Source organism: Sceloporus occidentalis, unplaced genomic scaffold (assembly GCF_023333645.1).
Source record: "Sceloporus occidentalis isolate IW3139 unplaced genomic scaffold, rSceOcc1.0.p SCAF_3, whole genome shotgun sequence".
Lineage (NCBI taxonomy): Eukaryota > Metazoa > Chordata > Lepidosauria > Squamata > Phrynosomatidae > Sceloporus > Sceloporus occidentalis.
The window spans coordinates 5,758,763-6,024,822 of record NW_028316983.1 but is presented as its reverse complement, the minus strand read 5'-3'; the positions used below and the strand labels follow the sequence as shown (position 1 = coordinate 6,024,822).

At 43.1% G+C, this 266,060-nt stretch overlaps 1 protein-coding gene across 3 annotated transcripts; it reads right to left on the bottom strand.

The window, feature by feature from the left end:
* Positions 1-33,430: 33,430 nt before the first annotated feature.
* On the bottom strand, positions 33,431-231,191 carry LOC149315491 (tyrosine-protein phosphatase non-receptor type substrate 1-like). 3 transcript variants are annotated; one of them, XM_089513521.1, is made up of 9 exons: positions 231,124-231,191; positions 200,219-200,306; positions 74,231-74,578; positions 58,568-58,882; positions 50,618-50,965; positions 48,570-48,668; positions 46,641-46,662; positions 42,489-42,528; positions 33,431-37,684 (listed from the first exon to the last, which is right to left on the bottom strand). In XM_089513521.1, exons 2-9 carry the CDS (start codon positions 200,295-200,297, stop codon positions 37,427-37,429), a joined length of 1,509 nt encoding a protein of 502 aa, XP_089369647.1. In that variant the 5' UTR covers positions 200,298-200,306; positions 231,124-231,191; the 3' UTR covers positions 33,431-37,426. The 3 variants fall into 3 exon arrangements, with proteins under 3 accessions (XP_089369647.1, XP_089369646.1, XP_089369645.1); XM_089513520.1 differs by lacking the exon at positions 231,124-231,191 and adding an exon at positions 201,023-201,219 and having other exon boundaries at positions 200,219-200,309; XM_089513519.1 differs by lacking the exon at positions 231,124-231,191 and adding an exon at positions 201,023-201,219.
* Positions 231,192-266,060: the final 34,869 nt, after the last annotated feature.

Genomic DNA, 266,060 nt, shown 5'->3' with positions numbered 1-266,060 from the left:
GGTGGGAGGGATGAGGGCATTGCCCCCAAATAAGAATTCTTCTATCCAGATGAAATTTTCATTCAGTCCCCAAATTTCTGGCATTGCAGAGAGTGAGATATTGGAAACTATTCATACTTTGCACCTGTTTGCTGCATCCACATTCCCTTACAAACTTTGACTGCCCCTTTTCTTTGGATGCCTAAACTTTACTTCCAAATGCCATTTATATGCTAGAGTAGCTATACCAGGGATGTCACATGGCATGCCAACTAGATCACACTGTTCCACAGCTGTTCGCACCATTGGTATCACGATGATGCATGCTCCCATTCTTCATTGGTTTCACAGTCTACCAGGTGTTTACAACTAGAATTTTGGACTGTCTTGGATTCTATCCAAGAATCTAGGAACCAATGAAATGTCACCGATAGTGCATCACATTCCAAGCAGCCTTTTTGTGGTTGTGTTATTACGATCCTATCTATGTCTGTTTCATACAAAGGTTTTGTCAGTCCATTTGGAATTGTTCCCAGTAGTTCTTACTGTGAAGTCAAAAGCTTTCATAGCCAGCACCCATAGTTTTTTGTGGGTTTTTCAAGTTATGAGGCCGTGTTCTAGAAGAGTTTATTCCCGATGTTTTGCCAGCAGCTGTGACTGGCATCTTTAGAAAATGCTGACATGGAAACACTCACTTCCATGCCAGCATTCTCTGAAGACACCAGCCACAGCTGCTGGCGAAACGTCGGGAATAAACTCTTCTAAAACACGGCCTCACATAGCTTGAAAAACCCACAAAAAACTATAGTTGTTCTTATTGCTGCTGTCATCATCGTTATTATTATTTTGTTGATGTTCTACATCAGCTACTTAGCTATATAGGTGTAAGTAAGGGCTCATATGCATCGGCAGGGTACCACAGGCTAAAACCATAGCACGCTACCCGTGGTTCTGGCCCATTCCCATCTCTAGGCCACTACAGCGATGGGCAGCTGTTCGCACACATACCCGCTGCCCTGCCATACAGCACTTACCAGCCATTTTCTTATCTGGTGGTGACAGGGGAATAATAATAATATTAATAAACAACCCACCTCTCCCCATGAATCGAGGTGGGGGACAACAATTCACAAGGAAACAACATTAAAAATTACAAATAAGATGTATACATATTAAAACAATCAACATCTGAAATTCATCATTTAAATTTCACAATTTAAAAATCATTTGACTAAGCCTTCCCGAAAAGACTGGTCTTCAATGCTTTTAAATTTAGGCAACGTGTTCAACTGACGCGTGTAGTGGACTCTCCTTCCTTAGAGGACTTTAAGCAGAGGCTGGATGGACATCTGTTGGGATGCTTTGATTGAGAGTTCCTGCATTGCAGAATGGGGTTGGACTGGATGGCCCTTGCGGTCTCTTCCAACTCTATGATTCTATGGATCTCTTTTGGTGGGTCATTTCACAGTCTGGGGTGGCTGAAGAACATATTTATAAAGATAAGGAACCAATTACTGAATGCTGAGTCAACCCATAGGGAAATCCAGCTGAGTTGATGATTCTACAGTACTTTACTCAAGACTAACAATAGCCTTTCTCTCTTTCCTATGCTGGATCAGACTTGAATGTTGGACTAGAACTCTGGGAGACCAGGGTTCAAATTCTTTGGCCATAGAAATCCACTGGGTGACATTGGGCAAGTTACACTCACTCTTGGACTCAAATGAAGGCAAGGGAAAGCTCCGTCTGAACAAATCTTGTCAAGAAAACCCCTGTGACAGGTTCGCTTTAGCGCTGCCACAGGTCAGAAAGGACTTGAAGGTACTCAACAACAATAAAATCAAGGCATGGCTTGAACAGTTGGGTTTTTCCTTCCCAGCTGTTCTAGGGAGAACTTTTTCTGTTGGTAGAAAATGATGACCTTGGTTTCCCTTTTCTCATTTCCGAGGGAAATATGCTCTTTTAGCAGAGATGGGGCTGTAATACAGAGGCTGCTGAAGTGCTCTTTTCACTGGCTACGAATTCAAAAGGAACCACACTCTCTTTCCCCCACCTTCCCTATTCCAGCTGCCCTTTCCTCGCTTACCAATGCCCTCTCATTGTTATCTCACCACAATCTATTGGTACCCTGGCGTGAGCGCTTTCATTCACCTGTCATAATAGGGTGTCGCTCTGGAAAGCGTCACACACGGCTTGCTTTCATTTGGGCTAAATTGCAGCGTTGACCCTTGGCAACTGGGAAAATAAGGCACATTAGTGGAGCAGCAAAATAACAATTCCTCCTTGTCTCTCAAGTGATCTTGAGGCAACCTCCCATTTGTCACCCCAGCAGCTGGTTGGGCTTGGATATCCTGTCATCGTATTTGCAGGTGGAGTTGAAGTGCCCTCCCTGCACCTGAAATGTTTCAAGGCCTCCAAATTTTCTTCCCAGGTTAGCCTCTCTGTGATGTGATGAGAAGCTCTTCAAGATACCTGAGAAGGTGCCTTTCTGTGCAACCTGTGCCTCTGAAGGCTGTGGACCTGTGTCACCAACAAGCTGGCCTAGTTACCTCCATATGTATTTTGTTATGGGCATGTAAACCATGTCATCTGAAAGGTCATACATGACCACACATTTCTAGAAATCATGGCCATGATTTTATATCATAGGTCTAAAACACACTGCAGAAATAATCCAGTTTGAGACCGCTTTAACTGCCCTGGGCCCAGTGCTAAGGAACTCTTGGAACTGTAGTTTTGTGAGACATTTAGCCCTCTCTGTGAGAGAGCTCTGGTATCACAGTAAACTGCAATTCTCAGAATGCAGTTAAAGGGGTCTCATACTGTATTATTTCTGCAGTGTGTTTTGGACTATAGTCTGCATGGTGTAAGTTTATGCATGCTTAGCTACATAGCAGAGGTGCTATGGACTCCTCCTTCTGAATTGTGCAGATGCATATCAGGGCACTAGCAAGGATGTGACAATATACACTGGGCTGTACTGAGGCATACCAGCACTCCCTACCTAGTGCCCCAATGCTCACTGAACTCTGCTTCTAGATGGTTGTACTTTTTAAATAAAATAAAATAAATAGAATCTTATTGAATCATGAATTCATACCATTGGAAGAGGCACAATCAAAGCACTCCAGTCAGATGGCCATCCAGCCTCTGCTTAAACACCTCCATAGAAGGAGACTCCAGCACACTCTCAGGCAGTGTTTTCCACTGTTGAACAGCGCTTACTGTCAGGAAGTTCTTCCTAAAGTTGAGGCAGAATCTCTTTTCCTGTAGTTTGCACCCATTGCTCCAGGTTCTATTCTCTGGAGCAGCAGAAAACAAGCTTGCTCCCTGCACAATATGACATCCCTTCAAATATTTAAACATGGCTATCATATTACCTCTTGACCTTCTCTTCCCCAAGCTAAACAGACCCAGCTCCCTACATAATAATTCGTTTTTATGTTGCTCCCCTACCGCCACCCTCCCTCTCAACGGCTTTATAGAAAATACATCTATATAGCACTTCAGGATCCATTTTCCACAATAGGGGTAATAGTCCAAGTCATGCTGGTTATTTCTCTATACTCGTTTGTACATTAACTTTTCTAGCAGCTTTTTCCATTTGTTGATCCATTCTACCTTTATCTGCCGAATAGATTTCAATCTTCTTTCTCTAAGATCAAATCAATAAAAATTCTGCTCTATATTTTTCAAGATTGGACTTCCTCCACACTGAATTTTCCTTCTAATAATAATAATAATAATAATAATAATAATTATTTGTATCCCGCCTCTCCCTGTATTGGATCGGGGTGGGATACAAATCATACTGTTGGAAGAGGCACAATCAAAGCACTCCAGATAGATGGCCATCCAGCCTCTGTTTAAACACCTCCATGTGCTGCTTTTAATATTTGCTTTATCACATACTCTTCATTCTTATTCAGCCCCATTTTTTCTTAAATTAAGGGTAATGCTGTTTTATTTACTGAGCTGTATATCTTTCCCTAACATCCTGTTTGTTTTCCATTTATTTCTTTATTTGAAAAGAGCTGTTTTTCACTAGCTGGCGTCCTGATATGCCATGACACTAGCTGATTCCTGATATGCTTTGGCAATACCAAATGTGATTGACATCTATTGCAAATTGGTGCCTGATGTGCATCGACTGCTTCACTGGCTCACCCAAGTAGTAACATTATGGCAACCTCTTGCAAAATTCTCAGTTTTATTTTCCAGATATATGTCTATTTATGTACATGTACATCTATATACTCACTGGTGCAATGTTTCAGGCATTAGTCAAAATTCTATGCTAGTTCCCATATAGTTGGACCCTTTTGTCCAATGTGGAATGTCAACAATTCAGTTCAAGGTTGCAGAAGTGGAGTTGCACATGATGTACACTGCACATGGATATGCACATGGATTATGCACATTTGAGATGCTTGTTATACATGCACATGCAAATTTACAACACACACAGCACATTTTAATGGGTAGATGCACATGGGACAATGTGCATGTGCAGATGAGTATTGCAAATTGTGCATACAGATGAACAAGCACATGAGGTTGTGCAACCTCACAATTCACTAGCAAGACTACATCGCATAACTGTGATGCAATTCCATGGGCATAAATTTATGCTCTGTCTCACTGATGACCCAATAATGCACGTTATTTAAACTTCCTTGAAAATTCACAATGGCTGCATCCGCACTGCAGAAATGTGAGCAAAGCAAGAGGAGAAATTTGCACTTGAAAAGATAAACATAAGCATATATATTCTTCAGGATGAGATGGGCAAAATATAGTCTTGGGGCCTCATGAGATCCTCCAAAGATATTTTTAAAAATTATTAATATATTACTTAAAGCATTTATTTATTGTTGCTTTGCCCAGCAGGGCCCCTGTTGCCATGCACAACTGATAAAAAATTGATGTAAAATGTGACACATAAGCTGTTAAAGCAGATAAAAATCCTATTTAAAAACAGATTGAAACAATTTCTTAAAAATTAGATAAAAACTACAGGGAGAGAAACAGACAAAGCAACACCTCTGGTTTTAAGGGCTGAGGGTCATGCAAAATAATTCTGTCTTAGCTGCCCAGTGGAAGTGCAAGAGAGGTAGAAAGAGCCTGACTTCTCTTGGAAGGGAGTTTCACAGCTGGGGAGGGACTCTCAAGAGAAAACCCTGCCATGGATACTCACCAACCTCACCTTTCAAGGTGATGGGACACATGACAGGAATTCCACAGAAGATCTGAAATCTTGGGCAACTTCTTATACCTGTTGTTGCTGTTTGCCTTCAAGTCATTTCCAACTTATCGCCACCCCTAAGATGAACCTATCACAGGGTTTTCTTGGCATGATTCGTTCAGAGCAGGTTTGGCATAGCCTTCCTCTGAGGCTGAGAGAGTGTGGCTTGACCAAAGTCACCCAGTGGGTTTTTCTTTGGCTGACCAGGGATTCAGACTCTGGCTGCCCAGAGATCGATACCGACACTCAAACTACCACACCATGCCGGTTCTCCAACATACTGCATTCTGTTATACAAACTGTTCTCTAATTATGGTTTTAAAATTGCATCCAAATACTTTGATCAGGGCTGGATCCTAGGTTCTGAGTGCGACTTACTTAAATCCCACTGATTTCAACCTAAGCATACTTTATAATATAATAGTAACTCTGAGGAGGGATTCAAATGCTAGTCTCCAAAGTCCTAGTCCAACATCCCAAACTCTGTACAATGCTGGCGCTCTTCTTGTCCCCGTACATTAAAACATTGTGCATTGTACACTATACATTGCCAACACATATTATATGGAAACACTTTCCTCTGCATGCATTTGCCAAATGACTTGTAGGAGGAAAGATGCTTACCATTCATGGAAGAATAACATAAAGCTTGTTTGATCAAGGTAGGAGTAGAATAGAAATACATCTTTCAGTCTGTTGCCACACTGCAGATTTAATGCAGTGCTTTGACACCACTTTAACTATCAAGGCTGAATCCTATGGAATCCTGGGATCTGTAGTTTGTTGTGGCACCAGAGCTCTCTGTCAGAGAAGGCTAAATATTTCACAAAACTACAAATCTATAACCTTGAGCCATGGCAGTTAAAGTGGTGTCAGTCTGCATTAATTCTGCAGTATAGATGCAGCCTTTGTGAGAAGCTTGGGCCCATGACAGGCCAAATATTTTACTGTAGTTCAGTTGTTCATGTGCTTACAGTTCTCTCCTGTGGTCCTTTTCCACCTTTATCAAATTTTGGGAAAATAAATTCTTGCCAATCTGACATGCTTAGTCAAAGCAAAACCTCTCCTAAGACCAAATCCCAGTTAATGTGTGCATTTCATCAGGTTTTGATTTGAAGAAGACAACTGCAGGCTAAAGATTTCCATAATGTAAGAGTTTGCTCATCTGGGGTGGCAAGGAGAGAGGATGCAGAGATGGCATTAGATTGCATTTTGGGGCAAATGGGACCAAGGGAAGCTCCATGACCTGCAGTGATCCAAATGCCCACAACAAACACACACACACAGGAGGTTTTTAAATTTGTTTGCATTTTGTGATTAAAAAAGGGGCCAAGGGAAGATCCATGGCCTGCAGTGACCCAAATCCCTACAACACAGTCACACACACAGGAGGTTTGTAGGTTTGGCAAAATGTGCGCATACTGGGTGCCTGTTGTTGTTTTTTTAAAGGAGGAGGGGAAAAGGGGAAAGAAACGTCACCTTTACCAAAGCGGAAGAGAATGTGATTGACAGCACAGGAGGATTTCTTAAAACCGGTTACTGCAAATGTGAACTCTCCTGTAGCAGCTGCAATGGCATCCAGGGGTAAATAACCCTGATTAAGGTATTTTGCTTCCGGAGAGATTCGGGGGGAGGGGGCCCAATTCTGCCCAGTTCCATCCAGGGCAAATAGTTCAGTTTCATGGGCTCAATGTTAGTTACCAACATGCTCAATACAACAGCTGGAATTCTCTTTCATGATCTACATTGTGCATAGAATTATAGGTAGTATCCAGACTGGCGCAAAGCGTCCTTTACAGACGCCCCACAACCCTAGCACATACCTGTGGCGTTGTAATGGTGGCGCCCTGTCTACATGGGTGCTGCTATTACGACGTCATGGCCACGCCGCCTCCAAATGGAGCGGCGCAGGCGTGATGCACGTGCGCCACTGCAGGGTGCTTGTGGCGCCCTTTCAGCGGTGCCGGAAGGAGCTCCGTTTTGGAACTCCTTTTGCCGTTTGTGTCGCTGGTGCAGCCTTTACACAGCTGCACCAGCAGCCCCTTTCTCTGCCTCCCCGCCACTGCTGGGGTGTCCTTGGGGCATGAAGCCCCAAGGACACCCCTTTCCAGGCCGTGGGGAAGCAGCATTTTGCTGCTTCCCCAAGGCCAGAAAGAGCGGCGGATCAGGGCCTCTGGGGCTGCCGCTGTGGCAGCTGAGGCCCCGATCCATTGGGGAAAGGGGCGGGTGCAGGCCGCCCCAAAGGGGCGTCTGTATCCCGCCATAGAATCACAGAATCCTAGAGTTGGAAGAGTCTAAAACTCCAAATCCTAAGATTCCATAAGATGGAGTACAACATATAAGTAGTGCTAAACTGCATTATTTCTATAGTTGTAGATGCACCCTTAGTCTCTGGAGCAGCAGAAAACAGGTTTGTTCCATCTCGAATAGGACACCTTTTCAAATATTTAAACATGGCTATCATGTCACTGCTTAACCTTCTCTTTCCCAGGCTAAACATACCCAACTCCCTAAGCCCCACCTCATAGGGCATGGTTTTCAGACCTTTTACTGTTTTGGTCTTCCTCCTCTGATAACTTTACACACACTTAGTTATGAAGCTCAGATGCTAAGGATTCTTGTTAGTGAATTATGAAGATGTATTAACAGGAAACCAGCAAGAATGTCCTGATTTGCATCCAACTCTACCAGTGCTAATTGATACTGCCTAGCTGTTGTGCTGCTGTGCATTTCTGATGTGCAACAATCCTGATCACTTTCCTGTCTCTCCTACGTAGTAATGTAGCACCAATCTCTTCCTGAATATGGATGCTTTGAAACTGTTCAGTTGTATTTCCCTCAGATGTAAGTCGACTTACAAAAATTCCTGCCAACACTTGTAATGATCTTCCCCATCCCCAAATCTCTGAAACTGAAATCTCCCGTGACTAGGAATTCTGAAACAACATTGAATTCTGGGGAAGTAAAGGCTATTTTCCCACCACAAGGAAGATCTTCAAGAAAGGAACGGTCAAATGAGAAATTTTAAATGAAGTGTAACCGTCTGCTATCTTTGGATGTTGCACTGTTTGGCTCTTCAACACTGTCCTCTCCCCAAATCTCCTTTCCTTGCTCCTCATGCTGTTTTTATGTGTCCTTCCCAGTTGTTTTGGACTCTGTCTGGGTAATTTCTGTTCTCCAGTTTTGAAGGATCAATAAAACCTTTGGCACGTTCAGCAACCAACCTGATTTCTCCCCCTGTTCCTCTTCTCTATAATAAATAAAAGATATATGTCAATAAGCACGCAGGAGTTGGTGTCTGTCCAATGAAAGTGAGCCAATGCTCTCACTAAATGGTGATGGTGGGAGATACCTTTGGTTGACTTTGTTATGGCCCACAAACAAAATAATCTGAATCCCCCAGATCTGGAAAAGACTTGCCATATAAACATTAGCCTGAATCCTCTTCTTAGTCCTGCATAGCATAGAGCAGACTCATTGGATCAATAGGATTTACATCAGTGTGGACTTAGCATTGAACAGTTGAATCAATGCTCTTGTTGAGATTACCAACAGGAATCAGGCTGAAGAAATACCCTATCCTTTTTCTGAATGCTTTCTTGGGCTGCATCTGCCCTGCAAAATTATTGCAGCTTGACACTGCTTTAACTGCCATAGCTCAATGCAAGGGAATTCTGGGATTCATAGTTTTGCAAGATACCTAGCATTCTCTGTCAGAGAGCTCTGGTGCCACAACAAACTGCAAATCCCCAAATTCCATATTACTGAGCCATAGCAGTCCAGGTGGAGTCAAATGACATTATTTCTGCAGTGAAGATGCAGCTTGAGGTTCTACATAGAAAGAGGGATGGTATAAGCAGTGGTGTCAATAGGGGGTGCAGGGAGTGAGAACCACACTGGGGGACAGCCCTGGAAGACTGGCATGGTTACTGGTGAGCAAGAAAGGACACTGAATGGGCCCTCCAGAGGCCGCACTGCAATCTTCCCTCAGTAGCAACAGTTGCTGGGGTCCTCCTATGAATCCCAGAATTCTTTGGAGAGCAGCCATGCTGGACCCTGAAGGCCTTTCCAGGGGGGAGCTGCAGCGATCTGGGCAGATGGTGTGTGTGTGTGTATCAAGGCAGTTTACTCTCCCCATCTGCACCAGGTGACACCAATCTCAGTGATGCTACTGTCTGGGAGTTGAAATTCAAAACCAAATTTGAGGGGGGCAGATTCCCACACAGAAGGGGAATCTTCTCCCCCCACACACCAAAATACCTTTCCTTTCTTTTAGAACCCTTCTCAAAATGGTGACCAAAAATGGCATTGCATTACTTCTTGTCATAATTTTGAGAGAGGCTCTGCTAAAAATAGCTGTGTTGGGGAAATCTGGGGGTGCTTGTTTTAACACAATTTGCACATTTGGAGGGCTTCCTGTGCAGTTTGTGGGTAAAAATATCCTCATAATCCTGCTTTTTTTGGAGGGGGGGGGGCTCAGGAGCTTTGAGGAAAAGGTAAATGGTGCCATGAGCCCCAAAGGTGCTGCATGTGGTCCACAGGCCACACTTTCTACACTCCTGGTTTGCATCATAATAAACTATTCCTAGATTGTAGCATTTCAGACCATAGAGTCGTGTCCTTTGTTTGCAAGTAATGTGTGAATTCCTGCACCCACTTTCTTTAACTGCCATGACAATGCTATGGTATTCTGGGATTTGTAGTTTTGTGAGATAGTTAGCCTTGTCTGCCAGAGAGTTCTGGTGCCAAAACAAACTAGAAACCCCAGGATTTCATAGGCTGGAGCTATGCCAGTTAAAGCGATGTCAAAACTGCATTAAACTTCCAGTGTGGCAGCAGCTTATTTCCCAGAAGTATATGTCCCTGAGTTCCCATGAACCTGAACAGAGCAGCTGATACCAGAGGAACTTGGAGGTCTCTCATTCATCGGGTTAACATAAATCGAAGTCGACAACAAATAGCAACAACAACAACGCCATTGATCCACTTTACCTGGTAATGTCTCCACCAAGGGTAGACAAAATGTGACTCTCCTTAACAAAATCTGCCCTCTTGTTGCCTGGTCATGTTCCTTTGACCACACTCTGATGTTGCTCAGCCACACATATCTTACTTTAATCTGTGAAATGATGTGCTGGAAGAAAAGACTTCGATTTTATCTGCAGCTCTGCCAGTGACTTTGCTGTATATAGAACTGACACATTGCAAAAGATTTGGCCTATTGTGAGCATTCCCTCTTCCCCCAAGCCCTCTCCATGGGGATGGATTTCATCCCACAAGGACCTCCCCTCCACACTCTCCCCATGCGCATCGTTGTTTCTCAGTTGCAAGACAAACCGGGACATAACCCAGTATGTTAAGAGCATTGATCTCCAAGGGGAAGACAAATGCTGTCACCAAGAAGCGTGAAGAAGAACTGCAGTCTAAGTAGGGAGTTTGCTTTGTAGATTAACAAGGCTCTAATCCTAGTCTATGAAGTCTCTCAACCGGCTCCACAGTAATGAGGTTTTGGAATTAGGAAGGCGTGTTAGAGCTAAGGCTGCATGGTTTCGTTAATTGATCAGTTACATTAATTGAGGGAAGGCCTTTTTGCCCAATTCAGAAGAAGCTCTGATTAATTAGGCAACAACCTCAGAACATTCTCTTTTTATAACACACACACACACACACACACACACACACACACACACACAGTTTATAAATATTGACCCAATACGGGAACAGCTACAGTTATCCTAGGACCTCATTCCCACTACATTTTAAACTGGTTTGCAAATCAGTTTGAAGCAGTTTAAATGACCCTCGTTCACACATGACCCGAATTGCTGAAGCGATTTGGAGAGGGGGGCCATGTGCTAGACCCATTTAACTCACGCCTTTTTGACGCTGATGTTTTCTACATCTTTTTTCGATAAATCGATTCCATGCAAGTGTGAACCAGATGCAGATTGGAATCAATTTCAAGAATCGATTTGAAGAATCGAATTCACAACTCGATTCAGTCTCAGTGTGAATGAGATGCAGATCATTATCGATTTACTATGACGCGATAAGGGGTTGCTGGGTGGGGAAGCAGAAATTAACAACTTGTGTTCACCCACCCTCCAAAACTCATACGGAAGTACGTAAATGCAATTGCAGTGATGGGCAGAGGAAAACAAAAACCCTGCTGAAAATGCTTTAAATTGAACCAGTTCATTTGCCAATGTGAACTCCAAGTGGGTTATTTTGAGAGACTCCTGAAAGAAACAGTTTAAAGTGAATCAATTTTATTTTATTGTATTACAGCAAGAAAATGTGATTGGGGCAAATGTAGTGTGAACCATGCTCCGCTGCTGAACTGATCCATCCATTTGGATCACAAAGTGATTTATTTGTAAGTGGGAATGAGGCCTAGGAATGCTTCCTCTATGACCATGTGTGGCACTGATATATACAGCGGGACCTCCATATATGCTGGGGTTAAGACTCCTAATGGAAAAAAAACACCAATCCAACAAATTAAACCCCCCACTTTTTTTAATGGCAGGAGTTGACCATAGAATTACAATAGAGGACCTTCAGATGCCTACAGAAGTGTTTTCTTTAGACATCTCTAGGTCCTCCAGTTTGACTCTATGGTCAATTTCTGCCAGAGTCACACTGGAGAGTCCTAGAGATTCCTACAGACAACATATTAAATAATCAAATCTACAAATAATCAAATCTGCAAAAGCCAAAGCTGCAAATGTGGAAGGCCAACTGTAATGTATATTCATTGGTTCGTCTGCCCTGTCTTTGCTAATGTGCTAGGAACATTAAAAACATTTCTGGGAGCATTTTTGAAGAGCTGGGTACAAATGCAATGAACAAACAAATATTTGTAAGAACTTCCTAACAGTAGGAGCTATGTGACAATAGAGTGAACTCCCTCAAAAGGTGGTGGACTCTGTTTTATTGGAGACTGAAAGGTGTGACTCGGTGGCATTGTTGGGAGAGACCAAAATATTAGCCTTGCTGTGTAACCCCAGGTAAGACATGGATGTTTATCACACTATGCTCTTAAAGAGGTACTATTCCAGTGTGACTCCTCTAGCTGCCTCCTGTTGCATGCTGGGATTGGCAGTTTTAAGGAGGGGTATTTAGAATTCTCAGGCAGAGAAGTTCAGCTCCTTAAAACTGCCAATCCCAGCATGCAACAGGAGGCTGCTAGAGGAGTCACACTGGAATAGTACCTCTTTAAGAGCATAGTGTGATAAACATCATGGAGTTGGGATAAGGCCTGAATCTGGTTAGAAAGTAAGAAACACACACACATTGCGTTGGCCAAGGCGTTCCAGTCCTGCCCAGTGAGGCTCCCAGTCCAGTCAAGAACTCAGAGTGGTCCAGACGGGCAACTTTATTCTGAAAACACTGAGCATGTATAGAACTTTTTAGCTTAAGCCAACACTTGTCAAACTGATGGCATGAATCCAACACTCTCCCCTCCTCCCTCCTTCTACTTCACCCTTCAAAAACAAGGTCTGCTTAACTGTTACACCATGTTGTTCTGGCTTGTTTTGTTTTAATCTCAGGGCTGGGAAAGCTGTCACCCCTCTTTTGTTTAGCCTGAGTACAAACTTAGAGAAGAATTTGAAATATCAGTAATGACTAACAAATGTAAGAGCAAATAGTTCTGTGTCCCTTAGGAAACTAACTGCAATAAAATGAAGCTTGATGAAAATGTAAGATAAAAGGACCTAAAAACATATTTAATGCTCACAGCATCACTACGGGGGTGCGGGGAGTGTGGTATGTACCAGGTGTCACCCCTGAAGTGTGTGTGTCACCTGGCAGGATGCTCGTTCACCATCCTTCTTATGACACCCTCCTGGGCTTCTTTCTCCATAGAACAGGATTCCTCTTCCATTTCTTCAATCGACCCACCTCACTTTTTCTGTCCCTGAAGCCCCTGCCTGTCCTCCTCAGCTCCCATATCTGTTTAAAAAATTGGAACAATTTTCAGGCAGAATACTTCCATTCCTTTGTGGTCCATCTCAAAATGGTGGTTGGAAGTGATCTGCCATATATCCCTGTTTTCCTCTGTAGTCCCTCTCAAAATGGCAACTATACAGGAACTATACAGGACTATACAGGAAAACAACCTCCTTTGAACAAATCCTGCCAAGAAAACCCCATGACAGAGTCGCCTTTGTTGTTGTTGTGTGCCTTCGAGTTTTTTCTGACTTATGGAGACCGTTGTCCTGGACTGCAGCCAGCACACACAAACATACACCGATAAGGATGGCTCAACAAGGTAATTAGCTATGCAGCTGGAAATAATCCACAAACCTTGCAGGGAGTGAGAGAAAGAGCAAACCGAAAGCCAAAGTCAGGATAACAAGGATCACGATAGTCAGTCCAGTCCAGGGTCAGGTCAGCCAGTGGGTAGCAATTGTCCAGTCCGTTCCAAAGTCAAGAGTCAAGGCAACAAGGAGTCAAGATACAGGGAGCCAGTGCAGGCAGCAATCACACCAAAGGATCATGCAATAAACTCTGACACCGAGTTAGTATCTCACAGATGTTTAAGTAGGAGATTCCCTCCTCGGTGCCAGCCGAGGCTTGTTTGCCAATTGTCTCTCAGCAATCCTCCTGGACCTGCGTCTGCCAGCACTCTCAGCCCTGCGTTGCCTAAAGGAGGGAACCTCCAGGCCTGGTTCCTCCCCAGAGTCACCACTAGGCTGCTGTACCACCAGAGGAATCCCATCAGCACTAGGACCTGGCTGAACCTCCTCCTCTGGGGCTGGGAGATCAGGACTGGGCTTTGGCAGAGCAGAATTAACACCTGGTGTAGCCTCAATTACCCCTTGCTCTGGAGTAGACCCATCCTCCTCCTCGTCCTCTGAGTCCTGCTCTTGGCTGGCCATGACATCCGTACAGTGAACCAATTGTGGGATTTTCTTGGTAAGATTTGTTCAGAGGAGGTTTTGTGGGTTTTTCAGGCTATGTGGCCATGTTCTAGAAGAGTTTATGCCAGCATCTGTGGCTGGCATCTTCAGAGATGTTTAGAGGAGGTTTGCCATTGAGTTCCCCCGAGGCTGGGGCCGCCCACTGGGTTTTATGACCAAGCTGTGAATCGACCCCTGGTCTCCAGAGTTGTAGTCCAACATCCAAACCTCTGCGCATGCTGGCTGTCACCTTTAGGGTCTCCATAAGTCAGCAATGACTTGAAGGCACACAACAACAGCAGCAAATACTGTACAAGAAAACAGAGGTATTTGGGCTTGATGTGAGGGGTGTGTGTGTGATGTAGGGGATCTGGTGAGTAACTGGTCCTGATCGCCACAAGATTCCTCATTCCACTTTAGAGCTAAGCCACACAGGGCTTTCTAGGTCATAGTCAGCATTTTGAATCCCTGCAATGGATAAGGTGCTGTGCAAGTACCATTCACAATTTGACCTCAGTTTCCAGTCTGAAAACATAGTACAATAGACCTTGGGAGTGAGAAATAACAACCAGAAATGTGTCCACAGGACTGGGATTGCACACGGGAGAATATTCTCCCTGTCCCCATGCCCAGGGAATGCACACCGTTTAGCGTGAGGAAATCTCAACAGGAAAACTCCTGTATCATATGGTGTATAAGTTTTCTTGTGAGAGCCCCTTTTTTTGGGAGGTGGGAGATGATCTTGTTAATGCACCTGCTTGGGGTTGGTAGTTATGGTTACCATGTTGAGAAATGTTCAGCCTGAGTTATTTTTGATCCAGGTATGTGACAGCTCACAGAAGCCTTTGCCTCAAGGTCATTCTCCTAATAGGGATGGATCCCCCCCATCTACCCCTCCTTCCCTTTGGTAAACTTCTTCGACTTGGAGACAACAGCATGCAAAACAACACAGCAGTAACTATGGTGACAGCTGAAGATGAATTCATTGCAGGTGCACAAATGAAAGGGTAAGAAACGTTGATGCCAAGGCTGCGATGGAGCTGGAACCGAGGCATTGCACTTTCCATGTGGGCAGGGTGGTCACCCTGCCCACATGGAAAGTGCAATGCCTCGGTTCCAGCTCCATCGCAGCCTTGGCATCAACGTTTCCTACCCTTTCATTTGCGCACCTGCAATGAATTCATCTTCACTTGTTGGACCTTTAATTGATGAAGAGGTGCAGGGATTCAATGTAGTTTTGCCACACAAGTTTTAGAACAGATGAACCTCCTCCACCTACTCAAACACTGTATTAAAAGTTTCAACATGTTGCAGCTGGTGGCTTTCATGTTAATGGGTCAATGTCAATCTGTCCTGAAGGAGATGTTGGAGGTGCTGAACACTATCCCACAATATCAGCATCTGGGATAGTGCCTTTAAAACTCTTGCAGAATGGCGTGTCTTGGCAGTGCTGTCACTAGGGTTAGCGTCACCCAGTGCAGTAACTCATGGTGGCACCCCCCCCCATCAACTTCCTCCCATCCCACACCATACAGAATCCTTAGGAACGGTTTTTGTACTAATGTACAAAATGAGTACATAAACTCCCTAAGTTATATCACTGAATGTAATGGTAATAAAACATAAAGGTAAAGGTTTCCCCTTTGACATGACTGTGTGACACAAACAACTAGCAAAATTAAAGTGACACCTTGAAATATCATACGCTCCCTGTAATATAATTACAAGTACATTGTTTCATGTGGTTACAGTGAAAATTTGGTAAGATGTGATTTAAAAAAAAAATTCTCATAGTATCAAATAAAATAATGTCTGTTCATCTTCACATGCACAGTTCCATTATATAATTTTTTAATTTTTTTAATTCATTTAAAAAAATACAAAATAAATACTAATTACTTAAGGGTTATAAAAACCCACTGATCTAAAGTTCGTGTTGGAACCGTAGCAGCTTTAGATGATTCTGTAAAAACAGAAGGGGTGGGATAGATTTATTTTTGATGGGAAATGGGCTTATATAGGTAGAATAGACAAGAACCGTCTTTGAGAACCAGGATGGAAAATGATGAAGAATTTATGAAGTGATATGAAACTGTTACCTACATTGTAAGGTGGGTGAGCGGCTGGGTGCTGGGGAGGTACCCACAACAATGGGGAAACTAGAATAATAGAATCATAGAATCCTAGAGTTGGAAGAGACCCCCAAGGGCCATCCAGTCCAACCCCATTCTGCCATACAGGAAATCTCAGCTAAACCACAAATAGCCATCCAGCCTCTGTTTAAAGACCTCCAAGGAAGGAGACTCCACCACTTTCCAAAGGTGTATGTTCCTCTGTCAAACAGCTCTTACTGTCAGGAGGTTCCTCCTAATGTTCAAATTTAATCTCTTTTCCTGCAGCTTGCATCGATTGCTCCATGTCCTATTCTCTGGAGCAGCAGAAAACATGCTTACCCCATCTTCAATATGACACACCTTTGAATAGTTAAACAGGGCTGTCATGTCACCTCTTAACCTTCTCTTCTCCAGGCTAAACATATTTAACTCCCTAGGTGTAAGGCATGGTTTCCAGACCCTTAATTTAGCTCAATAGGGGGCAAGAGGGCCAAGGTAACACCAGCCAAGATCTTTTGCCTTTGTCCAACAGGTCCAAACCCACAGAACCTCAAAGGCAGTTTCCAAATTAAAGTAGTTTATTTATAAACAGGGAATCAACACCCACACGCACAAGCACTCTCTCTCTCTCTCTCTCTCTCACACACACACACACACACACACACAAACTAAAGAAGCAAAGGTGGGAGAATGGATAGTTGGAGGCTTTACTAATGGAGATACTCTACTGATCCTGGAGCACGGCTCCAATCCCAGGGAAAACTGGAATGAGTATGGCTCAGTGGCTGCTGGCGAGTGGATATGGCCAGCCAAGGAAATGCCCAGACGAAACCAACACAGATCTTATACTATTCCGAGCTAGGTCAAATTGCTATTGTCTGAGCACCTATATTTATACTCAAAAAATACAGTGGAGGGCAGTCATTTGTTATATTTGCGTGTTATTGCAAAGTGAAGGTAATATTGTTTGATCTGGCAAGTGTTGTAAATCTTTCCGATCAAAAAGTGTTCGGTCTTCTGAAAGAAGCCCCCTTTATCTTTGATATGCAGAGCCACTCCAAGCCCAGTTCTCTTCACATCCCTATGAGAATGGATGATATTATTTCATGTCTGGCTGAGTGTCTCTACCTTCCCTGTACTAAATTTGCAAGTGCAATCTGGCTAATTTCCTGCACCAGAGAGCCCTTTATTGGACTGCTTTGCCTGAAACATATCAATTTGATATCAGAGTCATAGCAGACTGAGCAAGTGATGACTCTTGTACTAAAAAACTATCAACAAAAACAAGAAGGAAGTAGAGTAATCATATAGAACTTTATTTAATAAGATCAACAAGGTTAAATAAAGTTAACAAAATATAAGTGAACAAATATTATAAAGCAATTATTTTGATTATCATTTTTTAACCTTTGTCATTTTTTTTAAAGGACGTACATCTTGCACCATACTCATACTTGCCATATGCGGACTTGACATCACATGGATGGTGAGGCCCCATTAAATGAATGGTGCGCGTGCCTGTGGCGTGGACATGGCATGGCGCACAGGAGTGTTCCACTATTGAAAACAATGAGACTTGAGGGCCACCGAGGGAGGTCCATAATGGATCCCGCACATAAATTGAGGGTCCCTTGTAATGAAATATTGCTATGCATATGTCTGGTATTTATTTGAAGGTTTGTCTGTAGAATAAAAATGATACAATTTTAAAAAAATTATTTATCCTCATATTGAGTATAAATTAATTATTTATCCTCACATTGAGCCTCACCCCACTCACCCCATCTCTTCAGTATTTTAAAGGGATGGAGGCAAATGCCAAAGCTTATTTCTGCCCAAAGGCAGATTTTGGGGAGCAGTGTTGTTACCTGCATCTTATGGTGCTATCTGCTGTGACGCTAACCCTAGAAATGCCACTGTTGAGTCATAGTTATGTGTGGAAGACTAACACTTGAAAGGTAAGATATATAACTCTTGTTGAAAAATGAGTTGAAGACTGTATGATATAATGGGTTCAAAATTTTGGACATGTGGTCCAAAATGTGGTCAAAGGGTCTGAAATTCACATTGGCTGCATCCATACTGCAGAAATAATCCAGTTTGATACCACTTTAACTGCTGTGGCTTGATGATGTGGAATTCTAGGAACTGTAGCTTCGTGAGATGCTTAGTCTTCTCTGTCAGTGAGCTCTGGTGCCACAACAAACTACAGTTCCCAGAATTCCGTAGCATTGAGCCATGGCAGTTAAAGTGGTGTCAAACTGCATTCATTCTGCATTGCGAATGGAGCCATTATGTTATGCTCTTAAGAAGAACTTTTAGAAAGTGATGAATTATTAGTATTTGACTCCAGAAAAATGGAGTCTCTCATAATGTATAAACAGGTCTCTAACCTATGTTAGAAGTGTGAGCAACAGGTTGGGACATTTTATCACATACGGTGGACTTGTGGAAAAGCTAAGATATTCTGGGGTCAAACACATTGTTTGATACAGAAAACTGCGAAGGTTAATATTCACTTAAAACCCTAAATTGTTCCTATTGGGGCTGATGGATGACCAGGTGGAAAAGAAATATGAACAACAACTACTATGATATGGCCACAAAAGTGAGATTATTGTACGCGCAGAAATGGCAAAGCAGTGCAATCCGAATGAAAGAGGAATGTTTTTCTAAATGGACTGAGCTAATGGATACAGACAGGTTATCTCTTCTGATTAGAGAAAAATCATTGGTGACATTTTTGAAGGACTCGCTGAAACGGAAAAGTCATCTATTGTGAGTAGAGAAAAATCATCAATGACACTTTTGTTGGGACCAAAATTTTAACTGTGAGTTTAGAATATGGGTAGGTTTAGTTAAGCAGAGAAAGTATATGACTACTGTTTTAGCTGGAGAAGCAAAGTTTTATATATTACATATATATATATAAAACTATCATTAAAAAAGTTGCAAGTCAAGGTAAACTCTTTTTTGTTCTCTGTTCTTCTGTTGTTTATTTTTTCCTCCTCATCCCCCGTGTCTTCCTTTTTCCTCTTTTTCTTTGTATCTTTTTCTTCTTTTAATAGAATGGAAGAGCTTTTAATGAAAATTAAAAGAAAAAGAACAAAAAGAACTCTTCTAGAATATGGGCACATAGCCCGAAAAACCCACCAAAAACTATAAAAAGAATGGTGCTTCTTAAGGGATTGGATGTGTGGGACTGACAGCTTTTCTTTCTCAGTGTGCCAGCACCTGGTATCATATTGAAGCTCATTGACTACAGTTCTTTCATTCTTTCTTGGAAGCTCTACAGAAACCAGCAGCTGATGGCTTGTGGACCATCCCTTGTCCATGGACCACTACTGAATAGCACTCCATTGTCTCCTTTGGAAATCTTTAAACAGAGTATGAGTGGCCAGATTTAGGGGTGCATTAATGGTATATACCTGCATGACAAAGGGCAGCCCTTGGGGTCACTTCCATCCCTATCATTCTAGGGGCCCATTCCCACTGGCGGAATAACCCACGTTCGATTTGGGCTCTGCCCCAGTATTTCAATCACTCCCAAAAGGCCCCTTATTCCCACTATTTTTGTTTTTATGATCAATTCTATGGCAAACCCCCCCCCCCCCCCCCACGATTCTGATCTGGCATTCCCACTTATTGGAGATGCTTCAGAATTGATTTTTACAGAAAACAACTCTCCCAAACTAGTGTCAGGAAACCGAGGACTATCTGAGTTTGCCTTGGACCTTTCCTCCTCTAATCAATCAAAGGAGGATCGGAAGCGCAGTCAAATGGGAATGAGGGTCATATAGTCCACATCGCGCTTCGCAGCAAACTGTAGTGGGAATGGGCCCTAGGATTCCATGGATGTTTGGATTAAAGATTTTAAAAATATTTTTTAAATTAAAATTTTCATTATTTTGACATTTTCTTTAAAAACTTCACATCTTATCACATCTTCACTTTAACCACACAAAACTATCTACATATAAATATATTTGAGCTATGCATATGCTATTGTAATTTAAAGTAGAAATTTTAATTTTGCTAGTTATTAATGTCACAACTACTGCCATTACATTCAGTGATATATAGGAATTATGGTGTAGGAGTAACGTTAGTATAAAAAACATTACAGTTGCCCCTCCTAACTTGTGGATTTTGGATCTACAAACTTGGAAATCTGTGGAGGGGTGACCTCTGCTCTTTTTAATGGAGTGCACCCCTGTGCACAAACATATAGGTGTGCACACAGGCATGTGCCCCATTCAAGCTTATGGGTCCTGAATATGCACAAGCCTCCATTTTTGTGGAGCGAGGGGTCCAGAATGGATGGCCCGTGAAAAGGGAGGGCCAACTGTACTAAGGATTCTGTATGGTGTGGTGTGTAAGCCAGTGTGGTGTAGTGGTTTGAACATTGGACTATGACACTCTCAGCCTTGGAGGATGGCAATGGCAAACACCCTCTGAAGAAGCTTGCCCAGAAAACCCCATGATAGGTTCACCTTAGGGTTGCCATAAGTCAGAAAGGATTTGAAGGCATACAACAGCAACAAAAACAACAATGGTGTGGTATGGAAGGAGGTCAATTGGATGGGGAGTGGTACTATGAGTTACTGGACTGGGTGATGCCAACCCTAGTGATGCTATCGTTCCCAGGCCATTTGATGGCAAAAGGATCATAGACGGGGTGGTGGTGGTGGCAGCTGGGCAGTTACAGGTCACACTTCAACAGCTGGCCACAGGAAGATGATATTGCTCCCCCAGTGGTCCCCAGACTACTGAAGGACCTCCATGGCATCGAGGAGGCAGCCTTTGTTGTTCTGTGGCCAGCTTCTGAAGTCCCCCCCCCCCATCCCCTTGACATTGAATGGCTATGTGTACATTTGTGGATGTGCTGGCACAAATAGAAGTAAGGTAAGGGGCCAGGGTCAGTGCTGAAAGAAGAACCAAATTCTGTTGCCTTCATTGATGATTTAAAAAATCCATGAATTGGATGTACAGTTGGCCCTTCTGATACACGGATTTTTTATTCACCGATTCAAGTATACACGGTTTGAAAATATTCAAAAAAAGTATAAATTTCAAATATCAAACCTTGATTTTCATTTTTATAAGGGGCACCATTTTGCTATGTCATTATATTTAATGGGACTTGAGCATACACGGATTTTGTTATACACGGGGGATCTTGGAACCAAACCCCAGCGTATAACAAGGGCCCACTGTATATCTATGCATGTCACCAACAGGATGCCAGCTGCAGTGGTGAAGCTCAGGCCCCGAGGTTGTTCCTGAGGTTCCTATTTGGGCCTCCTTCCACATGACACCATCTTCTAATGGGCTTCCAGGTTTCTGCACTTCCCCAAATTTTAATAAGGTTCCGTTCCACAGGTGCTTTTAGACACCAACAGGATTCTAGCCAATCGTGTCCTTCATGACTGTAGATTCTTCAAGGACATCATTAACAACTTGTATGAAGATTCATACAAGACCCAGCATGGTGTACTGGTTTGAGCATTGGACTAGGATACTGGAGAACAAGGTTTGAATCCTGGCTTGGCCATGTAGGCCCACTAGGTGACCTTGGGCAGGTCACACTCTCTCAGCTTGAGAGGATGGCAATGGCAAATATCCTCTGATGAAACTTGCCTAGAAAACCTGATGATACGTTTGCTTTAGGGTCACCATAAGGCAGAAACAAGTTGAAGACACACAACAACGACAGCAACAATGAAGATTCAACATTATTACCAAGGATTTTGGGGAGTCATGGCAAAATATTCTATTTGTAACTTGTTAAGAGATGTCAAGAGATTGCATCCAATGGTGGACCATGCCAGCCTTGAGAGCTCTTTATCGCAGTTTCCTTCCAGATTCAGAGTGATGAATCTGAGGCAAGAAGAAGATGAAAAGGTGGGAAGAGCTTCTGACTAATTAAGGCCTTATCCACACTACGAAAATAATCAGGGATGAATTTGGGTTATTTCTTGGGTGTTCACACTTACCCTGAATGCATTCAGTGCCCTTTTTTGTAGGGGGCAACCAAAAAACCCCTCTTAACCTGGGATATTCGATACCACGGTTTTCCCCCCAAGGGCTCATTCACACTAGGAAAATAAACTCAGTGTGGAAATTATTTCCTTATATTTGCCACAATCGAATCTCTCTGTGGCATTTTGTGCCTGTTCACACTTGGGGAACGGCAATAGGGATAAAATGCCATGGAGAGATTTGATTGTGGCAGGAGGAGAGTGCCTACATTTTCGAAATGATTTCCCACGCAATTCGGATCTCTCCAGTAGTGAGTTCTCACTACTGAAGATCTGGATCATTGTGGCTCCACAAAAAAGACGTGGTAGGTGATCTGGCACAAGTGCAGTTATGGAAATGTGAATGCCATGGAAACAAACCTGTTTCCACACTGGGTTATTTCCTAGGGTGAATGACCCCCAAGTTTTCCTGAAAGCTCTGCATCAATCCACATTTTTGGCAGTGTGAATATGCTTCCGAATTGATTTGGCTTGCTCTGTATCATTCAAGGGAATGGAGGCAGCTCCATTTTATTTTGAAACAATGGCATGTGTGAATAACACAAGGGTTAAAATAAGTCGGAGAGATTTGTGAACTCAAAATGTAATGGAGACAATGATCCCGATATGCATCAGTGCAGTGATCCACATCTCCTCAGAACATAAAACTGAAAGCAAACTGTGGTCAGGATCCCGCATTGTCTCAGTGTAGCATAAATTTCTGCCTGCCAAGTTGGACTACAATAACACTGTGATATCCCTGTACTGAATGCTACTGTAGCACAACATACGACAAAGTATGAGTGTGCATGAGTGTTGCCTCATTGCAAAATGAGCAGTGCACGGAGGCACTACACTAAGTGCATCAACACACTGCAACAGTTCCACATACAGATTTCTATCCTTGCCACCATCAGCTGAATGCATCCATTATGCACTGAAAAGGTCACTCTTCATGCATAATGCAACTTCTATCTGTGCATGTCACCCATAGGATTCTGGTGCAAGAAGGAATATTCTTCCTTCCCCACATGAAAAGGGAGATGTGAGTTTACCATTCACAATGATGCAGGAGTTGGCTCTGGAAACAATGGAAAATGGCTCCCATGGGTAGGCAGCTTGGGGAGAATATAGTTACTTTCTGGGGATTCAACTGCGGCACTTCAGTAGCTGTATTCATAACCATCACATTGGTCTCATTGCAAAGAAGCAATTGCTCTGTTGTGCCTCCAAATTGATTTTCAGTGTGTAATGAGGTAGACTCCTGGGCTGAGTATCATCTTGCTATAAATCCGAGGTCACTTTCCAAGGCTTTGTGAATCTACTGAAGTATTATCTTTTGAGTTAATCATGTTATCACGGAGGGGAGTGGGAAACTTTAGTCTGTGTCTTGCATTTCCATTCCTTCCTTCCTTTCTTTCTGGCATCATTTCTCCTTCTGCTTCTGAAGACTAAAGCAGGGGGGATCTGAGTGAGGGATAAACTGGAGAAATATATAAATATATTTAAACAAAGCTTAAGAATAATTGAGCCAAAGGCGTGGAGTGGATTGGGAATGGGGTTGTTAGGTATTATGGAGTTTGTGGATGTTTTGCATTAGAGTATGTAGCTTTTCCTTAATCTCTCTCTCTCCCTATATATATATATCTGTGTGTGTGTGTGTGTGTCTCAGGGTTGACAATGCAGGTGACCTCATCAGGGTGAAAAGAGGTAGTGGTCCATTCAACCGCCATGCTAAGAGGCAATCTCCTATCTCTATTCTTCCTCTGTTGTAGTTGGTGCACTAGCTCCGCCTGGTGGCAGGAAAGTGGAGCACAGCAACGTAGAGAAAGAAAACTCTGAAAGCTTGTTATCCAAGTATTGTATTTTATTAGTATCTTGTAAACCACCGTGATCGAAGGAATGGCGGTATATAAATAAAATCTCATTCATTCATTCATTCATTCATTCATTCATTCAATGTGAAGTCGAAAGCTTTCATGGCCGGCATCCATAGTTTTTTGTGGGTTTTTCGGGCTATGTGGCCATGTTCTGGAAGAATTTATTCCTGACGTTTCGCCAACATCTGTGGCTGGCATCTTCAGAGGCATCTTCTTTGAAGATGCCAGCCACAGATGCCAGCGAAACGTCAGGAATACTCTTCCAGAACATGGCCACATAGCCCGAAAAACCTGCAAACAACTGTTATCCAGTGGTTCATAAACAGTGTTCCTCCAAGTATTTGGACTGCATCTCCCAGAAGCCCCAACAACCTTGGCTAATAGTAAGGGATTCTAGGAGTTCAAATCTAGAACAGCTTGAAGACCAAAAGCTGATCTAAACGATTCCCATGACTTTGTTATTGTACATGTATCTGTCAGTATAGGTTGAATATTTGTTGCTGTTAACCACCCTTGGTTCGATCTCGACTCATGGTGACCCAGTGGATGAGACATCTCCAAGACTCCCTATCCTCCACTATTCTTGGAGATTCAGACTTGTGACCTCCTGAATTGAGTCCATCCATCTAGCATCTGGTCTTTCACTCTTTCTACTTCAGTATACCTTAAGCTAGAGATTACCCAAATCTCTTTATCCATAGCTGAAAATTCTGGCCCAAACTGACAACTCTGTTGAGTTTGAAAGGCCAACAGTAGTTAAGCTGTCACTTTTCCTGCCAAAGGAACAGTAGTTAAGGTGTCACTTTTCCTGCAAAAGGTTTTTAAAAAACCTTTGAAATAACACAGAGTCAAAACTTTAAATAAGGGGTGCTCATTTGAATTCTGTCACTTTGCCCATTGGGGCATTTTCTGTTTCTTAAAAAATAGGCCAAGGGGCAGCCCAAATTAATGTTTGAATGGTTTATTGTGGCCACCAAAACCTTCTGGGGTCAAATGTGGGAGCAGGGTGAGGTAGATTCAGGAAGGTTGGAGCCCACTTGGGCCAGGGAAGGGCAAAAATGGTCAACTCATCTCTCAAATAAAAGCTGAAATGAGGCACCCCAAGTATATTTTTGTGGCCAAAGTTTCTCACACACAGTTGGGCAGCCATATCTAAACTGCCTCCAGGGATGGCATGTCATAGAAACATAGACTCCTAGAGTTGGAAGAGACCTCAAGGGCCATCCAATCCAACCCCCTTCTGCCATGCAGGAAGACACAATCCAAGTACTCCTGACAGATGGCCACAAGCCTGTGCTTGAAAACTTCCAAAGATGGAGATTCCACCAAACTCTGAGGCACCTCATTCCACTGTCAAACAGCTCTTATGGTCAGGAAGTTCTTCCTAATGTTGAGGTGGAATCTCTTTTCCTGGAGCTTGCATGCATTGCTCTGTGTTCTAGTTTCTGGACAGCAGAAAATAAGCTTCCATCCTCAATATGACATCCCTTTAAATATTTAAACAGAGCTACCATACCACTTCTTAACTTTCTCTTCCGCAGGCTAAACATACCAGTTTCGCTAAGCTGCTTCTTTTAGGGCTTGGTGGTTTCCAGACCCTTCACCATTTTGGTTGTCTTCCACTGGACATGCTCCAGCTTGTCTACATCCTTCTTGAACTGTGGTGACCAGAGCTAGACATAGTATTCCAGGTGAGGTCTGACCAAAGCAAAATAAAGTGGCACTATTGCTTCTCTTGATCTAGACACTACACTCCTATTAAGACATTTTATAATCAGATTGGCTTTTTAAGCTGCCACATCACATTGCTAACTCATGTTCAATTTGTGGTCCTCTAAGACTCCTATATCCCTTTCTCATGTCATATTGTCAAGCCAGGTGTCACCCATCCCATATATCTGCATTTCATTATTTTTCCTGCTTAAATGTAGTATGCAATGGAATAGGACTAAAAGAGGCAGAAGTCACATATAAGCTTGTGAATGGGGAAACAGATAGACTTGAATTTCCAGAGGCATGGAGAATCAAGAGGGAGAGAAGGCTGAGAAGAATGAGAAGAAGAATGCAACACACATGGACTGGAATCCTGTTATTAGTGTGCAGAGGTGTCAGTTAACTTTATACCTTTGTTGTTGTTGTGTGCCTCCAAGTCATTTTTCACTTATGACGACCCTAAAGTGAACCTATCATAGGGTCTTCTTGGCAAGTATCTTCAGAGGAAGATTGCCATTTTCAACCCCTGAGGCTGAGATAGTGCAAGTTGCCCAAGTTCCTCCAGGTCCAAAACACACTGCTGGATTATTTCTGCCATGCATTTTCTTCACAATATTCTGCAACTCCGCAGGGATTCAGTTTGCATCCTCCTGGACCAGGCAGAGCTAGGTTTGGGAAGGTGTGGTCCCTTGGGATGGCACCAGCAGGGGAAGAGAGATGTAAATCAATTATTTATCAAGATTCCTTTGAGGACCTATCCTTGGAAGCATCCCTCAAGGTTCCTTGTCATGTCATCTAGGTAGGGAGCGAACACTCTCTGGCTGCAATCCAGCATCCCCTCAGCATCATGTAAATATCCACATGCAAAGATATGCTCTGCCAGCAATACACTGCCCTCATGCAGAATAACAAGATTTTTGCAACAAACGTCAGTGGAGTTGAGCAATGAACAATGTTCAATTTGCAATATATGCAATTGCAATACACAATGATGTAGCTATATGCACAACTTTGCTTCTGCCACCATCAGCAGAATATATTTTTTTGCATTATGACAAATAATTTGTCCTATATATGTTGGGTGAATTATTCATGTGTATGTCACCAACAGGATGCCACCCTCTGATCCCTTAGCTCAGGAATGGCTAACTGTTGTAGCTGGGGACCATATTAACTCCTTCTAAAATACCTTGGAGGGCCAGACACTATACTGAACTCCCCTGCTATCTGTCTGTCTGTCTGTCTATTGATCTATCTATCTAGAATTTTTGACCGCAGTATGTTTTCAAATGCCCTCTGAGGCACATGAGGGCATTCTGTCACATTTTGGGCCCAGCTAGGACCATTTTAGGCCAAGAAGAGAGCTTTTTGTAACAAGGTAGTGACCTACAGCTCTCAGAATCCCCCAGCCAGATAGCCACTGGGTTTCCTCTCTGGGGAACTCTGGGAGTTGTAGTCCAAAACAACAACTTTTCCAAGCTCTGCCTCTCTCTCTCTCTCTCTCTCTCTCTCTCTCAGAAGAATCTTTAGAATCATCGCAGTGTATTTCTATTTTAATGGATGACTTAAGGGTACATCTACACTGCAGAAACAATGCAATTTGACACCACTTTAAGTCCTGTAGCTCCATCCTATGGAAGCTTGGGATAAGTAGTTTTACAATGTTTTTAGCCTTCTCCACCAAAGAGTGCTGGTGCCTCACAAAACTACAAATCCTAGGATTCTGTAGGATGGAGCCATGACAGTTAAAGTGATGTCAAACCACATTATTTCTACAGTGTAGATGCACCGCTAGATTGTTTTCTGGCACCAAGCACATTCCATGGCTTTGCTCTTGCTGTGTGCCTTCAAGTCATTTCTGACTTAATGGCGACTCTACGGGGGACCTATCATGGGGTTTTCTTGGCAAGATTTGTTCAGAGGGGGCTTGCCATTGCTTTCTCCTGAGACTGAGAGAGTGTGACTTGCTCAAGGTCCCCCTTGTATAAATACAAAACTGTTGTCTGAGCTGGGAATCGAACCCTGGTCTCCAGAGTCATAGTCCAACATTCAAACCACTAGGCCATGCAGGAAGCCATTAAAAACAAAACAAAACAAAACCTCTGAACCAAACTCTTTGACCATCACAATATATCTGTATTTTAATGGAGGACTTAGATTACCGTTTACTGCCAAGCACATTTCAAGGCTTTAGAAGGCATTTAAATACACACAAAGACACTTCTCCCCTTTCGGAATGCTAAGATCCATGTCTGGCAAGACAATAAAGGAGGAAGTGGGTAGAGAAGAAAACGAAATAAAAGGCACCAGGATACGGCAACACATTTCAAGTGTCTGGAAAATCAATGGAGAAAAGATTCCATCTTGAATCAGATTTGGCAGGTGGCCCTTATGTTTCAGTTCCGTCTGACATTGGAGCCATCAAGGTTAATGGAATCCAAGGTCTTGGGAGACCTGGGCTTAAAATGCTAGAAATGATCTCAGAAAGGCCTGTTGGCGTCGCTCAGTTTTCTTCCTTGTAAACTGTTCCATTGAAGCAGAAGACCAACATACTCGTGTGGTCCCTGCAGTGTGTGATTTATTGCAAGAAGGAAACCCACAGAAATAAGTCCTTTGGAAAAAGTGCCTAGAACAAGGGTTTTAAGCTAACTGGTGTGGGGGACTGGCAGCCTTCTCCCATTATGCTAGGGATGGCGCCATATTTGTGTCCATTGGCTACAACTGTTTCTTTCTTTCCAGGAAAACTGCCACAGACCAGCAACTGGTGATTCATGGGCTAGCACTGGTGCCTTCCTCTCAGCCTGTTCACCCAAAAGTACTGGAGAACACACCAACCCATCTACTGAATCTTTCTCTGCTCCTCTGTAATGCTAGGTCAATTAAGAGTAAAGCTCATATTTGATGACCTTTTTCTGAGGAAGATCCTGACCTGGCATGTACAGTAGATCCGGCCCTTATGTGGGGGATCCGTTCCAGGCTCTCCCACATAAGGGGAATTGAGCGTATGCTCAAATCCCATTCAAAATAATGAGGCGTGTTCCCGTGGCGCACCATGGTGTGTGTGCCATGGGCGCGTACCCCATTGTTTTGATTGGGGCTTGCCTTCCATGTGAACTCAAGTCCGCGTAAGGCAAGCCTGCGTAAGGGGCGGGCCAGCTGTATAACGAAAACCTGGCTGGGGGACAATAGTAGCGTAATGTGGGTGCAAGCTCTCCCAGTTGGGTATACCGTCAGTGAGCAGATAAGGGAAAGTGGGCAAGGGGGGAGGAGTGGCTATAGTCCATAAGAACAATCTTACCTTGACCATGATACCTGTCCAAAAATTAAGCCACAGGGAAGCTATTTACCTTTGCTTTAAGGCAAGGGATAGTCTAGGGATTCTGTTGGTATACTGACCACCCTGTTGCTTAACAGACTCCCTAGCTGAGCTGACACAGCTGGTCTTGGAGCTGATGTTGGAAACTCCCAAGCTTATAGTCCTGGGAGATTTCAACATCCCCCTCAAGATCAGCTCTTCAGATCAAACAGGTGCAGCTTGGGAGTTCATGTGTATCATGACAAACATGGGCCTATCCCAGATAGTCTCTGGGCCTACGAATTGCTCAGGTCATACCCTCAATGCGGTTTTTCGTTCGGAATAGGAACATCCATGGGTGGAAGTTATCTCGATTTCCGCTCTGTCATGGATGGGCCATTTTCTGTTTAAGGTTGGACTTAAGGCCACAATCCATAACACCCTTAGAGTGGTGGACCTGATGGAACTCAATAGATTCCAGAAAGCCCTAGAGGGTTCTATAGGTGGTTGCAATGGTGATACTGTTGAAGCCTTGGTATCCACTTGGAATAACAATCTTACCAAGACTATAGACACTATCACTCCCAAGCATCCTTTCCAGCCCACTTCAAATAGAAATCCTTGATACACTGAAGATCTTAGAAGGATGAATCGGGTTGCATAATGACTAGAGCACCTCTGACGAAAGACTTGGTGCTTATCTGACAAGACACGTCATATGACTTTTCTTAAAGCCTATCTAGTGGCAATAGATGCAGCAAAGAAATCTTTCTATTCTGCATCTATTGCGTCTGCGAGGTCTCATCCAGCAGAGCATTTCAGAGTGGTAAGGAAGCTAACCCAGACTCCTTCCACCCTGAACCCTTATTACAACCTATGGAGGCCTGCTGTGACGCTTTTAATAACTACTTCGCAGATAAAATCTCTCTGATAAGGGCCGACTTAGACATCCAGTATTAACACAGAAATGAAAAGAGAGATGTTTAGTGACTCCGCTAATATGGTTACTTTGGATCAATTTCAGTCTATGAGTACTGAGGATGTAGACAAGCTGTTTGCAAAAGTCAAAAAGACCACTTGCCCTCTCGATCCCTGCCCATCCTGGCTAGCTATCCAGGGAGATGAGGCAACTATAAACTTGTTAAGATCAATAATTAATGCCTCCTTCAAGGAAGGATATTTTCCAGCCAGCCTAAAACTGGCTGTGGTTAAACCTTTACTCAAGAAGCCTTCCCTTGATCCCCTGGAGGGATCAAATTACCGGCCAGTTTCTCTCCTTCTATTTTTGGGCATGGTGATTGAGAGGGCAGTTGCAAATCAACTCCAAGCAGTCTTGGATGAAACCGATTCTCTTGCTCCATTTCAAACTGACTTCAGGTCAGGATAGGGAGTAGAGACTGCCTTGGTCACCTTGGTCAACGATCTCCATCTGGGCATTGACAGGGGAGGTGTGGCCCTGTTGGTGCTCTTAGACCTCTCAGTGGCTTTCAATACTATTGACCACGGTATCCTTCTGGAATGCCTGAGAGAGTTAGGAATTGGGGGCTCTGCGCTGCAGTGGCTCTGTTCATACCTCTCGGGCAGGTTCCAGATGGTGATGCTGGGAGACAGTTGCTCTTCTAAAAGAGAGCTAACATCTGGCGTCCCTCAGGGCACCCTCAGGGCGCCATACTGTCTCCCATGATGTTTAATATTTACATGAAGCCGCTGGGCGAAATCATCCAGAGACATGGGGCAGGGTGTTATTAGTATGCTGATGACACCCAAATTTGTTTCTCTATGTCTTGTACTGCTTCAGTGACCAAGGAAGGCATCTCCCCTCTGAATGAGTGTCTGAGGTCACTAATGGATTGGATGAGGGAAAATAGACTTAAGCTGAATCCAAACACAACAGAGGTACTCGGTATAGGTAACCCTGAACCGGGTATGGAGATATGTCCACCAGTCCTGGATGGGGTCACACATCCCCTAAAGGACTGTGTCCTCAGCTTAGGGGTGCTTCTGGACTCGTCGCTTCAGTTGTCCTCTCAGATTGATGCGATTGCTTGGAAGTGCCTGTTATCAGCTTCGGCTGATATGCCAGCTGCCACCCTACCTAGAACAGGGGGACCTAGAAACAGTTATACATTCACTGGTAACTTCTCATCTTGATTTCTGTAACACGTTCTACGTGGGACAACCTTTGTGCCATGTTCGGAAGCTGCAAGTGATCCAAAATATGGAAGCCAGGTTGGTCGTAGGTAATTACACCCAAGGAGCCCTGGTGGCACAGTGGTTAAATGCCTGTACTGCAGCCACTCACTCAAAACCACAAGGTTGTGAGTTCAAGACCAGAAAAAGGGCTCAAGCTTGACTCAGGCTTGCATCCTTCTGAGGAGATCGCTAAAATGAGTACCCAGAAAATGTTGGGGGCAAATTAGCTTACAGTTGTAAACCGCTGACACTGCTTAGGAGGTATGAAGCAGTATATAAATGAAGCTTGTTTGTTTGTTTGTATTTTGAAATCTCTTCATTGGCTGCCTATTAGCTTCCAGGCACAGTACAAGGTGCTATAAAGCCCTACATGGCTTGGGTCCAGTCTACTTGAGGAAACTCCTCCTTCCATACAATCCTTCCCGCACACTCAGGTCTCTGGGAAGAACCTACTCCAGCCAAAGAAAACCAGGCTGGTGATGACTTCCCAGAGGACCTTTTCAGCTGCTGCTCCTAAAATATGGAATGACCTACCGGAGGAGATCCGCCATAATACATCCTTGGAGGCGTTCAAAAAGATGATAAAGATGGATCTCTTCTGGCGGGCCTTCCCAGACTAACTTCTAAAACTAAGATCTAGAACTACTCACCTATTCTCTGTCTCTCCTGATGGTCATTTCAGCCAAAATGGATTTGTTTCAAATCTTAGTTGCAACTTTCTGCAACTGTGTGTACTGAGTGATATTGGTATTGTTATTGCAGTTTTTGATGTTTTCCTTGTAATTTTAGCAGGAGGTCAAGGTTAGGGGATTAGGGAATATTTTATCATTGTTTGTGAAATTGTTATATTGGATTGTTGTTACCCGCCTAGATCCTCAAAAAGGAGAGGGAAGATATAAATTATTATTATTATTATTATTATTATTATTATTATTATTATTATTCCCTGTGGGCACTGTTTCAAGAGGCATTGTACCCACGGAAACCAATGCCGACTGAGTCCAAAGGCTTGATTCCTGGCTGGGATCCCTGAGCCACAGTGTTGCTCTAGCTCAGGGGTAGGCAACCCTTTTGAGCTGGGGGCCGGGTTGCTGTCCCTTAGACAACTGGGGGGCCGAAGCCAAAAAATAAATAATTAAATAATTTTAAAAAAGTAATTAAATAAATAAACCGGGACAAATGCAGGACAAAATTTTCAAATGGAGGACACTTTTTAAATAAATACATGTTTCTGAGGCTTCTATAGACAATTGCCCCACCATGCCCCTTGCACGAGACGCCAAAGGCCCCAGTGGCAATCGGCGGCAGGACCGGGCTGGGGCCGGTCCCAAGGCCTCACCGGGCCGCATCCGGGCCGCGGGCCGCAGGTTGCCTACCCCTGCTCTAGCTCGTCTCACTCTCCTGAATGATGCTAGTTATAGTCTCTTATTTGTCCTAAAAGTCCTGTTTAAGACATTTTGGTGGGTTCCATTACTTCTCTACCCCTTTAAGTCTTCCCTCAAGATCCAGCTTTTCCATAAAGTCTTTGATTCAGTCCATCTCCACTCAGAACACAGTCTTAACTCTGCAAAATGGTGCCTGTTTCGCTCCATCCCTCGTGCCTCTTGATTCTCTGTCTTTCATTTGCACACATGGAAATTTAGGCTGCAAATTCCTTGAGGCAAGGACCCTGCCTTTGTTTTGCTAATGTCATGAAGTCATCATCTACATTGTTGGTGCTGTATAACTAATAAAATATGGAAATACCCTGTATTGCAAAATCAATTCATAAAGCAGTCATTATGCCAACAGATGCAACTCACAATTGCTTTTGCATATGCGCAGCTCGGGAAGATTTGACACAAAATCATATTTTGGGGGAGGGAGAACGAAACAGTCCAATCTACTGTGTGTCCCATGACAGCGATGGTTGACTGTCAGATGATTACACTGTGCTCCAAACAGCTGTAGTTTGAAGTCCGCACAATAATAATTAGAATTATTGTTCTCCTTCATGATGAGGAACAGCGTGGAATTGGACTTTCCATTCATAACAGCTTGGCATAATTGTAGACTGCATCTTTTGATAATTATCAGTTCATGCGTACATAGATTTTTGCAGCACCAGCTATTTTCATATTTAAATTTGCTGCCTTCAAATATTTGGGTGGATTGTTAAGACCGGCTCACTCCTTGCGCATTAGCTTTCTGGGTTTTTCCTCCCTTGCAAGTTATGTTTAATATTTTGGTCAACATGATATTTTGCCCAAGGTCATCTCTGTTATCATCACTCATACAGACACAAGGGACGATGCAGGACTTTGAACATTTTATTACAAAAATATCTTGCAAGCGAAAGAAAAACAAAACAAAACTCAAAACAACCAAAAGCAAAACTTAAGGTGCAATCTGTACAAACAGTCACCTAATATATAATTTTTTTGACCCACAACAAATATATCCCAACTGCTTTATATTTTCTTCTCTCTGGTCCCATTTTCCTCCCTGCAAAACCAGGGCCAAGTGGTGAGGCTACAAAGGGTGGTCTTAAACCTCCCCTCCTCAATTTTGGGCTGGCGCTGACCAGCTAAAGCTCTTGGAATTCTCTTCCAAGCAATGGTACCATTGAACTTCCATATGCTCCCATTTACCATCACTAAGAGAAGGAGGAATAATAATGTGACATTTGGGCATAACAGAGTAGCTGATGCTAAATGCCTGCCTTGCCTAAGGGGCCAAATAAAACATCAGGAGTAAAAGACGCCACTGTAGTAGCCAAAAGGGGCAGCCATGTGGATGGCTCAAAATAGCAGTCATGGGTCAATTTCCTTCCTGCCCATTTGTAACACCTATGGAGTGTGTCAACATCCCAGTATCACAAAGATTTGCATTTTCTTGGCAGCCAGTAATGTAGAGTAAGAGCGAGGACCTGCACAGCATCCTTAGCTATATTGGCTGAAACATTTCAGATAGGAAGGAAGGACACTCAGTAGCCATTTTTGGAAGATGCTTGTCTAAGGTAACATGCGGTTTGGCTCTGATGTCCCAAGACTTAACTTCCTTCCACACATTTTGAAAAGCCAGTACTAGGAAGTAACCAGGAGGATGTGGCCAAAGGAACATCAGAAAAGATTGTATCTCACCATGGAAAACCCCCACATCTTGCAAGGTATATGCACACATACTCTATTCACATCTATCCTCTCTCATAGCAGGGCATAAATGCCTTCCCTATTGGTTTTTTAAACAATGTAAAGAGGAGGATGTGACACCCTCTGGCCTAATTTTATTTCCTTCACTCTCTTGAGATGAAAAGAGGAGCCTCTCCTGTGTCTCAAGACACATTCATGTTTGTGTCTTCCCAGAAAGAAGAGCAGGATATTATTGTACTGAACTAAATTGGACCAGCTATGCAGAGATCCAGCTGTATATTGCAGAAGACATGAAAAGGTCTAGGGAGTGTTGTCCTTTGTCTGCAAAATTTCTCTAGGGTCTACCTGCTCTGAGTTTTGAAGATCTTCTCCCTAGATCTTGAAAGCTCCTCAACTGAAAGATGGAACTAAAGGGTGGGTGGAAGATCAGTGGTAGAGCATTCGGAAGACGTCACTTTGACAACATGGTTTGTTCCCGTTTCTCTACTTCCTTTTATGCCCACAAACTGTTAGTTCCTAAACTGCATTGTAATAAAAAGGAACACACAGCCACAAAAACAAAACGAAAGAAATCAACAGCAAAAAGAAGAAGAAGAAGAAAGAGAGAGGAGTCATTTTGGTTACTGGCAGCAGGAGTCACAGCGGGTGGGTTAAGATGTCTCAGCCTTGGAGATCGGTCCGTTTAGAGCTTACTTCTTCTCCATCACGCTATACGTCTTGCTTTGCTTTTTTTTTGTGCTTTTCACACTAGTGCTAAGTACACAGTACTACACCCACTTACAAAGAACGTACACAAATACTGTTTTTTTTAGTTCTAAAAGGAGTAAACAGTTATAATGCTGAACAGTCAACACAGGTGGGATGACCACCTCTTTAGGGGGAGTCCCTTATACCCCTCTCCCATAAAGAGGTGCTCTTAAAAAAAACACGTGGCCTTCCCAAATTCATCAACCGCACTTCTGGAATGAAAAATGAGCAAGACCAAAGGAGGCAAAGATCAATCCCGTGGATTTGGCCAAGACGGAAACACTGAAAGGCAGACATGGTCCTGTCCCCCGCATAATGTGCAGGGGGAAAGGGTGGGTAGGAGACATGATCTGGGCTCCTGAAAGGTGTAAAGTCAAGGTGCAGCAGGCTGCCTAATCATCTGGATCTTGGATGGTGATGCTTGAAAAGCAAAGCCCCTTCTCCCTCAATCAGTGATGGGTAGGAGTGTCTGGCTCTCTACTCCACCACTCTATCAGCAGCTCCTCAAGAGGCCCCCTTGCCTCTTCCCTTCATAGTCATTGCCCAGCTATCATGAATTGCTCCTCCCTGTAGTCACAGCATAGTGCCCTCTGGTTTGTGTTACTGCAGATTTGTGAGTAGTGGGGGGCGGGGTGGGGGCGGGGAGAACAAAACAAAACGGCTGCCACACTAAAACAAATGCACACGCACACCAGACCAGGATGGAGTCTAAGTAGAGTAGCAGGTCCAAGAGGGAGGAAGCTTTCTAGTTTTGCAGCTATTGTGGTGCAACGGTAGAGGAAAGGAATGGGTAGGGGTGCTATACTGGAGAACTACGACTGGCTTTTGGGGTACGGTCTTCTCAGACCATGCAAGCTGCCTTGGGTTTGATGGTTGGTGGTGGAAGATTACCTCTTAGAAAAATACACTCTCACAGGCACATGGACATACAGAGGAATTATGTACTGTAGATCTTATATACTCTTACTATAGTTGCATCCCCATTTAGCTAGATTTGGGTCCAGAAGGTGATGAAGAGCAAAATGGAAGCATAGACCTTAGATTTTATTACTAAGGTTGTTTCCTTATTTAGCCAGATTTGGGAGAGTGTCAGAAAATAGATGAAGAGGGAAATGGAAGGAAAGACATTAGATTTTATTACTAAGGTTTCCTCCTCATTTAGCCAGATCTGGGAGAGGGTCAAGAAATAGGTAAGAGGAAAATGGAAAAGACAGGCGCTGGCATGATTCCTCAACATGATCTCTAATATTCTAAGGCCCGAGCCTATACCAGAGCCTTTAATGTGTGTACAAGGCCCCCAACACTAGGAACATTTAGGGATGAATTTAAACAACCCAAATTAAAACCAAAAAGGGGGGCATGGAGGTCAACAAATCTAAATGGTTTCTACAGATTTGGCTTTGCCAGCGAGAGATGGGGAAAGGGATAATCTGGAACAAGTCGCTGTATCTCGAAGAGGCACTGTCCCAAGACATATTGTCAAGGGGAAGAAAAGAACTTATCTGTGGACAACAGCAATATAAAGTGAAACAGACATAATCATGGTCACGGGATCCACTTCCTAGGGAAGCTGGAAAAGGACCATTTCTTTCTCCCACATTATCATGATCTCTGATCAAGCATCTTCATAGGGATGGTGTCCAATAGCTTCTACTCCACACAGCTAGATGGGGCTGCCGGTGTAGTTTTGCTCTGGAGAAGGCGTCTCAAGGTGATGGTAGCAGAGAGGACACAGTTGTCTTGAAAGGAAATGGGGAGAAGGCCTCCAGCAGGAAGAGCTGAAGATGACATCCCACCTGCCTATGAGTGACCACTTGCCATCGTGCAGCTCTGGCTCTGTGCAGTGGTGGATGAACTAAAAGAAGAGTTATCGTTCCAGTGATAAAAGCTGTGTTAGATCCTTAGTTGGTCTAGGCCTCTTCCATCTACCTAGAAAGCAGGGGATGAAGAGGCACCATGAACTAGCCCAAATACCAGGATGCAATTGTGTGTAGCACCGATTAGTTTCCTTCCTTGACCTTGGCTACGTACATTAAGTTCCACTTAAAAGAAGTTGTAGGAACCACACCAGGCAAATCCCTCCACTCCTCCATTGAGAACCAGAATGAGACCAAGGCCAAGAATCCAAGCCCAGCCAGGAGGCATCCAACAACCCTGCAAGAGGGTCGGGAAGCCACGGACAGCCAGCGACCATTGCCAGGGATCACTTGCTCTGTACCTGCACGCTGGCATATTCTGAGCTGGCTTCCTCTGGCTTCGGGGCAGGTCTCTTGGGTGCTTTGCTTAGGTGAACCATGTCTAAGTCTGCATAGGTAACATTCTCATCATTGGCAGGAGGCTTGGCAGCCTGGATGCTGGCATACTCAGACTGCTGGCTAATTTCAACCACTTGGCGGGGGCTCTTCTGGGGGGCCTTCTCAAAGTTCAAGTCCGCATATGTGACATTGTTGGGATCAGGTTCCTGAAAGGAAAGAGAGAAGATGGTGAGCAAGAGAACATCAGTAAAATTTTATTGTCAAATGGAGTGGTGGGGAGAGCCAACAGAGGATCATGGAAGGCTATAGCCTCTCTGGTCATTGCCCAACTTTCCCTCCACACAATGCCATCCAGAGGGTGGATGGATAGAGCCAAGAAAGGTTTGTGGCTCTTTTTCTCCACCATTTTGAAGTCATGTGGAGGGTGAGCATGGAGAGACCCAAGTGAATTTTGAGAAGGACTACAATCTTCCTGGTCACCCCTTGGCTTCTCTACACTCCTATTGTTACTTAGAGGGCAGACAGGGAGAGCCAAGAGAGCATTATGGAAGACTATAGCCTCCCTAATAATCAACCAGCTTATATCCTCCCAATACTGTGAAAAAGATGGATGGGTGGGAGCCAAAAAAAGTTCATGGAAGGCTCGTCCCACCCCCACCTTAGTGATATCACATGGGGTGAGAGAATTCAAAGAAATACCCATGTTAGTCTGTAGAATCAGTATGTAGAGATATCTTGTAGCACCTCTGAGACTAACTGAAAGAAAGAAGTTGGCAGCATGAGGTTTCGTGGAGTTCAGTCTACTTCCTCAGGAAGTAGACTTAAATCTAGGAGAGGAAGTAGGCTGAAGTCTAGGAAAGCTCATGCTGGCAACTTCTTTCTTTTAGTTAGTCTCAAAGGTGCTACAAGATCTCTCTTCATATGGAATGGGAGAGTGGAGGAGCCCTCCAGATGCTGTTGGACTGCGACTCCCAACATTCCTCATCATTGGCTGTGCTGACTGGGGCTGCTGAATGCTGCAGTCCAACAGCATCTCAAGGTCCACATGATCCCCACTTCTGCTGTAATTGAAATATGGGTCGAAATACATTTGCTAACCTCAGCTTGAGGAAGCACATTAAACAAACTGATGTCAACACTTATGTATGTAACTTCCACTGGCTGAATGGGTCTACTCTAGCTGGGGGCCAGGAACTGGATTAAACCATACATTCTTTCCCTATCTCCCTCCCTTTCCTTTGCTATCTCCCGTGTCATGGATTTCAGTTTATAATTTCTTCAGGCCAAGGATCTCTTCTAATATTACTTTGGAAAGCGTACCGCACACATATAATTATAATTATTTTTTTTTACTACTAAGGAATCTTTACCTGCTCTTTTATTCCAATACCCTACATTTTTTCTCAATTTTTAGTATGTTGATTATTTTAAAGTTGTATGCTGTCAGCTAGAAAGAAGCAAAATTAACTAAATGGCAAAACAGAATTTTCTTAACCAGCAGGTAAATACACTTTTAAAAGTAAAGAGGAAATCTAAATGGCAGAGGGATGAATTACTAGTCTTTCTCCATGACATGCTAGCTTTCTAAGTGAAAGGAGATTTGCATCCACAGTTTCCTCTGTGGATTTTATTGGATGATCTTCAGTTTCTGCTTCTTTTGCCAAAGAGTAGTGCAAAAGAAAATAAAGGAAAACTTAACTGGTGGTATTGAAGGGATGGTGGGCAGCTGGTATAAATTCAGAATAATTTCACAGATACAGAACATTGTGTCTATAGGAAGGAGGAACATCCTTCTGGGTTCTTGGCAGCTTAGGCGGAGTCACAGATATCATCCCTCCATTGTCCCAAAAGAGTGACATCTTCCCCGTCCAAGGGACAGCTGCCTACCTACGTGAGCGGCTACGCTGGCTGCGAGAAAACAGCGACGTACAGGGCGGAGGGAGCCGGTTTGCTCAGCAATATCACACAATTGCCCCACACAAAAGACAACCTCTAAAAATAAAACGTGCTAGGCTGCTGTGCAGCTGGGCCTTTTCATAAGCAAGGCACATTTTTTGCAAGGGAACAAAAGAGAAAGATGAAGCAAATACCACAACAGCGACAACAAAGTTGCAGCCGGTGGTCTTATCTGAAAGGGTGAACCAAGACCCATCTTCCTTGTCTCATTTAAAAGGATCCCATCCCAGGCAGAATCCAAGGGTGGTGAGTGGCACCTTCCACGTCAGGGTGGTGGTGAATCCACTCAGGGGTTTACTATGAACTTTAAAGGAACTAACCATGGTTGTGAAACCCTCTCCAGCATTATGTTCAGCACCTTGGATGTCTCCTCCCAAGTTTGGACTAGCAATTGGAGCAGATTCAGTAATCCATTGGTGTGGTGACCTTTACCCACCACTGAGACATAAATAAAGCATGCTTCTAGCCCTTATCATTAAAGGATGAAAGTATCAAAGTTCTAGTGAATCTCAGAAAGCGAGGTGGAGGAGGGCTAGAAGGTAGGTATAGTACCATTTCCTAGAATGGACTGTGCATGACTTTGCATACAAAATCAGTTTTAAGAAGTATTTTGTCGTGTAAGGCATTGCAAAGCCACCACTGAAAAGATTGGTTACAGTCCATGTTTCAAACCTCTCATTTTTAAGTCACTCATTGCACAACGTACTGTTACCTGTCACTTTGAAAACCAAAACCAAAACCTTAGTTCTTTTGAGACCAGAATAACACCTCCCATAATGTTGTTTCCGATCATTACTGTAAGCTGCTTTGAGTCCCATTTCGGAGAAAAGCGGGACATAAATCGATTACAGTAGGACCCTGTATTATGTGAGTTCATATTCACATATGAACTCATGCATGTTTTGGTTATATGCGAAGACCTGTGAGTCCCTTGTTAGTCACATTTGCCAGAGGTCAACCTCTGGCAGAAGCATTCCACAGAATGGAACAGGAGGACCTAGAAAATGCCTGGAGAGAACATTTCTCTAGGCATTTCTTGCTCCTCCAGTGTGACTCTATAGTCAATGGCTGATGGAAGCATACCATGGAATTTCACTGGAAGATGGAGGAAACGCCTAGAGAAAATACTTTGGCATTCATTTCAGGTAAGAGAAATAATGTTCCAGATTTTATGTGAGATTCATTAGATGTCCCAGAATGGATGCATTGCATAATATGGGGTCCTAATGTAAATAAATTAGTTCGTTTTGGAATAAAATTTGAAATGTAGTTTTGTTATGCTGTCATTACAAAGAAAAAAGCAAGAAAGTGGGCAATGAAAATGAACAATGTTGCTTGCACTGCATTACATCTAAGCCAGGGATGGGCACCTAGGGGAAAGTGGGGGGGGGGGGGGCACAGTGCCTCTCCCCGGTGATTTTGGAGGGCTGCCCATGATTTTTGCCTCCAAATGTCATCTGAGCATATGGGGATTTTTTTTTGCCATGTTCCTTTGGGCCATTTTTGGCTCAGGAGAGAACATTTTTCATAAGATGATGTAAAGAGAAGTCACTTCTTGTTCTAGGTTTGTTGAATAACAGTGTCTATGTCTTAGGGAATAAACGCTTGCATAAGTCCGCCAGGCTCAGGAGGGACTCATATGAATGCATGAAGTTGCCTTATAGACTTAGGTCTAAAACATACTGCAGAAATAATCCAGTATGAGACGGCTTTAGCTGCCCAGGCTCAATGCTAGGGAATTCTGGGAACTGTAGTTTTATGAGACGTTTAGCCTTCTCTGTCAAAGAGCTCTGGTGCCACAATAAACTACAATTCCCAGGATTTCTTAGCACTGAGCCCAGGCAGTTAAAGCAGTCTCAAACTGGATTATTTCTACAGTGTCTTTTTGAACAGAGTCGCAGGATCAGTCCATCTACCACAGAGATGGGAAAAGGGTGCCATGTGGGCTGCATATGGCTCACAAAAACCATTTAGAGGCCCCAAAGGGGCTCTCACCCTCCCAATTTTTAATTTTTGCCTCTAAAATGTCAAATACTGCTTCCCTTAGCCTTGGTGAGGACTTTTTTTAACGCATAAAACCATAGCTTAGTATGTCCCTTGAGAGACCCTCTAACCATCAGCATTTAGAGGGCAAGCCCACTGAGATCAGATCTTGGAGGGCAAGACTAGAAATAAGGGCCATTCTGGGGTGCATCTACACTGTAGAAATAATGCAGCTTGACACCACTTGAAGTGCTGTAGCGCCATTCTATGGAATCCTAGGATTTGTAGTTTTACAGGGTTTTAGCCTTCTCAGCAAAAGAGTACTGGTGCTTCACAAGACTACAAATCCTAGGATTCTGTAGGATGAAGCCATGACAGTTAAAGTGGTAGAATCCAATGACATAGCCATGCTAGTCTGTAGAATCAGTATGTAGCGGGTTCTTGTAGCACCTTTGAGACTAGCTGAAAGAAAGAAGTTGGCAGCATGAGCTTTCATAGACTTCAGTCTTCTACAAAAGTTCATGCTGCCAATTTCTTTCTTTCAGTTAGACTCAAAGGTGCTACAAGATCTCTCTACATACAGTTAAAGTGGTGTCATGCTGCATAACAAAAGTGACCCTTCCTAGTAGGGTGTTCCTGACAGGGAGTGAACATATACTACACAGTTCCTGTTCTTTGGCACCTCAACGGTGTAAACTAGAGCTCTCTGGCAGAGAATGCTAAGCAATTCACCAAACCACAAATCCCAGGATTTTACAAGATGATGATGGCCTAGTGTGGACTTGTTGTTGTGTGCCTTCAAATTGTTTCCAAAATATGGTGTCCATAAGGCAAACCTATCACGGGGTTTTCCTGGCAAGATTTGCTCAGGGGAGGTTTTCCATTATTTTCCCCTGAGGCTGAGAGAGTCTGACCTGCCCAAGGTTGCCCAGTGGCCAAACTGGGATTCGAATCATGGTCTCCATGGTTCAGTGCTCAAATCACTATGCCACTAGTGTGGATTACTTGAGATTAAGCAAATGTTTGTTATTATTATGACCTCTGCAGCCTAAGAAATTTAGCACAATGTACCTGATTCGTCACTCCAGAAGTCTTCTCAGATTCATGTAGCCTAAAACAATGACAAAAAAACATAAAATCACCAAAAGAAAAAGCAAGCCTAATACTATTGCACCTTTCTCTCTCATACACCTTAAAATATGTACCTTGGTGACGGCTGCTTGTTAGGCTGTGCCAAGACCTCTTGTGTGGGATCACTATAAGTCCCCCTTTATCACTCAGCCATGTTTCCCTCCCAAGTGGATTTTCCCCAAATTCTCAATTCCAAAAAGCCATATGGCCTTCAGACCCCACCATGCTGTCTGCAAACAGTAAAGGGGCACAGACAAACTAAATGGTTGGCATTCAAATCACTGGCATTCGAAGATCACTCTTTTGTGGAAAAGGGTACTTTCCCAACTTATACCTGTCAAGCTTAGGAAGAACCACTTTTGCAAGTTCTTCTGCTGGAATGTGGACAATGTATCTTTTTTGGACTACAACTCCCAAAATCCACCACACACCTGCTGCTCCTTCAAGATACAGTCAGCCTTCTGTATCTATGGATTCTTTATCCATTGATTTAACCATCCACAGTTTGAAAACATTGTAAATCTACAGCGCTATATAAATAAAGCATAATAATAATAATAATAATAATAATAATAATAATAATAATAAATCCAAAAAGAAAACTTTGATTTTGCCATTTTATACAAGGGACACAATTTTACTATGCTACTGTATTTGATGGGACTTGAACATCTACAGATTTTGGTAACCAAACCCCAGCAGATATCAAGGGTATCATTGTACTTTCCCCTTTTATGAATGAAAGGAACAACTCATTTTCTGTGCATGGAAGATGTGTGGATTTCAATATTTTAGCATTCTGGATATCTCTTGTAATTCCTTTCCTTCCTTCCTGGACTCATTTAGAGAATAGGGAATTGGACATAGGTCAGGAAAGCTGAGCTCAACCCACTGTCTCTGCTCTCTCCTTCTTTGTTAGCCTAACCTACCTCACAGGGTTGTGGTGAGGGCAAAATGAGGTGGATGGGAAGAAGAAACAGTGTGTCCTGCTCTGAGATGTTTTAATTTTAATATGGCTTTCAATTGACTGGTGTTGCCTGACTTTTTGTCGGCTCTTCCGTCTGCCTTTTTATACAACGGTCTTATTGCTTATTATATTACATGGTGTTTGTTGTCTTTTACATGAAAACACGGACTATAAAATTAACAAGAAAATAAATAACAGCCGCATCATTTTTATTGTCGTCCCGTTAAGTGGCAGGAGGGCACATTTGCAATTAAACTCCCCCTTGACAAATGGCAGGCAATAAATCTTAATCAGTCTAAGGCATGATGTTTTAGAATCGGGATCCATGTGACTAACCAACAGGAACCTACAATAAAAGATTTAAAGAAAAGAAAAGACATGGTGACTAACAATCTGAAAGTGTAAAACAATGGCTGAGATCCTGATTGTGTCATTTTTGTTGCTGTGCGTCTTCCAAGTTGTTTCTGACTTATGATGACCCTAAGTCTACGATCCCATCATGGGGTTTTCTTGGCAAGTTTCTTGACAACTGGATTGCCATAGCCATCATCTGAGGCTGTGAGAGTGTGACTGGCCTAAGCTCACCCAGTGGGTTTCCCTGGCCAAGCTGAGATTTGAAACCCTGGCCTCCAGGCTCATAGGCCAATGTGTAAACCACTACACCACGCTGGCTCTCAATTATGACTTACACAGGAGTTAGTCCCTATGAAAGAGGCTGGACATTGTTGTCCAAGACAGCACATTCATGTTCGGTACAAAGTTTGGAAGCTGAGTTGCACATATGCAGCTCCTCTGTGGGCAGATGCACATTATGATTGCCATTCTGCTAGTGAAATGCACAAATGTAAATGCACTATGCATGCAGGGTGAATTATTAGGCACAGCGCAACCTAGACATTCTGCTGACAGTAGCAGAGGCAGAGTTGCACATAAAGCAATGTGGGACATTGCAGTTTTCCACTGCACACTATGCACTGCACTTGTACATTGATGTTTCACACTGGAGTTGCACCCTGTGCATTGTGAAACACCACCCATTCTCTGGCAGCTGCCACACTGTAGAATTAATTCAGTTTGGCACCACTTTAACTGTCCATCCTATGGAAATCCTGGGATTTGTATTTTTACAAGGTCTTCAGCCTTCCCTACCAAAGAGTGCTGTGCCTCATCAAACTACAAATCCCAGGATTCTGCAGGATGGAGTCATGGCAGTTACAATGGCATCAAACTGCTTTACCTCTACAGTGTAGATGCACTCTTTGTTTATGAAAGCATATGCTACCAACTTTTTTCTTTCAGTTAGTCTTAATGGCGCTTCAAGATCCCTTTGCATTCTGATCTAGACTAACACGGCTATGGAGTGTATCACACAGACGGATCCCGTGCAGAAACTTGATTTAGAGTGAAAACCCCCCACAAAAGCGGCTTATTTTTCACACAACGTTCAAGGTTAATCCAAACAGAAACTAGAAATGACCTGCAAAAGCAGGTAGCTTTTCACACAAAATTTGTGTCAATGAGAAATAACGCGACATTAAACCGAGTGCAAAGTTGACAAAACCCATTCCTTTTTACTTTGGGAACTTTCCGAAAGTAAAAAGGAGTGTGTTTTGTTGACTTTGCATTTGAATTAATGTTGTGTTATTTCTCGTTGACACCGCATCTGAAAAACCACCCGCAAAAGTGGATTTTAAAATCCCATTTCTGCATGGGATTTAACTAATTTGCCTCCAATTTGGCTCTGTGTGATAAAGTCCTATGTCTTTGAATCCTACACTGGAATTCTGCTTAGACATGATGGCAGTACAATATAACTCCATCAGCAGATATTTACGCCACGCAGAAGCAAAGTAGGATCTCAGTTTAGGTTGTGCACTGGGCTATGCATCCAATGTTGTCATTCAACACAAGGGCTTTGTAACATAATAAACGCATAACTCTGGAGAGTCATGCTACACAACCCCGATACAGGACCCTGGTGAATAAGAAAAATATAAAAGACAGCACAAAGCCCAGGACAAGAGAAAGACAGAAGTCTTGGGATAGTAGTGATGGTGGGAGGGAACCCAGGAGATCAGCAGCAAAATAGAGAAAGAAAGCCAGACAACAAAATAATAAGTCTCTGGAGCAAACATTTCTTAGGTTTCAAAACCAACAAGAAGGTAACCTTGCTTAAAGGCTTTCTTTAAAAATCTCCATGGTGGCTACTTCTCAAATACCTTCAGCAGCCCTGGTTGAATGTCAGCCTCTGATAACGTGTTGAAAATGGATTTGTTTAATACAGGGATAGAAATGATGTGTTTCTCTAGACTAGAGAGTCATCCTCAGCTAAAGAAGACCCAGTGAATCAGGAGCATTTAAATAAGTACCGGTTAAGTGTGTCCTTTATTCTAAAGGGTGCCCCCTATTTGTGGGCTAGAAAGTATGTCCTTTTATATAGACAGAACAAGATCCCCAAAAAATAAAATCAAATAAACATCCTGTATTTTTGAATGTGGGCCCTTCATAAAGACTGAAATATGTACATTGTGTAATTTACAAATGTGGAAAATGGGTCAATTTTGCAGAGAAAGACATAGCGGAAATCAATATTTTCACTTGGTGTTTAGGATGAATACGAATTCATTGATAGCTACTTCCTCGCTGTCAATTGTGTCCATCATTAATTCTGACTGCCTCTTATTTTGAATATCTGGCAACACTTGTGTTGGTATCAGTTGGTTTAATATTGACATCCAATTGAGCTCAACAATTTGATTTAGGTCCGTATCTCAGTTACAGCAGGCTGTAGATTGCAAGGCTCTAGATGTTATTGGACTGCAATTTCCAGTTGTCTGAGAAGCCAACGGAAACAATGGTGAAGGAAGGTGGGACTTACAGTCCAAAAACCTCTGGAGAGCTACATGATTCCTACCTCTGGTTTCTTGTTTTGGCTGAAAAACATCAGCTGATAGCTGTGGTCCTACTTTATGCTTAGCTTCAACTGCTGGGCTAGGTGGGGAAGATGGGAGTTGCAGTCCAACAAAGTTGGAGAATTAGGACAAGGGAAAGCCACTCTAGCTATTACACCATGCCCCCTCCCTCCAATCAGTAAGTATCCCAATACTTAACATGCTCAGACTTACCTTACGGAGGTAGGGTCTTTACCTGCAGAGGAGAAAAGATATCATCACATTAATTGGAATACTATTTTCCCCTGACCTTCAGGAAATTCCTAGGTTCCTTCCAAGACATTTGAGAGAGGAAAATCCCTCTGCAAGTCTTCAGCATTTTTCCTACCAAAGAACAATTGTTCTTAACATTTTTTTTTTTTTGGGGGGGGGGGAGGTGTCACTAAAAATCCGATAAAATGTGTGGAACTCCTCCTCTGAAAAAAATGTTATTTAAACCCAATTTCAGAGGTTGGAAAGCTACTTTTTAAAAAGCAATTTGTTCCATTATTGTTTAATGTTTAAGAGTGCCTCTACACTGTAGAAATAATGCAGTGTAACACCACTTTAAGTGCCATAGCTCCATCCTATAGAACCCTTTAGCCTTCCCTGCCAAAAACTACAAATCCAAGGATTCTGTAAGACGGAGCTATGACCGTTAAAGTGTTATCAAATTGTATTATTTCCACAGTGTAGATGCACCCTAAAAATAACCTCCTTTGGTTATTCATTAGAATGATGAAAACAATGAACTTGTGCTGCCTGTGGCACTACTCATTAATTTTCCTTTTGTTGTAATACTCATTACTTTTCCATTGTCTTCTGTTAGATTTTGGGGGAATAACCCCATAGAGCTGATAAGAGAATGACATAAAACATGAAAAGCATTCTGGGTAAATGCCTATAAAAAGGATCTTTAAAAGTAACTTTTGAAACTCTTACTAGGAACTATATTACTCAGCGTTAACTCTTTAACAATAAGCTTTAACTCTTTACATTAGTTTTGGAATGTGGCCTCACTGCACCCTTTGTTACTCCCCCAATAATGCAATACTGGTAACTATATCAGTTGTAACTTGACAAGCTCTGCACAATTTTCAAAGCAACAGAGAGGAAATCAAAGGAGAAAAAATAATCTTTTTGTACTGGCTGATGGATCCCTGAAGCCACTCTGAGTTTTAATCTGAAATTTAAAAGTGCTATTCAAGGTGTAAAATTAATCCAAAGTTACAACCTTTGTAGTTAAATTCTGAAGACTGAATGTATTCCATAACCTTCTTCTTGTTGTTGTTATGTGCCTTCAAGTTAACACCAATTTATGGCAACCCTGGAATAGGGTTTTCTTTGTCAGATTTATCCATAAGAGGTTTCTTATTGCCTTTTTCTATTTACTGGCAGCTGGGGTCTCCCATATAAATGGGGTGATAAGTCTGCTGTGGGGTAGCTATCCAAAGCGCCAACTTCTCTTTGGTATAGAGTTCAGCACCTTGGATAGAACTTATAAAGTTCAAGGGGAAACCTGTGGTGGATTCACCATCCCATTGACATCAAAGGAAGAAGCCATAGTATTCCTTGGTGGTCTCAGAGAACATACCAGGATTATCCCTGCTTAGCATTGCAAGTCAGATGACACTGGAGACATTTAAGGTCATATCATGGTGGTGTAGAGGTAGTGTTGTGTAGTGGTTTGTCTGCTGGACTAGGGCTTTAGAAGAGCCAGGTTCAAATCCTTCCTTATCCATGGAAACCCACTGAGTGACCTCTGGTAAGTCATGCCTTCTCAGCCTCAGAGCAAACCCGCTCTGTACAGATCTTGCCAAGAAAACCCTCATGATAGCTTTCCATAGGGTTGCCATAAGTTGGAAATGACTTGAAGACACACCACAATATTGTGGCGGTATTCAGCTTTTAACTGCATGGTTATTATACTGGACTTATCTTTTAAAATGCCATGTAGACTGTACTGCTACCTCTTTTGGATGAAGGGGAATTTATAATTTTTTTTAAAAAAAAGTGCTCAAGGGGTTCCTATTCAGTTACAGAATAAGGGCAGCATTTCCACACCATGCTAAGCCTCAAAATGGGACAAATAAAGGAAACACCTGAACACATACAAATAGCTACCTTTGTGATGCCTTGCTAGGACGAGGTAGATGATTGCAACCACCAACACTACAAGGAGCAGGCAAACCACTGCAACAATGATGAAGATGCTTGCTTCACCTGCAAAGAAATTGCATTCAGAGTTGTCATCCTTTCTTCCTATCTCAAATGAGGCACTCTAGGTGGTTAACAAGAAAATAAAAACCAAATGGACAATGGTTAGGATCCTGTTGGTGTTTTACATATGCATAAGTCCTCCTGCAGAAGCAATGGGACACATCTGTAGATCATCTACATTCAGTTCAAGGTTGCAGAAATGGAGTTGTGTGTATTGCATGTAAATGGAGTTGATTGTGCATGTCCATTGTGCACACAGATGGGCATTGTACACTGTGTGATGGGCAGCACATATGCAAATATGTCTGCACATTTTGTGCAACAGCTTTATCCACTAACAAGGCAATTATTATTGGGCAACTATCATGCAAGTCCACGAGGGTTAGGTTAACGCTTCATCTCCTTGATGTAGGATCTCAGCCAATATCCCAGTGAGATGAGATGAAACAAGAAGTGACAGAAGATGTAAGTTTGACTAAATAATTTTCTAGGTGGAGCAAAGACAGAGTTCACACAGGCAGCAGCTTCAAATATGACTCAAACAAACAAGCATCTTCAGAAGGGGGAAGAATATTCACAGAGACAGGACAACTTGGATATCCTAGGACTTAGTGGTCCACATCTTGGGTGCTGTGTCTTGTTCCCACCAACTCCCCCATGCATAGTCCTAGAGGCAGATGAAAGGCCCTCCCTTTATCTTACTCCCACTACCCTGGCCTCAGAGAGAGAGAAGAAGAGGCAGACACAGCTCCACCATGCCTAGCTCCAGAAGAAGATGAGGACCCTCCCTCTATTCCAACTGCCACCACCCTCGCCTCGGAAGGAGAGAAGAACTGACAGTTTCTGCTAGACTTGGGGGCTGTACAGACAGCCCCGAAGTGGTGGTCTCCAGCCACCCCTTTTACAGCCAGGTTGGGGCCATGGCAACTGCATGCTGCAGCTCCAATCTGGCCTTTCTAGGGTGCAAAGAGGAGCTGCAAAAAGCAGCTCCTTTTTGTGCCCTGGAAAGGGTGTGATAGGGTGTGATAGCTGTGGTGCTGCAGTTTTATGGTGCTCCTTCGTGCAGACGCAGTGCCAGAGGAGCACTGTGATGCCGCATGCTGTGTGGTGCAGTATATGGCATCATGCTGCCCTGGGGGCAGAGCCCAGCTGTACATCATGGAGAGGCTATGCCCCGACTCCGCCCCCAACCCGGCCCAAACTGCCAGTCTGCACAGTCCCTTGGTCCCCTTGTCCACTGCCATTCCCTTCCCCTTTTGTGTCATGTCTTTTTAGATTGTAAACCCGAAGGTAGGAAACTGTCAAATTAATAATCTGTAAGATGTCCTGTGTGGCTGAAGAGTCATGCATAAATATTCTACATAAACAAAGAAACAAACTCTGTTACAGAGGATAGCTAGAAATCAAAAAGGCCATCTCTGGATCAGAGTTGGAAGACAGGTTCTCAGTGGGTGAGAAGTAGGTTGAGAATGTACCAACTGGCCTAATATTCTGTTTGACCATTTGTTCGTTTAGATCTTCAATGTGGTACACCCTCCCCAGATGTGTTGGAAAACAACTCCCCCAAAACCCAGCCACTAGCACACCCTGGAGGGCACCATGTTGGAGAAAATATAATGACACTGATCTACATTTAATGACAGTGACATCCTCCATGTTTTCAGACAGGAGCTTTTCCAAGCTCTTCCTGGAGATTTTGGGGACAGAATCTTGGACATTCTGCATGCAAAATAGGTGTTTTAGCACTGAAGTGACAGCCTTCTCCCTTTAAGTGAAGAGGTCTGACATTCAAATGGCCATATGCTGGAACTCTTCACAACATGACAGATGCATATCCAATGCAGGCTGAGCATATAGAGTAAACAATCAGCTTACATGGACAGTCAACATGGATTGAACAGAGTGGAAGCACCAAAGCATTGAATAACACTTGCATCAACCCGCACATTCACCTGGTCCAGGAATATCGGCACTCTCATCTCCCTCAGTCTGTGCTCGAATGATCAATGTTGCTGTTTTGTTAACTGGAGGCTGAGAATTATGTCTGACCAGGCAAGCAAATACCGACAAATTCCTCTCTTCAGTTGCCTTCACGGCCAGGGAACTCTTCAGAGAGGATGTCCCATCCCAGTTCTGAGTCATGGGTTCGTCCGTTCCTATTTCACTCTTGTTGTTATTCTCAAGCCAGACCAGGGTTGTGTCATTTGGATAAAAATTTTCCACGTTGCAGGTGATGGTCACAGTGTCGTTCAGCTGGATGGGAGGCGGTGGAATGGTTTCTACTCGTATGTTAGGTGGAACTGTGCAAACAAAGCCAAAGAAATCAGTGTCAAGACCTTAAGATTCATCAAGGGAAATCTCTTTTGGATTCGAAGCAGGGCTGGATTGGGACTGAATTCTATCTGGGCTTTGGTTTATAATAGGAAATAAAAATCCAAATCTTGCTATAAGCAGCAATCCATCCTCATCTACTAAAATATCACTCAAATAACACAGGGAACAGGTAGTTATCTCTCCATATCCACAGATTCTTTATCAACCGATTCAACCATCTGTGGTTTAAATAATAATAATAATAATAATAATAATAAAACTTTAATTTATATCTTGCTTTTTGTTTCCACAATCAAAGCGGCATACAACCTTTTTAAAAAATACAATATATACAATTCCTCCCCCTTAAAAAAGGATTAAACAATTCCATCCATTAAAATTACAGACAATAAAAATCTAAAAACAATACTACAATAAAATAACAGTGGGCAGAGTCTTCGCTTGTATATGACTGTGGGGGGGGGGGGGTGAGCGTTACATGGCTGGGATCTTTTCCGGGAAGGTCTGCCGGAAGAGATCTGTCTTGACAGCTTTCTTGAAGATCTCAAGGTTGGCAATTTGATGGATCTTGTCCGGCAGGCCATTCCATAAAGTGGGAGCGTTTGTGGAAAAAGTCCTCTGGGAGGTCACCGGCAATTTGGTCTTTGTGGACTGCAACAAATTCCTCCCAGAGGATCTGAGGGTACGGGGCGGATTGTACCCAAGGAGGCAATCCCTTAAGTTTGAAAATATTCCAACACACACACACAGATACACACGTTCCAAAAACATTCCATAATTTTTTGCTATTCTATTATTAGGGACACCATTTCACTATGCCATTGTATTTAATGGGACCTGAGCATACACAGGTTTTGGTATCCAAGGGGGTTCTGGAACCAAACTCCAGTGGATACCAAGGGCCCACTGTACATAGTTGCCTTGTTTATTCTATTTCCAATCTCTGTGTCTGATTTTTTAAGTTGGGTTCACAGCCTGTTATGTATTACCAGTTGGAGTTTTGAACATCAATGGTTTTGTACTGTTGGTCAGTGTGGCATGTTCCTATTATTATTATTATTATTATTATTATTATTATTATTATTATCCAAAATCTTCTATCACGGTGTACATTATGTAATTTTACATATACTTACTGTATATACAGTGGTACCCCGGGATACGAAAGCACCGCCTTACGAAATTCCTGGGATACGAAAAAATTCCAAAGAAAAAAACTGTTCCGGGTTACGGTTTTTTTTTCGGGTTACGAAAAAATTTTTTGGTGCTTTTCGGCGCGATTTCACACGAAATCGCGGCTTTCGCTATTAGCGCCTATGGGCTATTCGGCTAGCGAAAGTTTCCGGGTTACGAAAGCGGCAGCGGAACCAATTAATTTCGTAACCCGGGGTACCACTGTACTCATGATTCTATGTATAAATCTAGAAATTTTAGTAAAAAATTGACCCCCAAAAACCTGAGTTGACGTTTCAACAGGTAAGTGCTGTATTTTAACTCTTATTTTAAAAAAGGAACCATCAAGAGTGTAATGTGTATTAAAAGCACTGATCTCCTTCTAATCTCATCCATCCAACATTTAGTGTGAGCACAAACAGCTATGGCCTGTAAATTTTGTAAGTTTTTTGGCATTTGCTTCATCCTTTAGATCTTTTGTTACCTGCCCCTAGTTTTACACTTGACTTATCTGTGGGTCATAATAAAATCCATAATTCTGGCCCCCAAACCTGCCCTTGACGTATGCATGAGATTGACTTATAGGCGGGTTCCACACTGCCAAAAAGTACATGCTCAGCACATACTAGCGTTAGGAAGGGGCATCCTTTCTGGACGCCCCTAATCCTAGTAGGTGCTGAGCACGTACAAAATGGTGGCGCCCATTCTACATGGGCACCGCCATTTTGACATCGCGGCACAGAAATGACACCGCAAGTGCGCCATTGGCGCCTTACAGCGTCATAACCGCGTCGCAAAAAGAACCTGCTTTTTGCGGGTTCTTTTTGCTGCACCAGGGAATCATGCGGTTTGTCTGCTGCGGTTCCCTGCCGCAGCAAACACCGGCGCCGGCAGACCGCCCTTTTGAGCGGTCTGTAAAGCACCATAGTTGAGTTAGATATAGTATTTATGTATTAGAGTCACTAAGAAACCCTGTTAGTGAATTGCAATGATGTGTAACAGGACACTGACAAGAATGTCCCCATGTGAATTGGGCTACTGATGTGCATCAGCACTGCCTAGCTGGTGTCCTGATGCACAATGCAATCAATGCACAATGAAACTGATATGAGCTGGGAGGGATGCACATTGGTCCTGTTGTGGATTAATCCCGTTGCTCATTGGTTACTTCACGGGCTCCTCTACATAGTAAAATAACAACAGTTCTTTACTGGACATTGACATTACACTGGCTACTCTATGCAGTAACATAATACTAGTCCTTTACTGGATATAGACATTACAGAACTGCCCAGTTCTAATTCTTGCAGATGTAAATCCACTTACGAAGATGTAAGCCCCCAACAGGATTCCAGACATCCTCCTCCTCCAGTGTTTTCTATCAGCTCTATCAGCTATTTAGTTACATCTAATTAAGTACAGTGTTCGCTCCACATCCACTGTGGTTAGGGGTGAAGGACCCCTGTGAATGTGGAAAAAACACAATTAAAAAACCACTGTTCTTTTTACCTTAGAGAACTCCTCTCTAAGACTCTCCAGGTCCTCCAGTGCAACTCTATGGCCAACATCTGCCAGATGAATCATAGAATCATACTAGAGGACCTACAGATGTCTAGAGAAGTATTTTCTCTAGGTTCTTCAGCATATCTCTATGGTCAATGTCTGTCAGAAGTTGCACTGGAGGACCTAGAGATTCCTAGAGAGAACATATTAATCAAAACCACAAATAATCTAAAGTCAAAGCCGCAAATGGGAACAGCCAACTGTATACTTAACAAAGTAACCTCTCCTGGCCTGATGCCCCCCAAACATGGCAGAGATGTCATTCATCCATGCTCTGATTGCCAACAGAAAGGATCCCCTTTCTGGGTTGTGAGGGGAGGATGTTATAAACATGGCAACAATGTCACAACTGTGACAACACAGCAATCATGAATATGGAACAGTTACCTATTCTTTGCCTAAGATCCAAAACAATTATCCAGTTTGAGACCATTTTAATTGCCCTGGCTCAGTGCTAAGGAATCTTGGGAATTGTAGTTTATTGTGGCCCCAGAGCTCTCAGACAGAGAAGGCTACATGTCCCACAAAATTACAATTCCCAGAATTCTCTAGCATCAAACCAGGGCTGTTATGGCGGTCTCAAAGTGGATTATTTCTGCAGTGTGTTTTGGACCTAAGTATACTTAATTTAGTACAGTCAGTATCTGATATTCACCGGGGTTCAGTTGTGGGACCTTCCATGGATACCAAAATCTGTGGATGCTCAAGTCTTATTAAATACAATGGAATAGTAAAACGGTATCTCTTATATAAAATGGCAAAATCAAGATTTCCTGTTTTTGGGGGGAGGCGGGGGAATTTGGAATATTTCCAAGCTGTGGATACAGTGGGACCCATGGATACAGAATCTATGGATATGGAGGGCTGCCTACAGCTGAGCAGACGTAGAATGCTGGCCATTACTACTGCTACTACTACATTGTTGTTGTTGTTATTGCCTATTGTACGGCTTCTTCTGGCAAGGTTTATTCAGCAGAGGTAGGCCAAAAGATGGTGAAAGGTGGCAAAATTATATTTTAATTCTCGAAAAAATTTTTTTAGGGGTGCAGCAGGGAGGTACAGCACCCGCCATGATCTCCTGAGGGGGGCAATGTGGACCCCATCCCTGCCAACTGCCCACTCTCAGAGTCACATTTGGCAGCAGCATCCATACCAAACTAGACCTACAGGGTTTGGGGCACTATCACCCGAAGAGCTGTAAACAGCAGACAGAACTACAGTTGCATGCACAGTTTTTTAAGCAAGCAAAATTGCTATCCCTGTCCCAGCAGAACTACTGATGTTTGCCACTAGATTCCTTTTTGGGTGTATGCATGTCGATGAAGTAGCATAGTGAGACCACCATCAAACAGCTCTTGCCATAGTTAATGGACATTATCACACGTGAGGAATTTCTCTTAATTTTGAATGAAAAGAAAGTGGGGCCAGAACACATTTACGTGAATTCGCTAGTTCAGCGAATTTATGTGAATGCGAATTGCGCTTGAACTGGCTTCCCATTGCCCAAAAATAGCTTGCCATTGCCTGAAATTGGATGTGATCACCTCTCACGCAGTAAGATGAAACTCCATGATTGCGCTCGGACTGACTTCCCATTGCCCAAATTTACGTGTGGTTGTCTATCACACAATAACGTTAAACCCCATGATTGCATTTAGGTTGCCATTGGATTATACTTCCAATTTCCCTTGTCTGATAATGTCCAAAATCTCCTTTTCTGTTATCTCAACCCACTGGTTTGAATCCTGTCTTCTGGAACAGCAGCAAAGAACAAGCTCGCTCCGTCTCTCACCTGACACTCCTTCAGATGTTTCAAGATGACTGCCATGTTACCTCCCCATCTTTTCCCCTCTAGACTAAACGTGTTCAGCTCTCTCAACCATCTCTCCTAAGGTTTGTTTTATAGATCTCTTACTATCTATGTCACCCTCCTCTGGACATAATCTAGCTTGTCAATGTCCTTCTTAAACTCTGGTACCCAGAAACGGACACAAGATTCCAGGTGAGACCTATCCAAAGCAATTTAACTATTGTTTGTGAAGTAACATTTCAATTGGCTGTTCTGCAATCTAAATACTGCAAATTAGAAATAAATATCACTGGGGCTTATGGAGGTTACAAGGCACAGGCTTGGTTGTAGTCATGCTTCAAAAATGTAAATCTGAGATTTTCCTAGTGGTTTGTAGGGAAGCAAATTGTCACAATTTTCACTGTCACGAGTAAAAATGATTTTTAAAAAAATCCTCCTTGCTGCAAGAAAGTCTTCAAAAACTGTATTAATTTTCAAACTATTCACAGTTCAGGATTTTGTTTGTGCAAAAAATTACACATGGGTAAATGCAGAAAACTGCATTTTCTGTTAGAAAATGTGTTCTGTCCAGAAAATGTTGGGTTTTCTACATAAAACTTGAAAAACCCACATGTATGATTTTCTTTGTAAAAAAAATACTGCTGTTTTCTGTGCAGAAATTTTTAGTTTTTATAAAAGAAACTTGAACACTCCATGTACATTTCCATGCAGAACAACGCCCACAATTTGAGATTCTGGCCTGTCTAGGACTCCCCTTGTCAGAGTTTCCCAATGTGCACAAACAAAATCCTAAACTGTGAATAGTTTGGAAATTATGCAGTTTTTGATTACTTTTTGGACAAATTTTTAAATAATATATTCTAATATTGTATCCAACCCTAGTAATCCATTTGGTATTTGTCTGTGCTCTATGTTGTCTGCGTTTTATGACATTTGGGTATAACCAGACAGTTAGGCCCCATGACTATAAATATCAGAAAACCATATATTAATCTACTTTTGACTATGAATTCTACCTGTGGGCATGGCTGTAGGGCCTGTCCTTATGTGCCTCTGTAATTCAACATTGCCCGCTTCTTAAGACCACAAGAAATATCTCATTTGATCACACTGGCTCAATCAACTCTATAGCTAGCCAGAGGAAGCTGTGTTTATGGTTTGCTAGTGGACTTCTCTCATGGGCAACTGGTTGGCCACTTCGTGAATGGAATACTGGACCAGATATGCCTCCATTCTGGTCCAAATCAGACTCTTTTTATGTTCTTAAGCTCAGAGAAATTGAAGCCCATGGGTTCTATGTCCCACTCTGTCTGGGCCATTTCTAAAACTTCAGCTCCCAGAATCCCCAGATAATATGGCCAATGGTAAAGGGACATGGGAGTTGTAGTCACAGAAAAGTCTGGAGAATCGAGGATTCATCAACTGTGTGGCTCAAAGTACAGGAGCCAATATCTCCATGGTGCAACTCAACTTCAAAGGTGTTTCAATTACTACCTACTCCCCCCCCCCCCCTTCCAGCACCAAACTAAATATGCTCAGGCATATTGATTTACAATTTAGAGGGTTTTTAGAATTTCTTTTAAAATTTAATTTCATGGATGACTGCATTTTGTTGTTGATTTGCTGGGTGCAGGGTAGGGGCCTCTAATTTTAGGAAAGTAGGAAGTTCCATTACATTGGGTCAGGCCAGTGGCCCAACTAGTCCAGAGTATCAACTCCAATTAGTAGTGATGGCTCTCCAGAGTTTCCAGTGGCCTTCCTGGAGATCTGTGGGATTCATTCCTGATGACTTCCCATCCAAATATGAACCAAACCTGATTTTGTTTCACTTCTGAAATCAGATGTGACTGGTGTGTTCAGCTTACGGTGGTGGTATACAATTTTGACCAGATTTATTCTTTTAAAAGATGAACAAAGGTCTGGAAACCAAGCCTTATGAAGATGACTTAGGGTTTGTTTAGCTTGGAGAAGGCAAGACTCAGTGGTGATACAACAGCCATTACGTATTAAAATATCTGAAGGGATGTCATGCAGAAGATGGAGTGAGCTTCTTTTCTGTTGCTCTGGAGACTAGAACACAAACTAATGGATTCAAATTTCACACAGTTTCTACCCAAATGTTAGGAAGAACTTTTTTTTTTTACTGTAAGAGTAGAATGGATTGTTTTGTGTTGGGAGGAGGGGTGGACTCTTTGAAGAATATCGCACTGGGGATAAAACGTTCCCCAGTGCGTTCTAATGTGCCCACGCGCGGGCACGCATGGAATGTGACGGGAACACGATGGGGCCGAGAACCCTATTTTACTGCACACTGGAATGCTGCCTTTGCTGCCAGGCATTCCAATTGCGTTCCCATTGCATTCCAGGGGCCGCCATTTTTGAGAACTGTTTTAAAGCGTTCTCAGAAATGGCACCCTCTGGAATGCAACGGGAACGCGATTGGAATGCCCGGCGGCAAAAGTGGCATTCCAGTCTGCAGTAAAATGGTGTTCTTGGCCCCATCGCGTTCCCGTCACATTCCGTGCGCGCCCGCACACGGGCACGTTAGAACGCACTGGGGAATGTTTTAACCCCAGTGCGATAAACTTATCTTTGGAGGTCTTTAAATAGAGCACCTTTTAGGAGTGCTTTAATTGTGGATTTCATGCAGTCCCTTCCATCTCTTAAGAGTCTATGATTCTATGTGTACTGCACTAAGATAACTTGAGGATGAAGGCAATTTAGAAATGAAAACACCAACAACTAAGACATCAATTCCCGAAAGTCATCTGTCCTCATAGAATTATAGAGTTGGAGGAGCCCACAAGGGCCATCCAGTTCAACCGCCTGCCATGCAGGAACTCTCAATCAGAATCCCAACAGACAGCCATCCAGCCTCTGTTTGAAGACCTCCAAAGAAGGAGGCACCATGTCATATAAAATAACAGCCTGTTCTTTCTCCCTAGCACACAAAATGTAGCTCCCCTCCCCTCCTTTGCAATCATTTCTCATCTGGAAGCCAGAGCCCTGCCAGCCCCAGTACCTCTGAGGACATCCCCGACTCTAAAGCCTTGCTTCAAGGGACTTCTTAAAGTGTTGTGGTTGATCTGGCAGACAAGTTGTGACTTCACATCCTCTTTTGTGAGCTGTACTTCCACAGTGCTCAAAACCTGATAGGAGATGCTCTCTCCTTCTGGTAGAACAGTGGTCTGCAAGGGTTGGATGGGCCTCCCGTCCTTCCACCAGGTGACTTCGATGTCTCGGGGAGAGAACCGATCCGAAGTGCAGTTGAAAGTCACTGAGGCTCCCGACTCCACTCTGCTGGTGGGCCCTTGGATAGATGGCTGTGAAGGCGTGGCTGCAAGAAGAAGAGAGTAGTGACACATGATGTAGCATTCCCTATTGGGTAGAACCTATCCACCAGTCCCACACCACCTCTCCCAGGGTCTATCCCTCTATCTCACCAAAGGCTCAAGGGTGGCCCACTGTTGGTACTGGTACACCAGCTCCAGGGATTGTGTAGGTCTTCAGAAAGGTGCTGGCACTGGCTTCGAGGACTGCAGAGTTCATGGAAAAGGGAGCGCTGTCCCAGTATTGGAAGCAGGCCCATAGGTTGCCAGTGCTAGATAGTTCTCAGACTTGTAGGTCTCAGGCTCCAGAGTCCCTTATCTGTCAGGGCCATGGGTCTCAGGTACCTCATACAAAGGATTACTGGCTTTCCATTAATTTCTAGGTCTGGTGTTACTCAGCCTCTGAGCCTATGTCTCCATTGCTATAGCAGATTATGTCTGCTCGCCGTTGTGTATGCTGGGCTGCAACCCACATTTAGAAGCTACAACATCTGCTCATGTGGTAACACAATGGCTGGAATAATGTTGGTGTTTTGCAATAGCAAAAGTAATAGCAATAGCAAGTACATTTCTATACAGCTTATCAGTGTACTTAAGCACTCCCTAAGCAGTTTGCAATGTTTAAGCGAATTGCCCCCAACAAGCTGAGTACTGATTTTAGTGACTCACGGAAGGATGCAAGGCTGACTCGACCCTGGAGCCCTGCCAGGGATCAAACTCACAACATTGTGGCTGTGAATGGCTGCAGTACCATCATTTAAACACTGAGCCACCAGAGCTCCCTGTGTAAGCCTTTGCACATGTGTAAGCTTTCCTGCAAAAGCCATTGGCCATTTTTGCCTGATGCACACAAGGTCTGCATTCAGATCAAGACCAGAGAAGCAGAGTTGCACACACAATGTCCTTTCCAAATGCACAGGTGCATTAACTTAAGCATTTAGTTGAACACTGATTGAATATTTGATTGTGCGTCCAGTTGTGCATTCAGCAGTATAGCTGTTTGTGCACTGGCTTGCAAAGGAGGGTTACCATTCAACAAGTGCAGTGTGTACCACAATCAGAAGGTAACTCCACATGCAGAGACTTAAGCTACACAAAAACCAAGGTAGGATCTTGGCTACTGGGTGTCAAACTCTATGTGTCATGGTCTGCAGACCAAGCAAGAACTCATTAGGCTCCGGGCCCAAGGGTGCAATTAATCCCAGAGCTCAGATTAAATTCTAGAGAGCCATCACATCTCCAAGTAAATGAACTGATTTCCACCAATTTCATTAGGAAGCCAGACCAGGTTTTTAGTCGGGGGTGGGGGGGAGGTAGGTGATACAGCAGGATTCTAAAGGCAGTTTTATATCAAGGATAACCATTAAAGAGCTTCCTATGGTGTGAAAAGGGAGCTGGGGAAAAGACTTGAAAAGGGAGAAATTGTCAAAGAGGAGAAAAAACAGAAGGTGTGTTGCACAAAAGATGGGAGAGAAACCAAAGTAGTGGAAATGTCTGAAAATACAGGTCTAGACCCTACGATCAAGTTGTGTAGGATAAATCTATGCATGCTAAGGCACTTTAAAAGTAACAGCTGTGTATTAAAACGGACACCCACACCTGATTTTAGACGCCAATGGTGATATGTAAACATACACAATGCAACGAGTGAACTACTGATACCCGCTCCTATTTCAATGCCTTCTGCAAATTACTGCAAAACAAAAATACAATCCCTGAATACATACACACACACTGTACACATACACTTTTTGCAATCCCGAAAACAATTGTGTTTTTAAACAGCGTTTTTTCTTTGATAAGATTTTTGAGGCTTTTCCTTCTTTTCAGTTCAGGTATTTGATGTAGGGGTATAATAAAGAATAATAAAGGTAATTATATAAAAAGGATAATAATATAATAAAGAATCATAGGATAGTGATATGTTTTAATGTTTTTACAGGTCTGTATTGACTTACTCTTTTTCTTTTCTTTCTTTTTTTAAATTAACTTTCAACACAATTTGAATGTCAGGACTGCATGTAGTGGAAAAGCTTCCACTTACCAACGTTTTGAATGGAAGAATGGACACTCAGTAACAATTTCTTTTAAAATGCCTTGCTGCATGTGGAGTCATGCACTGATTATGGCACACAACCCTTGCGTTGAATGGCTGCATTGTATAATTATACCACATGTGCCACTCCACTTCCATAACCTTTAATTTAATGTGGATGCTGCACATCAGATAAAAATGTCCAGCCACTTCTGCAGGAAATTTAAGCACGCATAAGAAACCAACAGGATCGCATCCATAATAAACTACAAGGCATGGGTGGCTAGCGGTTCCCATCTCAGTTGTCCATAAACAGTCAGTCTGCTCTGAATTTTAATTTGAACTTGAAAAGAACTCTCCAGGATGATGAACTCTGAAACAGGTTCAGCTCCTTTAAAGTTTGGACTAAATTGATCAGACAATCCACCACAACTACCCAACAGGCTGGGAAGCCACTAGCTATCACCTCTCCGAGGTCATCTCTCTTATATAATTTGTTGTTGTTAGCTCCCTTCAAGTTGACCTCGATTCATGGCAACCCTGTGGATGAGACATCTCTAAGTCCCACTATCCTCCACTGCTCTGCTTAGGTCTTGCAGATTCAGGCTCCTGGCCTCCCTGATTGAGTCTATCCATCTGGCATGAGGTCTTCCTCTCTTTCTGCTGCCTTCTACCTTTCCCAGCATTATTTTCTTTTCCAATGGTTCATGCCTTCTCATGATGGAGCCAAAGTACGACAGCCTCAACTTATACAGACCGGCCTGAAAGGCTGGCCTGTGGGCGGAGTTGGGGTGTTGCATCAGATGACACATGCCCTGACTCCGTCCACAGGGCACCATGATGCCACACGCCGCTCCACAAGGTGTGAGGCATCATGACACTCCTCCAGCGCTGCATCCAAACAACACAGTGCCAAAAAAGCACCATATAGCTGTGCTGCTGCAGGTATGGTGCCCTTTTGAGGGAATAAAAAGGAGCCACTTTTTGTGCCCTTGAAAGGCCAAACTGGGGCCGTGGCCTGAGGTTGCCATGGCCTCAATCTGGCTAGGAAAGGGGCGGCTGTCTGTCAAGCCCCTTAATCGTCTTCGCTTCCAGGAAGAGTCCAGGTTTGATCTGTTCAAGGTCCTATTTCTTTGTCTTTTTGTAGCAACCCCCATTCTGAAATGCTTAGTAGCAACAACTCCCTTATTGCAACAGCTCCACTTGCTGCTACTCCATTTCTGGGCACAATTCATAGTGCTGGTTATGAGCTGTAAGATTCTATATGGCTCAAGTCCAGGTTATATGAAAGACTGTATTCTCCCATATGAGTCTCCCGGTGTTTTACTATTTTCTGTAGGCAGAGGAAGACCTTTTTATTTCAGCAGGTCTTCGATGACCGATAGCTGGGTCAGGAAGGACAAGGCTTTTAGAATATGCTATACTCTTCTTTTGTTGCTTTCTTTTTAATTGTCATGTTTTTAAAGCTTTTAATTCTATTTTTGGGCCCTGTACTGGGTGAAAGGCAGGATATAAATTAAACAAAGAAATAAACTAAAACATATAACTTTTGGTTTGTTACCACAAGGTCCAGCCCCCCTCTTTCTTTGTCCTACAAATATTCTTGCTCAGGCACCCCTAATTCAATCTGGCTTGAGTTCAGTATCTCGCTTGACTCCTCAGCATTGCTGGCAGCTGTTGAGCCATTTCATTTCACAGTGTCCCCCAACTTTTGGAATAGGTACAGTATCACCTCCTGCAACCCCTTCAGTTGTTATCTGCTACCACCTTTTATATTGATAGTTCTTGGATGTGTGCATGAGTGAGTGTCTTTGTGTCAATGATGATTTCCCTTGATTTGCAAATAAAACTATTTTGGACTTCCATTCTGGAGTGCTGTTTCTCAGAACCCAGTATACACAGGCTTGATCCCTGCTTTGAGTTCCCCAAGCCTGCTTGGCTGCTGTAATTGAGCTAATAAAATTCCCCTATTAAATACTGACTGTGAGTGCATTTTGGGTAACAGCCATTTTGGGTAACCGGTTGGCATTCTGCTGGGAAATTGTAATCTGATTTATGATCACATAAAGTTGAATTGCGCCATTGTGCAACGTTTGTATTCTTAGGAGGAGAGGAGAGATGAAACTATGTCATCAGAACTACTGTGCAAGTGCAGCTAGCAATGAAGCTATTGTGCAATGGTTTATAATGCATTATGTCTCAATGTGAAATGGTCCCAAGTGCAACATCCACAATGCACAACATATTCCAAAGCACATCTTGCATGGTGCCCTGTTGTGCAGTAGCACAATTCATTAGCATGGCCACATTGATATAGTTTAATCATTAGAAGGTTCTGCAACATACATTGCAAGATCACAATCATGATATGTTTAATTATAGTTTTAAATATTTGTATGATGTTAATTTTAGAGCTGTATCTGTTTTAAACTTTGTAGGCAGACAAATACCCTAAACGCACCAGATCCCAATTGCTGGTTATGACCTCTAAAGTCCTATATGTCTCAGGTCCATGCTATTTTAAGAACCATATCTTCCTACCACAGGAAAGCCTAAATACCTCCAAGGCACCAGATGCTGGCTGATCTTGAAAGCTAAGCATGATCAGTCTGGTTAGTACTTGGGTGGGAGATTGATTAGAAATACTAGGTGCTCTAGGCTATATTTCAGAGGAAGGAAATGGCAAAATCGTCTCCAAGTATTGCTTGCCATTTATTTATTTATTTATTTATTTATTTATTTATTTATTTATTTATTTTCCATGCTGGCTTTCTTCCAGCAAGGGACACAAGGCAGCTCACAGATAAAACTGGTTAAAAACCTAACCATAAAAAAAATTAAAAGAAGAAAACCCTGTCAAATTCATGTGGTCACCATAAGTCCACAGGCTCACTTGAATCTCAGACTGGGATAAAGGATTAATAATAATAATAATAATAATAATAATAATAGAAAGGGAGAGGAGGTTCAAAAATGGTAAGGTAACTAAAAGATACAGAGAACCTCAACAACATTTTCGTACAGTGCAGAAGTAAAGCATTTGGTTGAGTGGGTTTAAAATGCCTGGAAGGAAAGAAATGCAAAACTGAGCCATTCTTTCCCATAACCATAACGGCTGTCTTAACTCAGACGTACAATGCAAAGTTGTGAAAGGAATCGAGACACGGTTAAAGAGTGACATATGCCTAATAAGAATGAGAAACACTGAAATGTCAAAGCCAAGCAATGCCACTTTAATCTATTTCTTCCCCATAAATCAGTTGAGAAATATTGATATTTTATGCGCTTGCCTTTGAAGCTAACATCCGTGCAGATAATATTTTGTGCTGGCGGCAGGGAAAGAGATTGAAAAAGAAATTACATACTTGGATCGAATCAAAGAACGGCTCATGAGATACAGGGATACGCTCTACAACCAGGGAGGTTTTGGATATTGCTGGACTTCATTTCCCAGAAGCCCTGACCATTGGACAAGTTGGTTAGGTCTTCTGCAAGTCACAATCCAAAAACATCTGGAGGTACCCTACTTGAGAAACACTACCTATAGCAGGAAAGGTCTGTGACCTAGAAAGTGATATCTAGGAAACTGGAACGGAAAGTGCCTTGCACACTATTCATGTATGTGGAAACGGTGCACTAGATACATAAAGCAATCCTTTGAGACCATGTGTGAAAAAGACTCAAGTGAAAAGGAGAGCTTGTATACCTAAGCACAACCATACATGGGAGCTCTTTCACATATAAGTATGGGAAGCCATCTTATACTGAACTGGAATATTGGTTCATCTAGCTAAGTATTGCCATATTGCTGTCTGTATTATCTGGGAGCCAATGTGGTATAGTGGTTTGAGTGTTGGACTACAAGTTTAAACAGATCTTGGTTCGGCCATGGAAACCCACTGGGTAACCTTGGGCAAGTCACGATCTCTCAGTGAATGGCAATGGCAAACCTCCGCTGAAGAAACTGTCAAGAAAACCCCATGATAGGGTCACTTTAGGGTAGCCATAGGTCAGAAATGCCTTGAAGGTTCACAGTAACAACAACAACAACAACTACAACAACAATTATAATCTGACCGGCAGAAGGAACAGATGTACATATGTATGTATTTCCTGAAATATTTATATCCTGTCCTGTCTAAGGGTGGCATACAATAAAACCAATTTAGCACAATGAACAACGATAACAATGATTTTAAAAGAATAAGAATATATTAAATCATTGAATGGCTTAAAACCAGTTAATTTAAAATGACGCCAACCGTAGCATATGTGTAAATCGGATAAAATCAGCTAGGCCCCTTTGATCAAAAGCCATGATTCTCTCATGGAAAGAGGATTATTTCCTAACTGTAACCTGGTAATCACTGATATTTTCCCCTGGTCTTCTGCCACCCAAATGCTAACCAGGCTTAAACCTGCTTAGCGTCTAAAATCAGATAAGATCAGGAGGTGTGTTCGAATAATGATCTTTTAACATATGATCGGGTTATCACACACCCTCCTTTTCCCAGATATGTCCTCTTTTGCAGCGCTAATACTTGCATGATTTTTTAAAATGTCCACTTCTGCTTTGCATCTGCCCATTGATGCCAATTCCACATTGCTGTCTCCATCAAGAATTCTGCTAGGAGATGGGACAGAGAGTTGCCCAGTGGAGAGCTCAGACAGAGAGGAAGAGAGGGATGGCAATTCAGGGTTGAGGTAAAGAGAAAGGAGACAGACCCAGAGAAAGAAGATGACCAAGCCAGCTGAGCAAGGCAGGTAAGGAAGCCTCTGGACATGTGTGGATGATGGAACAGGGTGGCTTGGTGAAGAGAGTGATGCAGATGTTGAAAGAGGCAGGGAAAGAGGAAAGGGAAGGTGAAATTATTGTTATTTAAATACAGGTTAGGAATATTGCTAGTAGCAATTATCACAGTTTATATCATGTGTGTGTTGTGCTCTTTAAGTTGTTTCTGATTTCTGGCAACCCTAAGGTGACCCTATAGTGGGGTTTTCTTGGCAAGATTTATTCAGATGAGGTTTGCCATTGTCTTCCCCTGAGGCTGAGAGAGTGTGACTTGCCCAGGGTCACCCAATGGGTTTCATGACTGAGCTGGGAATCAAGCCCTGGTCTCCAGAGTCATAGTTTATATAGTTGTTGGGTGCCTTCCAGTTGTTTCTGATTTATGGCGACCCTAAGGCAAAACTATCATGGGGTTTTCTTCAGAGGAGGGTTGCCATTGCCAGCATCTGAGGCTGAGAGAGTGTGACTTGCCCAAGGTCATCCAGTAGGTTTACATGGATGAGCTGAGATTTGAACCCTGATCTTCAGTGTCCCAGTCCAGTACTTAACCACTACCCCGCACTGGCTCTCCTATATAGAATGGGTATTTAAAGTGAGAGCCATCATAGCGAGTGGTGATTTGAAGTAATCAGTCAGTAAGTGTGTCTTCCTTTTTGCTTTACAAAATATGTAATCCTAAAGTATTGTCGGTGGCTGTGCTACTTCACAGATCTAATTGGATATACAGAAATCAGGGCTGCGATCGGCTAGACTGCCACGGATACATTTGCATCCCAAGTATGTTATATAAGCAGTTGTATTGTTATATTCTACATTTGCAAGCTATGTGCATTTATAAATCAAAAGCATACTGCTTTCTTGTAACTCAGACTTTGGCTGTTTGTGAACCGCAAATGTGGGTATTCAATTAATGAGCAGCTTATGCAATTGGGTTCTTTTAAGCGTGCAGAGTGTAAAGCTACCTTGGAGGCCAAAGAGGGCAGGAATAACTCCATCTGTCATCTCTTTGTTCCTTTGGCATTGCAAGACCAAAGGAGATCATTCACAAATAGCCATAAATTGGGGGAAGGACGTTGTTGCCATGCAGAAGAGACGATGCAATTTGGAGAGCAGGAGAGGGGGTTGGGAAGGCGGTCCTTAATGTTTTCCATATCTGCTACTCCATCCTTTTTTTGCCCCTTAGATCAGGTGTGGGAACATATGGACCTCCACAGGTTTTGGATCTGAACCCTCAGAATCCCTTACCATTAGGTGCTGAGGGTCAAAGTATCTGGAGGGCCAAAGGTTCTAGTTTTCCATTAGCCTCAATTAGGGTTGCCAGGCATCCTCTGAAGGGAAATAGTGTACTTCTCTTGTTCTCTGGGGTGGACAAATCTCAGGTCAAAATGTACAGGAGGATGAGAATGTCCTCTTTTTGTATGGCAAGTGGCTTTAAAGCCTGGGTATCCACTTCCACCCATTCCCAAATGGTGCCAGGTCCTCTCTGGCTCAACATAAAGGTGTTTCTCTGTTTGTTACACTTGTGCAATACTGATGAAATAAAGCATTTTTAAAAACAAGTTTTAAAGTGGTGTCAAAATGCATTATTCTGACAGTGTAGATGTACCCCCAAACTTTCTGGTTCTACAAGCCCAGGTAGCAGTGATATAAGGTATTGCTGCCCATTCAGGACTGTCCTAGGTCCCAGGAATTCAGGACTAATACCCAGGATCCCTTCTGATATCACAAGATATACACCCTGGTGCTGTTACAAGGGGCTCCTTGTGGTGTAACTAAGCATGATACATCCGCAAGCATCAACCAGAATTCCACAGAGCAAGGCACTTAAATTTTTTAAAACACTAAATCTATGTTTTAGGGGGGAAATGTTTATGGATAAGACAGTGCTCTCAGCCCAAGATTCCTCCCCTGAAGGAAAAGAAGGACTTGGACCTAAGGTTTGGGAACTCTCAGTGTAGGAACTGGAACACCCCCCCCCCCTCCCTGAGGGATAGCTGTGGGTCTTTCACAGCCTCAGCAGCCATGTCAGGCCTCAATAAAATCCTCATGTGAAACAGATTAGCCATATGGGAAGTGAGCCTTACCAGGCATGGCAGCAACTGATGCTGGGTGCAGTTTACTCCCTGCTTGGCTGTCAGAAGATGCTCCCACTCCCTGACTCTCGGTTGCCATATTACCTGGTTGCCAAAGGACGCCTCCCCCCCATTATCCTGATACCAATTTTCACAAACAGCTGACCCCAAAGCAGTTCCCATTCACCTCCCAGTTCTAGCCTTTCCCACATCTCTGGTATTGCAACAACCCACTCTTTACAATGTCACAAAGGTTCTCCTTGTGTGACCACAAGGACATGTCCTCACCCCACATCCCTTCTGTCGTCAGATGTTGGTCCTGAAATCTCAAGGAAATTTACACACCGATGGAGGATATTTTGAACTTGAGTTGGATCCTGAGTTATTTTTATTAGGATTTCAAGGCAAATATTTGGAGAAGACTCATGGAAGAATACCATGATATGTGACAACTGTGGCTGGAATGATCTATGCACAAATATGGAAAGATTCACAATTCCTTCACAGGAAAACTAGTTGTTGAAATGACATGATTTAGTAGAGATGGATAAAAAAACTGACTATATTAATACATGGGAAAACTCTGGATAAATTTAAGAACAAGTGGAAGACATTAATTGAATATATAGAAAATAAAGGCGGTTCTATTATGGTTTTAGGTTTTTAGGGGACTGATATACAGAGGAGGGTTTTTGTTTTAAAAATGTTTTGATTTTTTATTAGGTCTTTGATAAGGATTTTTATTTTTTAGTATGACAGATGTAATCAGTTATTTTTTTCAAATAACATATTCATCATTCAACGAACTATAGGGAATTAGATAAGTAATATACGTAAAAGTATCTTAGGTATGCTGGAAGCCTTTGTTTTCTTTTTTTGTTTAGTCTCTATATGCTTTTTTAGTTCACATTAATTTTTAGTTAGTTTTATTTCTCTTTAGATTTGTTTTTTCCTTGTATGTCTTTTAGATATGGAAAATATGAATGTGTTTGTTTGCACAGTCACCCCTTCATATCCACAGATTCTTTATCCATAGATTTAAGCATTCCATGGCTTGAAAATATTTTAAAAAGATATAAATTCTAGAAAGCAAAGCTTGATTTTACTACTTTATATAAGGGGCGCCATTTGACTATACCAGTGTATTTAATGGGACCTGAGCATACATGGATTTCGGTATCCATAGGGGGTCCTGGAACCAAGCCCCAGCGGATACCAAGGGCCCACTGAAAATTGTTTAATAAAAATTATATATATATATATATATATATATATATATATATATATATATTTTTTTAAACAGAGAAATCTCAAGGAAATGGATTTGGCAGCTATAAGCACGCTAAAAACACACACAGAGAAAAGCCACTAAGGAGAAATTGTGCAGGTAGTACAAGTGTTAAACACACCTGCTCTACCATTTTTCCTTTCCATGTTCCACCTTTTGTTTGACAGTTGTATGGCTGACATCCATGTATGCGTACCATTTTTGGTGTGTGTGTGTAGTTGTTTGGAGGGTTGCTCTTGACTGTTTTCTGTTTGCAGTAGAGAAATGAATTCAGGCAATTTCAAGACCACACAGACTCCATTCCAGTCTAGCTTGCGGTGGCTGATGTCAGGGTAATGCTCCCTTTCCAACCCTGTGCTATGTTGGATGGCATAGGTTACTTTGACACATGCATTTTTCCTTACTCATAATAAAATATTTGGGGGGGGGGGAGGAGAGGAAAAAAGCAGCTATTAACTTTCCCCTCCTTCTCATCAGAGCAATCGATTCTTCACTATGCCAAGTCTAAACTGGCAGGGGCAATGTGTATTCCCCAAAGCATTTTTAAAAACAAGTTTTAACCTTTCCAGATTCCCCAGTCTGCCCATGTTTATTTTTCTTTTTTGCTCAAAAGGGGCGAATCGTCTGCCCTTGGCAGCCCTCCAGAGTGGTAAATAGGTTACAGCCCCACAGCACTGTTTACCAATCTCATTTGTCAAACTCCTGCTTTGCATCTGTTTCTTGTTTCATGTTTTTGGAGGGCATTTTTGGCAATCCATGTGGCCTCTGGAGCGTCTCAGGGGAGGAAAATTAGACCCTCTGCTCCAAAGAGATTAACCAGTACGCATTAGCTTAAATGTAAATCTAAAGAGATTAAGCAGCAGTGTACATTGTGTTAAATGTAAACAAATGCCTGTGTAATAATCTTGAGACTTTAAAAAAAAAACAAACCCCAAAAACCAGCCCCCAGTGTTTGCGCTGGAGACTTGAAGGGATGAAGATTTTGAACAGGAGAATGGCTAACTGGGTTAAGAGATAGGAACAACTCCCTTACTGCAACAGCTCTACTACCTGCCAGTCTGTTTACTGGCACAGTTCAAAGCAGTGGTGACTGAGAGCCTTGTCAGACTGGAATGAAACGCTGGCATCAGGGATGAGTGGGGGATGGCATCCGCACAACGCACACCCCAACTCTGCCCCCATGCCAGTGTGACGCTGTGCACCCCACCGCATAGATGATGCAGCACCAAAGGAGCATTGAAAAGCCATGGTGCCGGATGCTATGCTTTTTGCATCTCATTTTTGCACTGTGGAAAGGCCAGATTGGAATCACGGAATGTAGTTGCCACAGCCCCGATCTGGCAAAGGCGGAGGCAGTTGTAGGTCTCCCCTTAGGGGCGGTCTGTTCAACTCCTTATAAAGCCCTACATAGCTCAGGTCCAGGTTATTTGAATGATTGTGTTCTCCCATATGAACCTGATCATGTTTTGAGATCTTCTGGAGAGGCCTTTCCCTCCATTTTACCACTGTCAAAGGTACATCTGGTGGGAACATGGGAGAGGGCCTTCTTGGTGGCTGTTCCCAGCAGGGACATAGCCAAGGGGGGGGGGTTCTTGGGGTACGGACCCCCCCTTCCATTAGAAAAATGAATGGTGTGTGCTGCTGCGCCGCCGCGCCCAAGCCCCATTATAATGGTGGCACTTAGTCTGAACCCCCCCTTCCTAAAATCCTGGCTACGTCCCTGCTCCCAATCTCTGGAATGCCTTTCCCAGAGAGGTTAGATTGGCACCTTGTTGCTATCTTTCTACAAGCAGGTGAAGACCTTTTGGTTTCAGCAGACCTTTGAGGAAAAGATTCTAGAGCAGATCATTAAACAGAGAGTCTGTGAACATCTAGAAGGCAATTCCATAATCACAAAAAGTCATGCCAGACAAATCTAATCTCTTACTTTGATAAAATTACCAGCTTGGTAGATGAAGGGAATGCTGTGGATATAGTATATCTTGATTTCAGTAAGGCCTTTGACAAGGTTTCTCATGACATTCTTGCAAACAAGCTAGTGAAATGTGGGCTAGACAACATAACTGTTACACAAATTTGTAATTGGTTGACCCAAAGGGTGCTCAACAATGGCTCCTTTCCATACTAGTGAGAAGTGACCAGTGGGGTCCCACAGGGCTCTGTCCTGGGGCCAGTGTTATTCAACATCTTTATCAATGACTTGGATGACAGAATTGGGGGCATACTCATCAAATTTGCAGATGACACAAAACTAGGAGGGTAGCTAATATCCCAGAGGACTGGATCAAAATTCAAAATAACCTTAATAGATTAGAAATCTGGGCCAAAGCTAACAAAATGAATTTCAACACAGCTGAATGACACTACGTGTGAAAGGAATCTGGGAGTCCAAGAAGACCACAAGCTGAACATGAATCAACAGTGTGATGCAGCAGCTAACAAGGCCAATGCGATTTTAGGCTGCATCAATAGAAGTATAGTGTCTAGATCAGGGGTGAGTAACCCCTGGCCCATGGGCCACATCCGGCTCGGCGCAACCTTGGGACTGGCCCGAGCCCGGTCCTGCCGGCGATTGCCAAAGGCCCCATGCCGGTGGCAATCGGCAGCAGGACCGGGTCTCTCGCGTGAGGTCTTTGGCCGCTCGTGCGAGAGGCTAAAGGCCCAGTGCCCTTGCGCGGGAGGTCAGAGGCTCGGCCTCTCGCGCGAGCAGCCCTCAGCCAGCGGACAAGCAGGGCCAAGGAGCCTCGCTGCAGCGAGGTCTCCTTGGCCCTGCCTGGCTCCCTCCGCCGGCGGGCGGGTGCCCAGGGCCAAGAAGCCCTGCTGCAGCGAAGTCTCCTTGGCCCTGCCTGGCTCCCTCCGGGCAGGGAAGGAAGGGGGCGGGGGAGGAGGAGGAGGAGGAGGGAGGAGGAGGAAGGCAGAAGAGGAGGAGGAGGAAGGAAGGAAGGAGGAAGAGGAGGGAGGGAGGAAGAGAAGAGGAGGAGGGAGGGAGAGGAGGAGGATGGAGGAAGAAGAGGAGGAGGGAAGAAGGAGAAAGAGGAGGAGGAAGAAGGGGGAGGGAGGAAGGAAGGAGCAGGAGGAGGAAGAGGAGGAGGAAGAGGAAGCAAAAGAGGAGGAGGAATTCCATTCCTTTTGGTGAGTGTGACTTTCCAAAGTGCATTTCTGTGTATTTTCAGTGCATTTAATGCTAAAAGGTCGGCTGTAACAATGATAGTGGTGATGATGATGATGGTGGTGGTGGTGATATTGATATCAGCCAGCTTCTGAGACCCAAATGTCCTCCATTTTGATCATGCCTAACAAACATGCATTTATATTTTTTAAAAAATCATCAAATTTTTCGCATGTCCTCCATTTTTAAAAAATGTGTCCTACCTTTGAAAATGTCCTATATTATTTAATTATTTATTTTTTGGCTTCGGCCCCCCAGTTGTCTGAGGGACAGCAACCCGGCCCCCGGCTCAAAAAGGTTGCCTACCCCTGGTCTAGATCAAGGGAAGTAATAGTGCCACTCTATTTTGCTTTGGTCAGGCCCCACCTGGAATATTGTGTCCAGTTCTGGGCCCCACAATTTAAAAAGGATGTTGAGAAACTGGAGCGTGTCCAATGGAGGGCGACTAAAATGGTGAAAGGTCTGGAAACCATGCGCTATGAAGAATGACTTAGGGAGCTGGGGAAATCCACACAGGATTTCCTCTGCCCCATCTCGGATTCGCCCCTTTTCACTCGCTGCCCCTCACTCCCGGAACCTTCTTTCCCTGCGAGACACAAGGGCCATCACTTCTTTAACCAGCTTCAAAACGGAGTTGAAGACCATCCTGTTCAGAGAAGCTTTCCCTGGCATTGTGTGATTGTCACTTGCTATTTGATGTTCTTTTTGGTTGCCTGTTTTATTGAACCATTTCCTGTATTGCTATGTATTTTATATGTATTATCCTATTATTTCTTAGATTGTACGCCATAGGCAGGTTTACTCTTTTATATTTATTGTTTTTATGTACAGCGCTGTGCAAATCTACAGTGCTATATAAATAATAATAATAATAATAATAATAATAATAATAATGTTTAGCCTGGGGAAGAGAAGGTTAAGAGGTGATATGATAGCCCTGTTTAAATACTTGAAGGGGTGTCACATTGAGGAGGGAGCAAGCTTGTTTTCTGCAGCTCCAGAGACTAGGACCCAGAGCAATGGATGCAAGCTGCAGGAAAAGAGATTCCAGCTCAACATTAGGAAGAATTTCCTGACAGTAAGGGCTGTTCAACTGTGGAACAAACTCCCTCAGAGTGTGATGGAGTCTCCTTCCTTAGAGGACTTTAAGCAGAGGCTGGATGGCCATCTGTCATTGGGGATGCTTTGATTGAGATTTCCTGCATGGCAGAATGGGGTTGGACTGGATGGCCCTTATGGTCTCTTCCAACTCTGTGATTCTATGACTGGTCGCTTAAGAGGAATAGGGCTTGTAAAATGTGCTGAATTTTCTATTCCTTCCTTTTTAATGCTGTGTGGCTTTATCTACATTTAGTTTTTGATATCAAAATTACTTTTCAGCTTTTGCATGCTGTGAATTCTTAAAATGATTATTGTTTTCAATATTGGAAGCCGATTTGAATCTTGAACTGGGAACAAGGTGGCAAATAAATAAATATAATAACAGAACAGTAGAACTTATGTATACATGTGGGATACATTCCCTGACGTACCGTGAATCGCAAAACTGTGGCCAATACTGAACCTTACTGAAATTAATGACTTCTGGTGGACGTTGACCATAGAGTTGTACTGGTGGACCTAGAAATTCCTAGAGAGAACAGCTCTTTAGGCATTTCTAGGTCCTCCAGTGTGACCCTATGGTCACCCTCTGCCAGAAACATACCATACAATCGTGCTGAAGGATTTAAAAATGCCTAGAAAGAAAGTATGTTTCGGGTATGAATAGGTGAAACCTTGACTACCATTCCCAAGGATATGGGGGTTGTATAACAATAGCAATAACAGGTTAGCCCCTGTCCCTTCTCTCTCTGTTACTCAAACATGCAGCTGTTAAGACTGCTATTCATAAAAATGTTGTAATGGGCATTTGCATGCAATATACACTTTACCTCCAAGTTTGGGGGAATTAAAAGAGTAGATTTCCACCTTTGGATCCAAAACAGACTTTAGGTGGTACTTACCAATCACAGAAACCACGGTGCCTTTTCCAGCAGTTTCTTCTGTCTCTGGGCTCCCTGATCTTTGTCTGTATTTCACACAGTAATAGGTTCCTGCATCCTCGGGTCGAACATTTTTGATGGTGATGGAGAAGTCATCGAGGGATCCAGGAACAACCCTTGTCACTCGGGGGGAAGACTCTCCTTTTTGACTATAAACGGCTGGCTGGTTTCTGTCTAGGCCTCTGTGCCACTTGACTCCTCCTGGTAGACCGATCCCACTCAGTGTACAACTCAGTGTGAGCTCCTCTCCTGCTGACACCGACAAGGATTCTGGGCTCTGTATTATCTCCAGCTGCTGACCTCTGACACCTGTAGCAAAAACAGAATATCACAGGTATAAGTTTGCTCTTGAACATACAACTTCTGTCTCAGTGGGTTGGTGAATCTGCTCTGGGTGTCCATCTGAACATTAGAGGAGCTATTCAAGACACTGAACCTACAGCAACAGCAATAGCAATAGATTTCTATACCGCTCATCAGTGTACTTAAGCAGTCTCTAAGCAGTTTACAATGTGTAAGCCAATTGCCTCCAACAAGCTGGGTATTCATTTTACCGACTTACGAAAGGATGGAAGGCTGAGTGGACCTTGGAGTCCTCCTCGAGGACTGAATTAAAACATTGTGGCTGCAGTACCAGCATTTACCCATGCGCCACCAGAGCCCCTATAAATAATAATAATAAATAAAAGCTTTATTTTTAGCCCGCCTTTCCTGGGATCAAGGCGGGTCACAACAGCCAAAAACACAATACAATCAATATACAACAAAATTAAAATACAGAAAATACAAAATCTTACAACAGTTAAAATACAGCTAAAAAGTTTCCCAACTAGCACAAAATTGCAAAAACAATGAGGAGAGAGAAGGGGGCAACATGGAATGTTAGGGGTAAGCCTGCTGGAACAGAAAAGTTTTAAGCCCCTTTTTGAAGTGGTCCAGGGAGGTGGCCGAGCGGAGCTCGTCCGGAAGCGAGTTCCAGAGGATGGGGCCCGAGATAGAAAAGGCCCTCTGAGTGGTGGTAGAATATCTTGCCTCTGGGACACATAACAATTGCTTCCCAGCAGATCTGAGTGTGCGGGGCGGAATGTATGGGGAGAGGCGGTCCTCCAAGTACCCTGGGCCCAAGCCATATAGGGCTTTACAGGTAATAACCAACACCTCCAAACAGGTTCAAAGAGCTTGAGTAGCTCCTTGAAATTTCAGGGTAAAACCAAGAACGGATTCACAAGCCCACTTACATGGGAGCCCATCACCACTGAACTGGATTGAGACAAACATATGCACCATTATGGCAACTCTATTTTATTTTAGTCTTATTCTGCCTGAGTTCCAAGATTAGGAAGCAAGGCAGCTAACATTACATTAAAATACTATATCTAATAAAATGCCATGAAGTATAAACATGAAATTATTATTATTTGTTGTTGTTGTTGTGTGACTTAAAGTCATTTCTGATTTATGGCCCCCCTAAGAAGAACCTATCATAGGGTTTTCTTGGCAAGTGTCTTCAGAGGGTGTTTGCTTTGCCATCCTCTGAGGCCGGGAGAGTATGACTTGGCCAAGGTCAACCCGTGGGTTTACATGGCAGAGCTGGGATTCGAACCCTGGTCTCCAGAGTCATTGTCCAATGCTCAAACCACCACACCACACTGGATCTCTTAATTAAAATGGTCATTAAAATGCTTTGAAAAATCTCTTAACAACGACTTGAAAACATTAAATGTTCAGCCTGCACATTCAGACCCAGTTAGTTAGTAAAGGCATAAATTCTTTCTAGGATATTTTTAAAAAAGAAAACATTAATAAGAACATTTTTAAAAAATCCACTTTCAGTTGCTTCAAGACAAAAGCAATTCTGTGCAGAATCTGTCATGAGCAGCGCTCCCCATATGGCAAAGTTAATCTGCTTCTAACATTCTAACACAGCTAAAGAAAAAGAAGAAAACAAGACTGGCTTGGAAAACTAACAACCAATGCCACCCCACAAGAGTCAGGAAATAATAAGTAATGAGTAAGAACGTCTGTTTGTGTGCGTGTCTGGAATCCTGCACTGGGATACATATGAATGGCACGTAGCTACACATTTCCCCCCAACTCAATTCCAAGTGATGCAGCTCCTGCAACGCAGTTATTTCTGTGTTGTTGGAGGTTGGGGGAGAGAATCAGCAGAGCTATTTTTCTGTGTACTGCAACAGGCAGCAGCAAAGATCTCCAGGAATCCTGGGAGTGGGGATCCCTGCATATGATGTTCTTGCAATGTGTCCAGCTATCTCCTGATGTCCCTGCTCTGCAACAACATGGAAGTGGTTGTAGTACAGGGTCTGCATCACTTGACAGATGGATTTAGATGGTGGTGATGGATTATTGCATGACTGCTAAAGAATTCCAACCACTGCAATGACCAAAAAGGTGAGTTGCAATAGTGTAAGTGAAAGTCAGGCATGACATAGTGGTTTGAGTGTTGGACTATGACTCTGGAGACCAGGATTTAATTTCCCCTTGGCCATGAAACCCACTGGGTGATCATGGGCAAGTTATATGCTATGTACTGTATATGTATTATCCTACTTGAGAGTATGTATTTTCCCTGGAAGAAGATTAACCATTCATTATGAAGCCAAGCCCTCCCTCCAGTCCATCTGTCTTGGTCCAGGCCTTGGAGGTAGAGAGGAACTGCTGGACCTCTTACCCTTTCCCTCCACCACTCCCTTCTCCTTCTGTGTCATGTCTTTTTAGATTGTAAGCCTGAGGGCAGGAAATCGTCTAGTTAAAAAGATTGTATGTACAGCACTGTGTAAATTTACAGCGCTTCATAAATAAAGGTTAATAATAATAATAATAATAATAATAATAATAATAATAATAATAACCTCAGGGGAAGGCAATGGCAAACCTCCTCTGAACTAATCTTGCCAAGAAAATCCCATGATAGGATCATGCTTAGGGTTGCCATAAGTTGGAAACTATTTGAAGGCCCACAACAAAAAGCAACAAAGTCTAACTTTGTTGTTCCATGACAATCGTGCTAGGTTAATAATGGAAGCATACCAATTTGGTATCATTTCTTATCATGTTTTCCCCCACAATAGTACTTTGGCAATCCATGACTGCATGATCTGGTCTCCACAATGCCAAACACCACTTTCTAGGGGGATGGAAGTACACAATCAATGGCAGCTGCCAACTGCTTCCCAAAACAGTTCCCTGATTCCCTCATTCCTCCTGTGGCGATGGTTGAGGATCAACAGAGGGATATCAGGGTTTTTAGTTTTTAATTGTTGTTTTTATGCTTTGATATTGTGTTTTTAATATGTTATACTGTTTAATACTGTCTTAAGCGGGGGAGGGATAATGTGTTTTTAATTGTTATACTTTATATTTTACTGTTGTCAACCGCCCGGATTGGTTTGCCATAGGGCGGTATACAAATAAATATTATTATTATTATTATTATTATTATTATTATTAAAACTGGCTGGTTTGTGAATGTGCACACAGCAGCTGGCTTTGGGGTGTGGCTGGTGGCCACAATCACCCCTCTACCCCCTTCCCAAAGCATGAGGATGCTATGTGCATATTCACATAGCAGCCCTGCACAAGCCATCATGGCTGCCAACCACCTCCTGAAGGTGGCTGCTGTGCAAATGTGCACACAGCAGCTGGCTTTAGGAAGGTGTTGGTGGCCATGATCTCTGCAAGGAGGAGAGGGAGAGGAGGAGAATCATGCTCAGTCATACCAAGTGACTGCTGACAAGCGGAACTGCAGCAGAATGAACCTATCGTACAAAGGCAGTAATGTAATAGCAGTGAGATTGTGAGCCTATTGACAGGTTTTTGCCATCAATGAAAAGGTGAACAACAGTAATGAATGGAATGCAAGGCAGCAGCAGGATGGACGTGATATTGTGTGATAAGTACAGCAGGGCCTTGTGATTCACGGATTTCAGCATCTGTGGGTGTCAAACTCCCTCTGTCCCCAATGGTGGCATGTGCACGTGGGTGTGCCACCATTAGAGACAGCCCCCGTTGTCTCCAGTGGTAGCGCATGGCCACCGCCACACTGCCATTAGGCACAATGGGACTTCACCTAAAGTCCCATTGTTTCCAATTGCAGTGTGGCCGCATGCACATGGCGCCATTGGGGACAATGAGACTTGAGCATCCATGGATTTTGGTATCTGGGGGGGGGGGGGCAGGGAATGTTCAGACCGAATCCCTCTGGATACCAAAGTCCCACTGTACTAGCCAAATAGACTTTTATCCTGTTAAAATCCCACTTGTATTGCCTCATGTAATAAAGTACTTATGCCAACATAATTCACCAATAGGCTTCTGGCATACACCTACATCCTCATCCACCCACATATATAATGATGGAAAGAACATTAACAATTATTCAATTCCCGGTAAAAAAAAATGGGTTTCCCAACATCTGGGAGATCCATTGGAAAGAATATTATAGAATATTTATGAAGTTTCTCTGGTATTAGAGTGTGTAAGTTGTGTTGACGGGAATTGTTTTATGTGCTTTTTGGGTGCGAATCAAGGTTATCTGAGCAGAAAGCCAGTTTCCTGGTTAGGAAGGCCTGTTTCCTGCAAAAAAAAAATAAAAATGTTTTCTTGCAAAGAAAACTTTGCTTTGCAACACTTTAGAACATTTGAATACAGGAAGAATGCAGAGGAGAAAATTCCAGTTATTTATCATTAGTTGTAAAGATGAAATAACCAAGGATTTACATCATAGATAGGTTAGATAGTTTTTTTTCCATATTTATACATAAATTCAGCCAACACCCCTCCCCCCAAAAATACATAAATCAGTGCTTTGTTATCAATATTGGCTGGAATCCTATATGACCTATTATATTATGTAACTTTATGTATACCAAGCTATGTAGCAGAGACACTACTGAATTGTGAAGGTTTGTAAGGGGATACTGGCAAAAGCAATTCACTAGCATGGTTGCATAACATGTCAGCAATGTTACACATAAAGTTATGCACTGTAGGTTCAGATGCACAATCAAAGCCACTGTAAGTAGTTTCATTCTCAAAGAAGCCAGATACGTTTTGACATTTTCCATCTTCTTCATTAGCCAATACAGGTATCATGATGTCATAAAGTCTTCCCATTCTTGTCAACAGTGGGAAGGAAACCATTTGTCAAAGATCCCTCATAGCGAAACAGAGCCTCTTACTCTCACCACTCGCCTCTTACTCTAAGTACTTATCTCATGCAGGAGGCAGGCATGGGGAAATTTACTCCAGAAGGTCTGAAAATCCCCACAATATTTCCTTATTTTGAGCATTATGCTCTGCCTTTCTAAGAAATCTTCAAGGCAGCCTGCAATCAAAGTTAGACAATGTATGGTAACCAAAACAAAAGGAAGAAAATTAACAAAAGAAACAGTGGTATTGAAGAATATGAAACGGTAAGGCGATAGTAAAAGTGCAAACTAAGCAGTCCAAGGATGCAAACACATAATGTAAAATTTGCTTGAACAAATCTTAGAAAAGCCTTTCTTTACCTGCCAGAAAAGGAATACCTAGGGTCTACGCAGACCTCACCATGCGGACTGATACAAATTTTCAAGCTTTGTGTATAAGGTATATATGAAACATTCCGTACATACTCGACTATAAGTCAACTTCATGTATAAGTTGAGGGCAGGTTTTGGGGCCAAAAGGATGAAGGAAAGGAAAACAATGCCAAAGAACAAACAAAATTCTTGCTGGCAACAGTGCCGGATGCCCAGTGGGACACACATGTGGTCAGCTGCCTGGTATCAGAACAAAAAGCTTCGGGTCTTCTGGGAAGATCCAAAACAAACAGAGACTTTTCAAAATCTGGGGTAAGCAGGGCAAAACCTAGTCTGGTCAACTCACACCATAACCGGGCTTTGGACCGTGCATCATCTGGTTCCCCTGACAAAGGAAGGGGAGAGGCTGTTGTATTTGGCCTGTGCAAGAGAGACTTAATCTTACTAATATTAAAGCAAAGGGGAAACCATCTCCAGAGTTTAGGTTCCATTGTTAATCCTTCTGGAAGGGAAAACCCCTTGGGTGGGTGTGGGGGGGGGGGAATGGAAGAAAAGGATTGATTCCCAGAACTCATGTTTTTTGATGCAAAATGTAGTTGTCTTTTACGAATGGTGGCAATCACACCACAAGTAGTATAAAAAGCTAAAGGAGGCTAGCTGGGTTAATTCAGTGGAAGTTTCCGTCTCTTTCTCTCTCTCTTTTGAAACGCCATAATACGAATTAATGTTTCACCTGTCAAAAATTGCAGCTCAGTTTCTACGTACAACCTAGTCTTGTTGCAAGCCTGGATATTTCCTGAAAACTGTCACTGGTTGTTATGCATTTGCGTTTCCTCCACCCCTATCTTCAACAGGGTTTTTTTTCGTGCTTATTTTCTATCAAATATAATAGAAACACACATACCTCTATACCTTGCAATTACAGATTTCTGGCTGACTCCCTCACCTCCATTTGATCATAGTTTCTCTAAGCCCCTAGGGTTTTAACGCACACACAGAGACAGAAGAGAACACAAATGTTCACAGAGCACTGCTGATCCAAATTGTTCTGCAGAATATTGCTTGGTACAAAAAAAATTGCATACCTTAATTGTAGGTAAGTGTACAATTTTACTGTCTAAGACATTTAAGCATTCTGTTTTCTTACTCTGTAATGGATGTTCATATTTCACAATTAGTTTTTTTTAAAAAAATACATGTTACTTCTTCTAAAAATTATACCTTTTTTAAAAAAGGTGCCGCATGGTTTTTTTGAGAATGCACAACATTATCATTATCTTCCTGAAAACGAAGGCAGAGTTGGCGGGTAGCGGGGAGAATACATTGAAGGTGCCTAGAAAATTGAGGCTAATGTCTAGAAATGTAGCATTTTGCCCAAGTAGTGCTGGATTTACAACTCTGCATCTGAGTCTGGTACTTCAAGACACGGCAGGTAGTGCCTCAGAATTTCTGAATATAATCATGTATAAGACTAGATATTTTAGTCAAAAAATTGAGCCAAAAAATTGTCCATGGGTCAATGTAAGTTTGTTGTTGTTGTTGTTGTTGTTGTTGTTGTTGTTACGTGCCTTCAAGTTATTTGCAGCTTATAAAGATTCCCATCTTGGCCATGAAACCCACTGGGGACGAGACAGCAGATATATTAAAAATAATACAGTCGGCCCTCCTTATACACGGATTTTTTATCCACGGATTCAAGCGTCCATGGCTTGAAAATATTTTTTAAAAAGTATGAATTCCTGATAGCAAACCTTGATTTTCCATTTTATATAAGGGACACCATTTTGCTCTGCCATTATATTTAATGGGACCTGAGCATCCACAGATTTTGTTATACATGGGTCCACTGTATACAATAAATAATAAAGAAGAGTTATAAAGAGTGAAAGAAAGGTCTCGGCGGAAGGAGGACTGGTGATGGGACGATGGAAGTAGTTAAATAAAACAAGGAGTCAAAGAAAGAAATCAAAAGGCTATAATCACTGCTAATGTAGTCGCAATGTGCTTTGCTTTGCCTTTTCAGCCTTTTGGAAATGTGGGCATTTTCTTAGCCCTGCCTGTGCCAGGTGGCTTTCCCCCACACATTGCACAACCACCATTTACCACAGTTCCCTCCTCATCCACCCAGCCCTTAGGCTGAGCACAAATAGTTATGCCTGCCAGAATTTTGTAAGACCTTTGGCATCATTTTCCTTTGTTTTGTCCTTTACACCTTTTCTTACACGCCCCTAATTTTTACCCTCAACCCATTCATGGGCCATGTCAAAATCCATAAATTTGGCCTCAAAACCTGCCCTCGATTTATACAGGAGATTAACTTAAAGCTTTTGTAAACTTTGATAAAGGCTTTCCCATTCATACACATCCAGACAATAATTTATTGACTGTTTTATTCATTTTTATCGAACCTCTTCCCCAGAACTGGGCTGAGGTAAAGCCATTGGTGGCTGACAGCTCCCATGCCATGTGGGTGAGGCATCCACTCTGTGTTTTGATCCAGGATTTAAAAGAGGCCTCTAAAATTCTGAACCTTTTAAAGTGAGCCAAAACCTGGCATGGGATGCTGCCACACTGCAGTTTTACACTGCTTTAACTGTCATGGCACCATCTTATGGAATTCTAGGATTTGTAGTTTGTTGAGGCAGCAGAGTTCTCCAACAGAGAAGGCTATATGTCTCACAAATCTACAAATCCCAGACTTCCATTGAGCCATGGCAGTTAAAGCGGTGTCAAACTGCATTAATTCTACAGTGCGGATGTAGCAAGTGACAAGCTCTCAACCTCAGGAGAAGGCAAACGCAAACCTCCTCTGAACAAATCTGACCAAGAAAACCCCATGATAGGTTCCCTTAGGGTTGCCCTAAGTTGGAAATTACTTGAAGGCACACAACAGCAACACCAACAAGATGCAGCCATAGAGTCACAGTCCTGGAGACACAGAGGTCACCGACTGTAATTGGTTAAAAAAATAAAAACATTAGTAGACACACACACACACACACACACACACACACACACACGTTCAGGAGACAGTCATAAAAGTGAGTCTTTTGTCAAATAGATTTTTCCAGCTAGAAAAAACCAACTTGCTTTTATGACCATCTTCTGCAGAAAAAGAACTGAAAGACTACAACATCAAGCAGTGATGCACATAGAAAGATGCCACTATCCGGTTGAACTTCCTCGTGCAATAGGCTTTATTGTGTTGTATCTGTTCTCTCAGACGTACAGTTATGGGAAGGAGGGACGAGTAAAACACTGGTAGAAAATGCAGTTACTAATGTGCTGAGGTTGGATAAATAGCATGTAAATTAATAATGTGCATAATTATAATAATTGCATGTTATGTTATGATATACAAATTGACACCCAGGACATTCCTGAAGATCTTAGGACCTGTGCAGGCTCCTAGGGAGAATACAATCCTTAACATAGCTTGGCCTCAAGCTATATAGAACTTTAGAGATCATAACTAGCAGCTTGAATTGTGCCTGGAGGTGGAACTATAAGCAGCGGAGCTCCTAGAACGAGGGAGATGTGCACTCCCTGTAACCAGCCATGGTTAAAAAATGAGTGCAGTTCTTTGGACCAGCTGAAGTTTCCAAACACTTTTCAAAGGCATTTCCACATAGAACACATTACAGGAATCCAGACAGAAGGTAACAAAGACATATGTCACCATCAAGATGAAAATGTTTGGGTTGCACAAGGGAAGCAAGACTTTAACAGAGAGTGTTGTACACACTGGGGAAAAAATATTACTCTGTCTTTCATATTAGGCGATTTGCTTGTATGCGAGCCAAAAATCTATAAAAAGAGTTCACAGCTGTCTCTCTAATATCATCACAAACTCAGAAGCTGGCTAATTCCATGGAGAAGAAACCGAGCTGAAGGAAGTTTTTTTAATGGGATTTTGTCCCAAGTACCTTTCATTGGAGGAAAAAAAAAAAAAGAGAAAGACAGATCTCCTGGCTCAACTGCGCTAATATTTAAGGTAAAAATGGGAAGAGGAAAACCATACAGTTTGCCACTACTGTACTTGGTGCTGTCAAATTGACACTAACATGAAGAGTAAGATACCTGAAGGAAGGGCTCTCCCTATATGTGCTTGCCTGAAGATTGAGATCTCTTGGGTTGGTGGTCTCAACTATTTCAACCTTTTCAACCTTTTAAAAACTTGTTGATGTGCTTAATACATTTTTCGTCAAATGTATATTATTTGTATTGTTTTAAACTCCTTATTTTTTGCTTGGACACTGCCCTGAGATCTTATGATATATGGTGAGATAAAAATATTACAATAAATAGTAAATCCCCTAGAGGGAAAAATAAATTTATTGGGGAGGCCCTTCTTTGGGCTCCATCACTATCAGAGGCGAACCTGATCTGGATGGGAGACAGGGATGTTCCCAAAATCTGAAAAAATTTGCCAAGGTAAGTTTGGGTCACTCTCTTCCTGTTCTCCTTGTTTATTGCTTTGTGACTTATGGTGACCCTAAGGCAAACCTATCATGGGATTTTCTTGGCAAGGCTTATTCAGAGGAGCTTTGCCATTGCCATTCCCTGAGGCTGAGAGCATATAACTTGCCCAAGGTCACCTAGTAGGTTTCATGGTCTCCAGAGTCATAGTCCAACACTCAAACCACTACATCACACTGGTTCTCTAATGCCCTTGTATTGGTAGGCAATAAGGCTTTGCTGGGCCTCTCCTGAAAGCATTTCATCTCTGATCCCATATATATATATATATATATATATATATATATATATATTAATTACAACCAAAAGTGGACTTCTGGCCATTTGGTGTTTGGGGGGAGCATTTTGGGGAGTTTATGTTGCCTCCAGAAGCAGCAGGAAACTGCCACTCTCCAGACTTGCTTCAGCTGCCTTCTGTCCTGTTGATGTTATTTGTTGTTCCACTGGCTTCAACTTATAGCAACCCTATGAACAAGAGACCACCAAGAGCCCCTGTCATGCATAGCCCCACTTACGTCTTACAAACTCAGATCAGCCATGGCCTCCTTAATTGAGTCAATCTACCTCTAGCATGGGTCTCCCTCTTGTCTCACTGACCTCTACTTTACCAAGCATTGGCCTGTTACAGACTGCCAAAATAAAGCTGCTTCGGGTCTCTTTGGAGGTATGCTATTTAAATGATGCATGGGTCCTAAGAGTCCGGAGGTCGCGCCAAAGCCACACTCCATTCCTAAGCACTGGAGGGCATCTTTGGTGCAGCTTCTGGATTCTTAGGATGCATGCATCATTTAAATAGCATACCTCCAAAGAGACCCAAAGAAGCTTTATTTTGGCAGTCTGTATCATCTTTTCCAGTGAGTCACACTGACTCATGATATGTCCAAACTATGACAGCTTTCATGTATTCATTTTGGCTTCTAGTGAGAACCCAGTGATTTGTTCTCAGACTGTTACTTGTCTTTTTGGTGGTCCATGTTATCTTTAGAACTCAGCACCCCAATCCCTCAGCTGACATAGCCACTAGACATATTGACCAGAGAGATTGGCAAGTCCAAAGAAGGAACTCTGCCCCAGCTCTGGACCCAGCTTGTAGCATATTACCCATGGAGTTGTACAGCTCAGGCTGGGGTGGAGTGATGTAGGACAAGGGACATGGTTTAGTTCAAGCCTGACTGGCTCTCAGATCCATTTATTTATCTTTTTGGTGGCCTCAGTTGCACTCTCTTCCTGCACCATATTTCAAATGAATTGCTCTTCTTTCTTCACTGTCCTGCTTTCACAGCCACACATAGAAATCAGAAACACTATGGCCTACTGGGTTAGTGTGGTGTAGTGGTTTGAGCACTAGGGATGGAGAGCAGGGTTTGAATCCCCGCTCCTGAAAACTCACGGGTAACCTTGGGCAAGTCATAGTCTCTCAGCCTCAGAGGATGGCAATGACAAACACTCTCCGAAGAAGCTTGGCAAGAATACTCTGTGATCAGTTCAAGTTAGGGCCGTCTTAGTTGGAAACAACTTGAAGGCAAACAACACAGATACATGGCCTACTATGATCCTGACTTTAGTATTTAATGATATATCTTAGGTCCCTTCTGCCCATCTGTTTTGGAAAACTTCCTCTTCTCTAAAGGATAGCTTAAAAGTCTTCAGTGCTTGAGAAAACAGAAAGAAAATTGACCCCTGATCAATGCATATAAGGGGCAACTGGTCAACGTTAAGTACCTTTTAAGTCTCAGTTTAGGAGGAAGGTTAAGAACAAGCTTAAATCTTCCCCACTGAAATTGATAGGGCTTCAAAGTGTTTAACTTTGGATCTGTTCTCCCAGGAGACATGACTGATGTACTTCCTGATGAAAGCTTTGACTTGTGTGAGGATACCATAAGAGAGAGGGAAAGTTAGAGAAAAGGTGTAAGCATGACTAGCATGATGCCAAGATATCTAATGCAGGAAGAATAGAGCAGGTTATCCTCTGAATATTGTAGGAAAGTGGCTGACTTATCCAAGAAAATGATTTGTCATTCATTCGTTAGGAACGAGCATTGCTTCTTTTCTTTTATGGGTCCATAAACTGCCTCCAGGAGCATTCATACCTGATTAAAGTATCATTCCAAAACAACCAAATGGAACAGAATATCATAAAGAGGAAATGCAGATTTTTAAAAAATAGTAATAAAAATTGAAACATTGGGGTATTAGATTTTGAATACATTATTATGTTTACATGCATCTGGTGTATTTTGTACACATCTTCTAAAATGTGTTTGGGGTGTAGCTGTTGGGGAGGAGGATTTAGGGGATTGCCGCTCCCCCCCTCCCCCAGTAAAACCTCTGCCTCTTCAAATGAAAATTTCTTCCACTTCTCATACGTATTTCTAGCATTGTAGAGAGTGAAACATTGGAAGTCGTTCACACCTAGAACGCCTCCATTTGTTGTCTCACTTTCCCTTGGTATCTTTGCCTGCTCCTTTTCCTGGGATACTTAAATTCCATTTCGCAATGCTCAAACTGAAGTTTTAAGTTACAATGACGCTAAGGAATGGTAGCAGGTCTGGGATCCTCCAGGGGCTGCATGGGCTACTGAAAATAAAACAGAAGAAAACAACAAAGTAGCCAGAGGTCCCCTTTTGCTTCTCAGAATATCTTCCAATCCATTTAAAAGATAAATTACTGTACCCAGAGGCTTCCAGGAATGGCAGTTTATCCTCCATTTGAGCCACCAAAATGATAGTCTGGGGATGGCAAGGCCACAAAACCAGTGCTGGGGACTGCAGGTGTTTCCAAGGCCATGTGTTGCCAACACATGTTTTAATCAGTTATATAAATAATTGTTGCTGTTGTGTGCCTGCAAGTCATTTATGACTTATGGCAACCCTAAGGTGAACTTATCACACAGGTCTTTTGGCAAGATTTGTTCAGAGGGGGTTTGCACCCAGGGAATTGCCATCCGGAGAGTAGGCACTGTATCACTAGGGGTGGCTAGTGGCTAGTGCCTGGTGGCTTCCATATGAGTGGGGTGGTGGATCCACTCTGTCTTTTTTAGTCCAGACTTTAAAATGGCAATCTGAGGTGCTAAAACTCTGGCTCCCAAATGAGCCCAGCAGCTTGGCTTGTTCTTTTAAAGTTCAGATGAAAACAAAAAATGGATTTATTTCCCCATCTATATGGGAGCCACCAATTGCCATGGTCTACCACCTAATAATAATAATAATAATAATAATAATAATAATGATAATGATATTTTTATTTATGTTTCCCCGCCTCTCTCGGTTGGATTGAAGTGGGGTTACAGACTAAATAAAATCACAGTGTATACATTAAAATTCTCCGACTCAATTATTAACATTAAAATCCAGCATGTTAACTACTAATTACAAACAGCAATACAATACTCAATACAATATAATGGGGAAATAAAGCAGCATCTCATTCAAGGGTCATGTCAGTCATTATCTTACATGGTATCTGGGTATAGTTCAGTTTTAACTGCTTTCCTGAATATCTCCAATGAGGACACCGAACGGATGTCCTCAGGAAGGCTATTCCACAATCTCAGAGCCCTTATTGAAAAGGCTCTTTGTGAAGTGGAAGCATATTTGGCGTTCATCGTTTCCAATAAATTCTTACCCGATGTTCTAAGGGTGCGGGACAGATTGTATGGGGAGAGGCGGTCCCATAAGTAACTTGGACCCAAGCCATATAGGGCTTTATAGGTCATAAACAACACCCTGTATTGTGCCCGGAAGCTAATAGGGAGCCAGTGAAGATCTTTCAATATAGGTGTTACATGGTCAAACCTTGAACAGCCAGTGACCAGTCTCTTCCTCCAATTTTTCTTGAAGGTGCGACCATTTTCCCTGCACTTCAGGACCAGATTAAGAAATGTTAAGGCACAATCAGTATCAGATTTAAGGGACCTCATATCATTATCCATTCTCCCTCTCCCCTGCCTCTGCTTTGCTGTTTCATTGGTTTCATAGAATATTTTATTTATTTCCTGCCCTTCTCCTGGCATGCAACCTAAGGTGGCTCACATCAAGTTAAAAACAAAGTACAGTACAAGACACTCTACTAATGTTTTAGATACACAGTTCTGTTATACACAATACATCACAACTGTCAAAAACACATTAAAACATAGTAGAACTATAAAAGCATAATACACCCCATTAAAAAGATCCTTCTGCCACAGTAACTCGAAATGAACCGAGACACCCATGGAAGGAAGTTCTGCCAGTTAGGAGCAGCCACTGAGAAAGTTTCCTCCTCATTCTCACCAAACACATCCGTGATGGTAATGGGAGAGAGAGAAAGCCTAGAACCACAGAATCTTCCAGCCCATAGTGTTTCCAATTTTGATGTATGGCTGTGAATGATGGATGGTGAAGTAAGCTGAGAGGAAGAAAATCAGCTCATTTGAAATATAGTGATGGAAGAGAAAGCTACAAATACCCCGGACTGCTAAAAAGACATATCAATGGGTCTTTCAGCAAATTAGGCTTGAATTCTTACTATAAGCCAAGGTGACTAAATTGAGGCTGTCGTACTTTGAACAGATCACAAGAAAGCATGACTCCATGGGAAATGATTGGTATAGTGGAAGACAATAGGAAAAGAGGAAGACCATATTACAGGTGGATTGATTCCACCAAGAAAGCCACAGCTGCCCTGAGTTTGCAAGACTTGAACAGGGCACTCAAGGACCAAGGCTTTTGGAGTTCTTCTTAAGGTTGTCATAAATTGAAGTTGTCATTGTGTGTCTCCAAGTCGTTTCTGATTTATGGTGATCCTATCATGGAGTTTTCTGAGATTTGTTCAGAGAAGGTTTGCCATTGCCTTCCCCTGAGGCTGAGAGCATGTGACTTGCCCCGGGTCACCCAGTGGGTTTCATGGCCAAGTGGGGAATTAAACCCTGGTCTTCAGTGTTGCAATCCAACACTCAAACCACCGTGCCATGCTGCTTCTCAAGTTGAAGTTGACTTGGTGGCAAACAACAACTAACAATTCAACAATTCAACCAAACCAATAAATAAATGTCTTGCCTTCCTCCTCTTTCAGGCTCTCCAAAGCCCTTTGACCGAAAGGCAACTGTTCCCATTCTGCATGTTTGCCTATTGCCAAGGATGTAGTGGAGGCTAGAAATTGATGGATAGGGAGAGGAAGACACGGCTGGAAGCCAGATTGCTTCACAGATCTTGCAGGTGGTTCTTTCAGTTTCTGCAGTTTTTAAAGAAGTCTCGAGCCCTTTCATTAGCAAAATTAGAAAGGAAAAAAATAATGAAAGCAATATTCTGCGCTTTATATTTGCATAAAAGCAATAGGAGGCAAATGTGCCCTAAACTGGTAAGTGCTTGGTCTTGGTTTTCAAAGAAACAATGGTATGAATTCAACAATTTAAAACCCATTTCACAATTTGCATATGCATCTTCCTACATAATTATGAGGAACTTATAAAGCTGCCTTACACAGGATCATATAGGAGAAACATGTAGGCTGCTATTCTATCTTCTGGCCGGCGACTGCTCAACCAGATCTCAGGCAGAGATGAGTCTTTCCTATGACTGGCTTCTTGGATCCATTGAAGGTTGGTGGCTCCTGTGATATGGGTACCACTCCGGATTTTAGCCTGAATGCTAAAAGAGATACTGAACCGTATTCTCCAAATGGTTCGGCCCTTTTTAAAGCATGGATTACAGCCCACAGCAGATATATCACCCAATTAACAGAGAAGCCACCAGGGTCTACTGCCTAGATTCTCTTCCCCAGGAAATGCTGCAGTGGAATCTACAACTTTCTTCACACAGAACAAGTGTTCTAGGAATCCCCTCATCCCAATTTTGGACAAAGGCTAGTAAAGTCAATTTTGGACAAAGGCTATAAAAGTCACCTTGTTGTTGTTATTTTCTATCAACTCAACTTCGAATTATAGCAACATTATGAATGAGACCTCCAAGAACTGGTTTCTTCACCCTAACTTTGGGCAAAGCCTAGAAAAGTCACCTTGTTTGGCCTGGTTACTGTTATTTGCTATCAAGACAGATTTGTACCTATAAATAAGAGAACTCCAAAAAACCCAGCCATCCTGTTGAGGATGAACAGACTCATGGCATCCTTGACTGAGTCAATCTACTTTTAATGCAGGCTTCTTCTTTCCCTATTTTCCCCTTTACCAGCATTATCTTCTTTTCCAGGGAGTCATATCATCTCATGATGTGTCCAAAGCACAACAGCCTCAGTTTACTCTTCTAGTGACAGCTCTAGGACTCATTTACTTGTCCCTGTGGCAGCATCTGTAGAATTCATCTCTCCAAATCCTCTAGCCAGCATGGCCACTGGGTATGGGAAGTTGTTATCTCCCAAAGGAACTTCTTCAAGCTCTAGTCTGTTAGCCTTGGAGTTGAGGTACTCAGGCTGGGATGGAGTGATGTAGGTCAATGGATATGGTTTAGGAGGTGGGAAAAAAGTATAGGACTTTCTGGATTTTTGGTCCCTTCCAGCTCTAATGAATCTTTCATAAGAGGAGGGCGGGAGCCCTTCAGACCTGCAATTAGCATGAATGCATTTCCTGCTCCATTTGGCACACCTGCTCAGGAATGGAGAATCATCAAGAGGCTGGAGTTGGAAAATACAGGAGCTATTTTTAAAGTGACAGAATCAGTGTATTTAGAACTGAATTTTAATTAAGGCAACACTGAAGGTTGCATTCCAATAAATGCCTTTAGAAAAATGCTGCCTCAAGCCCAGAAGAGCAAAGTTAATATACAACTTCCCCTCTCCTGCCCTCAGGGCATACATGTATTCACCAAAGTCTTGGGGTTTTTATTATGGTTACGAAAAGGTCAAAGACATTTTGCAGCCAACTGGGGACAGTGGCTTCTGGGTCACAGTCTACTCTGGGTTTTATTCCAGATTTTAAAAGGGCCACCCAAGGTGATGTACTATTTGAGGGGAAAAGAGTCCACCACCTTGGGCAGCTTCTTTCAAACTGAAATAATTCAAATTGTATATATTTCAAATAGGGAGCCCTGGTGACACAGTGGTTAAATGCCTGTACTATAAGCCACAAGCTATAGGGAAAGAGATTTCAGCTCAACATTAGGAGGAACATCCTGATAACAAGAGCTGTTTGACAGTGGAACACACTCCCTTGGAGAGCAGTGGAGTCTCCTTCTTTGGAGGTCTTCAAGCAGAGGAGGGCTGGCCATCTGTCCAGGGTGCTTTGATTGTGAATTCCTGCATGGCAGAATGGGGTTCAACTGGGTGGCCCTTGGGGTCTCTTCCAACTATGATTCTAAGGTTGTGAGTTCGATCACAGGCCGGGCTCCAAGGTCCACTCAGTCTTGCATCCTTCCATAGGTCACTAAAATGAGTACCCAGCATGTTGGGGGCAATTACAGATTATAGACCGTTTAGGGAGTGCTTAATTCACTGATAAGTGGTATAGAAATGTACTTGCTATTGCTGTTCTTTGAAGACATGACCCTTGTGTGAATTCATTGCCTCTCTGGAACAAGGAAAACAGCAGCAACCATTGTGTCTGAGGAAAAGGACAAGGTGCCCACCACTCCCCCAGTCCAAGGATAAGATTCAAAAGAACTGGACATTTTATTTCTGTGGTGCCCATTGAACAAGAGCTGGCTTTCTCCCAGAGACATCCAACTTGACCACAAGGGGGAACAGGGGAGGCCAGAGTCAAGGACTCAGGAGAAATGGAGGGCCACCTCCCTGTGCTCAATTGTAGGGCCAGTATCTTCTCATGGTACACCCTGGTTTTGCAACACTGCTGCTTCCCTCCAGATTGCCCCAAATGATCCCCATCTCCCCAGGAAGTGTGAGAAGAGGACATTTCCTTATGCTTCTGACCCTTTCAGGGACACTTAAGACCTCGGAGAAGCCTTTTTCCAACAGGTCGTCAACTTCTTGGTTACTTTTGGTTGGAAAAAATGGCCTAAAACTTCCTGGGGGATGTGGCAAAATTGCGCCCCGTGGCTTCTAAGGAGTACTGGGGGTGTGGGGCGGGGGGAGACTATTTTTCCCCAATATGTATGTTTTGGCTGAGAGGTCCCATGTAGACCTCAGGCCATGCTCTTCCCTTCCCTTCCCTGCACTGGAGATTTGAGGCTTGGAGATCTCCTTGTCAAGTTCAGAAACACATGAAAAGAACCTAAACCCTTTTGCTTCATCTCTTGTCCGTGGCCCACAGTCATAACCACTTTTTCTCCTGAGATAAAGGGAAAGAAATTGTTTTCATAATTCAAATTGTATATATTTCAAATTAATTCAAATTATATTCAAATTGTACTCATTTGATTTAATTCCTCCCACTCTTTTCCCGAGGTGAGACTCAAAGTTGCTCATAATATAGGCTAACTCAAAAACACATCTCAAACCCCTCCCTCACAATTTTAATATATATTTTTAAAGCCATTAAATAAACTCTCCTATTAAAAACAATGCTAACTGAAAATACAGCGGTTCCCTGCTTTTCAACGCATCGGGTTTTTTCCATGATCTGCTCTTTGGATGTGATTGAATTATTACCAGTACACAACTAAATTATTACCAGAACCCATCTATCTCTTCTTTCAACAAATATAGAATCATAGAGTTGGAAGAGACCACAAGGGCCATCCAGTGCCATGCAGGAATTCCCAATCACATCATACCCAGCAGATGGCCATCCAGCCTCTGTTTAAAGGCCTCCAGGGAAGGAGACTCCACTACACAAATATACACACAAATATATGTAGGAATACCTGTACAGTGCTCTATTATGACACATAAAGTGAAGCATAAGGTGAAGTGCCTCATTTCTGGGACCCAGGTTCAGGATGTGACACAGACAGGGAACGAGAAGGACAGGGGGACATGCAAGTGCTTGAGACACACAGTGATATTCCCCAGAAGCCACAACACAAAGACATGGACTCAGCAGTACCTACTGTAGCTGAATGCAGATGAGAAAGGGATGGGCTGCCGGACCATAAATATTCCAGCAACTCTCTCAGGAGGTCATTGCTGACAACCAAACATTATGGAGGAAATAACTTTTGTCTCTTGATTATTATTATTATTATTATTATTATTATTATTATTAACCTTTATTTATAAAGCGCTGTAAATTTACACAGCGCTGTACATACAATCTTTTTAATTGGCTGGTTCCCTGCCCTCAGGCTTATTCTTGCCTCATGCTTCCCAAGAAGTTTGAACCCTGCATCAGAAGCTAACCATGCTACTCAACACTCCCTTGGATTGATGCCTTGGATTTATTGCTATGCCCTATTGACTTAGGGGCCATTCAGACTACAGAAAAAAACTGGTTTGAAAGTGATTCTTGCACGTGAAGTTCATATTGGATCCGAATCCGTCACAATCCATGTTGGGGCTTGCACAAGGAAATGCCCCATACACCGAGGTATCCAGATGCGGGCTAAAATCCGTCTTTTCCCAAAAGACTCGGGTTGCGTGAAATTTGAACTTGCCCTCGATCATGATCGGGGCAAATTAGGGAGGGATTAGGGTCAGGGGGCGGGCAGAGGTCAGAGCATTCCCTCCCCTCATCGGAGGGGAGGGGGAGAAGGAGGAGGAGGAAAGAGCCGAAGGAAAAAGGGGAATCTGGAGGCAAAGGGTGACAGGAGGAAAGGGGGGAATCAGGGGTGACTTTTGAGCTGCAGAGGGTTGTCAGAGAGAGGTGGGGGGTGGAGAAAGTGATGAAGGAAGAGGAGGAGGAGGAGGAAGAGAAAGGGGCCGTGGGAGGAAGGGAGCCATGGAGGAGATCCTAAAACGGAGCAGGAGGAGGAGGAGGATGAAGGAGCTGGGGGAAAGGGTCAATGGGCATCCCTGAGGAAGGAGAGGGTCTGAAGGAAGGAGGAAGAGGATCGCGGGGCTATGCTGGGGCATGTAGGGAAATCAGGCTGCTTGTTCTACTTTCACTTCCTCTTGCTCCTGGATTATTATTATTATTATTTGTGTTATATGAGGATGCTACAGGAATGCCTGTGCTGCATCTCCATTTTATTCCCAATTGATTCCATAGGTCTACTTTAGTTGGAACTGACAGGTCACACTCTCTCAGCCTCAGTGGAAGGCAATGGCAAAGCTCCTCTAGCTGGAGGAAAAGGGTCAGGTCAGGTCAGGTCAAAGGCAGGGCACAAATGGAGCTCACATCAGGCACCCCCCCCCCTTCACATTTTTTTTTAGATTATTTTTGACCAAATATGCGCATGATTTGTTTTCTTGAGGCAGATAGAGCAGGGCTAGCAGCTTGTGCACTTTCCCTTTCCTCTGCTAGCTTCCAGCAAAGGGGAAATGTTAGAAATGTTGCAAAGGGCTAGACTTACAATTGGAATGTTACATTTTTTGCTCTTGTCAATTAGACAAAATGATACATGCTTTTGCTACTGAATTCAGAGGCAGCCCTGAATTGCTTTAAAAAAAAAAAAGAGTGCATGGCAATTGCATCCTTTTCTGGCATTTCTGAGGTGAGGAATTTATTATTATTATTATTATTATTATTATTATTGTTATCATCATCATCATCATTATTATTACATGTGTAAGAGGCATTCTGGGGGGCAAGAAGTGGGGGACACATTAGCTTGCATGGGATTGAAAATGGGGACAGGGGCAGATCTGACCCAAATGCCCACACATACACACAACACACAAAAAAGAAGTTTTTAAAAAATTGACACTTTGGAGTATTTTGTGCATGGCTCTTTAAAAAAAAGGAGGGGGAAGACACTTCCAATGCCCCTGCAAAAACGTCACCATGACGATTGCTTGATTGACAGCAGGCACCTTCACAGTAGGCACAGAATGCATTCAATTTAAAATGCCCCTCTTTTTGTAGTGGGCACTTGCAAAAGGAGAGATTCGGGGGAGGGGCATCCGAATCAGCCCAGTTCCTTCCAGATTTTTGATGCCAGTCTGCATGGGGCCTTGGACTGCCTAGACTCTGAGAAATGTATACATCTGGTTGGTAAGCTCCTGCACCTGACTGGGGCTGCTACCATTTCATCTGCTTGACGGACATTGCTTGGTACTTTGCCCCTGCCTGGCCTCCAACAGGACAATTATAAGCACATGAAGGACTTCTAGCATTCACAGTACATTGTAAGAAAAAAAATGGCATTTTGCACAACACTTTTGCGACCAAGGGCTGCTTTTTTCCAAACTTGATGCCACTGTTTCATTCAGTCTGCGTACTGTATACTGTAGAAATCATTCATGGTGCTGTTGTGTGTTTGTAATACAGCAACTTAGAGGTATTCATGCCTATATTTGTGCTTACACAGTAATATACAAGAATATAAGTTCTGTGTTTCAATTATTTCTGCTTTTTGACAGTGCTCTGGTCCCTAAGCCATCAAATAAGCTGGGGACTGTTGTAATGTAAAAGCATGTGTGAGGATTTCCCTGTACAAATAGTGAAACTGTTTGCAAACAGCGTGGGTTGGAAGGGCGTGGCGTTCCTGGGGTGCTTCAGATGAAGGAATGAAAGGACTGACATTGTGCAGTTGCTCCTTCTTTCTCTCTGCAGCTGATTCTTCCAGTAAGAAAAAAAAGACAAATGTAGCACAGGGGGAAAAACAAAACAAAACCCAGAACTGTTGCCAAATGAAAACAAGTGTTCTCTGTTCCTTCTGTACAACTCTGTGAACAAAGCAGGTCAATCATACCTTTTTAAAAAGGTACTAATGACAATAGCAGTTAGAAGCATTCTATATGTAGGATCGTGGAGGGATGAAGTTCTGGAGAATATCAGCAGCAGAGATGAAAGATGGGGCATAGGCCGCTAGTTTGAGATGTGTCATAAAGGCTGGATAGTGAAGAAAGCTGATAGAAAAAAATCCTTTGAAATGTGGTGTTAGAGAAGAGTTCTACAGATACCATGGACTACTAAAAATGACAAATCAGTGAGTCCTAGAGCCAGTCAAGCCTGAATACTCCCTAGAAGCCAAGATGTCTCAACTGAGGCTGTCATACTTTGGCCATATCATGAGAAGACACGACTCGCTAGAAAAGACAATAATGCTAGGAAAAATAGAAGGCAGGAAGAAAAGAGCAAGACCCCATTCCAGATGGATAGACTCAATCAGGGAAGCCACAGCCCTGAGTCGGCAAGATCTGCTGATGACCAGTCTCTCATTCATAGGGTCCCCATAAGTCGGTCGACTCGACAGCAGTTAACAACAGCAACAAAGTAAAAGCTAAAATTTGTCCCACCTCTCTTTTTTATTTCATTCCAGTTGTTTTATTTCTTTTTTAAAATTATTCCATAAAAAGGATTGTATCCTTTTAGTTATGCATTGGTAACCTCAAAGCTGTACTTCTGCAATGTGCTATACATTGGACTACCTCTGGACCAACTTCAGTTAGTTCAAAATGTGGCAACCAGATTGGTTACTGGTACATCTAGGAGTGACTATATTACACTACTATTAAAATATCTAAACAATTATTTTATAGGCAAAGTGCAAAGTGTTGATTATTACTTTTAAAGGCCTACATGGTTTAGGTCCAGGGTACCTATAAGATCGCCTTCTCCTGTATAACCCACCCCTCACATTCAGGTCCTCTGGGCTCACTGTTGTCTAGAGAACAACTTTTTGGGTTGCCCCCAGAATGTGGAATGACCTGCCGGAAGAGATTTATCAGTTTCAGATACTATCTGTATTTAAATCAGTAGTAGTAAAGACTAGTTTGTTCTAGCAGGGCTATCCAGATTATTTTTCAATTATATTTTTAAAGTACTAACTGATACGTTTTAAAATGTATTGGTTTTATATACTCTTTTAATTATGTTATTTGTTAATGTTCTCTGCCTTGACCTACAGAGAGAGGTAGGTAAGAAATAAATACTACTACTACTAAAATTATTACTAATACTACTACTACAACAACAATAATAGTTTTTTGTGAGTTTTTCGGGTTATGTCACCATGTTCTATAAGAGTTTATTCCTGACGTTTCGCCAGCATCTGTGGCTGGCATCTTTTTCTCTGAAGATGCCAGCCACAGATGCTGGTGAAACGTCAGGAATAAACTCTTATAAAACATAGCCACATAGCCTGAAAAACACAAAACAAACAAACAAAACCATGGATGCCGGCCATGAAAGCTTTCGACTTCACAATAATAATAATAATAATAATAATAATAATAATAATAATAATGTTTGCAGAAGAAAATCCAATTTTATATGAGTAACGACCTTGGCAATTCACAGAATGTAGTTTGTAGTTTGACAGCATTTTAACAGTCCTGGCTCCATCCTGGGGAAACTTGAGATTTGTAGTTTGGTGAGGTATACAGCCTGATTAGGGGGAATAGCTAATACCCCAGAGGACAGGATCAAGATTCAAAATGACCTGATTAGACTAGAAAGCTGGGCCAAAGCTAACAAAATGAAATTCAACACAGAGAAATGTAAGGTATTGCACTTAGGGCGGAAAAATAAAATGCACAGATATAGGATGGGTGATACCTGGCTGAATGAAACTACGTGTGAAAGGGATCTAGGAGTCCAAGTAGACCACAAGTTGAACATGAGTGAACAGTGTGATGCGGCAGCTAAAAAGGCCAATGCTATTTTAGGCTGCATCAATAGAAGTATAGTGTCTAGATCAAGAGAAGTAATAGTGCCACTGTATTCTGCTTTGGTCAGGCCCCACCTAGAATATTGTGTCCAGTTCTGGGCGCCACAATTCAGAAAGGACATTGAGAAACTGGAGCGTGTCCAAAGGAGGGTGACTAAAATGGTGAAAGGTCTGGAAACCATGCCCTATGAGGAATGACTCAGGGAGCTGGGGATGTTTAGCCTGGAGAAAAGAAGGTTAAGAGGTGATATGATAGCCCTGTTTAAATATTTGAAAGGATGTCATATTGAGGAGGAAGCAAGTTTGTTTTCTGCTGCTCCAGAGAACAGGACCCGGAACAATGGATGCAAGCTACAGGAAAAGAGATTCCACCTGAACATTAGGAGGAACTTCCTGACAGTAAGGGCTGTTCGACAGTGGAATGCACTTCCTCGGAAGGTGATAGAGTCTCCTTCCTTGGAGGTCTTTAAACAGAGGCTGGATGGCCATCTGTCAGGGATGCTTTGATTTGGATTTCCTGCATGGCAGGGGGTTGGACTGGATGGCCCTAGTGGTCTCTTCCAACTCTACGATTCTATGATTCTATGATTCTATGATCTGTCCAAGAACTCCAGTGCCTCATCAAACTACAAATCCCAGGATTCTGCAGGATGCAGTCATGGCAGGTAAAAGTAGTGTTGAATGGCTTTATTTCTGCAGCGTGGCTACACCCACAGAGTCCCTTCTGCTCCTACTATCATTACATTTTCCACTTCAGCAGTGATAATGTTCACAGTGGTGTCATTCAAAACATTTAAACCTTCTGTTGTGATTGTATTTGCATTTACCCAATTGTGTCTGGCCAGGCCCTCTTAATGTGGGGACATTTGCTGTCTCCCTGCCGGGATCCCAGGATTTACAGCAATGTTCTCCCATCTGGCTAGTGTTTTTTCTGGCCCCACTGGACAGTGGCATGCTTGGCGCATCCATATTCTTGGTTCTCCCCAGTGAATCCAGAGAAACCATCCTTTTTCTCTTCTCTGACCCTCTTGTGTCTTCCCCCTCCTCCTCCACTCCGATCTCTTCCTCTTCTTCCTCTTTGCTATTCTTGTCTTTTCTTTTAACATCTCTGACTTGTTCGTCTTTTAACAAGTATAACAAACTGTTGCAAACCAACTAAATGACACCACTGAATATTCCACAACACCCTTAAAACTTCAGAAATGGAGTAATTGCTCACAGACAGTCTGCTTCTGGTCCACAGCGAGCCCACGCACTACTGAAGAGTAGCATGGTGTGCACAGTCAAAGAAAGTCCCGCCTGCCAGCCTTATCAAATGTCCCAACTCTTTCTAGTCTAAGAAGGTAGGTCTAGTTACAGTTAAGGATTGATCTCCGTCTTTTTGTTTGCTTTTGTTTTCATCTCAAGTGCTGCCAAAGATTTTCCCCCCACTTTCTACTTTGAGGTTCGCCTAAACAAGACTAATTGGCAATTAAGCATTGCAAGCGCTGAGCTGCTAGATCAAACCAGGGGCCTTGCAAGAGCTCAGTGTATTTAATTAAGATAAACAAGATAAGCTTTGCCAGAAGATTAGCACTTAAAGCAGAACAAAAAGAGAATTTGGTAAACATTGCTGTCCTTTAAAAATAATAATAAAAAAACACAGCCCACCCCCCTTGCAAAAGAAATAATATAAAACAGATTAACATCTTTTTTTAGGTTTCATATACATCTAAGGAAGCCAGCTGGAAAAAAAACCTTGTGATCATTAAACTTCTCCTTCTTGTAATATTGGCAGGATGCAGTAACTCTCTGCTTGTGTGGTTTGCTTTGTTTGCTTGGTTGTTGCTGTTTCTTGTATGTACTTCCTATTGAGCAACAGTAGGATTTCCAAAGCAAGAGTACCTACTAAGATTTTTTAAGGGGAGGGGGGTCATGAGACGGAAAGGTGAGCCACAGCTTGAACAAAATGTCCTTTGCAGGCCACAGCTCCTAGAATTTGCCTCTCTTAATCTGGTGGCCAAGCTTGCTAGGTGACTCTGGGAATTGTACAGTTGGTCCTCATATCCATAGAGTCTGCATCCATGCATTCAACCAAACACAGCTAGAAAATATTTTTTGGGGGGAGCGGGAGAATATCCAAAAACAAACCTTATTGCTTTCCATTACAACTGGCCCTCCATATCCATGGATTCTTTACCCATGGATTCAACCATCCATGGTTTGAAAATATTAAAAAAAAATAAACAAATTCCAAAAAGCAGACCTTGATTTTGCCATTTTATACAAGGGTCACCATTTTATTATGCCATTGTATTTAATAGGACTTGAGCATCCATAGATTTCGTATCTGGGGTGGGTGGGTCCCTGGAACCAAATCCCAGCAGACACCAAGGGCCCGCTGTAATTACCAGTCCTGAAGAGAAGGATCCATGGAAGAGATGAAATCTGAGGGCGATACAGAGAGTTGCGCTCCAGTCTGCAGAACAGAGTCTGTAGCAATGAATTGGCCAAGTGTGGTTCAGATATTTATATCCTCTTTTATGCCCTTGAGGGGTACTTAACATTCACACACAGTGTAACAAAGCTTTGATGGTTTTCTCACGTTAACTTCGGAGTGACAAATAATAATAATAATAATAATAATAATAATAATAATAATAATAAATATTTATTTATATCCCGCCTCTCATTTTTGGGATCTAGGCGGGTAACAACAGTCCAATAAAACAGATACATAGACAATAATAAAATTTCCCTAATCTCCTTAACCCTCCCTCCTTCTGCTAAAATTGAACATAAACATCAAGATACAACACAGTATCTCCAGTACAGTGTACTTAGTTACAAATTTTGTAACTGAGGATTGACACAGGTCAAATTATTCCAAGAGACCATCAGGAGAGATGGTAAAAGAGTGAATGGATCAATTTGGTTAATTCAGCTGGAGGTTAGTCTGGAAAGGCCTGCTGGAAGAGACCCACCTTTATCGCCTTTGTCAACGCCTTCAAAGATGTAATATGGAGGATCTTTTCCAGCAGGGCATTCCATATTTTAGGAGCGGCAGCTGAAAAGTTCCTCTGGGAAGTCACCACCAGCCTGGTTTTCTTTGGCTGCAGTAGGTTCATCCCAGAGGACCTGAGTGCGCAGGAAGGATTGTATGGGAGGAGGCGTTCCCTCAAGTATGCTGGACCCAAGCTATGTAGGGCTTTATAGGTAATAACCAATACTTTGTACTGAGCCTGGAAACTAATAGGCAGCCAATGAAGAGATTTCAATATAAGTGTAATAGGGTTGAATTTAGCTTTACCAACGACCAGCCTGGCTGCCTTATTCTGAATCAGTTGCAGCTTTCGAACGTGGGTTGCCCCATGTAGAGCCCATTACAGAAATCAAGATGAGAGGTTACCAGTGAATGTACAATCGTTTCTAGGTCCCTCTGCTCCAGGTAGGGTCGCAGCTGGCGTATCAGCCGAAGCTGATAACAGACACTCCTAGCCGTCGCATCAACCTGGGAAGACAGCTGAAGCGACGAATCCAGAAGTACCCCCATGCTGCGGACACAGTTCTTTAGGGGAAGTGTGATCCTGTCCAGGACTGGTGAACAAATCTCCATACCCAGATTGGGATTGCCTATAGCGAGTACCTCCGTTTTATTTGGATTCAACTTTAGTCTATTTTCCCTCATCCAATCCATTACTGACCTCAGACAGTCATTCAGAGGGGAGATGCCTTCCTTGGTCACTGAAGCAGTCGGAAACATAGAGAAACAAATTTGGGTGTCATCAGTGTATTGATAACAACCTGCCCCATGTCTCTGGATGATCTCACCCAGTGGCTTCATGTAAATGTTAAACAGCATTGGGGACAGAATTGCGCCCTGAGGGATGCTTGACTTGAGCTCCCTCTTGGTGTCCCCAAGCGACACCATCTGGAATCTGCCCGAGAGGTAGGACCAAAACCACTGCAATGCAGAGTCACCGATTCCTAACTCTCCCAGGCGCTCCAGAAGAATACCATGGTCGATGGTACTGAAGGCCACTGAGAGGTCTAACAGCACTTCCCCTGCTGATGTCCAGAAGGAGATCATCAACCAAGGCGACCATGGCCATCTCAACTCTGTATCTGGACCTGAAGCCAGTCTGAAACATTGATGGGATTTGAGACAATCCCTGGATATAGGGAAGGTGAATGAGGACACAGCCTGGGGTGTAGTGGAGGTATGTTATTTAATTTGTGAAGTCGAAAGCTTTCATGGCCGGCATCCATAGCGTTTTGTGGGTTTTTCGGACTATGTGGCCATGTTCTAGAAGAGTTTATTCCTGATGTTTCGCCAGCATCTGTGGCTGGCATTTTCAGAGAATGCTGGCATGGAAGAGAGATTTTTCCATTTGAAGCCAGGGCTTGCAAAACAAAGCAGAGAGAGAAGCAAGTGGGTTTAAATGGGGAGTTTTTCTGATAGGAAGCAAAGGCTTGCAAAACGGACTGGAGTGGGAAGGAACTGGTATTCAATGGAGATTGGGGCGTCAGGCTTGCTTGCTTTAGGACCCTTCTAAGCACTACTGATGTACTGACCCTTATATAAGTACTCAACATTTTAGGGTCAATTTTGGGGCATATATTTCTCGACTTACAGTCGAGTATATATGGTATTCCCTAACCCGTGAGGCCCACCACACCTGGTCTTGTTTATTTTCCCTTTGTGCCTGTGTCCCTTTCCATTTTGTGCCTATTCAGTTGTAAGTTATTATTAAACTATGTAAATTATTTTGAGTACACTGGCAGAAAATTGGCATGTGAAGTGTAGCTCAGAAACAATGAAGTGACCCTGAGATTGTACTCTTGGTGAAAAAATGTAATAGGAGTGCTTTGCTAGGAGAGGATTGAGAATCCACTTCACTTTGGTTTCTTTGCCAGAATCCCAGCTCCATTCAGCGAGGTACTTGAGGTTGTTCTACTAGATGTTGCCTTGCGTCTCCTCCTGAAATAAAAGGACGTTCTCTTCCTCTCATCAGTTCCAAGTCGCAAATATGCGAAGAGTCACAAGGCTTCCCCCGTCTTCCTTCCATCTTGCTTTGAGATTTTGTTCAAATGACAAGGAGATGGAAGGCGAGGAGGTGGAAGTGTGACTGTGGGGTAGGGAGAGTAAAGAGACAGTGACAGCTCAACCAGTGGGAGAGAATGAAGAACCTCCTCCTCCTGTATTTTTAGCTTTCTGCAGACAAAGTGATAAACCATGTTGGCACAGGTTGAGCTAGAATTGAATCTGAAGGGTTGTTGCACAGAAAAAGGGAAAAGGCATATTCTTCTCAGATCCAGTGGACAGGGCTAGAACAATGGAAGGAGGGAGTTTCATCTACGTTTTGAGATCTTCTGGGGAGGTCCCTCTCTCTCTGTCTCTATACCTTCATAAGTACATCTGTTGGGAATATGGATCAGGACCTGTTTGGTGGTTGCTCCCAGGCTCTGGAACACCCTTCCCAGAGAAGTCAGAGTGGCACTCTCCGTACTGTCTTTCTATGCCTAGGGATGATGATGACTCTGGCAGGCCCTTGAGGATTGTTTTAAAAAGGGAAACTGGCCTTGTATAATTGCTGGAGTTTTAGCTGTTGTTTGTAATGGCTTCTGTTCACTGCTTTTTAAATTTGATTTATTATTTTATTATAATTTAATTATTTTTTTCTTCTCTGTTCTGTGAATTTTAACTATGTTTGTTTTGGCTGCTGTAAGCATCCTTGACTTAGAGGTCTCTCATTCACTGGGACACCTTAAGTTGAAGTCAACTTCATGACAGTTCCTTGGAAATAATGCAGTTTGACACTGCTTTAACTTCCATGGGTCAATGTGATATAATTCTGGGATGTGTAGTTTTCTGAGATATTTAGCCTCTCTGTTTCTCAGAGAGCTCTCGTGCCCCACCAAACTTACAGAATCCCAGGATTCCATAGCACAGAGCCATGGCAGTAAGAGTGTTGTCAAATGGCATTATTTCTGAGGTGTAGATACAGCCCTTGAGTCCTGCACACTGGGTAAAAGGCAGGACATAATAACAGCAGCAGCAGCAGCAGCAACAAGAAACAAGACTATGTTAATCAATCAATCAATACCCAACTTTCCCTCACAAAGAGACCCAAGGTAACTAAGGCTTTAGGAAAAAAGCTCTGAATAGTCTGAGATGCTCAGACTGCTCTGTGGAGATGTGGGCTCCCTTTCACTGTAGGCATTCAACAGAGATTGTTGGTCAAGGATGCTGTAGTCACAGCCTGCAAGACAGATGGTGCATTCAGAAAAAAGCTATAGATGTCCTCCAAAGTTCCATGCAGCCATATAGCCAAGATCAAATTATGTATGTAGTTTGGTATTCTGGACTTCCTTCTTTCCTTTTCATTGCAACTCCCCAGGGCACTCAAAATCTCATCCAAAGGGTTTCCCAGTCTTCTGAAAAAGCTTTGTAGGATGTACCAGAGACTGAGAGAGGTGCGGGGTCAGTGATTCTGGCAGAACAGCAGGAATACATAATAGGATCCAAAGGCAGCTGGGAAATCCCATGTTACTGGGACAGTACATCCACACCAGGTTTTATGTCAGATTTTAAAAGAGCTACCCAAGGTGCTGAACTAGTTTAGTTTGGGCTAAACCACACAACGGATTCATCACCCCCAATGGTATGCGAATCACCAGCCATACGCACTGAATCCTGGTCCGTAAGTCTAGTACAGAGTTTCAGTCAACAAGCAAGCGCTCAGACAAGGAAACAAAAAATAGGATGAGCTTAGGTGACTATCAATAATGATGATGATATTTTATTTCTATCCTGCCTCTCCACTAGGACTGAGGCAGCTTATAATAAAATTCATACTCCAACATAACAACAATAAGATATTATTTATTATTTTATCTATTATTTTGCTAACTTCAAGAGCAAAGTAAAACCCAAGTGAGGTGTAAGTAACCACTGAATATGGGACTGGGATAACTGGTTTAAATCCCTATTGTGCCATGCAAGTCACTAAATGGTTCAGGGAATATTTTCTCTCTGCGCTCATGGGCCCCACGAAATCAAAGCTCGGGAAAAGTTGCTTTTTTGGGTTACAGCTTCCTGACTATTACACTTCCAGGATTGTAACTCAACCTGTCGCCCTCTAGGAGTTTTCCAAGTGGTGAAGAGTACTTTGAGTATGGCCCCAGAGAACTCAGGTATGCCTGAGTTACCTGCTGTGAAAAATTTATCTGATACTTGGAGGAAAAAGTTGCTCACATTCTTTCAAAACCTGACACCACACTTGTTACAGAGCCTAGGAAGATATCCAGTAAACTGTCTGGTCAGTTTTTTATGGGATCAATTTCAGTTACTGAGGCTGGATAAGATGTTTGAACTGCCCTTCTTGCCTGACAAAATCTGGTAGGGGCAGTGGCTGCAAGGGTGGTAAATGCCTTGCTAAGACAGGGGGAGATGCCTGCTGCCTTGAAAGAATGTGCCCTCTCCTGAAGAGGACCTCCCTGGACCCAGAAGAAGTGCATGGGAACTACTGCTTTATTGCAAATATCCCTTTTGGTCAAAGTGCTTGAGTGTGTGGTGGCTAGGCAGGTTCAGGCATTTTTGGAGGAAAATAATTATCTGGGCCCATTTCAGTCTGACTTTGGGCCAAACTGGCACTGAAACAGACTTAGTTGCACCAGAGAAAAGATGGGGAGAGCTACTTTGTTGACCTTCCTGGATCTCCTGGAGCTTTTGATACTACTGATTATGGTATCTTACTGGGCCTGCTCTGTGGGATGGGAGTAGGAGGATGGGTTCCAAAGAGTATCATCATGGGATTCTCATATAGCCCCATGGAGATTAAACTGTGGGGTGCCACAGGGTTCTATCTTGTCCCCCATGCTGTTCAATATCTAGTTGAAGCTGCTGTGGGAGGTCTTAAGGGGTTTGGGGTAGGGTGACATTAGTATTCCTATGATACTCAGCTCTATTTTTCCTTGTCATCAGAGTAAGTTGAGGTTGTGCAGGTGTTGTGAGAATGCTTGGATGCTGCAGTGAGCTGGATGAAGGCCAGTAAACTGAAGCTGAATCCCATTAAGATAGAGGCTCTGTGGATTAGTGCTTCTGTGTTCTGGGTAAAGAGCCTGTTCTGGATGTCAAAAGAGCATCACATTGTGTTAGCTTACAGTTGTAAACCGTTTAGACACTGCTTAGGTGGTATGAAGTTGTATATAAATGAAGCTTGTTTGTTTGTTTGTTTGTTTGTTCACAATGTCAGATATAATTACTGAGGAAGAACAGACAAACTAGGAGAGGTTGCAGCCATTTGCCTTTGCCTGAGCCTTCTGGGAAGGGCAGGACTCTTTTCCCTTGCAGAGTTAGTTGAGAACAAACTACTTTTGCACTTCGAACGTAGTTTGCAGAAACTGAAGAAACCTAAGGACAAGAGGGAGATGGGAAAAGAACAGAAAAACCAGGACACTTTAAAAGCAGCTGAAAAAGTGGGTTGACAGAAAATTGGGACAGTCTCTCCCAATTTGGGAAAGGTGCAGAGTATACTCAGGTATTTTCCTAAGCTCTGGTTGAAATAAGCACCAGTTTAGGTTCTTCTCTTGCCATCCTGGAATCTGAAAAGGGCTAGATCAGGGTGGAAATTTTCTGGTCCTCTAGACCATACAGTGGGTCCTCGTTATCTGCTGGGGTTTGGTTCCAGGATCCCCCATGGATAACAAAATTTGTGGATGCTGAAGTCCCATTAAATATAATGGCATAGCAAAATTGTGTCCCTTATATAAATTGAAAAATCAAGGCTTTTTTTTTTAATATGTTCAAGCTGTGGATGCTTGAATCCGTGGATAAAAAATCTGTGGATAAGGAGGGCCAACCATAATAGAATGCAACTCCCAGCATTCCTTATCTGCTATGGATGCTGGTATTTGCAACCTAACAATAACTGGAAGGTTGCATGATGCCCACTCCAGCTACTCAGTGAAGCAAACTTCAGTGTCTACTAATCAGATTTAATAGATTTGCCGTGTGCCTTCAAGTCATTTCTAATTTACAGTAACCCCGAGGAAAACCCATCTTGGGGTTTTCTTGGCAAGATTTGTTCAGAGGGGGTTTCCCTTGCCTTCCTCTGAAGCTGAGAGAGTATGACTTGTCCAAGGTCACTCAGTGGGTTTGCTTGGCGGAACAGATATTCAGACCATGTTCTCCAGAGTCATAGTCCAAAGCCCAAACCATTACACCACACTGGCTCTCTTTTATTAGACTAGGGCACATTGAACTTTTAGTTTTTAAAAGCTCATGTGAAAACTATTGCAGGGGTTTTTGAACAATATTTGGGGAAAGAGAGAAATGAAGAGTCACGACTGTCTGATATGGACTGATCAAGAGATTTAATCAAAAAAGCAGCAGCAGCTATGAACAGAGAGAAGACAAGAAGTCTGGGAATTATATCAAGTGTCATAGTTGATAACAGTATCCTCTTTTTCATCATTCATGTAATAAGAAAGAAAGCGGAAGAGAAGGAAGAAGCCTGATCTAATAATGCAAAGAACTATAGTGAGAGGCTAGGACAGAAATGAAGTACTTGGCATTTCCAGTTATTGTTCACAGCAGCAAAGTAGGATGAAAGGAAAGGAGCTCTAAAAGGTACTTCTCTTGTACAGATTTTTCATTTGCCGCTGTGTACCTCTTCACACATTATATATTTTAAAGTGTACTAAAAATGTTAAGCAGGAAGGTGCCAAGTGTGCATTTTCAGAAGCACAGCTACTACATCAGAGGGGGTGAAACACAGGTTTGAGTAGTATATTCCATGGCCAGGTTGGCTGCTATTTCATGTGTGAAACAGGCCTTTAAATAATAAACAGGGTCGCCATTTTGATATTTCTTTGGAGCACGTTTAAGTGGGGAGGAAAATCTGCCCATTTGTAACTTCTGGATGTCTGCAAAATCTTTGCTTCTTGCAGGATTTTAGACGAGACTGCAATGCTGATTCATTATTAATAAATCAATTAAGCCTGGCTGAAGCCATCATTATTAATGACCTAAAGAACTTTACTCAACACACAGAATCAACTGCTCTTCTCCCCTAAAGCTCTGAATTAAACAAAAGGTTAACGTTCAAGTCTGATTGAAATTCCATTTTTAACCTCTCTCGCAACCAAGCAAAGTCGATACTCAGGCCGCACAGTTCCAACCAAGGACCTGTCAGGCTATTCTGCAAACCCTCATTGCTTAAGATAAAAGGTGAAATGTAGACTTGGATAGATTAAAAAAAAAAAAAGAAACTCATACACCAGGGGTAGGCAATCTTTTTGAGCCGGGGGCCGGGTTGCTGGCCCTCAGACAACTGGGGGGCCGAACCCAAAAAATAACTAATTAAATAATTTAAAAAATTAAATATATAAATAAACCAGGAAAATTTAGGACAACATTTTCAAATGGAAGACACTTTTTTAAAAAAATGAAGGACACGTGAAAAAAAATTGCTGATTTTTTAAAAAATGTTAATATAAATGCATGTTTCTGAGGCTTCTATAGACAATTGCCCCCCAAAGGCACCGGCGGCAATCGGTGGCAGGACCGGGCTGGGGCCGGTCCCAAGGCCTCACCGGGCTGCATCCGGCCCACGGGCCGCAGGTTGCCTACCCCTGTCATACACAGATGAGATCTGGAAGAAATCATGCAGTGATAGCAACATGGGAATGTTCTACTCTTGAACAACTCCTACTGTCAGGAAGTTCCTCCTAATGTTGAGCTGGAATCTCTTTTCTTGTAGTTTGCATCCATTGCTCCATTGTGTCCTAATCTCAGGAGCAGTAGAAAGCAAGCTTGCTCCATTCTCAATATGACATCCCTTCAAATATATAAACATGGCTATCATGTCACCTCCTCAGCCTTCTCTTCTACAGGATAAACATACCCAGATCTCTAAGTATTTCTTCATAGGATATGCTTTCCAGACCCTTCACCATTTTGGTCTTCCTCCTCTGGACATGCTCCAGCTTGCCAACCTCCTTCTTGAATTATGGTGCCTAGAACTGGTCACAATATTCCAGGCGAGGTCTGACCAAAGCAGAATAAAGTGGCACTATTACTTCCCTTGAACAAGATATATTGCCTGGATGTATTCATTTTGGTATGGCTTGTCAAATCTGTCATGCCAAGAGAATGATTGACTCTGAATGGAGTAAAACTTCTATCAGTGTTATAGCTCTGGGTTATGTGTTTGAGTGCTGGGCTGGCAGGTGGGTTGGTTTTTTAATATTCTTCTTGGTTGCTAACAGTGGTTTTTTTTCCTTGGTGGTGCTGAATGGAATGGCTGTAGATGTCCACAAGACCAAAAATGTGTAATGTGCTGTTGAACACCATATGTGCACTGTGATATTACAGTGCATTAGGAATGTAAATCTTCAACTCTTTCATCTTCACATGCAAGAACAAATAATTTCTGTAGTTTTCCTTCCATACTTCTGTGCAATATTTTCCCATATTTGCTGATCCCAACATCTTCTAGGGAAGCAGAGGGATCTTGTAGCACCTTTGAGACTAACTGGAAAAAAGAAGTTGGCAGCCTACTCCTTTCTTTCAGTTAGGGCTGGAACAGACCAGCAAAACATACTGGCTTCCTGGAGGCTTGTTGTACACACAACACATGCCCCCAAGCTGGCAGGAGGACAACGTGAATCAGCTCAGCCGTTTACATGGTGGCAACTTTTTGGTGCTCCATCTGCATGGAGATTAAATGTTGCATGCCACAAGTGCACCGAAAAGCCGTGGCGGTGGCAGAAGGGACATTTGCCGTTTCTTTTTGCACCAGAGGGTTTCCTGTACAATATAATCAACCTGATTAATTTTTTTTAAATGTAAAAATAAAATGGCCAAGATAATGTATCATCAGACAGATCTATGTCTGAGATGCCCCCCCTTCCTTCCTTTTTCAGCCAGGCAGCCCTGCAACTGAAGGATTTCTGAGACGTTTCAGATTGGGGAGCCGGGGAATGAGGATTGCAGGGCTCTACCAACTGTGGGGCATGTTCAAAACAGGCAGCTGAGAACCCTTTGGGTCCTGCAGCAACTGCTTCTCTCAATGTGTCCCAAGACCCCCGTGGATACCAAAATCCATGGATGTGCTAGTCCCGTTATATGCAGAGGCATAGCAAAATGAAGTCCTAAAATGGCAAAATCAAGGTTTACATTTTGTACTTTTTTTTGGGGGGGGGGGTATTTTCAAGCTGTGGATGGTTGAATCTGTGGATACAGAATGTGTGGATACAGAGGGCCAATGGTAGTTCAAAATAATTGAAATTCATGTGAATGGAGAGGAATTGTGCAAAACCATTTAGGCCTCAAATACTTTAATGAACAGCCACTTTTCCACTTGGTGCTGGAATGATGGACCTTTCGGTGGCAACTGGGCTCTAAGGAGAGGCTTTTTATAACTGGGATGGCACAGCAGACAAAGCCCTTTCTTGTGTCCTCCCACAGCTTTTGCCTTGACTGATGGGACGCAGATCGAATCTCAGTTCTCGGGAATAGTATTAGGATATCATGTTTCATCACCACCCTTCATTCCTATGAAGTTAGCTGTCTCCCACAGTGATCCAATCTGGAGTGAGCTTTCTACCATTGACATTAAGACTAGAGGTGAAATATCAGTGTGCAATTTGGAAGTTAACCTTTCCAAACTTTTTTTGGGAAAAAACTAAATAAGAGCTTATGACTGTATTTCTATTTCTTTTGAGTTCCATTTCTTTTGAGTTTCTTAACATCTCCCAGCTCCAGGGCAGGAGGCGGGGAGAATCGATGGATATTTAACAAGTTCTCACATGGCTTTGAAACATCCAACCTCTCTTTGATGGTAACTGACTGAGTTGCATCATAACAACATATATTCCGTTTCACCAGCTCCCCTTTCAGTCCATTCTTCTGAACCAAGCCAGATCTAACGCTTGCCCTTTCTCCTGCTGAGACAAATTTATCAAAGAGTTTCTGCCACTTCTGCGCTCCCCCTCATGGAATAAAAATTGGCAGCATTAAAAAAAAGGGAAACAATTTCGGGAACATACACATCGTTCTCACATTTATTTGTTTTATTCACTCTAGTATTTATAGAATGCCTTCAAGTCAGTCTTATCCAAGAAAGCTACACCTCCAATTGAAGATAATTTAGGATTCCTCCCATATGGATGTATTTATATTTGGAACTGAACTTAGAAAGTTTAATAGCTTCATACAATTCCCAGAATCTCTTAGGTAGTGTGATGGGCCACCATGCTGGCAGGGGAAACTTGGGACTTAGCATCTGAAAGAGTAGTTTTTCCATTCCCTGATGCAGAGAAGATCATTGGTTTAAGTGTCAACCAGGCTGAGCTCTTGTTCAGTGGTTGCATAGCTTTATGTTAGTGCTGCTACACTGGAGCTACACTATGACAGATTTCTACTGGTTCACACTAAGACACAACTGATCACAACACAGATGTCAATGTCTTGCATTGACTTGTTGCACAAAGGTTATGCCATTTGCACGCTCCTGATCAGGACACCATCCTTGTGAAGTTCCTTAGAAAAATCCAACTACCAATGTATTAGTACAGGTTGAGTCTCCCTTATCCAAAAAGCTTGGGGCCAGAAGTGTTTTGGATTTTGGATTCTTGTTCTTGTTGGATTTCAGAATACCTGTGTTTGCATAAATGTACATAATGAGATATCTTGGAGATGGGACCCAAGTCTAAATACAAAATTCTGTTATGTTTCATATACATCTTATCCATCCAGCCTGAAGGTAATTTTATTTTTGTGCATGAGACCAAGTTTGTGTATACTGAACCACCAGAAAGAAAAGGTGTTACTATATTAGCCACTCATTTTGGATTTGGGAGCATTTCAAGACTTCAGGTTTTCAGATAAGAGAAACTGAACCTGTGTTTACACCAGTGTAAGTCACTAACAGGATTCTAACCCTTTACTGACATTATATCATGAAATCACAAAAGCTGGACATCAATTAATTCAACTCACTACTCTGTGTAGCATCCACAATACATGAGACAACTGTAACATCCTGACAAAAGATTGTTTAACCTCCATTTAAATACCTCCAGGGAAGGGAAACATAGTGTTTCGTGCGGTTGCCTGTTCCACAGCCAAACAAATCCTACCATTAAGAAACAAAATTTTAGGGGTGTGTTTGTGTATCACACACATATACCTTACATCAAGTATTTAACTGTTGTATTTTTCCCCCTATTAAATGGTTCTTCATTTCTTTAACACTCTGGATTGAATTCACTCCAGTCTATTCTGTTTTGCTTTGATTAACCTTGTACTAGAGACACAGCTAATCTCCATTATTAATTTCATAAATTCAGACAAATACGTAAGGGGTTGTGTAACAGATGCCACCAAGCCATCTGCATGCAAAGTTATTCTCATGCTCGTTCCTATGAGACAGACATTTAACACAGTCATTACATCTTCTTTTAAATGTAGGCACCTCTGGGCACATAGCATTTTTAAAAAAGCAAACAATAATAATCAGGTAGCCCAGATGGTTATCCTCCTTCAGCAACAGTTACTTAGATGAAACATTATTCACTTCAGTGCTAAGGCAAGGATTCTCTCAGAATCTGTACAAGACCGCAAAAGATTTATCTTTCTAAGTTTATCTTTCTTCAAAACTGTAGCTAGAACTCCCCATTCCACCCTATCGAATGCTTTCTCCACGTCAAAGAATGGCAATATAATCTGCAAGGCTGATCTTTAGCTTCATGGTAAATTCAAGATGTGTCCAATCATGCACACAACAAATAGTGTATCCACAGTGGAAATGGATCAGTGTGTTTTGTTCATGGACAGACCATTTCTCCAACTGGGGTCAGAAACTCACTGTTCATCAAGCCAATAGGACAAGCCTTGGTTGCTGGCTTGCATGTCAGCCGGGCAGTGAATCTATTGTGGGTTTTATTCTGTTCATTAATGATTTCATTTTAATTTAAAGATATAGCTGTGTTAGTCTGTGGAATCAGTATGTAGAGAGATCTTTTAGCACCTTTGAGACTAACTGAAAGAAAGAAGTTGGCAGCATGAGCTTTCATAAGCTTCAGACTACTTCCTCAGATACATTTTAATTTGTATCTCTCATTTCTCTCAGTTTAGGATGCAAGATGCAGCTGAAAAAACAATCATTATAATAAAAAGGGTGTTTCTGAGTCTGAGAGAGTGTGGCTTGCCCAAGGTCACCCAGTGGGTTTCCATGGCTAAGCCAGCATTTGAACCCTGATCTCCAGAGTCACAGTCCAATGCTCAAAGCACTATGCCACACTGGTTCATCATGGACATTATACAACCATATTTCAGTTTCCTCCCATTAAACTCCTGCCTTCCTATCTGTCCCTGTCTGTCCACTCCACCAAAAGCATCTGAAGAAGTAGACTGGAGTCAAATGCTTATTTTCATCAGGTAGCCTTAAAGGTGTTATAAAATCTCTCTCTATACCGATTATACAACCATGCAATTCCAATTCCTGCATATACATGTTCACTTACAGAGATATAAGCCCCCAAGAAGTTATCTTTTTTCTCTTCTTTGCTACAGTGCTAGAACATCAGGATATGTAACTGAGAAGCTTATAGTATATTTTTACTTCGCATAACATTTTAAATAGCCTTTTAAAAAAACCCAGAACCTTAGCGCTAAATGGCTCAGGGATAAACCAGGCAGTACCAAAAGGGCCCTGCAAAGGGTTTAAAAGAGTACATTTGCCAAATACACACACAAATAAATAAATAAGTAAGATGGTATCAGTCCTCATGTCTGAACAGCGGAACAGTATGTCCAGCAGGAGGCTGGCGGCTTCCATGCCAGTGCAGACAAATGCACTCTGGGTTTTAGCCCAAACTTTAAAGGAACTCTCACAAAGATTTTTTAAAAGATGAATGGATGATCACCAGTAGTTAAAAAGATGTTTCTAGCCTAAAACAAGCCCAGAGAGGATGGAATTGGAATTCCATAAAATGGCAAATTGACACTTCTGAAGTTGAATTTTGCCATTTGAGAAGTATCTGAATAAATCTTGCCAAGAAAGCCCCATGATGGCTTTGCCTTAAGGTATCCATAAGCTGGAAATGACTTGAAGACACACAACAAAGACGACAACAACAACAACGACTGGGCAACTGCACTGGAGTCCGTAAGTAGGCTGCATAAGGCCCATGGACTGCTCTTTCTCCTGGATCAGAAGGAAGGGAAGAGAAGGGAAGGTGAAGTGGTGAGCTGCAACCCTGAACAAGCCAATAAATTCTTCCCAGCTGTATTTATTTGGAATATATCACTGAAAGATAGAATAGAGCATGCAAAATTCACATAAAGAATGCTAGCAGAGGAGTGCTGGGCTTAGCCAACTCTGAGCTTATATAAGCTTCCAACTGACTTTGGGTGTGTCTACATTGTAGAAATAATGCAGTTTGACACCACATTAAGAGCTGTAGCTCCATCCTATGGAATCCCGGGATTGGTAGTTTTATAAGGTCTTTAGCCTCCTCTGGCAAAGAGTGCTGGTGCTTCACAAAACTATAACTCCCAGGATTCTGTAGGATGGAGCCATAATAGTTGAAGTGGTGTCAAGCTGCATTATTTCAACAGTGTAGATGGAATCTCAGATGCTTGGGAGATAAGAGCTCAGATCATTTAATAGCTCCTTTTGGATTAAAAGGCAGAATGGACTCGCCTGATGGAAGCTATCAGATGCCCCTGCATATGTCTATCAAAAGCGCTGCTAATATGGTTGCAGGAGGGGAGAGAGAGCATACGTCTATGCAACTTTAATCACCTTTCTATTATCTTTCTTACATTTCCCCTTTATTAATCCACCTTGTTCTTTATTAAATTACAAAATAACATGAGTAATTCCCTTTGCTAACCATGAAGCTTCTGTTTTAAAAACCCGATTGAGAAAGGATTTGGGGTATTAGGAGAAACCAACGTTGGATCTTTGCGCTCTTTATCTATCAAACGTATCTCCATTTCTTTCCAGAGTCTTGTATTTGATTCTCTTCCAGCTCCATCCATAATAAAACACAGTGGTTCAGCTAGATTGATAGGGAAGGCTTTTAATAAAACTCTGTTGAGAAACAACTCACCTCTTGGCTCTTATTAAATGCAAGATTACAAATAATTTCAAAAAAACCTCCTGCAGCTGAAATCAGGGGAGTTATAACTGCATTTTACTTTGGCTACCTTTAAAAAATATACTTTTTTGAAGGGCTGTAAAAGCACTGAATTTATTCACAGATATGGATTTTTTAAAAAGTCAAGTTTGGCTTTGATTGAGTCTCACCACCAGTCAGCTCCAAAACCTGTTGCGTTCTGGCACTGCTCTAGACATGAAATGTCATATTTAAGACTTGGGAGTAGAGAGTTTATTTTAATCGAGGTTTCAATTTTAATGTGTCTTTTATTTACGAACTGCCTTGGTTTAACTTCTTACGTTCCCTGAACTTTCTAAAACAGGTTGAAGAGTCCAAGCAGGTTGGACAGATAAGTACTACAACTCCCATCCACCCAGGCTACCAATCATACTGGCTGGGGCTAATGGGAGTTGGAATCCAAAGAGATATAGAGGGAAAACAACTAACCAACTCCTCTTCATGTAGGGAAATAGTGAGACCTAATGGAGTGGGCCAGAAACCTGTTACTTATGCGAGCCAAGCATGCCACACAGAATGGGGTGTCTTCGCTATACAGCTGTATCATTTCCATACCATTGTAACTCTCATGGCTCTGTCCTATGGAATCCTGGGATTTGTAGCTTGGTGAGGGACTTATACTTCTAGCACAAGAGCTGCCTGGCATAGAATTCCAAGTATTCCTTTGAACGACAAACCCCAGGATTCTGTAGGACGAAACCACGACAGTTAAAGCAATATTGAACTAATACATTATAATATAATATAATATAATATGTATATAGAGCAGATCTAACCAAGAATCTGCCACAGAATTCTATGCTTTGATGAAAGGGTTCCAAAGCAGGAGCACAGAGGTTCTTCTAAAATCTTAGCAAAGGCACACACACACAAATGGATGGAGAGTCACTGCAGTCAAGAAATCAGAAAAGACTAGGAGTTGGAAGGGCAGCTATGAAGGAACTACACAAGCTAAAGTTAGGATGGTCCATGTTATCATAATTCCAATATATATGTATGGTTGTAAAAGCTGGACAGTGAAGAAAGCAGATGGGAAAACAAATCGACTTGTCTGAAATGTGGTGTTGGAGAAGAGTTCTATGGGTACCGTGGATTAGTAAAAAGACAAATAAATGGGTCCTACAGCAAATCAGCTCTGAACTCTCCCTAGAAACCAAGATGACTAAACTGAGGCTTCCATGCTTTGGACAAATCATGAGAAGACATGATTCACTAGAAAAGACACTAAGACACAAGGCAGATGGCAGTAGGGAAAAAGGAAGATCGCATTTCAGATGGATATGCTCCATCAAGAAAGCCACAGCTTTCACACAAAGAAGAAATAACACGACATTAACCCGAATGAAAAGACAGACCAACCCACTCCTTTTTTACTTTTGAGAACTTCCAAAATTAAAAGGAGTGGGTTTTGGTGACTTTTCGTTCAGATTACACAAACAAGTCTGAAAAACAACCCACAAAAGTGGTCCCCCCCCCGACTTTTAAATCCTGTTTCTACACGGGATTTATGTAATTACCCTCTGTGTGATAAACTCCTCAGCTGGACCCTTCTTTGATTGCTGTTCACTGGCAGGCAAAGGCTCTTTCATTTAAACAGGCCTTTTGGTCTTTAACTGGGTGTGGCTGAAAGTTGTTTTAATGGGGTATGCTGCACCTTCCTGTTGTGCTTTGTGTGCATTTTAAATTGTTTAAAATATTTTAATATGTTTGCCCTATTCAGTGGTTTTAATCCTTTAATCCTGTACCATATATTGTTTTAATTGCTTTTTGTTTGAATTCTACACAGTAAGCTACTTTTGTCCCTGTATTGTGAGAAAGATTGGATGGGGGGCGGGAATGGTGAGCAGCCATTCATGCCATAATATTTCCAACATCTCAGTGAAAGCTAACAGTGAAGAAAGCTAACAGGAAGAAAATAGACTCATTTGCGATGTGGTGCCGGAAGAGAGTTCTTTGGCCAATTCTGGGCATGATAATTCAAGAGGGATATTGACAAGCTGGAGAGTGTCCAGAGGAGGGCAACCAAAGTGGTGAAAGGTCTGGAAACCATGGCCAATGAGGAGTGGATTAGGGAGCTGAGTACGTTTAGCCTGGTGAAAAGAAGGCCAAGGGATGAGATGATAAGTTATAACCTTGTTTAAATATTTGAAGATATGTCATATCTTCATAACCATCCATTATGAAACCAAGCCCTCCCTCCAGTCCATCTGCCTTGGTCCAGGCCTCGGAGGTAGAGAGGAACTGCTGGACCTCTTACCCTTTCCCTCCACCACTCCCTTCTCCTTCTGTGTCATGTCTTTTTAGATTGTAAGCCCGAGGGCAGGGATCCGTCTAGCTAAAAAGATTGTATGTACAGCGCTGTGTAAATTTACAGTGCTTCATAAATAAAGGTTAATAATAATAATAATAATAATAATAATAATAATAATAATATCGAGGATGGAGCAAGCTTGTTTTCTGATGCTCCAGACACTAGGACATGGAACAATGGATTCAAGCTACATGAAAAGAGATTCTATCTAAGCATTAGGAAGAACTTCCTGGCAGTAAGGGCTGTTCAACAGTGGAAAACGTTGCCTCAGAGAGTGGTGGAGTCTTCTCCTTTGGAGGTTTTTAAGCAGAGGTTGGATGGTCATCTGTTGGGTGTGCTTTGACTGTGTGTTCCCACATGGCAGAATGGGGTTGGACTGGGTGGACCTTGGTGTCTCTTCCATCTATGATTCTATGGAGAAGACATATAAAGAGGTCTGAGAACAAATCAAGCCTGAACTCTCCCTAAAAGACAAAATAGCAAAACTGGGACCATAATGCTTTGGACATATAATGAGAAAACAGAACTCACTAGAAAGGACAATAATGCTTGGTAAGGTAGGAGGGAGTCAGAAAAGTAGAAGACCATATTATAGGTGGAAAGACAATCAAGGAAGCCATGGCAGTGCTGAGTCTGCAAGACCTGAGCAGGACTGTCAATAACAGGGTGACTTGGAGGTCTCTCATTCATACGGTCACTATAAGTCAAAGCTGACTTGATGGCCATTAACAACAACATGAGCAACAGTATTTGCAAGATTCTCATAATCAATTTCCAGATAATTAGATGGGATCAGTTGTGGTCACCGTAGTCCGGTGGTCAAATCAATTATTGTTAAAGCTCTGGACATAAACTGCAGAATGCAAAATACTTTGTCCAATCCACAATTCACTTGAGAAACCCATTAGCATAGGTAGTAGTATCAGCCATTAGTTCAGATGCCTTTGAAGATCTTTTGCTACCTTTTATCTTGGCTGACATTTGACATCTGTGTTGCACAACCTGATGAATCCATAGCTACATTGCAAAACCCTATAAGTGAACTGCAAAGATGCATATCAGGCCACTAGTGAGAAATACATCAAGCATTTCCGACATACATCAGACACTCCTGTTGTGCTCCACCACTTCCCAGCCAGTGTCTGGCGGTGCATTAGGGAACTTCTCAATTGGTGCCAGGCCCGTAGCTAGCCCTTTAGGGGCCCTGGGGCAGAAAGTACATTTGGGGCCCCTATGTTTTTTAATGTCCTGAGTCCTACTGCGCACGGCAGGCGCCATCTTGGCACACCACTGTTTACATGGGGTGCGTGTCAATGACATGGCTCGTGCGGCTCCTTTGGGGTAGGGTTGCCATAATTCTCTACCACCAAACCGGGGAAATATAATTATAATTATAATCCCACCTCTCTTATGGATCAAGGCGGGTTCCATAAAATAATCCATAACAGTTACATCAAACGAAAATCATAAAATCACAATGCCCAACCCAAAATTTGAGCAAATCCCAATCTTGATTAGATCCATTAAGACCTAAATATTGACACTGAGGCCAAAAAGTTCTTCCTCTAGACTATGGAGACTCTGAGAGATTGTCTCCTTAGTCTGAACTGGAAGGAAGCACTGATCCTAAAGACATCTATACTCCTCTATGGTGGCTGCTTTGATGTATCCTTATTTGTAGACAGAATCTGTTGTACTGGACTTGAATTACAGTTAAGCAAAGAAGAATTATAAAAAGAAGACATTAAATAAAAAAAGAGAGAAAAGAGGCGATATTGATATGGATATTGAAAAGAGATTGAGAAAGAGGAAGGGACAGACCTTGTGGGGCAGTGCTATGGCTGCAGACAGTCGTTTTGTGTCTTGCATGGCTGCTGGGCAAGTGAAGAAGGGATGCAATGCCCTTTCTTGCTCACCTAGCAGCTATGCCAGCTCCACTTGTTGTAGCACCCCACCAGGGGTACACCCTCCTCCGGACTACACCCACTGCACTCCCCTAGTTATGTCCCTGCAGTCATGCCCCTACAAAGTAATGACACAGCAGCCCCTAGGTAAATATGGACATCGCAAAACCACTTGATTCTATTTTCTGCACTCTCACAAAGACATACGTTCTGTACTGAATTCCAGCCCTCATTTTTATTGTGATTGATGGAGCTGTATTTTAATTGCTTTGCCATTTTCTCCTTATGGAAACCAATCTGTTTTTGGTTTGTGTCTGGTTTTTTTTCCTTTTCTTTACTGCATCAGTAATAGAAAAATATCTATAACAAATAAAACAACAAGGGTTTTGAAAATTCATGGAGGGTAAGTCAATCTATAGTGCTGAACCACAATAGCTAAATATAGCCTCTGTATTCAAAGGCAATTTCCTATCTGTTATATTGCTGTTACAGAGGAAAAATAGAAAAGGCAGGGAATGGGCTGTTGAGTTCAGGCCTTGCTGGTGGCCATGCTGGCTGGAGGATTCTGTTTTCCAAACAGGGACTTTTCCAAACCTTTAACCTGCTATTGGAACCCGGTACTGTCTGTTCCTGTTGGCAAAGGTCTCAAGGCCTTGGGTTGGAGAGGTGGAGAATTTAATTCACTTTACAATTTTAAAAATCAGAACTGACCTGATTTTCACCTTTATTTTTTTGGTCAGATTTGTAAATGGCAGCATAATTTTCTTTTGGACTGCACTGCTGTTGTGTACTTTTAAGTCATTTCTGACTTATGGTGACCCTATTATGGGGTTTTCTTGGCAAGATTTGTTCGGGGGGGGGGGGATTGCCTTTGCCTTCCTCTAAGGCTGAGAGAGTGTGACTTGCCCAAGGTCACCCAGTGGGTCTTCATGGCTGAGCAAGGATTCAAACTCTGGTCTCCAAGGTCATAGTATAACATTCAAGTCAGTACAGTATGGACCTGCGCACTCTCTGAATATTGCAATGGTTTTCTTGGGTCAGGGAAACTTGTGCAAAACCCAACCCTTGAAGGAAAGCTGCAAATACCACAAGCATATCAAGGAAGAAAGTCAGCATGGTGTAGTGGTTTGAGGACAAGACTATGCCTCCGAAGATCAGAGTTCGAATCCCTGCTGAGCCATGGAAACCTACCAGGTGACCATGGGCAGGTCAAACTCTCTCAGCCTCAGAAGAGTGCAAAGCCAAATCCCCTCTAAACAAATCTTGTGAAGAAACACCATGGTAGGTTCCCCTTAGGGTTTCCATAAGTTGGAAGCAACTTGAAGGCACACAAGAACAACAACAACATGGAAGTCGGGGCCTGACAATGAATGCAGATTTTGATATTTTGTCCCCCCCCCTTCAAAAAAACTTTTCAGACAGATCCAGAATCTGTAGAAAAGAATTTGTATGGCATGGACATTTTGTAGCAAATAAATGGTACAGAATGGGCTTTCTGTGGAAAAAGAAACTCTGCACCAGTGATTTCCAAACTCTGGTCCTTCAGGGTTTTTGTTGGGGGGGGGGGGGGAACCTCAGCTCCCAGATGCCTCAGCCATCTTGGCCAATGGTCTACAATTCTGGGACCTGAAGTACAAAACACCTGGAAAGCCAGAGTTTGTGAACCACAGCTCCACACAATGGAACTGGAGGCAGGACAGAACTGATGTGGATCAGAAACAGACGGATTTGCCAATCCCACATCTACTTCATCCAAGGACCTTTCCGTAAACCGCAAGAAAGGGAATCTTCAAATAGTTTCTGGACTGCAGCTTCCATCAACCCCATCCTGCATGCTCAATGGTGAGGCATGGTGGGAGTTGCAGTTCTCCAACATCTGGAACACCACAGTCTTTCTCCATCCCTGGCTTTAATGGGAGATTTGGATCTGGGAGCATCTAAATCACAGGTGGGGTAAAGTCTGCTTTTGGAGCCCTTGACCCCTCCAGACTCCCCAGATGAACCTTTTCATGACCCTCAAAGAAAAAGATAAATAAATTGTCTGTCCTGGAAGCCCTCAGAAGTGGGAAATCACTTTGAAAATAAGTTTTGGGCTCCCTCCTATACTATTTAACATGTAAACACGTCCATTTTTCAAAAACAGACGTGGACTGTCATCCGCTTCCAGTTTTGGCATTTCTACTTAAGGGACATTTTTGAGCAGTCTGGATGGAGTGAGCTGGGCCCCTGCCACCATGCAGATGGGTTTAATAGTCCTTGTTAAAATCATGGCCAAACTTTAACAGCTGTCCAGCTTACAAGCAAAGTCAACATGTATTACTGACCTTGTTAGATATTCTTTGTACTAACTTGGCAATTTGAGGCTGGGAAAGATATGAATGCTGAAAACGGACCAGGAGAGAGAATCTTCTCCTGTGCCTAAAATGCTTGTGAGTCTGCATGCTGTAACAGTTTGAGTGTTGGACTTGGACTCTGGAAGTTTTGTTGTTAACTGCCCTTGAGTCAATCTCAATTCATGGCGACCTTATGGATGAGACATCTCCATGCCCCTCTGTCCTCCACTGCTCTGCTTAATTCCTGCAACCTCAGAAAACCCATAGTGACCTCCTTCATAGATTCCATCCATGTGGCATGTGACCTTCCTCTCTTCCTCCTTCCCTCCACCTTTCCGAGTATTATTGTCTTTTCCAATGAGTCCTTCCTTCTCATGATGTGTCCAAAGTACGACAGCCTCAGTCTGGTCATCTTGGCGTCCAGGGAGGTTTCTGGTTTGATCTGCTCTAGAACCCATTTGTCCTTTTGGCTGCCCATGGGATCTGTAGCACTCTTCTCCAGCACCACATCTCAAAGTTTTTTGTGGGTTTTTCGGGCTATGTGGCCATGTTCTAGAAGAGCTTCTTCCTGATGTTTCGCCAGCATCTGTGGCTGGCATCTTCAGACTCTTCTAGAACATGGCCACATAGCACGAAAAACCCATAAAAAACTATGGAGGCCGACCATGAAAGCCTTCAACTTCCCCACATCTCAAATTAATGGATTTTCTTCCTATCTTCTTTCTTAACTAACCAGCTCTCACATCCATACATGGTAATAGGGAATACAATGGTTTGTATGATTCTAACTTTCGTGCTCGGTTGTGTATGTTTGAATTTTAGAATTTTTTCTAGTTCTTTCATAGCCACCCTCCCAATTCTTAATCTTCTTCTGATTTCCTGACTGTAGTCCTCATTTTGATCAATGTTTGATCCCAGCTATGGGAATTCTTTTAATTCTGTTGTGTATCCCTCAGATCCAGACCACAGCCAAGGCTTGTAGATTCTTTTTGTATAATATTGCCAAAATCTGACCATATCTCTCCGCCTCTACTGCCAAGATCCTGGTCCATGCCCTAGTGGTCTCATGACTTGATTACTGTAACGCCCTCCTGGCTGGGCTTCCTCTTTCTCACCTCCGTCCTTTAATCTCTGTCCAGCATTCAGCTGCACGCATTATCACTTCCACCCACTGCTCTGACCATATCTCTCCTGTGTTGGCATCCCTTCACTGGCTCCCCCTCCCTTTCCGCATTCAGTACAAACTCCTGCTGTCGACATTTAAAGCCCTCCATGGGCTGCCCCCCCCTTACTTATCTGACCTTATTTCCCCTCACCTTCCCACCAGGGCCCTCCGTTCTGGTAGTCAAGGCCTGCTGTCACAGCCCAGGATTTCCTCTGCCCCATCCCGGATTCGCCCCTTTTCACTCGCTGCCCCCCACTCCTGGAACCTTCTTCCCCCGCGAGACACAAGGGCCATCACTTCTTTAACCAGCTTCAAAACGGAGTTGAAGACCATTCTGTTCAGGGCAGCGTTCCCAGGCATTGCATAACTGTCACTTGCTATTTGATGTTTCTTTGTTGTCTGTTTTATTGAATCATTTCCTGTATTGCTATGTATTTTATATGTATTATCCTACTAGAGAGGCCCCTTCCCCACCACCACTCCCTTTGTGTCGTGTCTTTCTAGATTGTAAACCTGAGGGCAGGGAACCGTCCAATTAAAAAGATTGTATGTACAGCGCTGTGTAAATTTACAGCGCTTTATAAATAAAGGTTAATAATAATAATAATAATAATAATAATAATAATAATAATATTCCTGTTTCTTCATTGTCTAGGTTGCTTGGTGGTCATTATTTTTGTTTTCTTTATGTTCAACAGTAAGCCTGCCTTTGTACTTTCTTCTTTGATCTTTCTTAGAAGATGTTCCAGGTCTTTGAGGTTTTCTGCTACTACGATGGTGTCATCTGCATATCTTAGATGGTTGATATTCATTCCTCCTATTTTCACTCCTCCTTCTTCTGTGTCCAAGCCTGCTTTTTTTATCTTCTGCATATAAGTTGAACAGATAGGGTGAAAGGATGCAGCTTTGTCTGACTCCTTTGCCAATTTGGAACCATTCTGTTTCCCTGTCTTCTGTCCTGACAGTGGCCTCTTGTCCTGAGTACAGATTCCTCATCAGGACTGCCAGATGTGTTGGCACTGCCATGTCTCAAACCCTTACTCAGCCATGGGAACCAATTGAGTGACCTTTGGCAAATCAAACTCTCTCAGCCTCAGAGGAAGGCAAAGGCAAATCCCGTCTGAACAAATGCCCAACACTGCAGAGGTGGCCTGGCTGGTGGAGAAAGGCAGCTGGAGGGTTTTCCATGCAGCTTGGGGGTGATACCAGCCTTAGTGACACCATTGATACCATTGAAAGCCCATTGCAATCCATTCTTAAAAGCCTGCTGCAATAATAGCATTTACATTTCTACTTACATTTTTATACCGCTTCATAGTGAACTGGGAGCTCTCTAAGCAGTTTACAATCTGTAAACCAATTGGCCCCAACAAGCTGGGTACTTATTTTACCAACCTATGAAAGGATGGAAGGCTGAGTCAACCTTGGAGCCCCTGGGATCAAACTCACTGCCTTGTGGCTGCAGTACTGGCATTTAACTGCTGTGCCACTGGGGCTGCTTTAAGAACATTTCCACAGATCACAGTATAAAATATGCCCAGAATAGAGCTGTTTTCTTCAAGCAAACATTTTGCACAACGAGAAAAGTTTTGCACACTGGGATTTTCTTTGCACAAAAAGTGCAAAAGAATTGTTGAAAAGTGTGCAGAGCCTCTCATCACACCATTCAGTGGGGAGAAAAGAAAAGGAAATTACTCATTCTTGCATGCCAGAGTGAAAGAAGCAAAACATTCGAAGACTTAGCCTAAAGAGTCTGACTCAGCTAACGGATCCCATGAGAATCCTGAGTCATGTCATGTGTTACTGGCTCATCTGTGTTTTGAGGCACCAACTCCAAATTGCCAAAAATCCCACCTCCACCCCCAACTGGGCTGGACTGGCAGATGGAAAATCTTGCCGCTCAGGCTGGAAACACAGAAGAATTTGATGCTCTATAGACTGACTTGACATGTTACCATCAGTGCAATGTAGACTCTAGAGTTCCAGCACTTTGAAAACCAGCTCAAGATACTTCAGAGGGATTCAATGAGACCATTTTTTACGTGACGAGGTCAAAAACAAAAAATGGAGGATCAGAAAGGTTTGGGCAGTGGTCGCTATAAAAGAGGTTTCTAGGAAAGAAAAGATTTTATAGGTAATCACAAAGCAACCCTCAACTGATACATTTTGATGAGAAAGTCTGTTGTGAAGCTTGAAAAATTTCACATCAATTTAAAATACATTTCCCGCATGCAAAATAGTTGTGTAGACTAAATAACAATGACTAGGAAGTAAATGGATGTTGCAACCATGAACTGAGTTCTTAATGAAGTCTAGTGCACTGTTCTTTCTCTTCAAATTTGCAGAGAAAGCATCCACTTGAATTTCCATCCATTCATTTATCCATCCATCCATACCTCCATTACTTTATTATCCAGTTTATCACCTTTTCCCAGACTAGGACTCAAGGTAGCTTCCCAAAGACAGAAAATTACAATAAAAAACATGTATAGTTAAAACCATACAACGGTTGAGATCAAAAGAGCTAACCTAATTTAAACCATCGGGTATGTAGCCAGGATTTTGGGAAGGGGGTGTCCAGACTAAGTGCCACCATCATAATGTGGCTTGGGTGCGGCGGCACACACATTCATTGTGTCTAACAGAAGGGGGGGTCCGGATCCCACGGACCCTTGGCTACATCCCTGAAACCATTTTATATAATGTGTTGTTGCTGTGTTACTAACTTATGGCAGCCCTTAGGTGAACCTATCATGGGGTTTTCTTAGGAAGATTTGTTCAGAGGTATCTTGCCTTTGCCTTCTTCTGAGGCTGTGACATGCTTAAGGTCATCCAGTGGGTTTCCATGGCTAAGTGAGGATTCAAACTCTGGTCTCCAGAATCATAGTCCAGTGCTCAAACCTTCACACCACATTAGCTCTTGGTTAATATATTAGTTTAAAACAAAGATTTAAAACTCTGTGTATGTGCCTTCAAGTTGACTGGTGAATTATGGCAACTGGTGGTTTTGCCAGTTCCTTGCTCTGAAACATAGCCTCTAGCTCCTGGTATTTGTGGCAGACCCCCACTCAAATACTAACCAGAGCTGATCCTGTTTTAGCTTCCAAGATCAGACAGGATCTGGTGCCTTTTAGTTATAGTGGGACCATGGTATCTGCTGGGGTTTAGTTCTAGTACCCTTCATGAATACCAAAGTCTGTGGATGCTTAAGTCCTCTTATATACATTGCCATAGCAAAATTGTGTCCATTAAATAAAATAGTAATAGCAATAGCAAGTACATTTCTATACCACTTATCAGTGCACTTAAGCACTTCCTAAGAGGTGTACAAAGTGTAAGCTAATTGCCCCCAACATGTTGGGAACTCATTTTAGCCACCTCAGAAGGATGTAAGCCTGAATTGAGTTTGAGCTCCTGGCTGATACTCAACTCACAACCTTGTGGTTTGTGAGTGAGTGGCTGCAGTACAGGCATTTAATCATTGCGTCACCAGGACTCTTTAAAATATGTTTAAATACATTTAAATAAATATATTTAAACATATTAAAATAAAATAGGATTTTGGAGTGTTTTTAAAAAAAATCTTCAAGCCATGGATGGTTAAATCCATGGATGCAGAATCCATGGATATGGAGGGCCAACTGTATTTAGGTACTGCACTGTTTTTAAAAAGCCCTTATTTTGTTAACAAAGGGGCTGTGAAGATTGGCATCTTTGGTTGGCCAGGGGGCAGAGTTGGCATCTACACAATGCATGCCCCGACTGCCCCCAGGCTGGCATGACACTGCGTGCCACACCACACAACCATTTACCAAGGCACAAAAAGGCCAGATTGAGGCTGTGGCATACAGTTGCTGCAGCCCCGATCTAGTGAAGATGTGAACAACCACAGGCCACCCCTTCAGGGGTGGTCTGCACAGCCCCAAAGTTTCCAGAGGCTTGCTGAAAGAGAAAGATCTTCATTTGCAACTAAAAAGACAGCAAAAAGGAGCTATCCTTACCTCCTTAGGGAAGGAGTTACAGAGTCTGGGAGCAGCCAAAGAGAAGGCTTTTTCCTGTGTCCCCACCAAATGTGCCCATGAATGTAGTAGGATGAGAGAAGAAGTGCCTCCTCTGAAGATCTCAGAAATCAGGCAGGCTGATGTGGAAAGACATGTTCTTCCAGATAGCCTGGACCTGAGCTGAGATTTATAAGCACTTCAAATTGTACCTGAAAACAGACTTGCAGCCAGTGAAGCTGTTGCAACGAGAGTCAGGATTGAAGGCTCCCTGTAACCAGCATCTGTTAGCAATCTGACTGCAGCTCTTTGAACCAATTGAAGTTTTCTTCCTTCAGATGTGTTACTTTCAAAAGCCAAGATTACTAAATTTTCTTTTCTGGGATGAGGCACCGAATGCCTGTTTGGCATCAGCAAATGTGTCAAAGTTGAGAATGAATTTTCACACACAGCGATAGAGTCACCAAAGGTGATTCCCGCCGCATACGAAATGGTGCATGCACGGAAAGGCTTTCTTGTAGAAATACAACATTTTAGCAAGCTGGCAAAGTTTCAGGGTTGGGATTTTGCAGGATTTTCTACCATCACCTTTCCTTTGGATGCCTAAACTGTATTTTGAATTGCACAATCGCTCAACTGATGTTTCTTAGCTACTGCAAGGGCTAGAAATGTAAGGTCTCAAGGAAAAATTCGTTTGGGGTGCAAAATTCTTCTTGGGGGAAATACCCTCACTTTTGCTTTCCCACTACCAGTTGCTACATCCAAGAGAAGTCTGGATTCAGCATTCCAGCTGCACAGTGCCTCTTGTATCCATCTATTTATTTATTTTTCAGATTGGGGAGAAACCTGCAAAAAGGAAAACATTTTTTTCTTCCTACAACAGCAGCTTGTTTCTGTGAACCTTCCTGGAAGGGAACAGATGTGCTAGCAAATTAGACTCATTTTTACAGCTTTTGGTACACTGTCTGCCAAGGCCCAGATTTAATATTTGATTTTTATGTAAGCACTGTGCACCCATTGCCATGCCTCCTGGGTATACTATAGGAACCTGAAACCCCATGATGGTGGGTCTCCATTCTTTATCTTGCCATCTTCTGACTTTTCTTGGCTTTCTAGGTAGAAAACACCTGGGTGTGGAATTTGTTTTGTCCAACAGGTTGCTTGGCAAGAGAGAAGATGGGTTGATAGCCATCTTTTGGCTTCTCTCCGAAGCTTGATTCTGAAGCTGGGAATCTATAATTGCACATATTGGTTCTTAGCCAGCCCATGTGGCAACAAAGGCATGAGGATGGCATCAGAAAAGTGTTCCTGAATTGCACCGAAGATCCCCCTCAGAGCTGGAAGCCATAACGGAGTGCTTGACCACCTGCTTTGAATGCAGAACAGGAAGGGCAACCGTGATGGATCAGGAATTATTTTTCTGACCCTGGGGCTCATTGGGGTGAGCACAGATTGCTATCGCTTAAGCTTTAGCGGTGATAAATGATGCAGCAGATGGTATACAGCAGAGAAGTATTCCAGCTCTTTTGCTGATGAGGTCCAACATCCTTTCACAGCCAGAGGGAGAACTAGGGTCCTAAAGGACTAAATCTATCCTGACTATCCCACAGCTGGCAATTTCATTCCCTACAGCTGGCTATGGGGCCCCAGCCTGGTGTGCATCCACTTACAGGGGCAAGGCCAATAGAACATGGACTCTTCCAAGGATTATATAGTACAGAAGCAAACACTGCAGAGGTGGCCTGGCTGGTGGAGAAAGGCAGCTGGAGGGTTTTCCATGCAGCCACTGTACCACAGACTGCAACACTTCTCTGGATGTTGCAATGGCTTTTTTGGATCACACAATAACAGCAACAGCAATAACCACCACAACACATCACCTCCCTGCTGCTGCCACACCACAGAATGAATGCAATTTGACACTGCAATAATTGCTATGACTCAGTGCTATGAAATTCTGGGATGTGTAGTTTTGAGATATTTTGCCTTCTTCATAAGAAAGCTCTGGTGCCATACAAACCCCAGGATGCCATAGCATTGAGCCATGAGAGTAAAAGCAGTATCAAATGCATTCATTCTGCAATGTGGCAGCAGAAGAGCAGATATGTGTATCCATCTCCTCCTTGCATTTTTACAAGAACCATGGAAACAGGTAGGTTTGTTGTTGTTGCTGTTGTTATTGTGTGCCTTCAAGTTGTTTCTGACTTATTGTGACCCCAATGTGATCCTGTCATGGAGTTTTCTTTGCAAAATTTGTTCAGAGGGTGTTTGCCATTGCCTTCCTCTAAGGCTGAGAGACTGTGACTTGGCCAAGGTCACTCAATGGGTTCCCATGGCTGAGCAAGGATTCGAACCCTGTTCTCCAAAATCATAGCCTAGTGCTCAAATCGCTACACCATGCTGGCTTTCTTCCTTGATATGGTTGTGATATTAGCAGCTTTCCTTCAAGGGTTGGGTTTTGAACAAGTTTCCCTGGAATGCATGCCTGTGGCATGTGTATTCATGTTTCTCATCCATGCATTCCCTAGAAATGTGAACTCTGTGATCCAAAAAAAGCCATTACAATATTCAGAGAGGCATGCAGCCTGTGGTACAGTGTCTTGAGGGTTGTAGACCCTAGAAACCAGGGTTCGAATCCTTGCTCAGCCACAGAAACCCACAGGGTCTCCTTGGGCAAGCCATACTCTCTCTGCTAACCAGAATTGTCTTCTGGGTCTAGCAGGACTGCTGGCTAAGCAGGGAGGGAGGTGACCCCCTTTCTTGCCTAGCCAGCAGTCCCAACTGACATGGAAGGCAGTCCCTTCCCACCAGTGGCTGCTGATGGGGATGGGATGTTGCTGATGCCTAGTATCCATGTCTGGATCTGGGAGTGACTGCCACCAGGTGTTCACCCCCCTCTGAGGTATCACCAAGTGAGCTCCCAGCACACCCCTGTTGATACCCCTGAATGGTATCCTGTTTTGTTGATTGTTATATTATGCGTTTTAATGAATGTATAATTTCCCTAGGACCCCTAGTAGGCCCATAAAAGGTAAAGGTAGTCCCTTGACATGAATGTCTAGTTGTAACTGACTGTAGGGGGCAGTGCTCATCTCCATTACTAAGCCAAAGAGGCAGCATTGTCCGAGGACTGCTCTGGTGGTCATGTGGCCAGCATGACTGCACCAAAATGCTGGTACCTGTTTATCTACTTGCATTTGCATGCTTTCAAACTGCTAGGTTGTCAGAAGCACACCCCATCATGAAGCACTTGGGCGTCAAATGCCAACCTTCCAAACTTCAGACTTGGCATCTTAACCACTAAGCCACTGCATCCCTTAGTAGGCCAATATATGTCCCCTAATTAGATGCTTTACTTATTTATCCCTCCTAGCTTGCAAGGAGAGTCTGAAAGCCACCATCCTTTCCAAATGTATATTCCAGACATTTCGTATTCAGAGGCACACTGTCTCCAAACCTGGAGGTTCTGCCCAGCTCACGTGGCTAATAGCTGCTAATAAATCTGACTTGGTTACATATGGCAACCTTTGTTCTTTAATGTTGATGGATCCCCTTCTTCCCCAAAGCCTTTGTACACTTATCACACCAATCAATAGTACTCGTAAAAACAAACAGCTCAAAATACCCAATTAAAATGGGAGAGCAAAGCTAAAAACAGAACAGAAAAACAGACGGGCGGAACAATCAAATGCATCTGAAAAGCGTTTTTTATTCCTTATTTATTTATGTATGGCTTAGACAGCACCAGCAGCCCTTTACAGTTGGAAAAGGAAAACAAAAAGAAAGGAGAAAGAAGGAATGCAGCCATGCCTCACTTAACAAAGCCACTAACAGTGACTCTCCTTTTTAGAAAGGCTTTTTACACCTCTCCTTCTCACCTATTCCTCCTTGCTTTCTGTCTACCTGGAAGGTTTTTTACTGCATCAGTACTGGGAAGATTGTGGAGGAGGGCAAGACAAACACACATTTTCAGTGCCCAATTGCAGCAATGAATCTACAGGAAACAATGCAATACACAAATAGTTTTTTGTGGGTTTTTTGGGCAATACACAAAACTTGAGCTGGGAAAGAATGAGATTCTACTCTAGTTTCTACATAGACAATACTGGACAAATTTTTCGTATACGGACAAATATTTGAAAGGATGTCATATTGAAGATGGAGCAAGCATGTTTTCTGCTGCTCCAGAGACTAGGACACAGAGTTGGGGATGCTTTGATTGAGAGTTCCTCCGTGGCAGAATGGGGTTGGACTGGATGGCCCTTGTGGTCTCTTCCAACTCTATGGAGTTTATCACACTGGGGCTAATTTTGGCATTAAATAGAGATTAAAGTGCATTGAAAGCACCTTGCAAATAAAACAAAAATGGCGAGTAATTGTGCGAATGATTATCACACACAATTGCGTGTGTGATATGGGAAATGCATTGTCACTAAAATCTGGAAAGTGAAAAGATGTGTGTTAATGCTTCTTTGCAACCACTTTAATGGCGCGTTTTGTGCGATGTCGTGTGAAATTGTTTCGAGTAATTACACAATTTTGCTGGGATATTCACGGGAAACTCCTGATCTCCTTTGTGTGATAAACTCCTGAGATTCTATTATCTACTTTGTTATCAGAGGTATAGCTGCAAACAGCTCTATCTCCCTTGTCAGCCCCTTTCCTACACTCTCTGCTTAGACTCTTGTTGGTCTGCTATGCCAGGGCTTGCAGTGGCAAGAGGAGGCAGGCGAAAGCTGCCATATTCCAGCAACCTATTTCTCCATAGCTTCCCTTCCTCTGTGGCTCATATCATGATCTTTTTCCTTTGCCCAATACTCCCTGTACCACAAAAGTTACGCCAGCATAAAACACAACTAGATTCCAAGGGAAGGGAGGGCATGAGAAGCAGGCAGCCCAACACCAAAATATTAAAGGATCCCTAAAGATGTCTAGCACCTTGGACAGCTCATTAAAAACACAGGCTAAAATCTGGGCTGGATTTATTGTCAAGGATATTAACAAGGTGGAACCTGTTCAGGGAGGGGGACAAAATAATGAAGGGTCTGGAAATCACGCCCTATGAAGAGCGACTTAGGGAGTTGGGTATGTTTAGCCTGGAGAAGGGAAGGTTAAGAGGTGACATGATGGCCATGTTGAAATATCTGAAGGGATGTCACACTGAAGGAGCAAGCTTCAGGGACAGAGCAGTGGATTCCAGCTACAGGAAGAGGTTCCACCTTAGCCTTAGGGAGAACCTCCTGATGGTAAGAGCTGTTTGACAGTGGAAGACACTGCCTCAAAGAATGGTGGAGTCTTCTTCTTTAGTGGTTTTTAAACAGAGGCTGGTTGGCTTGGATCGTGTATTCCTCCATGGCAGAATAGGGTTGGATTGGATGCTCTTTGGGGTCTCTTCCAACTCTGTGATTCTATGATTCTACACCCCTCCAGAAAGGATTCTGGAGCAATATCAGCCTGTTCTATACATAGCCAGCAAGGAATGTTAGCAAACATGCTTGTAAAGATTAATGACTCTCGTTTGCTTGAGTGCCTCTGTAACTAAATGATGCTATGTGATAAATTATGCCATTTGATGATGTGGGAAAATAGGTCTGGTAGGAGCCCCGTGCACCACTGATTCTCACTGACAGCAGTTCAGGAAGGCTGGGGTGGGAAGCATGTGGTCCTCTGCACATTGTTGTACTGCAGTTCCTAGCATTTCTCATCACTGACAGTGCTGGGTAGGGTTCATGGGAGTTGTCATCTAACCACATCAAGAGGACTCCACAGTTTCTACCTCTCCTCTAAGGTTTCTGGAGGAGAACTTTCTTAACAGACCCAGCCATTAGACATGGGGTGCATCTACACAGTACAAATAATGCAGCTTGGCACCACTTTAAGTGCTGTAGCTCCATCCTACGGAAGCCTGGTATTTGTTGTCCTGCAAAGTCTTTAACCTTCACTGTCCAAGAGTGATGGTGCTTCCACAAAACTACAAATCCCGGGATTCTGTAGAATGGAGTCATGGGAGTTAAAGTGGTGTCAAACTGCATTGCCTCTAAAGTGTAGACATGCCCACAGTTAGGCAACTTATTCAGGCAGCAGATGAATGATGGTGTGGAGATAACAACAGTGGCAACTCCTTTTCAAATCCCTTCTACTAGAGGAGAACTCTGTTCCCATGCAGTCCACTCTGTACCTCAGGTGAGGCAGAAGAATACTGTCTCATAACCAGTGTCATAATAAGATGCAACAATCATCATAATCAGTTTCTATAAGGCAACATCTTGACCTTTGCCTCAGGCAGCAAAATAGCTTGGGACAGCCCTCTCTCTTAGCCTCGGCCTTGAGTGGTAACATTCATTTTTAAAAATTCTCAGCAGATGTCAAGTATAATGAAACCATTTTTCATCTGGTAGCTTTGAAAAACTTGCAAAAATCCCCCGGCGTGCCCCGCATTGACTGGAAACTGTGCAGCTTTTCTATGAAACTGCACAGCTTGGCCAGAAGAGGACACAGATTCCTGGAAGCTGCACAACTTTTGGCAGGGAAACAGAAAACTGTGCAGGTTTCATGGAAAGACAACTGCACAACATTCAAATCAGCAAAGGCTGCAGCTTAGTCAGATGGAGTTTCTTTTCCTGCTGTGTAATATTTGCTTTGCACAGTGTTCATGTCGGCAAAGGCTACAGCCACAATGTCATTGTGTCACTACATTATTTGCCCTTTCCCCAGATATACAGCAAAAAAACAACAACATGGGTGGCTTAGTTTCCCTCAGAAAGCTGTGGTTTCCTCTGCATAGTAAAAGACTGCAAGCATACATTTTCTAGCAAAGCTGCAGTTTCTCAAACTTCCACATAGATTTTTTAAAAAATTGCAGTTTATATTGTGCCAACAACAACAACAACAACGAAAAGTCCTTGCAAGTTGTGGGAACTTTTGAGGTGCAATTTTCCTTTCCACCCAAGTTTCACAAGGGATCAGGAAACTCCCAATTCAACCCCAGTTTGTCACGTACAGGGATCTTGTAACTCAGAAATCCAGGCTTTCAGTATTAACTCAGAAAAGAAACAAAAGATGTCCACCACAGACATGAGTTGTCTGGACTGATGAATCATTCTCCCATCATTTAGCAGCAGTACTCTATAATACATTGCGAGCAAGCAAAGCTATGATGAGCACATCCAACTCTCTTAACCATGAGAGGCAAGCGGAAGGACTCATCTCCTGACACAGTTGGGAAACTGATGAATTCCCATTGCATCCTGAAACTGAAGATGACATGGATTGAACTGGGGAATTTCCATAGGACAAGCAATTCCTCCAACACAGAGCTATGGGCAGACAACTTGATCTTGCTCCTGAAAAGGTTCTGTCCTCAGTTTGGTGTGGCAGTGCATAAGCTATACAAAGGAAAGGAAGAGGGGGGAGTTACATTTAGAAGTACCCTACCAATTCTTCTCAATTTCAGCCAAAGAGTTGCCTTCTCAGAGCCTTCTCAGGACAGTAGCTAAAAAGTGGCCTCCAATATCCAACTCATATGAAACAGTGGCTGAGATCTTACATCAGGACTTCAAAGCACAAATCCCTTATGACTGTGGTATTCAACTCTTGAGTTGAATGGCAATATAGTGCAGCCTAGGGTTTGCAGGTAGAATCATACAATCCTAGAGCTGGAAGATGCCCTAAAGGTCACCCAATCCAACCCCATTCTGCCATGCAGGAAGACACCACCAAAGCAAATGCCCATCCAGCTCTGTTTAGAAAGAGGGCGACTCCACCATTCTCCAAGGCAGTGTCTCCCACTGTCAAACAATTCTTACTGTCAGGAATTTCTTCCTAATGTTAATCTCTTTTCCTGTAGTTTGCTCTGGGTCCTATTCTCTGGAGGAGCAGAAAACAAGCTTGCTCCATCCTCAACATGACATTCCTTCAAATATTTAAACAAGACTATCATATCACCTCTTAATTTTCTCTTCTTCAGACTAAACATACTCAGCCCCCTAAGTCACTCCTCATAGGGCTTTATAGATTCCAAACCTATCACCATTTTTGGTCAGCCTCCTCTGGACATGCTGCACCTTGTCAATGTCCTTCTTGAATTGTGGCACCCAGAACTGGACACAATATTCCAGGTGAGGTCTGACCAAAGCAAAATAGAGTGTTACTACACCTTCCCTTGATCTCAACACTATACTCTTACTATTGCATCCTAATATTGCACAGTGATCCCTTCTTTTACCCGGGGGTTCCGTTCCGGACCCCCCCCCCATAAAAGAAATTCCATCTATGCACGTGCGCCATGGGTGCACGGTCTATTGCTCCTTCCAGCATGTGGTGCTGCTTCTTCCATCACTGCTTTCAGCATATAATGTGCCCGTGTATGATGCAGACACACTGTATTGGCTTTTTAGCTGCTGCAACACACTGTTAATTCATGTTCAGCCTGTGGTCTACTAAGACTCCCTGATCTCTTTCACATGTACTGTTGACAAGCCAGGTGTCCCCCTTTCTACATCTGACCCTTTCATTATTTTCTGTAATGCCCTTTATTATGAGGGTTGCCTCTTATTTGAAGTCTGGAAAGCCTGTCCCTTATGTTGACTGAAAATGATGCCAAAAATTTCATATTTTGGTGTGTGGGAATGATGAGAAGAACAGATGTTCTTTATATCTAACCAAATTTGAGATTGAAGTTACTCTGAATTTTAATCAGAGTTGCCAAGCATTTTTTTATACATTTAAAACGAATTCAGGATTGTTGATGCGTGCCAAAAAAAGAAAACAAATAGGGATTTTCACAAAGTGCATCATAAAGTAACTCATATAGAATATAGGCCATATGTTAATTTTACCAGGAAATGCAAGGCAACTTGGACTGAAAACAATATTTTCATTTGGAGTAGACACAATCTTGTTAGCAGCTACTTCCTGACTGTCAGTCCTATGAATTATTTCACCTGTTCCATATTGCTGCTTTGAATGTCAGGCAACCCTATGTGTGACTGAATCTAAACACCAAATCTGCCATTGCAGACACAACCCAATGTGTATGTGCATCCATATGCAATGGCACCACATGTACAGCATCACACTCTCATGCCCATGTATAAAGACCTGGTGCATCAGACAAAAACATACAACTGCTTCCATAGGGAAACTTATACAAATATGTGAAGCATATGTTTAAAAAATTACAGAATCACCATAGCCCCTTTCCCACACACCTGAGGGTATGTGTATGTTGTGTGTCTTTATGATGACGGTAAGGCGACCCTATCGTGGGACTTTCTGGGAAATATTTGTTCAGAAATTTGCCATTGCCTTTCCTTGAGGCTGAGAGCATGTGTCTTGCCCAAGGTCACCCAGTGATATTCATGGTGAAGCCGGAATTGAACCCTGGTCTCCAGAGATGTAGTCCAATGATCAAACCACTATGCTACACTGTCTCTTATACACCCAAGACTGGCTTCCAAACAGACATCTGAGCCTGGCTTTGTGGCTTCCAAAGCACAGGGTACATCTATCAGGTAGACCCAATACCCAGAGTCTCATATTTTGGGAGCTATTGGTGCAATCTCTAGTTTTGCAATTTCTATACTCAAATTTTGTTCTAAAACATAAATTAAAATAACAACACAGTGCCATACTTGCCAAAAAGAGGAAATCAGTGGATCCAAGAACAAATGAAAGCTAAACTCTCCCTAGAAGCCAACATGACTTAAATGGAAACTATCACATTTTGAACACATCATGAGATTACATGACTCACTGGAAGAGACAATATGCTCAATGAAGTTGAAGTAGGAAAAGAGGAAGACAGCCCTACAGGGGGATTGGCTCATTCAAGGAAGCCACGGCCCTGAGTTTGCAAGACCTGAGCAGAGCTGTCCATGACCAAGGCTCCTGCAGGTCTCTCATAAGCTTTCATAGATGGCCATAAGTTGAAGTTGACTTGACAGCAAATGACAACAGTTCTGAGAAGCTAAGATCTCAGGTACTTCTGAACAAGCCTTGACCATGCCAGGTGGAAAAACATGCTAAAATCCAGTCTTTCACCATACCACCATACCGCTAGGATATTTCCAAGGTGGGACTTTCAAATGGGATGCTTCAAAGGACTCCAGCATTCAAGGCAATGTTGCACATCCAAAATTCCCAAAGCACCTCGGATGTGAACTCATGAGAGCCCCACATACCTTTTTGGCACACATGCCTTTCAAAGCTGAAAATGTGTAGCCGGGTTTTAATTTTGCTAACTCCGAATTCATGAATTTGAAATTTGGTGCTTGTGCTTAATTTGCTCCCATTATCTGGGAAATTTGCAACTCCCTTTCTGTTAGGCTTCAGGGCACATTACTTGATTAGCAAATGCCCTACTTGTCCAATTATTTCAAAATCCAGGTAATTCAGCTCCTGCGCATTTAAATTTGTGATTCACTCAGTACAAAAGGGAGGGGGGTAATAATAATTCCAAGTTAATTTGAATTCATATGCCAAGGCCGCCTGTAGCTGTGAATATTCATCCAAGGAAAAACAGGTGCTCAGATCTCATCTGTGGACTTGGGAGGGGAAGAAAGCACTGTTTGTTTTTTCTCCAAGCTGTGGAGTACATGGGGTTTAGCAATAACAGACTTGCTACCCACGTTTTCACATTTCGCCTACCGAAGTTCACCGAGTTTGCCCTCCATCGCATACGTGCGACGGCAGCAATTGATTCAAATAACATTTTCAAAACCAAAACAAACCCCCCAACATCACGATTCCAATTGAGCCGAAAGAGAAGGAGGGGAGGGAAAAAAATACTTTTATCCCTCCTCCCCCCCAAAACTGATTAACATTGGAGGATGGTCTCCCAGAGAGAAACATTGCGCATGTGCATCTACACACACATACACACAAGATTCTGCTGCATGCATCAATCACTGCAGGCAGTGCAAGTGTGTAAGCTAGGCACAATGTACAGTGCGTAATGGATTTCGGAGCAGGCTACCCTTTCTAGTTTCCTCCTCTCCATCTGTCAACCGCTTAGGGAGGCAAAAGGCTGAACAGAGACAGGAAAGAGAAGGAGGAATGCACAGAGCCTGAGAGGTGCTAGAAAATCAAATGTTCCTTAAGGCAGAAGCTACAGTGCCGTAGCTTCAATCTGGAGCAGTTGTTGCTGAGATTGCTATTTATATTATTGCTCTTATGTGCCTTCAAGTTACAGCAATTCCCCTTTTTTCACTATCTTAACTATACCGTCAAGCTTGGAAAAGTTTCTTTCAGGGTGTGGAAGTCCCAGAATCCCTCAGCCAGCCCAGCTAGTACCTCCTGGTGTGCCTTCAAGTCATTTCCGACTTATGGTGACCCTGTGGCAAACCTATTGTGGAGTTTTCTTGGCAACATTTATTCAAAGGGGCTTTGCCTTTCTCTGAGGCTGAGAGATTGTGATGTGCCCAAAGTTACCCATTGGGTTTCCATGTCTGAGCAGGGATTTGAACTCTGATCTCCCAGGATCTTAGTCCAACACTCCAACCATCCCACCATTTCTCTGAAAATGCCATCCACAGATGCTGGTGAAACGTCAGGAATAAACTCCTCTCAAACATGGCAGCATAGCCCGAAAAACACACAAAAAACTAAGTCATTTTTGACTTATGGAGACCCTAAGGTGAATCTATTATGGGGGGTTTCTTGGCAGGTTTCTTCAGAGGGAGTTTGCCATTGCCATCCTCTGAGGCTGAGAGAGTGTGACTTGCCCAAGCTCACACAATGGGTTTTTGTGCTTGAGCAGGGATTCGAACCTTAAGCTACAAATCAGGAACAGTGGTTTGGGTGGTAATGGTGGCTGTTTATCATTCTCTTGTGGTTTCCCAGCCAAATAGGTGTTACTGACTGGAGTTTTGCATTATCAGTGATTGGGATCTTATCCAAAAATCCAAGAATTGGTGAGATCTCCTTGGATATTGTGACATGTTCCAAGAATGATCTATGCAAATAATATGACTTGCCATCCAGAAAGAACAGGTGGGAACTGAAGTCTGAAAAATCTGTGGAAAATTGGTGTAAAAGCCCTGTGGGACTTTGAGATTCACACCGACGATGACAACATAATATGCCAGACATAACTGCATTTAAGAATAACAATAACAACCGTTCCAGATTCCTCCCTGAGATAGGAAACTGAAGATGCTTACAAATTTAAAATCATTGCAATTGCATACACCAGAAAGGATTAAAACAAAACAGCATTGGTAAAATAAAATGAGCCAGTGTGGTCTAGTGGTTTGAATGTTGGACAATGACATTTGAGATCAGAGTTCGATTCCTTGCTCAAGCATAAAAACCCACTGGGTGTCCTTGACCAAGTCACACTCTCCCAGCCTCAGGATGGCAATGGCAAACCTCCTCTGAAGAAACTTGCCAAGAAAACCCTGTGATAGGATTGCCTTAGGGTTGTCATAAGTCAGAGATGACTTGGAGGCACACAGCAACAACAACTCTCTTAAAAGCCTTTTCCTTAGAAACCTTCAGTTTTAAAAGCCTGTTAGAATAAAAAAAGTATAATTACATATTATACAGAAAGCTGGATTAGATTCAGGTGAAAACTGGGGAAAGGAGCATCAACAATTTAAATGTGAAGATGATACCATATTACTAGAAGGAAATAGCAAACAATTGGAACAACTACTGATGACAGTCAAGGGACAAAGAGCAAAGGCAGGGTTTCAGCTGAATATTAAGAGGACAAAAATAATCACCATAGGAGATTTATATAACTTTGAAGTTGGTAATGGAGACATTGGTTGCATCTACACAGTAGAAATAATGCAGTTTGACATCACTTTAAGTGCTGTAGCTCCGTCCTATGAAATCGTGGGATTGGGGTTTTAAAGTCTTTAGCCTTCTGTGCAGGTGCCTCACAAAACTACAAATCCCAGGATGTATTATTATTATTATTATTATTATTATTATTATTATTATTAACCTTTATTTATGAAGCGCTGTAAGTTTACACAGCGCTGTACATACAATCTTTTTAATTAGATGGTTCCCTGCCCTCAGGCTTACAATCTAAAAAGACATGACACAGAAGGAGAAGGGAGTGGTGGAGGGAAAGAGTAAGAGGTCCAGCAGTTCCTCTCTACTTCCGAGGCCTGGACCAAGGCAGATGGACTGGAGGGAGGGCTTGGCTTCATAATGGATGGTTAATCTTCTTCCAGGGAAAATACATACTCTCATGTCTTCACGGTGTCTACAAAAAGAGTCTGGACAGCAATCTGTTGGGGATTCTTTAGTGGAAGATCTTGCATTGAACAGGGGACTGGATTTAATGGCCAACGAGGCCCCTTCCAACCCTGTGATTCTATAAATGCTCTACAAGCGGATTGATTCAATTAAGGAAGCCAAGGATCTGAGTTTGCAAGGTCTGAGCAGGTCAGTAGGTGACTGGGGATGTTGGAGCTCTCTCATTCCTAGGGTCAAAGTCAACTTGATGGTCAACAACCTCTCAGTCTTCTCTTCCCCAGGCTAAATATACCCAGCTCCCTAAGCCATTCCTCAGAGTTTGGTTTCCAAATCTTTTTCTATCCTCCTCAACCTCGTCTGGATATATTTCAGCTTGTTGATATACCTTTCAAATTCTCATGCCCAGAACTGGCCAGAATCTTTCAGGAGAAATCTGTGAACATAGAATGTAACGTGGACACTATACTTCTGTGAACGCAGCCTATAATTGCATTGGTTTTTTGGCCACCTTATCATACTCTTGTCATATTTAGTTTATGGCCTAATACAACTTGAATCATCGTGCTTGTTATAACTTTTAAAAAGAAGTTATGATTAGTCTGGCATGACTTGTTTTTAAGACATTCACGCTGGCATGTCAGGACCACAGTATTCATTTCAAAGTACTCATAGGCCAACTGCTTACAATCTGTTCTAGAACCATTGCTGATACTGACACTGTACTCACTGGTTGGTAGTGGCTTGGATCCTCTTCCCTTCCTTATTGAAGATGGGGACAACATTTACCCATCTCTAGCCTGCAGAGAAGTCACCTGCTTTCCAAGAATTCTCAGAGATGATATATGGAAGCTCTGGGATTACAGCTAGAAGTTCTTTTGGTGCCTATGGATGCAGTTCATCTGGCCCTGGAGTTCTGAATTCATTCAAAGTAGCTAGGCAAAATTATGCAGCATATTTAGACTACATTTTTTCAAGTCACGCTGCCTAGAGGTTGGGAATTATTTTTATAGGAGAATAGTATCCATATGAAAGAAGTGTCCAGATAAAGGAAAATAATAATCCTGCTCTTTTCTGCTTTGGTCAGATCTCACCAGGATGCCTGTGTCCCATTCAAGATACCACAGTTTAAGAAGGATATCATCAAGGTGGAACTTGCCCAGAGAAAAGCAACCAAGATGATGGAAGGTCTAGAAACCAAGCCTTATGGGGAATGACTTAGGGAGCTGGGTATGTTTAGTCTGGAGAAGAGAAAAGTGAGAGATGACATGATTGCCATCTTTAAATGTCTAAAAGGAAGTCATGTGAGAAGATGGAATGAGCTTGTTTTCTGCTGCTTCAAAGACTAAGACACAAACCAGAATAGAGTGGCTCTATTACTTCCCTTGATCCAAACACTATGCTCCCATGGATTCAGCCTAGTTATCATATTGGCTTTTTCAGCTGCTACATCACACAGTTGACCCACGCATGTCTGTAAGACTCCTGTAACAACAATTAAGTATGTTGTAAAACAAGTGTCCTTCAATAGATGGGATCTTCCCCTTGTGGCTCAAAGGGGCATGCTCAGGTCAAACAAGTAGATTCAAATAGCAAGAAAAGAGAGTCCACTGAAATGTCAGGAAGAATTTCCCAATGGTGTCACTAGGGGGGTGCAGACCATGCCAGATAAAACCTCAGAGGTGGGTATCACCCAGTGTGCTGGTAGAAAAGGGCTGCCATCTGGGTCTGGTGGCTCTGCTGGCCAGTGGGAAAGTGAGTCCTCCTATTCCTGCCCAGCTAATAGCTCTGCCAGATCAGGAAAGGCTGCAGGGTGGCAGGAGCTGCCCATTCCTGCCAGTGCTTACTGGTAGGAAGGGGCTGCCTTCTTGGTTTGGGGCCTGGACTGGCCAGGCAAGAAAGCAAGTTGCCTCCTTTTCCTGCCCCACCAGCAACTCCACGAGCCACAGAGAAGGCTGTTGAAGAGAGAAGGGGGTGTCTTTAAAAAAGATCCACATTATGTGTCAAATATACTAGATATGCTGCTGGCAATTCCTGACGTAAGAGCTCTTTGAGAGGAGAACAGACTGTTTCAATGGGTGGCAGAGTCTCCTTCTTTTGAGGTCTGTAAACACTGGTTGGATGACCACCTCTCAGGAATGCTTTACTGATACAGTCTTGCATGGCAAGGGGTTAGACTAGGTGGCCCTTGGGTCATCCCTTCCAACTCCTATGATTTATTATTCTATTCAAGAAAAGGACCTTTCCCAAGCACTGGGATTAGTTTTGCCCCACCCCACAACTCAAGGAAGATGGGTCCAAAAGATCCTAAATGAGCACAAGCATTGAAAAAAGAAAAACATGCCTTGAACACATTTGCACAATACAGATTTTTCCCGTTTCTTGGCTTCTAATTCTGACCCCATCAGCTGCCTCCTACCTTGGAGAGAGCATTGCAAAAGGATGTATCTGTACTTAGGGCAAATATTTAAATTTTGGAAAAACCTTCCCTTCCCCCTTCATATTTTGAATGCAAAGTGACATTGAATCCAGTCCCACATATGAACTTGACAAGGCTGTGATCATCCTACTATTATTATTTCCTATATAGAGACAGGAAAGCAGTAAAATAGCACATGAGCAATGCTCCTTCATTCAAAAGTATCAACTGCTTACCTTTCTATGCCTTACCCCAAAGAGCGACACCTGTCCACTTAGTCTAAATCAGGAGCTGCCAGAAGGCACATACCCCTTTGCCCACATTCACCCAGATGGGAGGATATCTCCAATTGTTTCCTGTTTTTAAGTTGGGGCACTAATGCACCTGTTCATGGTCGCATCCATTCACAGGTGACTGAAACATCATGTCAAGCATTAAACATGAATTTGAAAGCCATCGTCAAGTGAAACTCTCGATCAATGAGAGCTGGTCTCTAGTGCCTGATATGCCACATTAGTGTCACTCCAAAGTGTTTGGAGAGAGGCAAAAAAGAGAAAGAAAGGTGAAGTGTCATTTATGAAAAGGCCAATGAAAAGAAGAAGGAAACATGGGGCAAGAATAAGAGTTATACCCACTGGTCCCCTGATACCAAGGATTGAACAGAGATCTAACAGAGAGTGAAAAGGAGATATACAACTGCATTGAATTTTATTTTGTGGCATGTGGAGTTTTCCATCTCCAAAGTGTGCTGTATCCATTTTGGGTTTTATTCCAGACTTTAAAGCAGAGGTGAGAATTTTCCACCCTAAGGCTAGATGTGGCTCTTGGAGGGTACCCAGTGTGTCCCTTGGGACCTCCACTCAGCTCCTTAAGCCTCCAGCGCATACACAGATCCCAAAGTTTTCAGGGGGAAAATGCCTTTTGCTCAAATCCTTGGGGGTTTTTTAGATCAAAAAATTTGACAGAACATTTTAAAAAGGCTCTTTTGCAGAGGTTCCTCTGGCCCGAAATGGCAAGAGCTGCCTTCCCAAATACCCCTAAAAGTAACTATGGCCTGTTACAGACAGCCAAAATAATACTGCTTCGAGTCACAGTGGAGGTATGGTGTTTCAATGATGCATGTGTCCTAAGAGTCCAGAAGCCACACCAAAGCCACGCTCCAGTCCTTAGGGCTGCAGCGTGGCTTTGGTGCGACTTCTGGACTCTTAGGACGCATGCATAATTGAAACACCATACCTCAACTGTGACTCGAAGCAGCTTTATTTTGACTGTCTGTAACAGGCTATGAATCATGTAATATCATTTCTCGCCATCAAAATGGCAGTCACAACAGTGCAGCTCAAGCCCTTCTGGAGCCAGTTTTAAAGGAACTATCCAAGTTACAGACTTTATTTGGGAGTTAGGATTTGGCACATTGGGCACTTCCTTTCAAGACTGGAATAAAACTGGGCACAGCTTCACCACCTCTCTGACAAGATGGAAGTCACCAGCTGCCCCTGTGTCTATGGGGGAAAAAAGATGATGGCTACTTCCCCGTTCCATGTCGGATCTCTGGGCCAGACAGGACTGGATATTGGGAGACTGGAGATCAGATTTCCTGTTTTTAAGAACAAAACCACCACCGCATCAACAGAGTTGAGCAAGATATACACGGCTGATGACTGGTTAAGCATGACAAGATTAATAAATTATGGCTAGAATTCAGCACAGGATTCACGATATATACTCAAATATAAGTTGACCTCATATATAATTTGAGGTAGGTTTTGGGGGCAAAATATAGATTTTGATTTGACCCATGTATAAGTCGAGGGTGAAACTAAGGACATGAAATATGAAGGATCTAAAGGATGAAGCAAATGAAAACAATGCCAAAGAACTTACATAATTCAAGCAGACATAACTATTTATGCTCATACTAAAGCTGGATAGATGAGAGTAGAAGGGGGTCAGTGCTTCCAGGCCAGATTATATTCTTGCCTTTCACTAGACTAGAGGATGGTTCCTTTTTTATAGAAGAGTTTATATACAGTAAAGTCTGCCCTCCATATCCACAGATTTTTTTATCCATGGATTCAAGCATCCACAGCTTGAAAATATTCAAAAAATATATAAAGAATATATAAAGAAACCTGGCTTTTGCTATCAATGGGGGCTCCTGGAACCAAAGCCTAGCAGATACCAAGGCCTCATCGTACTTACATTGACCCGGGTTTAAGTCGACCCTGGTTTTGGGGCCAATCTTTCAGCTATATTTTCTAGACTTATACATAAGTATATAAAGTAAGTCTTTGTAAGTGGATTCATGTATGTGAGAAACAAAATTGAATAATTTCACAATGTCCGTACACATCTAAGTACTGCTGTGTCATTACAACATATGGCTATTCATTGCTCAGCCAATGCAGTGATGGATGCAACACAGTCCTGATGGGCAAAGGCGTCAGGAGCATATGTCTTGCCATACTTGCTGATCATATATTATGTATTTGCTTTGAATTACTGGTTGTGTTATAGGAGTGGTGATACCAGATGGAAGGAGTGTTATCTTTTGAGGCTGGCTAACAAGCAGATGTGAGCGAAGAAGAATGTATTTTGAATTGTCAAAGTCCAGTCAGTGGGAATGCTTGGTAGGAAGAGGAAAAGAAGGGGAAATCCTGGGAACAGGATTGTTTTGATTTAAAGGCAAATTGCTATGGGCTTTTGCTATATTCTGTAGACAGAAATGCTTCAGTCCTGTCAATATTGTTTATGCTGTGAACATCTCTGGTTTGGAAAAAAAGTTTTCTGAACCTTCCTGAAAACTGTGTTTCTGATCTGAAGACTGCCAGTATATAGTACAGTCAGCCCTCCAAGTTTGCAGCTTTGACTTTTGCAGATTTGATTAGTCACAGATTTGAGTAATATGTTCTCTCTAGGAATCTCTAGGTCCATCAGCATGGCTTTGCAGGAAGCTGACCATGGAGTCGCAATAGAGGACCTGGAGATTCTTAAAGAAAACACATTCCATGTGTTTCTATGGCCAACCTCCAGTGGATGTTGACCATAGCGTAGCACTACAGGACCTAGAGATTCCTAGATAGTTGATCGCTCAGGTAAAAAAAAAAAAAAAGTGGGGTTTTTTGCAATTTTCCCACTTTCATGGGGGACCTGCGTCCCAATTCCAGCAAATGTGGAGGGCCTACTGTGCTGTAATGTGCACCCAATGCTCATCAGGGCACTCCTAGTGAGCATCATGACACTGGCTATGAAGTGCTGGAATACAGCAGGAGTGTGCAATGCACATCAGAAGTGCCTGACGTGCATCGAAAGCGTCCAAAGCATATCAGATGTTCTTGATGTGCATCGGAAAAATTCTATACGCACCAGAAGTGCCCAGTGTGCATCACAAGTGCCCAATGAGCATAAGAAATGCCCAAGGTATATCAGAAATGAACAGCGTGCAACAGAAATGTCAAGTGCCCAATAAGCATCAGAAATGTGCAAGGCATATTGGACATGTACAGTGTGCATCAGAAGTATCCAGTGCTCATCAGGAATGCCTGATGCACATCAAAAGCACCAGATGTGTATCAGCACTCCCCTGCTAGTGCCTGGATGCACATCTTTGCAATTCATTAACAGGGTTTTTATGCATCCCTGTCATGTAGCTATGGCTATGTAAAGTTACAAAACATAAGACTGTAATGTAGAATCCTGGGCTAGAGACTCAACCAAACTAAACTCTGATGAACAAATGATGAATTCAAGAAACTGTTGCTCAACCAGAGATATCCCCCCCCCCCCCCTCTTTCCAACACAGATATAAAAATCTGGGATTCATCAACCAAGTATCAAAATGGCTACGGGGAATATTTGAAAGAGATGGATTGAGGTTTGTGTTTTTTTTTAAGAAAAGCAATAGAAGCCTTTCTTTTACGGAGACAGCATCAAAATGCATTTTGCCACCCATGATGCAATACCGGAACATCTCATCTCGTTTACACTGTTGTATTTGAAGAGAGAGAAAGTCCCAGAGGACTTGCCACAGTACTACTTTGCTTGCCCTGTTTCTGAAAATATGCAGTAGCAGAAAAACCACATCTTCCCTCTTTAATAAAGGATCAAGAGTATCAGTCTTAGGGGAGAAAAAGATTTTCCCGTCAGTAGATGCCATTATGAAAGCAATGCGACATGTCACTGATTTAGTAATAACTCGAGCAAAGCGGTATCAGATGTACCTTGATATTTTACACCCTTGACAGTTATCTAGATAACTAAATGCGCTGCCACATATGCATATCAGAATTTATTCATATGCCAGATCCACAAACAGCATGGAAAAGTTCACCGCAACAATTAATTAATCTTTTGGAAGACTCTGGCCCTTTACAAACAAACAAAACCCCACAACTCTCAATGTTGCTACCTTCAGCAATGATACCATTGCATCACCTATATTTACCAGTGAACCTGGAAAAGTTGGTTTTTAAGGACTACAACCCCCAGAATCCCCCAGCTAGCATGGTCTCTAGCTGTGCTGGCAGGGTGGATTCTGTAGCCCTCCCTCCTCAAATCACTTTTCTAAATCCTCCTAGACTCAGTGTGGGCCAGCTTTTACCTTGTTCAATTGTTTCTCCTAATATATTCATAAAGGACTGGGTGGGCAGATGAGTATAATAAATGTACCCATTCAATCTTCTTTTAATTGGTATCTGTCCACTAGCCATGCCAGCTATTCTGGGAACTGTCGTCACTAGCCAGCCAGTGAAGGAGAATTTTGGAAAATCCATTAAGGTTCATGAACGAAGTCTAATAAACTCAGAAGTTTATTTAACAACACAGTGCCAGGTAGACTCTGGTTCAGCATCCTGTTGTTGTTGTTGTTGTTGTTGTTGTGTGCTTCCAAGTTGTTTCTGACTTAGGGTGATGCCAAGGTGAACCTATCATGGGATTTTCTTGGCAAGATTTGTTCCAAGGTAGTATGTCATTGCCTTCCCCTGAGGCTGAGAACATGTAACTTGCCAAGGTCACCCAGCGGATTTCATGGCTGAGCGGGGAATTAAACCCTGGTTTCTAGAGTCGTAGTCCAACACTCAAACCACTATGCCATGCTGGCTCTCATTATTATTATATTTATATTGATATCCTGCTCCCTCTCCAGAAATGGGACTCAAAGCAGCTCTCTATTTAAAAGAACAATACATATGAAATATGAGCACTAAAACAGAATTAAACTATTACAGTATTAAAATGCATCACACAACAAAAGGATCAAATGCAATTTAAAACAGTTGTTAAAACATTACAGCACCCCTTAGCCCTTTCTTTAAAAACTTGGTTCTAAAAGCTTGCATGAGTAAAAGGTTTTTAGCCTGCTGATAGAAGGACAAGGAGGGGATCATTCCGTCCCCCTTAGGAAGGGATTTCCAAAATCTAGGGGCAGCCATTGAGAAGGTCCTCTTTTGAGTCCCCACCATAAGTTGGAAATGATTTGAAGGCACCTGAGAACAAGTCACAAGCCAGGCTGGCTGAGGGATTCAGGGCGTTCCAATCTTTAAAAGGGGGGGGGGGAAAGCAACTGGTCCAAGCTTAGCTTCAGTGCAGTATTACAATAATTACAAAGGAAAACCATTGGGTTTTGAAGGTGACCCCATTATTCTGTCTGGTATGAGAAAAGCTCTCCCTGCTTTTCACACGATCGATCTGAAAACTTCTCCGGCAGCAAGACTGGGATCTACATCTCTCTGGCACCAGAGAGAGAAATAGGAGACTCTCTTGGCTGGATAAACCCTCCGATATGAAAAAACTCATCGGGCTCCATGAAAATTGTGACAGTGGTGGAGGTGATTATTTTTTCACAGAGGCGTCATGCTTTTCCCCAATCCTCAGATGCCTCCCAGCCAAATAATAAAAAGATGTACAGAAAAATGACTGGAGGCAACTGCTTTAATAAATCAAGGCACCCATCCGTCCAAGCAAAGGCAGTTTGGGAGCTCAGAGCTTATCGTGTCGACAGGCGGTCTGTCTGCCAACCTCACACACCGTCTGTCTTGATCTCATAGACTCCTTCACACTCTGTCTCCACAGGGGAGCTTCTGGGGAGGGTTTATTCCTCCTATGACGTCCCATTGTTATCTTGCCTGGAAGGCAACCGGTGCATGTGTCCCACTGTAGGTCACCCATGTCTCCTTGCAGCTGGTGAGGGCCACTGGCCTGGACAAAGCCCCCATTTCACAAAGGCGCTAATACATAATCCCAGCATGATTGAACAAACAGCTTCACACACCCTTATTTGCTTTGTGCAGGCAGGGGAAGCGACGTGAGCACTGTCAATATTTGTTTGCATCTGTCAGCAGCTGTGACTTCTCAACAACACCCCACCACACACACACACACACACACACACACCATAAAGCACACACTCTATGGTCTCTAAAATCCATATTCGTGAATCAATTTGATGTTTTTAGCAGGTGAACCTTGCAAGAAAATGTTTTGGAGGTCATCATCCCAAGAAAGAAGTTGGAATGCATTCAGACAAGACAGAGTCAACAGGGACAGCATAAGCAACCAGCAGTGCTGCTGGAGAGATCCAGTAGCATTTGTTGTTGTCATTTCTGAATTAGGGAGACCATAAGGTGAACCTATCATGGGGTTTTCTTGGCAGGTTTCTTCAGAGGGGGTTTGCCATTGCCATCCCCTGAGACTGAGAGAGTGTGACTCAGGGTCACCCAGTGAGTTGACATGGCCAAGCTAGGATTCGAACCACATCTGAGTATTCCTTACCTAAGAAAAACATTTGGAACTTGGTTTGCTATAAGATGACAGGGGACTTGAAGGCATCATCATGTTACCTCTCAGTCTTCTCCAGGCTAAATATATCTGACTTCCTAAGTCGTTTCTCATAAGGCTTGGTTTTGAGACCTTTGATCATCTTGGTCACCCTTCTTGATTCTATGAATCCACTATATGGATTCCTATGAATCCACTATAGGTTTTAACCTGAAGTCTCAAGGAACAATTCAAGGTGATGAAACCTATTCCTCAAATACATTGGTTCTCAATGGTTGAAACTTCCCCGCCTAGAATTCATAACCACTGGACATGCTAGCTGGGAGCTCAAGTCCCAAATATTTAGAAGACCAAAATTTAAGAGTCACTGAGGCAGGGATTATGCTCCAGGAATAGAGTATGTCATTCTCCCACTCATAGCTTTCAGGCTGTTGTGCTAAGCTGTAGTTAGAAAACCCAAATGTAAGAAACCCAAAGCGATCATGCATTATGCAGTAGCAGACAGTCCCACACTTGCGTTGCGCATGGATGCAGTTGCTCCTTAAAACTGCATTTATAAAACAGAAGGAAGGGCTCAAGATCAAGATATACATGGGTTTCAATTTCCAGATTTGCATTGGATGGGCAACACTGCTCTCTTAACAGAAATAATGGCATCATTTTGACACTAATCAAATGGCAATAATGACATTAATGGAAAATAATGAGAGACATAACATTCAGATCCACACCCCTGGTGAAGCACAGTATCTTCTTCTCCCCCAGATGTGAAGCGGTAGGAAACAGGCATCTCTAGATTGTCTGAAGCGGTTGAATAAACACCACCATTTCTATATGCTTTCTTCTTTTCCTTTTTTTACAGCCCATCAGATCTGTGAATTCCTTGGAGATCCCGATCTTTGCAGACAATCTACTTCTGCTGGACTTTTTCCCACCACTTGCTGGCTGCAAAAGAAGCCAAGCATTTGGGGAGGGGTAATTTATTTCATGCAGACCGGGCTACCAGCCCAGCAGTCCTTCTGCATATGATGCCTCTGTACTTGAACCATTCCACAAACAGATGTCATGACACCCACCACAAAAACAACCCGTTCCCTTCCACCAATCTCTATGGGAAAACAACATGACTAGGGTAGATCCTTGTCACAGTGGCAGCTCTGAAAACAACATTCTCATCCAAGACACACAATGCAAAGGGGGAAAGATGCACTAAAGTAAAGGTAGGCAAATTCTGTGGATTATTGGGGGGAGGGGATTGTTGCTTTCCTACAATGTTGAGGTCCACATCCCAGTAAAATCCCCAGAGGGCTGGCTGTACCCCCATGGGTACACATGATTGTACATGGGTACAACTAGCATGGTGTAGCGGTTTGAGAGTTGCACTATGGCTCTGGAGACCATGTTTCGACTCCCAGCTTGGCCATAAAACCCACTGAGTTTCCTGACCACTTGGGTAAGTGACACTTTCTCAACCTCAGGGAAGGCGATCGCAAACCACCTCTGAACAAAGCTTGTCAAAAAATCCCCATTGCCTTAGAGTTGTCATAAGTCCGAAAGGAGATTTCTAGCCTAAAACAAGTCTGGAAAGGATGAAATTGGAATTACATAAAAAATGCTAATTGAAATTTCTGAAGGTGAATTTTGCCATTTGGAGAGTATCTGAATAAATCTGGCCAAGAAAACCCCATGACAGTTTTGCCTAAAGGTTGCCATAAGTCAGAAATGATTTGAAGGTACACAACAACAGCAACAACAATAATAGGAACAACAACTGGGCAACTGCACTGGGGTCTCTGGGTGGGCTGCATAAGGCCCATGCGCTGCTCTTTCTCCTGAATCAGAAAGAAGGGAAGGTGAACTGGTGAGTTGCAACTTTCCACAAGCCACTAAATTCTTCCTGGTTGTATTTATTCAGAATACTTCACTGAAAGACAAGACAGACCATGCAAAGTTCACAGAATGAATAGCTAGGAAAGGAAAACTGGGGTACTATAAGTAAAGAATTAGCCAACTCTGAGCTTATATAAGCTTTCAGCTGACTTTGGGTGCATTTACACTGTAGAAATAATGCAGTTTGACACTAGTTTAAGAGCTGTAGCTCCATCCTGATTCTCCTGAGTCAGAAGGAAGGGAAGGGAAAGTGAGCTGGTGAGTTACAATATTCACAAGCCAATAAATCCTTCCCGGTTGTACTTATTTAGAGGTCTTCACTAAAAAACAGAGTAAGAGATGCAAGAGATTCCACTTCAACATTAGGAGGAACTAACTGACAGTAAGGGCTGTTCGACGGTGGAATAAACTCCCTCGGAGTGTAATGGAGTCTCCTTCTTTGGAGGTCTTTAAGCAGAGGCTGGATGGCCATCTGTCAATGAGGATGCTTTGATTGAGATTTCCTGTATGGCAGAATGGGGTTGGACTGGATCAGGGCCCTTGTGGTCTCTTCCAACTCTACAATTCTATGATTCTATGGTCTAGAATTGCTACATTTCTTACCCTATCAAAGAAATAAGGTATTCTTATAAATACTGCATTGGACATCATACACTGGAAAATTATATTGGTTTGATCCCAGTTTAACTGCATGGGCTCTATCCTACAGAAACCTGGGATTTGTCACCTAGTCAAGTTGCCTTCCCTGGAATTACAGTATGAGAGTGCTCTGACAGAGTATTATGAGTATCCCATGAAACTATAAATCCCAGGATTCCAAAGGATGTAGCCATGGCAGTTAAACTTGGATCAAACTGCTATAATTGGGTAGCATGGATATGATCAGCTACTTTTACAAAGTAAAAATGGAGAATGAACCAAGTTACATAAGAATGGTTGGAGGCCCTGGATCCCTCAATAGTCAGAGGTTGTTGAAATGCAAACTAACTAAAGAAATGCTCTGTAACCTTTTCTTTAACCTTTTAAAATCATTCATAATATGTGCGATTTCACTCTAAACTCCACATATTTGTTATGCACGCTTTGGAAACACCCGAAAAGATCTTAATGGCAACTCAAATAAGTGAAGAAACATGAGATCACAAAAGTTAAAGAAAGAAAAAGGGTCTTAATGACTTCCCGAAATGTGTTTCCCTGGATGTGGCTGGACTACCATTCCCATCGGACCCAGTCAGCATACCCAGTACTCAGAGATACTGGAAGTTGTATAGAATCATAGAGTTGGAAGAGACCCCAAGGGCCATCCAGGCCACTGTCCAACGCCATTCTGCCATGCAGGAACTTTCAATCAAAGTATGTCCAGCCTCTGTTTAAAGTCTTCCAAGGAAGGAGACTCCACCACTCTCCAAGGTAGTGTGTTTCACTGTCGAACAGCTCTCACTGTCAAGTTCCTCCTAATGTTTAGGTGGAATCTCTTCTTGTAGCTTGCATCCATTGTTATCTCCCCAAAATGAGCCTGCCCAAGCATGCCTCATGCAAAAAGTTCATGCATGTGGTGTTGAACTGTTTTAACCTTGATGGTCTTGTAAAGTTGTTCAATATGTTTTAGTCTATGGACATCATCATACAAACCCCATTCTTGCAGCAATTGTGTCGGATGTTTTAAAAAGAAACATAACGGGTTCAGAGCAGCCAGTATCACACATCTTTGTAATTGCTGCCATTACGCTCCTTCCCTGACTTAGCCCCATCTCCCTGCCCTATACCCTACCCAGCACGCCTTTGGGTTTATTTATTTTTATTTAGTTTTCTTTTAACTTTTTCCATGCAATTCCGAAATTCTGCTATTGCAATGTAAATTTTAAAAAGAAGAAAAGAAATAGGAGGGAAAAAATGAAAAGCAACCAGCCTGCTTAGGAAGAGCAAGAGGGAAGGAAGGGGTACAGGGGGAAAGGAGGAGACACTGACACAACAGCTGCATCCACACTGAAGAATTAATGCAGTTTGACACTACTTTAACTGCCATGGTTCAACTCTATGAAATTCCATGACCCTTGGTTTGTTGTGGCAGCAGAGCTCTCCAACAGAGAAGGCCACATATCTCACTAAACTACAATACCAAGAATTCCATAGCATCAAGCTATGGTGGTTTAAGTGGTGTCAAACTGGATTATTTCTGCAGTGCAGATGCAACTTACATGATTGCCAATATCAGAACTGTCCTGGCAGCAACATTTTGCACTGGGGATTGGCACAATTGGGAGGTCATTGACAGCTTTTCCCCAATAATGAAAAGGGGGAACCATGCTTGGGAGATGCAGTAGCTACAGGCCAGACGTGTCGTCATGCAATAAGAAATGCCAAAGCTGCTTTTTCCCATGTCTAACCACGGTTTAAAAGCTGCATATAGTAATCTCCTATTTCAGTTGTTTCTATTGTCTGAAACTGCTTTGAGCTGCTTATATTGATCTTACCTGGCTGCCACCCTCAGATCTCATGATATAAGGCAGGACTTAAATGGCCTGCAATGATCTGGAAACCCCCTGAAATATTGGTCAAGGAACCTGTTAGATGTGCCAACATACTTTCAATTGCACAAAGAACCCTTTCTAGGCCTGCCAAACTCTATTGATGTGCTGCATGCAAAGCAAACACACTCCCCACAACTACACAGAGAATTACGTGCGAGTGCCAGAGAAAGTGGATTATAATGAGAACCCATGAAAGTGCATGATGAAACAGATGTTAGTTTTAAATGTGCTATCAGATTGTCTCTGTTAGTTTTAAAGGTGCTATCAGGTTCTCTGAAGATGCCAGCCATAGATCCTGGAGAAACAACAAGAATAAACTCTTCTAGAACATGGCCACATAGCCCCAAAAACCAACAAAAAACTATAGTCTGAACATTGTAGGCTTATTGTAAAGTTCATCTTAGATTTCATACAAGACCTCTTGACTTTGCAAGACCATGATCATGCAAGAGAAGCATTGGCGCATTACAGACCGCCTAAAAGCGGCGGTCTGCTGGTGCTGCTGGTTGCTCCGCGAGGGAGCCGTAGCAGCCAAACCGCACGGCTCCCGCGCGGAGCAAAAAAGAAGCCCCAAAATGGTGCTTCTTCCCACGGTGTGGTTATGATGCCACGAGGCACCAATGCCGCACTCGTGACATCATAAGCGCCACGCGATATGCAGACGCTATGCGTCCAACATGTAATAATGGCGGCGCCTGTGTGTATAGGGCGCCGCCATTATTATGCCCCCATCACGTGCTAGGGGTGAGGCCGGTGTGGATGCTAGGTCCCCGGCCAACCCCTAGCACATGATGGGGGCGCCTCAAGAGCCCGTCTGTAACGGGCCATAGTTTCCAGGAGAGACAAACCTCAAGCTGTCCTCAGTGGGTGACACCCCTGATCTAGGAAAAAGAATGCCAAACCACCTCCTAACCAGGGGTAGAAATTCAGTGTTGCTGAACTGCAACTCCCAGAATCCTTAGCCAACCATACCAAAGGTAAGGAACGCTGGAAGTTGCAGTCCAACAACATCTGGAGTGCTGTATCATTCTCACTCCTGTTCTAACTCAGTGATGGTAATAATGTTTGGAATTATTAATTTCCAGTGAAAATTTGCACAATTTCCCCCCTTGTATTCAAACATACCTTGTGCAGGATTTTTTTCTGAAGAGAAAAACCAGTGTTTTTCACACTGTTTTTCATACAGTGTGTCAAACCCCGTTTCCTGCACAAAATTCAGTTCTTTTGTTCAACCTGCCCCACATCCTATGTGTTTGTCTCTGTAAAATAGTTCCTCTTCAACATTTTGGAACTTTGATCACAGGGAGAATACTGTACAGGAATAGAGTGTGCCTTTGGTATCCACTGAGGTTTTGCTTCCAGACCCCCCTGACTTTGTTCCACTGTTGGACATTGCTTACAGTCAGGAAGTTCCTCCTAATCTTGAGGTGGAATCTCTTTTCCTGGAGCTTGAATCCATTGCTTGTTCCCTCTCAATATGACATCCCTTCAAGCATTTAAACAGGGCTATCATATCACCTCTTAACCTTCTTTTCTCCAGGCTAAACATACCCAGCTCCCTAAGTCGTTCCTCACAGGGCATGGTTTCCAGACCCTTCACCATTTTAGTCGCCCTCCTTTGGACACGCTCCAGTTTTTCAACATCCTTTTTGAATTGTGGTGCCCAGAACTGGACACAATATTCCAGGTGGAACCTGACCAGAGCAAAATACAGTGGCACTATTATTTCTCTTGATCTAGACACTATACTTCTATTGATGCAGCCTAAAATCGCATTGGCCTTGTTAGCTGCCGCATTGCACTGTTGACTCATGTTCAACTTGTGGTCTGCTTGGACTCCCAGATCCCTTTCACACATAGTTTCATTCAGCCAGGTGTCCCCCATCCTATATCTGTGCATTTAATTTTTCCTCCCTAAGGGCAGTACCTTACATTTCTCCCTGTTGAAGTTCATTTTGTTAGTTTTGGCCCATCTTTCTAATCTATTCAGGTCATTTTGAATTTTGATCCTGTCCTCTGGGGTGTCAGGTATTCTTCCTAATTTGGTGTCATCTGCAAATATTATAAGTATGCCCCCAATTCTGTCATCTAAGTCGTTGATAAAGTTGTTGAATAGCACTGGGCCCAGGACAGAGCCCTGTGGGACCCCGCTAGTCACTCCTCTGGTCACAATCAGTGTACTATCTGAGCTCTTTCAGAGATAGGGAAGGATAGAGACATCTAAAGAAATGAAGGAATAAAACAGATCCATCGTCAATCAGCTTCCCGAGAAAAGACTATATGACCCTGAATGAATCTCACTTTTTACGAATTGAATTTCTAAGAAAGCAAGTTTCTAGATCATATAGAGGTACAGAAATCTTGTTGGTAAAGGAATACTGTTTAACATTTTAAAATGCTTAGAATTTAAATCGTGGCTCCCAATATTCCTGTATGTTTGTGAGGGGATCATGCAACAACTCCAAACATATTTCTACATGCCTACATTGCTGTTCTAGATCATCTTTTACACGAATTCTATGGAAATGAGTTGAGAGTTTGAGCTGGAATATTCCCACCAGATTGCTTTGCACAATATCTAACTTTTTTCCTTATATACTTATATGAAAAAAAGAAGAAGAAAACAAGGAACAATAAATGGCTTTATTATTATGCAAATCACATACAATTTATCTGATCTACAGAATGTATCCTAGTCACGGAAGAAAGACAAACATGCATGGAATTCTAGACCTCCGCAAATTAATTTTCTTTAGGCAAGCAATGACATTAGCTTTATTTATTTTTTGCTTGTAATCAATTGAACAAGAATCATGCAGAACCTTCTTTTGTTAAAAAAGAGGGAAAGAAAGAGCAAGGACTTTCCATTGGAAACAGACCAAGAGGTCCCAATGCGACAGAGGAAACAGTACGATCTTGAAACAGGTATGTAGGCTGTCTGCAGTGCAGTGAATCATAGAATCATAGGGCTGGAAGACACCCCAAGGGCCATCCAGTCCAACCCGACCGATTCTGCTTTGCAGGAACACACAATCAAAGCATTCCCCACAAATGGCCAACCAGCCTTTGTTTAAAAGAAGGAGACTCCACCACATCCAAGGCAGTGTTTTCCACTGTCAAGAGCTCTCACCATCCAGAAATTCCTCCTAATGGTTAGGTGGAATCTCTTTCCTGTAGCATGAATTCATTGCTCCATGTCCTAGTCTTTGAAGCAGCAGAAAACAAGTTTGCTCTATCTTCAGTACAGTGCACCTGTGTAATACGCGGGCACATCATACACAGCTTTCAGCTTACGCTGAAAGCCACACACCAGAAGAGGTAATGGTGCATGCACCATGGGCATGGGCCCCATTGTTTTCAATGGGGCTCCAGCATACATATTTCCCTTACGCAGGGGGTGGGTGGGTCCAGAACAGAATCCTGCATAAGGGAAGGGTGCACTGTATAACATCCCTTCAAACATTTAAACATGGTTATCATCTCAAACCTTGGCCTTCTCTTCTCCAGGCTAAACCCACCCAGTTCCCTAAGCCACTCCTCATAGGACATAGCATCTAGATCAGTGGTTCTCAACTTTCCTAATGCCATGACCCTTTAAGACAGTTCTTCATGTTGTGGTGACCCCAAACCATAAAATTATTTTCATTGCTACATGCAAATATTTGTTTTCCAATAGGCGACCCCCATGAAAGGGCTGTTCGACCCCCAAAGGGGCCCCGGCCCACGGGTTGGGAACCATTGATCTAGATCTTTCACCATTTTGGTTGCTCTCCTGTGGTAATGCTGAAGCTTGTCCATATCCTTCTTAAATTGTGCTGCCCAGAACTGGACAACATATTCTAGGTGAGGTCTGACCAAAGTAGAACATAGAGTGGTACTATTGCTTCTCTTGTTCTGAACACTATACTCCTATAGATGCAGCCTAGAATCACATTGGCTTTTTTACAGGGAGAGGCGAGATATAAATAAGTAAATAAATATTATTAGTGGATGCATCACATTGGTAACTCATGTTCAGCCCATGGTCCACTAAGATCCCTTTCACATGTACTGTTATCAAACCAGACATCACTCATCCTATATCTGGGCATTTTTACTGACCATGTGTAGCACCCTACATTTCTCCCTGTTGAAATTCATTTTGTTAGTTTTGGCCCATCTTTCTAATCTGTTAAAGTCATTTTGAATTCTCATTCCATCCTCTGGGATATTGGCTAATTTGGTGTCATCTGCAAATATGAGAAGCATGCCCTCTGTTCTATCATCCAAGTCACTGACTACAGCAACTTCTTATGGAATCCCAGGATTTGCAATTGAGGGAATAGCATTTAGAACTGTCAGCTGGAGAGCTCTAGCACCTCTTTGTTGTTGTGTGACTTCAAGGTGCTTTCCACATATGGCAAAAAATCACAGGATTTTCTTGGCAGGACTTATTCAGAAGAGGTTTAGACATGAAAACCATGGGGATAGAAGCAGCTGAAATAATAATAACCTCAGGAAATAATCATAAGATCTCTTAATTCTATAAATTATGGTTAAAATTAGAAATGGAAGATGAGATAATTAAAGAAAGTATGGCGAAATGAGCCCAAGATATAGGACAAAATATTCCAGTAAGGGAAAATCATGATCTAAGAGAATAAAGTACACATTGAGTTATGATGTGAAAGAAAATTTGTATAAGATGCAATATAGGCAGTATTTCACCCCTTATAAATGGGCAAAAATGCAGAATATCAAAAGCAATGGTTGGAAATGTAATAAGGAATTAGGTACCTTTTATCATCATTGATGGTCATGCAAATGGGCTAAATACTACTGGAAACGGATACATATCCTAGCCTCTAAGATTCTTAATGTTAAAGAGATTATGGATAAAAAAATGCATATGTTGGGAATGGTTACCAATGAAAATCTACAAAGAAAAGATGGTATGTTTATAATTTATATAATGGCAGATTGGGTTTTGTTGTTGTTGTGTGACTTCAAGTTATGGCAACCATAAGGAGAAAGTATCATGGGAGTTTATCAGACAAGTGGAATTGGAAGTATAATCCGATGGCAATCTGAATGCAATCATGGGGTTTAACCCACTACACACAAATTCGGGCAATGAGAAGTCAGTCCGAACGCAATCATGTGGTTTCACCTTATTGAGTGATAGACTGCCACACACAAATTCGGGCAATGGCATGCTATTTTCGGGCAATGGGAAGTCAGTTCGAATGCAATGCACATTCACGTAATTGCGCAAAACTAGCAACTTTAAGTGAATGTGTTCTGGCCCAATTTATTTTCATTCGAATTTAAGAGAAATTCCTCCCATTTGATAAACTCCATGGTTTTGCTCTTTTGGCAAGTTTGTTTGGAAGGAGTTTGCCATTGAGGCTGAGAGAGTGTGACCTGCCCAAGTGGGTTTACATGGCCCAATGCTCAAATCTAGCTCTAGCTTCAGTTTTACATGCGTAGAAATGGAGAAAAGATATATATGCTAAAAATTTAAATCATAGAAAAATTTCAAATTAGAATGGGATCCACTGATAAATTAAAAATGGGGTGAAAAAGTTATAATTGGCCTGAACTGAAGTATGAAAGTGTTTTGAGATTTATTACATATAATAGTTTTGAGTTAAGATAAAACAGAGGTGACCAAAAAAAGAGATAAAAATGAAGTACAGAAACATTAGCTTGACAGACAAAAAGGGTCCAGAAAGTCATAATGTTGTTTTATGATTTGTTGTCAGTACTGTCTTTTGTGTTTAATTGTTTTGATTTTCCTTTGTCAGTTTTTGATAAATGTGTCTCTTCTGTTTTGTTTAGGTCAATGTTCATGTTTGAAGTAGATGCAGTAGAAATGTTTTGAATGAAGACAATTTACATAATTTAAAAACACACACACAAAAAAATCGAAGGTGTTTTCCATTATCTTTCCTCTGAGACTGAATGAGTCTCACACTGACTTTCTAGGCCTGATTTATCCCTGGTTTCTCAAAAACCTAATCCAACCCTCAAACAAATACACCACAGTGCCTGACCAAACTACAAATCCCTGGATTCCATGATAGTAGTACTGGCATTATAGTGCTATAACTTTGTAGTGTGAAAGGACCCATGCTTTTGAGCAATATTCCCAAATGTAATGTATTTCCAATGTTGTAGATAACAAATCCCAGTACCCTCAACTTTTGGCCATGCTGCAGAAGGGGGTTGTAGGCTCAACCATCAAGCAAGTTGGTCCTTGAATCATGCACAAAGTTGTGGAAGAAAGAAGTACAAATCAAATCCTGAAACTATAAGCTAAGTGGTTCTCAGTGTATCTGGTCCAGCATTCTGTCCACACAGTGGTCCACTGGTTGCCACAAGAAGCCCACCAACAGCATACTTGCCAGCTGTACCATACATCCCATGTTCCCCCAGCAACTGATACAAAGCAATGATACATAGCTATCCTGACAGATAGCCATGGAAGGCCCCATTCTCCATCCTCACCTATTCAACTTATACAGGCATCCAAGTTGGCAACCATCACTACATCTTATGGCACTGAGTTCCACAATTTAACTAGGCTGCTAGTTTGGCTTTTTACTATCCCTTTTCCACTACTGCAGTTCACGGGATGACTTTTCTTTGTTTGTTACTGTGTGCCTTCAAGTCGTTTCCAACCCATGGCGACCCTGACGTGAGCCTATCATGAGGTTTTCGTGGCAAGATATGTCCAGAGGCAGTTTGCCATTGCCACCCACTGAGGCTGAGAGAGTGTGACTCACCCAAGTACTCTATCTTTATGTTCTACATGCCAGGCTTACTTTTACACACCTTACTCCATCCATGTGCTCACTAAACAGCACAGCACTTCTAACACTTTGTTGACACATGACAGTTTAGGGAACAGTGACTGCCAAATGTGAAACATCCACTTTGAACAGACAAGCCCATGATCCGAGAGAAAGTGGGAGAGAGAAAGGGGTTGGAAGTGTTCCTTGGCCATGTCAGGAGGATTTGGGAACTAGTGTGGCATAATAGTTTGACCAGTGGACTAGGACTCTGGAGATCTGATTTTGATTTTCTGCTGGGCCATGAAAACCTACTGGGTGACTTTGGGCAAGTCACACACTCTCAGCCTCACAAAATCCCATGACAGGTTCACCTTAGGATCACCGTAAGTCAGAAATGATTTCAAGAGACACAAAAGCAGCAGCAGCAGCAACAACAACAGTAAGCCCCCCAAGTTCTCAGCAGTGTTTGGTAAAGGATTGGCAATAGCCAATTTTGGAGGCAAATCCATCGAGAGATTCACATCTGTGAAGTGATTCAAAATCAATTCACCATTCCCACTATGTTTTACGGCAGCGAATCTCTCTGTGGCATTTAAATCTGGTCTGAAGTTCCCATTCGCCACCATTCCGGATCAAAATGGAGGTACCCCCGTTTCCTGAACAGTGGCTGTGTGATCTGAATCAATCCGATAGCTTACTCACACTATCAGAGATGCGGATTGTTGTGGTTCTTAGAAAAAGAACCGCTAAGGGATCCGGTGCCAAATGCACCAGTTTAAACGGGTTTTTCGGTTGACCCCCACAAACTGCACCAAGTACAATCAGTGCAAGTCTGAACGACAGGGAAATAACTCGGTTTCCAAACTGGGTCATTTCATAATGTGAATGGGGCCTAGGTAAAGGGCTGACAAGAGCTGAATGGCAGTGCATGTACTTTGTATAAAGAAGGTCCCAGATTCATGCACTGCAATCTCCAGCTTAAATAAATTAGCAAGCAGGGCTGTAAAAGTGTTCTACTCAAGCTCTTAGAGAGCTTCTGCCCATCAGAGTAGGCACGCCTGAGCTAGAAGGACCCACAGTCCAACTCAGCATCAGGCAGCTGTATATATTTTTGCAAGAGGAATTGCAATAAAGTTGAAGAGACTCCTTGCAACAGCTGCAGACAGAGCTATCCAAAGTGCTGAACATTATCTCCAAAGAAGTGTTGTTGTTCTGGTGTGCCTTAAAGTCATTTCTGACTTATGGTGACCTTAAGGCAGCCCTATCATGGGGTTTTCTTGGCAAGATTTTCAGAGAAGGTTTGCCATTGCCTTCCCCTGAGGCTGAGAGGGTGTGACTTGCCGATGGTTTTATGGCTGAGCTGTGAATCAAACCCTGGTCTCTAGAGTCATAGTCGTACAATCAAATCAAATACCCTACTAGTGCTAAAGAAGCTTTAGTACACTGAATACTTCCTTTAAGATCTGGAATAAAGCCCAGAGCAAATTCACTGCACCCTGATCTGGAAGCTGCTGCTGTGACAAGACCTTAGCATTGTATGAGAGAAGAGAAGAACAACTGAGGAGAGAAGCCTTCTCCTCTACTCAGAACAACACTTCCTACACCTTTCTCAAAAGCCTGGAGGAGGGAACATTCACAGCTGGGAAGTACGAATCTGCCAGGCTCAATCTTGTCACTTAGGCTCCATGAAACACGTTCCAACTCAGATGTGCATCTGGTTGTGACCTTTTCATCTCCTATTCTTTGGCATTTCCATGCACTTTTTTCAAATTGTACTTGTTTTGCCTTTTGTTTTCCATGAGCGCATTTCTCGAAGGTATGCATTCCCCAAAGGCATCTTGTTCTGGTTGTGGTGCTAGGCTGTCATTGTAAGTTCGGAAGCGCATGGCTTTCCAACCACAAATTGTGTTCAGGTCAGGAGGTGTGGATTGAGTATTCTTGCAATGATATACTAAACCCACAGATGTCTTTTCACAACGTATGGCTGATCTCTATTTAAGCATATCCAGGGGGTAGAAGCATTGGCCTTATAGCAAAGTACAGGATCATCCAAAATCCGCAAAACAGTGATACCTTTGTTGGGCCAACCAAAAGGTGCAAAATACATATTGCTACCTTTCGAAGCTCCACTAGCTTCTTCATCAGGCCAAGATATGAAAAATGATACAGGAGAAAGAAAGAAAATTGATGACGTTAGTCATAGCATGCATTTGGTCAAGGCGTTGTGGTTGTTTTCCTCGGTTCAGATGGTATGGAAGGGTATTCATGCAGATGGGCCCCTCTTCCTTCTGGCCATGTGGGTTCTGGGAGATTCAGGCTGCATCTGCACTGCAGAAATAATCCAGTTTGACACCACTTTAACTGCCATGGCTCAGTGCTATGAAATTCTGGGAATTGTCTTTTTGTGAAGCATATAGCCTTTTCTGTCAGAGAGCTCTGGTGCCACAACAAAGTACAAAGCCCATAGCAATGAGCCATGGCAGTTAAAGTGGTGTCAAACTGGATTATTTCTGCAGTGCAGATGCAGCCCGAGTGCAGGACATTTAAGCAGTTTCTTGAAACTGACTCAAAAGTCAGAGCTGGTTCTTAGAAAGGTGGCCATTTCATACTATGACTCCCATAACCTAGCAACACAGGGTGGAGGATATTGGGAACCGCAGTCCAAAAAGATCAGTTTCCTAAATTCCTCTGGATACAACCTGTTATCACATCAAGAGATCCATGTTCTATTACACTGATCCGTATAGTTCACTGCATTCCCTCCTTGCTGATGAATTTTCTCCATCAGTGATGAGATGAAGGCAATGAAGAAAGTCATGTTTTTGCTCTAAAGTGGCCAAATACTCATTTCCAAGTACATTTTTTTTCTGTGTCAATTTACATAGATAGCGAATGAGCATTCACAAAATGCTTTCCTCATGTCGCAGACGTATAATCTTAGGTCATTACAGTCATGCCCATAACCCCAGCAACTCAATACATTGTGTCTAGACTGATGTGAACCAATCATTTTGATGATCAACTGATTTGCACCTGTCATGCATGCAGGACTTCAGCAGCGAAGGGCTGCCATTTCCCCAAAATAGAAACTAACAGCTAGAATCAGTTATCAATGCAGATGGAAAGGTTCTAATGTAAAGGAGTAACTCAATTAGCCTGATTATTTTTTAACTGAAGCAATTGACTGGCGTTGGAATTTCAGCATCTCCTGAAAGAAGTTATTGGTTATTAAATAATCTACCATGCTGACTAGCCAACAAGGAGGGTGACTAAAATGGTGAAGGGTCTGGAAACCATGTTCTATGAGGAAGAACTTAGGGAGCTGGGGATGTTTAGCCTGGAGAAGAGAAGGTTAAGAGGTGATATGATAGCCCTGTTTAAATACTTGAAGGGATGTCATATCGAGGAGGGAGCTGACTTGTTTTCTGCTGCTCCAGAGACTAGGACCCAGAGCAATGGATGCAAGCTACAGGAAAAGAGATTCCAGCTCAACATTAGGAGGAACTTCCAGACAGTAAGGGCTGTTTGACAGTGGAACACACTCCTTCCTCGGAGTGTAGTGGAGTCTCCTTCCTTAGAGGTATTTAAACAGAGGCTGGATGGCCATCTGTCAGGGATGCTTTGATTGAGATTTCTTGCATGGCAGGGGGTTGGACTGGATGGTCCTTGGGATCTCTTCCAACTCTATGATTCTATTATTCTAATTTTGATATTATCGAGTTGGTTTTCTCCCTCCCTCCCCCCCCCCCCCCACAAAACCTGTTTTTAAAGTGTGTTCATTTGGCCTAAAATGAAAATGTGCTTGGAGTGTTGCACTGAATTTAGGAGTTCCAGGTTCAAGCCTCCACAGAACCATGAAGCTCTGTTTTATTAAAAGCATACGGCTAAAAAAAAACCCCACAAACCTTTGTTTATTAGATTTTATTATTACAGTGTTATAGTTAATCCCAGGATTAAAATATTTCAAACTAACAAGCAGCCAGGGCAGCTTGGAACAGTGAGATGTGTGTATTTTTTTTTAAATCCAGATCATCCTCCTGCGTTAGACACTGGACACCACAAAGAGACTACTCATCTGTCCCAGGACAATGACTTCTGAAACTCTTAGGGACCAGTCACACTTAAGTTTTTTGCATGGAGAGATTCGCATCTGTGAATCATTTCAAAATCAATTCACTATTCCCATTACGTTTTGAGGCAGCAAATCTCACTGTGACATTTAAATTTGGTCTGAAGTTCCCATTCGCCATTGTTCCAAATCAAAATGGAAGTGCCTCCATTTCCTGAACAGTGGCTGCGCAATCCAAATAGATCCGATAGCTTACTCACAGTATTGGAGATGTGGATTGTTGCAGTTCTTAAAAAGTGAACTGCTAAGGGATCCAGTGCCAAATGCACCAGTTTAAATGATCTTTTTGGTCCCCCACCCACCCCCGCAAACTGCACCAAGTACAATTGGTGCAAGTCTGAACAACAGGGAAATAACCCGGTTTCCAAATCGGGTTATTTCATAGTATGAATGGGGCCTAAAACTCTTAAACCTAAGATGTACACTGGAATGTATAGTGGAATAAGAAAACTAAAGAGAGGGGAGAATAAAAAGATGGGGTTATAAAGGAGAGTGAAAGGGAAAATAAGGGGTATCTTGGTGGGATGTATGAGAAACGGGCTTTGAAAAGTTCATGCAGCTGTTTCCTTCTCTCCCAAGCTCAAAAAAGGGGAAAAGAGCAGAACTGGTAATTTTATATAAGGGAGCTGGACAGTGAAGAAAGCAGATAAAAGAAAATCATCTCATTTGAGAGGTGCTGGAGAAGAATGCTGAGGATACTGTGGGCGGCCAAAAGGACAAGCAAATGGGTCCTTAAACAGATCAAGCTTGAACTCTCCCTGGAAGCCAAGGTGCGGGACAGTCTCCCGGTGCCCAGCTTTGGTCCCCGGGGAAGCTGCAGCCTCCAGACCGCGGGACTTCCCCAGGGACCACAAAGAACACAGAAAAAGCGGGTTCTTCTTGCGGTGCCATTATGATGCCTCAGTGCGCCAATGGCACACTCACAATGTCACAATGTTGACATGACGTGCAAATGCTAGGCGTCTGTTATGTAATGATGGTGGCGCCCATCTGTGCCGCCATTTTGCGAATTTTGTGACGTGCGAATGCTAGGCGTCCATCATGTAATGATGGTGCCGCCATTTTGACGCCCTCGTCCCATGTGAGGGATGAGGGGTGTCTAGAAGCGCCGCCCCTCGCACGTGATGAGGGTGTCCTATCACGCCTGTCTGGACCAGGCCCAAGGTGATCAAATTGAGGCTGTTGTACTTTGGCCACATCTTGACGAGCCATGATTCATTAGAGAAGATGAAAATGTGCCTTCTCTAAGGGAAAAGGAACAGTGAAAGGCAGTAGAGAGGGAGGAACACTCCAAAGCAGATGGACAGACAAAATTAGGGAGGTCACGGGTATGAATGTGAAGGAACTAAGGAAAGTAGTGGAGGATATGGGGTCTTGGAGATATCTCATCCACAGGACTGCCATGGGTTGAGGTTGATTCAAGGGAAGCTAACAGCAACAACATGGCTCCTTCCTAGGGAATCCTGGGATTTGTAGTTTGGAGAGGTACTTAAAATTGTCTGCTAGAGAAATCTAACAAACTCAACTGTGCTACAGCTCTCTCATAGAGAATTCAAAGCATCTCACCAAACTAACAACTCCAGGATTCTATGGGACGGAATCATGTTAATTAAAATGGTGTCAAACTGGTGTAATTGTGCAGTGTGGATATGCCCTGGGATAGATTGTGTGTGTGTGTGTGTGTGTGTGTGTGTGTGTGTGCGCGCCTTCAAGTCACCTGTCAATTTATGGCAGCCCCATGAATTTCACAGTGTTGTCTTAGGCAAGGAATACTCAGGGGTGCTTTTGTCAGTTCCTCACACAGAGTAAACAGGTCCTGCTTATGACAAGAAAGACGCCTTCAGCGGGTAACAACGGGGTAGGTTTGGGGAGTTTGGGCAGTAATCCTGGTTCTGAAAGCCTGTCTAGGGAATTGTCAGTGAAGTTAAGTTCAAACACCAATGCTCTAGAATATTTAAATAGCCTTCACATTTCAAAACCATTGACAAGCCTCATAATTATTTATATGCAGCACCCCAAGGCTGTTTCTCTGTTCCTCGACAATGCTAGACATCTCTAGACTGTTCTTTTTCTGATGGAGAAAGAAGAGGAGAAGGGAGAAGAGGAAGAGAAAGAAGAAAAACAGGAGGAGGAGGAAGAAGAAAGTAGAAGAGAAGGAGGGGAAAGAAAAAGAAGAGGAAGAGGAAGAAAAAGAAAAGGAGGAAGAGGAGAGGAGATGAGAGGAGGAAGAAGAAGAGGAAGAGACTGAGAGCAGGAGATGAAGGAAGAAGAAGAGGGGGAGAAGAGAAAGAAAAAGAAGGAGAAGAGGAGGAGAAAGAAGTAGAAGCGGAAGAAGATGAAGAAGAAGAGGAGCAGGAGAAAGAAAAGAAGAGAAGGAGGAGAGGAGAGGAAAGGAAAGGAGGAAGAAGAGTAAAAGGAGGAGGAAGCAGAAGAAGAAGAAGAGAGGGAAAAGGAGGAAGAGAGGAGGAATAAAGAGAAGAAGATGAGAGGAGGAAGAAGAGGAGGAAGCAGAAGAAGAAGTGGAGAGGAGGAGGAACATGGGATAGGAGGAGGAAGAGGAGAAAAAGTAGTAGCAGCAGCAAGAAGAAGGAGGAGGATGACCATTAAGGAGTTTATCACACAGAGGAAAATTGGAAGTATAAACAGTGAATAACCTGCAACTGTGCAAATGGTTTTCACACAATGACGCATGCAAAGCGCTATTATCTTGTGAATAACCCATGATTAACTCACTATTAGATGAATGGTTTTCACAATTTGAGATGAAATGTGATTCAAGTGCCATTACTACATGAATAACCAGGCAAGAAACAACAGTAACTCACTGAATTTTCTCGTAAATGACTTTTTGCTGTTTTTTGCCTGGTTATTCCCTGGTTCTTCACGGGACCATGGCATTTCCGTTAATGTCATTTTAAGCATGTTTGAATGTCAATTGTGCGATTTTCACAGGTTAATAATCACTTTTTAAACTCTCATTTCCCCTGGGTGATAAACTCCTTGGAAGAAATACTTGTACAGTAGGAAATTATTTCTCAAGATCCCAGAAGTGACAATTCTCTTTTTAACAGATGGCAACACTCCCTTGCCCTGTTTAATGTATTTTTAAAAGAATATTCATTTTTCAAGTTCCAGACACTTTCCAGTTTTTTTGGGGGGGAGGGATTTTCCCCAGTCCCTCAGCTCCTAGAGGGTCTTGGGGCAGAACAGTTACCCAGTCCAGATTTATGGGGGTGCTATCAGTCAACCAGTGTCTTGAAGGAACATACATACACCACAGTCATTTCGAAGCAAAAATGTCACACACACTTCTCAAATATGGGGGTTTGGAAACAGGGTGCCTTTGGGGACCATGCATGACCAACTTCACACAAATTTGCCCACTCTTGATTTAGAAAGAAAAGCAGGAGAAAATTATATATCCTGGAAAGGACTTTGCATCAGAACACTGGAGAAACAGGGTGTGTTTTGGGCCAGTGAAAATGAGATGAAAAGGAAAACACTTGACTATTACTGTTTTCTCCTAGGAAAGAAATGACAGGAGCGGAGCGGGGGAGAAGAATGGCATTCACTGGGGCAATGTAGGGAAGAAAGAAGAAGAAGAAATGGTTTGGAATGACAGGAAGACATATTTAGGTTAGATAACATGAAAAGTGTCCTAACTTGGAGGGTGGATCTACAACTGCGAGCAAACAGATTTATAGAGTAAACCCTTAGAAGTCTAGTTCTGTAAGGCAAGATAATAACTCCTCCAAAGTAAAATTTTAAGAGAGAAACTGATGCCCCTTTAAGCATGCATAGGGGTGCCACCTAAAGTGAAAAGGACAATATAGATGGTTTGAGCAGCTGTTCCTCACTGATGCAAGACTACAGCTGAGTGGCAGAGTGCATGCTTTGCATTTTGAAGGTCTCAAATTCAATCCTCAGCATCTCCAAGTAAGGCTGATCAAATCTGTCATCTGAAACCCTGGAGAACAAATGACCAGTCAAACCCTGGAAAACCAGTGTAGACCAATCCTCCTTAATATGTGGCGCTCCCACATGTGTTGGATTACAATTCCTATCACTGACTAGGTGGGGAGGGAAGAAAGTATTGTCCAAGAAATCTGGAAGGCATTAATTTGGTGAAAGGTGGTGTAAGCCAAAGCTAGCTAAGGCTGCATGCGCACAGCAGAATGTTATGGCTCCATCCAATGGAATCCTAGGATTGGTAGTTTGTTGTGGTACCAGGGCTCTCTGACAGGGAAGGCTAAATGTCTCACAAAATTACAAATCCCAAAGTACGATACCATTGAGCCATGACAGTTAAAGCTGTGTCACACTGCATTATTTCTGTAGTGCAGATGCAGCCTAAATGGACAAATGGATTCGCTCCAGTTCATCAGACCCCTTTTTCCAGATCAGAAAAGCATAAGCAAAAACATTACCGTCAACAGCTTGTTTATTATTGTGCCATTCTAATCACCCCAGAAACAATTTAGCCTTTGTTCTCACATTTTTAAAGAAAATCTGCAATAGTTTATTATTGTCAATTTTGCAAATGGCAAACAGGGGTGAAGGGAAAGCGTGACTTCACGAAGGACATACCATTGAGATTTAAATTCAGAAAAAGTTCAACTTTTCATCCAAAGGGCAGGGACATAGCAAGGGACGTAGCCAAGGGGGGGGGGGTTCTTGGGGTCCGCCCCCCCCTTCCGTTAGATAAAATGAATGGTGCGTGCTGCCGCGCCACCGCACCCAAGCCCCATTATAATGGTGGCACTTAGTCTGGACCCCCCCTTCCCAAAATCCTGGCTACATCCCTGACATAGCCGGGGGGGGGGTCCATGGGGTCCAGACCCCCCTTCCGTTAGATAAAATGAATGGTGTGTGCTGCCGCACCGCCACACCCAAGCCCCATTATAATGGTGGCACTTAGTCTGGACCCCCCCTTCCCAAAATCCTGGCTACATCCCTGACGTAGCTGGGGGGGGGTCCATGGGGTCCAGACCCCCCTTCCGTTAGATAAAATGAATGGTGTGTGCTGCCGCACCGCCACACCCAAGCCCCATTATAATGGTGGCACTTAGTCTGGACCCCCCCTTCCCAAAATCCTGGCTACATCCCTGCAAAGGGCCACACACTGTCTCTCAGCTCAAACCATACATAGGCTATTGCATACCCCCCCAACTGCCCTGATTTGCCAAGGACAGTTTGGATTAATCCTCTGCCATCCCACTCTTTCAGCTGCTTTTAAAATGTCCCGGTTTCTCTCTCCTCCTCCCACTTTTCCCATTTGTCTTCAGCTTCCTTCAGTTGATGCAAACTGAGTTCAAAAGTAGTTTGAACTCATTTAACTCAGTAGGGAGAAAAGAGAGGGAAGAATCATACCCTTCCAAGAAGGCTCAGGCAAATGCATACTGCTGCAGCTACTCCTAGTTTGTGAGCTGTTCCTCATTAATATGATGTTGCTTGGCCATACATATACTGGTTTGCATCTGTGAAACAGCAGAAGATATGCTACTCTATATCAAACTCCTTATGTACTAGGAAAGATCACTAAACTGGTACTGTATATACTCAACTAGAAGTTGACTTCATGTATAAGTCAACAGCAGGTTTAGGGGACAAAATTATGGATTTTGATATGACCCATGGATAAGTTGGGGTAAAATTTAGAGGCATGTAATGAAGGATGTAAAGGACAAAGCAAAGGGAAACAATGCCAACAAAGTTACAAAATTCCCGCAGGCATAACTACAGCCGTCCCCTCCATTTTCTGGCGATCTGTTTCACACACCCCTGTGAAAACAGAAAATCGCCGAAAACCAAGCCCTATTGGCTTGAATGGAGGCGCGCACCTGTGGGCATGCGCCACAAGCACACGGCCCATTTTTGTCCCCCTCCACTTGCCACCTGCGAACAAGAGAGGGGTGCAGATTCCAAGTCTGCAAAAACAGAGGGGCGACTGTATTTGTGCTCATACTAAAGGCTGGATGGATGAGAGAGTAGAAGGGGATCAGTGCTTCCAGGGCAGATTAAACTCTTGCCTTTCACCAGGAGCTGGTGAATTATTTAAAGTACATTACTTACACTGACCCATGGATAAGTTGACTCAGGTTTTTGGGGTTAATTTTTTAACCTAAATTTCTAGACTTATACATGAGTATATACAGTAATTTGACTTTAGATTTTAGAACTGGAGGAAATCGATTATGAAAGCCACTGATACAAAATCCTACAAAGAAATGTTGAAGGAACGAAGCTTGGAAAACAGACCAAGCAAGCAGTGATACGATGGCCATTTTCAAATATCTGAAAGGATGTCACAAAGGTGCCAGAGCAGATTTATCTTATGCTGTTCTGGGGGCAGAAGGTTGGACTGAAACTGGTGGATTCGACTCACAAGGAAGAGGATTTTGATCAAACATGCAAGAAGAACCTCCAATTGATATGAGCAACCATAGAAAAGGCTGCCTCAGAAGTTCTTGAACTCTTTCTCTTATTAGGATAGTTCACTCTATGCATCTGAGGAACCAGAGCAAGTCTACGAAAGCTCATGCTACAACTTCTTTTGCTCAGTTAGTCTCAAAGAAGGTACAAGTTCCCTTTGCCTACTCTTCCTCATTAGAGCACAAATCAGGCAGCACTAGTTGTTTTGCATCCCCAGGCGGCAGATCTAGATGATCTCTGAGGTCATTTCTAGCTTTATGGTTCCAGTCACTGCGTTTTGCAAAATAAAAGTCTTATACCAATGGCAGAAAATAGATCTCAGAAACTGTTGGCCTTCAACTTGGGAGATTTTCTGGCACTCTTTGAGATGGGATTGAAGAACCTCTCCTGCTGCCTGGGCCATGAAGTAAGGCACTGTCTGGGAAGTTATGAGCTTTGTAAATAAATGAAATAAAATTATATAAAATGTGCTTAACTAGAGAAATTAAGGTAAAATGTGGTTATGGATGTTACGTATTCTTGGAGCGTGTCCAGAAGAGGGTGACTAAAATGGTGAAGGGTCTGAAAACCATACTTTGTGAGGAAAGACTTAGAGAGCTGGGTATGTTTAGCCTGGAGAAGAGACAGTTAAGGGGTGTTATGATAGCCTTCTTTAAGTATTTGAAGGAGTGTCATATTGTGGATGGAAGAAGCTTGTTTTCTGCTGCTCCAGAGACTAGAACATGGAGCAAAGGATGCAAGCTCCAGGAACAGAGAATCCACCTCAACATTAGGAGGAACTTGGAAAGTGGTGGAGTGTCCTTCCTTGGAGTTCTTTAAACAGAGGTTGGATGGCCATCTGTCAGGGATGCTTTGATTGTGATTTCCTGCATGGCAGGGGTTTGGACTGGATGGCCCTTGGGGTCTCTTCCAACTCTACAGTTCTATGATTCTTTTATTCTCTGATAATAAGGTGATGGATCTATTGGGAGAGGATGTAATGTTGTGAGTGAGTACTGACTGGCAAAAGGTTCAAATGGGATTTTAAAAAGGTGAATACCCAGTGGGTACCACACAGTGGTGGATACCACAATCTGAGTGAGAGACAATAGTCTGTCAAAGATAGGAATGAGTTAGAGTTAGTCAGAGGGAGAGATAGGGATTTGGTTAGGACCTATTCACACTACAGATTATAGTATTATTCCACTTTAACTGCCATGGCTGCACTGAGTGGAATTCTGCAGTTCATAGTCTGAGGTTTGAGCATTGGACTAGGACCCTGGAGACCAAGGTTCAAACCCTGGCTCAGTCATGTAAACCCACTGAATGACCTTGGGCATGCTTCAGAGGATGGCAATGGAAAACCCGCTCTGAACAAATCTTGCCAAGAAAACCCCATGATAGGTTCTCCTTCGGGTCACCATAAGTCAAAAATGGCTTGAAGGCAATTAGACTACTGCGATGATCTCTACGTGGGGCTGCCCTTGAAGATGACTTAAAAACTGCAGTTAGGCTGCTGACTGGAACACCATTCAGAAAATATACAGCATCAAGTTCAGAAGGAATTTCATTGGCTGCCAATATGTTTTGGGCCTAACTGATTTTATCTAGGCTGTACATATACTATGACTGGCACTATTTTAAATTGTTTTCGTTGGTTTTATATGGTCTGGTTTCTGAGGGATAAATGGTTTAATCATATTTTATTTTATTTCAAATTATTGTTATTATATATACATTGGCTTTATTGTAAGCCACTTTGAGATAGAATCATAGAATGAAGAGACTCCAAGGGTCATCCATCCCAATCCCATTCTGCCATGCAGGAAGATTTAATCAAAGCACTCCTGAGAGATGGCCATTCAGACTCTGTTTAAAAATCTCCAAAGAGGGAGATGCCATCACATTCCAAGCCAGCCTCTTCCATTGCCAAACTGTGCTTACAGTCTGGAACTTCTTCCTAATGATTAGGTGAAATTTCTTTTCCTGTAGTTTGAATCCATTGCTCCATCACTGGAGCATCAGAAAACAATCTTGCTCCTGTGTGAAGTCGAAGGCTTTCATGGCCTGCATCCATGTTTTTTGTGGGTTTTTTGGGCTAGCCCAAATTTTGCTCCTCCTTCAATGTGGCATCCCTTCAAATATTTAAACATGACTATCATGTCCTCCCTTTGCCTTCATACTCAGCTCCCTAAGCTGCTCCTCATAGGGCTTGATTGTTTCCAAGCCTTTCACTATTTTGCTTGCCCTCCTCTTGATATGTAAGGGTATTAAAAGAACTGTCAAATGTAACCTCATAGACATTGGCAATAGTATTTGAGAACTCCTGGAAAACAGCAGAAGTCCCAGCAAACTGGAGGAGGGCAAATGTTGTCCCCATCTTCAAAAACGGGTAAAAAGAGGATCCCAACAATTATCGTCCAGTTAGTCTGACATCGATACCAGGAAAGATTCTAGAGCAGATCCTTAAACAGATAGGCTGTGATCATCTAGAAAGCAATGCCATAATCACAAAAAGTCAAGATGGGCTTCAGAGAAATAAGTCATGTCAGACTAATCTGATCTCATTTTCTGATAAAATTACCACCTTGATAGATTAAAGGAATGTTGTAGATATAGCATATCTTGATTTCAGTAAGGCCTTTGACAAGATTCCCCATGGCATTCTTGGATACAAGCTAGTGAAATGTGGGCTAGCGAACGTAACTGTTACATGGATTTGTAATTGGTTGACCCAAAGAGTGCTCAGCAATGGCTCCTCTTCATCCTGGAGAGAAGTGACCAGTGGGGTCCCACAAGGCTCTGTCCTTGGCCCAGTGTTATTCAACATCTTTATCAATGACTTGAATGAAGGAATAGAGGGAATGCTTATCAAATTTGCAGGTGACACCAAACTAGGAGGAATAGCTAATACCCTAGAGGACAGGATCAAAATTCAAAGTGACCTAAATAGATTAGAAAGCTGAGCCAAATCTAACAGAATGAATTTCAATATGGAGAAATGTAAGGTATTGCACTTAGAGGAAAAAAGAGAAATACATACATATAGGATGGGGGAAGCCTGGCTTAATGAGACTACGTGTGAAAGGGATCTAGGAGTCTAGTAGACCACAAGTTGAACATGAGTCAACAGTGTGATGCGGAAGCTGAAAAGGCCAATGCAATTTTAGGCTGCATCAATAGAAGTATAGTGTCTAGATCAAGGGAAGTAATAGTGCCACTCTATTCTGCTCTGGTCAGGCCCCACCTGGAATATTGTGTCCAGTTCTGGGCACCACAATTTAAAAAGGATGTGGAGAAACTGGAGCGTGTCCAAAGAAGGCCGGCTAAAATGGTGAAGGGTCTGGAAACCATGTCCTTAGAGAGTCGGGTATGTTTAGCCTGGAGAAGAGACAGTTAAGAGGTGATACAATAGCCCTGTTTAAATATTTGAAAAGGTGTCACATTCAGGCTGGAGAAAGCTTCTTTTCTGCTGCTCCAGAGAATAGGACCCAGAACAATGGATGCAAGCTACAGGAAAAGAGATTCCACCTCAGTATTAGAAAGTACTTCCTGACAGTAAGGGTTGTTCGACAGTGGAACACACTCCCTCAGAGGATGGTCGAGTCTCCTTCTTTGGAGGTCTTTAAACAAAGGCTGGATGGCCATCTGTCGGGGATGCTTTGATTGAGAGTTCCTGCATGGCAGAATGGGGTTGGACTGGATGGCCTTTGTGGACTCTTTCAACTCTGCGATTACATGACTCTCCGCTCCAGCTTGTCAACATATTTGTGTGTGTGTGTTTATGCATATGCATATATACTGCATAATTTTTAACAACCAAAACCATAAATCATCATTGTTGTGAGCTGCCTTAATCCTGATGGAGAGGCAGGATAAACATATTTTTTATTTTTTATTATTTATCATTATAAACATGCAAAAAGAAAGAAAGACAAAATGAAAAAGACAAATAAAGATACATGTATGCTTATAATTAGAACTAAGACACTTAAATAGCTACATAATAAGATATAAAAGGACTTTGAACCCCCCCCCCCAATCCAGACTGTAATGAAAGAAAATAAAGCAAAGAGAAAGACAAAAAAATGATATTCTTTATTCTACCATTACAGTTCCAACTACTTCTGAAATTACTAGTAGCCTTAGCCACAAATGATTGGGTTGTTAGATTTCTTGTTGCTCAAAAACTCCATAAATGGTCTCCAATCTTCCCTCTGAACAAATTTAGCCAAGAAAACCCAGTGATAGGTTTGCCTTAGGGCTGCCATAAGTCAGAAACAACTTGAAGGGACACAACAACAACAACATTACTCAAATACTTGGCTGCAAGGGTTCTTGCATCCAAGGCACTATGGCACAGGCGACAAAGAAAAACGCTCATCACCCCTTCCCTACCGGAAGAGTCCCAGGCACTATAAACTGCCAGGTAAAGCATCGCAAATCACAGAGATAGCACTGCATGGACTATAAATCAAAAGAGAAAAAACTCTCATACATTCAGAAAGTAGGCATGTGAATATCAAAATATGATTACAAAAATCATGACAATGACCAAGAGTAGAGATACACAAAAACATCCCTTGTAAGAGGTGGCGGTGGTTGTTTTGTGCGTTCGAGTTGTTTCTGACTGATGGCAATTCTAAGGCTGACTTATCATGGGGTTTTCTTGGCAAGATTTGTTTGGAGGAGGTTTGCCATTGCCTTCCCTTGAGGCTGAGAGAATGTTACTTGCGCAAACTCATCCAATGGGTTTCATAACCTAGCGGTGAATCAATCCCTGATCTCCCAGTCATAGTCCAACACTCAAACCACTATGCCATGCTGGTTTTTTTCAGATGAACTTATCTTTGGTAAAATGCCTTGGTGGCTTGTGATATACTTGCAGAACTATGAGCAAGACAAATGCTTGAAATTGTAACATTTAAATTATCCCTTTCATTCATGCACTGTGCTGACATTAAGGGGGGGGGGGCTTTACATTGTTTCCTCAAACAGCCCATTGCCTGACACATTTGCTGTTTCTCCAAGAAACAAATGTACCCCAAGGTTTGGGTGCGAGTCTTGTCTGCTGCTGGAAAAAGAACTTTAGAAGGATCCAGTCTTATCACCCTATTTGCAGTGAAGATAGGCTGCCAAGCAGACACGTTTCTCCAAGGGGAAGAACAAACATGGTATTAGTCAATGGGCTTCTTAGTCATGCTCAAAATGAAAGACATTTTGATATTCTTACTGGACAGGGGGTTGAAATGTAGAAATGTAGGTTGAAATGAAAGGAGGACATCTGGCCATCATGGCTGTAGCTCCATCCTATGGAATACTGCAGGGGTAGGCAACCTTTTTGAGCCGGGGGCCGGGTTGCTGTCCCTCAGACAACTGGGGGGCCGAAGCCAAAAAATAAATAATTAAATAATTATTTTAAAAATTAAATATATAAATAAACCAGGACAAATGTAGGACAAAATTTTCAAATGGAAGACACTTTTTTTTAAAAAAATGGAGGACACGTGAAAAAATTTGCTGATTTTTTAAAAAATGTTAGTATAAATGCATGTTTCTGAGGCTTCTATAGACAATTCCCCCCCAAAGGCCCCGGCGGCAATCAGTGGCAGGACTGAGCTGGGGCCTTGCCGGGCCGCATCCGGCCCGCGGGCCGCAGGTTGCCTACCCCTGGAATACTGGGTTTTGTAGGTTCACAAGGTGCTTTGATGGTGTGTTCCTGCATGGCAGGGGGTTGGACTTGATGACCCTTGGGGTCTCTTCCAACTGTCTCAGGTCTTTATCCTTCTTTGCCAAAGAGTGCTGGTGTCTCACCAAACTACAAATTCCAGGATTCTGTAGCTGAACCGTGGCAGTCAAAGTGTTGCCAAAACGGCATGATTTTTGCTGTGCAGATGCACCTCTGTTTATATGTCTAATTTTTTTAACTATACTCTGCCTTTCCCCTTAAGCTGGAATTCAAGGTTGGCACTGACACGTATAGGAAGCAATGGCATTCAAGAAATAGCTGGCATTGGAGAGCTGCTGTTTTGGGGATTTCTGGGAACTGTAGTCCAAAACAATAACAACAACAACAATAACAACAACAACAACCCCTTTCCAAGCTCTGGCATTGTATGGTAGGTTTAGAAAGTGGAGTGACGGTACTACATTTCTGGAGTAAAGTGTGCCAAGACGTCGTCCGCTATTTGGATGGTAGTCCTATTTATATGAAAGTGTTTTCTTCTTTTTTAAAAAAAAAATAATAATCCAACAACCATGTATTTAAATTTAAAACAACTTGCAGCCAGGAGCAACGCAATCAATGAAATGACACACAACAACGGAAGAGAAAACAAACAAGCAGAAAATTTGTTTGCTTCCATCAAAGTAGCAAGATAAAAAGACATGACTCAAAGGTAGTCTGTGGGCTACATCTGGCCTTTGGGACCCCAATTTCTGGCCCATGAAACTTGCTATATTACCCCAAATCCCCTAGACACACACATCCTTTTCCTCCCCAGACAATAACATCAAAGGTGATGTGACATCACTTCTAGTTGTGTTGCTTTTGCTTGCAGGGTGTGTGCATGTGTGTGTGTTGTATACTGATGGGATGTGGCCCCTGCCGCCTTTGCAGTTGTTTAAAGGAGATGATGAGTCTTTTTATTAGAAAAATGCATGTTTAATCCTGTCCTTTCCTTTAAAAGCAAAAACCTAGCAGTCAAAATGGTTAGCAGGCTACTAAAACCAATTTAAACCAGGATTGATCCCGGCTTGGCCATGAAAACCCATTGGGTGACCTTTGGCAAATCACTCTCTCTCAGCCTCAGAGGATGGCAATGGCAAGCGCCCTCTGAAGAAACCCGTTAAGAAAACCCTATGATAGATTTGCCTTAGGGTCGCCTTAAGTCAGAAACAACTTGAAGGCACACAACAACCACCACCACCACTATAACAACGCATTAAAATTATTACAGGGATGAAAACTACTAAATAAACCAGATTGCAAGAGTAGGAACTGTCCACAGTTCTGAGGAGATTGTGTATTCCATAACTTGGGAACAATGCAGGAAAAAAGCCCTCTCTGGTACACACAAGATGTTTTCAGAAGTTTATGGTATCCTCAAGAGCAGGGCTGGGAAAAGTAGGTGATCCAGGTTTCACGTGCCCCTAGAGAATCCTTTTTGTAGCCCACCATTTACACACACACACACACACACACACCATTAAATTCTTTTTCTGACTTTTTAAATATTATTGCAAATGACACCACATTAGGAGGAGTAGCTAATACCCCAGAGGAGAGGATCAAATTCAAAATGACCTTAATAGGTTAGAAAGCTGGGCCAAAACTAACAAAATAAATGTCAACACTGAGAAATGTAAGGTACTGCACTTAGTGTGGAAAAATGAAATTCATAGATATAGGACGGGGGACACGTGGCTGAACAAGACTACATGTGAAAGGGATCTAGGAGTCCTTAGTAGACCACAGTTGAACATGAGTCAACAGTGCGATGCAGCAGCTAAAAAGGCCAATGCAATTCTAGGCTGCATCAATAGAAGTATAGTATCTAGATCAAGGGAAGTAATAGTACCATTCTATTCCACTTTGGTCAGGCCTCACCTGGAATACTGTGTCCGGTTCTGGGCACCACAATTCAAAAGGGATGTTGAGAAACTGGAGCTTGCCCAAATGAGGGCAACTAAAATGGTGAAAGGTCTGGAAAGCATGCCCTACGAGGAATGACTTAGGGAGCTGAGTATGTTTAGCCTGGAGAACAGATGGTTAAGAGGTGATATGATAGCCCTGTTTAAATATTTGAAGGGATGTCATATCAAGGATGGCGTAAGCTTTTTCCCTGCTACTCTAGTGACTAGGACATGGAGCAATATATGTAAACTAGAGGAAAAGAGATTCACTGTAAACATTAAGAGGAACTTCCTGACAGTAATAGCTCTTTGACTGTGGAATACACTCCCTTGGATGGTGGTGGAGTCTCCTTTGATGGTTTTTAAACAGAGACTGGTTGGCCATCTGTCGCAGGGGATGCATGGAGTGTGTATTTCTGCATGGCACGGGGTTGGACTGCATGGCCCTTGGGGCTTCTTTCAACTCTATGATTCCATGATTCTGTTTATTGTATCAAATAAATACAGTGGGCCTTTGGTATCAGCTGGGATTTGGTTCCATGATCCCCCGTGAATACCAAAATCCATGGATGCTCAATTCCCGTTAAATACAATGGCATAGTAAATTGGTGTCTCTTATTAAAAAATGACAAAATCAAGGTTTGCTTTTTGGAATTTATATATACAGTTGCCCCTCCAAGTCCACGAACTTGAAAATCTGCAGAGGGGCGACCACTATTAATTTCAATGGGGCACACACCTATGTTGCACACCCTGCATGCATGCGGCCCATTCAAGCCTATGGGGCTTGAATATGTGTGAGTTTTGGAACTTGCGGGGAATGTCCGGAATGAATCCCCCATGAGTTCCAAGGGGCCAATATGTGTGTGTGTGTGTGTTTGTGTGAAGACTGTGAGTGCTTTAATCCAGGAATAAAAAAATCCATGGATACAGAGGGCTGACTGTAAACCTCCACAATAGCACAAAAGCAGCATCCTCTCCTAGATACTGCCTTGGAAGGTGGCAGACTTTCCTACTTTGGTGGTTTTAATGCAGAGGTAGGTAGCTCTTTGTAAAACAGCTTACTGTAAGAGATGTTCAACAGTGAGATAGGCTCATGAAGTCTCTGTCTTTGGAGGCCTTTAAACAGAGGTTGGATGAGCATCATCCAAGAGTGTTTTAGTTGTGTATTGCTACATGGCAGGGGGTTGAACTGGATGACCCTTCTGGTCCCTTCCAGTTCTGAGACACACACAGCCATAGACCAAAGCATGTTTCTGATCCTTTTGGTGTTGCAGAGCATATTGCTTTGCTGTTTTATGGAACATACTGCAATGTGGAAATGGATGAATGTCTGACAGCAAATTGTGTCTACAACTGTACTGAGTTCTGGGAAGTTCATAATTGGGGAAATTTGATTTTTGCAACAAAACCCGAACACTAACAGTGCTCTGCTAAGTAAACTGCTAACAAACATCTAGCGCAGGCATGCTTTCTTACTCCAAATGTTGGAGCTACAGACTTAAAGGCCCTGTCCTTATCTTATCCCAACCATGGTCATTAGTTAGGCGACCCATAGGAATGCTGACATTCATCTCATCCACACTGCAGAAATAATCCAGTTTCACACCACCTTACCTGCCCTGGTGCGGTGCTATGGAATTCTGGAAACTGTAGCTTGGGTTCAACTACAATTCTCAGATTTCCATAGCATTGAATCAGGGCAGTTAAAGTGGTGTTAAACCAGATTATTTCTGCAGTGTGGATGCAGCCATTGATCAAGGCCCATGGGCCTGAAGATGCAGGACTAAGCAGCCTTTGCTAAGAATAAATTACCAAGGCTCTGAGCACTGTAGCAGAAAATTGAATTCCTCTTTGCTAGTGTTAACAGAAGCATTATGTTAAAAGCGTCCGTCCTTGTTTCGGCAGCAGATAAGTAAAGTCAAAAACATTTTTAGCAATAATCTAACGGACTGTCATTATGGTTTATAGTGTGAAGGGTCAAAGTCTGTGATGTTTGAAGGACTGCCTGCCACTCCAGAGAGTGATGTACTTAAAATATTTGTCAGCTGCCATTTAGTGCAGGAATGGCCAACTGAGGAAGGAGTGGATGGAGGTCATTTTTCACACTTGCAGCCCCTGGCAAGCTGCGCCAGAAAACTCTGCATGCCTGAAGTGATAGCATGCCACTTTTGGTTTTATGTTTGGCCTATGTATGACATGGTCAAGATTTGGAGATACATGTGGGAAAGGCTGGGGAGGGGTGTGCCGAAGGGTCTGATCCATTGCCAGTGGTTTGGGCAGTGAAAAAACACCAAGAATTTTTTTTACAAATAATTAAATGCTATTTTGGGGGCATTCTTTGTTTACATTTGGGCTTAGCAAATTAAATTGAAAAAGTAAGGTCTCCCTTGCATTCAATTTCATTAAAAATTTTCACATTGTAAATACCTTTCTGCTCAAAAGGAACCCTGCAGGCAATAGACAACTTTAACGAAACAAGTTCAGAAAAGAAGTAACCCTTTTAAAAGGTCCAGATAGTACATGTTAATAAAAGGCATTATATATTACAAGATCGGAGAATGGAACAATTAAAAATGTATATAGTAAGGGTAATATAGATGACCCAAGAAATCAGAGGAAAAGAAAGAAGAAATGATGGGGCAGGAAGGTTAAAGAAAATAAGCAGGGAAAAGAAGAATGATTATTAGGTAGCTGATTAAATAATATTCCAGCAGATCGTTCAGCAAAGAAGACAAGGCGGGGGGATGAATTAGTATGTAGATATATATGATGTAAGTTAAATGTGTTAGGGTTTTATATGTACATGAATATTTTTGTGTTTGTTCGGTTTGGTTGTTCATAAAAATTCTTAAAAAAAAAAAAAAGATCTGGAAAGAACAGTAAAACCCATCAGATGAAAAATACAGTCAGCCCTCCATATCTTTGCTTCTTTTATCCACAAATTCAACTATCCACGGCTTGAAAATATATATATATAAATTCCAGTAAGCAAGCCTTGATTTTGCCATTTTATATAAGGCACAGCATTTTACTATGCCATTGTATTACTGGGACTTGAGCACCCATGCATTTGGCTACCCACAGGGGGCTTCTGGAGCAACTCCAGCAGATACCAAGGACTCACTGTATTAAGGTCCATGTAACGCTAAACAAATCTGGGTTCAGTCTAGCCACTTTCTGGAGGAAGTTGCACAACTGGGGTGCTGACACTGACAAGGCGCTGCCTTGCATTCTGACTAAGCTATCTTCCATTGGCGGTGGGAACTGCGTGAGCTTCTGAGAAAGATCATGAAAGGATAAGCCAGTCTTTCAAATATCTTGATACTTAACTGTTTAGGTATCAGTGACCACAGATGATCTACATAATTCTAAAGTACTGTATATACTGGAGTGTAAGTCAACTTCACAGGGCAGGTTTTGGGGCCAAAATTATGGATTTTGATATGACCTGTGGATAAGTTGAGGATAAAACCTAAGGGCATGTAACAAAGGAACTAAAGGATGAAGCAAAGGAAAACAATGCCAAAGGAAAAAAACTATGGATGCCGCCTGTGAAAGCCTTCGATTTCACAAAGGAGCCCTGGTGGCGCAGTGGTTAAATGCCTGTACTGCAGCCATTCACTCAAGACCACAAGGTTGCGAGTTCAAGACCAGCAAAAGGGCCCAAGCTCGACTCAGGCTTGCATCCTTCCGAGGAGGGAGCTAAAATGAGTACCCAGACTGTTGGGGGCAAATTAGCTTACTTGCTAATTAGCTTACTTGCTGTTCACCGCTATGATCTTTGGAATAGCGGTATATAAATAAAACAAAAACAAAAAAAAACAATGCCAAAGAACTTACAAAATTGCAGGCAGCATAAGTGTTCGTGTTCACACTGAAGGATGGATGGATGGATGAGAGAACAGAGGAAAGTCAGTGCTTCCTCTTGCCTTTCACCAGGGGATGTTTTCAATTTTTATGAGAGTTAAGGTACAACACTTACATTGACTTGTGGGTAAGTCGACTCAAATTTTTTGGCTCAATGTTTTGACTAAAATTTCCAGATTTATACAATGAAAACATTCAAATAGCTCAAGATTTTCAATCATCAACCAGAGGAGACTGCAATCAAGAAAGCAGAAGAAGACTTGGACTTGGAAGGGCAGCTATGAAGGAACTAGACAAGTGCCTGAAGTGTAGAAATATATCGCTGAATACTAAAGCTAGCATAGTCCATGCCATCAGGTTTCTCATTTCTGTGTATGTTTATGAGGACAGTGAAGAAAGCTGATAGGAAGAAAAGCAACTCATTTGAAGTGTGGTGCTGGAGAAGAGTGCTGAGGATAGCGTGGATGGCCAAAAAGATCAATAAATGGGTCCAAGAGCAAATCAGGTCCAAACTGTTCCTAGAAGCAAAGATGTCTAAAGGGAGGTTGTCGTGTTTTGGCCATATCATGAGAAGAAAGGACTTGCTAGAAAAGACAATAATACTTGGTAAAGCTCAGGGCAATAGGAAAAGAGGGAGACCATATACAAGATGGATAGATTCAATCAGAGAAGCCATGGCCATGAATCTTCAAGACTTGAGCAGGGCTTTTGATGATACCTTGATTTGGAGCTCTTTCATTAGGTCAAAGTTCACTTCAAGGCAGTTAACAAAAACACAACTGTTTAGGACTGGAAAGGAGAATGTATGGTCCTCCAGATTTTGGGGTGGTAATGGTCTGAGGGCTTTGGGAACCTTCCCATAGACTTCGGGGGTCAAAAATTGGGACCATATGGCCCACACATGGCTCACAGGCAGCTTTTTGTGCATAGAGTGAAACTTTTCCCAAGTCAACTTCCAAAATAATAAAACACAACACACAAATAACAATGCATTTCAATAAACAATAGCTTAAAACTCAAAGCATCGTAACACTGACACAACTGGAAAGAATCAGCAAGAGCCCAAGAACACTTAGCTCCAGGATGGCATAACTGCACAAAGAATGGGAGGTCCAAAACACACTGCAGAAATAATCCAGTTTGAGACTGCTTTAACTGCTCTGCTACAGTCAGCCCTTCATATCCACAGGTTCTGCATCCAGGGATTCCACCATCCACGGCTTGAAAATATTCAACAACAACAACATCCAAATGGCAAAATTATTTTGCCATTTTATATAAGGAACATCATTTTATTACACCACTCCAATAACTGGACTTGAGCATCCATGGCTTTTGCTATCCATGGGGGTCCTGGAACCAAACCCCAGCAGATACCAAGAGCCCCCTGCATTTTAGTAGAAAATAACAGAGAAGGAATAGCTATGGAGTCTTGTAGCATTTCAGCAGAATGGAGCTGCATCTGCAGTATCAACCTCATTTTTTTTAATTTTAAACATATTTTATGCAGTTGTTTTTATATTTGAAAGCCCTGTATGACCTACCTCTCTTCCCCCTCTTGTCATCTCCCAGCTTTCCTTTCTTTTTATCAGCTTGCTTGGGATTTGCCTTCTAGGAACTCTAGACTTCTCGCTCAACCATGTATTTCCTCTTAGAATCATAGAATCCATGACTGGAAAGAGACCCCAAGGGCCATCCAGTCTAACTCCATTCTGGTATGCAGGAAGACACAATCCACTGATAGATGGCCATCCAGCCTCTGTTGATAAGCCTCCAACGGAGGAGACTCCATCACTCTCCAAGGCAGGGTCTTCCACTGTCAAACAGCTCTTACCATCAGGAGGTTCTTCCTAAACTTTAGGTGGAATCTCTTTTCCCATAGCTTGAACCCATTGCTCCACGCTTGCTGTCTCTGCAGTAAAAGACAACAAGCTTGCTCCATTCTCAGTATGGCTCCCCTTAAAATGTTTAAACATGGCTATCATGTCTCACCCCTTAATCAGCTCTTCAACTTTGTCCTTTTTAAGTTGCTGCTCTGTACTCTTGGAATCGCCTCACTGAACACATGTGGACTGCCCACTCCTTCATTCTTTTAAAATCTCAGTTGAAAACCTTGTTTTCTAAAGCTTTGGGGAATTTTCGTTTTATATTGTTTAGAATCCTGTATATCTTGATGTATTTGTCAGTTCTCATTACGTTATATTGCACTGGGTTTTGTATTTCTATCTGCAGTTTGTTTAACAATTGTATTGCACTGGTTTTATATTTGCATTAATTTTTCCTTCCCCTGTTGTGTGTCTGTATATATAGGACAGGTTGAGTCTCTCTAATCTGAAATGCTTGAGACTAGAGATGTTTTGGATTTTGCATTTGGGGGGATTTTGTCATACTTACATATACATACACTATATAATGATATATCTTGGAAATGGGACCTAGCTCTAAACACAAAATTCATTTCTGATTTATATATACCTTATACATATTGAAAATAATTTTATACAATAGTTTTATAAATTTTGTGCGTGAAAGAAAGTTTGTACAATCTGAACCATCAGAAAACAAAGGTGTCACTATTTCAACCCTCCATGAAAAAAGTTTTGGTTTCTGGAATATTTCAGATTTTGGCATTCCAGATACGGGAGACTCAACCTGTATTTATTTTAGACTGTAGAACTTAGGTGCAGCTGGCTTTGTTGTTGTGCCTTACATTGTACACTGCTGGCACTATATAAATAAATGCATGTGTGTATGTGTAAAACCTGGGTAACTAGCAAATACCCTTAGGGCAAAGTGTCATTGATCTAGGGTTGTAAAGTCAGGAGCACCACCATGCATTCCAACATTTAAACTGGGAAACGTGTGGCCAAATAAGTATAGTTAAGATGGCAATACAGTAGCTATCAATGAGGAGGAAAGCATAAGCTAGAAGTTTCTTCTGCCTGAGCCCCACTCTCATCTTTCTTTTCCCCACTCCCCCGTTGAGTTAACTAATAGCAAACCACTTTTGTACTTTGAACTTGGTTTACACAATGATGTATACAGCGATTGAAGGGGGAAAGTGGGAGGAAGAAAGAGAATGTGGGACACTTTGAAAGCAAGAAAAGAAAAGAAAGTGAGATGGAATAGCAGAGGATTAATTGAGACCGTCCCTGCAAAACCAGGACCATTGGAGGGTATGCACCCCATGCATTATAGCAGGGTCCAAACTGAGACCAGGGAACAGCTCTTTGCATGGTCACAGTGACCTTCATGATGACATAGGAGTGGGATGTGACATCACAGGGAAGGGAATAGGCAAGGGTTGGGACTGACAACTAAAACTGATTCTGGGTCAGCTGATTGTAGAAAAGAGTAGGACACAATTTGGAGTAATGGTTTGTCTGTAGGACTGGACTCTGGCAGAATAGGGTTTGCACTCCTGTTCAACCATGAAAATCTTCTGGGTAAGCTTCAGTTGAGACCCAGTGTGGCACAGTGGTTTGAGTGTTAGACTATGACTCTGGAGACCATTATTTGATTCCCAGCTTGGCCTTGAAACTCACTGGGTGACCTTGGGCAAGTCACATGCTCTCAACCTAAGGGGAAGACAGAGGCAAATCTCTTCTGAACAAATCATCACTTCAGATGTCAACCCATATAGACTCAATGGCCAGGAGTGCTTGTTATCAGCTTTGGCTGTTACGCCAGCAGCAACTCTTCCTGCAGCCAGGGGACCTGAAAACTGTGCTGCATGCACTGGTAACCTCATGACTTGACTTCTGTAATGTGCTCTACATGGGGCTACCCTTGTGCCTAGTTCGGAAACTTCAGTTACTCCAAAATATGGAAGCCAGATTAGTCACTGGGAGATTCTAGAGGTGACCATATAACACCAATTCTAACATCTCTTCACTGACTGCCTATTAGTTTCCAGGTACAGTACAAGGTATTGGTGATAACCTTTCAAGCACTTCATGGCTTGGGTCCAGCCTACTTGCAGAATCACCTTCTTCAATATAATCCGCCCCACGCACTTATGTCCTTGGGAAAAATTTACTATAGCCAACAAAAATTGAGTGTTGGACTACAACTCTGGAAACCAGAGGGTCTGATTCCTAACTTGGCTGTGAAACCCACTGGATGACCTTGGCCAAGTCACATATTCTCAGCGGCAGGAGAAAGCAATAACAAACCTCCTCTGAACAAATCTCAGCAAGAAAGCCCTATGGTAGGTTCAGTCGCCATAAGTCAGAAATGACTTGAAGGCATACAACAACAACATTTCAACTCCATTAGCAACAGCAAATTAATTTCCCTTGAGAGCCAAGGAGTCTTTGGCCAAAGAAATGTATCGCTGCTTTATGGATTTGGGGTTTTGTTGTATCTTTTGTTGCTCTACAGCTAACATGGCTACCCCTGAATATGAATCTAAAGGTAATGTGAAAATAATTCTGCCTTTGTTCCACTGGATAAACAGTTCTCATTGCTTGTCAAGTTGCCAGCATGGTCCCCAAGGCCAAGCATGCCACATATGCCCCAAAAAGATCACCTTCCCTCCATTCCTGGTAGACTTCTCCAGCCACTCAGTTTCAGTTCCTCACAGTCATGGGGAATGCTTAGAATAGACTCCTCAGGACATAGATCTTTGCCCCTGCAGGTGGCTATAAATGAAATTGGAGGAGCTGGGCCAATGCATCATCATTTCATCCAAGCAGAGAAAATTAAAAAGCTATCAGTACCGCAGCAGAGGGAGAGGAGAAGCATTACTGCAAATCACACACACATACACACACAGACAGAGTTTTCCCAGAAAGACAAAAAAAGAAAAAAGGAGAACTGGTATACTGACTCAAGTCTAGACAAGCAAGGAAGTAGAAGCCAGAGGTAAGAATGATGAACCAGCAAATACCATCCAACCCGGCTAAATAAGGTTGCCAGGTCAGAAACATTTTGGACCCTGAAATTTCAAGCCCAAAATCTGGGACCCAGGGATAAGTCCCTACTGATGTTTGAAAGGGGTAGGAAAGAGAGAACCAGGTGATGCCCACCAGTCTATGGCAGCCAGCAAAGGCTTGTAACATACAGTAACATCTAGCAATAGCAGCTTCATTTATCTAGCACTTCATACTGCCTAGCAGTCTCTATGGCATGCAGTTTACAACTATAAGCTAATTGCTCCCAACAAACTGGGTACTCATTTTAGCAACCCACAAGAGAATGGAAGGCTGAGTGGACCTTGAACCCTTAGGTAGTATTGAACTCGCAACCTTATGGTTTGTGAGTTACTGGCTGCACACTTTTCAAGACCATGCTCTCACCCTGAGATTCCTCTCCCTCCTCTTGAAAGCTGAAGATATGAGAACATGTCCCCCAGCCTCCAGGCCAGTGCCTGAGATCTGAGACCCCTATAATGGTCCCCAAATAAGCTGTCTGGATATCAGGGCATTGCCTTGATTCTCAGGACCTGGAGCTTCTTCTCTGGTCTTCAAGCGGGGGGGGGGGGGATTCTCAGGGTAAAAGCATTGTCTTGCAAAAGTGTGCATGTTCCTCATTTATTAGTTTCAATAATTGAATGCTATGCTATGCAGCTGCAATTTATTATATTATTATTATAGTTTATTTCTATAGCGCTATAAATGTAAACAGCGCTTTACATACAAATAATCAAATCAATGAAAATATAAAAATATAAAACCTGCCAATGGGGAACAATCTACAAAATAAATATAAACAATAAGTAATAATATAAATAGAATTAGTTAAAAAAGCAGGCAACAATTAAAACATCAACATCCACTATCTAATCAAATATCAGATAAATAATCACACAATGCCTGGGAACGCTTCCCTGAACAGGTGGTCTTCAACTCAGATTTAAAAGTCGTGAAAGAAGTGATGAGCCGTGTTCATGGGGGAAGAAGGTTCCAGGAGTGAGGGGCAGCAAGTGAGAAGGAACGAATCCGGGACGGGGCAGTGGAGATCCTAGGCTGGGACAGCAGACCTTGACTACCAGACGGAGGGTACGAGTGGGAAGGTGAGGAGAAAGAAGATCAGATAAATAAAGGGTGGCCAGCCCATGCAGGTCTTCAAAAGTCAGCAACAGACGCTTAATACAGAAGGGGAGCCAGTTAAGGGATGATAATAAAGGGAAAATATGGTCAAAGCAGCGAGTGGATGTAATGATGTGTGCCACTGAATGCTGAATGGAAATTAAAGGATGAAGATGAGAGAGAGGAAGCCCTGCCACAAGGAGGTTGCAGTAATCTAGTCAGGAGATCACCAGGGCATGGACCAGAGTCTTGGCAGTGGAGGTGGAGAGAAATGGACAGATTTTGGCAATGTTGTAAAGAAAGAATCTACAGGCTTTGGCTGTGGCCTGGATGTGGGAGATGAAAGACAAAGAAGAATAAAAAGTGAAACCAAGACTGCAGGCTTCCTGGACTGTCAAATAGGAATGTCATCAACAGAAACAGAAAAGGAGTATTGGAGGGAGGTCTTAGGTGGAAAGACAAGAAGCTCTGTCTTGGACATGTTGAGCCTCAAATGCAGATAGCGCATCCACTGAGAGACAGCTATAAGACAAGATGAAACTTACTGTTCAAGCCCTGGAGAAAGGTCAGGGGTGGAAAGATACAGCTGAGTGTCATCAGCGTACAGATGATAGGAAAAACCAAAAGAGCTGATAAGTTTTCCTAGGGACAATGTGTAGAGAGAAGACTGCAATCAATGCTTATGGTATTGTGCTTAATGACATTGCAAGGGGTCATTCCTAGGTCAGTTTTTGGTTCCCCAATCTTAGGACTATATATCCAAATGGCTGTCACAATGGGTTGGACTCAATGGTCTATTGGGCCCCGTCCAACTCTGTGATAGTTTTGACCTCACAACTATTTCCAAACATTTCCCTTCAGCCTCCACTAGAATGAGGCAGTATGGCTTGGAAATGAAAATCCCATGGAAAAGATTAATAAGAGCAGTGGTTTCCAACCTTTTCTTAGAGGGTCACATCCCAGAAACTGTTGAAAGCATATATAAAAACACACACACAATGTTGCATATGAATTATTTCATGGCCTTGGAAATTGATTTCCCTCACATAGACTAGTCTGGAACAGGGAGAAAAAATCTACCATGAATGCTTGAAAAGACTAAACATTTATCTTAAAATTCACCATGACGGAAAATAATTCAGAATAACGGAAGGAAATCAAAGGAGGAAAAATGGTCACCTAATTCACAGATTCCTTGAAGTCCATCCATGCACACCCTTGGGCTCCAAGTTAAGAACTTCTGCACTACAGACCCCCAGCATTGCAAAATAACAACTCATGATTTCATTTGCATCTAGCTGACTATTATGTCGCCAACAGTGTTCAGCCAGATAATTCTGGGAAAGCTCATGGGGAAAGCGCAAAGATGGTGGCCTTCCCTCATTTGTTGACCTTCCCCAAAAACTCATTGTCGACACACGCAGTGCCCCTTTCACATTACACAGTTTATAAACCAGTCACTTTTGTTCTTAAGCCAGCAGAAAAGTAGTCTATCCAAAAGTGCAACAAATGAATAAACATTTGGATACCATTTTAACTGCTTCATTCTTTCGAATCCTAGGGGTTGTTGTTTCACAAAGCATTGATGATATCTCAAATGATGGTTTGTAATATCTTGCCTGATGAAGAAGCCATGGAGCTTCGAAAGCTTGCAAGAAGTACCATATATACTGGACTAGAACTCGACCTCATGTATAAGTCAAAAGCAGATTTTTGAGCCAAAATTATGGATTTGGATATGACCCATGGTTAAGTTGAGGGTAAAACCTAGAGTTGAGTGACAAAAGATCTAAAGGATGAAGCAAAGGAAAGCAATGCCAAATAAGTTACAAAATTCCAGCAAGCATAACTGTTCACACTAAAGGCTGGATGAATGAGAGAGTAGAGGATGGTCAGTGCTTTCAGGACAGATTATGCTCTTGCCTTTCACCACTTAAATAAGAGTTAAGTACAGAATTTACATTGATCTGTGGATAAGTCAATTCAGGGTTTTTTTTTTGGGGGGGGGTGTCAATTTTTTTGACTAAAATTTCTAGACGTATACATGAGTATATACAGTATATTCTGCATTTCGGTTGGCCAATAAAAGTATCACTGCTGAATTTTTCTTTGTATCTGTTTCTAAACGTTAGCAGTGAGGCTATCCAGGCAGATCTGCAGTCGCATCCACACTGCAGAAATAAAACAGTTTGACACCACATTTACTGCCAAGACTCAATGCTGTGAAATTCTGGGGGTTACAGCTTTGTGAGAAATTTAGCCATCCCTGTCAAGAGACCTCTGGTGCCCTCTCAAATGACAGATCCCTGAATCCCATACCACTGAGCCATGGAAGTTAAAAGTGATGTCAAACTGCTTTATTTCTACAGTGTGGAAGCAGCCTGAATCTATAACACCACTGCCTTCCCTGCCGTTGTCTTCTTGCCACCTCTTCAGGAGCTATCCACAATTTTTTTCCTGAGTACAGGATCAGCTCCAACACACCAACACTGTTCTTAAAGCCAACAAGGCTTTTTTCAAGAGTCCCTCTACAGTCTCTCCACTTATTTGCTCAACTCCTCTTTCCTCCACATTTCTTCTCGCTCTAATCACAAAGGTCCTGGTCATCTCACATCTTGACACCAAGTGATGCTTGCAAAAAAAAAATACTGAGTGCGCGTGTGTTCATATATTCCTGTATCTGTTATGATATTGCTCCATTGTGTTTATTTATACTATTTCATACTCCCTTCAGAAAAGGTCAGCGCGGTGCACAAATAACAAAGACGTGAAATGGCATAACAAGAAACAATTGCAAACACAGCGCCAAAAGATAACACAGTAGCTAGTCAAACATAACAAACCAGCAATTAGCATCTCCCCAGTCCAGCCTAGTAAATACGTGCACCAAAACAGAGCAGTTTTCACTCATTTGGAAATACTGTTTGGGAAGGGCTCAGAAATGGGTCATTTGCAGGTGCCATCTGATGCCCAGAGTAGTAATAATCCAATTACCTGGTTCTCTGTTAGGCCTAAAGTTCCCTTCGCTCTAAATTCAGATTGGCTGACAGACTTGGGTTTCAGTCTGTGTCGTGAAATGTTTATACGCGAACACTTTCCCTCTCTATATATTTTGCACTCTTAGAAATAGCATGCCTATCATTTTCTCCAACAGGAGATCCCAGGAGCGAGTACATTTCCCTGCAGTAAATAACAGTAACCTGCAGATTAGTTCTGTGCACCTTTCAGTCTGCATCTGTTCGCAGGAGTGAGAGGCACACAGCTGCCTGGCTATTCTTTACTCAACATCGCCATTTTCAGGGGTTAAGACCCCCTTCGCCACTTTCCAACTACCTTGTGTATGTCGCACTAGCTTGCAAAACTCACCTTCATTGCTTTGCATTTACCGACACCACTAGACAAGAAAGACAAAACTAAACCCTTTTGCTATAATTGCCAAAACCTCATACCTTAAGACATAGGTTGGGAAATTTTGACCTGGGGAGACAGCCATGCCCTCGTTTATACCTTTCAATTGCCCCAGTTTGGCAGAGATAATCCCAATTTATCCTCTGCCTTCCCACTCTTTTCAGTGGCTTTAAAAATGTCCCAGTTTCTCTTTCTTCCTCCCACTTTTCACCTTCATCCTCCGCTTACTTCCATTGCCATAATATGAGTTCAAAAACAGTTTGCATGGAAGGGAGAAGGGCAGGGGACAGAATTTTGACCTTCCCAGTATGTTCAGGCAGAAACAAACTGGTGCAACCTCTCTTCAGCTGAATCCACACTGTAGAAACAATCCAGTTTGATACCATCTTAACTCCCATGGCTCAGTGCTACAGAATTCTGGGAACTGTAGTTTTGTGAGACAGGTAGCCCCATTTGCCAGAGAGCTCTGGTGCCACAGCAAACTACAGTTCCCAGAATTCCTTGGCACTGAGCCAAGGAATATTTCTGCAGTGCAGATGCAGCCCTAGCGTGTGTGTTCTCCCTCATTCATAACTTTTGCCATCTTAAATACAGTTGGATGTTGCTTGGCCGCAGGTGTCCCAGTTTTCATCTGTGAAATACAGAACAGTATACTGGCTATTTTAATACTACTGACTGCATCAGACTCCCCAGGTTTTGTGTTTGTTTCTGGGGGGGTGGGGGAAGGATGAACGGCCTCTCCTGGAAAAGCAATTTACTTTTATATAGGTTGTAGGCCTCCCTACATGGTTTAACACTTTAAAAATTCTGGTTCCTTAAAACCAGAAGTGGAATTTTGGCAGCTTCTGGGGTCTTTTTTAAAGCTCCCCCCCTTTGTTCATTATTTGAATGTGCAAAGCTCCCTGGTAAATTCCAGACCAGGAAACTGACCCAAAGTGTCACTGCAGGAAAACTACTGGCTTTGTTGTTGTTGTATGCCTTCAAGTCGTTTCCAACTTATGGCAACCCCAAAGCAAACCTATCATGGAGATTTCTTGGCATGTTTCTTCAGAGGGGTTTGCCATCCTCTGAGGCCGAGAGTGTGACATTTTTATTTTTAATGTTTATGCCTTTGTTAAAGTTTGTGTATGTATGTATGTTGCTCCTTGGAAAATTATTAATAATAATTTAAAAAATTATTAATGATATCCTTGGAGAATTATTAATACCACTGTAAAATAAAATAAATAAGTTGACAGCAAAGGGCTAGCATGGTGCTGTGTGAAAGGGCCCTTGCTCAGAGGTTCTCCACTGCATGCTAAGTGTGATCATGTGAGCAAAAGGGAAGCAGGAATATTTTGCAGCAGAACTTGCAATTGGGCAATCCTGTTTGCCCACAGTTGCTGGGGCAGGCTGGAGTGTGGGTACAGAAGAAAGTTAGAAAGGCCAATGTGGTAAAAAGCCAGGGGAACAACCAAGCCTTGAGACTGTGTGCATTTGCCTTCAATTCCCCTGTTGACTTATGGTGACTCCATGAATTTCATGGAGGCAAGAAACATTCCGAGGTTTTGAAAGGATGTCATACTGAATATGGAGCAAACTTGTTATCTGCTGTTCTAGAGACTAGGGATGTATATACAGTACGCTGCAGAAATAATGCAGTTTGACCCCACTTTAACGGCCATGGCTCCATCCTGGGATTTGTAGTTTGGTGAGGTACCAGCCTTCTTGGGCAGAGAAGGCTAAAGACCTTGTAAAACTATAAAACCCAGGAGTCCATAGCATGGAATTACAGTACTTAAAGAGGTGTCAAGTGGCATCATTTCTACAATGTAGATGCACCCTAGGTAGGACATGGACCAATGGGTCCAAACTAAAAGAAAAGATATTCCACCAAAACATTAGAAAGATATTCCTGAGGATAATTGCTGTTTGACAGTGGACTTTGCTGCCTTGGAGTGGGATGGGGTCTCCTTTTTTGGAAGTTTTTAAGCAGAGGCTGGATGGCCATTTGTTGGGAGTCCTTTGATGGTGTCCAATTCTAGATTAGAATTAGACTAGACTACACCATGAAAGCCATTGGGTGACCTTGGGCAATAACTCTTTGGAAAAGCGGGCTATAAATAAACATTATTATTATTATTATTATTATTATTATTATTATTTGAAGGTATTCAGTGTACTAAAGGTTCTTTAGAGCTAGTGGGTTATTTGATTTGAGTGTGAACTATGACTCTAGAGACCAGGGTGTGATTCCCAGCTCAGCCATGAAACCCAGTGGATGACATTGGGAAGCCATGCTCTCTCACCAACATCAGCACAAGATATGATGCTTTTAACTTTAGAGAGGCAATGGCAAACTTCCTCTGAACAAATCTTGCCAAGAAAACCCCATCGCAGGTTCATCTTAGGGTTGCCATAAGTCAGGAACAACTTGAAGGCACAAAACAACTTAGTCTACTACGCCAATTCTGCCCACCTGTGGCTTCCCACTCAGATAGGTGTGACATCCATTGGTGAGAGGGCCTAAGAGGGAGGCTGCACCACATTTCACCTGTAATGTTTCCCAACACAGACAATTTGCACATTCAGCTGAGAGCTACACACTTGCATAGGTATGCACATGAATCAGCCCCAAAGAAGAATAGGGAAGGAGAGGATGAGAAAGCAGCTCATTCGAGGAAAAGGCTCATGGATGTGTTTTGCCTACACAGAGACTAGAATATGGAGATCGTGTTGACAGTTTTAGCTATGTAGGAGGGCACTAGGAAGAAAAGAGGAGATATGAAAGCCAAAAAACGAGGTGGAATATTAGAGCAGCTGCACAGAGCTAGGCATAGAATAAGTGGTAAAAGACTTGAGCTATGAGTCTAGAACCTGGATCTCTTCTCGGTCATGAATTCACCAGGAGTCCTCAAGCAAGTCATTCCCTCTCAGCTTCAGCTAACCTTTGAGTTTTGAGCATTTACATGAGCCTAGGGTGACCACATGTCTTTTTTTCCCTTGATATGTTCTACATTTCAGGCTTCTGCCCAAGAAGAATTTCAAAATGTCCTCCAATTTGAACATGACTAAGAAGCATGGGTTTATATTTATATTAGTGTCTTTAGCTTTTATTTTGTAAGGTCTAACATTTTCCTGGAATATTCTACATTTTGCGTGCCTTGTCCTCCTTTGTGATTATGACATCTGGTCACCATGCAAGAACCTTTCATTGTTGTTATGTGCCTTCAAGTCATTTCTGACTTATGGAGATCTTAAGGTGGACTATAATGACATGTTCTTGGCAACACTGGTTCAGAGGAGGTGTGCCAACCCCTTCCCCTGTGGCTGAGAGCATGTGACTTGCCCAGGGTCAACCAATGGGTTTCATGACTGAGCAAGGAATCGAACCCTGGTCTCCAGTCGTAGTCCAACACTCAAACCACTATGCCATGCTGGGCATGAAGCTATACCCTCCATGATTTCACAGAAGAAACCTGAGACACATGTGGCCAAGATGGCAAACGTTATGAATGAGGAAGACGATACCAGCTAAAAAAGGCTGCATCTGTTTGCTTTTGCCTGAGCCTGCTGGGATTATGCTCACTGCAGTCCTCTCCCCTTTGCTGTGTCAACTGAGGGCAAACTAGCTTTGCACTTCTGACTCAGTTTGCAGCAACTGAAGTAAGCTGAGGACAGAAGGGAAAGTTGGAAGTGGAGAGAGAAACTGTGACATTTTAAAAGCAGCTGAAAAACTAGGGCAACAAAAGATTAATTGCCAAAGAGACAACTGGAGGGTATGCTGACCTACATTAGAGGGTTGTTGTACAAATAACAGCAACCATCACTTGCCATGGGAACTAAGAAGCATGTAACACCAAACAGAAACAGAGTATTCTGTCGATGGTCTTATAAAATGGAATACTCTGTTTCTATTTGTAATTAGGTATTAACTACAATCCATGTGGAGTAGGTTTGGGTTTACATGTTTTCTTTGTTGCTGTGAGTGGTTTGTAGATCTCATCTCATCCTTCTTGAATTCAGTGACGACAACACCAACATCAGCACAAAATATGATGCTTTTAACTTTAGAAACCTCTATGTCCGTTGTGATTCTACATTATGATTCACAGGGGAAATCTGTAAAGCATGGAACACAACAGATGTACATGTGGGGAAGTGGGATGGTGGTTTAAATTTGAAATTATTCATTCCCAAGTCAGAAAACAGGCTTCCCAACAATTAGGAAACACCAATGGAAAGACTATGACACTGGTGAGGAAAAACATATAGGTTTTCCCTCTCACACAAAAACCTGTTTCTGTATAGAAAAATGGTTTCCTGCACACTGTTTTTCTTTGCAGGAAACCTGATTTCTGCACAGAAGGCAGATTTTTTTTGCTCAAGAAAATGCATGTTTTTCCCCACAGAATACCACCCCCAGAAAACACAAACACACATCAGGATGTTCAAAGATGTGCAGGAATACAGATAGTGCATCCCTTGCCCTGGACTCCAAAGTCTGAAATACTCTGAAACCCAAAATTGTTCACATGGTTTGGCTGAGATAGTGACACCTGTGCTTTCTGATGGTTCAATTGACACAAATTTTGCTTTATGCACAAAATTATTAGAAAGACTATGTATGGAATTACCTTCTGGCTATGTGTATACAAAACAAAAATGAATTTCACATTTAGACTTGGGTCACATCTACAAAATATCTCATTATATGCAAATATTCCAAAATCTGAAATAATCCAAAATCCCAAACCTTTCTGGTCCCAAGCAGTTCAGATAATGGAGACTCAACCTGTACTGTGGAGGATTATTCTCTCTCTCATAGGGGGAAATACTGTTTTACTTATTCATCCCCTCACATGAGAATGAAAGGTTTGAGGATTTACATCTTTAGTATGTACAACGAGAACACAACACTGCTGCTGTCTACTGTCATGTGCCTTCAAGTCATTTTTGACTTTTCCCAACCCTACAGTGAACCTATCATGGTTTTTCTTGGCAAGATTTGTTCAGAGGTTTGCCATTGCCTTCTCCTGAGGCTGAGAGATTGTGACTTGCCCAAGGCCACTTAATGGATTTCATGGCTGTGCTGGGAACTGAACCCTTGTTTCCAGAGTGGTAATCCAACACTCAAGCCACTACTTTACCCATACATAGTGGATGTCATAACAGAATCAAGATGGTGCATCCTAACCCCAAAAAGGTATACAGTCGTCCCTCCAAATCTGCGGACTTGAAATCCACGACTTGAAAATCCGTGGAGGGATGACCACCATTAACCTCAATGCATGCACCCCATTCAAGCCTATCGGGCCAGAATATGCACAAGTTTTGGAACACACAGGGGGGTCCAGAATGGATCCCCCGCAAGTTCCAAGGGGCAACTGTACATACTTGTGTGCCAGGTAGACATTTGTAGTGGGAAATGTCATTTCTGCAGGAAGGCTCACATGCTGAGCCACCCTTCAGTCCAAAAGGGATCCTCTTCTCCCCCTAAAAGGTTTAATCCAAACATTAAGCATCTTTAAGTGGGGCTGCACCTACGATGCCAATTAGCTACAGGCGGATGGGCAGCTCTCAAAATGCCAAGGAAGCGGCGGAGTCCCTTGTTTGAAAACTTTCCAAGAAAAAGCTTCGACAAGGACAGGCCAGCATGTATAGGATATCCTACTGCCTTTGGGCAATTGTCAGAGAAGGCAGCCAGCTGGATCCAAGCCAGTTCTCCAATTAACCTGTCGTTCCTGACAAGTGCCAGGTAAAAGAAGAGGAAACAAATATTCCCATTGTATAGATGGGGAACTGAGAGTCAGAGAAAGGCCTTGTTGCATTCAAATGCAGGTGCCTGTGGATTTTTTGCTGAAAGAAGGGTGGAGGTCCTCTTCAAGAAAACCAGGCTATTAAAATAACAGCAACACACATAGCTATTAAGAATCAGAACTCATGCCCAAATACAGATTTAACCATGGTCTTCCAGAATCCTAGCCCAGCAGTTAGACTACCAATGGATTTTAGACATTCATGGTAGTGTAAGCCAGCATGGTGTATTGGTCTAAGTACTGGACTAGGATTCTGGAAGACCATAATTCAAATCCCTGCTTGGGCATAAGAACCCACCAGGTGATTTTAGGTGAATCATACTCTCTCAGCCTCAGAGGAAGTCAGTCGCAAACACCCTCTAAAGAAATCTGGCCAAGCAAACCCCGTGATTCGTCTTAGGGTTGCCATCGATTGCAATGACTTGAAAGCACACAATAACAAAATCCAAGCCTCACAAGTACACTAAGTCAGAGGCAAAAAATCCAAGTACTATGTCAGGCATAGTTCAGCCAAAATCTTGTTTTCTGTAGCCTTGGCCAAGGCACCAACCTTTCACTTTTACATGGATAGAGCCACCAGTTTAAAGAAAGATGAAGAGTATTAACACTACACAACTATAACCGTTTGATGCCACTTCAACAGTCTTGGCTCTGTCCTACAGGTACCTGGATTTGTAGTTTCAGGTGGAACATAGAATTATCCAGTCTGTTCCCCTAGCAGAGCATTCCAAGTCCTTCACCATTCCACAGATCCCATGATTCCACAGAACAGAATTATAGCAGTACAAGTGGTATCAACCTGTTATAATCTGGAAGTGTATATACATCCATGGATCACAATGGGAAGCAATGGGATATACAACCTCAACCCTTTCTGCCTTATTTTAGGTGAAGCAATCATATCAATGAGAAAACAACACCTGCAGCAGAACCTGGAAATGTTTGGGCCATTCCAACACCCAGAATCTCTCAGCCAGCTGGAAGGCCCATTTTGGGAGTTGTAGTCCCCAAAAGGAACATTGCCAGTCTCTGACATGAACATAGTGACCTTGTGCATGAACGCTGTGACCTTTATTGACTGACACATGGAACAGCAAAATTGTCCAATGCTTGTTAAACACCCTTGAGCTCATCCTTTGGTGAACCTTCAACATGAGTTCCAGAACTAGAAGGCACCCTCCAGAAAACTTTATAGAGGCACTTTGACAACAGACTGAGGCCTTCTTGGGTGGGTATTGCCCCTGAATAAAAAGTCTGCAGCAAACAGAGGAGGTGAACCCTAAAATATGCAGGCCCTGGGCACTACGTATTTTAGGCTTATCACCATTTTGCAGTCTGCTGCAGAAACAGTCCCAAGTACAGCGCTGGCAGTCAATTTCATTGAATACCAAGGTCAGGATTTCCCTGCTATAATCTTGCCACACTCTATATGTGGCTGTGAAAACAGGACAGTGAAAAATGCTGATAGGAAGAAAACCAACTCATTTGAAAGGTGGTGGTGGAGGAGAGTTCTGTGGATCCCAGGGACTGCCAAAAGGACAAATAAATGGGTTCAAGAGCAAACCAAGCCTGTACTCTCCCTAGAAGCCAAAACCACTGGAGTGAGGCAGTCATACCTTTGACACGAGAAGACAAAGCTCCTTAGAAAAGACAATAATGCTTGATAAGGTGGAGAAAGACCGTATTCCAGATGGATAGACTACAGCAAAACCTGAGCAGGGCTGTTGATGACAGGGTGACTGGGAGGTCTCTCATTCACAGAGTGGTCCCAAGCTGAATTTGACTTGACAGCGAAGAACAGCAACACAACATTGGGGAAACACCAGTCCACCTTATATGGGAGTTGCAAAGACATGTACACAAAATGCTCCCTGCCAGTTAGAAAGCTACATAAGTGCCAGAGATCCCTATCACCACCACCATCATCACCACCTCCTCCTTCTTCAATAAGGAGAAGGATGTCAAAGAAACTCACAAGATAAGGCATCTTATCTCTCCAGCCCTTTTCCTCTCTGTTGCCTTCTTTGCAAAAAGGGCCCCTCCTCTTGTAAATGCCAGATGGACTCCACTAGGGTCACACCACTCTCACCTCTAGCTCTTCCTCCACCTTTCCCACACTTGGCACTTCTCCTCGCCTTCAGAAATCCCCCTGGCACCCAAAAGAACAGGCCAGGGCACACAGAGAAGTGCCAAACGTAGGCGTACATTGGCAGAGAGGGATTTTTTTCCCCATAAGCTTCCTTGAAAAGGCTTGGGGGGCCCGATCCTCACAACCCACCAGCTCTGTGCTTGCTCCAAAAGATGGCCCTTGAACCACAAAAAGCAAATCCATGCACATGGGGCAACCAGCCCAAAAACCAAGCTGTGAAAAACAAGAATGCTTTGCCTTTGCCTGTTACACAAGAGGGGAGGTTTTGGTCTGCCAGCAAAGCAGAGGAGGCAGAGGGAGGCAACAACAAGGAGGGGGATCAGAGCAAAGTCAAAACAAGGGACTGCTTCCTTTGCTGGAAAACACAAACAAATGCCTCCCCCCCAAAAAACAAACAAACAGGTAAGAGACTTACCTGGCCATCTGGAAAAGAACAGTGGCATCAAGCAGTAAGTCAGGAGACCTCTGGAAGAAGAAATGCCCCAAGCATCCATGGTGGTTTGCTACTGGAGGGGAAAAAGGGGACGAAAGGAAGAAAAAAGGGAGGGAGGGAGGGAAAAAATAAAGAAAGAGTTGTATGAAACCAGAATCAAAGAGAGATGCTTTGCAAAGGCTTCTTCTCCTCTTTTGCTGTGTGAAGGGCAAAGGACTCAGGGAGGAGGAGAAGGAGGAGGAGGAGGGAAGGAAAGCAAGGCAAGCAACATCACTATTCACTAGTCCACCCCCAAAAGGAGGAAGCCAGATCCAAAAGAAGAAAAAGAGAAGGAGGAGGAAAAAGAAAAGCAGAAGGAGGGGAGAGGGGGAGAGAAGAAGAAAAAGAAGGAGGAGGAGGAGGAGGGGAAAGAGAAGCTCGAGGAAGCCAAAAAAAAAAGAGAGAGAGAGAGAGAGAGCGAGAGAGAGAGAGAGAAAGCTGCCAAGCACAGCCCCAACCTATTTTTACCAGCTGATGAATCAGAAGTTTGCCACCCTTTCCTTCCCTTTCCTGGAGGCATCAGAGGAAGAAAAGTCAATAATATTATTATTAATATTAATAATAGTAATAAAATGTGTATGGGGGGAGAAGATGTGGGTTGGAGGAGAAGGGGGGAAAGGATGCTTTGGCCAACTCTGCAGCAGCAGCCTGGAGCATGTCTGGCAAGACACGTACACACAACACACACACACCACACACACACCCAGAGAGTGCATGGGGAAAGGAGAGAGACGTGCGCCCACTTACCTGGCAGAACATTGATGCGCAGCGCAGGGATGCTGCTCCACTCCTAAGGGGAGTTTCTGCTTCTTTTTGGAGGGTGGCACTCTAAAAAAGCCCTCCTCCTTGGCACACAAAGACCCTGGGGCTCGATCACTCACATGCCAAAGCAGAGGAGGCTCTTTATTAGCATTGTTAATTATTATTATTACTTATTATTATTATTATTATTTTGGAGAGGGTTTGTCCCCCTTTTCGTCTCTCTTCCAGGCCTCTCCGGAGAAACCTTCTCCTAAGAAAAAAGGGGATGCCAGCTGCGATGCCCACCGAGCCCTTGCGCAGCAGCCAGGGCAGCCTTTCTAACCGGAGCTCCAAAACACTGGGGCGAGAAGAGAGGAGGAGACAGTGTGTGTGTATGCGCGCGCCCCTTTTTTGCAGCCCTTGGCAGCCGATGCCAGGCTGCCCTTGCCAGTCTCTTGGGCTTCGCCTGCTCCTTGGCTCCTGCTGCTTCGCTGTCCTCTTTCTCTTTTCTCTTGCAGCCTCGCTCCTTCTTCGCAGGAGCCAACAATGGACCACTTCAGGAGCAAAGAAAAGGACTGAGGACTGGGGGCAGAGAGCGCAGAGACCAGCTTGAAAGAACTGCTTCTTGCAGCCTTAGGGGCCCCCTTCCTTCCTTCCTTCCTTCCTTCCTTCCTTCCTTCCTTCCTTCTCTCCCTTCCTTCCTTCTCTTTCCTTCCCTCCTCCCTTCTTTCTCTTTTTCCTTCCTTCCTTCCTTCCTTCCTTCCTTCCTTCCTTCCTTCCTTCCTTCCTTCTTTTCCTTCCCTCCTCCCTTCTTTCTCTTTTCCCTCCCTCCCCCCTTTCTTTCCCCCTTCCTTCCTTCCTTCCTTCCTTCCTTCCTTCCTTCCTTCCTTCCTTCCCTTTCTTTCCCTCTCCCTTCTTTCCTTCCCTCCCTCTCAGGGAGTTTTCTTGCTTTTCTCCTTTTGCAAAAGCAAGCTGGACCCCAGGAATCGGAGGAAAAGAAACCTGGGGGGTATGTTATAACCTTGGTGGCCCTGCTTCCCTCCCTGCCAACTTGCTTTGTTGTTGCTACTGCTTTTGGTAAGGTCACCCCTGCCTGCCTGGCATCAGCCGCACAGGGGTGCTTTTGCCCCCCTTCTCCTTCCCTTTCTTCTCCTTCTTCTTAAGGTGGGCTGGGAGGGTTGGGGTCCTTTCTCTTTTTCTTTCCCCCACTCTGAGTTCTCCTGGTCCTTGCTTAGGAATAAAAGAGGGAGATGAGTTGAGGGGATGAAGTGCAAGACTGAGAAAAAAGGAAGAAGAAAAAGAGGAGGAGGAGGGAAAGGAGGCAGAGCAGAAAAAGAAATGGGAAAGAAGGAAGAAAAAGAAGGGAGGAGAAGGACCAGAAAAAGGAGGGGAGAGGAAAGGAAAGGAAAAGGAGGGAGGGAGGGAAAGAAGGAAGAAGACAGAGAAGAGAAGGGGGACAAAAAAGGAAGGGGATGAAGGAGACAGAGCAGAAAAATAAGGGAAGGAGGAGAAAAAATGGGAAAGGAGAAGAAGAGAGGGACCAGAAAAAGAAGAGGAGGAGGAGGTGGGGAGGATGAAAAAAGGAGAAGGACAAGGAGGGAGGGAAATAAGAAGAAAGGGGACAAAAAAGGATGAGGAGGAGACTGAGAAGGAAAAAAGGGGGAAGTAGAAGGGGGAGCAGAAGGAGGAAAAGAAGGAGGAGAAAAGGGGGGAAGGAAGGAAGAAAGGGGAACCAAAAGAATAAGAGGATGATGAGAAGGAAGGAAGGGGAGAGGAGGAGGAGAAAAAGGAGGAAGAAGAAGTAGGAAAAGAAAGGGAGGGAGCAACAAAAGAAAGGAGGTGGAAGAGAAAAAGGGGGAGAAGTAGAAGGTGTAGAAAGGAGGGAGAAATAGTAGAGGGGGAGAAAAAGCAGGAAGAGGCAGTGGAAAAGAAGGAGATGAAGCAGGGAAATAAATAAAGGAGGAAGAGGACAAGAAGAAGGAGCAGAAGGAAAAGAAGAGTGGAAAGAAGAAAGACAAGAAGGAAAAAAGTAGAAGGCAAGGAAGAGGTGGAAAGGGGGAAAAACAGAAGAGAAGAAGGAAGAACGAAAGAAAAGAGAAAGAAGCAGAATGAGAAAAAAGTGAAAAGTGGAGCACAAGGAAAAATAGAAGGAAGCAGAAAGAAGAGGAGGGGAGAAGAAGAGGGGGAGAATGCTATGTATACACACACACAAACACACTCAGAGGTCATTCCCACTACATTTTAAAACGAAGCAACAATTGGATTATACGGACATCATTCCCACTTGAATTTGAGTCTGATCCTTATTCAACCAAATTCTCTTGCAATAAAGTGAAGCAGAGGGGGAAACCCTGGGTTTTCCTGACACTACTTTTCCCGTGGGTCTTTTGCCAAAAAGACACACATAAAAAGACATGCTTTGCAGTGGGAACGACGACCCCGATGAATCGAATTCTCGATCCAGATTGGACTTGATTCACGATTCGGCTTAAATGCCCAGTGGGAACGACCCCTCAGTTGGACAGAGTAGCCTGCAGAAAATGCTCCTTCCTCTTCCTGTTCCCAGAGAGACCTTTCAGGGCTCTTCTATGTCAGGTGAGAAAGGAATGGTCAAGGGGAGAGGGCTGAGCTCATTGGGCAGCTTCTGGAAACAGTAGGATGAAAACTTGGATGCACTCATTGCCAAGTTGAACATGAGTCAACAGTGTGATGCAGCAGCTAAAAAGGCCAAGATGATTCTAGTCTGCAACAACAGAAGCATAGTATCTAGATCAAGGGAGGTAATAGTGCCACGGTATTCTGCTTTGGTCAGGCCCCACCTGGAATATTGTGTCCAGTTCTGGGCACCACAATTCAAAAAGGATGTGGACAAGATGGAGCGTGTCCAAAGGAGGGTGACCAAAATGGTGAAGGGCCTGGAAAACAGGGAGCTGGGTATGTTTAGCCTGGAGAAGAGATGGTTAAAAGAGGTTATGATAGCCCTGTTTAGGTATTTGAAGGGATGTCATATTGAGGATGTAGAAGGAAGTTTTCTACTGCTCCAGAGAATAGGACATGGAGCAATGGATGCAAACTGCAGGAAAAGAGATTCCACCTCAACATTAGAAGGAACTTCTTGACAGTGAGAGCTGTTCAACTGTGGAACGCACTTCTTCAGAGAATGGTGGGGTCTCCTTCTTTGGAGGTCTTTAAGCAGAAGCTGGATGGCCATCTGTCAGGGATGCTTTGATTGTGAGTTCCTGCATGTCAGGGAATTCAACTGGATGGCCCTTGGGGTCTCCTCCAACTCTAGGTTTCTGTGATTCCTTCTAGCTGCCATCCTGAGGGCACCAAGGCCAGTTTCCACTCCTGGCTGTCTTCCCCACAATAGAACTGGATGCTTCCATCCTTTCCTCCAGCCCCCTACATGGCTTCCACCCCCATCTCTTTCTCTTCTCTTTTGCTCTCCCTCTGGCACACAACACAGGGCTGAGGAGACAAGCATCCTTTGAAAAGCAAGGCAAAGCCCATCTGGGGAGCTGAGTTGGGCCTGGCAGCAGGCAAAGGAGGCAGGAAGGAGATGAGATGCTCCTTGCAGGAAATAAACAGGAAACAGAGAAGCAGGGAAAGACGGCGTGGCTGGAGCGGGAAAAGAACTGAGACAGACACGGGGGGGGGGGGGGGAATGATCGCAGATGGGTATGATTTATTACTCATCCTCCGAAAAACAAGAGACAGGTGGGTGGCTTTACCTCCACACACACAATTGCAAGTCAGCCATTTACACACATCCCCTTACTAATTGGGGAAGAGTCTTTCCAAACAATCACACAATTGGAATTCTTTCTCCCTCCTCCAGCAATAATTTTTCTGCAATCCTTTCAAGTGTTGCAGCATCAAAGCAGCAACTTTCCTCTGGACACAGGCTGAGCATCCTAACTTTAGCTATTGCCCAGCAGTAAGGGGACCTATGAGAACAGAGAATGGGTGGTTTGTGCTCTTCCAAGGCTGTCTTCATGGCCCTTGACCCCCCCCCCCCATTTTCAGATTCCCCCAAATGCCCTTTCTTTCCAGCATCACCTCCCAAAGAGGGGAAATGGCTTTGCCTAGAAGCTCCCAAGAGCCACAATTCATCTATGCCTTTATTGATGGTCAATGATCCCCCGAATTGATTTTCTTGTGCCTGGCTCTCAGATCCTTGCATCCGGAGAGAAATATTTTAACATAATATTAAAAATTAATATTAATTGGGTGGCGAGGGGGAGGCTACACTGGTTAATATACTCCTCCCCCAATTTCTTGTTGTTCTGTAGTCTCAAATTATTTCCGACTTATGGCGACCCTAAGGCGAAACTAGCACAGGGTTATCTTGGCAAGATGTGTGTGCCTTCCTCTGAGGCTGAGAGTCTGTCACTTGCTCAAGGCCATCCAGTGGATTGCCAGGGCCAAGTGGGGATTCGAATCCTGGCCTCCAGAGTTGTAGTCCAATGCTCAAACCATTATACCATGTTGGACCATCTCCCTGCACTTTACAAAACCAGGAATAGACTTCCAGCTTTCTTTATTTGGCAGTGTTGGCAGTCTTTGTTGAACCCAGGGGCAAAAACATGGGCCCCAGATCCATTGCAATTGCCCAGCCCCATATGAGAGTCACAGACTGCACCATTTTTCTTCTCTGAGGTCACTTTGGCTGTGGTGCCACAAAATAATCACTCTTCTCCTGCTTCCTCCTCACCAATACCAAGCAAACACAGGCCTTTAGCGCTGGTAGCAACTTTAGATGCCATGCTTCAGACATGGGAAGGGGACAGGATGAGGTTGCACCTGAGCATGCACAGAATATCTTGGAGAATGGAATTGAGCCATTCAGCCAGACTAATTCCCCCCCCCCCCCCAGAGGTTCCCAATTGAACCAAGCCAATTGTATCTGACATCAGAGATAAGTATCTTTTTAAGACACGGAGTGGTTTATTCAAGGACAGGAACTCCGATTTACGGGCTAGCAAGGTTGTACAAGGAGGAGGTGATGGTTTGCAGACCTACCGAGGTTTGCAGGCCAGCTAGGAAGAGGTTAATAGGTGACGTGAAAGCTAGGTTTAAATATTTAAAAGGATATCATATTGAGGATAGAGTGAGCTTATTTTCTGCTGCTCCAGAGAATAGGACTCAGAACAATGGATGCAAGCTACAGGAAAAGAGATTCCACCTCAACATTAGGAAGAACTTCCTGAGGGTAAGAGCAGTTCAACAGTGGAAGATGCTGCCTCCAAATATGGTGGAGTCTCCTTCTTTGGAGGCTTTTAAACTGAGTGCTTTGATGGTGTTTTCCTGTGTGGTTCCTGACTTTGAAAAATGGCCGCCAAAGCGCATTAAGGGATACGGGCTGCAGCCAGGCTGTACTCGAATGACGGATTGGGAGACAAAAGCCTTGCGACAGGACCAGGATGCAGCCCGAATTAGGCTTCAAAGCTGTGCGATAAGCCCCTTAGTTTTTAAGGTATTAATTGGGGTCACTTTTACTTTTGCAGAATACTCACAGGGTGGGGTGGGGGGAGAGGAACGGTAGCCCCTCTGCACCAGTTTGTAAGAACATCTGTCAAATGCTATTTCCCAACCACCGCTGTCTGGAGACCCCTCCCAGCCTCCTGCATCGATTCATAACCATTGTGCCCCCCTTTCTCCTCTTGCATTTCAGAAAGTGCAGGAAAGCCATTGGAAGACCAATCATGCATTTTGTCCTGTCTATTCCTTCCCTTCATACATCAGCCCAGTCCTCTCTGCAGCTCAGCTTAGCGTACCAAATTTATGCCTAAAAACCCCAGGCACGCTTGCAAGTTGAGAGTTATGGCATTGTCCTTTCTAAAAAGCATGTTAACAGCTTCAAATTCTTTGTGCCAACAGGAAGAGGTGGGGGGGGGGGGTAATAATCACCTCTGTTGCTATGCCTTTGCATGTCATACTTTACTTTTGCTGCAACAACATGAGTCCTTTGACATACTCATGACTTTCTCCAGAGGCTAAAGCCCCTCACTCCCTTCCCTTCAGGACTAAGGACATTATCACACAGGGAAAATTAAGAAAAAACAAGGGTTTAAATGGACATTCGCCCATGAAAATAGTGCGATTGTGATGATGATTTTCACAGACATCATGATTAAAGAGGACTTATCCCAGCAATAAATAGTAATAAGCAGCAACAAATCATTCATGGGATTAGCCTGTGAAAATTGCGCAATCGCAGTGAAGATTTTCTCATGACATTGTGATTAAGGAGGACTTATCCCAGTAATAAACAGGCAATAACCAGCAACAAATCATTCACAGGATTTCCTCATCAATGATTTGTTGTTGGCTATTACCTGTATATTGCTGGGATAAGTCCTCTTTAATTGCGACGGCATGTGAAAATCATCATCGCGATCGCACAATTTTCAAACCCTCCCCCCGCTTTTCCCTGATTTTCCCTGTGTGATAAAGTCCTAAGACTGCATCCACACTGCAGAAATAATAATAATAATAATAATAATAATAATAATAATAATAATGTTTATTTATATACCGCTTTTCCAAATTAGATCAAAGCGGTGTACAACAGGAAGTACAATACAAAGTCAAAATAAAACATAACAGGTCTCTCTCCCCCTCTAGATGGTTGTCGGAAGGAGGGCTCTTAGTCTTTCATGCCAGGCCTCTCTCCCCCTCAAGATGGTGGTCTGGATTGACACCACATTAACTGCCATGGCTGAATGATATGGAATTCTGGAAATTGTAGTTTGTTGTGGCATCAGAGCTCTGGTTAGCCTCTTGTTAATCAAAGGTGATTGGCATGCAAAAGTTGGAAACAGAGATCAAAGATCGTAGGGAAATTTGTCTTAGGATCAAGAAATGAAACAGGAGGGCGACAGACTGAACTTTACAAGGCCAGCAGTTTGTTCATCGCAACCACATTCTTCAAGCAAACCAAGAGGCACGTCTTTCCACAGACACCATCTGATGGCCAATATAAAACTAAACTAAGCTACCTAATTAGCAGAAGAAGATGAATAAGCTGCATTCTCTTTGCAAAACCAAGACCAGCAGCAGATTGTGGCACAGACTATGAGCTGCTGATGTCAAAAATTAAAGTAAAGCTAAAGCAGAATACTAAACCAACCGCTGTGCCAAAATACAACCTGAAAAACATCTCTCTGTCCCATCACCTTCTCAGGCTCATATAGTGGGAACAAGGGAAGAGCCTTCTTGGGCTCCATCTGCTTTGCAGAAATAGTCCAGTTTGACACCACCTTAACTGCCATGGATCAATACTGTGCAATCCTGGGAATTGAAGTTTGTGGTGACACCAGTGCCCTCTGACAGAGAAGGCCAAATATCTCCCAAAATTACATTTCCCAGAATTTCACAGCGTTGAGCCATGAGAGTTAAAGTCGTGTCAAATTGCATTACTTCTGCAGTGCGGCTGCAAGCTTAGTGGCTGTTCCAGACTTTGGAACTCTCTCCCTTGGGAGACCAGGATTGTTCCATCCTGGCTAACCTTTGGTCAGAAACAAAACATATTTTTATGCTGTCAGGCTTTTAGAAACTGACTGGGATGGGCTTTTTAATGCTGTGCAATGCTGTTTAATGATCTGTATATAGTCTCCTAATGAATTTTAATATTTTAAAAGTTACAGTGTTTAACCGCTGTTTGATATACTTCTATAGTTACACTTCATTGATGTTTTTGTATAGTTTCTAATCTGTATTGGTTTTTAATATGTTGTCAACCAGTCTTGAGACCAATTATTGGGGGAGAGGAGGGGTATAAATTAATAATGAATGAGGACATGGAGAAATGGAAGCAAACTCCAGGAAAAGAGATTCCACCTAAACATTTGAAGAACTTCATGATGGTTAGAAGCTGTTCAACAGTGGAAGACACTGCCTTGGAATGTGGTGGAATCTCTTTCTTTGAAGGCTTTTAAGCTCTCTCTCGTGAGTGCTTTGAGGGTGGATTCCTGCATGGCAGAATGGGGCAGGATTCTATGAATAAAATAAATAAGATGGCGATGATGATGATGATGTCATCCAGGGGAATACATAAAAGAATTCTATGTCTCTTGTTCAACTACAAATACAAGAATTCAATAGATCCCAGAGTTTGCTTTCTTCTCCCCACTTCTTGGAGAGAAGTGACCAGTGGGGTCCCACAGGGTTCTGTCCTGGGCCCACTGCTATTCAACATCTTTATCAGTGACTTAGATAAAAGAATACAGAGCATGGTTATCAAATTTGCAGATGACACCAAATTAGGAGGAATAACTAATATCCCAGAGGAAATGTAAGATACTGCACATAAGGGGGGCGGGGGGGGGGGGAGAAAGAAAGGAAGGAAAAAAAAACCCAAACCCAAAATGCATAGATATAGGATGGGGGACACCTGGCTGAACAAGACTACATGTACAAGGGATCTAGGAGTCCTAGTAGACCACAAGTTGAACATGAGTCAACTGTGTGATGAGGCAGCTAAAAGGACTAATTCGATTTTATGCTGCAGCAATAGAAGTATAGTCAAGAGAAGTAATAGTGCCACTATATTCTGCTTTGGTCAGTCCTCACCTAAAATCCTGTGTCCAGTTCTGGGCACCACAATTCAAAAAGGATGTTGACAAATTGGAGCTTGTCCAAAAGAAGGTGACTAAAATGGTGAAGGGCCTGGAAACCATGCCTTATGTGGAAATACTTAGGGAGCTGGGGATGTTTAGCCTGGAGAAGAGGAGGTTAAGAAGTGATATGATAGCTCTGTTTAAATATTTGAAGGGGTGTCACATTAAGGATGGAGTAAACTTGTTTTCTGTTGCTCCAGAGAACAGAGCAATGGATGCAAGCTACAGGAAAAGAGATTCACCTAAACATTAGGAGGAACTTCCTGACAGTAAGGGCTGTTTGACAGTGGAACACACTTCATTGGAGTGGAGTCTCCTCCTTTGGAGGTCTTTAAACAGGCTGGATCACCATTTGTCAGGGATGCTTTTATTGAGATTTCCTGCATGGCAGGGGTTTGGACTGGATGTCCCTTGGGGTCTCTTCCATCTCTCCAATTCTATGATTCCCCTGAAATTGATCTCACTACCTGGACACCTGGAGAAGCATTAACACCTCCATGTGATTTCAGCCAGTTCCCAAAGACCTGGCAACCTAGTGTGGCAACTTCCTTGCTTCTGAGAGAGATTAATGCCCTAGAATTCAGGATTGCACCCATCTTTTTGCAGGGGGTGGAACTTGTGATCCCTGGCACATGCTGATTTCTTTCACCAGCTGTGCTCTCTCTCATTTGACGTCAAGTTTTAGTATCCATCTCTGGATCCATTTCAGAGGAGCATGACATTGGATGGGCATTTCGGTACCAGAACAAGCCTGCTTCCCACCCACCCCAGATGCAAAAGCCACATTCATCTGGTCACCCCTCCTGCCAAGACATCTCTTGAGCTGATCTGAGAACATGTGTCCTTAATAGGGGCTTGTTTGCTGGGTGGTGGTACCACCTCCCTCCTGCTTGTGTGGAGAAGAGAGAGGAGCTTTGTCTAACCAGAGGAATAAGTGAAAAGGATCTTCTCCATCGGAGCATCCCTGAGACGTGATTTTAATCACAGACTGTTTAGCAATTGAGAAGTCTGCGCAGGGTGGAGGAGAGCAGGAGATGGTTGGCCAAGTGGGAGGGAGACTATTGTGAAGAGACAAAAGCCCAGAGAAATGCTGAGACTTATCATGTATTGTTTTGGCATTTTATTCCCCGGTAATAAGTTTGTTTTTCACTAGAGGTGGGACTCTTGTGGCCCATCAAAAGTTTTAAGCCATAAAGGAATCCAGACAACATGCTTATCCAAAAAGAAAAAAAGTCCCTGAAAATACTGGGATATTGGCTGCATCCGCATGGCCAAAGCAATCCAGTTTGACACCACTTTAACTGCCTTGGCCCAATGCTATGGAATTCTGGGAACTGTAGTTTGGCACCACAGTTCCCAGAATTCTATAGCATTGAGCCATGGCAGTTAAAGTGGTGTCAAAGTGGATTATTTCCACCGTGCAGATGCATCCTTTCCAGTTCTTTTTGCTTTGATTTTTACCTCCATATTCATGGTTTTGCATCCAAACTTTTTCTTGAAATATTCTGGGTTCTTCCCCCTCCCAGCGATCCCGCGTCACACCTGGACGCCGGCAACATTTCAAAAATTGGCTTTCTTCAATTTTCGCTGAGCCCCTTTTAATTATTATTCAGGAGTTTCATAGTCAAAGCGTTAAAGTGCTTTAGCAATATTACACTAGTTAAGCATTAGGATCATTTTCTTTTATTGCCAACATTCCTCATTCCCTCGCTTGAGCTCTGTTGAATCTGGATTCTGGGGGGGGGGGGGTTGTTATGTTTCATGGCAGTGGCCATCTTAACCAGTTAACACAAATATTTCATTTTGGAAAATAGTTAATTTAAACTGACCTGGGGAGTGGGAATGAAAAGTCCTTGATAATACCTGGTGTTCCCTGGGGATACTTTAAGAAGGTGAAAACATCATGTGGCTCGATTTGTACAAGAATAAAACCTGGGACTTTTCTTCTTGTCTGGATGGGCTCTAACTGGTTCATTCTAGGACCTCACATTTGGACTAGTGTAATGCACTCTACATGGGGCTGCCTTTGAAGAGTGTTCAGAAACTTCAGCTGGTTAAAAGAGCTGCAGCCAGGCTGCTAACAGGGGCTGGTTATAGAGAGCACACAACACCTCTGTTGAAACAGCTCCACTGGCTGCCAGTCTGTTTCTGGGCACAATTCAAAGTACTGGCAACTTAGGCTGATGACCTATAAAGCCCTGTATGACTCAGGTCCAGGCTATTTGGCAGACCGCATCTCCCTATATGAGCCAGCCCAGCCTCTGAGAGCCTCAATGGAGGCCCTTCTCTCCATCCCACCACCACTTAAAGCACAGTTGGTGGAGACATGAGAGAGAGGGCCTTTTCTGTGGCTGTCCCTAGACTCTGGACCTCCCTGCCCAGGGAGACCAGAATGGCATCTTTTATGATGGCCTTCTGCCGACAGGCGAAAACCTTCCTCTTCAGACAGGGATTCAAAACTGAATGCTTTTAAAGAATAGCCTCCCTCAATTCTCGCGGTTCTAGAAACCATGTCCCTCACTTATGCGCAAGGGACATACGGCAGGGGGAAAATAATGGGGCACATGCCCAAGGCGTGCGCTCATGCGCTTCCATGGCCATTACACTACATTACAATGGGGCTTGAATATATGCAAAACAGAGGGTCAACTGTATGTTGTTTTAATGTATTTTAAGCATTTTTATCTTTTTAAAGTATTTGATATTTTAGCATTGCATTTGTTTTAATTATTGTAGTAATTGAATCTTATGTTAATGTACTGTTTTTGTGTGTTTTTAACTGTATGGTTTTTTTTAATGTTGTAAGCTGTCCTGAGTCCCAGTTTTGGGAGAAGGGCAGGATATAAACAAATATAATAAATAAACAAATAAAATAGGGCAAGCTTTTATGGACTTCACTCAGATTCATCAGATACAAGACATTGGACAGCAACTCCTAGCATCTTCACCACTGGTGATGCTCACCAGGACTGCTGGGAGTTACAGTCCAATCACATCTGGAAGGCCACATGACTCTGAATCCTGATCTAAGGCCAGGGTGGGAATGGTGTCCCTCCAGATGGGATTGGACTGCAACTCCCATCCTTCCTTGCTAAGAGCAGTGGTAGGAATTGCAGCCCAACCCCATCTGGACACAATCTCCATATCTGTTTTGCCAGGAGAGGAGCCATCTGTATGCACCCTATGGCAGAAAGAAATCTCCCACCACATCTGACAAAACATGCTGGTTGGGGATGATGGGAAGTATAGACCAACAAACAGTTGACAGGTAACACAGTAGTGGAATTCACTGATCTAAGGGATGGTTAGCTTTAGAAGCTGGTTAGAGGGAAATGTCTGACTGTATCGCAGAACAGAAGGCAAAGCAATTAAAAGAGGTTTTCAGAGGTCTCACATTAGTTTTCACTGTAGATGCAGCTAAAAAGATTGGGAGCTGTAGAAGAAGAGAAATAATCTTCTTCTTTTTAAAGTGTAGGGCCTCCTTTGTTCACTCCTACCTTTTCTTCCCACACCTTCTGCCTCCTCCTTTTTTAACATGGTAAAAAATGCTTTCTGGGTACCAGACTGACTGCACCAGGGTTTCAGCAGCCCTCTGACTGGCATACTGATGTGTTTGCATCCAGACACAACAGGTCCCCCTTGGGAGGAAGGACAAAAGAACACTCACCAGCTCCATTCCTGGCCTTTTGCGATAAAGGAGCTGCAAACAAGGGGCCGGTCATGGATCCGATTCCGGAAAAGAAAACAGCCAGCAAATCAATTAATTGAATGGAGAACGGCAGGCGGCCACTTTGGGATGCTCTGATGTATGCCTAAAGAGACTCACCCTCACCCCCTGAATTACCTGGAGGTCACGTGGCAACCTGGCAAGAAACAGGAGAAACCCAGAATATAATAGCTAACACAGGGGATGGGAAGAAATTTGAAATGTGAGCCATTATTGATCATTTGAAAATGATGAGGATGTGGTTATGGAGATGGCAGAATGAGTGGCAGGGGCCAAGTGCTTCATGGTTAAGCTGAGCAACTGGGTTTGAGCTAAGAGGGACAGCCTGGAACAATGAATTGTAAAAAGAGAAAAGAGAGCCTCTGGTCATGTGCAAAGATCATGGCTGTACTCTTATCAGTGAGCAACCAGATCCAGCTCACACCTCTCTGCGACAAAAAGGGCATGACCTCTGGGTTAGAATAAATAGTATTGAAAAAGAGCAAGAGTAGTAATGTAGTGGTTTAAGTGTTGGACTATGACTCTGGAGATCAGGTTCGATTCCCTGCTCAAGCATAAAAACCCACTGGGTGACTTTGGGCAAGTCACACTCTCTCAGCCTTGGAGGATGGCAATGGCAAACCCCCTCTGTCAAGGGGTCGCCATGAATTAAAAATGACTTGAAAGCACACAATAATATTCCTGGTCACCGTGTGTCCAATTTTTTTTGCATATGAAAGCGGGACAGTGAAGAAAGCTGAATGGAAGAAAGTCCATTCATTTGCCATGTGGCGCTGGAAGAGAGATGTACTGATACCCATGAGCTCCTAAAAAAGACAAATGAATTGGTCCTGGAAAAAATCAGATCTGAACTCTCCCTAGAAGCCAAGATGACTTACCTTTGTCTGCACTTTAGAAATAAAGCCATTTGACACCACTTTAATTGCCATGGCTCCATATGATGGAATGTGGGGATTTGTAGTTTTGTGAGATATTTATCCTTTCCTGTCAGATGTTCTTCTGCCCCATTAGATTAGAAATCCCAGAATTCCATAGTATTGAGCCATGACAGTTAAAATGGTGTCCAACTGCATTATTTCAGCATGGCATACGCAGCCTCAAACAGCATTCTCCTGACTTGTCATGAGAGGATGTGACTCATTGGGGGAAAAAGGAGAGTAGGAAAAGCAGAAGACCATAATAGAGGGTATGGTCTCAGTAAAGAAAGCCACAGGCCTGATTTTGCAAGACCCGAGCAGGGCGGTTCATGGCCAGGGCTCCAGGAGGTCTCTCATTCTTAGGGTTGCCATATGGTAGACATGAACTAGACAGCAAATAATAACCGCCCCTGCCCAGCATCAAGTGGTTTTGACAGTACAGTTTGGTGGACTGCAAGAGCAGTTGTTCAAGTCAGGCAGAGAGTGCATTCACTGAGGTTTAAGAGTATCTCATCCCATTGACAAATTAAAGGCTCATCCAGCTTGCTTGAAAGAAGGGTGAATCCTTGCAATACAGTTCATTGGTTCTGCCTAGTTCTGTTGCTTCTACTTCTACTCATCCCATTCCAGCAATTTCTTGGGTCTACCCTCTGGGCTCTTCCAGATGGGGCAAATGTGCCAGGAGTTTGTGATATTGGTTTCTGTAACTTTGGAAGAGCCATAATACAGATCCATGAATTCACAATAAGTGCAGGATCAAATCCAGAGAGAATTCACTGCCCGACATGGAAGCCTCCATCCTTCCCTGGATTTAATAGGCCGTAATCCTATTAAATATCCTAAAGACACCAGATTCCATCTGATCTTAGAAGCAAAGCAGCCTTGGTAGATAGGAGACTGTCAACCAATACTAGGTGCTGTAGGCGATATTTCCGAGGAAAGAAGTGGCAAAAAACCACCTCTGAATATTCCTTGCCTATGGAAACCCTATGAAATTTATGGGGTCACCATAAGTCAACAGGCGATTTGAGGGCAGATACACACATATCCTGTTTCAAGAGCACAGCAAGTTACCTTTTAAAAATGAATTCATCACAAAACTAACTCATGGGATACAGTGGGCTGCAAAAGACAGTTTGTTGATGCCATTAGATTCTGCATACCCTCCAGCTGAAAACTGGAGCATGTGTGGCCAAGCAACATCCGAGTGGGGTCAAGATGGCAAAGGTTATTAATGAGGAAGAACACACAAACTAGGAGAGGCTGCAACAGTTTGCTTTTGTTGGACCCAACTGGGAAATTTCTCTGCCTTTCCTCCTCTCCCCACTACTAAATTAACTGAGTCCAAACAACTTTTGCACTCTGAACTCAGTTCACAGCAACAGAAGTGAGCTGAGGGGGAAATTGGGAAGTGGAGACAGAAACTGGGACATTTTGAAAGCAAGAGAAAAAGTGGGACAACGGAGGATTAATCAGGACGGTCTTTGCCAGTTGGAGGGTATGGATTCAGTTGTTCTTGATATGACAGATGGGCATCGCTATCCATCTGCTAAACAGATGCAATAAAAAATTCCACGGTTCCCAAAGGTCTCAGGAGTTACAAGTTTTAAATTCTTTACTTTTCCATTTCTCAAAAGTAACAAATATAGGTACTTTTTTGTTGTTGTTATCCACCCTCAATTCAATCTCAACCCATGGCAACCATGGCAACCTTGTAGATGAGACATCTTCAAGACTCCCTCTTCTCCTCTGCTCAGTTCCTGCAAATTCATACCCATGAGCTCCTCAATAGAGTCCATCCATCTAGCATGCCGTTTCCTTCACTTTCTGCTTCCACCTTTCCTAGCATTAGTACAACAGCCTTAGTCTAGTCATCTTGACTTCCAGAGATTTTTCTAGTTTGATCTGTTCTAGCACCCATTTGTTTGACCTCTTGGATGTCCATCGTATCCTCGACAGTCTTCTGCAGCACCACATTTCAAATGAATTTATTTTCTTCCTATCCACTTTCTTAACTGTCCAACTTTCACATCCATACATGGTCATAGGGTAATGTTTAGAGTAATAGATAATGTTAGGGAATGTCAAATAACAGTAATAATTTTAAAAAATAATACTGCAATACAGTTGGCCCTTCCCAATCACAGGCTTCCCAGTCACATGGACTGAAGCATCCATGAATTAACCAACCCCATTCTCCCCAATGGTGGTGCATGCATATGGCCATGCCAGTGAGGTTAAACATGCACTGCGCTGCCATTGGGTAGTATGGGACTTCAGGTCCCACATTATTTAGTATACGCAGGGGTGTCTGAAATGGAACCCCTGTGTATACAAAGAGCTGAATGTAGTAGTAGTAATAATAATAATAATAATAATAATAATAATAATAATAGACTATCACAAACACTGGATCTGTGTTGCAAACTCCTTCCATCTCTCTTCTCCAGGCTAAACCTAGCCAGTTCCCTAAGCCAACCTTTATAGGGATGGTTTCAAGACCTTTCACCATTTTGGTCACCCTCTTCTGGACACAGTTTCAGCTTGTCCACATCCTTCTTGAATTGTGGTGCCCAGAAATGGACACAGTATTCCAGGTGAGGCTTGACCAAAGCAGAATAGAGTGGTACTATTACTTCCCTCGATCGAGATGCTACACTCCTATTGGTGCAGGCTAGGATCAAATTGGCTTTTTAAGCTGCTGCATCACACTGTTGACTCATGTTCAGCCTGTAATCCACTAAGACTTCTAGATCTCTTAATAGACATCTACTGTTGTCCTTCCGTTCCCTTCCTTCCCCCCCCTCCCGCCTAATGGGAGTATCCTACATTTCTCCCTGTTGAAATTCATTGTGTTAGTTTTGGCCCAGCTTTATAATCTGTTAAGATCATTTTGAATTCTGATCCTGTCCTCTGGGGTATTAGCTATCACTCCTTTAACTTCCAGGTCCCAATATGAGGAATGTATCAGTGAGAAGACCAATTTGTCTTGTGTGTTTTTCTAAAAAGCCATTTTAAAAAGTCTCCGTCTGCTACCAGGAAGTCTGTATTAACATTTCAATTGGAAATTTCAGAAAATGATGCAGCCATGTTATCTATATGAATAGAACTGCAAGTCCTTGACATCTTCCTTCTGTATTTTCCAAGGAGTGGGGCTTTCCCCCCTCTTTTGGCTTTTCTTTCCAGCTGCATCTTCCCCCTTTGTTGTTTTCACAGTTTACAATTTAATGATAATGCTATTCAAATAAAAAAAGCCACCTTTACATTATTACATAATGTATGAAAGTAAATTATACTGCTATTCTTCAGGAACACAAACCACTCCTAATTCAGTGTATTAAATGTGATTAAGCCAAAGATTTGATGGGGTTTGGTTAGATAGTAAAGGTAGAGGGGGAAAGCAGGTAACGTTTGCTGCCCAAGTTCCTGATTATTGTGGAATTTAGGGATTTTTCCTAAGTTTTTACAAAAACACCCCAGATAACACTCTTCCCAACCTGTTACATTGCTGCATTTTCCTCTCATTTTTATGACCTAATGGATGATGATTTGATAATTTTAAAAGAATGTTAGCATGCAGGTGCAGAACTACTTTGCACAGTGGATCTGCCATAGTACTACAGATTTGAAAAGATGCAGGTACATCTCAGTTAATGAAGCAGTTGTGTTCCCCAGCTTTAATTCGTTAACAGAAAATTTGGTACCGAAGGCAGAAATATCACTGTTAGAATAGGGATAGCTCCCTTTCCTTAAAGAAGAAAGTAGAGCACTTAACATATTCAGCAAATCTCTTGTTTAAAACTAGAAAGAGGCACATCTGAAATGAAATAACCCAGTCAGTTAATCCATCCATAAGCCACACATTTTGAACCTTCTAGGGACCACTGGAAAGCTTCTTCCAAAATTCATCCAGGAATGACTACTTTTTTACCAGCCCGACTTTTCTATGGGTACATCTACACTGTAGTGATAATGCAGCTTTGACACAACTTTAACCACCCCATCCTACAGAATCCTGGGATCTGTAATGTATCATAAGGCATCAGCACTTTGGGGCAGAAAAGGCTAAAGACCTTGCAAAACTACAAATTCCAGGATTCCACAGGATGAAGCTCCAGCATTTAAAAGTTGTATCAAACAGCATTATTCCTACAGTGTAGATTCATCCAAGGGAGTCAGTGTAGTGTAGTGGTTTCAGCACTGGGCTCTGGAGACCACAGTTTGAATCCCTACTCAGTCAGAGAAACCCATGGGGTGACTTTGGACAAGTCACACTTTCTCAGCCTTAGAGGATGGCAATGGCAAACCTCCTCTGAAGAAACCTATCAAGAAAACCCCATGATAGGTTTGCCTTAGGGTCACCATAAGCCAGAAATGACTTGAAGGCACACAACAGTGGCGACAACAAGATGTATCCTATGATTTTCATTTTTGAAATCTAGATCTATGCTTTTTAACATGCAGGGGAGGGGGAGTTTATGGAGCAGGCCTATCAGTTTCCTTCCTTTCTCTTTGTTCTGTTGTTCATGCATGGTCAGTAAAGAGGCAGCTGTCGTTTGCCTTGCCTGTTGTCGAGAGCTTTGGCACACACAAATACAGTAGGGTCAGCTAGAGTGGAATCCCACAATTTCTCAGCTCAAGCTTTATGGCATGCAGACAGGCTGCTCCAACCTGACACAGGTCCAGCCCTTCTTTTATCATCCTTTTGAAGCCAAAGCCAACACTGCTTAAAAAAACTCTAGCTGTTCAGTGGATGAGGATGTAACCCAAGATCCAGCTCTCAGTCATCCTTCTGTGACCTTCCATATCAGGTCAATATAAAAAAAGGGGATATCTTAGGCAAGTAGCCCAAACAGGGGCTCCCCAGTTCAGGAAACCCACTATACCAGGTTGATCTGGAGGGCTCAGCATGGGAGAAGCCCAAGGCACTTAGCCATAATGGGACCTCTCAACACTGGGATCAGCATATTCCCTTCTCTATGGGGAGGTAGTAGTGAATTGGACTGGGAGATTGTTTGCATATAGAAGACAAAGGGAGTTTCCTTCTGGGAATGAAGCTCTTTTCATTTGAGAACATTCAAGCAGATTGCCCAGTTGTTCTTGTATATTGCATCACATTCTTCTCCCCTGAGAAAGTTGCTTAAGTCTATCAGCTCCTGAAATACTGCCCTTAGAACCAATTTCTGGGTACAAATATGAGTGCCTAGGCACTAGCAAATTGATCTAGACTGAAACAGGGCAGCAACTCAGCATCTCAGCAATTGGCCACCCCCATTCCATAGGTGGCTGTTGAGCCATCATCATCCTAGCATCCCTGAGATTGGAGCCACACTTCAGGATCGATACAGTATTGCCCCTTAGCAACCCTGCAATTTGCTATATTCTGATATCTTTGCTTCATTAGTTGTTGTGTGTACGTGTGAGAAGAGTGTTTGCATATGTGTTGATTCTTTTTGTATAAATAAAATACATTAACTTGGAATCTGCCTCTGGAGTTCCTGGGGTTTGGAACTGTTATACAAAGACCAAGCTCCCAGCCAGAACTTACCCCTGGCCTTCTCGCTACTAAACAATTGAACTAATTTAATTTCCCCATTGAATACAATTTGTGGGTGCCCTGTCAGGGCCCCCTGCAATGTAGGTAACAAGGAGGAAAAGAGGGTTGAGCAGGCATAGAAAGCAGCAGCTTGCTTTTGTCGGAATCTACAGGGAAGAGCAAGATTCTGCTTCCTTCCTTTCCTCTCCTTCCTGCTGAGTTAACTGAGTGAAAACTATTTTTGAACTCAGTTCGTGGTAATTGAAGTTGGCTGAAAATGATGGGAGAAACTGAGAGGAGGAGAGAGAAACTGGGACATCATAAAAGCAGGACAACAGAGGATTAATTGTGACTATGCCTGCCAAATCAGGACAGTTGGAAGGCTTTTTTTTTTGGTAAGGATAACTATGTTAAACCATTTAACACTTAGAACAGGATAAAAATCATTCAAGCCATTTAAGACCACCCATGAGCACATTTGGACAAACTCAACCATGCTCCCAAAGCTTGAGTAAATAACCCTGCTTTTGCTTGGCTTCAGAATGAGAGCAGCATTGGTGCTGATTTTAGGAGAGGATATTCTGAAATTTGGATGCCACAGCAGAGAAGGGGCTGAATTGAGCTGGAGGACCTTCACATGACTAGGGAAGAGTTTTCTCCTCCAGCATGACTTATTTGTGACCCTTGTAGGTTTTTAACTGTACTATGCTTTTGGGCTGTAAACCACTTTGAATCCCAATTTTTTGGGGAAAAGCAGGATACGTATAAATGTAACAACGACAACTCCTCCTCCTCTATGGTCAACTTCCAGCAGAGTCACGCTGAGAGATTCCTAAAGAGAACATATTAATCAAATCCGTGAATAATCAAATCTGCAAAAGTGGACGGCCGACGGTAATTGCAAGGGCAAAAAGCAAAGGAAGGAAGCTATTAATTAAAAGCACGAGTGAACATTTGCTGAGTGCAGTTTATGGGCTTTTTTTGTTGTTGTTTGAATAGAAGTGATAATTATTATTAACCATTGCCAGCAGATAGATATTGGAGCTAACCTTTTATTAACTTTCTGCAGAATAGCTTACCATACCAAATAATTATTCTACAGAAAGTTAATAAAAGGTTTGCTCCAATATCTATCTGCTCCAATATTAATTAACTAATTAAGGAATGTACATACGCACACATACATACCTACATATTAATGGACTGATAAATTACAGAAAGAAGTGTGTTTTTGTTTATGGTGATGATAGAGGAAGCGTAATTAAGGTTTAGTTATAAGAGATTTGGATGGGACTGGAAGTAAATTTTATTTCTCTATCTTTTCTTTTCTCCTTATTTTTCTTTCTTTTTCTCCCTTTCTAGTCTTCATTTCCCTCTCCCCCCTTCTTACACATTTTTTCTTATATATTTTATGCAGTATGTGTTTTCTTTGCACATTTTTATTCTGTATTAGAGAACCCTAATAAAAATAATGTTTTAAAAAACAAGATTCATTTCTAAGTAAAATTCATAGGAAACTTGTGTCCATTGCTGACAGCTACTGCTGGATAATAAACACGAAGCGCCATCCAGAATCATCAGTTGAATTCTTCTTCTAATTGATTGTCAAAAAGCACTGTTTCAGAAGTGCTAACATACTGCAGGCCAGAAGCAACTTTGGCAAATTTACCAGCTTATTAGGAGGACAGGAGACTGAATCTATTTTATAGGATGTAGTTCAAGAAGAGCTGCTTTTTTTTAAAGGAGGATTTTCAGATTTAGCTCAGGGAAGATTTAAGGTAAAAACCTATCTGAAAGTATTTGATGAAGGATCATTTGATCTAATGGAGGAGATGCTTATTTCTCCTGAAGGCTAAGCTGCAGGACAGAACTTTCTCCTAATACTTTCAATCCTCTTGTAGAAACTTTGAGAATTATGTCGTCCTGCAGAGGAGAGTGGACTATGGGGCTGGGCAGAATGCCCCTAAGGGGCGGCCTGCATCCACCTCCGTGTTTGCCAGATCAGTACAGTGGCAACTGCACTCCATGGCCCCAATCTGGCCTTTCTGTGATGCAAAAAGGAGCTGCAAAAAGTCACTCCTTTTTGCACCCTGGAATGGGTGCCATAGCCACTAGTGCCACAGCTTTACAGCACTCCTTTGCTGCTGCATCACCTAAACACAGTGCCAGAGGAACGCCATGACACCACGCACCATGTGGTGTGGCGCGTGGCATCATGCCTCCATGGGGTCAGAGTTGTGTGTGCGTCATGTGGATGCCATGCTTGACTACACCCCCAGGCCGACCTTAATGGCTGGTCTGCACAGGCTCTCAAGCTCCCAGCAGCTATAGTCAGCAGAGCCAGTCGTGACAAATTCCAGATTACAACATCCAATAATATTTGAAAGGTTGCCCATCTCCATTTTAGACTGGAGTAGAGTCCACATTTGTGGCTCTGACTTTTGCAGATTTAAATACAGTGGTCCCCCGGGTTACGAAATTAATTCGTTCCGCGGTTAATTTCGTAACCCGAAAAACCTTCGTAAGCCGAATTCCCATAGGCGCTAATGGAAAAAAAGCCGCGGCTCCGCCGCGGCTCCATTTAAAACAGCGCCGGGGTTTTTTCGTAACCCGAAAAAACCTTCGTAACCCGAAACAATAAATCCCTATGGGATTTATTCGTATCCCGAAAAATTCGTACCCCGGGTAATTCGTATCCCGGGGTACCACTGTACTTGTGGATTTGATTAATTAACTTCCACTCTGGAGGACCTAGAGTTGTAGGTCATCTTTTGTGGCCATCATCCAGCAGATGTTGACCATAGAGTTACTCTGGAGGACCTAAAAATTCCTAGAGAGATGTTTCTTAGGTTAAAAATAGTACTGATTTTTTGTGTGGTTTTTCCAGGTACATGGGGGTCCTGTGCCCCTAACCCCAGCACTGCCTAAAGTAGACTTGTATTGTCATAGAAAATGAAATTGGCATTCAAGGATTATCTAATACACACAGCACACAATTATACCACCATGATTCCACTTTAATTCCTTGGTTGTATGCTACAGAATCCTGGGGACTGTAGTTTGCTGAGACACTCCTGCTCTCTAGCTAATTCTAAATACTCTTCTCCAAACTGCCAATCCCAGGATATCATAGGACATGGATCCAGGGTACTTAAAGTGGAATCATAGCACTCTCATAGTATGAAGAGACCCCAAGTGACTCCAATGTCCATGAGGGTGATGCATCCACTTTGGGTTTTAGTCCAAACTCTAAAGGAGCTGGGAGCTGCTGAATCTGTTCTCAAGATAGGACTCAGCACTTTGGACAGTTAGGGGGGATACAGACCAGCATTTTGTGCCAGCCTGTGGGTGGAGTCACGGTGTAGCGTCTGCATACTCAATGCCGTGACCCTGCTCCATGATGCCATTTTGGTGCAGACCCATTTACATGGTGTGTGCCATGATGACGCCACTGTGGAACAGTGCCCAAACGGCACAGCGCAAAAGGAGAGTCATCATGTCACACTGCCGCTCCTATGACGCCCCCTTCCAGGGAGCCGCTTGGGGTGGCTTCTTTTTGCTCCTTCCAGGGAGCAGATCGGTGCCGCACCGATCTGGGGCAAAAAGGGGCGGCTGCATGCGGCCCATCTGTATAGACCCTGAGTTCCTTTCAAGTTTAGATGCCATCCCTGAGCGGATTCATTGCCTCACTGAAAGCGGACCCATTAACCTCCACTGGCTAATGCATACACCGAGTGAGGATAAAATACCAGCAGATGCATTGAAACAGGACCTGAACCGGTGAGCCGGAGTATTTGCTAGACTCTTATAATGAGTGCCCAGGTCAAAATCTGTAAAAGCTGGAGCTCTCGACTTACAATAAGGGAGGATGGGAAGAAGAACATCCCTATAGGTTTCCTTGCTATCACATCTTTCTCTCTTTTTCATTTTTTAAAAAAAAAAGCACTCCAAAACTTGTTCTTCTGTTAATGAAAAACCGAAGGGCAGACGAAAAGAGACTTATTGTGAGAACAGAAGGCCAGTTCGGGAGAGGTAAATCCCCAACCGATCAAAGTTTGGCCAAAATCAATGCACAGACGAGGAATGCAGGATCCCAGCTACAAGACTAACTCCCTGCTGCTCCTTCGCTAAATCAAACCTACTGCTTCTCAACCTGTCTGCCTTGTGAAGGGAAAGGGAGGCAGATATTAGGATTGCCTTTAGAGCTGTTAAACATTACAGTCCTATGCAGAACAACAAACAAACATTGAAACCAAGTCTAAACTGGTTATTTGGGCCAGATTGCTGTTGGATAGGGGAGGAAATGGCTCCCTTTATTGTCTCATTATTTTAATCGTTCATATCCCTCCGTTTTCCCATGAACGAGACTAAAAGTTGAAATTACAGGAAAAGAGATTCCAGCTAAACATTAGGAAGAACTTTCTTAGCAGTTCGACAATGGAAGATGCACTTTGGAGGCTTGGACTGGATGGTCTTTGGGATCTCTTCCAACTCTATGATTCCATGAAGGTGGTTTGCAAATTATTAAAACTAGCACAAATTAAAAGCATGCAAAAAAACCAACAAAAAACTCCTCTCTCTCGTTCGCCCTCAGTCTCCAATATCCAAGGCAGCCAAATTTTTACGAGCTTTGCTCTCTGTTTCACCACCATCACAAACCTGTCTCAGTGCATGTCATTTTCAAGACAATTCTCTCACCCTGAGATTTCTCCCCCTTATCCTAAGGACTGGAGGAGTTGGAGATCTGGAAACCCTAACTACCTTCACCCTACTCCATGTCTAATATATTAGAGGAAGAATCGTTCACTGAAAGAACATGAGGAGAAGGCTTACTCCTCCTGTAAGAAGGTGTCCATGCTAGGGTTTGCTAAAGTTACCTTTAAAAAAAATATCCCAGTATCCTTGGGGCAGGGCTTTCTCTTGGTACCATCACTGTTGTGGTTCTTTTAGGCGGAAGCCTCTTGGGAAATGTTACGTTTCAGGAGGAAGGAACGACAGAGAAATAGGTGCGTTTGCAAAAAACAGCATTTCTTAATCAGAAAAAATATTTCTGCAAAGATAAAAACATTTTCTGTGCAAAAAAAAAAAAAAAGCAGCACATGAAATTTGCAAAGAATAAGTCCAGAACTGTGAATGAAACGGTGTAGTTTTCAAAGATTTTCTTGCAAGGGGATGGCTAAAACTTTCCATTGCTTCCTTGAGCCCCTGGGGATATGTTGAACCTGGCTTGGTGTCCCATTAGCAGATTTATAGACATCTGAGCATGGACTCCTCATGTTCAGTCTAACTTGGGGTGCATCTACACTGTAGAATCAATGCAGTTTGGCACCCCTTTAACTGCCATGGCTCCATCCTACAGGATCTGGGGATGTGTAGTTTTGTGAGGCATTACCACTCTTTGGCAGAGATGGCTAAAGGCCTTGTAAAACAACAAGTCTCAGAATTCCATAGGATGGAGCTACAGAACATAAACTGAATTATTTCTATGGTGCAGATGCATTATTGGTTATACTCTGCTGGCTGGTGACTCCAATGCAATTGGAAACTCTGAATGCCCTCTGGGTTTTACTCCAAATTTTATATTATGCACCCAAAGTGCTATTTCAGAGATAGGGACTGGCATCTGATGGCATTTCTTTGATAGTTTGGACAAAAACCTACTGACATCAGACCCACCACACCGACTGTATCTGGAAGGAGAATTATTCAGTTATTCAGTTAGCACAGCTGTTTTCAGCCTGCCGGTGGTTTTATATATAGAAGGGGAGTGAAAGAGAAGAGAGAAAATTCCTGGAGGTTTGTTTGGCTTTGGCACGTCTGGGCTGTTCTCTACTTGCCAGCCCAAAAGTTTCAGACAACCTGCGTAGAAGCAATTAGAGAGCGGAGAGATGGAACGGCAGCCGAGAAGAATTAGGAAGGAGTCTTACTGAGTTCCAGAAAAGAAAAAGGAAAGGGAAAAAAGGACATTTTTTAAAAAACCCACAAGGACTCTGCCACCTGGGAATCTCTCTTACTAACTCCTGACTGAAGAGCAAGCAGGGGGTAGGTGCAGAATTTGTGCAAAGGCACATCAGACGACTTCAGGGAGAGTTTCCCACTGACTGGGCGAAGGAGAAGAGATGGTGAAATACACAGCAGACATTTGAGGTGTCCGCTATGCCAGCGGTGGAGTGAATCAGCTCCGGGTTTTCGTACAAACTTTCAAGGCCATGGCAGTTAAAGTGGGGTCAAATGGCATTATTTCTGCAGTGTGGAAGCAGTCTAGCTTGTGGAGCTTCCAAAAAATAACAACACACAAATCGGTTGAAAACACAATATTTTCCACATCCAAAACAGTTAACTAAAAACAGTGACCAGAAAGTAACAATTATATATGGTGCGAGTCAAGTTACTATAATGTTAAAGAAATCTAATGTGACCTGATGTCTCTGCAAGCCTTCAGAGAAACTGTCCGCTTGAAATTCCTTCAAAGATGACTACACTTGCTTTCCTGTGAAGAAGCACTGAATGCCTCTATGGTGTTGGCACATGTGTATAAGCTGAGAATGAATTTTCACACACAGCTGTACATCCACCAAGGTGTAGATCCAGCAAGCTGCAGCATACAAAAAGGACATGGATGGAAAGGATTCCTTGTACTGGTATAATGCCTTAGGACTCCTAGATCAGGGGTTTCCAACCTGAGGTGCCCGCACCCCTTGGGGCTGTGAGATGAAATTTGAGGAGGTGTGACAAAGATACTTATGTGAATCTAGATACTTATCTAAATCTGCAAGGCAGTCCCACGTTTTGACAAAACTATGAATGAGAAGCAGGAGCAAAGAAGTCATTGAATTTTATGTTCTCAATTGGAATTAATTTTACTATTTAAAAAAATTTTCTGAATAAATTAGAATCTATTGATCAGTTTAGATTTGCATTCTATGCACTGAGTTAAAAGTTGTTTTAAAAAAAACAAACTTCAGTTTGTTCACCAGCAGTATTGTATGTGGTTCAATTTGTGATTCAAAAATTATAAATTAGACTTATTCATCTTCAAATGGAATATTACTTTGGTAGCGGATGTGGACATTAATCAAATTTCCTAGGGGTGTGGGGCACAGAAAGGTTGGGAATCACTGTCCTAGTTCCATTTTTGCCACTAGAGGACCAAATAAGCTCCATGGCATGGAGTACATGGGGTCAATTTCGACTGATCCACCAGTTACAGCCTTTCCTGAATAGGGAACCTGTATTAGCCACAGTTATACATACACTTGTAATTTCCCAATTAGAGTACTACACAGCACTCTGTTTGGGGCATCCCTTGAAGGTTATTGAGTAACTGTAGCTAACACAAAATGCAGCAGCTGGTAGACTACTCACTTGAACATTCAGAAATGATATAACAGCAGTTCTGAAGAAACTGCACTGGTTGCCAATACACTTCTGGTCTGAATTCTAGGTGCCTTAAATGGCTTGGACCACTGGCATACATTGTACCTGGTGCAGATCATTTCTGAATGCCCCCATCCTCTCCCCAACAGCATTTTCTGGGTCTGACCAAGCTACTGGCTGGGTGGGAAAGGGAGGCGATTCTCTTTATTACCTGGCCAGCAGAGCCCCCAGACCCAGAAGATAGCTCAGTCCCACCAAGTGGGTCTGAGGGCTCTGCTGGTCGAGTGGCCACTGGTGGAAATGGGCCGTTCCTGACCCTCCACAGCCTGAGAATTGTGGTCAGTTCAAGAGATCCTCCTCTGTTGTCCCAGTGAAAGGAGTTAAACATGAGATAATATGACAGAGGACCTTCTTGCAGTGGCACCCCAGGTGAGGAATGCTCTCCCTTTAGAGCCCTGACAGGCACCAACATCATTGTGGCACCACGTCAAAACTTGTTCTTTTAACTGAAGCCCTTAGGTCTAATTGGTTTTACCCAGGCTGTACATGTGCTATGGTTGTATTATTTAAAGTTGTTTTAAGTAGTTAAACAAAAATTTTTTTTAAATAAACCATGATTTTGGGCAAGACACATTCTTGTAGCCTCAAGAGAAGGCAACGGCAGACCTCCTCTGAACAAAGCTTGCCAAAAGAAAAAAAAAGGCCACAATAGGGTCAGCAGGATTTGGAAACAACTTGAAGGCACACAACAATAATAACAATATATTTTTAATCTTTTAAAAATGTTATTTGTTGCTTAACATTCTTTCTTTCTTTCTTTCTTTCTTTCTTTTGCATGCCACCCTGAGATCTTTAAATACAGGGCAGGACATAAATATTTAAATAAATAAGCAAGCAAGCAACCTGGTAAAGTCTTAAGTGTTGGGATTTTGCAGTATGCTATCATTTTCTTTGGATGCCTAAACTGTATTTCTAAATACTCCACTGCAATGATAGAAATTTGGAAACTGCAGCAAAATTTCATGGTGGAGGGGCAGAACATTTATTTGGATGTAATGTCCTTATTCTCTCTCACCCCATTGCTACATCCCTGGCTAGAGACAGGCTGTCATTTCCGAGAGGCAATTTCAAAAGCATCTTGAGAAAGACTTGACATCCCAGGATGAGAACAAATTTAATATCATCCTTATTGTTACTGTTGTTGTATGCCTTCAAGTCATTTACTGACTTATGGCAACCCTAAGGAGACTCTATCATGAAGTTTTCTTGGCAGGATTAGTTCAGAGGGGTGGGTTGCTTTTGCCTTCTTCTGAAGCTGAGAGAGTGTAGCTTTCCTAAGGTCACCAAGTGGGTTTCCATGGCTGAACGGAGATTTATCCCCAGTCTCCAGAGTCGTAGTCAAATACTCAAACCACTACCACTGCTTCTGTTCAAATATTTGTTTTCTTTCCCTGCAGATTTCAGAAATACATTAAAAATGAGCAAAACCTGTTTGGCCAGAATGAAGAGTATGCCCTAGAGGAAGGGATCCCTCTTTCAAACCACTTTGATTACGGTGCGTCAGGAGAAACAAGCCTCCATTTCCACGTGAATTTTGTGAATTTTTTACAGCTGGTGGGGAAGTGGCATCATCACATCTGTTCAACAAACCGGACAGACTCTATAGGCTAGGAAGAAAAACAACCCAAAGATAAAACTGTGGCTGAACTTTTTCCAAAATGCTGAACAGGGCTTCGAACAGCTATTTATGGACTACAGGCGTCCCCAGCATTTCAATGATCCAGTCTTTCAACTCTATTAAATTATTACCAGAACTCATTTATACGATGCACAGTCCACCCTTTTGACAAATACAAGCACAAATATAAGTATGAATAGCAAGTATAACACAACTATAAGTATTATAAGCACACAACAATGATTATAAGCTAATGGCATACTTGAGACAGCATGGCATAGTGGTTTGAGTGTTGGATTGTGACTCTGGACATGAGAGTTCAAATCCCAGCTCAGCCATGGAAACCCACTGGGTGACCTTGGGCAAGTCCCACTGTCTCAGCCTCAGGGGATGGCAATGGAAACCCCCCCCCCCCCCGAACAAATCTGGCCAAGAAAGCCCCATGTTAGATTCACCTTAGGGTCTCCATAAATTGGAAACTACTTGAAGGCACACAACACCATCAACAAAATGGCATAGCAGTGGGATTGCGAGCTTAGAATCATAGAATTGGAAGAGACCACAAGGGCCATCCAGTCCAACCCCCTGCCATTCAGGAAATCTAAATCAAAGCATCCCCAACAGATGGCCATCCAGCCTCTGCTTAAAGACCTCCAAGGAAGGAGTCTCTATCACCCTCCGAGGAAGGAGTGTGTTCCACTGTTGAACAGCCCTTACTGTCAGGAAGTTCCTCCTAATGTTGAGGTGGAATCTCTTTTCCTGCAGTTTGCATTCATTGTTCCACATTCTAGTTTCTGGAGCAGCAGAAAACAAACTTGCTCCCCCCTCAATATGACATCCCTTCAAATACTTAAACAGGGCTATCATATCACCTCTTAACCTTCTCCTCTCCATCTTATTGATGTTTTTTTTTCCTGTCAGTGAAACATAACAAAATTCATGGACACAGCAGCAACAATTTGGAGGTGGAGTGATACGTAACACGAAATATGCTATTTTCAAACTTTAATTGTGGTTTAGAAGTTGCACGTGATAAAGTCCTACAACTCTGGTGAACAGAGTCTGAAACCCTGCTTGACCATGGAAAGCCACTGGATGAACTTGGGCAGGTCATGTTCTCTCAGACTCAGAAGAATGCAAAGGCAAACCCTCTCTGAATACAGGTCAGCCCTCCGTATCTACAGATTTTTAAAAAAACTCACGGATTTAAGTATCCATGGCTTGAAAATATTCAAAAAATATATAAATTCCCAAACCAAACCTCGTTGTTGCTATTTTATATGAGGGACACCATTTTACTAGATCATTGTATTTAATGAGACTTCAGCATCTACAGATTTTAGTATCGCAGGGGTTGGGGGAGGGGCTAAAACCAAACCCAAAGAGCTCACTTTACTATGGCTCCAACTTCTGATATTTGTAGTTTGATGAGGGACTTTGAATTCTCTGCTAAAGAATTTAATCTGTTACCTGGAGTGAAGCACTAAAGCTCTCTAGAAGAGCATTCTAAGGTGCTCACTAAACTACGAAACCCAGGATCCCCAAGCCTGGAGCTGCAGCAGTTAAACTGGCACCAAACTACTATAATTGCATAGTGTGGAACCGTGACTTCATGATACAGGGAGCCAGATCATTAGGGTTGGTGTCACCTAGTGTGGGTGCCTGGAAAGGGCTGCCAGGGTGAATGGCGGCAACGCAGCCTGTCCTGCCCTGCTCTGCCCATCCTTCCTTCCAGCTGCCTTTTTTGCTCACCCTTGCCATCCCTTCAGCCAGATCCAGAAAGGGCTGTCAAGGGATGGGTGGGTGGGCAGAAACAGTAAACCGTCCCACCCTCCATTCCCTCCCACTTCTTTGCACACCCACCACCCACTACCTGGCCAGATCCAGAAAAGGTTGCTGGGGGGCAGTGTCAGCCTGCTCCCTCCTATTCCTACCCCTCAGTTGCCTGCCACCCATGTAGACCCCAAAAAGACTGCCAGGGGAGCAGTGGTATCGTGTTCCATTTCCCTTTCCTTCCCTCTGCTTCCCTCATCCAACCAGCTGGCCAGACCTTGCAATGTCCAGGGCTCACTGGGTAGCAGGCTGGGCACCTGGCTGGGCAGGAGGGCAACACAATAGGAGGGAAGGCAGGGTTGGGCAACACTCTGTAACAATTCCCCTCCATCCCTCCCTCCTTTCAAGGATGGTCCCTGACTGGCACCGGGGGGGGGGCAGTGGGGGGGGTGAAGCAGATGAGATGCAACCACCCTACCTGATGTTCACCCCCTCTGAGCTGTCACCAGGTGCAGTCTGCCCTTCGCACCTCCTTGTGACGCCCCTGCCGGAACATTTGGTCTCCCTGGCAATACCTGTCAAATGAAATGCATTAATGGCATCATATTATGCTTTTAAACACATCATGTTACTGTGCTCAGTTCCCTTCCGAACTTTTTCCAGTGACAGTTTATGCAATAGTGCAGGAAAATACTTGTCTCACTTTTATGCTGTGTGCTTCTTTTAATCAATATTGCCAGGGAGATGCATGAGGAAGGATTCATCTGGATAGGTGGCAGCTATGCCCCAGTGACATAGCATTAGAAACTCTTTTTCAGGGGCAGAAAACTGGCCTCTGACTCCTGCATATCAGAATGGGATTGGACTAGATAGCCTTTGTGGTGTCTCCCGGCTGTATGATTCTGTGCACACTGTTGTGCACAAGCATTTGCCCTTCACTCAGAAATCAAACTTCCAGAAACCCAGCAAGTGAGAAAGGCACTAAAACAATTATACTGTGCACCAATGCCACATAATTGTACAATACCCCTGGGGAAGTTCAACAAACTGAACTTGGACTTGGCCTGAGTTGTTCGCATTGCATTTTTATTTTGCCACTTACAGCTGCCAGTTCTTAAACTGCTCTTTTCTTAAACTGGTATGCTTGTAGGGTTGTTTTCAACACAATTTGCAGTCTTTTTATCGAACTATATGATTCTATATGTGTGTTGTGTGATGTGTTTATGTTGCATGATGGTGTATTTGGACATCATCTCATGGAGAAAGAAAAGACAAACACTAATGTAAGGGAAGCACCCACCAGCATCTCCTCAGAAGCAGAAATAGAGACAGAGGCTCTATCTGCAATTCAGAAATGATGCAGTTTGACACCTCTTTAACTGCCATGAATCACTGCTATGTAATTCTGGGATCTGTAGTTGTTGTTTTAGATATTTAGCCTTCTTTGTCAGGCAGCTCTGGTGCAACAGCAAACTACACTTCCCAGGATTCCACAGCATTGAGCCATGACAGTTAAAGAAATGAATTATTTCTGCTATGCAGATCCTGCCAGGGTTTGAGGTGGACAATTAGAGTTTGGAGAAAGTACCTTTCTGAGTCAAGATTCTATGTGATGCTTATGAGGCATAAAGTTCCACCAGTACATTTACACCAAAGTCCATGAGAGCAATATTTGCCAGCCAGCAATGGCACTAGAAAGCTTTCTTGGTGTCCCCCTGTGGCCAGTTGGTAGCCATTTGGGTTGTGGGGGGAAAGCTGTGCTCAAGTGCACAAATTATTATACAAGGAGGTACTCTTGATACCCCCCAATGCGACATTGGAAAATAGTGAAACTGGCCTAACACCTGGTTACGAACCCTCCAACATTTCACAAATGAAAACTATATGGTTTTCACATATGGCCAAGCAACATCAGAGTGTGGTCAAGATGGGAGAAGTTCTTAATCAGGAAGAACCCATAACCCAGGAGAGGCTGAAGCAGTTTGCTTTTGCCTGACCCTACTGCCCCCTTCTCTCCTCTCACCTGTGCTAAGTTAAATGAATGGAAACTACTTTTAGTTTGCAGTGATGGAAATAAGCTGATGACAAAGGTGGAATGCAGGAGGAAGAGAGAGAAACTGGGACATTTTAAAATGAGCTGAAAAAGTGAGAGAGCAGAGGTTTAATCAAGACTGTCCCTGCCAAATTGGGGCAGCCAGAAGGTATGTGGTTGCAGTAGAAGAAGATTACAAAAGAATTCTTTCCCAAGACACCAATAGTAATAGTAATAGCATTTGTATTTCTATACCGCTTCATAGTGAACTCAGCACTCTGTAAGCGGTTTCCAATTGACCTCAATAAACTGGGTATTCATTTTGCCAACCTACGAAAGGATGGAAGGCTGAGTCAACTGTGGAGCCCTAAGATCGAATTCACAACCTTGTGCCTTGGAATACAAGCACTTAACCACTGCACCATCAGAGGTCCCTAGAATCCTGGAATCCTAGTAGCTTGAAGATACTGGGAGCTGAAGTCCTTGCAAAGTGACTGTGCCAAGCTCTGCAGGAAAAAGGATCAATTGGAGCTGAGAATTTGAAGGCTGCAGAAAACAGAAATGTAGGCCCAGACTCAAATGCATCCCATCCAAACACCCAGTTCTCTGCCCCATTTACTATCATCCCTCTCCCTGCTCCACAATTCAAAGTGCCCCCACCCGGGCGTTCGTTTCTAAGATGCGCTCTTCCCGGGGAGGCCTTTGTGCCCCTTCCTAATAAGCAGTTCAAGATGAAAAGCAGAGCTCCTCGCTTCTCCTCGGTGTGGCAACCAAGAGAGAGTGTGGCGTCTTTCAGGAAATATAATGCCATAATTAGTAGCTTCCCCCAGGAATCAAACACCCACAGCTAGCAAGCAGCTTAGGCTTGCATTCATCACTGGGGTGGGTTCTTGCTGCCAGACATTAAATACTGTTATCACCCAGCCTGAGATGCACGAATCTAGCGCCTTAGTTAAAACCTGGCTGGAGGAGTTTGGTCTGTCTCTCCTTAATTTTTTTTTTAAAGAAACACTCACCATCTCCAAACATCTGCACTCCCTGTCTTGGAGGCTCAAGCAGCTCATGCCCTATTTCCAAAACAGGGGCAGGAATAATGAGGCCCTCATGCCACGTATGGCCTTCCGGGCATCTGGTGTCACCCTCAGATCCCCTGGACTTTCACTAACACATCCCAAACCTTTTGGGTGCAGGGAAATGGCCACAAAATAGTGTAAGGACATGATTCTACCCTTAATGTTTCTCCCAAACAGCCCAAAATAAAGGGAAAAAATGGGCAGGAACGACCACAATGTCACTCCCTGTTTGGGGAAATGGTGGTAGCATGGCCCACAGTAGGTCAAGAGGACACGAGAATGGCCCTCTGACCCTCCGTATAAGCCCACCATTGTCCTAAGGGCAAGGCCATTCTATCATCAAGTAGATCCTAGACATGGGACACCAGAAGCAGCAACATCTATCACACTGGGGCTAATTTCAGCATTAAAGAAAAATTAAAGCACATTTAAAGCATCCCACAAATAAAACAAAAATGGTGAGTAATTGCACGAATGATTATCACACAAAATTGCGCAAATAAAGTGATATTGGCAGTGTGTTGTCACTGAAATTCCGAAAGTAAAAAAGATGTGTTAATGCTTCTTTGTGACCACTTTAATGGTGGGTTTTGTGTGACATCATGTGAAATTGTTTCACGTAATTACACAATTTTTCCAGGGTATTCATGGGATAAACTCCCAATCTCTTTTGTGTGACAGAGTCACAGAATGCGCACACACACACATTTTGCAAGACAACACTCTTGCTCTGAGATTCCTACCTTCCTCCTCAAGGACCAGAGAAGAGGGAGCCTTACTGGGGCAAGATGGTATTCAGATCCCACACAGCTACTTTGTGTTACTGCCAGGATGGGCTCCCCTTTAACCTCTGATCGAACTTGGATATAAAATTGTTAAGGAAAAAGCAACTTGGGTTATACAGTAGTGAAATAAAACATGTATGTGAGAGTCAGAGTGACTCAGCAGAAGCCAATGGACAACCACACAGGTGTAGAAGGTAATGCAATTTAGCAAGTCCTGAATGCCAAGGACAAGAAATGCATAGTGAATAATTGGACACACCTGACAATTGTAAAGTGGTCAAGGCTGAGATGATGAAATCATCTAATCTGGATAGAAACAAGAGAACCAATGGGAATGATGTACACGCCTACTGGGTGGAAACAGACCACAGTGGGTGGTACCATGCTTTGACTATAATTATGACTATAGATCCCAATGTATTTTGTGGGTAGTAGGAGTGAGGAGTATTGTTGTGTTGGATAGTTTGGAGCTGTATATATTAGAATAAAGTAGATCTTTTATATAAGACTACTGAGTTGTCTGGTGTCTTGGGTGAAGCTACAAGAACCAGCAGGACCCTGGTGAAGAAGGGTGAAGACTTCTGTGGAAGCAAGAGTGAGAAGGCTTGGAGAGTTTGTCGGGGTCTTCAGCCTGTTCTCTGCAACTGCATGCAAAGATATAACAACTGGCCAAAACTGGTCAGCGTGGTGCACAACCAGGTGGTGAGTTCCAGGCCAGAGGTGAAGAGCCACAACTCCCATCATCCCTGGCAAGGGTTATGGGCCCAGTTACTGCAGCACCCAGCATCCACAGAAGCTGAAAGTTCCAGAGAGTGGAAGACAGATCAGAGCAAGCTGTTTACGCTGCACTGATAAGCTCCGTGAGTAACTCCTCCTGTGTTTTGATTAAGCCCGAAAGGGGTCAGCTGTACAAACTCAGAAGGACTGTGTCAATTGAGTTACTGCACAAATTAAAATGGAGACTTTGAAGTTTAGTAAATTGAATAGAAGCAACTACTCCACCTGGAAAATTTATGCCCAGTCTCTGCTTGTAAAAGAAAGTTTATGGGACACTGTTCAAGCCGGGCTGCCAGCAGACCCTACTGCAGCCATAAAAGAGAAAGATAGTAAAGCCAAAGCCTGTCTCTTCCTAATGCTGGAAGAAGACTTGATTAACGACGTTAGAGATAAGGAGACCGCCAAAGATGTGTGGGACACTCTGCAAAGATTACACACTCCTTCAACTGCCTTTGCAAAAATGCTATGGTCTAAAAGAATTTATAGGCAAAAGATGAAAAAGGGCCAGTGTGTCGTGGAGCATTTGAAAAAGATGCAAGATTTGTTTGTGCAAGCTGAGCTTAGAGGTGTGGAAATTAATAGAGAACAACAGTGTTACATCTTGATTGAGTCCCTAGATCCTACTTGGGGCAACATTACCAATGCTCTGCAAAACTTACCAACTGAAGAATTAACGAGAGACTTAGTTGTGGCCAGGATTCTGGAAGAGAACCAAAGGAGACTGTCCGAGAGAGACGAGGCTCCAATATCCAAGAGTGTGCCGAGTGAGCAAGCCAAGCCTGATGTGCGTGGGCTGGACCAGGCAGTTTCTTCGAGGGAACAGAGGAGATGTTTCTACTGCAAGAAGCTTGGACATTTGCAGAGAAACTGTAAACAATTGGCTGCTGATAGAAGCAAGCAAGATAGCAGATGGCACGACCAGAGGCAGAAGCAATCCAAGCCACCATTTTTGAAGGACAATAAGAGTAATAATAAGGGGTTTGCAACAATGATTAAGGAAAGGCAGAAAGCAAACTCCAAATGGCTTGTAGATTCTGGTGCTTCGTCCTCTATGTGTAATGATATTAACTTAATTAATGATAAGAAGCAATCTAACGTAAATGCAGTGGTCTTAGCAAACGGGAGTGAGCTCACCACAGTTAATCAAATGGGAACAGTTTACATTCCAGGGTTGAAAGAAAACTTTAATGATGTTTTGCATGTTAAGGAATTAGAAAACAACTTGTTATCAGTGAGCAAATTAACAGACAGAGACTACATAGTAACTTTTGAAAAGAACCTGTGTAAAATAACTTTAAATGGGGAACTGTGTGGCATAGGCTTAAAGAAAGATAAGCTTTATTTTCTAGAAGAGAATGTTGATAAGTACAAGGTTGAAAATGCAAATACCATAGATAATGTGCCATTGCACAAAGACTGCATACATGAGCTTCATAGGAAATTTGGCCATGCAAGTTTTAAGTGTTTGAAGAGTTTAATAAGCATGTGTCCAGATCTGAAAGTAGCAGAATGCAAAAACCATTTAGACTGTACTGTATGTAACCAAGTCAAGGTCAGAGCGTATCCAGTTGCCAAGAAGTCAAAGAGGATTGCTCAAAGGCCATTTCAATATGTACATGCTGATGTAGCCCAAGCTAATTGTTTGTCACTAGGGGGAAGCAAATATTTCCTGGTTATTGTTGATAGATTTTCAAGATTTGCATATGTAAGAATACTGAAAAATAAGTCAGAAGCTGGGCAAAGTTTAAAAGCATGGGTCAGGATGATAGAAAGAAGGTTTGATAGCAGAGTTGGGACTATTGTCACAGACAGAGGTGGCGAATTTTTAAATAACCAACTGCACAATTGGTTTCAGAAGGTGGGGATAAGACATGAAACCACCAATCCTGCTTGTCCAAGTGAGGATGGTTTAGCAGAGAGAAAAATCCAAGACATAAAAAGGATTTCTGCATGTTTGATGGCAGATGCAGGCGTAGGAGAAAGCTTCTGGGGTGAAGCTACGCTAACTGCAATACATATAAGTAATAGGATGTACCATTCAGAGATTGATGACATTCCCTACAGAGTTTTGTATGGGAGAGTGCCAAATTTCAAGTATTTAAGAGTGTTTGGTCAATTTGCACATGTGTACATACCTGCATGTTTTAGGAGGAAAGGAGAACCCAAAAGCAAAAGGCTAATGTTCCTAGGGTATTCAGGAAACAGCTACAAGTTTCTAATGAGAGGAAAAGAGATACAGTACTCCAGGTCTGCAAATTTTGAGAGACATGCTGGCTGGGACAAGCTGCATGCCAATAAGGAAGTGTTTTTGAGATTAGATAGCTCAAGTGAGCAGCAAGCACAGACTGAACCAACTTCAGGAAACGGAGGGGTTTCAGTCAAGCCAGAAGCCTCTACTAGCAGTAGTGATAGTACTTCAGACGAGGAGACACAAACAAGACCAGTAACCACTAGAATGACAGAAGACAAGAGATTTAGCAAAAAGACAACATCTTCTAGTGCAGACAGTGATGAGGAAAGAGGCAGAACGACAGAATTCGTACCCAGGCGAAGTCACAGAGTTAGAAAGTCACCAGATAGGTTTGTTGTGACACAGGCAAGAGCTTGTACAGTTATAGAAGAGCCTGAAAGTTTTGAAGAGATAGAAACCTTTTCTAGGGAAGAACAGGAAAGATGGTGTGAAGCAATGGATAGTGAATTTAGTTGCTTGGTGAACAAAGATGTTTTTGAAGTTGTAGATAGACCCAGAGATAAGAAAGTGATTGGTTGTAAATGGGTATATAAAAGAAAGGAAATGCCTGATGGAAGCATTAAGTACAAAGCAAGATTAGTAGCTAAGGGTTTTACACAACAACAGTATGAGAATTTTGACAAGACTTATTCTCCAACAGCAAAGCCAGAAAGTTTGAGAATGGTGTTAGCTGTAGCAGCAAGAAGGAACTTGATAGTGGAGCATTTTGATTTTGAAACGGCTTACTTAAATGCAAACTTAGAAGAAGAAATTTTCATGGAACAGCCACAAGGTTTTGAAGAGAATGGGAGTCAGAAAGTTTATAGGTTGAAGAAGGCATTGTATGGTTTAAAACAGAGTGCCAGAGCATGGAATTTGTGTATCAATGATGAACTAGTTAAGTTAGGATACAAGAGAAGCGTGGCAGATGCTTGTGTTTATACAAAAGGAGACATAGTGTTAGTGATTTATGTGGATGACTTGTGCGTGGCAGCAAAGTCAAAACAGGAAATAGAGTCAGTGAAGAGAGAATTGTCTGAAAAGTTTGTTTTGAAGGATTTAGGTTTGTTGAAATCTTATTTAGGAATTAATGTTGAATGGACACAAGATGGACATTGTTTGTTAAGTCAGAGAAAGAAGATAGAGAACTTGATTGAAAAGTGTGGACTACAGAATGCTAAGATAGTTAGAGCTCCAATGACAACTGGTTTCATTTCAGAACCAACAACCAGAGATTTTGAGGACAAGATTTTTTTCAGGAGCGTAATAGGATCTTTACAATTCATTTCTTGCCACACTAGACCAGACATTGCGTTTTCTGTTAACGTTTTATCTAGAAGAGTTTGCAATCCTAAGGTTGAGGATTGGACAGCTGTGAAACATTTGTTGAGATATTTGAAGGGGACTATAGACAAGAAGTTAATCATTAGAAGCAATAACGCAGATTTAGATTGTTTTGTAGACAGTTCATTTGCATCAGAATCAGGAGACAAGAAGTCAGTTACAGGAATGTTAATCAAATATAGTGAAAGTCCCATAGTTTGGAGAAGCAGAAAACAGACTAATGTAGCGTTGAGCACAACTGAAGCAGAGTTTGCAGCTTTGAATGAAATTATAAATGAGGTACAATGGATTGAACAACTGTTAATTGACCTAAACGAAAATTTCAGAGTACCAATAGAAATTCAAGAAGACTCGCAATCTTGCATAGCAATGACTGAGACAGAAAGTTTGAAAAACAGAACCAAATATGTGGGTGTAAGATACCAAAATGTGAGAGACATGGTTCAAAAAGGAGAAATAGAGTTAAGGTACATTGAGACACAAAATAACATTGCAGATTTGTTTACAAAGGCGCTAACAGTGGAGAAACATAAAAGGCTGACACAAATGGTCGGAATGACAATGTAAGTCACATACAATATTTTATTTCGGAGGGGATTGTTAAGGAAAAAGCAACTTGGGTTATACAGTAGTGAAATAAAACATGTATGTGAGAGTCAGAGTGACTCAGCAGAAGCCAATGGACAACCACACAGGTGTAGAAGGTAATGCAATTTAGCAAGTCCTGAATGCCAAGGACAAGAAATGCATAGTGAATAATTGGACACACCTGACAATTGTAAAGTGGTCAAGGCTGAGATGATGAAATCATCTAATCTGGATAGAAACAAGAGAACCAATGGGAATGATGTACACGCCTACTGGGTGGAAACAGACCACAGTGGGTGGTACCATGCTTTGACTATAATTATGACTATAGATCCCAATGTATTTTGTGGGTAGTAGTTGTGGGTAGTAGTAGTGGATAGTAGGAGTGAGGAGTATTGTTGTGTTGGATAGTTTGGAGCTGTATATATTAGAATAAAGTAGATCTTTTATATAAGACTACTGAGTTGTCTGGTGTCTTGGGTGAAGCTACAAGAACCAGCAGGACCCTGGTGAAGAAGGGTGAAGACTTCTGTGGAAGCAAGAGTGAGAAGGCTTGGAGAGTTTGTCGGGGTCTTCAGCCTGTTCTCTGCAACTGCATGCAAAGATATAACAACTGGCCAAAACTGGTCAGCGTGGTGCACAACCAGGTGGTGAGTTCCAGGCCAGAGGTGAAGAGCCACAACTCCCATCATCCCTGACATTCTGAAAGAAATGCCTGGTAACATAGCACTGATTTAGCTGGAAGTACTTAGGGGATGTAGGCAGAAAAAGTATCCTTTGAAATTCAAATCTATTCTTCCCATTTAGGTGGCAAAGATGGGCCTGTCAAACATTTGGAAATCAAAGGGTTCTGCCATCCACTGATGTCACCTCTTTGCTTTAGGATGGCTACATACATTGCCCTGCGTTTTACAGAGTCCTGGCCTTTCTTTCCCCTGGAAATTTCCTTCCCAAGATTCCCAAAAGTCTGCCCCTAAAAGCAAAAGGTATAAAAGAGTTGTTTAGCTCTCAGTCTTTGGTTTTAATAAATGGTTTATTTAATAAATGGTTTATTTATATACCGCCCTTCCAAAGATCAGGGCGGTTAACAAGAGATAAAAATACATGGATACATAAATATCAAATATGTAAAGTTAAAATACAATAAACACAAATAAAAACAATAACAAATAACAAATAACAAATGCCCCTAGGTTAGATACCCATTGTCTGTGCGGTCGTATGGCGGGGGGGCTTATAAGGGCTAGTCGGGGAATGCGATGCCAAACAGGTGGGTCTTCAACTCCCGCTTGAACTGGGCCAGGGAGGTGGCTGAGCGGAGCTCTGAGGGCAGCGTGTTCCAAAGGGCCGGGGCGGCGGTGGAAAAAGACCTCCTAGAAGTGGAGGATAGCCTCGCCCCGGGAACCCTAAGGAATTGCTGCCCAGATGTTCTGAGGGTGCGAGGCGGAATGTATGGGGAGAGGCGGTCCTTCAGGTAACCTGGGCCCAAGCCATTTAGGACTTTATAGGTCATTACCAGCACCTTGTATTGCGCCCGGAAGCAAATGGGCAGCCAATGGAGGTTTTTTAGAACCGGTGTTATATGGCTGGCCCTGGACGTGCCAGTGACCAGCCTTGCAGCCATGTTCTGCACCAGTTGAAGCTTCCGGGTTAGGTACAAGGGCTGTCCCATGTAGAGTCCATTGCAGAAATCCAATCTCGAGGTTACCAGGGCATGTACCACAGTTTCAAGGTCCCTCTGGGTCAGGTATGGGCGCAGCTGGCGAAGCAGCCGAAGCTGATGACAGGTGCTCTTGACCGTCGCATTCACCTGAGCAGTCAGGTGAAGGGACGAGTCAAGAAGCACCCCCAAACTGCGCACGGAGTCCTTCACAGGGAGCGTGACCCCGTTCAGGACAGGTGGAACCACCGCCATTCCTGGACCAGGGGAACCTATCACGAGTACCTCCGTTTTCTCTGGATTCAGCTTTAGTCGGTTTTCCCTCATCCAGCCCATTACTGACTCCAAACAGGCCATGAGAGGAGAGACGCCATCCTCGGTCACTGCATCAGTCGGAGACATAGAGAAAATAATCTGGGTGTCATCAGCGTACTGATAACCCCGCGCCCCATGTCTCCGGATGATCTCTCCCAGCGGTTTCATGTAAATGTTAAATAGCATGGGAGACAGAATGGCCCCTTGAGGGACCCCAGTTTTAAGGGGCCTCTCATCGGAGCACACGTCTCCCAGCTGCACCATCTGGGACCTCCCAGAGAGGTAGGACCGGAACCACTGGAGCGCAGTGCCCCCGATCCCCACCTCTGCCAGGCGTCCCAGAAGGATACCATGGTCTATGGTATCGAAAGCCGCTGAGATGTCCAAGAGCACCAACAGGGACACGCTTCCCCTGTCGATGCCCAGACGGAGATCATCGACCAAGGCGACCATGGCCGTCTCAACCCCATGACCAGCCCGAAAGCCAGTTTGAAATGGGTCCAGATAATCCGTTTCATCCAAGACCCCCTGAAGCTGGATTGCAACCGCCCTCTCGATCACCTTCCCTAAAAATGGCAGCAGTGAAACAGGCCGATAATTATTATACACCAGGGGGTCGAGGGAGGGCTTTTTTAACAAAGGTTTTACCACGGCCAATTTGAGAACAGATGGAAATTGCCCTTCCCTCAAAGATGTATTAATTATCCGGTGCAACAGAGAGGTTACAACCGGTCCCCCCTGGGCTGCTAACCACGAGGGACAGGGATCGAGAGAGCAGGTTGTCTTCCGAACGCTTCCGAGGATCTTGTCCACATCCTCGGTACTAACCGACTCGAACTGATCCAGCTTAACTAAGTCCACGGAGGCCCTGGACGCTTCTACGTTAGGTTCTGCTTGAATGTCGGCGTTAAGACCTTCGCTTATACGAGAAGTTTTATCCACGAAAAAGTCGTTAAATAGGTCACAGCAGGCCTTAGAAGGTTCAAGGATCTGGTTCAGGGCAGGAGGGAGCTGAGTTAGCTCCCTGACTACCCTGAACAACTCTGCTGGACGCGACTCCGCGGACGCGATACGAGCACCATAGAACGAATTCTTTGCTGCTCGTATCGCCTCTCCATAGTCCTCTAACCGTTGGGCTAGGAGAGTCTTGTTGTGTGAGCGAAGGTGTTTCCGCCAACGGTACTCTAGCCGTCGCAGCTCCCGCTTCCTTGCCCGGAGATCTTCCGTGTACCAAGGCTTACGTTTGGAAGCAGGTCTGAGAGGGCGCTTGGGAGCGATACTGTGTATAGCCCTCGAGAGACCGGTATTCCAGATACCAGTCAGGGCATCAACAGAGTCGCCGTCGCTTCCAACCATGTACCCCTCTAGGGCTTCCTGGAACCGGGCAGGTTCCATTAGCCTTCGAGGGTGGACCATCCTAATAGGTCCACCACCCCCGAGAGGGATCTGGGTAGAGACCTTGATTTTCACCTCAACCAGGAAATGATCCGTCCATGGCAAGGGGGAAATATCAAATATTTCCGCCCACGGATTTTCCACATCAGAACAGAAAACCAAATCGAGGGTATTACCCGCGCAATGCGTGGGACCCTGGATTAGCTGGGACAGGCCCATGGCAGCCATGGTATCCATGAATTCACGAGCCGCACCGGATGGAACATAGCTGGCCGTGAGTGAGATGTTGAAGTCACCCAGGACAAGTAGCCTGGGCGTCTCCAACATCAGCTCAGCGACCAGCTGTGTCAGCTCGTTAAGGGAGTCCGTTAGCGCACGGGGTGGCCGATACACCAACAGAATCCCTAGACTGTCCCTAGCTTTAAGGGTCAGGTAAATACACTCAATATAGGATGTCTGTCTAATGTGGTTCCTAGTGAGGGACACGGTGTTCCTATGTATCAAGGCCACACCCCCCCCCCCGCCCACCTAACCTGGGCTGGTCCTTCACCGAGAACCCGGCAGGCAGGGCCTGAGCCCACACTGCATCCCCTTCAGGCCCCAACCAGGTCTCGGTAATGCAAGCCAGATCACAACGACGGTCCTCCAACAGGTCGTGGAGGATGTGGGTCTTGTTGTTAATTGATCTGGCGTTGCACAGGAGCAGCGACAGGGTTTGTGGCACGGTTGGAGCGACCCTCAGGTTCCTTGGGTTGGGAGGGGGACCGGAAGGAGAGATGGATATGAGGCATCTATCTCGCCTTCCCCTGGAACGCAAGTCCCTCCTCCCACCACCATACCTCCCCCTGCCCCACACTACCTCAATAGGAGCTCCGCTCAGAACGATGTCATCCCCTTCCTCCCCAGCCCGCGCATTCCCGCCGTCCATACCCTCCCCCCCGCCCACCCTACACAAACAAATAAAGGGCAGAGGTAAGACACTGCAGACATCCTCTGCCCAATCTAACCCACAGCTTCCCTAGCCCCGTAAAAAACTGCGCAGCTGCGCAGCTGCGCAGTTTCGGAGTCCTGCTGGTGCTCCGCAGTCCGTGGGTGGCACTCCCGGGGCGGTGCGCAGCTGCACACCTCCGACACCCCGGGAGGAGGCCACCCGGCTGTAGAGCGGCTTGGCCGCGGGCTCCGGTGGAGAAGCAAAGGGGGCGTGGCGGGGAGGTCCGACAAGCGGCTTAAGAGCTCGCCGCTCTCACCTGGCGAGCTCCACAACCCAGCCTTCCCCCAGAGTCTTAAAGTGCCCCTCTCCGGCTGCCGTCCAAGGGCCCAAGCTGCCTGTGGCAAAGGAGTCCTGCTGGTGCTCCGCAGTCCGTGGGTGGCACTCCCGGGGCGGTGCGCAGCTGCACACCTCCGACACCCCGGGAGGAGGCCACCCGGCTGTAGAGCGGCTTGGCCGCGGGCTCCGGTGGAGAAGCAAAGGGGGCGTGGCGGGGAGGTCCGACAAGCGGCTTAAGAGCTCGCCGCTCTCACCTGGCGAGCTCCACAACCCAGCCTTCCCCCAGAGTCTTAAAGTGCCCCTCTCCGGCTGCCGTCCAAGGGCCCAAGCTGCCTGTGGCAAAGGAGTCCTGCTGGTGCTCCGCAGTCCGTGGGTGGCACTCCCGGGGCGGTGCGCAGCTGCACACCTCCGACACCCCGGGAGGAGGCCACCCGGCTGTAGAGCGGCTTGGCCGCGGGCTCCGGTGGAGAAGCAAAGGGGGCGTGGCGGGGAGGTCCGACAAGCGGCTTAAGAGCTCGCCGCTCTCACCTGGCGAGCTCCACAACCCAGCCTTCCCCCAGAGTCTTAAAGTGCCCCTCTCCGGCTGCCGTCCAAGGGCCCAAGCTGCCTGTGGCAAAGGAGTCCTGCTGGTGCTCCGCAGTCCGTGGGTGGCACTCCCGGGGCGGTGCGCAGCTGCACACCTCCGACACCCCGGGAGGAGGCCACCCGGCTGTAGAGCGGCTTGGCCGCGGGCTCCGGTGGAGAAGCAAAGGGGGCGTGGCGGGGAGGTCCGACAACCCAGTTGGAGCGACCCTCAGGTTCCTTGGGTTGGGAGGGGGACCGGAAGGAGAGATGGATATGAGTGAAACTGGGCAGTCAAGATGTGAAACTGGGCAGTCAAGATGTCAGATTTCATCCCAAATCCCTCAGAGGGCATTATCAGACAAGGGAAATTGGAAGTATAATCCAATGGCAATCCGAAGGCAATCATGGGGTTTCACGTTATTGCGTGAGAGGTGATCACATGCAATTTCGGGCAATGGCAAGCTATTTTTGGGCAATGGGAAGTCAGTTCGAACGCAATTCAAATTCACGTAAATTCGCTGAACTAGCGAATTCACATGAATATATTCTGGCCCCACTTTCTTTTCATTCAAAATTAGGAGAAATTCCTCCCATGTGATAAACTCCAGAGTCACTAGCCTCCCCACACATTTGATGGTTATCTAGGTTCCAACCATACAATCTTCCTTTCGATCTGCAATCCTGGCTTCTTCATCCAGGTGAAGTATTCCCTTAATCTGCAACTTGCTGTCTAGTTTAACCTACCATTAGTTGCCAGCTCTTGCACAAGTGTGGGAGTACATGCTTTTGTGTGGGTGCTGAAATTCTGCTGTACCAGTAAAATTACATTTGGACCTTGCATTCTGGCGTTCTGGTGTTTGTACTCAGTATAAAAAGGGAAATGTTCCCTGCAGAGCCCTCTTGTAGTTTCCATGGATTTAATTAGCTTGCCTATCAAAGCCAATTGTGGAGCAATTTAGGTAACAATTGATCCTTCCTCCCCAACTGCATCTACACTGCAGAACTGATACAGTTTGACACTCTTTTAACTGCCATGGTTCAATGCTATGGAAATTCTTGGATCTGCAGATTTGTCAGGTATTTGGACATTTTTGTCAAAGAGCTCTGGTGCCACAACAAACTACAGATTCCAGGATTGCATAGCACTGAGCCATGGCAGTCAAAGGAGTTCATCACACTAGGGAGATCCCGAAGAAAAGTGGGATTTAAACTAGATTTAAAGCAAAACAAACAAACAAACAAAACAACTGCAAATGCCCAAAGTTTATCAGACAGTGTTGCAGTTAAAGTGAAATAACATGAAGTTAAACCAAACGCAAAGCAGAGAAAACCGACAGCTTTTTACTTTTGGAACTTCCCGCTGCCATATTTTTCTGCTTTGCGTTCAGTTTAACTTTGCGTTATTTCACTTTGGGGTTCATTATGTGTGATAAACTACCCGCATTTATGGTTTGTTTTTTAAAATTTTTTAATCTAATTTAAATCCTGTTTTTCAGCGGGATCTTCTTAGTGTGATAAGCTTCGAAGAGGTGTCAAACTGCATTAATTCTCAGTGTGGCAGCAGCCCCATTCCATTTTCCTGATAAAAAGCTTCTCCCTCAATGTTGCCCCTTTTTCACGGCCCTCGTTCCCCTCTTTCATTCTCATGCAATGAGGGGAAGACATTCAAGTCAATGTGTTGTTTGTCATTTTCATGTTCCATTTTATTCAACGTCCCTGTCAACCGGCAGAAATCCCACTGTAAATCTGTCCATTTTACATGAAGGCTTTATTATAAGAAAGGTTTTTATCGTAATTGAGTAAAAAGCTTCTGAACTTTTTTTTTAAAGTAACGCTTTTTATTCCGCTTATATGTCAGCAGCAGGGAGATAGTGATGTTTCGGTGGGTTATGGGGATATTTATGGATTGAGACTCATTTCTTGGCAATCCTACCTTGTGGGGAGGGAGGGCAGGCAGCACTCATGGGTTGAAGCAGAGAACATCTACATGCAAACCATGTTCTTTGCCACTGAGCTATGACCCCCTTTCTACTATCGACCCCCTTCTGTGAGTCTCTTCTCTCCCTCTGCCCCCATCCTTCCCCCCTTCCTCCTTGGTCCATAAATTTAGTATTCTATAATATTTTACAGAAAGGAATTGCATATATAAATGTGACTTGCTTTAAAAAAAATTATTCGTTCATCAGTCATTCAGTTTATATGTGCTTTTCTCCTGGCGTAGGATGCAAAGCAACTTACGATAATATGAAATAAAAGTTTAGTTCAACTCCTATTTTACAAAAGATTTTTTTCATTTCAAAATTAAATTACCATTCTACTTGAAAACAGTTCAAAAGACAATGAAAGACAATGAAAACACGATGGGGGGGGGGGGGGAGACAAAAGAAAAAACCACCCCACACCACTTTTAACAGCCTTCTGCAGTGTGATGAAAAAATCCCAAACCTAGCTAAACAGAAACGCTGGAGGAAAGAGAGCAGAAAGGAAACAGAAAGCCTGGGAGATGCCACCGAGAAGGCCCTTTCCTGTATTCTCACCCAATGTGCTTCTGATAGCGGTGAGAACAAAAGAAAGTCCTCACCCAAAGTTCTTAAAATTGGCGCTGGATCATACTTGTATAAAAATAGCATACAAAACGTCAGGAATATGGAGCGCATTTCTATACACTGCTACCATGGGGAATCCTACTTGTGCAACCAGATCTGACCTCTAACGCCCTGGGAAAGGAGTGCAACTGTCTAAGAATTCTATCCTTGCATGTGAAGATGAACCATTTCCACAGTTTTCTACACAGCTCCACCATGCTTAGGCCTAGAAGCAGATGAAAGGTCCTTCCTCCATCTTAACTGCCTTGGCCTTGGCCTTGGCGGGAATGAAGACAAGGCAGGCAAAGCTCCGTCATGACTAGGCGCAAAGGCAGATGAACAGTTCTTCTGTCATCCCAATTGCCACTGCCTTGACCATGAAGGAAGGAGGAAGAGGCAGGCATAGCTCCATCGTGACTAGGCCTAGAAGCAGATGAAAGGCCCTTCCACCAGCCCAACTGCTACTGCCCTGGTCTTGGAGGAACAGAAGGAGAGGCAGGCATAGCTCCATCATGACTAGGCTCAGGAGTTGATGAAAGGCCTTTCCGCCATCCCAACTGCTACTGCCCTAACCTCTGAGGGAGGGATGAGAAAGCTTTCTAGCTTCTAAAAAGTGCTGGTGGAGCATGGCTGGGACCGGGCTGATGGCGGCCGGCGGTTCAGTGGCAATTTAGTGTGCGATAATCCCTGCCTCCATCCCGCATCCCAGCTGCGGCCTGGGAGGCTAGAGCCGGTTTAAAATGCTGAGTGATAAACTCCTAAATGTTTTATCTGTGTGGTACCTAACTGCTACCTGCTTTCTAGAGCAAGCTGCCATTGCACTTCACTTCCTTCCTTCCAGACAGAACTGGCCTAGATAGAACCAGCCTGGATATACATGACTGATGCCAGCAAAGGAAAACTATGCAGCTGACTGATCAAAGGAACACGCTTCAGGATGAATCACCATGTCAAAAACCATTCAGTGCTTTTGTAGCCCAGGTTGGAAATACAAAATGGCACTTCTTACAATTAATATTTCATCAAGGTTCAATTAAATATAATACCCTGGACCTCCATCACATAGCTAGTTAGTCGTTCACAGGGGGCCCTGGTGGCACAATGGTTAAATGCTGGTACTGCTGCCACAAGGTTGTGGGTTCGATCCCAGGGGCTCCAAGAGTGACTCAGGCTTCCATCCTTCCATACGTCGGTAAAATGAGTAACCAACTTGTTGGGGGCAATTGGCTTACAGATTGTAAACTGCTTAGAGAGTGCTGAGATCACTGATAAATGGTATAGAAATGTACACACTATTGCTATGTATCCCACCTTCCCCCCAAAGAGCTCAAGGCAATGTACCTGGCTCTTCCCTCCTTGCAAAACTCTCTTGTGAGGTAGGGCAGATTGAGAGAGAGGCTGGCCTGAGGCTACCCACTGAATCCCATTGTTCTTCAGAAACCCAAGCCTGGAGTCCTAGCACAATGCTCTATCCAAAACAATAAAATGACTTTGAAAACACATAAGCATTCTGAGGATCGTTTACAATCCAATGGTCTTCCAACAGGCTTCTCCAGATGATTTTAAAATTATTAATAATTAATTAATTAATTAATTATGAATAATAGATGTGGATTGTTTTAATATGTACATAGCTTATTCGTCCTTTTAAACTGATGTGCATTTTACCCAATGTGTTTTAACTGATGTCTATTAATTGTGGTTGTCTCCCACCTCAATCCATGGGGAGTGAAGGGTAAGAAATAATAATAATAATAATAATAATAATAATAATAATAATAATCCAACAATAAAACAGTCTGCACTCTTAAGGATTCGTACAGTTTGGAAGAACTTAAAAGCCTTTTGTAGTTGTCGGACAAGCTTTCAAGGGGACAGATTCAGGAGATGAGGTGGCACTAGGGATGTAACAAAAATACAGGGGATTTTTGGGTTTTTAGATGCTCGGCTCAAGTATTTACAAGCTCTGAAATTTTGGCTGAGGCTGTGTTCAGGATTTAAGCAGCATGTCAGTCAATAACATTCACTGAGGAACGCAAGTGGGAAGTTGCTGTATTGACCTCATGACTTCTTTGCAGACATCTGATTGACCCTTGTTGGAAACAGGATGTAAGGAATAGGTATGCCTTGGATCTGATCCAGCAGGGCTCTCCCTAAATTTGGACAAGAAAGAGTGAATTTATGATTGTTGGCAACTGATCTCTCAAGTAACTGATCCAATTGGCAAGGCAGAAGCTGAACAACAACCGGCCCCATGTCCACCCATACACACATACAGGGTCTAACAGAGAAAGAAGTAAGCACAGTGTTCTTCGGAAAATATAAATAAGCATTACCTACAAAGTATTTGTTCATAATCAGAAACAGGTCTAATGAGGGTAGGGGAGAAAGAGAGAGAGAAAGAGAGAGAGAGTGAGAGTGCCTGCAGGTTAAAGTGCTACAGGAAGAGAGTGCTGGTAAAGAAAACAAACAGGCACTTTGCAAACATGCAAAGTAGCAATAAATAAATATAGGCATTCTAAATCTAAGAATGATGGCCTCGGAACTTTGTCAATAAACAATGTGCACAACCTGATGTGAAATTTGAGAGAAAAGGCTGCTTTATTGGCTGCTACAATAGCCAAGTAACATTTTGCATAACCAGTTTTTTTTCTGGAAACAAGAACTGGCTAGTCCCATGTTGGATTCAGTCTGGAAGGCCGCCTTGGGATGGTGATAGCGGGATCTGTTGATGCATGACAGACTTGTCGCTGCAGCTACACCCATCTCTTCACCCTTTAATAATACTCAAATATTGCTGGCTGAGAAATTGCCCACCTAACTTTGCTATAAGGTGCCTCCTTGTTCTCCTCTCCAAATCTCAAACAGTTCTGATAATCAGCAGAGGACAAGACAAACTTTTTTTAAAAAAATCTATTCAGTTAAAATCTGATGTTAAAGTCCTCCAACTTCTGGAATGGCTTTGTTATTATCATTTTCCATTCAGATGTCAAGAGGTTCAAAGAAACAGGAGAACGCTAGCCTTGACTTGTAAGGCAATCACATATTACATGTCCATAAAGATTTTAAAATGGCACATGACTACAGGGAGCTGTCTGTTGTATCTCAGCAGGACCGAATAGAATTGTTCCTGGAAAAGCTCAGGCACCATTAAATTGGCCTCACAAGTAGAATGATTTGGATTCCTCCATTGCTACATTTTAGAACTTCCGCCTTGTAAAATTAACATTTATGGTCCTGACACAAAAGTGTAGTTCACTGAAGAATTTTATGTTAAGGTAACCCAAATCCCACAAATGTTAAGATATAGTAACAGAGGAAAGAAACTTTTCATGATGCAAACCTGATAATTCTCCATAATAGAGGATGAAAGAGGCAGCTGCGGCTGCAGAAAAGAAAGCAAATAATATTTTACCCTGCATCAACAGAACCAGGTCCTAAACTCTGCTCTAAATGACAGAGCTCAAAAGGTCCTCAAAGGCCATAGAGTCCAGCCCTCTGCTCAGCGCAGGAACTCCAGCTAAAGCATCCCAGATGGTAGCTGTCTGGATTCTTTTTGAAGATGTCAAGAGAAAGAGATCCCACCAACTCTCTCTGCAATTGGTTTCATTGTGGAACCGCTGCAGCAGTTTGCTTTTGCCTGAGCCTACTGTGATTCTATCTTCTCCTCTCCTTCCACCCAATTAAGTGAGTGCAAACTACTTTTCCACTTTGAACTCAGTCTGTAGTAACGAAAGTAAGGAGTGGACAAAAGTGGAAGGTAGAGAGAGAAACTGGAAAAATTTAACAGCTGCTGGAAAAGACCAGTTCTTCTTACTGTATGCTTTGTGTATTGTTCTTAATTTATTTGATTATATTATATCAGTGATGGTGAACCTTGTAGAGATGGAGTGCCCAAGCTCAGTGGCGTTACTGCAATGGGTGTCACCCAGTGCTGGGGGGGGAGGACTTCCAGGGGTGGGACTTATGGGCAAAACCTAAGGCACACTCTCTCAGCCTCAGGCTAGCAATAGCAAAACCCCCTCTGACAAAATGCTGCACTGCTGCTCCTTCCTCTTCCTCCTCCTCTCCCTCCTACCATGAGAGGCTCGTGTGCCCACAGAGAGGGCTTCACATGCCAGCTCTGGCAGGCACGCCATGGATTCGCCATGGCTGTACAGTGCACCCGTGCCATACGCAGGTGCACGATACACGGTTCAAGCTTATGCTGAAGCCATGTGACAATCAAAGAAATGGTGCGCACACGGCCCAACACCATGAGCAGGTGCCCCATTGTTTGCAATGGGCTGTGAGCATACACGGATTTCCCCTTATGCAGGGGGATCTGGAACAGATCCCTCACCTTAGGGAAGGGCCCACTGTGTTATGTGGTTTATTGGAGAGTTTTTTTTAAAAAAAACATATATACATAATGTTAATGTTAATTTATATTAATTTTAAATGATAATTAATATTATTATATTAATGCTTATGGATTGAGTCACACGCAGCTGGTGATCACCTAGCCTTGTAACTGGCTGCCAACATTCTTGACCAAGCAACTTTTCCAAATACTTTTCCAAAGGCAGTACTCCAGGGAGTTTGTCACAGACAAGAAGGAATGCAAGCGTGTGTCGCTCGTCACCGACTCATCATACAATGAATGCACAGGAGACTGTGGCCACATAGCTGTGTTCTGTCTTTAAATTATTCCAGGTGGCAAGCGTCTTTCCGTGCCCATGAATACAGCTCCTCAGACATGCATCCCTCCAGAAGTAGCTCCTCCAGCCTCATTAGGAACCATGCCAAGCTTGGCGCTTGGGAGGTACAGAAGGTGCAACGCTTAAATTAGTTGTTGCGACGGGAGCTTGTTCCAAACAATACGTCATTTGATGAGAGGAAAACTGCCCTTCTGCCAGATTTAGAAAGGCAAAAGAGCTGCCAATTAATATTCAGCCTTTCACTAGGAAGTGGAGATCATCCATCGGGGTGGGATTGGGGGAGAGAAAGTCACGACAGAGGTGGGGCATTTTTTCAGATATCACCCACACAAGATCACTCTGTGCTCATTAATCCAGAATAAATTAACTATACCTTGGCACCACAGTCATAACAACCCATTTGTTGCTGTTGTGTGCCTTCAAGTTAGTTTCTGACTTATGGCGACTCTAAGGGTTTGTTTATTTTTTGCAAGAAAAATCTGTTCAAAGGGTGTGTGCCTTTCCTTTAAGGCTGAGAGAATGTGACTTGCCTAAGGTCACCCAGTGGGTTTCCATGACCGAATGAAGATTCAAACCCTGGTCCAGAGTCATCATCCAATGCTCAAACCACTACATCATGCTGGCTCTGTACAATGACTGGTATGCATGCATAATATGTTTTTTAAACTTTTCATTTTAACGTGCGCACATTATTCCAGGCATTGTTGGCCCCAACAATCCTGCAAAGTAGGATGGTATTACCCTCACATTTCAGGGAGGGAAGGAGTGAGGAATTGCCCTGAGGCTGGCTCTTTGTGCTGGTCTATTCAGCCTCTGACAGTACTGACAGTACACACACAATTTTTTCAAGGCAGCACTTTTGCCCTGAGATTCCTTCGCCCAGCTCGGTGCACTAGAGATGAGGGAGAACTTGATACTCAAGGCTTAGTCCCTAAAATATGAAAACTCTATCCTCAAGGCTGTTTTCATGGCTCATGACCCATCAAAACACCCTGGACCATTTTTTGGGAGGGGTCAGTAAAAAGGCGATTTTATTTCAGGAATCCCCTCCATAAAATTAAAAAAAAAATCAGTCTAAACTAACAGTGCTTCTGGCCTAACTGCTTTATCCACTCCATGCAAAATTTTGCACACTTCCGACATCTTACGCCTTATTTCCTTTGTTGTGTCACCTAGCCAGCCTCAAGTGTTGTAACCTTTCCTAATATGTCAGTTGCATGCTCTCCAACATTTCACAGATGAAAACCAGCTGTTTTGGAAACTGTTTAGAAACTTCATCAGGTCCAAAATGCTGCAGGCAGAATACTGACTGGGGCCAGTTATAGCTAGTGGTATCACCAAGGTTGGCGTCACCTGATGCCAACGGTGTCACACATACCCTTGACCATCTCCCATACCACACCATACAGAATCCTTAGTCGTTTTTTTATATTAATGTTACTCATAAATCATAATTCCAATGTACTACTGAATGTAATGATAATTGGTATGACATAAACAATTAGCAAAATTAAAATTATACCTTTCAGTCACAATATAACAACAATAACAATAACAATAACAATAAAGTTTATTTATATTTTCCACCTCTCCCAAGGATCACTATCACGTGCACAGCCTAAATACATTTGCATGTGCTTTGTTTCATGTGGTGAAAATTTGGGAAGAAAATATTAAAAGAATAAAAAAAATCTATCACATGGTTTTGTTCAGAGGGAGTTTGCCTTTGCCACCCTCTGAGGCTGAGAGAGTGTGACTCACCCAAGTTCAACCAGAGGGTTTCCATGGCTGATGGGAGAATCGAACGCTGGTCACCAGACTCATAGTCCAATGCTCAAACCACTGTACCACACTGACTGGCTCCCAGAGAAAACACACCTACTTCCTTAGAAAATATGCTCAGATACAATAGCCTCACCAAAGGTTTAATTTGAATTAGTAGCTGACCTTACCATGGCTTTTGACTGAGCTGGGAAGCAACCCCTTCCACACAATTAGCTACAAACAACTCGTTACAAACAGCAGGATTCAAATTACTGGGATAAAATCCTTTTTTCAATAACTAAGGCACAACTCTGTTGATTGCAAGATCAGCAGGTTGGCAGTTCAAGGCCCGGGTGCCACATGATGGGGTGAGCGCCCATCACTAGTCCCAGCTTCTGCCAACCTAGCAGTTTGAAAGCATGCAAAATGCAAGTAGATAAATGGGTACCACTTTGGTGGGAAGGTAAGCAGCGTTCTGTGGCCATATGACCACAGAGTAGTCTGTAACAATGCTGGCTCTTCAGCTTAGTAATGGAGAAGGGCAATACCTGCTATGGTCAGACACGACCTGACAACCGTGTCAACGGGGAATATCTTTACCTTTTAAGGCATAACTAATAAATGTTTCAATTTTAATACAATGAGAGATAATTCCATTGGTTTGGAGATGAGACTGTAACTTATTTGGCTTCATAATTATAAGAATCTGGACTCACTAAATGGTGGAGGAGAAATATCAGATGGTTCTATTGCTGGCTCATTGTGGCTTTCTTCCGGTGCTGAATTTTGAGGTGAGGACAAAAATAGGAGATAGATAGATAGATAGATAGATAGATAGATAGATAGATAGATAGATAGATAGATGAAGAAATTTAAATATTTGAAGACTTCCCATTGTTGTTGTTGTTGTTGTTGTTGTTGTTGTTGTGTGCCTTCAAGTCATTTCCCACTTCTGGCAACCCTAAGGTAACCCTATCCTGGGGTTTTCTTGGCAAAATTTGTTCAGAGGAGCTTTGCCATTGCCTTCCCCTGAGGCTGAGAGAGTGTGACTTGCCCAAGGTCAACAAGTGGGTTTCATGGCCAAGCTGGGAACTGAACCCTGGTCTCCAGAGTCATAGTCCAACACTCAAGACTGCGCATTCCTTGGATCAATTATTGATCAGGACGGAGACTGCAGTCCTGAAATCAGAAGAAGGCTAAGAATGGGAAGCACAGCTATGAAATAACTAGACAAGATCCTTAAGTGCAAAGATATAAACTGAACACCAAAGTTAGGATTGTCCAAGCCACTGGATTCCCCATCACTATATACAGATGTGAGACTTGGACAGAGAAGAAAGCTGATAGAAAAGAAAATCAACTTATTTGACATGTGATGCTGGAGGAGAGTGCTAAGGATATTGTGGACTGCCCAAAAGACAAACCAATGGGTCCTTGAACAGATCAAGACTGAACTCTCCCTGGAAGCCAAGATGATCAAACTGAGTTTGTCATACTTTGGCCACATCATAGGAAAGGTGGAGGGCAGAATAAAGAGAAGAAGACGGCATGCCAGATGGGAGGTCACTGCTATGAATGTACAAGACCTAAGCAAAGCAATGGAGGATAGGAGGTCTTGGAGAGGTCTCATTCACAGGGTTGCCATGACTTGAGGTTGATTCAACAACAGCAACAGCAATAGCAACAACAGGATAGACAGGAAAAGAATATACGTAGGCCCGATTTAGATGGGCCTTTGTGGCGCCCCTGTCACATGCTAGGGGTTGGTCGATGACACACCATCCATATTGGCCTCACCCCTAGCACGTGACGGGGGCGTAAAAATGGCAGCGCCCTGTACATACGGGCACTGCCGTTTTGACATGACGGATGCCTAGTGTCCCCACGTCCTGGCACCTTTGTAATGCCGCAAGTGTGCCATTGGTGCATTACGGCGTCACAAAGGCGCCGCAAGAAGAACCCGCTTTTTGCCGGTTCTTTTTGTTCTGCAACAGAGCCGCGCGGTTTGTCCACTGTGGCTCTCTCGCGGAGCAAACCAAGGTGGCAGGAGACTGCCCTTTTGGGGCGGTCTGTAGCCCACCATAGTTTGCACCATAGACCTACTCCTTGTAGCATTCAGATTTTGATCCATTTGTGAAAATTAGCTGTTTTACTTTTGAGATACAGGATAGTAGAGAGCTGCTTTGGAGAAAATTGTAACTCCACTGCTATTTAGGGGAGGGAGGCCTTACACCTGTAAATAATTACATTTTAGAACTAACTTCCCAAATGCTGACTTTTGAACCCCACAATTCTTTTGATTGCACCACAACCTGCTCCTTGTAGCATTCAGATTTTTGTGCATCTGTGAAAATTCAGTATTTTAGTTACTTTGACAAAACAGGAAAGTAAAAAGCTGCTTTGCAGAAAAATGTAACTACATTGCTACTTGGGTGAGAGAAGGCTTACATTTGTAGATAATTACATTTTAGTAGTAACTTCGCAAATGCTAGCTTTCGATCTCCACAGTTCTTTCAGCTTTCCCTCCTATGAACTCTCTTTTCCAATTGTGAGCTGAAAAAATCAAGCTAGTCCCCCCTCCCTCCTTTTCCTATAGAGTGTGCACAGCCAATCTCTGAATATCCAAGATTAGGACAGCAAACATTATCCAGATCAGAAAACACAACTTTCCCAGAAGGCTCAAGTGCCGACACACCTCTCATTAAAGATGTCTAGCACTCCACAAATATCTAAGACAATGCACACACATCCCCAGGTAGAGGAAGTGGGCATCTTAAAACTTTTTCCTAGCAACCACAAATAGAAATAGCGCCTTTTTCTTGCACTTGCCTGGTTCTGACAAATCCAGCTCCTACCGGTGTTCCAGCTTTTGCACAATCCCACCGAGAAGAAGAGAAAGAAGGAGAAGGCTGCATGAGACGAGTTGGCATCTATTTATGGACTGCTGTCTTGCAGCCATATAGGGTTAACTAACTGCAGGGAGACAGCAAGAGCCTTTCTCGTAAAATACAACCCCATAAGCCTCACCTGCTTATTAAAGGCAGCTCTGCTGGAGCCTGAAGGCAAAGCAGCAGATCTGTTTGATTATGACTTTTCTCAGAAAGAAAGGGCCTCTCTCTCCTCTGGATGGGGCATTTTATCCCCAGTCTTCCTCTTTTTTTTCTATATTTACAAATGAGAACCAGCTGCAGAGCAAAGAGGTGAACCAAGAAGGCTGCTTTCTAAAATGGCAAAGGCCAAAGGAAAGTTTTAGGTTTCCTTAGAGAAAATAAAGCAATTTATGCATTCGAAGGTCCAGGTGTGCTCCTGAGCGTCCAGGCAATAAGGAAGGAGCGGCTGTGGGGCAATGGTTAAGGTTACCAACATTTAAAAACAGCCCTGCTCCTGTGCATTTAATAGCAGCATGATGAAATGAAATATGGAGCAAGTGATGTAAAAAGCTTTGGATGTTTAATTGTCAGGTCAATGATGTAGTAGGAACTCTGAAGCACAGGCTATCACCAGGGCAATCTTTATAGAAATATCCCGAAGGAGAAGCTGAATCTGCAAACACCTGTGATATCCTTCTATCTAGCTAGAATCATAGAATCCTAGAGTTGGAAGGGACACCAAGGCCATCCAGGTCAACCCCATTTTTCCATGCAGGAATTCACAATCAAAGCGCACCAGACAGATGACCATCCAGCCTCTGTTTAAAGAAGGAGATTCCATCTCTGAGAGAGTTTGTTCCACTGGTCGAACAGTTCTTATTATCAGGAAGTTCCTCCTAATGATGAGTGGAGTCCCTTTTCCTGTAGCTTGCATCCATTGCTCTGGGTTCTAGTCTCTGGAGCAGCAGAAAACAAATTGCTGCATCCTCAATGTGAAACCCCTTCAAATATTTAAAACAGGGCTATCATATTTTGCCTTAACTATCTCTTCTCCAGGATAAACATCCCCAGTTCCCTAAGTCTCTCCTCATAAGGCATAATTTCCAGACCCTTCACCATTTTGGTTGCCCTCCTCTGCACATGCTCCATCTTGTCAACATCCTTCTTGAAGTATGGTGCCCAGAACTGGACAAAGTATTCCAGGTGAGGACTGCTAAATTCAAAGCAGTTATAATTTCCACCAGGAGCAGGTCTTTTACAAAGCTTGCCCACCCCAGACTGAGCCTATGCCTCAACCCCAATATTTGGCTCATAAAAGAGGCATCAAAGCAATATTATCATTGCTTGGAAAACCCATTGCAGCTAAATGCAGAGGGACAGAGAAATCCAAAGTGGCTGGCAGATGATGGAGATTATCAGACACGGGATGTCTCATCCCTGTCTCATCATATTCCTGTCCTTCCCACATGATCATGGGAAAGATTTTTACCTGGGGTTCGCACTTATCCCATCCAGGAAGTGCAAATGATGGCAATCACGCAACAGGCTTTCAGATGAAATCACACAGATCTTGCCATTAACCTGTCATTTAAGTGACAATGGCTGGCATTTTGCATTAACAGAAGTTCACGTTAAAGCAGTGCCACTTTAATGACATGTTAATGGCGGGATTGGTGCTACTATTTGAAAGCCTTTCATTCCATCACCCTCATAGACAGTTTTAGGATGGGATAAGGATGGGGGAGCAATCCTGTCCTAATCCCGTTCCCATGTGAAAATCTCCAATGACACAGAAACCCTGCTCATTAAAAAATCTAGAAACCTTTATCCCATAAGCCCTAATTCCACTGCACCACTGCTTAGGGTGTGTTGAAAAGGCAGATGCAATAAGTGTATAATATAATGTGTCAGGTTATAGACAACCTGCACTGATTTGCCAACAGAAGCAAGTTAGGAACTGTTGATTTTTCGTGTATTTGCTCTGTGATATTAGTCTCTTTGTGTGCACTTTACTCTAAGCTGGCCTGGGAATGCCAATTGACCACTGGGAGATCAGATATACATTTCAGAAATAAAGAAAGCTTATAGTTAGAGTTACAGTCTGTAAAATGTATATTTAGGAAGATAAGAAACGACTTTATGCCATGCTGCAGAAATAGAAGAGTTTGAGTCTCACTCCTGATCCACTTCACCCAGTACTATCAATTCAAACGGGGGGTGTATCCACACTGCAGAAATAAAGCAGTTTGTCACTACTTCAATTTCCATGGCTTAGTGGTATGGAATTCTGGGATATGTAATTTTGTGATTTATTTAGCCTTCCCTCTCAGAAAGCTTTGATGCCCCACCAAACTCCAAATCCCAGACTTACATAGCATTGAGCCATGAAAATTAAAGTGATATCAAACTCTTCTATTTCTGCAGTGTGGCTGGGATGTCAAGTGGGAATTTCCCCCGCTTGCCCAATCTGGAGATCCTTAGGACTCTTTCTTGGTGATTTACCCACTATTAGCCATGCTTGACCTTGCTGTATCAGACAGAAGGGAGTGTGTTCAGTCTGCTATAATGCTTGCCTTATACTGAGACATAGAAGATTATCGCACCGGGGTTAAAACGTTCCCTGGTGTGTTCTAACGGGGGCGAGCAAGGAGAGTGATGGGAACGCAATGGGGCCCAGAATGCTATTTTACCGCACAGTGGAATGCCGCCATCACTGCTGGGCATTCCCATCACGTTCCCATTGAGTTCCAGGGGACACCATTTCTGGGAACTGTTTAAAAGCGTCCCCAGAAATGGCGTCCCCTGGAACTCGACGGGAACGCGATGGGAACGCCCGGCGGCGATGGCAGCGTTCCGCTGTGCAGTAAAATAGTGTTCTGGGCCCCATCGCGTTCCCATCACACTCTGTGCTCGCCCCCATTAGAACGCACCAGGGAACATGTCTGACCAAACAATATCAGAGTGTGGCCAAGATGGCAAAAGTTAAACATGCTAGGATTGGCTGCAGCAGTTTGCTTTTGCCTAAACCTCCTGGGAAGGACAAGATTTCTCCCCCTCTTTTCCTCCCCTCTGCTGAGTTAACGAGTGCAAACTGCTTTTACACTTTGAACACAATTTGCAGCAACTAAAGTAAGCTGAGGACAAAGCAAGAAGAGGAGAGAGAAACTGGGACATTTTTAAAGCAGCTGAAATATTTGGATGAAACAAGACTGTCCAGTGCTCAAACCACTACATCATGCTATCTCCCATACACAAACTTACACATGCACAATTATTAAAAATATCATATAAAATTATCTTCAGACTACATGTATAAGGTATATATGAAACATAAATGAATTTTGTGTTCAGACTTGCATACTATACATGCAAATACATTCAGCCCTCCTTATACATGGATTTTTTATCCACGGATTCAAGCATTCACAGCTTGAAATTTTTTTTAAAAAAGTATGAATTCCTGATAGCAAACCTTGATTTTCCATTTTATATAAGGGACACCATTTTGCTCTGCCATTGTATTTAATGGGACTTGAGCATCCACGGATTTTGTTATTCATAGGGGATCCTGAACCAAACCCCAGCAGATAACAAGATCGCACTGTACAGGTGTTCCAAAATCCAACACATACACACAAAATCCAAAACCCTCCTGGTCCCAACCATTTTGGATAAGGAATATTAAAGCTGTATCTTATCTCATAGCAAAAACATGTGACAGTGTTTGGTACCCAACAAAGTCTCAGGGAGGCCTGGAACTGTACCCACTTCCATAACAAAACACTATGGCTGATGGGAACTGCAGCCCATTACTATCAAGAAGCAGAAATGCTTTCCATCCTTTGCCTATGACTTGGGAAAAAAAATCTTCATGCACTACTATATGTGCTGTAGGCAAGAGCACTTGAGCTGTAGTGGGAATGGCACAAATTGCTGCAGGTATATTTTTACCACCTGCTTGGTTGACCAGCATTTGTTGTTTTATCCTCCAGCTTTGGTTGCCATATGACATAGCTACAGGAGAACAAGAAAAGAGATTCCACCTAAACATTTAGAGGAACTTCTTTAGTGTAAGGAGTTTATCACACGGGATGAACCCCATGCAGAAACTAAATTTAAACTGAAAACAATGTTTTTCAGACGACATTCAAAGTTAACCCAAAGAGAAAGTTGAAAAAACCCACATTTGTGGGAAGTTTTTCAAATGACATTTGCATGAAAGAGAAATAATGTGAAAATAACCCAAACACAAAGTTGTCAAACCAGTTCCTTTTTACTTTCGCTAAATTCCAAAAGTACAAAGGAGCTTTCTGATCAGATTATTTTCACGTTATTTCTCTTTCATGCCAACGCATCTGACAAACAACACCCAGATTTTAAAATCCCATTTCTGCACCAGATTTTACATCTCGCCCTCTGTGTGAGAAACTCCTAAGAATTGTTTGACAGTGGAAGAGACTGCCATATACAGGGTTGTTGTTTAAAACTTTTCTTGCCTTGAGAGTCCTCCCCTTATTATGTGGCTTGGAGAAGAGGAACCAAGTCCTAAGGCTCAAATACAAGCACTGAGATCTGGGTACCTGCCTTAGTTATCTTGGGGCCTGAACAGACAGGCCAAAATAAAGCTGCTTCAGGTCACTTTGGAGGTATGCTGTTTAAATGACATACACATATTAAGAGGCCAGAAGCTGCGACAAAGCTGCGTTCCAGTCCCTAGGACTAGAGCGTGGCTTTGGCGCAGCTTCCAGCCTCTTAGGATGCATGCATCATCTAAATACCATACCTCTAAAGTGACCCAAAACAGCTTTATTTTGGTGTGTCCGTTTGGGCCCTTGGTTAGTTTTTCCCCAGGATCTGGTACTCATCCATCATTAGAGGACCCAGAAGCATTTCAAGCCTACCTCCCAGCCCTTCCCAACTCTGCTGCTGTGACATGACCAGGACTTACTCCCAATGATGGAGTGGCAATATCGAAGCCTCTAGACCTCACTTTTGTGGTTGCTGAAGCCCTCCATCCACCATTTTTTTAAAAAAAAAAACAGATTTTTGGGGGGAACTTGTGCCCCCACATTGATCAGAAAGCATCCCAAAGGCATGAAAAAATTCCCAGCTCATCCCCCGAGTATCCCAGAACCCTGTCCTATACCCCAAAACGTCTGCCTTCTTTGCAGTTCCTCTCAAAATTGCAAAAAGCAGGGATGTGATGTCCCTTCCTGTTGCCATTTTGAGAAGGACTACAGAAGAAAATTGAGCAGTTTGGGCTTGTTATGTGTGAGAGGTGTGTGTGTGTGACCTATGAGGGGTGTGGGTGGGGAAATTGCCCCCTGCCTCCCATGCATTGTCCAAATGTTCCTTGTGATATCATGTCCTCCAACATTTCACAAAGGAAAGCTTGAACATGTGTTGTTAAGCAACGTCCGAGTGGCAAAAGTTATGAATGAGGGAAAAGATACAAGCTAGGAGAGGGTGCAGCTGTTTGCTTTTGCCTGAGCCTACTGGAAAGGGTAAGATTGCATCCCTTCCTCTGCTTTCCTCTTTTTCTTGCAGAGTTAATTAGATGCAAATGTCTTTCCCCCTCTGAACTTGGTTCCCAGCAATTGAAGCAAGCTGAAGACAAAGGGGGAAAATGGGAGGAGGAGGAGGGAGAATCTGGGACATTTTAAAAGCAGCTGAAAAAGTGGGATCACAGATTTGTCAGGATGGTCCCTGCCAAATTGGAACAGCTGGGGCTGTAACACCATAAGGGCCCACATCATGATCTCACATGTTAGGAGATTATCACACTGTTTTTATTCCCAATCTGGGCAGGGGATGGGACTGGACTGGGGCCATGTGTTATTGCACAGCTCCATGCCCAGATCGGAGGCATCTCGTACCCGATCGAAACCTTTTCCATTACTTTGCTAAGAACGGAAAAGTCTCATTTTTATGCAGGAGAAGTCTCAATCTCGTACGGGATGCCTCGGATCTGGGCACAGAGTTGTGTGATAAGACATGGTCTCAGCCCATGCCCCGATTGGGAAAAAATAGCCAGTGCAATAATCTCTTGAAATCTCAGGGGATGAGATGCTGCTGACCTAGCAACCCAAATGGAAACAAAGTTCTCCAGCCCTTGACAAGCTGATTCAGCGGCCTGATCTTCCAAAACAGCAGCCCATGTGGCCCCAAAAACTGTCTCATCCCTTGGTCCCAGATGGGTGAGAGATCCCTCTGGTGGTTCTGTTTGATCTCAACAGTATTTTAATAGAGGTTGAGTCTCCCTTATCCAATATGCTTGGGACCACAAGTATTTTAGATTTCAGAATTAATTAATTAATTAATTAATTAATTAATTTGGATTTTGGAATACCTGTGTTTGTATATGCGTACATAATGAAATATCCTGCAAATGGGATCCAAGTCTAAAGACAAAATTCATTTATGTAAGAAGATCTTGTAGTCCCCTTGAGACTAACTGAAAAAAAGAAGTTGGCAGCATGAGCTTTCATAGACTTAATTACCTTCAGGTTATATGTATGAGGTGTATATGAAACATAAATGAATTTTCAAAGATAGAGCCATATTGATCTGTAAAATCAGAATGTAAAGAGATCTTGTAGCCCCTTTGAGATTGACTGAAAGAAAGAAGTTGGCAGCATGAGTTTTCATTAATTTACGTCTACTTCCTCAGATGCATAAGGACATAAGTCACGAAAGCTCATGCTGCCAACCTCTTGCTTTTAGTTAGTCTCAAAAGGGCTACAAGATCTCTTTGCATACTGATTTCACAGACTAACATGGCTATATCTTTGAAAATTCATTTATGTTTCATATACACCTCATATATATATATCCTGGAGGTAATATTATACAGTATCGTAAATAATTTTGTGTGTGAAACAACATTTGTGTACAGTGAACTATCCAAAAGTCAAAGAATTACACTATATCAGCCAGTATTTTAGATGAAGTATTTTACATTTCAGAATTCTGGATAAAAGACTCAACCTGCACCATTTTCTTATTTGCATTTAGCAGCAACATTCACAACATCCAAGCTTTGGCAACCTGAGGTGAGCCTGGCTGGGTCTGAACAAGGCAGCCTTGTCTCTGCCTTGTTTGAATCTTTGCAAATGTTGGGTACTGTTGTTAGCTCCCATTTGCATGGCAGCCCTCCCCACATCTCAGGATGGAAAGAAGGAGATGGGAAAGAAGACCCTAATGAACACTGCCCTCTCGCCAAAGAAGTGAGCATAGGAAGGAAGATGCCAACAGGTGAGCCACTAAAGACTTGCAGCTTTGCCATCTGCACTTCTTGGAGGCTAAGTGGAGAGCATAGTTCAAATTAGTTTCAGATTAACCTAAGTAGGCAAGAAAACACTGCTGCAAATGGGAGTGGGAGATCTTAAGCAGTGCTGTTGATAAAGTGATTAAAGCTGTCTTCTAACCTACTAAGAATGAGGTTTTTGCTTGACCAGAAAAAAAAGCCTACATTTTTTCTTGTTCCATTAAACAGAGCTATGGGCAAACATCAGTCCTGGGGCCAATGTGGCTGTTCTGTGACCCCCAAATTCCACTCATATCCCCCCAGAATGCCCATTTCTCTGGGGGAAAAGAAGAATGAATTGGCTCTTGTTCTCCAAGGCAATGCAACCCACCTTTTAAACACGATTTATTTATTTCAATAGTTCTATTGCACTCCAGGTCACAGGGCGGGTTCCCTGTGAAATCGATTTAAGTGCATTAAAACCACTTGAAACAATAAAGCAAATAATTTAAACAGTCTAAAAGCATACGGAACAACGGAAGAGGTTAAATCAGGTTCAAAAGGTAACACGCAGTTTGAGACCCGTTTGAGACGCTTTAAAATAGGTTACAGTCCTGCCCTGCTGTGTTTAATATCAAAAACACCAATTTTTCAAAACTGGAAGTGGGTTTCCAGCTGCTTCCAGTTTCATTCTTGTATGGAGTTTTTGGGTTGTTTGTGTTGGCACCAGGCCCATTGTAGTTGCCTATCTCTGCTATGGCAAATATAGGCATCCCTCAGTTACCTGGCTCCTGCCACACTGCAGAATTAATGCAGTTTGACACTGCTTTGGCCCCATTCCCACTGGGCAAAAAAAGCGGCTTGTTTCGCTGCGATTCTGACTCAGATTCTGACCCATCGTTCCCATTAAAAACGGGTGCAAAGAGACCCGGGTTTTTTTACCCCTGTTTTCGTTCCCATTGGTATTTCTCTGTGGTAATTTGAAGTGGATTATTTTGCTCCTCATTCCCATTGCCCTTCCGGAACCTCATTTTTTAAAAATCAGCTGTCAATCAAGCACTCAAGCCCTTGTCATCACAGCCAATCAGTCACTTAGGTGCTTTTCCCCTCCGGGAAAGGGAAAACGGAGACTCTATTCCCCTCAAATCTATTATCTGGAGGAGAGAAGGAGCCCTAATCCCCTCTGCATCCAAGGCTCTTCTGTGTCTTCCCATAGTTCCTCTGGGAAAGAGAGAAGGAGCCTCTATTCCCCCACAAGTCCCTTTGCCTCCCCCATTGTTCCCTGGGCTGTCTGGGGGGGGCGATCAAGCAGGGATGTACTGCAAAGCCCATCTGCTGCTCAGGCGCTCAGGCAGAGGCGAAAAAAGAAAAAAAGAAAAAATAATAGTTTAAAATGGTGTTCAGTGGCTCTCCTCACGCGTCGGTCTATGAATGTGGAGCAGTGGGGAGGCTGCAGGGGAAGTAATGTGTTTACTGCATTTGGTACTCAATGTAGGGCGATCGCCTTACCCTGCTTCCCACTCCACCGGGGGAAAGGCTATGCGAACGGAAGAAAATGGCGCCGACAATGCAGAAAGAGAACAAGTGGGTGACACCCCCAGGCCAGCCCCTTGAGCGCTGCTCCTCCCATCTCCAGGTTCCCAAATCAGACACCCTTGTCGTTCCCATTCGGATGCCACGAATCAGACTCCAGAGGCAAAAGAAAACTTGCTTTAAACCAATTTATCAACCTATAACTCGAGTTTTCCTAGATAAATCGATTCAGATTCGAATCTCAATGGGAACGATATCGGAGCAATGTGGGTCGAATTCGCGCTCAAATGGAAACGATGCACCATGATTCGCATCCTGACCCGCGTTATAGGCCAGTGGGAATGACCCCTTTAACTGCCATGGTTCCATGCCATGGACTCCTGGGATTTGTAGTTTGTTACAGCACTAGAGCTCTCTGACAGGGAAGGCTAATAGCTCACAAAACTACAAACCTCTGAATTCCATAGCATTGAAATGTAGAATTTAAAGCTATTTCAAACTTCATTAATTCTCCAGTGTAGATGTAACTAAAACTTCTGACAAAGAAGCTCCTTTTTATAGAATCTTTAAACACCCGCTCATTCCACTTTTTCCTCCTTGCCCTCTGTCTAGCGGAACATTTTTGCAGTAAACAATGCAATAAAGCTTGAGCTGAGAAAGAGTAGGATTCTATTCTAGGTTGGTGTG

Bases quoted from the DNA above. Each gene is read 5' to 3' on its own strand.
- LOC149315491 (XM_089513519.1), bottom strand. The intron at 58,883-74,230 runs GTAAGTACCACC...TTCTTCTTGCAG, and splicing joins CACCGTGGTTTCTGTGATTG to CCACGCCTTCACAGCCATCT. The intron at 48,669-50,617 runs GTGAATGTGCGG...ATTTCTTTGCAG, and splicing joins TGCCGATATTCCTGGACCAG to GTGAAGCAAGCATCTTCATC.